At 39.8% G+C, this 288,358-nt stretch overlaps 2 protein-coding genes and 1 pseudogene across 5 annotated transcripts; all 3 read left to right on the top strand.

The window, feature by feature from the left end:
• Window positions 1-8,522: 8,522 nt before the first annotated feature.
• On the top strand, window positions 8,523-8,861 carry LOC125999318 (40S ribosomal protein S29-like). Its single transcript, XM_049767394.1, has one exon. It carries the CDS (start codon window positions 8,581-8,583, stop codon window positions 8,749-8,751), a length of 171 nt encoding a protein of 56 aa, XP_049623351.1. The 5' UTR covers window positions 8,523-8,580; the 3' UTR covers window positions 8,752-8,861.
• Window positions 8,862-45,776: 36,915 nt separating this feature from the next.
• On the top strand, window positions 45,777-108,826 carry LOC125998857 (diphosphoinositol polyphosphate phosphohydrolase 3-beta-like; annotated as a pseudogene).
• A 292-nt stretch (window positions 108,827-109,118) lies between these two features.
• HUWE1 (HECT, UBA and WWE domain containing E3 ubiquitin protein ligase 1) lies at window positions 109,119-279,134 on the top strand. Of its 4 annotated transcripts, none has more exons than XM_049767131.1 (85): window positions 109,119-109,198; window positions 109,395-109,487; window positions 115,147-115,272; window positions 141,488-141,556; window positions 145,506-145,604; window positions 146,566-146,772; window positions 149,735-149,887; window positions 164,011-164,073; window positions 165,322-165,399; window positions 166,605-166,652; window positions 166,728-166,796; window positions 167,441-167,540; window positions 168,835-168,935; window positions 169,381-169,531; window positions 169,659-169,786; window positions 170,354-170,494; window positions 170,702-170,807; window positions 172,003-172,131; window positions 172,791-172,892; window positions 173,453-173,533; window positions 181,090-181,196; window positions 182,319-182,496; window positions 183,986-184,077; window positions 184,661-184,872; window positions 188,623-188,680; window positions 189,712-189,888; window positions 193,898-194,143; window positions 196,455-196,588; window positions 197,838-197,932; window positions 200,749-200,940; window positions 205,646-205,862; window positions 206,244-206,366; window positions 207,893-208,130; window positions 208,505-208,735; window positions 210,196-210,318; window positions 211,241-211,336; window positions 211,885-212,154; window positions 213,683-213,835; window positions 215,865-215,992; window positions 216,573-216,654; window positions 217,256-217,432; window positions 218,310-218,469; window positions 218,750-219,108; window positions 224,275-224,470; window positions 225,729-225,896; window positions 227,965-228,110; window positions 228,467-228,533; window positions 231,991-232,205; window positions 235,416-235,627; window positions 236,026-236,208; window positions 240,903-241,075; window positions 241,405-241,553; window positions 242,486-242,561; window positions 243,348-243,446; window positions 244,022-244,155; window positions 244,346-244,514; window positions 245,856-246,084; window positions 246,880-247,058; window positions 247,332-247,421; window positions 247,571-247,725; window positions 249,557-249,602; window positions 251,024-251,311; window positions 252,227-252,482; window positions 252,676-252,806; window positions 253,525-253,739; window positions 253,816-254,104; window positions 254,230-254,332; window positions 255,212-255,755; window positions 257,818-258,418; window positions 259,176-259,291; window positions 259,391-259,547; window positions 261,189-261,321; window positions 261,560-261,762; window positions 262,349-262,431; window positions 263,901-263,997; window positions 265,527-265,682; window positions 272,677-272,922; window positions 273,311-273,428; window positions 274,614-274,754; window positions 275,486-275,773; window positions 275,861-275,966; window positions 276,482-276,599; window positions 276,858-277,039; window positions 277,261-277,451; window positions 278,517-279,134. In XM_049767131.1, the coding sequence occupies exons 4-85, from the start codon at window positions 141,512-141,514 to the stop codon at window positions 278,617-278,619; spliced, it is 13,200 nt and encodes a 4,399-aa protein (XP_049623088.1). In that variant the 5' UTR covers window positions 109,119-109,198; window positions 109,395-109,487; window positions 115,147-115,272; window positions 141,488-141,511; the 3' UTR covers window positions 278,620-279,134. The 4 variants fall into 4 exon arrangements, with proteins under 4 accessions (XP_049623088.1, XP_049623085.1, XP_049623086.1 ...); XM_049767128.1 differs by having other exon boundaries at window positions 262,349-262,476; XM_049767129.1 differs by lacking the exon at window positions 115,147-115,272 and having other exon boundaries at window positions 262,349-262,476.
• The last annotated feature ends 9,224 nt before the right edge of the window (window positions 279,135-288,358 follow it).

Raw genomic sequence — 288,358 nt, 5'->3', positions numbered from 1 at the left:
TTGGAGAAGAGTGTGTATCCAGGTTTCTGGGGATGGAGTGTTCTATATATATATATATATATATATATATATATATATATATATATATATATATATATATATATGTAAGAAAAGGGCCTAGTGTGTGTATATATATATATATATATATATATATATATATATATATATATATATATACACACTAGGCCCTTTTCTTACATTTCTCTCCTCAGGTCTAGTATATTCTTGTTGGGTTTCAGTCTGGTTGACCTATCCAGTGTTGACAAAGCCGTGTTGAGGTCCCCCACAATTATTGTGTTTTTATTGATATTATTTTTCAGATTTGTCAACAGTTGTATTAAGTAGTTTGTTGGCCCCTCATTCGGTGCATATATGTTTAGGAGAGTTATTTCTTCCTCCTCTATAAACCCCTTGATTAATACAAAATTTCCATCTTTGTCCCTTACAACCTTCCTGAGTATAAAGTTTGCATTATCTGATATTATTATGGCCATTCCAGCTTTTTTATGGGTGTTGTTTGCTTGGATAATTTTTCTCCAGCCTTTTATTTTGAGTCTTTGTTTTTACTGACTATTCAGGTGCGTTTCTTGTAGGCAGCAGAAGGTTGGATTGAGTTTTTTGATCCATTTAGCCACTCTGTGTCTCTTACTTGGTGCATTTAGTCCATTGACATTGAGAGAAAGAATTGTCCTGGGATTTAATGCCATCATTATATCGAAATTTGGTGTGTCTCTTGGTTAGTCTTGTCTTAAATTAGGTCTTTCAGTTTTTCTCTTAAGACTGGTTTTGAGTCTGTAAAATTTCAGAGCTGTTTTTTGTCTGTGAAACCATGTATTCTTCCATCAAACCGGAAAGTGAGTTTTGCTGGGTACAGTATTCTAGGTGAAGCATTCATTTCCTTCAGTCTTGTCACAATATCCCATCACTGCTTTCTGGCATTGTGTGTTTTTGGTGACAGGTCTGCAGTAAATCTCAATGATGCTTGCTTGAACATAATTTCCCCTTTTGATCTTGCTGTTTTGCAGAATTCTGTCTCTATCTGTGGGATTTGTCATTGCGTGTCTTGGGGTGGTTTTTCTGGGAACTCTTTTGGTTGGTACTCTTCGAGCATGCAGGATATGATCACATATATTTTTTACTTCTGGAAGTTTCTCTTTAATGATGTTCTTGATCGTTGATTCTTCCTGGAAATTTTCTTCCTGGGTCTCTGGGACTCCAATGATTCTTAAGTTGTTTCTGTTGAGCTTATCATAGACTTCTATTTTCATCTGTTCCCATTCTTTGACTAATTTTTCCATTGTCTGTTCATTTGCTTTAATTTTTTTCCAATCTCTCCTGCTGTATGGAATTGTTATCTATCTCATCTTCCACAGCATCAAGTCTATTCTCAGCTTCTGATACCCTGTCCCAGAGCTTATCCATTTTGTCATTCACTTCGTTTACTGAATTTTTCAGGCCTGTTAGTTGACATGTTATTTCAGTTTGGAGTTTTGTGATTTCTGGCTTCATATTTTCTTGGTTCTCATTAGTGTTCTGTTCAAGTCGATCCATGGTTTCTTTGAGTTCGTTGAGGGTCTTCCATATTGCTAGTCTAAAGTCCTTATCTGAGAGGTTGATTAGTTGGTTGGTCATTATCTGGTCCTCAGAATTGTCATCTTCATTCTCTATGTCTGATGCTGGCCTGCGTTGTTTCCCTATTGTCACACTTGTATTGTGGGTTTTTCTACGTGTTGTGGTGGTATTCATTGGCTATATGATGCCGGCAGCACACTCCTCTGACTCCGCCTTTTCTGGATGGGTCGACTTGCCTCTAAGAGAGGGGTGTCCTCCGTGGATGAAGCCTCGCACAGGATCAAATCTTAGGCCCGAGCACGCAACAAACAGTCCAGGGAGAAATGCTGGGCTTCTGTGATCCAGCAGAGTTCTTGGTGTGATTTTTTCTTCTTCTTGCGATGGTTGTCTTTTCTTAGAAAGAGCGCAAGGCCATGTAGTGAAGAGGAGCCAAAGTGCTCTGCTGGTGCCTCTTTACGCCCCACTCCCAAGAGGGTCACGCAACAGGATAGTAGACAGACACACCCAGGCAGCACTCACAGTTTTTCACAATCGGGCCCAACTGGGCAGGCGTAGTTTTGTGGATTTTCCCAGCCTGACGTCACAAACAGTGGACCCAGCTTCTGCAAAGCCTAGCCGGTTTTCATGTTATGGAGTCCTGCCCTGGAATTGGCCTCTGGGAGAGCGAGTTGTCCGGAGCCTCTTTTTGGCCCACTCCCAAGAGGTTCACGCAACAGGATAGTAGATAGACACACACAGGCAGCACTCACAGTTTTTCACAGTCGGGCCACACTGGGCAGGCATAGTTTCATGGATTTTCCCAGCCTGACGTCACAAACAGGGGTCCCGGCTTCTGCAAAGCCTAGCTGGTTTTCATGTTATGGAGTCTCGCCCTGGAATTGGCCTCTGGGTGAGCGAGTTTTCTGGAGCCTCTTTTTGGCCCACTCCCAAGAGGTTCACACAACAGGATAGTAGACAGACACACACAGGCAGCACTCACAGTTTTTCTCATTTGGGCCCCACTGGGCAGGCGTATTTTCGTGGATTTTCCCAGCCTGACATCACACACAGGGGACCGGTCCTTCACCTCTTTAGTTAAGTTGACTCTGAGATATTTGAGATTGTATGACACTACTGTGAATGGAATTGTTTTTTAATGTCCATTTTTTTTCTATCATTCATTGTTGTATAAGAAGGCCATTGATTTTTGTGTGTTAATTTTGTAGCCTGCCATTTACTATATGAATCTGTTTTTTCTGGAAGCTTTTTGGTAGAGTCTTTAGGGTTTTCTTAGTATAGTGACATGTCATTGCAGACACTGAGAGCTTGACTTCTTTCCTATCTAGTTGCCCTTGAAATTTTTTCTTGCTTAATCACTATGGCAAGAGCTTCCAGCACTATATTGAATTGGAGTGGTGAGAGAGTGCAGTCTTGTATCACATTTTAGAAGAAAGGCTTTAGTTTATCTCCATTGAGAATAATATTTGCCACTGGCTTGTGGTAGATAGCCTTGACTATATTGAGAAACGTTCCTCCCACTCTCATCTTGATAAGAGGTGTGTTTGTTTGTTTGTTTGTTTTGGGGCAACATCAGGTGACACTCAGGGGTTACTACTGTCTATGCACTTAGAAATCTCTCCTGGCTTGGGGGACCATATGAGACTTGGGGGGATCAAACCACAGTCCATCCTAGGTAGCGCAAGCAAGGCAGATACCTTTCTGCTTTGTGCCACCATTCCAGTCCCTTGATAAGAGTTTTTTTATCAAGAATGAGTGTTGGACCTTATATAATGCTTTCTCTGCATCTATTATTATGATCATATGGGTTTTATTTTTCTTTTTGTTGATATGGTATAGTATGTTGGTTGATTTACGTATATTCAACCATCCTTGCGTTCCTTGTGTTCCTTGCGTTCCTGGGATGAAACCTACTTGGTCATAATATATGATCTTATTGATTAGGTGCTGGATCCTATTTGCCAGAATTGTGTTGAAATCTTTGCATCTGTGTTTATCAGAGATATTGATCTGTAGATTTCTTTTCTTACAAATCTGATGTATCAGGGTGATTTTAGCTTCATAAAAGCTATTTGTGTTCTTTTTGGAGCCACACCCGGTAATGATCAGGGGTTACTTCTGGCCGTGTGCTCAGAAATTGCTTCTGATTGGGGAACCATATGGATTGCCGGGGATCGAACCAGTGTCTGTCCTGGGTCAAGCGCATGCAGGACAAACATCTTATCACTGTGCCCCTACCACTCTGGCCCCATAAAAACTATTTGGGAGTGTTCCTGATTCTTTAATTTCATGAAAGAGCCTGAAAATATTGGTGGTAGGTCCTCTAGAAACATTTGAAAGAATTCATTAATGAATCCATTTGGGACTGGCCTTTTGTTTTGGGGAAGCCTTTTGATTGCTCTTTTAATTTCCTTGGTTGTGATGGGTCTATATAGATATGTTAGATCATCTTGGTTTACCTGAGGAAGATAAGAATATAAAAATTTATCCATTTCTTCCAGGTTTTCATGTTCTGTGGCATAGCTGTTTCTCAATTACCTACCCCTGATTACCTTTTGAATCTCTGTAGTATCTATTGTGATCTCACCCTTTTCATTTCAAATCCGATTTATTAAGTTTCTCTCTGTTTCTTTGTGACTTTTGCTAGTGGTTTATTAATCTTGTTTATTTAAAAAAAACAACTTTTGCTTTCATTAATCTTTCAAATTGCTTTTTCCACTTTATTGATTTCTGCTATAAGCTTTGTTATTTCCTTCTGCCTACCAATTTTTGGATACTTTTGTTGATCATTTTCTGATTTTATAAACTGTCATTAAGCTATTTATGTAGGCCCCTTTTTCCTTTCTGATATGTACTTTCAAAGCTATAAATTTTCTTCTTGATACTGCTTTTTCTGTCCAAGATACATTCTAATCAGAATGATGAAAAACATAGATAGTGAGAGTATATCAGTATACTATACTTCAGAGGCAGCAAATCAAAGAAATAAATAATGCACAAAAGAGCTTCTTTAATATTTACAACATATTTATCAAAGAAAATATATAATTAAAAAGCATAAAGAAATAAAAGGCAAGGTAGAGTGGTGACATGGAGTGGTAAGGCATCTACCTTTCCTACAGTAGCCTAGGACAGACCATGGTTCAATCCCCCAGTGTCCCATATGTTCCTCCAAGCCAGGAACTATATCTGAGTGCATAGCAGGAGTAACCTCTGAGCATCACTGGGTGTGGCCCAAACAAACAAACAAACAAAAAAGAAATATAAGGCATAAATGTGGGATATAATAAAAATGTATAACGTAATGAGTAAGTTATCAAAAATACTCAGCTAGACTTTCATTCATATTTGAAGGAACATTCTACAACTTCAAGGATAGTCGATAGTTCAGGAACATCATTGATTAAAAAGCAACTTTAAAATACAAACTTTAATATAAGACAACTCACACAAAAACAACAACTTGTAAAATGATGGAACAAAATTTCATGGGAGAGCCAGAGAGATAGCATGGAGGTAAGATGTTTGCGTAACATGCAGAAGAATGGTGGTTCAAATCCTGGCATCCCATATGATCCCCTGAGCCTGCCAGGAGCAATTTCTGAGCATAGAGCCAGGAATAACCCCTGAGTGCTGCCAGGTGTGACCCAAAAACAAACAAAAAATTCCATGGGAATAATATCTCTCAAAGACAATGGACTAAATGCAACAGTTAGATACAGAGTGAAAATATGTCTTAGAATATTGAATACAGAGGTGACCCAAAAGGACAAAAACTAGGTTGAGCACTAGCTCCCACTGCCACAGCTGGAATACTGGGAGTGATGTGTAAGTGAATGCTTCCCCCCTTCAAAGACAAAAACAAAGGTGCAGCCAACTTATCAGCTAGTCAATGTACACCAGCACTATTTGTAAAAACATCACACTGCAAAAGACACAGTGGGAAACCAACAAAGAATAGCATCATGCTTAGAGAATGAAGATGATAGCTCTAAAGACCTAATAAGTACTGGCCACCTACATAGCCTCTCTGAGAAGGACTTTAGAGAGGAAATTTGGAGGATGTTCAAAAAACTCAAAATATCCATAGAACAAACCAACCAACCAAGAGTAATACTCAAAAGGATATTAAAGTATAAATGAGAAAAATTCAAACTGAAATACTTCGGCTGAAAAACCTGGTAGGTGAAATGAAAAGCTCACTGCAAAGCCTCACCAGTAGAGTAAAAGCTGCTAAGAACAGAATCAGTGACCTGGAAGATGAGCTACATAACACCTTTATAGAACAGAAGAGGTTTTTAAATAGCCTAAAAGAAAGCTAACAGACAACAATTACACTCTGGGATAAATTCAAGAGAAGCAACATAAGAATAATTTGAGTTACATAGATCCAGAAAGAAAACCTCCATGAAAAATCAACAGTCAAAGATATCATTGCTGAGAAGTTCCCAGAGCTAAGGAATGCATCCAACTACATCATGGATGCCTGAAGAACACCAACTAAAAGAGATCCAAAGAAAATAAGTACCCCAAGGCATATTCTAGTAATAATAATAAAAACTTAGAGAAGGACAGAATACTGAATATATCAAGATGAAAAGGGGTAATTACATACAATAAATATTTCTTAAGATTTACAAGATATTTATCAAAAGCAACTCACAAGTCTCAAGGACAGAGGTTTTTTAGTGACAAAATGCAAGGAAATGAATGCTTTGTCAAAAATACTTTACAGAGACATACTTACATTCAGATTTGCAGGACTTTTACACAGATTCACAGATTAACAACAGTTCAGAAACTTTACAGACTCAAAACCAACCTTAAAAAGAGGTGAATGGTCTATTTTAACACAAAGCAGAGCCAACAAACCCATCAATTTCTACAAAAAGATGAGAGTAAATCCCATGACATCCATCTCTCTCAATGTCATTGGATAAAATGCCCCAAATTAAGAGACACAGAATGTAAAATGAATCAGAAAACTCAATCCAACCTTTTAATGCTCGCAAGAAACACATTTAAATAGGCAGAGCAAACAGATTTAAAATCAAAAGTTGGAGAACATTCCTAGAAGCAAACAATTTCCATATAAAGGCTGTGTTTACCATACAAATATCAGAAAAAAAAGTCTTTTTAGTCTTAAAACGTTAAAAGAGGCATAGATGGGCATTTCTTACTAAGGGTTGTGTATACCAAGAAGAAATTACACTTCAAACATATACACCAAATGAAGGGACAGCAAAATACTTAAGACAATTGCTGATAAACTTGAAGAAAGACATCAATAACAACACAATAATAAAGCGAGTCTTCAACACCAATTTGTCACCCATTAATACAGCAGCAAGGCTAAAGTGTAACAAAGTTATACTGGCTCTGAATGAATAAGTAGAAGCAAGTGGCTTAGTAGATATAGAGAGAGCTCTTTATCCTCAGAAAAGTGGATAAACAATCTTCTCCAATACACATGGGTCATTCTCCAACATAAACCACATGCTGGGCCACAAAACATACCTCCACAAAATCAATAACATAAAAATTGTTTTTATATTCTTCTCAGATAATTAGGCACTGAAAATAGAGGTGAATTATAGACAAGGACACATACTTTTAAAAACTGAAAATTAAACAGTCAGAGATGAAATCAAAGGAAAATCAATAGCTTCCTGGAAACAAATAAAAATGAAGACATGAATTATTTGAATATGTGGGATAAGCAAAGTCTCAATTAGGAGGAAAATTTATAGCTTAAAAGCATTCATCACAACAAAAGAAAAGGCCTACATTATAACTTAATGGCACAGCTTAAGAAATTTGAAAAAGAGACATTTGGGGACTTCTCCTGGCATCCCCTGACGTCTTGCCTCGGCTGAGGTGAGTGTTTGGGGGCCGGAGTTGCGGATCAGGCTGACTGCTGGACCCCTAGGCCCGGCAGACATTTTGGGACCTCCCCCAGCCTGCATCAACCTGGGAACTTTGACCTCCTTCAGCATTAATCCCTTCAAGGCGTGTCTCGGCTGAGGCTGTGTTTTCTGTTGGAGTTGTGGATTGTGCTGGTTTCCTTAGCTTGGCAGACATTTGGGGACTTCTCCTGGCATCCCCTGACGGCTTGCCTCGGCTGAGGTGAGTGTTTGGGGGCCGGAGTTGCAGAGCAGGCTGACTGCTGGACCCCTAGGCCCGGCAGACATATTGGGACCTCCCCCAGCCTGCATCAACCTGGGAACTTTGACCTCCTTCAGCATTAATCCCTTCAAGGCGTGTCAAGGCTGAGGCTGTGTTTTCTGTTGGAGTTGTGGATTGTGCTGGTTTCCTTAGCTTGGCAGACATTTGGGGACTTCTCCTGGCATCCCCTGACGGCTTGCCTCGGCTGAGGTGAGTACCACTAGCCAATGAGTACCACCACAACACGTAGAAAAACTGAGGTGAGAAAAGCTGAGGTGAGTACCACTATCCAATGAGTACCACCACAACACGTAGAAAAACCCACAGTGTAAGAGTGACAATGGGGAGACTACACAGACCAACTTCAACCATAGAGAATGAAGATGGAAACTCTGATGACCCAACAATGGCCAACTACCTAAGCAGTCTTTCAGAAATGGAGTTTAGAGACGAAATATGGAGGTTGCTAACAGAAATCAAAGAAAGTATAAATCAGAACACTAATAAAAATCAAGAGAATATGAAGATAGAAATCAGAAAACACCAAACTGAAATATCAGATCAGATAACAGGTCTGAAAAACTCAGTAGACGAATTGAAGAACATAATGGATGAGCTTTCCAACAGGTTAACAGCAGCTGAGGATAGAATAAGTGCTTTAGAAGACGAGATGCATAACAACTTTACACAGCAGAAGAGATTGGAAAAAAGCCTCAAATCAAATGATCAGACAATGGAAAATTTACTCAAAGAATATGAGCAGATGAAAATAGAAGTCTTTTAATCTAAAGAGCGCATGCGCAGGCCTGCTCGTTCCTTTTGCCTTGTTACCAGCGAGAAAGCAAGATGGGTCACCAGCAGCTCTATTGGAGCCACCCGAGAAAGTTCGGACAGGGTTCGCGCTCTTGCCGCGTCTGCTCGAACCGGCACGGCCTGATCCGCAAATACGGCCTCAACATGTGCCGCCAGTGTTTCCACCAGTGTGCAAAGGACATCGGCTTCATCAAGTTGGACTAAAGTGGACTTCTGGAAGTGGTCATCAAAGACATCTACGTGACATCAGAAGATGCTGGCCCTTTGTACATAAATAAAATGACTTCAATTATAAAAAAAAAAAGAAAATAGAAGTCTTTGATAAGCTCAACAGAAACAACTTTAGAATCATTGGAGTTCCAGAGACCCAAGAAAAAAATCTTCAGGAAGAATCAATGGTTAAGAACATCATCAAAGAGAAACTACCAGAGCTAAAGAAAACATGTGACCAAATCCTGCATGCCCGAAGAGTACCAGCTAAAAAAGACCCCAGTAGAAACACCCCAAGACACATCCTAGTCACTATGATGAAACCCACCGATAGAGATAGAATACTGCAAGCAGCAAGATCGAAAAGGGAAATTACATTCCAGGGAGCATCCTTGAAATTTACAGCAGACCTGTCACCAGAAACACTCAAGGCCAGAAGGCAGTGGTGGGACGTAGTGGCAAAACTCAATGAAATAAATGCTTCGCCAAGAATACTGCACCCAGCAAAACTAAGTTTCAGGTTTGAAGGATGTATACACGGCTTCAAAGATAAACAACAGCTCAAAATCTTTGCAGAACAAAAACCAGCATTAAAAGAAAAACTGAAAGATCTACTCTAAAAACAAGACAGAACAAAAAACACACCAAACATCTACACAAAGATGGCAATAAATCCCATGACAATTATTTCTCTCAATGTCAATGGACTAAATGCACCAGTTAAGAGGCACAGAGTGGCGAAATGGATCAAAAAGCTGAAGCCAACCTTCTGCTGTCTACAAGAAACAAACCTGAATAGTCAGAATAAACATAGACTCAAAATCAAAGGCTGGAGGAAAATCATTCAAGCAAACAACACCCTTAAAAAAGCGGGGGTGGCCATACTAATATCAGATGACACAAACTTTATACTCAGAAAAGTTGTAAGGGACAAAGATGGATATTATGTACTAATCAAGGGATTTGTACAGCAAGAAGAAATCACTCTCCTAAACATATACGCACCGAATGAGGGTCCAGCAAAGTATGTAATACAATTGTTGACAAATCTGAAGAAGGATATCAATAATAACACAATAATTGTGGGAGACCTCAACACAGGCTTGTCAACACTTGATAGGTCAACCAAATGGAAACCCAACAAAAATATACTAGACCTGAAAAGAGAAATGGATGAAAGAGGCCTAGTAGATATATATAGGGCACTCTATCCTCAGAAACCTGGATACACATTCTTTTCCAATGTACATGGATCATTCTCCAGGATAGATCACGTGCTGGCACATAAAACATACCTCCATAAAATAAAAAAGATAGACATTTTGCAGGCTGCCTTTGCTGACCACAAGGCTCTGAAGTTAGATGTGAACTGCAAAGGGACACAGAAGAAAAAAATTAACACCTGGAAGTTAAACAGCCTCATACTCAATAACCAGTGGGTCCGAGATGAAATCAAGGAGGAAATCAAAAGGTTCCTGGAAACAAATGACAATAAAGACACAAACTATCAGAACTTATGGGACACAGCAAAAGCAGTACTGAGAGGAAAATTTATAGCTTTGCAAGCACACATCAGGAAAGAAGAAGGAGCTTACCTGAGTAGCTTAATGACACAGCTAATAGAACTAGAAAGTGCTCAACAAAAGGACCCAAAAATAGGGAGACAGAAGGAAATAACAAAGCTGAGAGCAGAAATCAATGAAGTGAAAACCCAAAAAACAATCCGAAAGATCAACGAAAGCAGAAGTTGGTTCTTTGAAAAAATAAACAAGATTGATAGACCATTGGCAAAACTCACAAAGCAAAAGAAAGAGAGAAACTTGATAACGCGTATTAGAAATGAAAAGGGGGAGATCACTACAGATACTGCAGAGATTCAAAGGGTATTCAGAGAATACTTTGAGAAACTCTATGCCACTAAATATGAGAACCTGAAAGAAATGGATAAATTTCTAAACTCATATAACCTTCCACGGTTGAATAAAGAAGAGGTAGCATATCTAAACACCCCCATCACTATTGAGGAAATTAAAACTGTAATCAAAAATTTACCCAAAAACAAAAGCCCAGGCCCTGATGGATTCACGAATGAATTCTTTCAAACCTTTCAAGAGGAACTACTACCAATTCTGGCCAGGCTCTTTTATGAAATCGAAAAAACAGGAATACTTCCAAATAGCTTTTATGAAGCCAACATCACCTTAATACCAAAACCTGATAGAGATGCTGTCAAAAAAGAAAATTACAAACCAATATCCCTGATGAACACAGATGCAAAGATCCTCAACAAAATCCTGGCGAACAGGATCCAGTGCCTCATCAAGAAGATCATTCACGGGGCCGGGCGGTGGCGCTAAAGGTAAGGTGCCTGCCTTGCCTGCGCTAACCTTCGACGGACCGCGGTTCGATCCCCCGGTGTCCCATATGGTCCCCCAGGAGCCAGGAGCAACTTCTGAGCGCATAGCCAGGAGTAACCCCTGAGCGTTACCGGGTGTGGCCCAAAAACCAAAAAAAAAAAAAAGAAGATCATTCACTTTGATCAAGTAGGTTTCATCCCAGGAATGCAAGGCTGGTTTAACATCCGTAAATCTATCAATATAATACACAACATAAACAACAACAAAAATAAAAATCACATGGTCATATCAATAGATGCAGAAAAAGCATTTGATAAGGTTCAACACCCATTCTTGATAAAAACTCTCAGCAAGATAGGAATAAAAGGAACCTTTCTCAATATAGTCAAAGCCATCTACCAGAAGCCAGTGGCAAATATTATCCTCAATGGAGAAAAACTAAAATCCTTTCCTCTAAATTCTGGTACAAGACAAGGCTGTCCTCTCTCACCACTCCTATTCAACATAGCACTGGAAGTACTTGCTATAGCGATTAGGCAAGAAAAAGATATCAAGGGAATCCAGATAGGAAAGGAAGAAGTCAAGCTCTCACTGTTTGCAGATGACATGATACTCTACTTAGAAAACCCTAAAGACTCTACCAAAAAGCTTCTAGAAATAATAGATTTGTATAGCAAAGTGGCAGGATACAAAATTAACACACAAAAATCAATGGCCTTTTTATACACTAATAATGATAAGGAAGAAATGGACATTAAGAGAACAATCCCATTCACATTAGTTCCACACAAACTCAAATATCTTGGAGTCAACCTGACTAAAGATGTGAAGGATCTATACAAAGAAAACTACAAAACACTGCTCCAAGAAATAAGAGAGGACACGCGAAAATGGAAACACATACCATGCTCATGGATTGGCAGGATCAACATCATTAAAATGGCAATACTTCCAAAAGCATTGTACAGATTTAACGCGATTCCTCTAAAGATACCCATGACATTCTTCAAAGAAGTGGATCAAATACTTCTGAAATTCATCTGGAACAACAAACAACCTCGAATAGCTAAAGCACTCCTTGGGAAAAGGAATATGGGAGGCATTACTTTCCCCAATTTTAAGTTGTATTACAAATCAACAGTTATAAAAACAGCATGGTATTGGAATAAAAACAGACCCTCAGATCAGTGGAATAGGCTTGAGTACTCAGAGAAGGTTCCTCAGACATATAACCACCTTGTTTTTGATAAAGGAGCAAGAAATCCTAAATGGAGCAGGGAAAGCCTATTCAACAAGTGGTGTTGGCACAACTGGTTAGCCACTTGCAAAAAAGCGAACTCAGACCCACAGCTAACACCATGTACAAAGGTAAAATCCAAATGGATTAAAGACCTTGATATCAGAACTGAAACTATAAGGTATATAGAACAACATGTAGGTGAAACACTCCAGGACATTGAGACTAAAGGCATCTTTAAGGAGGAGACAGCACTTTCCAAGCAAGTGGAAGCAGAGATAAACAGATGGGACTATATTAAGCTGAAAAGCTTCTGCATCTCAAAGGAAATAGTGCCCAGAATACAAAGGCCACCCACTGAGTGGGAGAAATAATTCACCCAATACACATCAGATAAAGGGCTAATATCCAAAATTTACAAGGTACTGACAGAAATATACAAAAAAAAACAACTAACCCCATCAAAAAATGGGGAGAAGAAATGAACAGACACTTTGAAAAAGAAGAAAGGCAAATGGCCAAAAGGCACATGAAAAGATGTTCAACATCACTAATCGTCAGGGAGATGCAAATCAAAACTACTATGAGGTACCACCTCACGCCACTGAGATTGGCACACATCACAAAATAGGAAAACAAGCAGTGCTGGCGGGGATGTGGAGAGAAAGGAACTCTTTTTCACTGCTGGTGGGAATGCCGTCTAGTACAACCTTTATGGAAAGCGATATGGAGATTCCTTCACAAACTGGAAATTGAGCTTCCATACGATCCAGCTATACCACTCCTAGGAATATACCCGAGGAACACAAAAATACAATACAAAAATCCCTTCCTTACTCCTATATTCATTGCAGCGCTATTTACAATAGCAGACTCTGGAAACAACCAAGATGCCCTTCAACAGATGAGTGGCTGAAGAAACTGTGGTACATATACACAATGGAATACTATGCAGCCATCAGGAGAGATGAAGTCATGAAATTTTCCAATACATGGATGTACATGGAATCTATTATGCTGAGTGAAGTAAGTCAGAGGGAGAGAGAAAGACGCAGAATGGTTTCACTCATCTATGGGCTTTAAGAAAAATGAAGGACATTTTTAACAGTATCTCAGAGACAAGAGAGATGAGGGCTGGTAGGTGCAGCTCAGGACATGCAGCTCATCACATAGAGTGATGAGTGCAGTTGCAGAGATGACTACACTGAAAACTATCATAAAATGTGAATGAATGAGGGAGGTAGAGAGCCTGTCTCGAGTACAGGTGTAGGGGGGTGGGGAGGAGGGAGAACTGGGAAATTGGTGGTGGGAATGTTGCACCGGTGAAGGGGGGTGCTCTTTACATGACTGTAATCATAGAACTATAACCATGTTTGTAATCACGGTGTTTGAATAAAGATAAAAAAAATTTGAAAAAGACGGGGCCAGAGAGATAGGATGGAGATAAGGCATTCGCCTTTCATGCAGAAGGACAGTGGTTTGAATCCCGGCATCCCATATGGTCCCCTGTGCCTGCTGGGGGCGATTTCTGAGCATAGAGTTAGAAGGAACCCCTGAGTGCTGCCGGGTGTGACCCAAAAACCAAAATAAATAAATAAATAAATAAATAAATAAATAAATAAATACATTTTTAAAAGAGCTACAAAATAAGTTGAAAGTAAGCAGATAAAAGAAGTAATGAAACTCAGAGCAGAAGTTAATTAACTAAGCACCCAAAAAAATTCTAAAGATCAATAAAAGCAGGAGTTTGTCCCTTGGAACATAATTATTATTGATAAACATTTTTTAAGACTCACAAACAAAAAGAGAGAGTGGAACTTAATCAACAGAATCAGAAATAAAAAGGGGTTGCCACTACAAATACTACAGAAATTTAAAGAGTAATTGAAGATTACTTTGAGAATCTCTATGCCAAAAATAAGAGAACCTGGAAGAAATGGAAATATTTTTGGACTCCTGCAACATTCTAAGTTTGAACTAATACTATCTAAAATACCTGAACAGACTTATCACCATTGAGGAAATTAAAAGGATAATGAAAAATGTTCCCAAAAATAAAAATCCTCCATCTAGATGGATTCACTAGTGAATTCTTAACCTTTAAAAAGGATCTACTGCCAATTCTCTTCAAGCTCTTCTGGGAAATTGAAGAAACAGAACCACCCCCAAATCACTTTTATAAACCTGAAATAAAAAGCAGACAAAAACACAAATAAATAAATAATAGACCCATATCCCTGATGAACATGGTTGCACAGATCTTCAAAAATAGTAACAAATAGAATCCAGAAACTCATCAAGAAGTTTATACACCATGACCAATTAGGATTTATTTCAGGGATGCAAGTTTGGTTTAACATATGCAAGTCAATAAATATTAATACACTATATCAATAAAAGGTAAAACAAATACCATACGATCACAGCAGTAGATGCTGAGAAAGCATTCAACAAGGTCCAACACCTAGCCATGTTAAAAAAAAAACCTCTAAATAAGATGGGAATAGAAGGAACTTCCCTCAATATTCTCAAAGCCACTTATCACAAACTCATTGCAAGCACTATAGTTAATAGGAAAAAACTAAATGTCTTTCCATTAATATTTGGCACAAGGCAAGGTTGCCCCCCTCTTGCCTATTCTATCCAATATAATACTGGAAGTACTTGCCATAGCAATTAGGCAAGAAAAAGACATTAATTCTTGCAATAATAATTTTCAGACACAAAAGAGAAAAGAGCTGGAAGTTCCAGCTCACCTCAGGAAGCTCACCACAAAGAGTGATGAGTTTAGTTAGAGAAATAACTACATTTTGAACTGTTCTAATAATGAGAATGTATGAGGGAAATGGAGAGCCTGTTTACAGTACAGGCGGGGGTCGGGCAGGGAGGAGGGAGACTTGGGACATTGTTGATGGGAATGTTGCACTGGTGATGGGTGGTGTTCTTTACATGACTGAAACCCAAACACAATCATGTATGTAATCAGGTGTTTAAATAAAATATAAAAAAAAAACTTGAATGCTAAGCCAGAGCGATGACGCAGCAGTAGGGCATTTGCCTTGCACATAGCTGACCCAGGAGGGACCACAGTTTGATCCCCGGCGTCCCTAGCCAGGAGTGATTTCTGAGTGCATAGCCAGGAGTAAGCCCTGAGCATCACTGGAGATGGCCCCAAAACAAAACAAAACCAAACCTGAATGTATCTTGGGGGCTTTCCAGACTCCATTTCTTAAGGCAGCTCTATGATATTTTAGGTTTCTTACGTTAATATATGAGACATACCGAATCTGAGCTAAGCCTGGTTTGAGAGTCAGAACAATAACCCAGAGAAAGCAGATCAGAAACTAGCTCACCCGGGGCCTGAGAGATAGGGTGTTTGCCTCACATGCAGAAGGGCAGTGGTTCGAATCCCAGCATCCCATATGGTCCCGAAGCTTGCCAGGAGCGATTTCTGAGCATAGAGCCAGGAGTAACCCCTGAGCACTGCCAGGTGTGACCCCCCAAAAAAAATAAAAATAAAAATAAAGAAACTAGGTCACCCTCATGGTCTTTCTTAATAATCCTAAGGAGGGCCCGGAGTGATAGCACAGTGGTGTTTGCCTTGCAAGCAGCCGATCCAGGACCAAAGGTGGTTGGTTCAAATCCCGGTGTCCCATATGGTCCCCCGTGCCTGCCAGGAGCTATTTCTGAACAGACAGCCAGGAGTAACCCCTGAGCACCGCCGGGTGTGGCCCAAAAACAAAACAAAAAAAAAAGAAAAAGACATTAAGAGTATCTACATAGAACTTAAAGAAATGAGGCTCTAGCTGTTCGCAGATGACATGATACCAAATCTAGAAAATTCCAAAGACTCCACAAAAAAGATATACCCAGAAACACAAAAGCACAATACAAAAGTACCCTCTGCACTCCTATATTGATTACACATATACTCATCACAGCACTATTTACAGCAGTCAGAATCTAGAAGCAACACAAATGCCTGACAATAGATGAGTGGCTGAGGAAACTGTGGAAAATCTACACAATAGATTACTATGCAGCCATTAGGAAAATAAAGTTATAAAATTAGTTTATGCATAGATGAATATGAAGATTATTAAGATGAGTGAAATGAGTCATAGGAGGTGGAGTTCAGGTTCAGGAGGTTCAGCCTAGGGTAAGAAGCTTGCCATGGAGAATGGTGAGTGCAGGTGGAATAGAGAAGGGTCTACTATGAAAATAGTGCTTGAAATTGATCGCTCTGGACAAGAACTTGGTGCAGAAAGTGGCAAAATTATCATGCAGGACATTCCATCATTAACAATAGTGCAAACCATGGTGTCAAAAAGGAGAGGGAGAGAGAGAGAAGCAAATCGCCTGCCCCAGAGACAGGTGGGGTTTGAGAATGGGGGTTGGAGGGGGAAAGGGAGACATTAGTAGCAGGAAGGTTGCATTGATGAAGGGTTCTGTACATTGTGACTTAAACTAAAAAATGAGCATTTTTGTAACCATAGTGCTTAAATAAAGCAACTAAGAAAAATAAATGTCTAACTTTCAAATTTGCTTTAAGTTGATAATCCAGAAAATGTTTATAAATTAAAAAAAAGAAAAGCTAGTTTCCTACTTATCTTGAACTTCAGAAAATGAGAACATGGTTCTTAGTACTCAACTGTGGTGCTCACTAAGAAAACCCTTCCTTTTACTGAGCATGACTGAAGAGAGTATGAGGCCATTTTCCTTCTTCCAATTAGATACCAAACAAAAATTGCCCTTGTTCTCATTGAATTCAGTGAGCCTACAAAGTTTGCAAAACCTGGAGATAATCGATAAATCTCTAAGAGAAAAGATATCATTATCACTGAGCCTGGTGGTGCTCAGTATTAGTGGTACTCAGCATTAATGATAAGCGATATTTCTTCTTGGGTAGGTCCTACATCTTTGTGGGAAAAAGGCATCTTGTCAAGAACACTGTACCTGCACATGAAAACTAGATCTGACAGAAACATTATCAGGAGTCACTCTAAGCAAAAGATCCAAAAGATATGTAAATAATATTTTACTTTATTTCTCCTTAGAGACTCAAATTAATTTTTTCATCTGCCTCAGCAGCAATCAGTGCTAATATGCCAAAAGAGAGGGGAAAAGATATCTGGAATGAAGAATGTCAGAACCGCTAGGATAAAGGATGAAGAAAATGGCAAGCTAAATTAAGGATTAAACCAAGGAACCATACAGGAATGCTGGCAGCAAGTTAAGCAGGGAAATGCCTATATTGCAGTTTTCTGAGGTGTAATGATCAGTGAAACATGAGATCCCTGAGATCCTCTGGTGGCAACCTTCTCATCCTTATATTTACCCTTTAAAAATTGAAATACAGTCTCTGTTGTTGGTATCATGTTTCTGGAAACATAATGGAAGAGACTACATCCTAGACTTCGACCTAGGATTTCTGCAAAAACCAAGACCACTAACTACAGAAGACTGATTAAAACAACAGTGATGGAACAGAACTTCTAGAACCACAAAGAAAGACTCCATCCTAGGCTTCATTCTATGAAATGTGCAAATACCAAGATCTCTAGTTACAGAGGCCTGATTTTATCATCCACTACTGGGCGGAAAATTTCCAGACATCACGAAAGGACCTAGGCGAGAGAATAAGAACATGTATGGAGCCTGTAATTATTCCCATGATAGTATACTTCAAGGGTGGAGAAACCCTGTATCTCTTAGGCCAAGGGAATTCCCTTTTTAATCTCCCCAATATTTACTGTGCCTATGCCAAAATAAAGCACGAATTAATTTTTTTGCTATAGTTGTTGCCTTTTTGTTGTTGTTTATTTTTCTGCTTTGTTTTTATCTCAGGACTATGGTTACTTTTTGGTTGTTGTCTTATTGTCTTTATTGCTGTGGTGCTTTTCGGGTTTTTTGTTTGTTTGATATTATTTTGTTTTTTATTTTTATTTAAACACCGTGATTACAAATATGATTATAGTTGTATGATTACAGTCATGTAAAGAACACCGCCCTTCACCAGTGCAACATTCCCACCATCAATTTCCCAGATCTCCCTCCTCCCCACTCCCCTACACCTGTACTCGAGACAGGCTTTCTACTTCCCTCATTCATTCACATTTTTATGATAGTTTTCAGTGTGGTCATCTCTCCAACTGCACTCATCACTCTATGTGATGAGCTTCATGTCATGAGCTGCACCTACCAGCCCTCATCTCTCTTGTCTCTGAGATACTGTTAAAAATGTCTTTCATTTTTCTTAAAGCCCATAGATGAGTGAAAACATTCTGCATCTTTCTCTCTCCCTCTGACTTACTTCACTCAGCATAACAGATTCCATGTACATCCATGTATTGGAAAATTTCATGACTTCATCTCTCCTGATGGCTGCATAGTATTTTATTGTGTATATGTACCACAGTTTCTTTAGCCACTCATCTGTTGAAGGGAATCTTGGTTGTTTCCAGAGTCTGCTATTGTAAATAGCGCTGCAATGAATATAGGAGTAAGGAAGGGATTTTTGTATTGTATTTTTGTGTTCCTCGGGTATATTCCTAGGAGTGGTATAGCTGGATCGTATGGAAGCTCAATTTCCAGTTTGTGAAGGAATCTCCATATCGCTTTCCATAAAGGTTGTACTAGACGGCATTCCCACCAGCAGTGAAAAAGAGTTCCTTTCTCTCCACATCCCCGCCAGCACTGCTTGTTTTCCTATTTTGTGATGTGTGCCAATCTCAGTGGCGTGAGGTGGTACCTCATAGTAGTTTTGATTTGCATCTCCCTGACGATTAGTGATGTTGAGCATCTTTTCATGTGCCTTTTGGCCATTTGCCTTTCTTCTTTTTCAAAGTGTCTGTTCATTTCTTCTCCCCATTTTTTGATGGGGTTAGTTGTTTTTTCTTGTATAGTTCTGTCAGTACCTTGTAAAGTTTGGATATTAGTCCTTTATCTGATGAGTATTGGGTGAATAATTTCTCCCACTCAGTAGGTGGCCTTTGCATTCTGGGCACTATTTCCTTTGAGATGCAGAAGCTTCTCAGCTTAATATAGTCCCATCTGTTTATCTCTGCTTCCACTTGTTTGGAAAGTGCTGTCTCCTCCTTAAAGATGCCTTTAGTCTCAATGTCCTGGAGTGTTTCACCTACATGTTGTTTTATATACCTCATAGTTTCAGTTCTGATATCAAGGTCTTTAATCCATTTGGATTTTACCTTTGTACATGGTATTAGCTGGGGATCTGAGTTTGCTTTTTTGCAAGTGGCTAACCAGTTGTGCCAACACCACTTGTTAAATAGGTTTTCCTTACTCCATTTAGGATTTCTTGCTCCTTTATCAAAAACTAGGTGGTTATATGTCTGCGGAACCTTCTCTGAGTACTCAAGCCTATTCCACTGATCTGAGGGTCTGTCTTTATTCCAATACCATGCTGTTTTTATAACTATTGCTTTGTAATACAGCTTAAAATTGGAGAAAGTAATGCCTCCCATATTCCTTTTCCCAAGGAGTGTTTTAGCTATTCGAGGTTGTTTATTGTTCCAGATGAATTTCAGAAGTATTTGATCCACTTCTTTGAAGAATGTCGTGGGTATCTTCAGAGGAATCGCGTTAAATCTGTACAATTCTTTTGGAAGTATTGCCATTTTAATGATATTGATCCTGCCCATCCATGAGCAAGGTATGTGTTTCCATTTCCGTGTGCCCTCTCTTATTTCTTGGAGCAGTGTTTTGTAGTTTTCTTTGTATAGATCCTTCACATCTTTAGTCAGGTTGACTCCAAGATATTTGAGTTTGTGTGGCACTAATGTGAATGGGATTTGTTCTTTTTTTTTTCTTTTTTTGATTTGTTCTCTTAATGTCCATTTCTTCCCTATCATTATTAGTGTATAAAAAGACCATTAATTTTTGTGTGTTAATTTTGTAGCCTGCCACTTTGCTATATGAATCTATTATTTCTAGAAGCTTTTTGGTAGAGTCGTTAGGGTTTTCTAAGTAAAGTATCATGTCATCTGCAAACAGTGAGAGCTTGACTTCTTCCTTTCCTATCTGGATTCCCTTGATATCTTTTTCTTGCCTAATTGCTATAGCAAGTACTTCCAGTACTATGTTGAATAGGAGTGATGAGAGAGGACAGCCTTATCTTGTACCAGAATTTAGAGGGAAGGATTTTAGTTTTTCTCCATTGAGGATAATATTTGCCACTGGCTTCTGGTAGATGACATTGACTATATTGAGAAAGGTTCCTTTTATTCCTATCTTTCTGAGAGTATTCATCAAGATTGGGCTTTGAACCTTTTCCAATGCTTTTTCTGCGTCTATTGATATGACCATGTGATTTTTATTTTTTTTTTGTTGTTTATGTTGTGTATTATATTGATAGATTTACAGATGTTAAACCAGCCTTGCATTCCTGGGATGAAACCTACTTGATCAAAGTGAATGATCTTCTTGATGAGGCACTGGATTCTGTTTGCCAGGATTTTGTTGAGGATCTTTGCATCTGTGTTCATCAGGGATATTGGTCTGTAATTTTCTTTTTTGGCAGCATCTCTATCAGGTTTTGGTATTAAGGTGATGTTGGCTTCATAAAAGCTATTTGGAAGTATTCCTGTTTTTTCGATTTCATAAAAGAGCCTGGCCAGGATTGGTAGTCGTTCCTCTTGAAAGGTTTAAAAGAATTCATTCGTGAATCCATCAGGGCCTGGGCTTTTGTTTTTGGGCAAATTTTTGATTACAGTTTTAATTTCCTCAATAGTGATGGGGGTATTTAGATATGCTACATCTTCTTTATTCAACCGTGGAAGGTTATATGAGTTCAAAACTTTATCCATTTCGTCCAGGTTCTCATATTTAGTGGCATAGAGTTTCTCAAAGTATTCTCTGAATACCCTTTGAATCTCTGCAGTATCTGTAGTGATCTCCCCCTTTTCATTTCTAATACGCGTTATCAAGTTTCTCTCTTTCTTTTGCTTTGTGAGTTTTGCCAATGGTCTATCAATCTTGTTTATTTTTTCAAAGAACCAACTTCTGCTTTCGTTGATCTTTCGGATTGTTTTTTGGGTTTCCACTTCATTGATTTCTGCTCTCAGCTTTGTTATTTCCTTCTGTCTCCCTATTTTTGGGTCCTTTTGTTGAGCACTTTCTAGTTCTATTAGCTGTGTCATTAAGCTACTCAGGTAAGCTCCTTTTTCCTTCCTGATGTGTGCTTGCAAAGCTATAAATTTTCCTCTCAGTAATGCTTTTGCTGTGTCCCATAAGTTCTGATAGTTTGTGTCTTTATTGTCATTTGTTTCCAGGAACCTTTTGATTTCCTCCTTGATTTCATCTCGGACCCACTGGTTATTGAGTATGAGGCTGTTTAACTTCCAGGTGTTAATTTTTTTCTTCTGTGTCCCTTTGCAGTTCACATCTAACTTCAGAGCCTTGTGGTCAGCAAAGGTAGCCTGCAAAATGTCTATCTTTTTTATTTTATGGAGGCATGTTTTATGTGCCAGCACGTGATCTATCCTGGAGAATGACCCATGTACATTGGAAAAGAATGTGTAACCAGGTTTCTGAGGATGGAGTGCCATATATATATATATATATATATATATATATATATATATATATATATATATATACTAGGCCTCTTTCTTCCATATCTCTTTTCAGGTCTAGTATATTTTTGTTGGTTTTCCATTTGGTTGACCTATCATGTGTTGACAAGCCTGTGTTGAGGTCTCCCACAATTATTGTGTTATTATTGATATCCTTCTTCAGATTTGTCAACAATTGTATTAAATACTTTGCTGGTCCCTCATTGGGTGCGTATATGTTTAGGAGAGTGATTTCTTCTTGCTGTACAAATCCCTTGATTAGTACATAATATCCATCTTTGTCCCTTACAACTTTTCTGAGTATAAAGTTTGTGTCATCTGATATTAGTATGGCCACCCCCGCTTTTTTAAGGGTGTTGTTTGCTTGAATGATTTTCCTCCAGCCTTTGATTTTGAGTCTATGTTTATTCTGACTATTCAGGTGTGTTTCTTGTAGACAGCAGAAGGTTGGCTTCAGTTTTTTGATCCATTTCGCTACTCTGTGCCTTTTAATGGGTGCATTTAGTCCATTGACATTGAGAGAAATAATTGTCATGGGATTTACTGCCATCTTTGTGTAGATGTTTGGTGTGTTTTTTGTTCTGTCTTGTTTTTAGAATATATCTTTCAGTTTTTCTTTTAAGGCTGGTTTTGAGTCTGCAAAGTTTTTGAGCTGTTGTTTATCTGTGAAGCCATGTATACATCCTTCAAACCTGAAAGTGAGTTTTGCTGGATGCAGTACTCTTGGCGAACCATTTATTTCATTGAGTTTTGCCACTATATCCCACCACTGCCTTCTGGCCTTGAGTGTTTCTGGTGTCAGGTCTGCTGTAAATTTCAAGGATGCTCCCTGGAATGTAATTTCCCTTATTGATCTTGCTGCTTGCAGTATTCTATCTCTATCTGTGGGATTCATCATTGTGACTAGGATGTGTCTTGGGGTGTTTCTACTGGGGTCTTTTTTAGCTGGTACTCTTAGGGCATGCAGGATTTGGTCACATGTTTTCTTTAGCTCTGGTAGTTTCTCTGTGATGATGTTCTTGACCATTGATTCTTCTTGAAGATTTTCTTCTTGGATCTCTGGGACTTCAATGATTCTAAAGCTGTTTCTGTTGAGCTTATCAAAGACTTCTATTTTCATTTGCTCATATTCTTTGAGTAACTTTTCCATTGTCTGATCCTTTGATTTAAGGTTTTTTTCCGATCTCTTCTGCTGTGTATAGTTTTTATGCATCTCGTCTTCTAAAGCACTAATTCTATCCTCAGCTGCTTTTAACCTGTTGGAAAGCTCATCCATTATGTTCTTCAATTCGTCTACTGAGTTTTTCAGACCTGTTATTTGACCTGATATTTCAGTTTGGAGTTTTCTGATTTCTTTTTTTTTTTTTTTTTTTTTTTTTTTTTTTTTTTTTTTTTTTAAATTTTTTTTTTTAATTATGAGAACAAGGGTGCAAAGTAAGAGGACAAGGTAAAGTTACAGTGGAAGGACAATCACCCATAACATAATTCTCAGAAGTCCCCTTGCTGATATATTAACTTTGAAATTTCAGCCAAAGAACATTAAGATAAATAAGACAGAATCCATGTACAATTACTTTGTCCCTCAAGTCCCCAGATTGTAACACATTATAATATTTCTTAACAGTACACAAGGCAATCTAAAGCCATAAAACTTACGTAACTCCTTAAACATTACAGGCATAGTATTTTCTTACATTTCCATATACATGCATATTAGCTTAAGTTAACCTCAAATTTTAAGTGAGTTCTTTTTAAGGATTAGAGTCAAAGGAGCACAGTAAGAATGGTGTTAGAGTGGCAATTGTTGTTTGCATAGGCCCATCAAAATATGAGGAACATGGAAAGAAATAACCTTGGCCTAAGTACAAAGAGACCAGACCCCTGAAGTTTCCTGGCACAAGACCAAGTCTAGGCTCCAAGCAAGCTAGATCGTCCAATCCAATACATTGTCTGTAGTGCCAACACACTTTTATTTTTCACACAGTCTCTGTTGTTGGTATCATGTTTCTGTATTAAAGATCCTGGAATCTGCATATCTTACATTGAAGTCAGGACGTGGAGCATCCTCTCCTTTCACCTCACAATCAAAGGGCAATGCAGGGAGCCCTGTCCTGTAAGCCGGTCGTTGTTGTTGTTAAGTCTTCTCAGTGTTAAGGGAAGTCTCTTTTGAGCAGGTCGAAGTCTGAGCAGTGTAGGTCTTCCATGTTAGAGGATTGCTTCCAGGTGATGTTATAGACCAGCCTGGATGTTTCGTGGATGGCTTTCCTGGTTCAGGGGAGAATGGAATATGCCCTTTCTTCTGAGGTCTGTGCCAGGTCGTTATGTCAATGTTCAGGGTGTAAGGTCCCTCTGCACTACAAGGTTTGTGTGTTCTAATCTCTATTAGATAGGATCTTATTTGTATTTATACTATTTTCCCATTTTAATGTGCCTATGCAAATAAGAAGCAATGCCACATGGTGTTATTGGCGCATATGGGAGCCATAAGAACAATTACAATGATTCCATTGACATGACTCAATCATAAGCATTAAACTGGGGGACTCTTCCACCAAAATTACTTGTTAAACAGCTTAAAAAGAGAAGATAAAAAGTGGTTAGAATCATCACTGTATAAGACAACATTTAGTAAGAATTATAGCTGTCAGAGAAGAAACACAAAATATTCTAAAGAAATACGTGTCCATTTTATGTATCTTGAAACAGTTTGGGGTTGTCATACACAATGCACAGCTTTGGACTGTGATTACGATTCTACACTACTGAAGTTAAAAAGAGAAAACTAGATTAGTGATGTTTGAGAAGGGGTTAGAGAGTTAAGGAGTGAAAAAGAGCTTTGTAGGGGTGTGGGAAAGGGGAGAATACAAAATAAACATTCTGTATACGGAAAACATAACATAAGAATAAGGGATATTCTGAATACATGAAATACATGAAGTACGCGCGGGGGCGTAAGCCCCCGCGCGGTTCTGTAGTTTTTGGATGCCTAGGGAGGAATCTCTCACCCCCTCCCCCCAAGGCCCGATTAACCAGGCGTGGCCCTGAAGACCCGCCTGGTGTGGGGGGAATCATGCTCTCCTGGACAAAGTGGTCAGCCCAGGGTCCTATGGCTAGCTGTCCTGCCCAGAGCCCCCATCATACCAGTCAAAAGCCCACGAAATCCTGGCATGTGGAGTGTTCTGGTCCCAGCCGAGCCTCTGTGGTTTTTGGATGCCTAGGAAGGATTTCTCACCCCCTCCCCCCAGGGCCCGATTAACCAGGCGTGGCCCTGAAGACCCGCCTGGTGTGGGGGAATCTTGTTCCCCTGGACTAAGTGGTCAGCCCAGGGGTCCTATGGCCAGCTGTCCTGCCCAGAGCCCCCAACATACCAGGCAAACACACCAAGAAATCCTGGCATTCGGAGTGTTCTGGGCCCAGCCAAGCCCCTGCAGTTTTTGGATGCCTAGGGAGGAATCTCTCACCCCCATCCCCCCAAGGCCCGATTAACCAGGCGTGGCCCTGAAGACCCGCCTGGTGTGGGGGGAATCATGCTCTCCTGGACAAAGTGGTCAGCCCAGGGTCCTATGGCTAGCTGTCCTGCCCAGAGCCCCCATCATACCAGTCAAAAGCCCACGAAATCCTGGCATGTGGAGTGTTCTGGTCCCAGCCGAGCCTCTGTGGTTTTTGGATGCCTAGGAAGGATTTCTCACCCCCTCCCCCCAGGGCCCGATTAACCAGGCGTGGCCCTGAAGACCCGCCTGGTGTGGGGGAATCTTGTTCCCCTGGACTAAGTGGTCAGCCCAGGGGTCCTATGGCCAGCTGTCCTGCCCAGAGCCCCCAACATACCAGGCAAACACACCAAGAAATCCTGGCATTCGGAGTGTTCTGGGCCCAGCCAAGCCCCTGCAGTTTTTGGATGCCTAGGGAGGAATCTCTCACCCCCCTCCCCCCAAGGCCCGATTAACCAGGCGTGGCCCTGAAGACCCGCCTGGTGTGGGGGGAATCATGCTCTCCTGGACAAAGTGGTCAGCCCAGGGTCCTATGGCTAGCTGTCCTGCCCAGAGCCCCCATCATACCAGTCAAAAGCCCACGAAATCCTGGCATGTGGAGTGTTCTGGTCCCAGCCGAGCCTCTGTGGTTTTTGGATGCCTAGGAAGGATTTCTCACCCCCTCCCCCCAGGGCCCGATTAACCAGGCGTGGCCCTGAAGACCCGCCTGGTGTGGGGGAATCTTGTTCCCCTGGACTAAGTGGTCAGCCCAGGGGTCCTATGGCCAGCTGTCCTGCCCAGAGCCCCCAACATACCAGGCAAACACACCAAGAAATCCTGGCATTCGGAGTGTTCTGGGCCCAGCCAAGCCCCTGCAGTTTTTGGATGCCTAGGGAGGAATCTCTCACCCCCTCCCCCCAAGGCCCGATTAACCAGGCGTGGCCCTGAAGACCCGCCTGGTGTGGGGGGAATCATGCTCTCCTGGACAAAGTGGTCAGCCCAGGGTCCTATGGCTAGCTGTCCTGCCCAGAGCCCCCATCATACCAGTCAAAAGCCCACGAAATCCTGGCATGTGGAGTGTTCTGGTCCCAGCCGAGCCTCTGTGGTTTTTGGATGCCTAGGAAGGATTTCTCACCCCCTCCCCCCAGGGCCCGATTAACCAGGCGTGGCCCTGAAGACCCGCCTGGTGTGGGGGAATCTTGTTCCCCTGGACTAAGTGGTCAGCCCAGGGGTCCTATGGCCAGCTGTCCTGCCCAGAGCCCCCAACATACCAGGCAAACACACCAAGAAATCCTGGCATTCGGAGTGTTCTGGGCCCAGCCAAGCCCCTGCAGTTTTTGGATGCCTAGGGAGGAATCTCTCACCCCCTCCCCCCAAGGCCCGATTAACCAGGCGTGGCCCTGAAGACCCGCCTGGTGTGGGGGGAATCATGCTCTCCTGGACAAAGTGGTCAGCCCAGGGTCCTATGGCTAGCTGTCCTGCCCAGAGCCCCCATCATACCAGTCAAAAGCCCACGAAATCCTGGCATGTGGAGTGTTCTGGTCCCAGCCGAGCCTCTGTGGTTTTTGGATGCCTAGGAAGGATTTCTCACCCCCTCCCCCCAGGGCCCGATTAACCAGGCGTGGCCCTGAAGACCCGCCTGGTGTGGGGGAATCTTGTTCCCCTGGACTAAGTGGTCAGCCCAGGGGTCCTATGGCCAGCTGTCCTGCCCAGAGCCCCCAACATACCAGGCAAACACACCAAGAAATCCTGGCATTCGGAGTGTTCTGGGCCCAGCCAAGCCCCTGCAGTTTTTGGATGCCTAGGGAGGAATCTCTCACCCCCTCCCCCCAAGGCCCGATTAACCAGGCGTGGCCCTGAAGACCCGCCTGGTGTGGGGGGAATCATGCTCTCCTGGACAAAGTGGTCAGCCCAGGGTCCTATGGCTAGCTGTCCTGCCCAGAGCCCCCATCATACCAGTCAAAAGCCCACGAAATCCTGGCATGTGGAGTGTTCTGGTCCCAGCCGAGCCTCTGTGGTTTTTGGATGCCTAGGAAGGATTTCTCACCCCCTCCCCCCAGGGCCCGATTAACCAGGCGTGGCCCTGAAGACCCGCCTGGTGTGGGGGAATCTTGTTCCCCTGGACTAAGTGGTCAGCCCAGGGGTCCTATGGCCAGCTGTCCTGCCCAGAGCCCCCAACATACCAGGCAAACACACCAAGAAATCCTGGCATTCGGAGTGTTCTGGGCCCAGCCAAGCCCCTGCAGTTTTTGGATGCCTAGGGAGGAATCTCTCACCCCCTCCCCCCAAGGCCCGATTAACCAGGCGTGGCCCTGAAGACCCGCCTGGTGTGGGGGGAATCATGCTCTCCTGGACAAAGTGGTCAGCCCAGGGTCCTATGGCTAGCTGTCCTGCCCAGAGCCCCCATCATACCAGTCAAAAGCCCACGAAATCCTGGCATGTGGAGTGTTCTGGTCCCAGCCGAGCCTCTGTGGTTTTTGGATGCCTAGGAAGGATTTCTCACCCCCTCCCCCCAGGGCCCGATTAACCAGGCGTGGCCCTGAAGACCCGCCTGGTGTGGGGGAATCTTGTTCCCCTGGACTAAGTGGTCAGCCCAGGGGTCCTATGGCCAGCTGTCCTGCCCAGAGCCCCCAACATACCAGGCAAACACACCAAGAAATCCTGGCATTCGGAGTGTTCTGGGCCCAGCCAAGCCCCTGCAGTTTTTGGATGCCTAGGGAGGAATCTCTCACCCCCTCCCCCCAAGGCCCGATTAACCAGGCGTGGCCCTGAAGACCCGCCTGGTGTGGGGGGAATCATGCTCTCCTGGACAAAGTGGTCAGCCCAGGGTCCTATGGCTAGCTGTCCTGCCCAGAGCCCCCATCATACCAGTCAAAAGCCCACGAAATCCTGGCATGTGGAGTGTTCTGGTCCCAGCCGAGCCTCTGTCAGTTTTCTGATTTCTATCTTCACATTCTCTTGATTTTTATTAGTGTTCTGATTTATACTTTCTTTGATTTCTGTGAGCAACCTCCATATTTCTTCTCTAAACTCCATTTCTGAAAGACTGCGTAGGTAGTTGGCCATTGTTGGGTCATTAGAGTTTCCATCTTCATTCTCTATGGTTGAAGTTGGTCTGCGTAGTTTCCCCATTGTCACACTTACTCTGTGGGTTTTTCTACATGTTGTGGTGGTACTCATTGGCTAGGTGGAGTGCGCGGCCACGAAGCGAAGCGGAGCTGCTGCAATCCTCTGCTTCTACCCCTTATAGGTGGGCTTAAGGAGGCCAGCAGAGTCAGCTTTATCCGCAACTCCGGCCCCCAAACTCTCACCTCAGCCGAGGCAAGCCGTCAGGGGATGAATGCCAGAGGAGATCAAAGTTCCCAGGTTGATGCACGCCCAGGGAAGCCCAAAATGTCCACCCTTGTTTGATATTTTTTGGTATTCTTGTTATGTTTTTTTTTCTTTTTCCCTTTCTTCTCTTAAATTGATATTTATAGCCTCTAGAAGGACTCCTCCCATTTTCTGCTTATTCAATTTTTGCCCCCCTTTTTCTTTTCTTCTAACAGAACCACATAACTTGAACTATCTTGTTCTACCTCACAAATTGGAGGAGAAATAATGGAGGGTACCATGACCAAACAGTCGTATAAACATGAGTAGAAATAAAAAATAAGCAGACTTAAACACCAAATCCAAAGCACCAACAGCAGATTCGATACCCAATCTACACAAGCTAGGCACAACAATCTACAACAAGCTAGATCACTTATACTAGCAGCCCGGGGGGCAATGGAGGGGATATGGGATGCATGTCGGGAACAGGGGAGAAGGGAGGACAACATTGGTAGTGGGAATGCCCCGATTCAATGTCACTATGTACCTAAAATATTACTGTGCAATATTTTTAATCCACTGTGGTATAAATAAAAATTATTTAAAAAATCTAAAAAAATTGAAATACATGGAGCCAGAATGATAGCATAGCAGTAGGTGTTTGCCTTGCATGTGGTTGACCCAGGATAGACCTCGGTTCAATCCCCAGCATCTTATATGGTCCCCCAAGCCAGGAGCGATTTCTGAGAGCATAGCCAGGAGTAACCCCTGTGCATCACAAGATGTGACCCAAAAGCCAAAAAAAATTGAAATACAATTTTTAAGGGAACTTTTATTCCAATTAAGTAAGAGATACATGGTTCATAGGATACTCTATTATATGTGTTATTAATTAATAGTAACATATAATCTTTACCATTTTTTACTTTCCTTTGTTTTATTATCAAAGAGAACACTATATAAGCAAAAATTATAAATTATAGTTGATATTCTGTATGGTAAAGAAAAAATTGTTAGATAATGAATGAAGAGTTCTTGAAATTTACACTTTGCAATCAGAATTGCCCCAGCCCTAACAGGGACCCCTGAGCAATGAATTGAGCCAAAAAACCCTTAAGTAGCTGTCAGCTGAATAACAGAATTTGTATGCTAGTTGATACCTGTATGGTGCGGACACAGATGACACCAACTAGAATAACTGAACTTCAGAATGAAATGCTTTCAAAGAAATTGTTTACTTATTTAACACCTATTAGGTGAAGCCTTTCTAGTTGTATCATGATTTTTGTATAGCATATTGACAAACACCAATGAAAATAATGCTTATCCTCAAGGGTATTACTATCAGAAGAAAAATATATGCATAGCATCAAACAGAATATGGTCTGAATGACTACACTGCGTGCTCTGATCAATTCTGAGCTGCTTACATATACCAGTGAGAAATAAGCAAAGATGCCTAGTAACCAATAAATGTAGATTCATGCAGGACAGGGGATCAAAGAGAGAAATGATAAATAAACAGAAAAATTGTTGGTTAAGTCACATTTTAACAAAAAAAAAGTTAAAAAACAGAAAAGGCTTCTTCAATTTTCAGAATATGTAATAGGAGTGTTTAAAAAGATTCGTGTACTAGCAGCATAAAATATGGTGGCTTACATAGGTAGTAAAGTGAAGCTGATGAAGGACTTTGGGGTCCTTAAACTTTTTAAACAGGGGGCCAGTTCACTGTCCCTCAGACCATTGGAGGGTCTGACTATAGTAAAAACAAAACTTATGAACGAATTCTTATGCACACTGCATATATCTTATTTTGCAATGAAGAAACAAAACAGATACAAATACAGTATGTGGCCTGCGGGCCATAGTTTGAGGACCACTGGATGGAACTGATGAAGTGAGGCAGATAAGTATGTGTAAGCAGTATTCCAGGTGTAGAAAATAGATTAAAGTAAATGGCCTGTGGATAGAGCATAGCTGGTGGAATCCTGAAACTTCAAAATACTTCAGCAGTGCAGGAAAGGATTGACTGAAGAGTAGAGAAAGGAGTAATCAAAATGAAACAAGAACCAGATAGCATATAGACTTGAAGACCTATATGAGGATTTAGCAATTGATTTCTGTTGTATCCTTTGTTGCTGATGCTGTTGATGGTGATTTATATTTGACCAACTCCAGCAGGGTTCAACTAGGACTACATGCTCAGGGTTTGCTCCTGGTGTGCTTAAAGTTAGCCTCCTGAATGCTGAATATGTATGCACTCCCACTTGTTACCTGTCAGGCCCCTGCAACTGACACTGTTGCATAAACAGAGGAGAATAGAAATGTGTCAGATGCTGAATCACAAGTCTGTGTGGGCATATATCTATGAAGAGCTTAGACACAGTAGTCAGGGAAATAAAAGTGGTGACCAAATCAGCAGCAGAAAAGAAGTGCTTGTCATTTGAGAATGTGAGAGCACATACCTGGAGTTCACTTCCATTAATATTTGCCTTCACACTCTTGGTTCTATGTACTACTTACAAATCATTCACAATTCTGTATATCTGTAATGATCCAGATATTCATTTAAAAAACATGGGTATATTGTGTGACACAAACATGTTGTAGTGGAATTTTTCCTGAGTTACCTAGTATATATTAAATGCAATATCAGTTCTGTGACTGAATTGTATAGATGTATGTCCAAAGTACTTGTAAAAGCAAGAAGCTGAGTGAAGGTACTGAACTTACCTTGTATAGGGTCTACCTCAGTTTGTTTCCCTCCTCCATGCTTGATTATGTGAGCCAAGAATAAGACATAGGAACGGACCAGAAGTAAATATCACCAGGAGTGGCCAAAAATAAAAGCTAAAACAAGAAATGGAAAGAAAAAGTAAAGGAAAATATGGGGGACATTGATTCCTTTCAGAATATTGTGCTATATCATTTAGCTTTTGTGAAAACTCTACATGAAGTTTTCACCTGAGTCCAAAATTTGAAAATAGAATACAGCCTCTGTATTCCAGAGAACTTCTCTAGAGGCAGTGTGCACCACTAGAAGCTGCCTGCACTGCCAGACTCTTCTAATAGCTTTCCACAAGCAGAGCATTTGTCACATTCTTTTTTCTATGTAAATATGTTCGCATTATTTTAGGTTCCATATGTTATTTAATGACTTGATAATATATTTGGGAAGCTAGAAAGTACTTACATTTGTCTTAATATAAATAATGGCTATTGATTTTTAACTTTATACTATTTAAGTTTATCAAAGAAGTAAAAGGTGCACTCTACTTTCAAATTGTGGACAAACTAACCATGGACAGAAGTTGGAAAGATGCAATCCAATTTCCCCTCTTCCAAAGTGAAAAAAATAAATATATGTATCCGTATGCATCTATAATGGCATTATCTATCATCATGCATCGTCCATTAACACTTAACATGTGTATGATAACTGTCCTTCAACAGTGGATTTGGGATCCGTGATGGACAGCATGTTGCAGGCTTTGTACTGATCAGGAAGTTCAGAAGCATCTAAGGCTAGCTCTTATCCTTACATTTTTTTTTGGGTTTTTGGGCCACACCCGGTAACGCTCAGGGGTTACTCCTGGCTATGTGCTCAGAAGTTGCTCCTGGCTTGGGGGACCATATGGGACACCGGGGGATCGAACCGCGGTCCGTCCAAGGCTAGTGCAGGCACCTTACCTTCAGCGCCACCGCCCGGCCCCTACATTTTTAAAAACCTATTTACAAATCATTATATATATATCCTTGATTAAAAAATTACAGAAAAAGTCACAAGAGCATATAATAAAAAAAAGACAGCAATTTAAATCCTGCATAAGATATGGGTGAACATTTATGGTCTATGCAAGTATATTTAGGAGAGATAGAAGGAAAATCACCAGAGAATATTAAGTTCAAAGATAACTACGCAGGGCCAGTGAGGTGGCACTAGAGGTAAGGTGTTTGCCTTGCAAGTGCTAGCCAAGGAAGGACCGCGGTTCGATCCCTCGGCGTCCCATACGGTCCCCCCAAGCCAGGGGCAATTTCTGAGCCCTTAGCCAGGAGTAATCTTTGAGCATCAAACGGGTGTGGCCCGAAAAAAAAACAAAAAACAAAACAAAACAAAAAAAATACAAAAATAACTACTGGTTTAAGGTTTAATAGCTAATAACAAAGTCTGATTAAAATTGTAGGTTTTATATTCATTGCAGCACTATTTACAATAGCCATAATCTGGAAACAACCAAGATGCCCTTTAACAGATGAATGGCTACATATACACAATAGAATATTATGCAGCTGTCAGGAGAGATGAAGTCATAAAATTCTTTTATACATGGATGGACATGAAAACTGTTATGCTGAGTAAAATAAGTCAGAGGGAGAGAGAGACGCAAAATAGCCTCACTCATCTATAGGTTTTAAGAAAAATAAAAGACATTATTGTAATAATGCCCAGAGACAATAGAGATGAGGGCTAGAAAGACCAGCTCAGGATATGAAGCTCACCATAAAGAGAGGTGAGTGCAGTTAGAGAAATAACTACACTAACCACTATCATGACAATGTTAATGAGTGAGAGAAGTAAAATGCCTGTCTCGAATACAGGAGGAGGGAGATGGGGAACATTGGTGGTGAGAATGTTGCCCTGGTGAAGGGGTGTTCTTTTTATGACTAAAACCCAATTACAAACATGTTTGTAATCATGGTGCTTAAATAAAGATATTACTCAATATAAAACATAAAATAAAATAAAATTCTAGGTTATCTGGAGACAAAGCACAGCAGGTATGGTTTTTATGTTGCATGTGGTTGGTTTGATTTCTAGCAACCTATAAGATTCCCTGAGTCAAGTGAAGCATTATTCTTGAGCACAGAGCCAGGTATAAGCCCTAATTACAGCCGGATATAGCCCTGAAACTAAAATAATAAATAAAATTCTAAATAATTTTATAAGAAAGTAACAGTTTCTTTTGGGGAAAATAATTAATATTATTACAAAAACTTTTCCTGAAATTGCTTCCTTTAATATACCTTGATAGTCTTTGTTATGATGCGGTCACTTGCTCCAAATTTACAAATTTTACAGCTCCAGCTGTAAACACTTTAAGACCCTGAGAAGGGCTTGAATACTGAGTCTATCCTAAGGATAGGGTGTTCAGGAGAGACTGTCATCCCTGAACTTAACCGTCAGTTCATGTGAGAGGAAGCTCACAACTTAGGTCACCTCACCTAGATACAAAATCTTCTATGAGGCTGGAGCAATTAACACAGTAGGAAGGGCATTTGCCTTGCATGCAGCCAAGCTGGGTTCAATGACCATGTGAGCGTGGTCTCTGGAGCCGGTCAGGAGTGACTTCTGAGTGCAGAGCCAGAATTAATCCCTGACTGCTTCTGGGTGTTGCCCAAAATTCAAAATAAAAATTTTCTATGGCAATATTTTTAATGTTGATATCATGTTTCATTTGGCCTACTTCTTCCTAAATCAAAATGTACAACATAACTAGTATATTTGCATGACTCAGAGAATCTCCTTCATTTTACAACCATACATGCCACATACGCTATTCTGAGTTCCAGGATCACGCAGCTAGAAAAAAATTGAGTTTGTCCAACAAGGAAGGATGAAGGCTTTATATCTCAGCAAGTCTCAACAAGTGAAATTTGCCAGTGTGAATGAAACATAATTGCCTTGAGTCAGACCTAGGTATGAATCTCAGTAATAACACAGATTAAATTAAGCAAACCTTCGTCAGGCTTTTCCTAGCCTATTGAACGGGGATTCTGATACTCATTTATAAGTCCATAAATGGTCCATAAATTTAATTGCATAAGCAAAACCAACAATAAGTAAACTAAATCATTGCATAGATCAGGGAAAAATAGAATGTCCTTTCTCTATAACTTGATTTATTTTTATGTTTATGGGAGAATTAAAAGCATGGAGAAGTGAATATATGAAGATAATACACCCTTCATTGGTGGAAGTGAGACTGACATTTGGGTGTTATTCACTTGTCTGTGCAGAAGAGCATCCAGATGCATTGCAGCATTTCTACAGTTCAGTGACTGTCAATGATACATACCTTATCTTACCTAAGAACACAGTCCTGAATATTATCAATATTGCTACAGCCAATCAGATATTATTAAAAAAACACTTTTTAGGGGGCCGGTGAGGTGGCGCTAGAGGTAAGGTGTCTGCCTTGCAAGCGCTAGCCAAGGAAGGACCACGGTTCAATCCCCCGGCGTCCCATATGGTCCCCCCAAGCCAGGGGCAATTTCTGAGCACTTAGCCAGGAGTAACCCCTGAGCATCAAACGGGTGTGGCCTGAAAAAAAAACCCAACACTTTTTAAGAGTATCTACACCATGACAGCACAGGTGATAGGAAAATAAGAACTTAAATTCATCATAGAATGCCTTGTAAGCATTTTTGTGGAACAGAAATATTAACTGCCTTCTTATTATGAGTTATCTATATATAATATATATGTATATATACATTAGCCTTATCTCTTTCCTTCTGGCTTCAGGAAAAATTCAAGGTCAACTTTTTCAAACAGATTTCTCTACCATTAAAATTATTTTTCTCTTTACTTTTAATTGATTTGAAATAGATGATTGTGTCCTAATTGACTCAGAGAGGGGTGATGGGCCTAAGAATAATCTGGCTCAGATTTCTAGCATTTATTCACCATCACCTTGGGTTTATATATACCTTTCTACCTTTATTCACCTACTCTAGTCTTCTCATTGCTGTCATGGTATTTCAAGAACATTAAGAGGGGAACCACTGTATAAGTCCTTTTTATATTTTGTGCATGCATCATACTTGCTACTATTTCACTGGCCAGAGAAAATTCTTCAACATAAATTAGGATGGCAAGGCAGAAGACATTGAGGCAGATACAAATTTTAGTATTCACTATAGAAGTGTGCTACTAGATTGGTTCAAGAATCTTCTAGCTTATCATTAACTGTGGTAAATTCAGAACATGGGATGCTAGTTACTTTAAGATGCTTTTCCTCCTTCTTTAGATAAATGACATACTAACTTTTCCCTATTATTCTAATATGTAAATTAAAATCAATATTTGAAATTCTGGGGGAAAGGCCTCATTTGAAATTATCCTTAGTGCTGATCTAAACTTAATAAGTGGTGGATCCTCAATCTAGAAACCTTATTATGACTTTGTCGATAGGAATTCAGTCCATAACTATTCCAATACTAACATTCTAAACCATATATCTTTCCATAAAATAGTTCTCCTGCAGAATAATATAGCATAGATGCTATATGATGTATAGGTGATGACATAGTGTAAAATATTCCCTGTTGGGCCCGGAGAGATAGCACAGCGGCGTTTGCCTGGCAAGCAGCCAATCCAGGACCAAAGGTGGTTGGTTCGAATCCCGGTGTCCCATATGGTCCCCCGTGCCTGCCAGGAGCTATTTCTGAGCAGACAGCCAGGAGTAACCCCTGAGCAATGCCGGGTGTGACCCAAAAACCAAAAAAAAAAAAAGACTATTCCCTGTTTTGATAAGGACACTTTATCTGGTGACTATGAAGTAGATGGCTCATGTGACTAGAACATAATTGGCTCTCCTACCTTGAAACACAAACCCACATTCCCTGCTCTATTAAAATACATCTTAATTTATCCAAATCCTCTATCAAAGCCAAATAGAAGTCTTCTAAACTTCTAGTAAGAACTCCAACCATACATATTAGGATGCCTTGATATTCTGTTTATCTTTGGATATTTGATACAGTTCTTATTACTGTCATTATTACCCAGGTCATATTTTCTGCATCATTATTGTTGATATATATATCAAAGCAATATGAATTTTAAATACTCATATTTAATTCTATCATATAATAAATACATTTTAGAGAATTCTTATGATTTACCCTGTGGTAGCATTTTATTTTCAAATAATTTTGTATTTACCAAAATGAACTTATTTTTCTTTACAACCTGGGAATATATGACTAGTATCAATACTAAGTACAGTTTTAGAATTTTTATAATGGGCAAAATTCTAAAACTGTACTTAGTATTGATACTAGTCATATATTCCCAGATACAAATTATAGTGTACACATACTGCCTGCATCTATTTTACTGGTTTGTTTTTAATCAGCTGAATTGCATTTTTTAAAATATTCTTTGGGGCCCGGAGAGATAGCATGGAGGTAAGACGTTTGCCTTTCATGCAGAAGGTCATCAGTTCAAATTCCCTCATCCCATATGGTCCCCCGTGCCTGCCAGGAGTAATTTCTGAGCATGGAGCCAGGAGTATCCCCTGAGCCATGCCGGGTGTGACCCAAAAACCACAAAAAATATATTCTTTGGACATCTACAGTACTTTATATATGTACATATATAAATAAAACCAGCAACCATTTTCTTTTTTAATAATATTTATTGTGACCAAAATGAATTACAAATCATTCACAGTAATATTTTAGGTAGATAATGACATTGAATCATGGGCTTTTCCAACACAGGTGTTGTCCTCCCTCCACCCCTGTTCCCAGCATGCATCCCATATACCCCTCTTTTGCTCCCCAGGCTGCTAGTACAAGTAGTCCCCTCTGTGTATAGCTTGTTGTAGATTGGGTATTGATTCTGTTGTCATTGGCTTTGGATTTGGTGTTTAAGTCTTATCTTTTTTTATTTCTACTCAATGTCTATATGATTGTTTGGTCTTGGTACCATCCATTTTTCCCCTCAATTTATGAGGCAGAACAAGATGATTCAAGTGAAGTGGTCTGTTTGAAGGGAAAAAAACAAAAACAAAAACAAAACAAGCAAAAAACAAACAAAAATGGGAGGAGTCCATCTAGAGGTTATAATATCAATTTATGAAAAGAAAGGGAAAAGGGAAGAAAAACATAACAAAAAGACAAAAAATACACAAAAACAAAACAAAACAGACAGAACAGACAAACAAGAAAACAAACAAATAAAACCTACAATGACAAAAAAAAAACAAAAAGCACCACAGGAATAAAGATAGCAACCAAACAATAACCACGATTACAAAATAAAAAGAAAAAAATTTGTTTCTTTTTTTCTTTGCATAGACACAGTAAATATTGGGGAGATTAAAAAGGGAATTCCCTTGGCCTAAGAGATACAAAGTTTCTCCACCCTTGAAGCATAATATCATAGGAATAACTACAGGCTCCCCACATGCTCTTTTTCATTCCCCTATGTCTTTTTATGATGCCAGGAAACTTTCCGCTCATTTGTGGATGATAAAATCAGGCCTCTGTAGCTAGAGATCTTGGTATTTGCACAGGGCATAGTATGAAGCCTTGGATAGATTCTTTCTCTACAGTTCTAGAAGTTCTGTTTCATCACTGTTGTTTTAATCAGTCTTATGTACTTGGTGGTCTTGGTTTTTGCATCAATCCTAGAATGAACTAGGATAGAGTCTTTATGTTTCCAGAATTTCTGCTCAGTTGCAGTTGTATCAGGCAGATCTCTGGAATTAGTGATCTTGGTTGTTGTACAGATCATAGGCCAAAGCCTAAGCTAGGGTCTTTCTTATTGGTCCCAGGATAAGTTCTACCCAGTCATGTTGTCACCGTCAGTCTTCTGTAGTTATCTATCTTGGTTTTTGCACAGATTAGAGGATCTCGTGTCTTCTGATTTCATCTTATTGTTAGGTGATGAGATAAGACAACCTGCTCTTACATCAAGTTGTTGCCATATCCTCATTGTCAGGATGTCATATCAACATATTGATATCAACATGGCACATGTTGGTGTTAGAGCAGTATTAAGAATATCCTAGAGGGAGTTTGGTTTCTGGAGCTGTTGCTGAGAACTATATTGGGTCTATGTTTGAGATCTAGGGTTTGAGATTGGGTGATCGCTGTCTAATCACATGGAGTCTAAGTTGGGTCCACATGACATATGTTCAGGGTGGGAGTCACCCCTGTATTATAAAATATATGAGTTCTTATCCCTAGTAAATAAGAGCTTGTTTCTATACATAAAATTTCCCTTTTTTAGTATGCCTTTGCAAAAAGAAATGGTGCTATATTATATTACTAGTGCATTTTGGGGTGAGAATGTCAGGCTACATCATCTCTGTGTCCTGGTTTTGACCTGAGATTTATCCCAGGTAAGACTTTTTCTTGTAGGTTTTTGTACCAAGAAGAACCAAAACAAGTGAAGTTAAAGAAGAGAAAAGTATATATATAGTGTGTATAATGAACATATATTATATATATAAGAAGAAATAAAAATGAATTTAAAAAGTAATTAAGGATTTTTTGGAACTCGCCAATCTGTGTGGTGTGTATATCCTAGATATCTGAAGTATTGAGTGTAAAATTTTTTTCCCATTTTGTTAACTGTCTTCTAGTTTTAACTACGGTTTCTTTTGCCATGCAGAAATTTTTTAGTTTGATGTAATCCCATATATTTAGGTTTGAAGCTAAATTTCTTTCCATTGGTGTGCTATCCTCAAAGATTTTTTGATATATAGGTCTTGAAGTGTTTTGCCTAATTTTTCCTCAATAAACTTTATAGATTCAGGTCTGATTTCAAGGTTTTTAATCTATTTTGAGTTGCTTTTGTGGAAGGTGTGAGGTATGAATCAATTTTTAATTTCTTACAGGGGTTATCCAGTTGTTCCAACACCATTTTTGAAGAGACTGTATTTGTTCCATTTCAGCTTCTTGGCTCTATTGTCAAATATTAGTTGACTGTATATTTTGGGGTTTGTCTCTGGATATTCTATTCTAATCAACTGGTCTGAGACTCTGTCTTTGTTCCAGTATCATGCTGTTTTGATCACTATGGCTTTATAGTAAAGCTTCAGGTTAGGTAAAGAGATGCCACCCAGCTTCTTGTTTTTCCATGGGTATTTGGCTATCCTGGGTCTTTTGTGGTTCCAGAGGAATTTTATAATTGATTATTCTAGGTCCTTAAAAATGATGTCTGAATTTGGAAAGGGATTGCATTGAATCTAGAAGTTTAGGTAAGATAGTGATTTTGATTATGTTGTTTCTACCTACCCACGAGCATGGGATGTTCTTCCATTTACTAAGGTCCTCTTCAGTTTTTTCTGAAATGTTTTGACGTTTTCATGGTATAGATCCTTCACTTCTCTTGTAAGTATGATTCCTAGGTACTTGATATTTTTGGATACTATTTTAAATGGGATTGTCTCCTTAATGTCTTTCTCCTCTACTTCATTATTTGTACAGAAAAACACTACTGTCTTTTGTGTATTGACTTTGTAGCCAGCCACTTTGCTGTATTGGTTAGCTGTTTTTAGAAGTTTTACTGTGGACTCTTTAGAATTTTTGATGTATATTATCATATCATCTGCAAAAATAGTTTTACTTCCTCTTTCCATATTTGAATTCCTTTGATTTCTTTCTCTTGTCTGATTGCTATTGCTAGGACTTCTAAAACTATATTGAATAAGAGTGGAGAAAGTAGAAAACCTTGCCTAATTTCTGACCTTAGTGGAAATGCTTTCAGTTTTTACTATTAAGGATAATGTTGGCTGTGGGCTTTTTATAGATGGCTGTAACTATCTAGAAGAAGGTTCCTCCCAGTTTTATTTTACTGAGGTTTTTTTTTTATCATAAATGGGTGTTGGATTACGTCAAATTCCTTCTCTGCATCTATTGATATGATCATATGAATTTTGTCTTTCTTGTTGTTGATGTGGTGTATGATGTTGATTGTTTTGCATATGTTGAACCATCCTTGAATATCTGGGATAAAACCCACTTGGTCATGGTGTATAATCTTTTTGATGTATTGCTAGATTTGTTTTGCTAAGATTTTGTTGAGGATTTTTGTATCTATGTTCATTAGTGATATTGGTCTGTAGTTTTCTTTCTTGGTGATGTCTTTACCGTCTTTGAGAGTGAGTGTGATACTAGCCTCATAAAAGGAATTAGGAAGGATGCCTGTCTTTTCAATGTTATGGAAGAGCCTGTGGATAAATGGTAGTAATTCTTCTCGGAATGTTTGATAGAACACCTGTAAAACCATCTGGACCTGGACTTTTGTTCTTGGGAAGTTTCTTAATTACTGATTCAATTTCCTCAGATGCGATTAACCTGTTTTGACTTTTTACATCCACCTTATCAGTCTCAGAAGATGGCATTTTTTTTTCAAAAATCTGTTTCTTCTGGGTTCTTTAACCAGAGTGTAGTTGTTCAAAAGTCCTCATGATGTCTTCAATTTCTTGGGGTTCTGTTGTAATCTCTCCCCTTTCATTTGTGATCCTATTTATTTGGGTATTTTCCCTCTTTTTTTTTTTTTTTTTTTTTTTTGGTGAGTCTTGCCAGTGGTTTTTCTATCTTGTTTATTTTTTTTGAAAAACCAAGTCCAGGCCCCATACCAGAGCCCTTCTCCCTGGCCTAGGGAGTGCTGGGAGGCTTGGCAGGCCCCCAGCCGTCCTTGTCTTTTTCCCCTGACTCCAGGCCTTCCCTGGGTGCCAGCTCAGATGGCCAGAAGTGGGTTCAGGTGGACTCTTAGTGGTCCTCAGGCTTCCCCCCTCCCTCCATACTCCAGGGGGGAGGTGCATAGGGAGGAGGGCAGACAGACATCTGGCCTCCGGTTTCCTCTTTGATTCTGGAGACCAGCTCTTGCCAGGTATGGGGTTTGGGGAGACCCCATACCAGAGCTTTTCTCCCTAGCCTGGGGAGTGCTGGGAGGCTTGGCAGGCCCCCAGCTGTCCTTGTCTTTTTCCCCTGACTCCAGGCCTTCCCTGGGTGCCAGCTCAGATGGCCAGAAGTGGGTTCAGGTGGACTCTTAGTGGTCCTCATGCTTCCCCCTACCTCTCCCTACACTAACGGAAATGTACTTTGGGAAGAGGGCGGGCCGTTTTAGTAGTGGTTTATCTTGGGACAGTCACTGAAATTTTTTTCTCCTTGTTTTTCTATTGATAGTATTGTATGCATATATTTTATATATCCATAACATCCATCTTGTATTGTGACCTTGATACCGCACTACAAATCTCATTTCTAATATTTTACTGCCTCAGTCCCAACCCTTATTTCCCCCCATCTTCCTATGTAGGTGCAGCTCATGACATGAAGCTCACCGCATAGAGTGATAAGTGCAGTTAGAGAAATAACTACACTGAAAACTATCATAACAATGTGAATGAAAAAGAAAGCCTGTCTCAAGTACAGGTGTGGGTGGGGTGGGGAGTAGATAGATCTGGGAAATTGGTGCTGGGAATCCTGCACTGGTGAAGGGGGGTGTTCTTTACATGACTGTAATCATACAACTACAATTATATTTGTAATCACGGTGTTTAAATAAAGATAATTTATGGAAAAAAAGAAAGAAAAACCAAGTCCTGGTCCCATTGATATTTTTGTATTGTTTTCTTAATTTCTTTCTTTCTTTCTTTCTTTTTTTTTTTTTTTTTTTTTTTTGGTTTTTCAGGCCACACCCGTTTGATGCTCAGGGGTTACTCCTGGCTCTTTCCTTGGCTAGTGCTTGCAAGGCAGACACCTTACCTCTAGCACCACCTCTCCGGCCCTTGTTTTCTTAATTTCTATGTTGTTTATTTCTGCTCTAGTTTTTATTATTTCTTGTCTTCTGGTTGTGTTTGGGTTTCTTTGCTGCTGTTTTTCCAGCTCCTTAACGTGTCCCTTTAAACTGTTGATTTTGTTATTTTTCCTCTTCCTGACATAGGCCTGTATTGCTAAGAATTTCCCACTAATTACTGCTTTTGCTGTGTCCCACAGATTTTGACAATTTATCTCTTCATTATCATTTGTCTCATGGAATCTTTTTATTTCTTCCTTGAGTTCCTCTTTGATCCAGCTGTTGTTGAGCAGCATGTTGTTTAATCTCCAGGTGCTGGATTTTCTCCATAGCTTCTTTTTACAGTCAACTGTGATCTCTGTTGCATAGTGATCTAATAGAGTGCTTCTAATAATCCTTATATTTCTGACTTTGTGCAAGATAAATTTATATCCTAAGGCATGGTCTATTCTAGATAAAGTTCTATGTACACTTGAGAAAAATATGTATTCTGCTTTCAGGTGGTGGGGGGCCCTATATAAGTCCATTGGCCCTAGTTTTTCTAATTTCTCATTTAGGGCTCTTACTTCTTTGCTAGTTTTCTGTCTGGTGGATCTGTCCAGTGGTGATAGTGGAGTATTGAGATCTCCTACTACTATCACATTCCTTCCTTATGTTTCTCCAGGTTTGCAAGCAAATGCCTTACATATTTTGCTGGCTCTGCATTAGGTTCATAAATGTTGACTAGGGTTAGTACTTCTTGGTCTAATGTTCCCCTGATCAATAAGTAGTGATCCTCTATGTCTCTGAGCACTTTCTTGAGGTTGAATGCAATTTGTTCTGTTATAAGAATGGCTTTCCCAGCTTTTTTGTTTCCCATTGGCTTGAATAATTGATTTTCATCCTTTTTTTTTTCTTTTTTTGGGTTTTGGGCCACACCCGTGTGATGCTCAGGGGTTACTCCTGGCTAAGTGCTCAGAAATTGCCCCTGGCTTGGGAGGACCATATGGGATGCTGGGGGATCGAACCATGGTCCTTCCTTGGCTAGCGCTTGCAAGGCAGACACCTTACCTCTAGCACCACCTCGCTGGCCCCCATTCTTTTGTTCTAAGCCTGTGCCTTTTCTGTACTTTTTGGTGTGTTTCTTGCAGGCAGCAGATATCCTTTTTTGTTTTCTGATCTGACCCTCTACTATGTGTCTTTTTGGGGTTTTCTTTTGATTTTTTTGGTGGCCACACCCATTTGACATACAGGAGTTATGAGCTCAGAAATCGCCCCTGGCTTGGGGAAAACCATATAGGACACCGAGGGATTGAACCACAGTCCATCCTAGGCTAGGCTTGTAAAGCAGACATCTTACCTCTAGCGTCACCCCTCCAGACCCTTCTATGTGTCTTTTAACAAAGGAGTTTAGTTCATTGACATTTAAGGAGATTATTGACAGAGAGGGCTGTTGTGCAATTCTATTGAGTAGGCTGATTGTTTTTACAATTGGGTGTTTGGATTGTGCAATTCATCTCTGATTAGTAGTTCATTTAATTTCAACTTGGTTAGTGCAAATAGTGCAAGTTCTTTTTTGTCTGAGAATGTTGTTAGTCCTTCCTCCCATATGAGTGAGAGTTTTACCAGGTAGTGGACTCTAGGTTGGAAGTTTCTTTCATTCAGTAGTTTAAATGTGTCATTCCACTCTCTTCTTGCTTGAATTGTTTCAAATGGTAGATCTGTTTTGATTTTTATGTTCCTTTCTTTGTACTTGAGATTTTTTTTCTCCCTTATTGCTTTAAGGAGTTCATCTTTTTTTTTTTTTGCCATTTGGATTCCTATATGTCTTGGTGTTGGTGTATTAAGGTCTATTTTATTAGGGACTCTGTTTGCCTCTTGGATTTACACCTGATCCTCTTTCCAGAGAGTGGGAAAGTTTTCTCTATTATTTTCCTCACCACTTTTTCTTCTCCTTTCCCTATTTCCTTCTTCACTTGTATACCTATAATGCCTAGATTATTTCTTTTGTCTTTGTTCATTAAATACCTACCATTTTCTTCCAGTGCTTTACCTCTTGTTTCCTTATTGCCTTTGTTGACATTTTTTTGGTTTGTAGTTTTTTTTTTTCTCAAGTTCCTCTATGCGATTCTCCAACTGTGCAATTCTGCTATTATGGCTTGCTAGGACATTTTGTGTTTCCTTGAATTCCATTTTTATGGCTTCTCTCATGTTCTGTAAAAGTTCTTTGAGTTGGTTGATTTGTTCATCTATGGATTTCCTGAACTCGCTGGCTAGTGATTCTTTGATTTCTATTGCCATGGCTTTCATTGCCACTTTTAGGTCCTCATCTATTGGGTTCATGCTTTTTGGTAGACTCGGAAACTTGCTAGAATTTCTCTCTATATCCCTAACTGCTAGTGTCTTCATTAGTTTCCCCATATTTCTTTGCATTTGGTGGCTTAGAGCGTTCTGCCTTCAGTCTCACCACTCCTTTGTCACCTGTGGTGTGGGCCTGGGTCCCTTCTCTGGAGTTCCGCTGTAAGCTGGGATGATGATGGTGGTGGTCGTCAAGATTTGGCCCTATCATCTGGTCTCCTCCCTTCTCATACCTGCAAGAATCAGGATCGCCCTTAAAGCTGCAGTCCCCAAGCGCCCACAATGGTGCCCCCCATGATGGTAACCCGCTCTCAATTCCTCTACCTATACCTGCAAGAGGATGCAGGATCAATCGCCCTCCAAGCCACAGTTCCCAAGCACTCACAATGGCGGCCTCTGCAACAGAAACCCGCCCTCAGTTCTTTTATTTTCTCTTTTAACTTTATTAATTGATTGATTGGTTTTGGGGCCAACCCAGTAGAACTCAGGGGTTACTCTTGGCTCTGCACTCAGAAATTACCCCGGGCAGGCTGGCAGACCATATGGGATGCCATGAATTGACTGGAGCACCATTAAATGAGGAAGCTTTGATGCCACACTAACAGGGACATATGGTGCTGACAGAGGGTGCTGACAGCCATCTGTACAAGCCACACTTCATAGAAAAGCACATTTGGAATCAATGGGGACAGAGATTATGTAAAGAGTCAACTCTGTGGCCCAGGACACTCAGAGTCAGAGTGTAGACACCTGCACAGAGTCCCAAAATCTGCTCAGGGTTGGAGCTTAGAGATCCCAGCCCTGGTCTCATACCATTCTGACCTGGACTTACTCAGGAATTAGTACACAAACCAGCTTGTGAAGATGCCTCACTTCACTCTGTCCTTAACAGAATGTTGACAGAGAACAGCTGAGCTTTAATGTGCATGGCTCCTGTGTGGCAATTATGGGGTCCAAACTGGTTGAAACAGTAAGAGCAGAGAAGGTGGTTGCTTCATTTTACCCACCAAAAGCATTTGAGCACTTGGACCATCAAAGCTTCGCCAAGGACTTGCTATTCTTGCCTCATTTCAGGCTTGGAGGCTCGCAGCTGAGGCTTCTCTCACTCTCTGCCCCTCCCCAGCACCCCACCTGGCCCAGTTGCATGAGGAGAACCTGGTGGCCCGGAGGATGAATTGTAAGCCAAACCAGCCACTCATCTATGACCCAGAGGATTTCAAGAAGTTAACAGCATGCAAAGCGAGCATGAGAAAATGCTGTTAGAGAGTAGAAGCCACTACACCCGACTGCTGGATGTGCCAGGAGAGGAAATGGAGCTTGAGGAGGAGCCTTGTAGTGCATCGGTCTGGGAAGAGTATGAAGAGGGAGGAGTCAGGGAAGTTAGTCCAGCTCCTGGTCGTTTTTGAGTAGAACAAAGATCACAATCACATAACCTATATGTACCTTCTGACTTTAATGGAGATTCTGGATATTTGGGAGGATTTGCTGAGTATTGGGAAGAAGTGAGAGTGGCTCAAGATCGAAGATGCCATCAGAGTTCTCCAGTGCCACAAGCCTGTGCATGCAGAATATCTGAAGAAATTGAAGCTGGGGAGGGGGAGTTTCCCTATCAATGGAAACTTCATGAGAGGGCTGCCTAGTATATACCTCCCCGCAGACATCTCTTATCCACCTAACTTTAAAAATAAATCATGCCTGGGGCTGGAGTGGTGGCACAGCAATAGGGCATTTATTTGCCTTGCATGCAGCTGACCTAGGACTGACTGTGGTTCGATCCCCTGGTGTCCTGTATGGTCCCCCGTACCTGCTGGGAGTGATTTCTGAGCAAGTAGCCAGAAGTAACCCCTAGTGTCACTAGGTGTGGCCTACCCCCAAATAATAATAATAATAATAATAATAATAATAAATAATCTAATGTTAGGTGCAACAAGATAGGTGTTAAATTGATCATTGTTGAAGCTATGTGATGGGTATTTTGGAATTTATTATACTATTCTTTAGAATTTTGTATATGTTTTAAATTTTTCATAATACACATTTTAAACTTTACTTGTAGGCCTTTCTCATTCTTTAGGCAAATTCATAGCCCAGAGAAACTTACCCTTCTAAAACCAAAGGTTTATTCCTGAGCTAAGTTTGTTGAAAGCATTGTTATTCCTTCAATGCAAATTCTTTCACTGAATGTCTATTTGCACATGAAAAAGAAACAATACCAAGGCAAGGATATACATATATATGCATTATATGTGTATATATACGTATATATACACAAAGCTTCCATGGTAAACATCGCTGCATTTCTAGGTGAGTCAATATTCCATATTTTATACTTTTTCTTTTGTAAAAATGGAATTTTTTCTGCTGATAAAAGTAATTTTATTTTTAGAATATTTGTTTTTTGTTTTTTGGGGGGTTTTTTGTTTGTTTGGTTTTTGGTTTTTGGGCCACACTCAGTGGTGCTCAGGGGTTACTCCTGGCTATCTGCTCAGAAATAGCTCCTGGCAGGCAGGGGGACCATATGGGACACCGGGATTTGAACCAACCACCTTAGGTCCTGGATCAGCTGCTTGCAAGGCAAACATCACTGTGCTATTTCTCCGGCCCCTATTTTTAGAATATTTGAATCATTTTTTAAAGTCTTTGATGATAGAATGTCAATAGCAAGAGCTATAGCATCAAAACTAAATAAATGCGATTACATAAAACTAAAGTTTCTGTATGCAAAAGAAACACTGGCTAAAACTAGAAAACAGCTAAGGGAATGGAACCAAATTTTGCACTCAACACATCAGATAAAGGGTTTTTATCTAGACCATACAAAGCACTCGGAAAGGTTAGCTCCACAAAATCTAATAAAGCCATAGAAAATGGGGAGAAGAATTGAATAGACACTTCTCTGAGGAAGACTAATGGATGGCCAATAGACACATAAAACATGTTCACCATCACTCATCATTACAAAAATCCAAATCAAGACAACAATGAGGTATCACCTTACATCACTGAGAATGGCACACATCAAAAATTAATGGGAATTGGGGACAGAGAGATTGCACAGTAGTAGAGCATTTGACTTGCAAGTGGCTGATCCAGGATTGATGGTGGTTTGTATTCCTGCATCCCATATGGTCCCTCGTGCCTGCCAGGAGCAATTTTTGAGCACAGATCCAGGAATAACTCCTGACCACTGCCAGATCTGGCCCCCAGAAAACAAAAACAAAAACAAACAAAAAATAATTAGAACAATCTCTGTTGGTGGGGATGTGTCAAGAAAGGACCTCTTATCCTCTGCTGTTGGGAATCCTGTCTGGTCCAACCCATATGGAAAACAGTATGGAGGGTGCTTAGTAAACTCAGAATTGAGCTGCCATATGACCCGGCAATCATTCTCCTGGGTATCTATCTCCAAGATGGAAAGACCTTCATCCAAAAATATGTATGTACACTACTATTCATTGCAGCACTCAGCACAATAGCCAATAATTGGAATCAACCTAGATGCCCAACAACAGATGAGTGAATCGCAGTAAGAAACTATACAATCATGCAATTTACAGCACATGGATTAAACTAGAAAAACATTATGTTAAATGAAGTAAAACAGAAGAAAAAGGATAAATACAGATTGATAGCACTTATTTGAGGTACCTAGACAAGATTCCATATATACACACAATACTCCATGAAGAAACACAATGGTCTAAATGGTAGAAACTCTAACGCCATATGTACCAGGGTCTCCCCAATTCTGATCTATTATCCCTCCCTATTTAACCCTCTTTACCCTCAGTTCTTAACTCAGTAGGCGCTGAGACCTGCCCCAATAAGTCACCACCCAACTTCCACAACAAAAAGATACCCTCTCAGACCCACATCTTATGCAGCAAGCACTCCTGCTGATTCATTCTATATGGCCCTTCTTCTCACACCCCCTCTAAATGTGGGCTGTTGTATGCTACTGAATTCAGCTCCAGAATGACTCCCAACTCAAGGATACTACCTGATCCTTTACTGCTGCAAACCACTTCTCAAACTCTACAAGACTCTACAGGGTGGGATGAAAATGTTCCCTGGATCTCACCCACCCCCCGAGAAAATCTCAAAAAACTTAATGGGAATATCTATATTTTTATATGTTTAATACCTCAACAGTAATGCCACTTAGCATCTTCATTTCCAATTGTTAAAGTAGCCTCTTCCATCCCTATATTTTTAATTTTCAAAATTATTTATTTTTTAATTTCTGTATATAATTTTTTAAATTTTGCTTATTTGGGTTCTGCTTGGTACGAAAATCTAGAAGAAAAAGTCTTGCTGGGGATAAAAGCTCAAGTCAAAACCAGGACACAGTAATTGTATAGCCTGTCATTTTTACTGCCAAATGCACCAGCAATATAATATGGCACCATTCCCTTTTACATAGGCATACTAAATAAAAGGGAAATCCTATGAATAGAAACAAGCTCTTATCAACTAGGAATAAAAACCCATAATTTTATAATACAGGGGCACCTGCCACCCTGAACATTGTCATGGGGACTCGACTTAGACTCCATGTGATAGGACAGTGGCCCTCCAACCCTGAACCTCAGATCCCAACCATAGAACCTACACAGTTCCCTGCAACAACACCAGGAATCAAACTCCCCCAGGGAGTTCTTAATACTGCTGTGGCACCAAATCACGCCAAATTAATATGACACCCTAATGATGAGGAAACAGCAACACTTGATCTAAGAGCAGGTTGCCCTGCCTCACCACCTAAGAGTAAGATGAAATCAGAAGACACTCCATTCTTTGATTTGTGAAAAAACCAAGATCACTAATTACAGAAGACTGACTTTGACAACTGTGATTGAGCAGAACCTTTACTGAAACCAATAAGAAAAACCCTAGTCTAGGCTTTGGCCTAGGATTTGTACAAAAGCCAAGATCTTTAATTCCAGAGGTCTGACTTTGACAAGCAAGACTGACAAGCAAAACTTCTGGAACCATAAGAAATACTTTATCCAGGGCCTGAGAGATAAGATGGAGGTAAGGCATTTGCCTTGCATGCAAAAGGACGGTGGTTCGAATCCTGGCATCCCATATGGTCCTCCATGCTGCCAGGGACAATTTCTGAGCATAAAAAAGCCAGGAGTAACCCCTGAGTGCTGCCGGGTGTGACCCCCCCCCCCAAAAAAAAAGAAAGACTCTATTCTAGACTTTGGCCTAGGATCTGTGCAAATGCCAAGACCTCCAATTATAGAGGACTGATTTTGACAACCACAAATGAGCAGAACGTTTTCTGACACCATAAAAAGACTGGGATTCTACAATAAGCGTGTCTGGAACCTGTAGTTGTTCCCACGACATTATACTTCAAGGAAGGAGAAAACCTGTATCTCTGAGTCCAACAGGATTCCCTTTCTAATTTCCCCAATAATAAGTGTGCCTATGAAAAATAAACTGTGTCACATCAACCCTTCTTTTTGTTTTTTCTGGAGGAGGAAGAGAAGGAGGAAGAGGAAGAGGAGAGAAGAGAAAGAAGATGAGGAGGAGGAAGAGGAGGAGAAAGAGGAGGGGAGAGGAAGAAGATGAGGAGGAGGAAGTGGTGGTGGAGGAGGAAGAGGAAAAGGAGGAAGGAAGAGGAGGGAAGAGGAGGAAGAGAAGGTAGGAGGAAGAGGAAGAGGGAGGAGGAAGGAAGAAAGAAACCAATCCTTCTTCTTTTTCTGTTTTTTTCTCTCTTGTTGTTATTTATTGTTGCTATTGTGCTTTTTGTTGTTGCTTGTGTTGGTTATTTTTGTTTGTTTGCTTTTCTTTTTCTTTCACTTTTCCCTTTTTTCTTTTAAATTGATGCTCCTAGACAGACTCCTCCCAGATATACTTTTTTTTAATCCCAACAGAAATGCAAAACTTAAACTGAACTTAAATGATTTTTCTTAAACTTGTTAGTTATTTTTTTTTTATGTAAGATTTCCCCTTTACTTAGTGTGCCTTTGCCGGGGGAAGTGGTGCTACATTATAATGTCTGTATATTTGTGGGTGGATTGATGGGATAACCGAAACAGGTCACATACCCAAAAACGAGGGGGAAAAAAAGGGAATTAAAAAAGTATATGCTCACCAATATATATGTAGGACAATCATTTAAAAAAGATAAAGAAATAAATTAAAAACAAAACAAAACATAACAAAAACAAAAAACAAAACAAAACAAAAAAAATAAATAAAAATAAAATAAGTTAGCGAAGTTTTTAAGGAACCAAAGTGGTGCAGAGGACTACCTTACATTTGGGGGAGAGCAGGTAAGAGGTGGTGTATTACAGGTTTTATGCCTATGTTGGAAGTACAGTTTTTCCCATTGTCTTTTGGGTTTTTCTTGTGGTGTGTGGGTTCCCAGGCATCTTCCTAACACATCCCCTGACCTTCTTCAGATTATTAAAATTTGCGGCAGGGAGGTCTTGGAAGAGTTCTTGCATTGGGAGACGAGGTGTGGGTTTATCTGGGTGTCCCCTCACCTGGGTGCAGGGTACTGGTTCGTTGGAAGAGTTCTTGCATTTCAGGAGACGAGGTGTGGGTTTATCTGGGTGTCCCCTCGCCTGGGTGCAGGGTACTGGTTCGTTGAGTAGGAGGTCGATCTTGATGCCTAATAGAATAAGGACTGAGGGTGAAAAATTTTAATATGGTGGAAGATCTGGATGGGATTGAGGGGTAAAGGGATAGTTGGATTTCCGGAGGGGAGAAAGGGGAAGGTATATGGGAAGGGTATGAAGGAAGAGAAAAGAGAAAATACCTTAGAGAGAAAAGGGGAAGAGAAAGAGAAAAAAGTAATAAGCAGAATAGAGAAAAAAAAAAAAGAAAAGTAGTAAGAAGAGAGTAGAGAATAGCAAGGGAATGCTGGTTTAATTAAAAGTGTTCGAAGAATCGAGCCTGTGGTTTAAGTCTGTACGTCTCAGGTACTGCTTCGATGATCTGAATGATCACGTGCTTCAATTCCTAAATGGAGGTATTACCTAGAGATAAAGTGTATGTTAAAGAATTTTCTCGTGGCCATCTCGTAGTGCATGCAAGGTATGGTATCCCGTGTGGTATCCCGAATTGCCACCTTAGTTTGTCCGCCCTTTGTATCCAAGGGCGCCTGTGGACAGAAAAGCTGAGAGGTTATTTAAAATATAGTAAGATAAAGGCATTAAAAGGTAGTGTTATGGTATGTTGCCATTGCAGTCGGTGATTTCCCTTGGTGTTCTATACTTGTGTTCCTGTATACGAACTCCAAGGGATTATTGTGGGCCTTTGTTGTAGAAGTCTGATTACCTACCTGTTCTCTCTATGCTGCCGTTTCGGTTGTTATTGTTTTCTTTATGGTATATTGTGTAATCAAAATTTTGCATTATTCCTTTTTCATGTATTTTGGACACTGCTCCCACGTATATGTTGACTATTACAGTGTTCGGAGTTTCTACCATGTTAAACCCTGTTATTTGATTGTTAAGTATTAGTTGTATATAAAATATGTGTTCTAGGTGTTTCAGAATAGTGCTACCATTCTGTATTTTTCTTTTGTCTTCTGACTTACTTCGTTTAACATAACATGATCTAAGTCCATCCACGTTGCTGCAAAATCTGTGATTGTATCATTTCTGACTGCCATGTAATATTCCATTGTGTATAGATACCACATCTTAATGATCCATTCATCTGTTGTTGGACATCGAGGTTGGTTCCAAGATTTGGCTATTATACTGATTGCTGCAATAAATAGTGGGGTGCATACGTATTTTGGAATGAATGTCCTTCCATCTTGGGGGTATATGCCTAGGAGAGCAATTGCTGGGTCAAATGGCAGCTCAATTCTGAGTTCTTTGAGCACTCTCAAGACTTTTCTCCATAGATGTTGGACTAGGGGGGCATTCCCACCAGCAGTGGATGAGAGTTCCTTTCATACCGCATCCTCGCCAACAAAAGTTGTTTCCATTATTTTTGATATGAGCCAACCTCACTGGTGTGAGGTGATATCTCATTGTTGTCCTGATTTGGATCTCCCTGATGATGAGTGAATGTGAGCATGTTTTCATGTGTTTGTTGGCCATCCTTCTGTCTTCCTCAGAGAAGTGTCTATTCATTTCATCTCCCCATTTTTTTATGGCTTTATTTGGTTTTGAGGGGCTCAGCTTTCTGAGTGCTTTGTATGCTCTAGATATCAGCCCTTTATCTGATATATCAAGTGAAAAGATTTTTTCCCATTCTATTAGCTGTCTTCTTGCATTAAGTAGGGTTTCTTTTGCCATGCAGAAGCTTTTTAGTTTGATGTGGTCCCATTTGTTTATATTTGACGCTAACGTTCTTGCCATTGGTGCTCCATTCTCAAAGACCCTTTTGATATAAAGGTCTTCGAGTGTTCTGCCTATTTTATTCTCGATAAACTTTATAGATTCAGGTCTAATTTCCAGGTCTTTGATCCATTTTGAGTTGACTTTTGTATAAGGAGTGAGATATGGGTCGATTTTCACTTTCGTACATGTGAGTTTCCAGTTGTACCAACACCATTTGTTGAATAGGCTTTCTTTGTTCCATTTCATATTCTTGCCTCTTTTATCAAATATTAGTTGGCTGTATATCTGAGGGTTTATGTCTGGGAATTTTGTTCTGATCCACTGGTCTGAGGTCCTGTCTCTGTTCCAGTACCATGCTGTTTTAATTACTATGGCATTATAGTATAGTTTCAAGTTAGGTAAGGAGATGCCTCCCAACTTCTCATTTTTCAGTATGTGTTTGGCTATCCTGGGTCTTTTGTGGTTCCAGATGAATTTTGTAATTGATTGATCTATTTCTTTAAAGAATTGTGCCTGGATTTGGATAGGGATTGCATTAAATCTATATAGCAGTTTGGGTAAGATAGTCATTTTGACTATGTTAATTCTACCTATCCATGAGGATGGGATGTTCTTCCATTTCTTTAGATCGTCTTCAATTTCTTTCTGAAGTGTTTTGAAGTTTCCCTGGTATAGGTCTTTCACTTCTCTTGTAAGGTTGATTCCTAGATATTTGATATTTTTTGATACTATCTTAAATGGGATTGTATTTTTAATCTCTCTCTCCTCAACTTCATTGTTTGTATATAAAAATGCTACTGTCTTTTGTGTATTGACTTTGTATCCAGCCACTTTGCTGTATTGGTTGATTGTTTCTAGAAGTTTTTCTGTGGACTCTTTATGGTTTTTGATGTATATCATCATATCGTCAGCAAATAGAGCTAGCTTGTGTTCCTCTTTCCCTACTTGAATTCCTTTGATTCCCTTCTCTTGTCGGATTGCTATTGCTAGGACTTCTAAGGTTATATTGAATGAGTGCAGAGAGTGGACAGCCTTGTCTAGTTCCTAACCTTAGTGGGAATGCTTCTAGTTTCTCGCCATTAAGTATAATGTTGGCTGTAGGCTTTTCATAAATAGCTGTAACTATCTTAAGGAAGGTGCCTTCTAACCCTATTTTGCTGAGTGTCTTTAACATGAAAGGATGTTGGATTTTGTCAAACGCCTTCTCGGCATCGATTGATATGATCATGTGGTTTTTGTCTTTCATGTTGATGTGATGTATCATGTTTATTGATTTGCGTATGTTGAACCAAACTTGCATTCCTGGTATGAATCCCACTTGATCGTGATGTATGATCTTTTTGATGAAGTGTTGGATTCGGTTTGCTAAGATTTTGTTGAGTATCTTTGCATCTATGTTCATTAGTGAGATTGGTCTGTAGTTTTCTTTTATGGTGGTGTCTTTGCCTTCTTTGGGAATGAGTGTGATATTAGCCTCATAAAAGGAGTTGGGTAGGATTCCTGTTTTTTCTATGGTTTGGAAAAGCCTATGGAACAGTGGTAATAAGTCTTCTTGAAATGTTTGATAGAATTCACCTGTAAATCCATCTGGACCTGGGCATTTGTTCTTAGGAAGTTTTTTAATTACAAACAATTGGCGATTGTTAATTATAAATTTTTTTTTGAATGCTGAAGTCTTACAGAAGTCAGGAGGCATTCCCGTGGCATTCAAAAATAACCATTTTACCTCCTGCCAAGCTGTTTTCTTACAGACTTCCTGCAGCTTCCCGCAGTCCTGTCCTCATTCACTTCAAAACAGCCTGTCACCCCTCCTGCTAGCCCACCATTCCTGCCGGACCTGTTTCTGACTGACTCTGCCTAAGGGGAATGCGGGATGATACTCTGCCTGGCAGCCCTTCTATAAACCTTCAGCATGCCCACTGCTACCAACAACCCTGCTGACCTCCACTGGGGAGCTGAGACTCATCAAGGCATACATGTGACACAGGTCATGGGTGTGGGACCTTGCTTACTCAGACCATATATGCGCCCCCCCTGTCCAACTATCAAACATTTGCAATCAAACCATTGTGGTTAATAACACTTCCATCTTCATTGAAGCCCCCAGCTCCACTGGACATTCTCCCCATATTGTTACTAAAATGTTTCTTGCTTATCATGACTATTAGCTTTGTTAATGCCTAGATTAACCATCAAACCTATTGGTCCAGTTTCCACCTGGAACCTCATCCTGCAGATGGTCAACGCCTCCACCATCACTGACCCTGCCTATCTGCTATTCATCTCAACCGCCCTTCTGCTTTGGCGACCCCCTGCCTGTCTCTGACCCCCTCGCCCTGCAATCCAGCCCCAAGCCTCACTTCGGCATCACCTTGGAACAGGTGGTGGAACTTGATCTTTGCCTTTTGGTACCCAATATGATTCCCCCTAAAATTGTAATCAAATTCTTGTGGTTGATTTCTCCTTTCAGTTCATGATTGCCCCCAATTTAACGTTTTTTGCCTGTTTCACTAGCTTATCTCCCCCATTGTTTTACATTTGTTTCTTTAGTCCTAGTACCACTGTGTTTTGGTTGTTTTAATGTCTAAATTGACTGTTAGATCAAAAATTGCCTTATTACCTCTTAAATATAATCTTGTGTCTCTCCCCCGCTGCAGTACAAAAATCAAACACTGCCATCACCCTAGCCTTATTAAAAGGCCTAGGTGTTATTGGTGTAAGCACAAATATTTATTCATTGGTTCATACTCTAGAATCTGCTAATGCCTTATAACTGTTGCTAAAAATGTTTACAAACTTAAAGAAGTTTACACTACTGTTGATTTCCTAGCAAAGAGTGCAGAATAACCGCCGTGGTTCAAAATTAACATTTTTTTGAGGGAGAGGGGAATTTGTGTCATCCTTAGAGTAAAATGTTGCTTTTTAAAATAAATTCGGCTTACCTAGAGATAGCATCAACACATAGAGGATAATTTAGTAAATAGACAAAAAGATATAGAGCAGAGTGAGAGCTGGTACAAAAATTGGTTTTCTACCACTCCATGGATAACAACAGTGCTCCCAGCCTTTTTGGGGCCCTTCATTGGCTTTATGTTGCTAGTTTCCTTTGGTCCTTGGGCTTTTCGCAAACTCACCACCTTCGTAAAGAATCAAGTGGATGAAGCAACCAGAAAGGACTCAAAGGTTCTGTACCAACAACTATGCACCTCAGAAGACCAGCTGACACCTGACATCTCCCCTCCTGCCAACTCTCCGCCACTTAAGTTTGAAGTTATCGAGGAGCTGGCGCATAGACCTCAATCTGTGCGCTTGCGCCTTGCCAAGCTTTGGAAACGACTGAATCAAGGGTAGCAGATGCGGTGACTGGAAGCCCCACACCTCTTCACCCAGTGTGGCCAGTCCACCGAGGCATGTCTGTCCCTTCCATATTGTATACTAAACACGGGGAGATGTGGGAGATCGAGCACCCCACATATCAAAGGAACTCTGAATGAATTTTCCACCGCCTGCCTGATTCAAGCCACAAAAGTTTACATAGCCCCGAACCAACAGAAAACTCTGCAAATAAATTTAGCTCAGCACAAAGAATCTGGCTTAACCAGATGCCTTAACCTTTCCATGGAACCTGTTTTTGTAACTGCTCTCAAGCATGTAGTTATAGATATGTTTTTGTAAAGTTTAAATTATGATCCTTATTGCTTGTACAAAACATATATCTAAATGGAAAATAGGCTAAACAAATAATTGTATTTGCGTAAATATCAATTAGCTATTTGTTTAAGAATTTGCTTCCCCTCCCCCATCCTGCCAGGTTCCTCTTTATCCTTCCCGCCATCATAATGTGTTTATGCTCCCATTGGTTAAAATTGTTGTACTTGTACAAATCTGATTGGTTTATGTTTCAATCCTATGTTACTACTCCTCCCACTGAATCAGGGCATAAAAACCCTGATCTCCCTTCAATAAACCTCTCGACTGGCAAAATAATAATAATAATAATAATAATAATAATAATAATACAAAGATCATAAAAAAAATAACAATGAGATTTCATCTCTCCATGGAGAAAAGCACTCATCACAAAGGACACACAAGACGAGTATCTATCTACTATGCTTTAGGCCAGCAACATGTAACTCTCAAAAGAGGCAAAACTAGCAGCAAAAACTCAAGGACAAACAGGCCTTGAAACTTAGCGAATTGAGGCCCCTTTGAAAAGGGAATGAAGCAGGTATTTAGTCCTGCTGAAGCATTAGTGCTGAAAACACAGACCCACAACAATTGCCTCCAGTCCAATGGCCCAACTTGCCCTTTCCCCACCAATTTATTTCTGCAGATGCTTAACTGACAAAAACTCCAGGTATTCTGGTTTTGTGACTGATATCTCCAGCGGCTCCTTGGAGCTAAGGTGGTCCACCTCTCCCAATACTTCTGTACCCCCAAAGTCCAGACAACCATGAACATGAAATACAGCTGCTGCCGTATGAGCTCATCAATACAGCTCCACTGAACCTCAAAAACTTGAACCACGTGGCCCTGTAACACTCCATATTTTAATACTGACTTCTCAGTAGAAATACACCAAATTAGATGCAATGTTATCATAGAAGTCACCTAAGCCCAACAAATAAAACAAATAGTACATTCAATTAGCAATATACAGCTTAGTAAACCTTCAGACAATGACATAACGATCCCATTGTAAGATATGACAATTTTCTTTTATTAGGTTTATTTTATAATTCTATTACCATTCCAAGCAACAGTAAGTAAATTATTCATACCTGCCAAGGGGCGGGCTTTGGGGATATTGGAAAACTGGAGATAATGATGGAGGGACTGTTATCATGATAACGCGATTTTTGAGTGCCAGGAAAATTGAGTGCCAGAAATAACTATTCTGAGAAACTTTGTAAATCACTATGTTTAAAATAAAGAAAATTAAGATATAAAAAAAAGAGAAATGCAAAACTTAAATCATCTTGTTGTGCCTCATAAATGGAGGGGGGGTAAAGAAAGAAAAAGTTGATGGTATCAGGAGCAAACAGGTGAATAAACACTGAGTGAAAATAAAGTGTTCAGACCTAAATACCAAACCCAAAGTCAAAGACAACAGAACCAAGATATACAATCTATAACAAGTTATATACAAAAAAGACCTGTTACACTAGCAGTTTAGGGGGCAAAGAGGGGAGGTATGGAATGCATGCTGGGAACAGGGCCAGAGGGAGGACAACACTGATGGTGGGAATGGCCCTAATTCACTGTCACTATGAACCTTAAATATAACTGTGAAAGACTCAACATTGGTCACAATAAAAATTTAATTAAAAAACTGAAAAAAACACATAACTGCATGCCTAGAATATTTTTCAAATTTTAAATGTATTTGCATAAATATTTATGCTTTTTTTCTTTCCAAATTTAAATAAATTTGGGGATTCATGGCACAAGTTAGTCCCTTCCACTAGGATATTTTCAAAATCTATTATCCTTTTTTTGTTAATTTTTAAGTACATATATAACTATGCTGTTGTACCTCAGAAGTCTTGTGTTTTGTTTTGTTTTGGCTTTTGGGCTACACCAGGCAATGCAAATGGTTATTCCTAGCTCTGCACTCAGAAATTACTCCTGGCAGGCTCAGGGAACCATATGAAATGCTGGGGATTGAATAAGGGTCAAACACATGCAAGGCAAAGGTCCTACCTTCTGAGCTATCACTCCAACACCCCTCAGAAGTTTTTTGTTGAATATTCAGAGGCTTTATGGGATTTGTGTTACTTCAGCCACTTACAGCTTCAGTAGATATAACCAGAAAACTGAGTCAGAAATCCTGACAAAACATTTTCCTCACCAAATTCTAGAGCAGGATAGAATAGGACTCTTCTGATTTGGATTTATTTTCTAATTTCAATACAAAAATCTACCATTCACTAAGCACAGACTAGTAAGAGCCATCATCTAAAAGGACAAATAAATCACAATAAACCACACAATTGCAATACTAGCTGAAAATGCCTATTTCGTTTTACAGAAATTTCCTTCTATCTTCTCTGGATCCTCTTCAAAATAACATATTATTTTCTCTCTGCAGTTTCTGAATCTCATGAGATTTTTGCTGTTTGGGGCACAACGATTTTCAACTAGGAAACAAAAATCACCACTCTGGATTGAGGGAATAAAATCCTGTTTTCTCATTTACTGATTCCTTTATCACACTAGAAGCCAGCCATAAAATTTTAGCTCATTTACTTATGATAAATATTACTCAAGATATATCATAATACAAAAAACACAATTTACAGCTATCATACAGGACAGATAGATTCTGTGGTCCTTAGTATAGGCTGACTCCAAATAGCCTAGGGAATTTCCACCATTTCCTATTTTTTTAGAAATATTTATTGAGATTCTCTAATTAACAATATTCTTTTTTTATTTTTGGGCCACACCCAGCCTCGCTCAGGGGTTCTTCCTGGCTCTATGCTCAGAAATCACTCCTGGCAGGCTTGGGGGACCAAACAGGATGCCAGTAATTGAACCCAGGTCCATCCTAGGTCAGCTGAGTGCAAGACAAACACCCTACCACTGTGCTATCTCTCTGGCCACTCTAATTGACAATGCTCTTAATAATGGTCTCATGTGCACATAATCACAACACTATACCCATCACCAATGTACCCATATATACACCACCCATCACCAGTACACATTTCCCACCACCAATGTCCCCAGTTTTTTCCCCCCATCCTCCAACTGCCTTTGGGATAAGTATTCTCTCTCTATCTCTGTCTCTCTCTTTCTCTTTCCCCTTTCTTTCTCTCTCTTTCTCCTTTCTTGACACTGCAGTTTGAAGAAGTACCATGCACATCAGTTTATCCCCTTTCAGCACCCATTTCTTGTCCATATTTATTAGGATTTTTTGTTGCTAAATTTTAGTTATTCATGGTACTTGGTATCAGTGATAGCATATCTCCCCCTAGTGAAAATTTTAGGAATGTATACTAAATCCATTCTAGGAAAAAGATTTTTTTCCAGATAATAATCTTGTCCAAGTCTATTGGAAATTACTTTTAAAAATCCTAATTAAATCTTAACAGTTTATATGTATGAACAAATTCTCTATACTCTTCTAATCAGTTGTATTTCTTTTTTCATTTTTTCAACCTGTTATATAGGTAGTGTTTTCATGTATTTATTATATAGGTAGTTATATAGGTAGTGTTTTCATGTATTTAATACAACTAGCTTAACACCTAAATTTCAGCTCTAATAAAGATATTCATAGGTTTAGGTAAATAATTTTGTAAACTCTGGGAATAAATTCTTTTTTTTTTTGGCTTGTTTTTTTGGGGGGAGGGGTCACACCTGGCAGCATTCAGGGGTTACTCCTGGCTCTCTGCTCAGAAATCACTCCTGGCAGGCTCAGGGGACTATATGGGATGCAGGGATTCTAAACACCTTCCTTCTGCATGCAAGACAAATGCCTTACCTCCATTCTATCTCTCCAGCCCCGAGAATAAATTCTTGTACAAATAGTAATCTGTCCCCTTATTTTGGAATATTTAATTGTATTAGGAGCCAAGTAATAAAATAAAAATTACTCAAAACCGGGGCCGGAGAGGTGGCGCTAGAGGTAAGGTGTCTGCCTTGCAAGCGCTAGCCAAGGAAGGACCGCAATTCGATCCCCCGGTGTCCCATATGGTCCCCCCAAGCCAGGGGCAATTTCTAAGTGCTTAGCCAGGAGTAACCCCTGAGCATCAAATGGGTGTGGCCCAAAAAACAAAAAAAAAGTACTCAAAACTGTATTTTTATATTTAAAAAAATTATTTTTATGTTACTTGTGAGTTCTGCCTGCACATGGGAAAACAACTAACCTAGTTTATCAAGAATAAGTAGTGTCAGATTTTCTAAAAAGAGGTTCCATGGAATATGTCTGATAGGGAGAGGGGGAGAGGGAAATTGACCAGACCCAACCATCAGCACTTCAGCAGTTGCTCCGCCATTACAGGGGCTGGGACAGGCACCCTTGGAGGTGATCCACACTGTCTGACAAGTATAGGGGGGAAATTGACCAGGCCCAACTGGCAGCGGTCCTGCAGCTTCTCTGCCATTACTGGGGAAAGGACAGGCATGCTTGGAGGTGAAACACACTGTCTACAGGTAGAGGGGGAGGGAGAAATTGACACAGGCCCTGACCTCTTCCACACCTTCTGACAGGTGAAGGGAGAGGGGAAACCTTGCTGTGGCTGGACAAGGCAGAGGGAACCTACAAATTTTGACAAGTAAAGTGAGGGAGGAGACTTGAGGGTAGGGCCAAAACTCAGCGACTGCAACCATCATACCCACCTAGAACCACAGTTCAGAGAAGGGACCCAGCCCCAGGCATAGGTAACAAAGGAGGACTGAAATCTGAAGGCAGTACACTCCAAGCCAAACCACCAAATGCAAAGAAATATGGGTAAACTAAGGAAAACACTAATAATTGGGGATATGGAGAGAAATCCCAGAAAGTTTCCAAGTCCACCGAAATGCACAGGCCCAATAGATGAGGACATAAAAGTGGCAATGCAAGCATGGCAAAAGAAATCAAGGAATCACTAGCCAGCGAGTTCAGGAAATTCATAGATAAACAAATCAACCAACGCAAAGAAGAACTTTTACAGAAGATGAGAGAATCCATACAAATGGAATTAAAGAAAATTTAAAAAAAAAAAAGTCTTCGCAAGCCATAATAGAGAAATTGCACAGTTGGAGAATCACATAGATATTGAAGAAAAACTACAAACCAAAATGAGAAATAAGCCAATAAAGAAATAAAAAGTAAAGCATTGGAAGAAAACTTAGGTATTTAATGAACAAAGACAGAAAAAATAATCTACAGACTGTGGGAATACTAGAAGGGGAGAACTAAGGAAAGGGGAAGAACAAGTGGTGAGGCAAATAATAGCAGAAAACTTTCCCACCCTCTGGAAAGAGGCTCCAGTGCAAATTCAGGAGGTGAGAATAGTCTCTAATAAAATAGACCCTAATAAACTAACACCAAGACATATAGTAATCCAAATGGCATAGAGAGAGAGAGAGAGAGAGAGAGAGAGAGAGAGAGACATGAACTCCTTAAAGCGATAAGGGAGAAAAAACCTCAAGTACAAAAGAAGGAACATAAGAATCAAACCAGATCTCCCATTTGAAACAGTTCAAGCAAGAAGACAGTGGAATGACATATTTAAATGACTGAATTAAAGAAACTTCCAACCTAGAGTCCACTACCTGAAAAAACTCTCATTCATATGGGAGGGAGAACTAAAAACATTCTTAGACAAAAAAGAACTCACATTATTTGCACAAACAAAACCAATTCTAAATGATCTACTCAGAATGAACTACACAATCCAAACCCCCAATTGTAACAACAACCACCCTGCTCAATACAACCAATATCAATAATCTCCTTAAATGTCAATGGACTAAAATCTCAATTAAAAGACACATAGCAGAGTTAGATTAGAAAACAAAAACCTCACTGGTGAAAGGGGTGTTCTGTTTATGACTGAAACCCAAGTACAATCATGTTTGTAATCATGGTGCTTAAATAAATAATTTAAAAGAGAAAAAAACGGATTTCTGCTCCCTGCAAGAAACACACCAAAAAGTACAGGATAGAAACAGGCTTAGAAAAAAAAAGGTGGAAATCAATTATTCAAGTCAATGGAAAACAAAAAGCAATCTGGGAAAGCCATTCTTATATCAAAACAAATTGCATTCAACTTTAAGTAAGTGCTCAGAGACAAAGAGGGTCACTACTTATTGATCAGGGGAACACTAGACCAAGAAGTACTAACTCGGGTCAATATTTATGCACCAAATACAAAGCCAGCAAAATATGTAAGGCATTTGCTCACAAAGCTGAAGAAACATATGGAAGGAAATGTGATAGTAGTAGGAGATTTCATTACTCCATTATCACCACTGGACAGATCCACCAGACAGAAAACTAGCAAAAAAATAAGAACCCTAAATGAGAAATTAGAAGAACTGGGGCTAATGGACTCATATAGGGCCCTCCACCCCCAGAAAGCAGAATACACATTCTTCTCAAGTGCACATGGAACCTTCTCCAGAATAGACCAAGCCTTAGAATATATACATAACTTGCATAAAGTCACAAATATAAGGATTAATAAAAGCACCCTATCAGATCACTATGCAACAGAGATCAAGATTGATTCCAAAAAGAAGTTATGAAGAAAATCCAACACCTGGAGATAAAACAACATGCTGCTCAACAACAGCTGGATCAAAGAGGAACTCAAGGAAGAAATAAAAAGGTTCCGTGAGGGGCCGGAGAGATAGCATGGAGGTAAGGCATTTGCCTTTCATGCAGAAGGTCATTGGTTCAAATCCCAGCATCTCATATGGTCACATGTGCCTGCCAGGAGCGATTTCTAAGCTTGGAGCCATGAGTAACCCCTGAGCACTGCCGGGTGTGACCCAAAAAAAAAATATTCCGTGAGACAAACGATAATGAAGAGACAAATTGTCAAAATCTATGGGCCACAGCAAAAGTAGTAATTAGTGGGGAACTCATAACAATACATGCCTATGTCAGGAAAAAGGTAAATGACAAAATCAACAGTTTAAAGGGGCACCTTAATGAGCTGAAAGAACAGCAGCAAAGAAACCCAAACACAACTGAAGACAAGAAATAATAAAAACCAGAGCAGAAATAAAGAATATAGAAACTTAGAAAACAATACAGAAAATCAATGAGACCAGGAGTTGGTTTTTCAAAAGAATTAAACAGATAGACAAACCACTGGCAAGACTCACAATAAAAAAGTAAAAACACCCAAATAAATAGGATCACAAATTAAAGGGGAGAGATTACAACAAAACCCCAAGAAACCCAACACATCATTAGAACTTATTATTAAAAACTATACTGTCAGGTTAAAGAACCCAGAGGAAACGAACAGATTTTTAGAAAAATATCATCTTCCAAGCCTAGATAAGGAGTATGTAGGAAGCCTAAATAGGCCAATCACATCTGAGGAAATTGAATCAGTAATTAAGAAACTCCTCAAGGGGCCAGAGAGATGGCATGGAGGTGAGGCGTTTGCCTTTCATGCAGGAGGTTATTGATTCGAATCCCGGCACCCCATATGGTCCCCTGTGCCTGCCAGGAGCAATTTCTGAGCCTGGAGCCAGGAATAACCCCTGATCACTGCCGGTGTGACCCCCCAAAAAAAAAAAAAGAAAAGAAACTCCTCAAGAACAGAAGTTCAGGTCCAGATGGTTTTACAGGTGAATTCTATCAAACATTCTGAGAAGAATTAATACAACTAATCCACAGGCTCTTCCAAACATTAAAAAGACAGGCATCTGGGGCCAGAGAGATAGCATAGAGGTAAGGCAGAGGGTCATTGGTTCGAATCCCGGCATCTCATATGGTCCAATGTGCCTGCTAGGAACAATTCTGAGCATAGAGCCAGGAGTAACCCCTCAGCACTGCCGGGTGTGACCCCCCCCAAAAAAAAAAAAGAAAGAAAAGAAAAGAAAAGACAGGCATCCTTCATAATTCCTTTTATGAGGCTAATATCACACTCATTCCCAATTATGGTAAAGAAACCACCAAGAAAGAAAACTACAAACCAATCTCACTAATAAACATAGATGCAAAAGTCCTCAACACAACCTTAGCAAACCGAATCCAGCACTACATCAATAAGATTATACACCATGGCCAATTGGGTTTCATCCCAAGGATGGTTCAACATATGCAAATCAATCAACATCATACACGGGGCCGGAGAAATAGCATGTAGGTAAGGTGTTTGCCTTGCCTGCTGAAGGTCGGTGGTTCAAATCCCGGCATCCCATATGGTCCCCTGAGCCTGCCAGGAGCAATTTCTGAGCGTTGAGCCAGGAATAACCCCTGAGCACTGCCGGGTATGTATGACAAAGAAAGGGAGGGAAGGAAGGAAGGAAGGAAGGAAGGAAGGAAGGAAGGAAGGAAGGAAGGAAGGAAGGAAGGAAGGAAGGAAGGAAGGAAGGAAGGAAGGAAGGAAGGAAGGAAGGAAGGAAGGAAGGAAGGAAGGAAGGAAGGAAGGAGAGAAAGAAAGAAAGAAAGAAAGAAAGAAAGAAAGAAAGAAAGAAAGAAAGAAAGAAAGAAAGAAAGAAAGAAAGAAAGAAAGAAAGAAAGAAAGAAAGAAAGAAAGAAAGAAAGAAAGAAAGAAAGAAAGAAAGAAAGAAAGAAAGAAAGAAAGAAAGAAAGAAAGAAAGAAGAAAGAAAGAAAGAAAGAAAGAAAGAAAGAAAGAAAGAAAGAAAGAAAGAAAGAAAGAAAGAAAGAAAGAAAGAAAGAAAGAAAGAAAGAAAGAAAGAAAGAGAAAGACAAAAAGCACATGATTATATCAATAGTTGCAAAGAAGGCTTTTGACAAAAGTCAACACCCATTCACTCAGCAAAATAGGACTGGAAGGAACATTCCTCAAGATAGTTACAGATATCTATAAAAAGCCCACAGCCAACATTATTTCTTTTTTTCTTCTTTTTTTCTTTTTTTTTTCAGGCTAGTCAAGTGAAGCAGTGGAAGTGAAGAAGGAACAAAGAAATCTGTAACTGACTGTGATCAATTAATTGTAAATATTTATAATCATGGTGCTTAAAGAAAGACTATTATAAGAAAAGAAATTAAAATATAAATCTTCTGTCATTTTTCTTCTTTCTCTTATTCTTCTTCCTCCTCTTTTTCCTATTCTTCTTCCTCCTCTTATACTTCTTCCTATTCTTTTTTTCACTTTATTAAATTTTATTCTTGAATAACTTTATTTTTGCATATTTTAAAAACATTTGACTAACACATAGAAGCTAAATTGGTGATGGGAATTAGGAAGGAAAAAATGTAACTCTTGTCTTCTACCATTTGGATACTTCTTCCTTTTCTTTTTCTTTCTCTTCTTCCTTTTCTTCTTCCTCTTCTTCCCCTTCTTTCTCCTTTCTTCTCTTCTTTTCCTTCTTCCTCTGTCTCCTTTTCTTCCTCTTCTTTTTCGTTTTTCTACCCTTCTTCCTCCTTTTATTCTTCATCCTCCTCCTCTTCTTTTTACTTCTTCCTCTTGTTTCTTTTTACCTTTTATTCTTCTTCCCCTTCTTTCTCTTCTTCCTCTTTTTCTTACTCCTTTTCCTCTTTTTATTCTTCCTCAAACACTTCTTAATATTCTCTTCCTGGGTCTCTAGGACTCCAATTATTCCTATATTGTTTCTGTGGAGTTTATCAGACTTCTATTTTCATCTGTTCCCATGTTTGAGTAGTTTATTCATTGTCTGATCATTTGCTTTAAGGTTCTTTTCCAATTTCTTCTGCTGTACGGAGTTGTTCTGCGTCTCATCCTCTGGCTCACTGAACCCGTCCTCAGCTGCTGTTATTCCTTTGGAGACGCTTTTCATTGAGGTGTTCATTTCATCTACCAAATTTTTCAGACCTCTTATTTCACTTGTAAGTTTTGTCATTATGGTCTGTTTAGATCTATGCTTGCTTTGAGTTCTTTGAGCATCCTCCATAGTAATACTCTGAACTCTTATCTGAGAGGCTATTCAGGTCATCTTCATTCTCTATGCATGGTGTTGTCCTACATTGTTTCCCCACTGCAACACTTGTATAGTGGTTTCTACTATGTGTTGTGCGGGGGTTCATGGGTTAAAAGATGCACATGGCCACAGAGCAAAGTGAAACGGCCATGCTCCTCAGGCTCCACCTATTGGATGGGGCCCTTACTGGGTTTGGGCCCTGGAAATTGTGTTTTATGGCGTCTTCTTCGCTGCCTTGTGCGGAAAAGTAGACAGGGAACAAGGCAGCAGTCCTTTCTCCTGTGTTCAGGAGAAATGGTTCTCTGTGTCCAATCACATGGCAGAAATCAATACCCACCTCATTGGGTGGAGCCCTTACTGGGTTTGGGCCCTAGAGATTGTGTTTGATGGCATATTCTTGGCTGTCTTGTGCAGAAAAGTAGGAAAAAGGCTAGAATGGTCATATTAATATCAAATGGCACAAACTTTGGACTCAGAAAAGTTATGAGGGAGAAAGATGGACATTTCATAATAATGAAGGGATATGTACAACAGGAATAAATCACACACCTAAACTTATATGCACCCAATGATGGGCCAGGAAAATATTTAATACAATTGTTCACAAATCTGAAAGAATACATCAATAGCAACACTATAATTGTGGGAGACCTCAACATTGCCTGTCACCTCTTCATAAGTCAATCAGGCTGAAACCCAACAAGAATATACTAGCTCTGAGAAATGGAAGAGAGTGACAGAGTATATATATATATATATATATATATGACTCCATTCCCAGAAAACTGAATACATGTTCTCTGATGCACATGGGTCATTATCCAGGTTAGACCACATGCTGGCTCATAAAACATACTTCCATAAAATCAAGATGATAAAAATTATACACACGATCTTCTAAGATCACAATGCACTGAAATTAGAAGTGAACTACAAAGGGACACAGAAGAAAATCTTTAACCTGGACATTAAACAGCTCACTACTCAACAATCAGTAGGTCAGGAATGAAATCGGAGAGTAAATCAAAAGATTCCTGAAAAGAAATAAAAATGAAGACAAAAATTATCATAATTTGTGGGACACAGCAAAAGTGGTACTACGAGGAAAATATCTAGTTTTGAAAGCACACATCAGGAAGGAATAAGGGCTGTACATAAATAGCCAATAACACAGCTTATAAAATTAGAAAATGATGAACAAAATGAACCAAAAACAGATAGGCAAAAAGAAATAACAAATCTTAGAGCAGAAATCAATGAAGTGTAAATCTAAAAAAAAAAAACAGTCCAAAAGATCAATGAAAGCAAACGTTTCAGTAAAAAATAAACAAGATTAATAAACCACTAGCAAAACTCACAAAGAAAGGGAGAGAGTGAAAATTAATAAACCAGAGCTGGTGAGGTGGCGCTAGAGGTAAGGTGTCTGCCTTGCAATCGCTAGCCAAGGAAGGACCACAGTTCAATCCCTTTGCGTCCCATATGGTCCCCCAAGCCAGGGGCAATTTCTGAGCGCTTAGCCAGGAGTAACCCCTGAGCATCAAACGGGTGTGCCCCCCCCAAAAAAAAACAATAAAAAAGAAAACTAATAAACCAAATTAGAAATGAAAAGTGATATATCACTACAGATAATACAGAAATTCAAGGGGTAATCACAATCTACTTTTAGAAACTCTGCCACAAAGCATGAGAACCTGGAAGCAATGGATAAATTCTTGGACTCTTATATTTTCCATGGTTGAATCAGAGTGATCTAGCACATATAAACTGACACATCACTATTTAGAAAATTAAAATGGTAATCAAAAGTATTTTGAAAAACAAAATCCAGGCAGATGGATTCAAGAACAAATTCCATTTTTTCTTGGCTTTTGAGCCACAGCCAATAAATATCAGGGTTTTCTCCTGGTGCTGGGCTCATAAATTGCTCCTGGCTCAGGCAACCATATGGAATGCCAGGGATCAAACCCAGGTCCATCCTGGTCAGCTGATGCCTCATTAACAACAAATTCTTCCAAACCTTTCAACAGGAACTAATAACAATACTCTTCTGGATCTTTCAGGAAATTGAAAAAATGAAAACATTCCCAAATAGTTTCTATAAAGCTAACATCACCCTGATAACATCACCAGATAGAGATGCTGCAAAAAAAAAAAAAGAGAGAGAGAAAACTACAGACCAATATTCCTGATGAACACAGATGCAAAGATCCTCAACAAAATCCTGGCAAATAAGTTTCAACGCCTCATCAAGAAAGTCATACACCATGACCAAGTATGTTTCATTTCAGGAGGGCAAGGATGGTTTAACATACATAAATTAATCAATATGATATGCCATATCAACAACTGCAAAAATAAAAATTATATGATCATATCAATAGATGCGTAGAAAGCATTTCGTAAGATCCAACACCCATTCATGATTAAAAAAACTCTCAACAAGATGGAAATGGAAGGAACTTTTCTCAATATATTCAAGGTCATTTACCACAAGCCAATGGTAAATGTCATTCTCAATGGAGATAAAATAAAAGCTTTTCCCCTAAAATCTGGTACAAAACAAAGCTTCCCCTTTCACCACTCCTATTCAATATAGTATAGGAAATACTTGCCATAGCGATTAGGCAAGAAAGATATATGAAGAACATCCAGATAAGAAAGGAAGAAATCAAGCTCTCACTTTTTGCAGATGTCATGATACTATATTTAGAAAACCCTTAAGACTTTACCAAAAAGCTTTTAGAAATAATATATTTATATAGCAAAGTGGCAGGCTACAAAATTAACAAGCAAAAATCAATGACCTCCTTGTACACCAATAATGATATAGAAGAAATGGATATTAAGAAATAATTTCGCTTTTTCTCTGCTGAGCCTGCCTACACTCAAAGGACTATAACCTCTTCAGGATCCACACCCGCTAAGATGTCCCCACTCAACGCACGTGGGGCCAATTCCTGCCATGATTGGGTACCCAGAGACTTATAAACCACAGCGGCCATGCTCTCTGCCTTTTCTCTGCTGAGCCTACCTACACTCCAAGGACTATAACCTCTTTAGGACTCACACCCAAAACGCAGCCGCTTCGCTTCGTGGCTGCGCTTATCTTGTAACCCTGAATTCCATTTCTGCACATTTTAAGAAGCAATCTACAGCCTTCCCAATGGAGTAATTTTGAAGTACACCCCCATATTTGGAGAAATCAAGATGGCTTCTCTAATAATCTAAAAAGTAGGAAACAAATAGGTATCCTTTAAAATAAGTTTAGAGTAGACTTATGGAAAATGTTCAGGGAGCTCAAAAAAAAAAAGCATCGATAAACTTGACTGGAGCAAAATTAAGCATCAAGAAGATTAGTCAACTGAAATTAGAAATTTTCACACTGAACTAACAGATCAGAAAAACTGAGCTTACCGGGGCCCTTATTCCTAGCCTGAGGAGTGCTGGGAGGCTTGGCAGGCCCCCCAGCCATCCTTGTCTTTTTCCCCTGACTCCAGGCCTTCCCTGGATGCTAGTTCAGATGGCCAGAAGTGGGTTCCGGTGGACTCTTAGTGGTCCTCAGGTTCCCCCCTCCCTCCATACTCCAGGGGGGAGGTGCATGGGGAGGAGGGCGGGCAGACATTTGGCTTCCGGTTTCCTCCTTGATTCTGGAGACCAGCTCTTGCCAGGTATAGGGTTTTTCTCCCCTAGACTTCAGTCTTTCCCTGGGCACTGGTCTAGGTGGAATCTATAGGGGTCAACAGGCTTTCCCCCTATCTCTCCCTACACTAATGGGAATGCACTCTGGGAGGAGGGCAGGCTGTTCTAGCATTGGTTTATGTTGGGACAGTCAGTGGAAATTTTTTCTCTTTGTTTTCATATTGATAGTATTGTGTGCATATATTCTATATATCCATAATATCCATCTTGTATTGGGACCTTGATACTGCCCTACAAAGCTCATTTCTAATATTTTACTGCCTCAGTCCCAACCCTTACTTCCCCCCATCCTCCCATGTAGGTGCAGCTAATGACATGAAGCTCACCACATAGAGTGATAATTGCAGTTAGAGAAATAACTACACTGAAAACTATCATAACAATGTGAATGAATGAGGGGAAAAGAAAGCCTGTTTAGAGTACAGGTGTGGGTGGGGTGGGAAATAGGTAGATCTGGGAAATTGGTGGTGGGAATCCTGCACTGGTGAAGGGGGTGTTCTTTACATGACTGTAATCATTCAACTACAATTATATTTGTAATCCCGGTGTTTAAATAAAGATAGTTTAAAAAAAAGAAATAATTCCATGACATAATTGCCACACAAACTCAAATATCTTGGTGTCAACTTAACTAAAGAGGTGAAGGACCTATACAAAGAAAACACTATACAAAGAAAACACTCAGGGCCAAAGCGCTGGTACAAGTGGTAGAGCATTTACCTTGCATGCACTAACCTAGGATAAACCATGGTTTGATTCCCCGTATCCCATATTTCCCAAGCCAGGACCAATTTCTGAGTGCATAGTCAGGAGTAACCCCTGAGCGTCACCTTGTGTGGTCCCAAAAATGCAAAAACAAAACAAAACGAAAAACTGATTCAATAAATAAAAGATGACACAAGGAAATGGAGACACATACCCTATTTTGGATTGGGAGGATTAACGTTAAATAAATGTTAAATAAATAAATAAATAAAATAGCGATATTTCTCAACTTGACTGGCTTAAAATAAATAATTAAAAAATAGCAATATTTTCCAATGCATTGAGCATATTTAATGCAATTCCTCTAAGGTTACCCATGATATTTTTCAAAGAAGTGGATTAAACACTTCTGAAATTCATTTGGAATAAAAAAAACACACATGAATAACTAAAGTGACCTTAAGGAAAAAAAAATGGGAGGCATCACTTTCCCAACTTTAAGTTGTACTACAAAGCAATAGGCATTAAAATGCCATGGTATTGGAATAAAGACAGGCCCTCATATAAGTGGAATAGACTTGAGTATTCAGAAAACTTTCCCCAGACATACAATCAATCAATCTTTGATAAAGGGGCAATAAATGCAAAATGGAGCATGGAAAGCCTCTTCAACAAGTGGTTCTGGGACAACTGGTCAGCCACATACACAAAAAGAGAACATGGACCTCCATCTAACACCATCCACAATCAAAATGGATTAAAGACCTTGATATCAGATCCAGAACCATAAAGTATATAGAATACATAGGTAAAACACTCCATGACATATAGACCAAAGACTTTCAAGAAGGAAACAGCAATGTCCAAACAAATGGAAGCAGAGATAAACAGATGGGAATAGATTAAGCTCAGAACCTTCTGCACCTTAAAGGATATAGTGACTAGGATACAAAGGTCACCCACAGAATGGGAGAAACTATTCACCCAATACCTATCAGATAAATGGCTAATATCTAAGATATACAAGATACTGACAGAGATTAACAAGAAAAATCATCTAAACCCATCAAAAATGTGGAGAAGAAATGAGCAGACAGTTCTTCAAAGAAGCAATACAAATGACCAAAAGGCACATGAAAAAATTCTCCACACCACTAGTAATTAGAGAGATGTGAATCAAAACAACAATGGGGTACCATCTCACACCACAGAGACTGGTACACATCACAAAGAATAAGAACAATGTAGGGAGAAAGGAACTCTCATTCACTGCTGGTGGGAATGCCTTCTAGTCCATCCTTTATGGAAAACAATATGGAGATTTCTCATAAAGCTGGAAATTGAGCTCCCATATGATCCAGCTATATGATTCCTAGGGATATACCCTAGGAACACAAAAAACACGATACAAAAATGCCTTCTGCACACCCATGTTTATTGCAGTACTATTTACAATAGCCAGAATCTCAAAACAACCCAGATACCTGACAACAGATGAGTGGCTAAAGAAACTGTATGTATATATGTATATATACATTCATATATTATATATAGACACATGTAATGGAATAATATCAGAAAATGAAGTGATGAAATTTTCCTTAAAATGGTTGAACATGGAAACTATTATGCTGAGTGAAATAAGTCAGGAGAGAGTTAAACACTCAGAGTGTCTATCTAAAACTCATAATCTTGGGGCAGGAGAGATAGCATGGAGGTAAGGCATTTGCCTTTCATGCAGAAGGTCGGTGGTTCGAATTCTGGCATCTCATATGGTCCCCTGAGCCTGCCAGGAGCGATTTCTGAGCATAGAGCCAGGAGTAACCCCTGAGCGCTGCCAGGTGTGACCCAAAAACAAAAAAAAAGAAAAGAAAAGAAAAAGAAAAACTCATAGTCTCACTCATCCAAGGGGTTTAAGAAAAATAAAAGGCATTATTGTAATAATACACAGACACAATAGAGATGAGGGCTGTAAGTACCAGCCCACAATATTAAGCTTACCACAAAGAGTGGTGAGTTCAGTTAGAGAAATAACTACTTTGACAACTATCATGACAATGGTAGTGAGTGAAATAGAATGTCTGTCTCTAATATAGGTAAGGTGTGTGGGAGAAGGGAGACCAGGAGCATTGGTGGTGGGTAGGTTGCACTGGTGAAGGGGTTGTTCTTTTTTTATAACTAAAACCAGCTACAAACATGTTTGTAATCATGGTGCTTAATAAAAATATTAATTTAAAAATAATAAAAAAGAGAAAGAGAAAAGGAAACCAGCAGTGGGTAATCAGGTAATCAGGTCTACAAGCCAACATATCACAGTAAGGCATAAAGTACAGGGATTAGGAGTAATCATATTCAATAATTTGGTTCTGTGTTTTGGGGAACTAGTCTAGCTCTCTCTGGACTTCATAACTTAGAAACCACTTGTTACATAAACACAATATTACAATGTCTGTGTAATGCTCCATATTTGGCTGATTATTTTATCTGAAACCATTTTCAGGATGATCTTAACTGGTCAAATCTGTTGGCATAAAGTCAAAGTGGCAGAAGAATTTGGCCTAAAAATGAAAGCCATGTGGGCAGGACAGCACAGGTGCATGAGTCCAAAAGACTTTAAGATAACTATTGGGCAAATCAGTGACCAATTTGTGGGATATTGCCAACATGATTTACATAAACTACTTTTATTTTTAATGAATCCATATTCCAGTGCCTATCCTGTCACAAAAAGTCTTGGATATTTGAGACTTTTAGGCATCTATCATGCCAATAGCATCCACAAGCAAATGTACACTCCAAGATTTCCTCAATTATTTTCCAAAGAAGAAAAACTGACAGATAATAGCAGGTTCTATTGCAGTCTCTTCAGAGCTCAGAGGGATTCCTTAAAAAGATGGTAATTTGTAAATTACTACCAGTGTTTTTAATACATCTGAAATGCTTTTCCATTGGGGTCAGGTGAAGCAAAAATTACAGACCTATACTTCTCCTTAGAAAACCTTGATTTGTCACAGTAAGTTATTTATTCTAAGATCAACTAGAAAAAATATATATAATTCATTTTCTTTTTCGAATTATTATGGTGAAATAGATAAAGGTCTTTACAGTGCCTACTGTCAAAATGCATCAAGACAATGCTGGTTTAAGTTAGATGATTATGAAGTTTTGGATATCCTCACTTGTTATGTGAAATCTTCAGCAGTTTATATCCTCTTTTATACTTCAATGTGACCCATAACAACTGATACAGCTGTGTACATTAAAGCAGGTGATCAACTAATTGTCTTTTAAAAGATGTTTACAATACTGTTTTAATGTTTTTGTACACAAAAATCTCTGGAGAAGAAATTTATATGTCATGGACTCCCATTACAGTGTTCATTATAAGAATGTTTTAGTAACTTATTTTCAAACTATTATGTCTAAAATAATAGTCTATTTTTGTATATAGAAGACTTTGGAGAAAGTAGTTGAATGCCTTGGGTGCACATTATCGTGCTCTGTACTCTTAAGTTCTCATTACAATGCTCATTATAAGAATGTTTTAGCAATCCATTTTCAATTTAAATACATTTGCTAAAATCTTCTGGCTTTTCTTTTTTACAGAAGTCTTCAGGAAAGGAACTAGGTACTCTGGACTCACACTAAATTGCTCTTAAATCTTGTTACAGTGCTCATTATAAGAATGTTCTATCTGGGACCAGAGAGATAACACGGAGGCAGGGCATTTGCCTTGCATCCAGAAGGTCACATCCTGGCATACGATCAGATGCTTCCTGGGAAAGGCCACCCTGCTTTTAGGCCAAAAGTCTTTTCTCTGGGAATCCTGCACTGGTGAAGGGGGGTGTTCTTTACATGACTGTAATCATACAAGTACAATTATATTTGTAATCACGGTGTTTAAATAGAGATAATTAAAAAAAGTCTTTTCTCTTTTATTTCCCCAGGATTTTACTGTGCTTAAGCAAAATATAGTAAACCCTTTAGCTCCTCTCTCATATTTCTACATTTTAGTAATTATAGTAGGGGAGAAATATTGGATTAATCAGCCTTTACCCTAAACTGTTATGATGTATCAGCCTTAACCATCAACCTTGATGCTTTGTCTTTTACATATCAAAACCCCACCTAGATGGGAAGAACTTCTATATAGGCTCTTCACCTTAACTTATTCTCCATTCATGGGGGTGGTCCTAACTTCCCAATAAATACTGTGGTCCTGGCCGGCTTTTTCTCTTGCTCCACATGGTGCAAAAGTCCCCGGACCTATGTTTCATCTCTCTTCATTCTGGTTTGCATTATTTTCTCCAGTGGCTCTCCTCCAGACCCGCTTCCCCATTCACCCTGAGATTGCAGCATGTGGAATTATTCACAATAAATAACAAAAAACATTTATTTTAAAACAAATTTTTTCAAATTTTACTATTCCTGCAGTTAAGAAGATATGATTTACAAAGCACATGGCCAATCAGATCACCGAAGCAGTAACCGTGACATACAGACTTAAACTACAGACTATACTCACCGAACACACTCAAGCAAACTAACACTCCCTTGCTATTCTCTCCTCTCTTCTCACTACTTTATTTATCATTTCTTCTCTACTCCTCTCTCTACTTTCTTTCTTTCCTCTTTTCCCTTCCTTTCTAATGTATTTCCTCTTCTCTCCCTTCCTACTCCTACCATATACCTTCCCCTTTTCCCCCCTTTGGAAATCCAACTACCCCCTCATCCCTCATTCCCATCCATATTTCCCACTGTATTAACACTCTTCACCCTCAGTCCTAAATCTATTAGGCATCAAGATTGACCTCCTACCTCAATGAACCAGTACCCAGTACCCAAACGAAGAGACACCCAGTCAAACCCACACTTCGTTTCCTGCAAGAAAAAGCAGCTAACTCTACTGTGGACCCATGCTGCACGGTGCCCCCTACCATCTTCCCCTAAGGTGGACTGCTACTTGAAACCGGACTTAGGCCCAAAAGTAGCCCCAATGCAGGAACTCTTACCAAGACCTCCCTGCCACAAATCTTTCACCAATCTGAAGAAGGTCAGGGGGTGTGATGGAAAGGTGCCTGGGAACCCACACACTACAAGAAAAACCCAAAAGACAACGGGAAAACCTGTACTCCCAACATAAACATAAGACTTGTATTACACCTCCTCTTTACCTGCCTTTCCCCAAATGTAAGGTAGTCTTTTGCACCTCTTTGGTCCTTTAAATACTCCATTAATTTTCTGGTTCACATATACATATGTGAGCACATACATTTTTAATCCTATCTTTTTTTTTTGGTTTTGTTTTGTTTTGTTTTAATCTTTTTTGGGTATGTGACCTGTTTTTGTTTTCCTCTCTGTCCACCCCCAAATGCACCAACAATATAACGTAGCACCATTTCTCCCTGCAAAGGCACACTAAAAGAAAGGGGAAATCTCTCACATAAAAAAGAACTTTTATCTACTAGAGATAGAAACTCATAGTTGTTTACAATACAGGGATAACTCCTACCTTGAAAATATGTCATGTGGAATCAACTTAGACTTCAGGAGAGTAGATCCCATCCATCGAACCTTGAACCCTGGATCCCAGTCACAGAAATGGCACAGTCCTTCACAACAGCTGCAAGTAACAAACCCCATCCAGGACAACCTTATTACTGCTGGAACACCAACGAGTGCCAGCTCTAATATGATATCCTGACAACGAGGAAAAGGGGAACAACTTGACTTAAGAGCAGTTTATCCTGGCCCTCTAGCCACTGATAAGACAAAATCAGAAGACTTGTCACCCGCTGGTAGGTCCAAAAACCAAGAACGCGATTTGCAGAGGACTGGCTGCTAGAACCATGACCAGACTGTATATATCTTGGGACCAATAAAAAAGCCCTAACCTAGGGTTTGAGCTACGACCTGCACAACAACCATGATCCCAGTTCCAAAGGTCTGGCAGAGACCATTGTAACGGAATGGGGCTTCTGGAAACACAAGGAAAGGCATTATCCTAGGTGCCATCCCAGATTTAGTGCCAAGACCAAGACCAACAACCACAGAAGATGGACTAAAATGATATTGTTGGAACAGAACTTCTACAACCACTAAGACTGACTTCATCATAAGTCCCACCCCTGTAACTGTGCCGATACTGAGATTGCTAGATACAGAGGACTCACTATATCACCCAGGAAGGACCAGAAGCCTCCCAAACATCACAAATGGACCACCGGGAGAATAAAGGATCATGAACAGAGTCTATAGTGGATCCCATGACAATATACTCCAAGGGCGGAGAAACCCCATACATCTTAGGCCATGTGAATCCCTTTTTGAATGACCCCAATATTTACTGTGCCTGGGCAGGGGGAAAAATCTTGTTTATTTTTCATATATTACTTTTTATCTTCATGTACTACTATTATCATTTTATTTACCTATTTATTTTTGGTCGATTTCTTTGTTTTAGTGTGGTTATTGAAGTTATTGCCCCATTTATCTTTTTTTTTTCTTTCAGATTTTTGGGAGGCACCAGGCAGCGCTCGGGGATTTTTCCTGGCTCCGGGCTCAGAGATTGCTTCGGGCGGGCATGAGGGACCATGTGGGGCACCAAGATTCAGGCCGATGACCTCCTGCATGAAAGGCAGACGCCTTGCCTCTATATTATCTCTCTGGCCCCTTCTTTTCCCTCTTCATGTGCTATGCCATGGTGCCTATCTCAAGATCGCGGCGTTTTTTTTTTGTTTGTTTTTTTTTTCTTTTTTTTTTTTTTTTTTGGTTGTGTATCTGTTGGTTTTGTTCTGTTCTGGTGGTGCTTAGTGTTCGCGTTGGAACTCTTAATAGATATTTGACACTGCATTTCGTAGGGGTCGAGTGTTTCACCGTCTTTTTCTCCTTCGCCTCTCAAATCGATGACGAGAGCCTCTAGAAGAATTTTGCTTATTTCCGGCGTATTAGACTTTTACCCCAGTTTATCACTTTTCTCCTCTTCAAACAAAACCACATAACTTGAACTACCTTCTCCTGCCTCCTAACTAGAGGGGGAAATAAAGGAGGCATCAGGACCAAACAGGTGTAAGACTACGAAGTAATAGGATAGGTACAGATGAGACCACATATTCTAGCAGCCCTAGGGGTGAGGGAAGAGGATATGGGTGGTAGGACAAAAAGGGAGGAGTAGGGAAGACAAACCGGTGATGGGAATCCCCTTTGATCTTATGTAAATATGTAACTAAGATATTATTGTCAACAATATGTAAGCCACTATGATCAAAATAAAAATTATGTTAAAATAAATAAATAAATAAATAAATTTACTAAAATTAAAAAAAGAAGATATGATTTAGAAAACAATAGTTCTGAACACATTTAATGTAGGCTGTCAAAAAGAGAGTGCTTGGTAGGTTAGGTTCATTAGATACACTTTTGACTCATGGTATTTTGAACTGCTAATGTACTTAATTGGAAGCAACTCCACAGTAAATTGAGGAAGATCTTCAGGTCCCAATATGTAAATAAAGAGCTTAACAGAAAGGTACATAAATGATAGAATACATTTATATATTTTATTGATTTGTCATCTGACAATGGATATTTATGTTGATTTAGTGTTTTAGCTAGTATTAATGCTTCTATGAGCAAAAGAGTACAAATATACTTTTAAATCAATGTTTTCACTTCCTTCAGATAAATGCTTAAGAGTGCTAATACAGGGCAGGAGAGATAGCATGGAGGTAAGGCATTTGCCTTGCATGCAGAAGGACAATGGTTCAAATCCTGGCATCACATATGGTTCCCCGAGCCTGCCAGGGGTGATTTCTGATCATAAAGCCAGGGGTACCCCTGAGCACTGCCAGGTGTGACCCAAAAACCAAAAAAAAAAAGAGTGCCAATACAACTGAATAATAAAAAAGAAGTCACCCAATAAAAGAAATGAGAAAATAACATGAATTGACACTTCATCAAAAGAGACATGCAGATGTCCAGACACATGAATAAATGTTCAACATATTTTATTAAATTTCCTAAAAGAATAAAACGTAAAACAATGTTTTACATTTCTATACATATATTTCAATATAAGAACTTTAAAATTATCTGGTTGAACAGAGAGTAGATACATCAAAAAAGAATAAAAACAAGCTGTGTTAGGGTGAATGTGGGAGAAAAGGAGAATTTATTTACTCCAAGTAAATAATCTTATGAAAACAATATGAAGAATCCTCAAAAACAAAACAAAACAAAACAAAACCCCAGCAACTAGAAATTGGGCTTTCATTTGACCCAGAAATCCCACTTCTTGGAATATTCCCTAAGGGACCAAAAGTACAAACTAAAAAAGACATGTACACTCCTACGTTTATTGCAACACTATACATAATAGCAAAATCTGGAAATAACCCAAATGCCCAAGAAATGATAACTGGAAACTATGATACACATGCACAATGGAATATTATTTATCTGTAAGAAAAGATGAAATCATACAAATTTCTGCTATGTATATGGATCTAGAGAGTTCATGTTGGGTGAAGTTAGTCAGAGGAGAGAGACCAACACAGAATTGTTTACCTCATATGTTGGATATAAAGAAATATAGTTGGGAATAAAAAATGCCAAAAGCCAACAGAAATGCAAAACATGAGAACAGGTATGTAGTAGGAAGCTTGCCACTTTTTGAGGAGTGGAGAATAGGACAAGAAAGATATTGGAAATGGTGATGGGAAGTGGTCAGTCTGAAGAAAAAGGAGGTGCTAAAAGGTGGTAAAGTATTAAGCATGAAACCCTATCAGTAACAGTAAACCATAGAGCCTAAAATACGTAATCAACGTACCAGTCACAGTGGCAAGTGCATTGTGGTAGGGGAATTTGGGTCATTGGAGGAAGCCAGTGGACACAGGAAAAGGGATTGCTGCTGGAACATTGTATGCCTGAAACTCAAACATAAATAACTTTGTAAATAACTGTGACTAGGCAAAAGCCGGCTCCCTGTGTGTGACACCAGGTGGGGAAAATCCACGAAAGTACACTGGCCCAGTGGGGCCCAACTGTGAAAAACTGTGAGTGTGACCTGTATATGTCTGTCTACTGTCCTCTTGCGTGAAACTCTTCTGAATGGGGCAAAAAGAGGCTCCAGAAAACTCGCTCGCCCAGAGGCCATTTTCAGGGAGGGACTACAGAGCATGAAAACCGGCAAGACTTTGCAAAAGCCGGCTCCCTGTGTCTGACACCAGGCGGGGAAAATCCACGAAAGTACACCGGCCCAGTGGGGCCCAACTATGAAAAACTGTGAGTGTGACCTGTATATGTCTGTCTGCTGTCCTCTTGCGTGAAACTCTTACGAGTGGGGCAAAAAGAGGCTACGCGGCCGTGCACTCTTTCTAAGGAAACAACACCATTGCAACAAGAAGGAAAAATTACACTAAGAACGGTGCTATATCACAGAAGCAAACATTTCTCTCCGGACTGTCTTCTCTGTTGCATGCTCGGGCCTAAGATTTGACCTAGTGTGAGGCTTCATCCACAGAGGACTCCCCTCCATTAGAGGCAAGTCAGCCCATCCAGAAAGGGAGGAGCCAAAGGAGTGTGCTGCCTGCATCATATAGAAAATGAATACCACCACAACACGTAGAAAAACCCAAAATACAAGTGTGACAATGGGAAAACAACGCAGGCCAGCATCAGACATAGAGAATGAAGATGACAATTCTGAGGACCACATAATGACCAACCAACTAATCAACCTCTCAGATAAGGACTTTAGACTAGGAATATGGAAAATTCTCAAAGACCTCCAAGAAACCATGGATCGAGTTTAACAGACACTAATAAGAACCAAAAAATATGAAGACAGAAATCACAAAACTCCAAACTGAAATAACATGTCAACTAACAGGACTGAAAAAGTCAGTAAATGAAGTGAATGACAAAATGGATAAGCTCTGGGACAGGATATCAGAACCTGAGAATAGACTTGGTGCTGTGGATGATGAGATACATAACAATTCCATACAGCAGGAGAGATTGGACAAAAAATGTAAAGCAAATGAGCAGACAATGGAAAAATTAATCAAAGAATGGGAACAGATGAAAATAGAAGTCTATGATAAGATCAACAGAAACAACTTAAGAATCATTGGAGTCCCAGAGACCCAGGAAGAAAATTTCCAGGAAGAATCAACGGTCAAGAACATCATTAAAGAGAAACTTCCAGAGCTAAAGAATATATGTGATCAAATCCTGCATGCCCGAAGAGTACCAACCAAAAGAGACCCCAGAAAAACCACCCCAAGACACATCCTAGTCACAATGACAAATCCCACAGATAGAGACGGACTTCTGAAAACAGCAAGATCAAAAGGGGGAAATCACGTTCAAGCAAGCTTCCCTGAGATTTACAACAGACCTGTCACCAGAAACACTCAATGCCAGAAAGCAGTGGTGGGATATTGTGACAAGACTGAATGAAATGAATGCTTCACTCAGAATACTATACCCAACAAAACTCACTTTCCGGTTTGACGGAAGAATACTTGGTTTCACAGACAAAAAACAGCTCAGAAAGTCACAAACACAAAAACAGTCTTAAGAGAAAAACTGAAAGACCTAATCTAAGACAAGACTACCCAAAAGACACACCAAATTTCGAAATAAAGATGGCGTTAAATCCCAGGACAATTCTTTCTCTCAACGTCAATGGACTAAATGCACCACTTAAGAGACACAGAGTGGCTAAATGGATCAAAAAACTCAATCCACCTTCTGCTGCCTACAAGAAACGCACCTGAATAGTGAGAATAAACATAGACTCAAAATAAAAGGCTGGAGAAAAATTATCCAAGCAAACAACACCCATAAAAAAGCTAGAGTGGCCATACTAATATCAGGTAATGCAAACTTTATACTCAGGAAGGTTGTAAGGGACAAAGACGGACATTTTATATTAATCAAGGGGTACGTAGAGCAGGAAGAACTCACTCTCCTAAACATATATGCACCGAATGAGGGGCCAGCAAAATATTTAATACAATTGTTGACAAATCTGAAAAATAATATCAACAACAACACAATAATTGTGTGGGACCTTAACACGGCTTTGTCAACACTGGATAGGTCAACCAGACTGAAACCCAACAAGAATATACTAGACCTGGGGCTGGGCGGTGGCGCTAGAGGTAAGGTGCCTGCCTTGCCTGCGCTAGCCTTGGATGGACCATGGTTCGATCCCCCGGCGTCCCATATGGTCCCCCAAGCCAGGAGCGACTTCTGAGCGCATAGCCAGGAGGAGTAACCCCTGAGCGTCACGGGGTGTGACCCAAAAACCAAAAAAAAACCAAAAAAAAAAAAAAAAAAGAATATACTAGACCTGAGGAGAGAAATGGAAGAAAGAGGCCTAGTGGATATATATAGGACACTCCATCCCCAGAAACCTGGATACACATTCTTCTCCAATGTACATGGGACATTCTCCAGGATAGACTACATGCTGGCACATAAAACATACCTCCATAATATCAAGCAGATAGAAATTTTGCAGACTACCTTCGCTGACCACAAGGCTCTGAAATTATTTGTGAACTCCAAAGGGACTCAGAAGAAACAATTTAACACCTGGAAGTTAAACAGCCTCATGCTCAATAACCAGTGGGTCTGAGATGAAATCAAGGAGGAAATCAAAAGGTTCCTGGAAACAAATGACAATAAAGACACAAACTATCAGAACTTATGGGACACAGCAAAAGCAGTACTGAGAGGAAAATTTATAGCTTTGCAAGCACACATCAGGAAGGAAGAAGGAGCTTATCTGAGTAGCTTAATGACACAGCTAATAGAACTAGAAAATGCTCAACAAAAGGACCCAAGAATAGGAAGACAGAAGGAAATAACAAAGCTGAAGCAGAAATCAATGAAGTGGAAACCCAAAAAACAATCTGAAAGATCAACGAAAGCAGAAGTTGGTTCTTTGAAAAAACAAACAAGATTGATAGACCACTGGCAAACCTAACAAAGAAAGAGAGAGAGAGAAACTTGATAACTCGTATCAGGAATGAAAAAGGAGACATCACTACTGATATGACATAGATTCAAAGGGTAATTAGAAACTACTTTGAAAAACTCTACGCCACTAAATATGAGAACCTGGAAGAAATGAATAAATTCTTGGACTCCTATAATCCTCCACGGTTGAAGGAAGAGGATGTAGCATATCTAAACACTATCACCACTGATGAAATTAAAACAGTAATCAAATGTCTGCCGAAAAACAAAAGCCCAGGTCCAGATGGATTCACTAATGAATTCTATCAAACTTTCCAAGAGGAACTACTGCCAATCTTGGCAAGAATCTTTCATGAAATTGAACAAACAGAAACACTTCCAAATAGCTTTTATGAAGCCAACATCACCTTGATACCTAAACCAGACAGAGATGCTACAAAAAAAGAAAATTACAGACCAATATCACTGATGAATGCAGATGCAAAGATCCTGAACAAAATCCTGGCAAATAGGATTCAATGCCTAGTTAAGAAGATCATCCACTACGATCAAGTAGGTTTCATCCCAGGAATGCGAGGCTGGTTTAACATCCGTAAATCTATCAACATAATACACAACATCAATAACAAGAAAAATAAAAACCACATGATCATATCAATAGATGCAGAGAAAGCATTTGATAAGGTCCAACACCCATTCTTGATCAAAACTCTCAGCAAGATGGGAATGGAAGGAACCTTTCTCAATATAGTTAAGGCCATCTACCACGAGCCAGTGGCAAATATTATCCTCAATGGAGAAAAACTAAAAGCCTTCCCTCTAAATTCTGGTACAAGACAAGGCTGTCCTCTCTCACCACTCCTATTCAACATAGCACTGGAAGTACTTGCTATAGCGATTAGGCAAGAAAAGGATATCAAGGGAATCCAGATAGGAAAGGAAGAAGTCAAGCTCTCACTGTTTGCAGATGACATGATACTCTACTTAGAAAACCCTAAAGACTCTATCAAAAAGCTTCTAGAAACAATAGACTCATATAGCAAGGTGGCAGGCTACAAAATTAACACACAAAAATCAATGGCCTTTCTATACACCAATAGTAATAAGGATGAAATGGACATTAAGAAAACAACCCCATTCACAATAGTGCCACACAAACTCAAATATCTTGGAATCAACTTGACTAAATATGTGAAGGACCTATACAAGGAAAACTATAAAACTCTGCTCCAAGAAATAAGAGAGGACACACGGAAATGGAAACACATACCCTGCTCATGGATCGGCAGGATTAACATCATCAAAATGGCAATACTCCCCAAGGCATTATACAGATTTAATGCGATCCCTCTAAAGATACCCGTGACATTCTTCAAAGAAGTGGATCAGGCACTTTTTAAATTCATTTGGAACAATAAACACCCTCGAATAGCTAAAGCAATCATTGGGAAAAAGAATATGGGAGGAATTACTTTCCCCAACTTTAAACTGTACTACAAAGCAATAGTTATCAAAACAGCATGGTATTGGAATAAGGACAGGTCCTCAGATCAGTGGAATAGGCTTGAATACTCAGAAAATTTTCCCCAGACATACAATCACCTAATTTTTGATAAAGGAGCAGGAAATCCTAAATGGAGCAGGGAAAGCCTCTTCAACAAGTGGTGTTGGCACAATTGGATAGCCACTTGCAAAAAATTAAACTTAGACCCCCAGCTAACATCATGTACGAAGGTAAAATCCAAATGGATTAAAGACCTCAATATCAGACCCAAAACCATAAGATATATAGAACAGCACATAGGCAAAACACTACAGGACATTGAGACTACAGGCATATTCAAGGAGGAAACTGCACTCTCCAAGCAAGTGAAAGCAGAGATTAACAGATGGGAATATATTAAGCTGAAAAGCTTCTGCACCTCAAAGGAAATATTGCCCAGGATACAAGAGCCACCCACTGAGTGGGAGAAACTATTCACCCAATACCCATCAGATAAGGGGCTAATCTCCAAAATATACAAGGCACTGACAGAACTTTACAAGAAAAAAACATCTAACCCCATCAAAAAATGGGGAGAAGAAATGAACAGACACTTTGACAAAGAAGAAATACACATGGCCAAAAGACACATGAAAAAATGTTCCACATCACTAATCATCAGGGAGATGCAAATCAAAACAACGATGAGATACCACCTCACACCCCAGAGAATGGCACACATCACAAAGAATGAGAATAAACAGTATTGGTGGGGATGTGGAGAGAAAGGAACTCTTATCCACTGCTGGTGGGAATGCCGTCTAGTTCAACCTTTATGGAAAGCGATATGGAGATTCCTCCAAAAACTGGAAATCGAGCTCCCATACGATCCAGCTATACCACTCCTAGGAATATACCCTAGGAACACAAAAATACAATACAAAAACCCCTTCCTTACACCTATATTCATTGCAGCACTATTTACCATAGCAAGACTCTGGAAACAACCAAGATGCCCTTCAACAGACGAATGGCTAAAGAAACTGTGTACATATACACAATGGAATATTATGCAGCTGTCAGGAGAGATGAAGTCATAAAATTTTCCTATACATGGATGTACCCGAAATCTACTGTGCTGAGTGAAATAAGTCAGAGAGAGAGAGAAAAACGCAGAATGGTCTCACTCATCTATGGGTTTTAAGAAAAATGAAAGACACCCTTGTAATAATCATTTTCAGACACAAAAGAGAAAAGAGCTGGAAGTTCCAGCTCACCTCAGGAAGCTCACCACAAATAGTGATGAGTTTATTTAGGGAAATAACTACATTTTGAACTGTCCTAATAATGAGAATGTATGAGGAAAATGGAGAGCCTGTCTAGAGTACAGGCGGGGGTCGTGTGGGGAGGAGGGAGACTTGGGACATTGGTGATGGGAATGTTGCATTCGTGATGGGTGGTGTTCTTTACATGACTGAAACCCAAACACAATCACGTATGTAATTAAGGTGTTTAAGTAAATTTAAAAAAAATAAAAAAAAATAACTGTGACTAAAGAAAATGTTTTTCAGGGACGGAGAGATAGCATGGAGGTAAAGCATTTGCCTTGCATGCAGAAGGTCGGTGGTTCAAATCCCGGCATCCCTTATGATCCCCTGATCCTGCCAGGAGCGATTTCTGAGCATAGAGCCAGGAGTAACCCCTGAGTGCTACTGGGTATGACCCAAAAACCAAAAAAAAATGTTTTTCATTTTATTTTATTGAAACCATTGTGATTTACAAAGTTCTTCATAGCAGGGTTTAAGGTATACAATGAATCAGGGCCTCTCTCACCACCAGCGTCAATCTTCTTCCATCAATGTTCCCAGAGAACATCCCATACCAACACCCCCTGCCCCCAAGCCAGCCAGTATAATAGGCCCATATTAAGTTTAGATTGCTAAAGTTTGGGTCTCTTGATTCCATTATTGTTGATTTTGGCTTGGATATTTAGTTCTGTCCTTTTTTAACTCCACCAATGCACCTGAGACCTTGGCCTCCATCCTTTCATATTTGTGTTTCTCCTCCTACACTCAGTTTCTTTCCTTCTCACTATATTCCTGGGCCAAGAGTGTATGAAAAAAGTCCCATTTGGACCATTGCATTTCTTCACACGGTTATTCTAAATACCACATATAAGTGATATCATACTCTATCCATCTTCTTCAGCCTTACCTCATTTAACATAATATTTTCCAGTTCCATCCATGTTGCAGAAAATTGCATGATTGCATCATTCCTTTCAGCTATGTAGTTTTTCATTGTCTTCATGATCCACTTCATGTCTTCATGATCCACTCATCTGTTTTTGGACATCTAGGTTGATTCCAAGATTTAACTATTGCTGCAATGAATAGCAATTTGCATTCATCCTTTTAAATGAATTTTTTTCTGTCCTGTGGATAAATAACCAAAAGTGGAATTGTTGGGTCATGTGGCATCTCGTTTGAGTTTACTGAGAACCATCCATACTGTTTTCCAAAATGGTTGGATCAGGCAGCATGGATGAGATTTCCTTTCTCACCACTTTCCGGTTTAGGGATCTGGTGCCAGGTCCCCCAACAAGGCCTATGCAAGGGTGGGTAAGGGTCTCTTTCAGTTCGTGACCTAGATGCCAGATTCAGAAAAGAGAGGGAAGACTGTGAGCCACAGACCACTCACAGGGAAGCATTGTCAGAGCAATGGACTTCATTTATTGAAGGTAGGGACAAGGCTTTTAAGGGTAAACTTTAGGCGGGAAACAGACTGTGGGTAATACAGTTTAGACATTACAGCAACAAGATGGTATGCACAGACAATAGTCACAAGGTACATGACATCATTGATTTTGGATGGTATGCAGAGATAACAGTTACAATGCCCATGGCATCATTAAATCAGGAAGGATGTAAAGATAGCATAGCAATGTCCATAGCATCATTAAATCAGGAAGTATGTAAAGATAGTGATTGCAATGCTTGTGGCACCATTAGCCTAGACAGGTTGTTTGACCTGGATTACTTTGTCCTGCACTCATAACAGCAGGGACATATGTGTCTAAAACAGAGACTTTTTTTTACATTCAAGGTCAGCTTGCAGAAATCTCCATATTTTCTGACCTCTCTTCCAACATCTCTATCTTTTTACTTTTTAAGAACCGAGTGAGTTATGCAGGAGAAGCTGGGGTCCTATGGGGTTTGTGTCTGTCTTAGGTTGTCCTGGTGACACCTAAAAGATGTTCCAAAATCTTACCCATCATGACTACCAAACCAACCCATAGGTCATGGGTTTCTGCTAACATAACATATGCTGCAGACTCTCTGTTTCCAGTTTGTACTGTTAACTCATTTACTACGTAAGCAAGCATTGCAACCGTGTGAAAACGGCTCTTAATCATGACCACCAGACGATTTAAAATGCAAGGTCCAAAAGTAATGATAATAAAAAAAATTAACGGTCCTACCCATTGCAGATAAAAGGGTAGTAAGTCAGGGGGACCAATTAAAGCAATTTTGATACCAAGACAATCCTGCCTCCCACTCTCTTTTTCTTTGTTCAATTTCTGCTTGCAATTTATTAATAGAGTCCTCAGCCAGTCTGGTATGGTCAATATAGATGCAGCACTCTTCACGTAGAGCAGTACAAAGGCCACCTTCTTTCAGGAACAGTCTTTCCAGGCCTCATTGATTTTGCATAACAACCTCTGCCAGAGAGCTTAGGGAAGTCTGCAGGTATGTGACAGAGTTGCCAATTTCAACCAAATCTTCATCAATTTTCTCATCTCATTGCTGCGATGGCTGTGTGTTGGGTTTCAAGGGCTGCTGTTCCGGTGGCCACTTCTGCAAGTCTTAAAAGGGGGGCTACAGTAATAGCGGCCACACTGCCTGGGTCCCACTTAAAGAAAGTCTTGGTGGCAGAGGCATACATATCTGGAACAAAATGCCAGGTAACTTAGGGAATTCACTGGACAATAACACATACATCCGGGTCATTGCTTAAAAATGCTGATCGATATAAGCACTTGGTAAGGACTACATTTTTATACAGCCATTGCCTGGTGGTTGGAACTGCTTAATCAGAAAAAGGAGATGTCCAATTGGTAAAATTGAGGTAATAAGGGGGACGATTGTACTGTCTCTTTTGTCCACTATGTAGGCAGGAACCTTGATGTGGTGTACCCCAAGACCCACCCATATCTGGGAGGAGTTTTGGGAACCGGATAATAGGTGTAACTACCTGCAAGACCTCCCATTTCTGGGAGGGGTCTGGAAAAGGATAGATAAACCTCTGAGCCAGGGGATTCGCCCCCTTTTTGCCATTTCTCTTTTGGCCCGGCTTGGCTTCCTGGCTTTTGGATCTTTGGGCCGCATGGAGCCCAAAGGGAAGATGGCTAACAGGAGATAAGATGCAGGGCTAGCAAAATATAGCTGAATGCTTAAAAGGTTGACATAGGCCACACACCTGTGGTGGCAAGGGCATAAATAAAGATGATTCTTCCTGAAGCCTGCCTGTGAGTGATTTTACCTGGGCCTGAAATCCGCCAGCTGGATGGGGATGAAGCCACGTGGCTGGGGCCTAAGCACAAAGGCCTCCATCCATCGCCATCCAGCCCCATCGTTAATTAATTAATTCAACACCTTGACCCTGGACCTGTCCAAATGTCAGACCCAGGATGTCAGAGGTGGAGCACAATTGAGTTTCAGTTGTATTTATATAAAAAATAATTGATTTAGGGCAATGGCCTCATAAAAAGGGGGTGCATCAAAACAAAGCCAGCAAGCCTTAGTTAAATTGGGCCTGGTATAGATAAGCATAGCATAGGTGGAATTCATGAGCTGTCAAAGGGCATGCACAGTAAGAGAACATGGTGCATAGGCAGTGGCCCACTAGGGGTCTTGGTAAATTGGGATCTAAATATTGGTGATCCAGAGGTCAGAGTAGTTGGAATGGATGATGAAAGGCTGAGAGGTGTTACAAAGACAGCAGGAGGTGGTGTGGGGACAAGGGGCCATGGCTCAGACCCAATTTTAAAGGTAGGATAAGTGATGCTTAACTGGATTTTAAAAAGTAATCCAGAATCATGGCCAGATTCATAAAATCTTAATCCCTACATCATTCCTCTTTTAAGTTTTTCTACATTTCTTCTTTCCAATTTCTGTAAACTGTAAAAGCACAGGATTACATTGCTTAACCCCGTGTAAGCACACAGATGAGGTGTTTGGTATTTTAATAAAATCTTTGGTGTTATGCTTTATCCAACTGCCTGAACCTTATAAGTTCCCTTTCAGTTCCACATTTAATTGTAGAAAAAAGGCCATGACCAGGGCATATATAAAATTTTAAATTGCGTAAATTGGTTTGTTTGTTTTTTTTTTTCATTTAACATGGGTACCCAGGACCTGTCCAAGGTATTTTAATATTGGACCAAAAGGAGCCCACAAGGTCACAAAAATCAAACTGCAAGTCCGGAAACCAGGCTCTGGCTGGGTAGGCAGAGGACTCAACAAGAAGGGCATCAACACCGGCTGTGGCTAGAATAACTTGCCATTGCTGCTTAGCTGGTTGGTGCTGTTTTGGGGGTGGGGGGGCGCTAGGCAGCAGCTGGGTAAAAAAATCCAGCAAATTTTTATCCTGCTAAAGAAAAGAACAACTAACCTCAGATTGGATTAACCTGGGTCGAGTCATCATTATTATTATTTTTACTAAGCACCTATTTGGTATTTCTGGCTGGGACTCAAATCGGTCTAGGTTTTTCCTGTGGGAACACACAGCCAAAGCCACAGCCTGCTGACAACAGAGGATCTGGACCCCTCCGTTTCTCTAATATTGGGTCCTTACAACAGGCCATCACTCAGAGCTTGGCTGATTCCTTTTTTCAATGTCAGGCAAAGGTCAACAGCCCATTCTCCTTACTGGATATTGAGTCAGCTAAATGCACAGGTGATCCTTATCATTCTGTTCCTCGAGGAGAGAAGCTCTTTGTAACCTTCTTTTCCCTGTTTCATCCTCTGAGGGCACTTTATTAAAGGATATAGCTTATATCAGATTAACATAAATAGTAAAACAGCTGTAATGATTTCTTAAATTTCCAATTATTATTAGACACAAGCTATTAAAGGTGACCAAAACTGACTTTAGAAACAAGACAACTTTTCTACTTTTGAAGACATCAAGTTAATAATTTGTAGATTACCATCAATCTTTTTTTGTTCTTTTAAGACAAGTTTAGCCTATTTTAAATGCCTAAAAATAACGAGTATTCCTTTTCTAAATTTATATTGCATTTGAAAAGGAGACTTCTAATTAAAACATTGAACCAAGGCTGGTCTGAGTGCAGTGGTATTTACAATTAATTGATCACAGGCAGATCCAGATTTCTTTGTTCCTTCTCTACTACCACTGCTTCACTTGAAAAGCTTTAAAAAAAATTGAACCAACATTAAGTTAATTAGATGCCATGGTCTCTTACTATATTTATAAGTAATTCATGTTAAAATATAATATGCCAGATTAACAAAAATTTTAGATCATTATAAAATATAAACTCTCTTTTTTTTATTTAAACACCTTGATTACATACATGATTGTGTTTGGATTTCAGTCATGTAAAGAACACCACCCATCACCAGTGCAACATTCTCATCACCAATGTCCCAAATCTCCCTCCTCCCCACACGACCCCCGCCTGTACTCTAGACAGGCTTTCCATTTCGTTCATACATTCTCATTATTAGGACAGTTCAAAATGTAGTTATTTCTATAACTAAACTCATCACTCTTTGTGGTGAGCTTCCTGAGGTGAGCTGGAACTTCCAGCTCTTTTCTCTTTTGTGTCTGAAAATTATTATTGCAAGAATATCTTTCATTTTTCTTAAAACCCATAGATGAGTGAGACCATTCTGCGCTTTCTCTCTCTCTCTGACTTATTTCACTAAGCATAGTAGATTCCGTGTACATCCATGTATAGGAAAATTTCATGATTTCATCTCTCCTGACAGCTGCATAATATTCCATTGTGTATATGTACACAGTTTCTTTAGCCATTTGTCTGTTGAAGGGCATCTTAGTTGTTTCCAGAGTCTTGCTATGGTAAATAGTGCTACAATGAATATAGGTGTAAGGAAGGGGTTTTTGTATTGTATTTTTGTGTTCCTAGGGTATATTCCTAGGAGTGGTATAGCTGGATCGTATGGGAGCTCGATTTCCAGTTTTTGGAGGAATCTCCATATCGCTTTCCATAAAGGTTGAACTAGACGGCATTCCCACCAGCAGTGGATAAGAGTTCCTTTCTCTCCACATCCCCGCCAACACTGTTTATTCTCATTCTTTGTGATGTGTGCCATTTCTGGGGTGTGAGGTGGTATCTCATCGTTGTTTTGATTTGCATCTCCCTGATGATTAGTGATGTGGAGCATTTTTTCATGTGTCTTTTGGCCATTTGTATTTCTTCTTTGTCAAAGTGTCTGTTCATTTCTTCTCCCCATTTTTTGATGGGATTAGATGTTTTTCTTGTAAAGTTCTGTCAGTGCCTTGTATATTTTTGGAGATTAGCCCCTTATCTGATGGGTATTGGGTGAATAGTTTCTCCCACTCAGTGGGTGGCTCTTGTATCCTGGGCACTATTTCCTTTGAGGTGCAGAAGCTTCTCAGCTTAATATATTCCCATCTGTTAATCTCTGCTTTCACGTGCTTGGAAAGTGCAGTTTCCTCCTTGAATATGCCTGTAGTCTCAATGTCCTGGAGTGTTTTGCCTATGTGTTGTTCTATATATCTTATGGTTTTGGGTCTGATATTGAGGTCTTTAATCCATTTGGATTTTACCTTCGTACATGATGTTAGCTGGGGGTCAACGTTCAACTATTTGCAAGTGGCTAGCCAGTTGTGCCAACACCACTTGTTGAAGAGGCTTTCCCTGCTCCATTTAGGATTTCCTGCTCCTTTATCAAAAATTAGGTGACTGTATGTCTGGGGAACACATTCTGAGTATTCAAGCCAATTCCACTGATCTGAGGTCCTGTCCTTATTCCAATACCATGCTGTTTTGATAACTATTGCTTTGTATTAAAGTGTAAAGATGGGGAAAGTAATTCCTCCCATATTCATTTTCCCAATGATTGCTTTAGCTATTCTAGGGTGTTTATTGTTCCAAACAAATTTCAAAAGTGCCTGATCCACTTCTTTAAAGAATGTCATGGGTATCTTTAGAGGGATCGCATTAAATCTGTATAATGCCTTGGGGAGTATTGCCATTTTGATGATGTTAATCCTGCCAATCCATGAGCAGGATATGTGTTTCCATTTTCAAGTGTCCTCTCTTCTTTCTTGGAGCAGAGTTTGATAGTTTTCTTTGTATAGGTCCTTCACATTTTTAGACAAGTTGCTTCCAAGATATGTGAGTTTGTGTGGCACTATTGTGAATGGGGTTGTTTTCTTAAAGTCCATTTCTTCCTTATTACTATTGGTGTATAGAAAGACCATTGATTTTTGTGTGTTAATTTTGTAGCCTGCCACCTTGCTATATGAGTCTATTGTTTCTAGTTGCTTTTTGGTAGAGTCTTTAGGATTTTTTAAGTAGAGTATCATGTCATCTGCAAACAGTGAGAGCTTGACTTCTTTCTTTCCTATCCGGATTCTCTTGATATCTTTTCGCTATAGCGAGTACTTTCAGTGCTATGTTGAATAGGAGTGGTGAGGGAGGACAGCCTTGTCTTGTGCCAGAATTTAGAGGGAAGGCTTTAGTTTTTCTCCATTGAGAATTATATTTGCCACTGGCTTGTGGTAGATGGCCTTAACTATACTGAGAAAGGTTCCTTCCATTCCCATCTTGCTGAGAGTTTTGATCAAGAATGGGTGTTGGACTTTATCAAATGCTTTCTCTGCATCTCTATATATGACCATGTGGTTATTATTTTTCTTGTTGTTGATGTTGTGTATTATGTTGATAGATTTACGGATGTTAAACCATCCTTGCATTCCTAGGATGAAACCTATTTGATCATAGTGGATGATCTTCTTAATGAGGCATTGAATCCTATTTGCCAGGATTTTGTTCAGGATCTTTGCATCTGCATTCATCAGCGATATTGGTCTGTAATTTTCTTTTTTCGTAGCATCTCTGGTTTAGGTATCAAGGTGATGTTGGCTTCATAAAAGCTATTTGGAAGTGTTTCCGTTTGTTCAGTTTCATGAAAGAGTCTTGCCAGGATTGGAGGTAGTTCCTCTGGGAAAGTTTGAAAGAATTCATTAGTGAATCCATCTGGGCCTGGGCTTTTGTTTTTGGGCAGACATTTGATTACCGTTTTAATTTCATCAATAGTGATGGGGGGTGTTTAGATATGCTACATCCTCTTCCTTCAACCGTGGAAGGTTATAAGAGTCCAAGAATTTATCCATTTCTTCCAGGTTCTCATTTTTAGTGGCATAGAGTTTCTCAAAGTAGTTTCTGATTACCCTTTGAATCTCTGTCATATCAGTAGTGATGTCTCCTTTTTCATTCCTAATACGAGTTATCAAGTTTCTCTCTCTTTCTTTCTTTGTTAGTCTTGCCAGTGGTCTATCAATCTTGTTTCTTTTTTCAAAGATCCAACTTCTCCTTTCCTTGATCTTTCGGATTGTTTTTTGGGTTTCCACTTCGTTGATTTCTGCTCACAGGTTTGTTATTTCCTTCTATCTTCCTGTTTTTGGGTCCTTTTGTTGAGCACTTTCTAGTTCTATTAGCTGTGTCATTAAGCTACTCAGGTAAGCTCCTTCTTCCTTCCTGATGTGTGCTTGCAAAGCTATAAATTTTCCTCTCAGTACTGCTTTTGCTGTGTCCCATAAGTTCTGATAGTTTGTGTCTTTATTGTCATTTGTTTCCAGGAACCTTTTGATTTCCTCCTTGATCTTCAGCTCAAACTCACTGGTTATTCTGTATGAGGCTGTTTAACTTTCAGGTGTTAAAGTTTTTGTTCTGTGTCCCTTTGGAATTCACAAATAATTTCAGAGCCTTGTGGTCAGCAAAGGTAGTCTGCAAAATTTCTATCCTCTTGATATTATGGAGGTATGTTTTATGTGCCAGCATGTAGTCTATCCTGGAGAATGTCCCATGAACATTTGAGAAGAATGTGTATCCAGGTTTCTGGGGATAGAGTGTCCTTTATATATCCACTAGGCCTCTTTCTTCCTTTTCTCTTTTCAGGTCTAGTATATTCTTGTTGGGTTTCAGTCTGGTTGACCTATCCAGTGTTGACAAAGCCGTGTTGAGGTCCCCCACAATTATTGTGTTGTTATTGATATTATATTTCAGATTTGTCAACAGTTGTATTAAATATTTTGCTGGCCCCTCATTTGGTGCATATATGTTTAGGAGAGTTATTTCTTCCTGCTCTACATACCCCTTGATTAATATAAAATGTCCATCTTTATTTCTTACAAGCTTCCTGAGTATAAAGTTTGCATTATCTGATATTAGTATGGCCACTCTAGCTTTTTTATGGGTGTTGTTTGCTTGGATAATTTTTCTCCAGCCTTTTATTTTGAGTCTATGTTTGTTCTCACTATTCAGGTGCGTTTCTTGTAGGCAGCAGAAGGTTGGATTGAGTTTTTTGATCCATTTAGCCACTCTGTGTCTCTTAACTGGTGCATATAGTCCAATGACGTTGAGAGAAAGAATTGTCCTGCGATTTAATGCCATCTTTATATCAAAATTTGCTGTGTCTTTTGGTTAGTCTTGTCTTAAATTAGGTCTTTCAGTTTTTCTCTTAAGACTGGTTTTGAGTCTGTAAAGTTTCTGAGCTGTTTTTTGTCTGTGAAACCATGTATTCTTCTGAAAGTGAGTTTTGCTGGGTATAGCATTCTAGGTGAAGCATTCATTTCATTCAGTCTTGTCACAATATCCCACCACTGCTTTCTGGCCTTGAGTGTTTCTGGTGACAGGTCTGCAGTAAATCTCAAGGATGCTTGCTTGAATGTAATTTCCCCTTTTGATCTTGCTGTTTTCAGAATTCTGTCTCTATCTGTGGGATTCGTCATTGTGACTAGGATGTGTCTTGGGGTATTTTTTCTGGGGTCTCTTTTGGCTGGTAGTCTTCGAGCATACAGGATTTGATCACATATATTCTTTAGCTCTGGATGTTTCTCTTTAATGATGTTCTTGACCGTTGATTCTTCCTGGAAATTTTCTTCCTGTGTCTCTGGGATTCCAATGATTCTTAAGTTGTTTCTGTTGAGCTTATCATAGACTTCTATTTTATCTGTTCCCATTCTTTGACTAATTTTTCCATTGTCTGTTCATTTGCTTTAGTTTTTTTCCCAATTTCTCCTGCTGTATAGAATTGTTATGTGTCTCATCTTCCACAGCACCAAGTCTATTCTCAGGTTCTGATATCCTGTCCCAGAACTTATCCATTTTGTCATTCATTTTATTTACTGAGTTTTTCAAGCCTGTTACTTGACATGTTATTTCAGTTTCGTGTTTTGTGACTTCTGTCTTCATATTTTCTTGGTTCTTATTAGTGTTCTGTTCAACTCGATCCATGGTTTCTTTGAGTTCATTGAGTGCGGGGTCCTGCAAGCCCCCCGGAGGGGCCTGGCCAGCAGGAATCAGTCGGGAGGCTCACGGCCTTACATGCTGAAGGACAGTGGTTCGAATCCCAGCATCCCATATGGTCCCCTGAGCTTGCCAGGAGCAATTTCTGAGTGTAGAGCCAGGAGTAACCGTTGAGCGCTGCTGGGTGTGACCCAAAAAAAAACAAAAAACTAAAATAAAAAAAATAAAAAAGACTAACCACAATAAAATAAAATAAAATTTTAATAGAGGCTAGCCACAATATTTTGCACAGAATTTTTTATTTTTAGATACCTTTATAATTAAATTAAATTTTCTAATAGAAATATAAAAGACCCAAATTTTAATACTATTATAACCTGTTCGAAGTTTTTCTTTACTCATAGTCTGTTGTCTATGACCTTATTCCAAAATTCCTAAGGGGTTGTTGGGTCACAACCGGCAGCGCTCAGGATTTACTCCTAGCTCTGTGCTCAGAAGTTGCTCCTGGCAGGCGGGGGGTGGGGACGAAGGGAACGGACTATATGGGATGCCAGGATTCGAACCAGGGTCAGTCCTGTGTTGGCCACATGCAAGGCAAACACCTTATCACTGTGCTATCCTCTGGCCCCAGTTTTTCTTTATCTGTTTTATTTGTTTGTGTTTTGTTTTGGGGCCACACCCAATGACGCTCAGGGGTTACTCCTGGCTATGTGCTCACAAATTTCTCCTGGCTTGGGGGACCATATGACACGTCAGGGGTCGAACCGCGGTCCATTCCCCAACCACCGCTCTTGCCCCTCGTTATCTGTTTTAAAGAATCTAATTTTATTTGAGAGAGTGGCCACTGCTAAAACCAGACAGGTTTTCCCAATCTCCAGGATATTAATGGTACCTGAGTTGCAGTGGCCTCTAGTATTGGGGGTAGGCCTGGCCACCACCTTTAAGGTGTTTTGGAGACAAAAGCCTCCTTTGATTGCCCCAGTATATCTGGTCCTAAGAGATTAGATAAGCCTCAGGCTATGAGGAGCTTTAAAACCCCAGAATTTTTGTTTGAATCTTTCCATATTAATCACTTAATGGTTTCAAAAGAGGGGATACCTCCCCCTGCTCCTGACACCCCCAGTCCAATAGGCTGGGGACCCTACTTGAAGGGTAAAGGGCCTTTATAGTACTTCCCTTTGGGGTGAGGAGGCTGAGGGATGCCCAGGTTTAAAGGGTTTTCCATCCTTGTCAAACTTAGATTTTACAGCCAGCCTGCCCTAAAACCTGTTTTAGTACCACAGGCATCTGGTGAAGGAAGCTTTTCTGTTGCGCCTTCCCCTTTGTTGATTAGGGCACTCACAAATCAAATTTATTTGCAACATTATCCATCCAATTTTTAGGAATTTCTAAAGTCAGAGAATCTTTTATTTTTCATTTTTAGTAGAAATTTTAAAAAGCCCAATTTTTTTTCTTTCCCTAGTTAAGTCAGCTAACCATGCAGGGGTCTCAAATTCAATTTACCTGCGGGCCACCAGAGGCAAAATCGGGGTGATCCTTGAGTGCAAAGTCAGTTGTAAACCTTGAACATTGGGGGGTGTGACCCAAACAACTAAAACAAAACAAAACAAAAAAAGATTCCTCTAGGGCAGGGCCACAAAATGTTGTACAGAGGGCTGTTTGCAGCCTGCAGGCTGTGAGTTTGAGACCCCTGGATGGAGACAATGATCTGCCTAGGGCATTTTCCTTTTTCAGATATCAAGCAAGTTTTAAGGCCACTTTTTTAAAAAAAAACACCTTTTTTCTCTTTTTAGCCAATGTTTAACCTAAAATACAGCAGTACTCAACCACAAACATAGCAAAAGCATAATACAATTTTAACACACAATTTACATGAAATTACAAATTAAAACAAAACATAAACTGACAAACAAAATGAATAAAGAGCAAATATTTTACAATCATCATTCCTTAGGGGATAGAGAGAAAAAAATCCTTGATGTCAATAATTACCAAATACAAGTTACTAGGAATCCATGACATACCCCTTAGGGGGGTCCCCTGAATTTATCATTCTCTTAAACATATGCCACTTCTCAGAGGTCTTTTATGGGCTGGTTGATGGTCTAATGTGGCCAAATTTTAGGTGTTACTTGATTATATGGTTTAAGGATCCAGTTTAATTCAGGATAGAGGCCACTGTTTCACCCAGACTGGTTCCTCCTTCCATTTTAACTCTGGGGGATCCATGGAACAGTGGCCTGAACTATTGGGGTAGCGGCACATTGTTTTTTTGTTTGTTTGCTTGTTTGTTTAGAAACATATGCTCTTGGGGCCGGAGAGATAGCATGGAGGTAAGGTGTTTGCCTTTCATGCAGGAGGTCATCGGTTCGCCCCATATGGTCCCCTGTGCCCGCCAGGAGCAATTTCTGAGCCTGGAGCCAGAAATAACCCCTGAGCACTGCCGGGTGTGACCCCCCCCCCCAAAAAAAAGAAACATATGCTCTTGCCTGCCCCAGTATATCCAGCCCTAACAAGTTAATTCTTAAACCTTTGGCTACCAGAGGCTTAATAAAACCAGAATCTCTATTTGAATTAACCCATTTAATAAAATCCTTACTTTCAAAAGTTTCTAGTGAAGTTGCCTACACCTTGCACTTTGGGTCCTGCAGAGAGGTTCCATTCACTTAAGGTTTCCTCAATTCTTTTTTTTTTTTTTCTTTTGTGGTTTTTGCGTCACACCCGGCAGTGCTCAGGGGTTATTCCTGGCTCCAGGCTCAGAAACTGCTCCTGGCATTTCCTCAATTCTAATAATGATTCTACCTACCCCAGAATCCAATAACAAAGAAAACAATTTGCCCCCTATATTGACAGATTCCCTGGGGGGCTGTGGTCACTGGAGATACTACTAGAGGGCCACTCTTGACTGAAATTATAGTCATGGGGTCATTCCCACTCTCAAAAATCATCTTGAGCACTCTGGTCCTTACTGTCCATATTTGGAGGATCTGTGCCTGAGGGGATATTCAAACTGCTTCAATGAAGAGGAATGTTACAGAATGAGAGACAAGAGGTTTTTAGGACTAGAGGCACAGCAGAGGAGAAATAGCTGAACAGAGAGCCAGAAAAGGAGAAAATGCAGGAAAATAATGCAAATAAGCAAAGAGAAAGAGAAAGAAAAGAAATTCAACAGTCATAAATTCAACTATATATGTGTGTGTATGTATGTATATATATATATATACATACATACACACACACACTGAACTGCATGATTCACAGGATTTTATCGCTCCCCCGACAAAACGATTACCCGTGTCCTGAAAGGAAAAAAAAATAATTTACCTTGATCCTCAATGAGTTAGCGGCAGCTGGAAGCTTCCCATTGTCCCGGAAGCATTCGAGGGTCCTGAGAAAGCCACATTGGGCGCCAGATGTAGGGCTCTGGCGTCAGGTCCCCCAACAAGGCCAATGCAAGGGTGGGTAAGGGTCTTTTCCGCCCCGTGGCCTCAAGGCCGGATTCAGGAGAGGGAAGACTGAGCCGCAGACCACTCACAGGGAAGCATTGTCAGAGCAATGGACTTTGTTTATTAAAGGTAGGGACAAGGCTTTTAAGGATAACTTTAGGTGGGAAACAGACTGTGGGTAATACAGTTTATTAGACATGACAGCAACAAGATGGTATGCATTGGGGCCTGAGAGATAGCATGGAGGTAAGCCGTTTGCCTTTCATGCAGAAGGTCATCGGTTCAAATCTCGGTATTCCATATGGTCCCGTGAGCCTGCCAGAAAGAAAGAGAGAGAGAGAGAGAGAGAGAGAGAGAGAGAGAGAGAGAGAGAGAGAGAGAGAGAGAGAGAGAGAGAGAGAGAGAAGAAAGAAAGAAAGAAAGAAAGAAAGAAAGAAAGAAAGAAAGAAAGAAAGAAAGAAAGAAAGAAAGAAAGAAAGAAAGAAAGAAAGAAAGAAAGAAAGAAAGAAAGAAAGAAAGAAAGAAAGAAAGAAAGAAAGAAAGAAAGATGGGGGGCTGGAGAGATAGCATGGAGGTAAGGCGTTAGCCTTTCATGCAGAAGGTCATCGGTTCGATTCCCAGCGTCCCATATGGTCCCCTGAGCCTGCCAGGAGCAATTTCTGAGCATGAAGCCAGGAGTAACCCCTGAGCGCTGCGGGGTGTGACCCAAAAAAAAAAAAAAGAAAGAAAGAAAGATGGTATGCAGATATAATAGTCACAAGGTACATGGCATCATTGATTTAGACGGTATGCAAAGATAGCAGTTACAATGTCCATTATTAAATCAAGGAGCATGAAAAGATAGCGTAGCAATGCCCATGGCATTATTAAATCAGGAAGTATGTAAAGATAGTGGTTGCAATACTTGTGGCACTATTAGCCTAGACAGGTTTTTTGACCTGGATTACTTTGCCCTGCACTCATAACAGCAGGGACAAAAGTCTCTATACAGAGACTTTCGATTATATTCAAGGCCAGCTTGCAGAAATCTTTTTCCCTGCCTCTCTCCCACACCCCACAGAGATTGTTCCCAGTTTTTTTTTATTTTTTTTTTATTTTATGAAGACAAAGATGCAAAGAGAGAGGACAAGGTGAAGTTACAGTGGGAAGACAATCACTCATAAACAGAATTCTCATTTTCAGCCAAAAAACATTAAGAAAAATAAAACAAAACACATGCACAACACATCCACATCATCCTGACTTTGATGTAGGATATGGACATATTCTAGGATCCTTAGCTACAAAAACCTGACACCAACAATAATATAAAAGTGTATTGGCACTACAATGACTTGGGTTGAACAACCTCATATGCCTGGAGCCTAGAGTTGGTTTTATGCCAGAAAACTTCAGGGGTAAGGTCTCCTTGTATTTAGGTCAAGGCTTTCCTTTCCACGTCCCCTATATTTTGCTGGGTCTATGCAAACAATTGCCACTCTAACACCTTCTTTGTTGTGCTCCTTTGATTCATCCTTAATAAAATAATGTATTATGATCAACTGTATCAACAATGCTTAAGGAGTTACATAAATTTTGTGGCTTTAGATTGCTTTGTCTATTGCTAAGAAATGTTATAATGTACTACAATCTGCGGACTTGAAGGACAATGTAATTGTGCATGTTCCCAGTATTTTTGATATGTGCCATCCTCACAAGTATAAATGATATCTCATTGTTGTCTTGATTTGGACTTGCCATTTTTCTTCTCCTCCTCCTCCTCCTCCTCCTCCCCCTCCCCCCACACCGGCAGCACTCAGAGGCCACTCCTGGCTCTGCTCTCAGAAATCGCTCCTGGCAGGCACAAAGGACCAGACAGGATGCCAGGATTTGAACCATTGTCTGTCCTGAATGGGCTCAATGAAAATGCTCTATGGCTGTGGGCTCTCTGGCCCTCTAGCCATTTTTCATGTGCCTGTAGGTCATCTGTTGATATTCTTCAGAGAAGTGTTCATTCCTGTTCATTTCCTCACCCCATTTTTGAAATGGTTTTTAGATTTTGTGGAGTTAACCTTAGTGAGTACTTTGTTTATCCTAGATATCAAACCTTAATCTGATGTCTTGAGTGCAAAAATGTTCTCCCATTTAGTTAGCTATCTTCTAAATTTAGCCTGTGTCTCTTTTGCCATACAGAAATGTTTTAGTTTCATGTAGTCCCATTTATTCAGGTTTGATGGTAGACCCCTTGCCATTGGCATCCTCCTAACATCGAAGACTTCTTTCAGGTCTAAGTTTTGGAGTGTTCTGTCTATGTTTTCCTCCGTGAACTTTATGGATCAAGTCTAATCTCAAGGTCTTTAATTCACTTTGAATTGACTTTTGTGTGAGGTGTGAGATATGGATCAATCTTTAATTTCTTTCACATGATTATCCAATTGTTTCAATAGCACTTTCTGAAGAAACTGTCTTTATCCCATTTCAAATCTTGGCTGCTTTGTCAAAGATTAATTGACCATATATTTGGAGGTTTGTCCCAGGATTTTCTATTCTGACCCATTGGTCTGAAAGTCTGTCTTTGTTTCAATACTATGCTGTTTTGATCACTATGGCTTTGTAGAAGAGCTTCAAGTTAGGTAATGAGATGGCTCCCAGTTTCTTGTTTTTCAATATGGATTTGGCTCTCCTAGGTCTTTTATGGTTCCTCACAAACTTTAAAATTGATAGTTCTAAATAATTTTTGTAGACATTATCATTTCATTCATAATAACACAACATATTCAATAAAACTGAGGAGTTTCATGGAAGAAATTGGATTAAAAAAACTTATCTGTAATGCTTTACAGTTATCCAAAATCAATTAGAAATAACAGATGCAGGGGCCGGATCAGTGGCACAGGCGGTGGGGCTTTTGCCTTGCATGTGCTAACCTAGGACAAACTGTGGTTTGATCCCCTGGCATCCCATATGGTCCCCCAAGCCAGGAGCGATTTCTGAGCACATAGCCAGGAGTAACCTCTGAGTGTCACTGGTGTGCCCCCCAAAAAAGAAATAGCAGATGTAGATATAATTAGCCCAAGGGAAAAATCCTTCAATGTACCTAGAAATAATTCTACAATTATGCCAAACCTTCATGTGTGACAAAAACATTTTTACTGAAAGAAAAAGTAAGAACAGAACAAATAGAAAAATAATGTTCATGTTTGAGAAGACTAAATATGGGTAAATATTTAAACTAAAATATTTACATATTCAAAATACACATACATATATAACTCCCCAGATGAGAGAAAAAAGCAATAAAGCAAAATGACAATGCAATCATACAATTAATTATTAGAAAGGTCAAATGAGAGCTAAGAACATTTTTATTCATTTTATTTATTACCCCTTTCCTTTCATTGTTGCCACTGCTATAATCATGAGGTTGGCATATACACTCAGCATATGGGATGATGCTGGGACTGAAGTTGTGGCCTTGGGCTTGCAAGAAGTCGCTCTCCCTCTAAGCAATCTCTCTTACCCCAAAAACATTTTTTGAAGTGTAAGTATGATGCCTATTTACTTGCTATCTAGAGTTAATGGATCCATTAATAAAGCCCTAATAAAACCATTTTGATTTGAATTTATTTGGATAAAATTTAAAAGATTTGTTAGTGGCAGCAGAAGGAGTGAACAAACCTTGGTGGTTTATCTTAGTTACTGAGGGCCAGAGTTTCTATAGGTGCTAGAAAAGGGGCGGGGTAGGCACTGGATAGTTGTACTCCTCATGATCAGGGCACCAGACAAGCACATTCACTGATAGCAGAAATGGAGCATGGATTTGAGAAGAAGCACCTTGGCCAGGGCATTCTAAAACAGAGGAACACAAGAACAGTGGACCACCAGATTCTGGCAAATGTAGCTGCACCAGAGGATGGTGCAGTAGGAGTGAGGCACCAGCTACAGTGAGACTGGCTTTGGGCCAGTGAAATATTTATGGGCCTGAGGATTGAACTGAGTAGTGAGGAAAGGTCCCCTCGCTAGCTTTCAGTTTTGAAATGCACTAAAACCAAGATATAATCTAAAAAAATAAAGTTATTTCATCAGCAGCCCTTTTGCTGGACATTTTTGGATAGTTTGGGAACTGAGGCTGGTAAGATTCTAACTACAGATCTAAAGGGGAAGGCAGATTCCCTCCTCAGGAAAGGAGATACTTCAGGGGAACAACAAACCCTGACATGCAAATCAAAGCTACAATGAGGTACCATCTCACACCACACCACACCACAGGTACCATCTCACACACACATCACAAAGAACAAGAATAATCAGTGCTGGCAGGGATGTGAAGAGAAAGGAACTTTTTATTCACTGCTGGCGGGAATGCTGTCTAGTCCAGCCTTTATGGATAACAATATGGAGATCCTTCAAAAACTGGATATTGAGCTCATATATGATCCAGCTATAGTACCATTCCTAGGGATTTACCCTAGGAACACAAAAATACAATTCAAAAATCCCTTCCTCACACCTATATTTATTGCAGTGCTATTTACAATAGCCAGACTCTGGAAATAACCAAGATGCCCTTCAACAGATGAATGGCTAAATAAACTGTGGTACATATACACATTGGAATATTATGCAGCCATCAGGAGAGATGAAGTCATAAAATTTTCCTATACATGGATGTATAATCTATTATTTTGAGTGAAATAAGTCAGAGAGAGATAGACATAGAATAGTCTCACTCATTTATGGGTTTTAAGAAAAATATAATACATTTTTGCAATAATTCTCAGAGATAATAGAGTTAAGGGCTGGAAGGTCCGGAAGGACCGGCTCACAATTTGAATCTCACCACAAAGAGCGGTTAAAGCTGTTAGGGAAATAACTACACTAACTACTAGCATGACAGTGTTAAAGAATGAGAGAAGTAGGGGCCAGAGCCGTGGCGCTAGAGGTAAGGCATCTGTCTAGCCCACACTAGCCTAGGATGGACCGCGGTTCCATCCCCTGGCGTCCCATATGGTCCCCCAAGCCAGGGGCGATTTATGAGCGCATAGCTAGGAGTAACTTCTGAGCATCACTGGCTGAGGCCCAAAAACAAAAAACAAAAAAAAAGTGAGAGAAGTAGAATACCTGTCGCTATTACAGGCATAGGTAGGGAAGGAGAGGGGACATTGGTGGTGGGAATATTGCATTGGTGAAGGGATGTTCTGTTTATGACTAAAACCCAACTACAGGGACTGGAGAGATAGCACAGCTGTAGGGCGTTTGCCTTAGATGCAGAAGGATGGTGGTTCGAATCCAGGCATCCCATATGGTCCCCCAAGCCTGCCAGGAGCAATTTCTGAGTGTAGAGCCAGGAGTAATCCCTGTGTGCTGCCCAGTGTAAACCCCCCCCCCACAAAAAAAAATCCCAACTACAAACATGCCTGTAATCATGGTGCTTAATAAAGCTTTAAAAAAGTAAAAATAAATAAACTGCACAAACTAGGACTTTTTTTTTTTTTGTGGTTTTTGGGTCACACCCGGCAGTGCTCAGGGGTTATTCCTGGCTCCAGGCTCAGAAATTGCTCCTGGCAGGCACGGGGGACCATATGGGACGCCGGGATTCGAACCGATGACCTCCTGCATGAAAGGCAAACGCCTTACCTCCATGCTATCTCTCCGGCTCCAAACTAGGACTTTTGATGAAGAGAAGAATCTCATGCCAGGAGGTGTCAAGGGAAAAGGTACTTTGACTTTCAGTGTTTGGGTTTGTTGGTCTTTGTTTCCTCTCACCCACCCTGATGCCTTGTCAGCGTTTGATTGTTCTAAATTCTTGAAGAATGTTGTCTGAATTTGAATAGGGATTGCATTGAATCTATATAGCTAAGATAGTCATATTGATAATATTGATTCTTTAAATCCATGAGCATGAATATTTTCCATTTCCTTAGGTTTTCCTCAATTTTTTAAGTGTTTTATAGTTTTCATAGTATAGGTCTCCCACCTCCCTTGTTAGCTTGATTTCTAGGTACTTGCTAGTTTTGGACACTATTATTTTCTTTTTGGGCCACACCCGGTGACGCTCAGGGATTACTTCTGTTTATGCGCTCAGAAATCGCTCCTGGCTTGGGAGACCATATGGGATGTGGGGGTTCAAACCGCAGTCCGTCCTAGGTTAGCAGATGTAAGGCAAACCTCCTATCACTTGTGTCACTGCTCTTGCCCCTGGACACTATTTTAAATGGGATAGACTCTGATCTCTTTCTCCCCTGAGTCATTATTTATTTATTTGTTCGTTTATTTATTTATTTTGGGTTTTTTGGCCACACCCAGTGACACTCAAGGGTTACTCCTGGCTATGCACTCAGAAATCACTCCTGGCTTAGGGGACCATATGGGACACCAGGGAATCAAACCATTGTCTGTCCTAGGCTAGTGCACACAAGGCAGATGCCTTAACGCTTGTGCTCAGGCCCCCTCTGAGTCATTATTTGTATAAAGGAATTTTTTAATGATCTGGTTGAGTGCCTTGCAACAATATTTTCATTCATGAGTAAATTTTAAAGTTAAAGAAGAATTAGAAGGCCAGAGAGATATTATAACAGATAAGGTGCTTGTTGCACGTGGCCAACCCAGGTTAAATGCCAGGAACTCAAATGGTCCCCCAAACCCACCAGGTTTGATCCCTGAGCAACACCAGGTATGACACCAAAACAAAAAAGTGAAAACAAAGAAAGTTCCAAGTTAAATGTAGTAATAAGTGTATGTTGCCATGTAAATGATATTATGGGCCAGGGCTATTAAAACTTTGTTCACTCCCACCTCTTTTTGCTGAAAAATTTTTCATGACCTTGTATATACAGGGACTTAACATAGGTATAAAAATAATTATTGAGAATTAACTATAAAGAGACTTATTTTTATTTATTCATTCATTTATTTATTTTGTTTCTTTGGGCCACACCCTGCAGCGCTGCTCAGGGGTTACTCCTGGCTCTGTGCTCAGAAATCGCTTCTGGCAGGCTCGGGGGACCATATGAGATGCCAGGAATTGAACTCGGGTCCATGTCGGGTTGGTCAAGTGCAAGGTAAACACCATACCACTGTGCTGTCATTCCGGCCCCTAAAGAAACTTATTTTATTTTATATTGATTTTTTGGGCTACACCCAGTGATGCTCAGGGGTTAGTCCTGGCTCTGTGCTCAGAAATCGCTCCTGGCTTGGGGGATCATATGGGGCGCTGGGGGATCAAACCGAGGTCCGTCCTGGGTCAGCCATGTGCAAGACAAATGCGCTACCGCTGTGCCATCTCGCCGACCCCAGAAACTTATTTTAAAATAATTAAAAATTACAGTTTTACGACAACAGATCGATACTCAAGCTACAAGCTAGACACAGAGGGGGACACACTTATACTAGCAGCCTGGGGTGGGGGGGGGTAAGGGAGAGGAGTATGGGACGCATGCTGGAAACAGAGGTGGAGGGAGGACAACTGTGGTGGTGGGAATTCCCTGATTCAATGTCAATATGTACCTAAAATATTACTGTGAAAGGTATGTACCGTATTTTCCGGCGTATAAGACGACCCCCTAATTTTACAGTTAAAACATGGGTTTAGGCCTATATTCGCTGTATGGGACAGAACATTCCTGTGTTGCAACTGTATGTACCACAGTGAGCCAATCACAACAAGCAAAGATTCAAAGGTTATACTGTAATAGACTTCCTCTCTGACTCTGGCCAATCAGAGCAGGCTTTTTACAGTGTAGATTCGGGTCCAGAACATTGTCTAGTTTGCATGCATAAAAAGCCTGCTTGGATTGGCTGAGTTAGAGAGGCGGTCCGAGCAGCCTGGCAGTGATTGGTCCCTTATCATAGGCACCTTTTTTGGCAATTCCCTGGTGGTGTCAGTTATCGACATATTGAAACATTTTTCGGGATATACTCGGCCTATAAGACGACCCCGATTCTCGGTTGACTTTTTTTTTTTTTAGTTTCAAAAGTCGTCTTATACGCCGGAAAATACGGTAATCCACTTTGGTCAAAATAAAAATTATTGTAAAAAATAAAATAAAAATTACAGTTTTAGTGCCACATATAGCTATGTTCAGTGTTTATTCCTGCCTCTGTTTAGGGATTACTCCTGGCAGGCTTGAGGTGCTAGGGAATGAACCTGAGTTAGTGGAGAGCAAGGTAAGTGCCTAATGTGCTGTCGCATTGCTAAATTTACAATTAAGGGGCCAGAGAAACAGCACCAGGGTTAAGGTATTTGAACTGCATAGGGCTGACCCTGGTTTGATCCTAGAACACCTTATGGTCTCCTGAACACCTTCAGGAATGATTCCTGGAGCAGAGTCAAGAGTAAGTCCTGAGTACTAGCAAGTGTGGTGCAAAACTAAAAATAAAAATCACATAAAGTTGAAGTTTATGAAGAAAGTTATAAAAATATTTAATAATATATCAAGTATTCATTGTATTATTACATAATCCACTATAGTTTTTAGAACTATAAATACATAGTAAGACATAAAAAGGCTGAGAACATAAGAGTAAAACAGTAGAAGTGGCCCTCTTTAGTTGGCATTTTGGCAGTTTTTCTTTTCTTTGGTATTTTCTTTATTATTTTCTATGTTTTCTTAATATTTTAAAATAAAAAATAATAGCTATAGTGTTTGTGTGTGAAGGAAATATTGGCTAGAATTGGGATTATAAATGGAGTTCTCAACAACAAAAATTTCTGCAGACTGAAATTAAAATGAGGGCTGTGGAGTATTGGGATTTTAGAATTAGCAGTTGGAGAACTATACTTTCTCAGGCCTAGAATTAACAGTGGAAATTCATGGAAATGCAGTAAGATATATATAAGGGCCTAATATATAGAAATTTGGTTTTAAAATAATTTGTAGTACAATGAAATTACATTCACCCATTAAAATAAGATTTCGAGAATATTTAGCTGATCGATTAAGGGTCCTCCATAGTACTGAGATTATAAGTGAAAATATATGTGCAAATATATACTTGCTGGGCAAACATATATGTTTCTTAGATTCTCAGTTCCTGGGCTCTAGAGGGTAAAAATTCAAACTGGGCAGATATAATTACAATTAGAGTAACAAGAAAATGTTGGGTAATGCTTTGGTCATCTTTCTATCTTAAATACTGAAGAAACAGTGTCCAAAACCAAAACCTTATCTCTAGTTGCAAGTAAAACGTCGCTTTTCTCACAGGCCAAATTCATCATGCATCCCAGACAGAGCAGAGCTTATCTAGTTCGCGCTATTATCTCCTCTTTTGTATTCACAGCTGCAGGATCATATAAAATCTCCTGGACACTTGCACAGCCGCCCCAAATAATGCTGGGAGAAAAACAAAGCGAGAACGTTTATCAAGGGCGTGCTCTGTGCCCGAAGTGAGAGTTCTAAAGGGTGGCACCCAGTCGTCTTCAGCTCTCCACACCACAGACCTGCTAGCCCTCGGTACCCCCATTCCTCACTAGGCAGCTGGTTAATTTTCAGGGTATATCAAATCCCATCACGTCACCCTTTAGTGGTGACGTGATGCCACCGCTCGACTTCCCAGTTCCTTAGCGACTGTGCCCTCGGCCGGGGGTGGGTTTGCCGCGCGCACGGCGAGAGCAGCTCGAGCGGGTCCCCTACGTAGGAGCCCGGCGGCACGGCCGAGGGAGCGCCCTCCCCAGGGGCAGGGGCGGGCCTTCTGCAACGGGGGCGGAGTCTCAGATCCAATGTGAAGACAGCCTGAGGGGCAGGTTTTCCTCGGAGGGCGGAGGGCTGGCTAGGGGACCTGGGCTGAAGCTGGGCCATGAATACGGCGCGATCCTGCGGGCCCCGCTGGAGCGATTGCCGCTAAGGTTAGCGTGGTCCTGCGGGCTGGGGAGGGGGGGTAGCAGGCTCTGCTGTCCCGCCGGTCGACGGTTCCGCGCTGGGGGTGGTTTTGCCGGGACCCCGAGGGGAGGCGCGGTGGGGGCGGCCTGAGCCAGTCTGGATGGGGGGCTTGCGGCCTGTCCCAGTCACCCCCCCCAACCCCGCCTCTGTCCCCTCCCCCAGGCTTCGCCGGTGCCTGCCGAGAGCTAGCTGCATTTCGGGCCGGTGGCGGCGGTCAGCGCAACGGGAGAGATCGGCCGACTGTGGGGATGCGAGGTACCTGCATTCGTCATGGCCAAGTGCCCCTAGAGAGGGACTAGAGGCCGGTGTTCAGCATTTCGTACCCGGGTTCAAAGAGGGAGGCCTCCGAGGAGGGGAAAGGTGAGGGGCGGGCCGGCTTCGCGGGTAAACTACTAGGCATTACACAAACACATATACACGCGCGCGCGCACACACACGCACATGCACACACGCGCACACATACACTCGCGCGCGCGTAGACACACACACCTAAATGGCTCCGTTGCGCGGGTAATACTAGGCATTGCGCACACCCCCCCCCCACCCACACCCCTAAATGATGCCAAACACATTTATTTCAGCCTATTTTTTTTAAATTTATGTTATGTAGATCGTTCCATACCAGTAATCTAATGTTCCTCAGAAGCAGCTGTATTTTATAATTTTATGAAATGTATCGAATAATTTCCGTTGGATGGGCATTAGCTTGCTTCCTTTTTGCGGAGGAGGGGACTATGACAAGCAAAGCAATAATGAATGGGTTTGTAGATATGTTTCCTGCACATGTGTGTTTTGGAGGATACATTCTGGGATTAGAAATAGTTAGAAAGTGTATATGCATTTTGAATTTTGACATTTTTGTCCAAATTGCCTTCCTAAAAGGCTGTACTTATTTACACTATTTTATGTTGTTGAGTACTCATTTTCCACAAGTAGAGCTAACACGAATTATAAATCTTTGTAATTGGAGCAGTTGAAAAGCAAATAATGATTTATCTGCATTTCTGATTGCTTGTGAAATCGAAAATAAAAATAAGTAATTGTACACGTAAAAGGCAGATATCAAGTCTTATAAGCAATAAGCATTTAGTATTTTTAATAATAAAAATCCCCACTCGCAATACAAAGAAAAAATAAACAAAATATCTAGAAATAAAGCACGGAACTTTACTAAGGACTATAATAAAGGGTATTTGCGTGCATGGGGAAAGGAATATCATGCTTCCACATAAGCAACTCAGTTTTGTAGTGATGTCCATTTATCCGGTGCTGATTTATACAAATGATACAATTTATACAATTGATACAATTTCAATAAATAGATCTAGTTTTTAGGTCTTAATATGGTTCTAAAGTTCACCCAGGAAACAAGGATGATTAAAAGATAAGATAAAGGTATTTGCATTGTATTGAAATGTTCTCTGTAGGAGCGATATTTACATCAGAATGCACAGAAACAATGTATCAATAGAAAAGCCCAGCAAGGTTTTTCTTGAGAAACATTTTTGCTCTTCGTAGAAAAACTGCCATATTAAAAACAAGCTTGCACACGAGCGCGTGCTCTCTCTCTCTCTCTCTCTCTCTCTCTCTCTCTCTCTCTCTCTCTCTCTCTCTCTCTCTCTCTCTCTCTCTCTCTCTCTCTCTCTCTCCCTCTCCCCCCCTCTCTCTCCCCCCCTCTCTCTCCCCCTCCTCTCACACACACACACACACACACAGACTCACACACATAACACACACCCATCACTTCTAGGAAGCATTTTGGAAATTTTCCTTTAAGGGCAGACTCCTTTGTTCAGAGAAAAATACTTTATTGAATGTTTGGGTTCTGCCTAAGACGTTAAAATTAGTGGCTTTGTATCTAGAAGTAATGAGATGAGCGTTTTTGTTAGATGAATCAAGTTAGCCTGCAGTGCGACGAGATGGAGTCTAGATATTATGTCTTCATTTCTTTACCGACCTAATGTGCGCAGATGTTATGTCATGGCTTTAATTTCATTTGTGTACTTATTGTTATCTAGAGCATCTTTTATGTTAGTGGAGAATGATTCCTGGGAGCAGGTAACAATGGGAGACCCCTTACTTGTCCTGTAAAATGGAGTTTGTCTGATCTAGCTATGGTTGGAAGCGTGAAAAGAAACAGGTTGCCTTTTAAAAATTTTCCTCCAGCACTAAGCTAGCTAGACAGACACCTTAGATGGGGGCGTAGGCAGTTTTCAGGACATGGCCGAGATTTGGCGCTGAGCTGTGTCATCGCGAGGTTTGGCAGCAAGCTCCGCAGTGGGTTGGAAACCTCGTGGTTGGCGAGATCCCTGCAGGACCGGAGCTTCCTCCCTTCCCCCGAAAAAGTCTCAGTCATTTTCGCCAAGCACCGCCTTTCTCCTTTTTAGGAGTGGGCCTTAGATCTCGCGAGAACTCGCGTTTCCTCCAGGCAAGGCGCGGGCAGCATCCTGCGGTGATTTCTCAGGTCTCGTCGAGGCTGAAGGCTGGTATCGCGATAGTTGTCAAGGCGTTTTCGGGACTGGCGGCTGCACTTTGGCTCCACCCCTCCGTGTTTCGTGCGTCATTTGCTTTTCACTCAGCTTAGCGCTGACGGGAGCGGAGTGGCTTCGCTTTGGGACGGAGGAGGGGTCCGGGAAGAATCGTGCTTCGGCTGGGGCCACCCCGTAGGTTCTGGCGCGGCGCGTGCAGGGGGCTGCAGGTCGGGGCCCCCTGGGGCAGCGAGGGGAGCTGTCGGCCAGCTCATCCTGTTCTTAGTCGTGAGTTCTCGCGGGAGCGGGCTGACGTACTCGTGGGATTTGTTGGCTGTGGCGGAGCTGGGGGGGGCAGTGACTAGGGTCGGTCCGCCTGCTGTTAAGATGGCGGCGGAACCTGCTGTTTGTTCGGGCCGGACCCGGGACTGAGCCGGGGCCGCCCACGTTTGTGACGCCTCACAGGTAGCCGGCGTGAAGGGGCTGACGCTGCCGAAACGCGGGGGACGCGACTGCATGCAGGCGAGGCGAAGAGCAGCCTGTATCTCGGTGGGCTGAGCAGCACCATTTCCCGGGCCTGCGCCGCGTGTGGGCCTTCGCCCCGCCAATTCGTCTACGCCTCCGTTGCTGCGCCGCAGTGGGCGGGTTGGGAAGGGTGAGGGGCGTGAGTGCCGAGTGCTTGGGAGCGAGGTCGGCGACTCTCCTGGGCTCCGTGGAAGGGGCCATCCAAAGACGACAGGTTGGTCTGCTCCTGCGCTTCCACCTCAGTCTTCCATCCCTGTCGTGGCGCAAACGAGCCTCCTCGATTTTCTTGGAGACCAGATCGACTTCAGCTCTTTATTGAAAATAGCTTTCTTCCGGGGTTCGAGCTTTGATATTTACCTAGTTCTATCCTATTTGAAGCGCCTCGGTAAGGCTGGAACGAATGACTTCTAAGGAAGAGCTCGGCTCCAGACCCTACCCACTGAGCTCCCTCTTCCACCAAACGCTTGACGCAGACAGTAAATACAAGCTTTCCTGAGCCCTGTGTTTATTTCACTTTTCTAAGATGGGAGCGAGGATTGGTCCAACTCTGTTGCTTGGAAGATTTTTAGGCAGAGCAATGAATTGGCTGGTGGTTGGATGACTGCTGTCTCTTCATTATTGGAGCCTTTTTTTGTACTACCCCCGCCCCAATAAGATATTGAAAAGGCTGTAGAAGATAAAACTTCAGTAAACTAACTTTATCCTTTTTCCTCATCAGCCATTCAGGAAAACCCAGTCTCACTTCTTCAAGTTGGGTAACTATCCCTGCCTGCTCTGGAGTTTTCTCCTACTGGTCTGTGGACATCTCTTTGCTGCTAACCCACCCATACACGCTTATTTATCTTTTGTCCTTAGCCATGCTCTTATTCCATCTTACAGAGAAGATATTACCCTTCTGTCAGACTATTCCCCACTCATGGTACTAGACAACAACTTTGATTCAGGACCTCCTGATCTTTGCTCAGTTGCTCTTTTATTTGTCCCCCCTCATACCACCACCTCTATAGCCACTCAAGTCCCTGACATTTTTAGGTTACATGTTCTGCATTGTTTACTTTCAGCTTAGGTGTGTCATAGATTGAGGGGAGATGGATATTTCCCTGTCAAGGGTTTGTGCTTTGTATTCACATCAAACTTGTAGCCTTGTGTGAATTTTCAATTATGTTTTTTTAGCATTATATTTTATTTGCTAAAATTAGTTTGTAAAGTGTGTGGCTTATTGCTAGACAACAATAAATTGTGGTTATTTAGATGTAAGAATACGTTGGCGTCTTGCTAGTTTATGAATTGGAAAAGATTTTTCCTTAGCTCCATTTTAGTACATTTTAAGGCCAGTCTAGATATTTCCCTCTTATCTCTGTGGTTCATGATATTTGATTTTCTCTCTCATCCTTCCTCCTCCCTCTCTTCCCCTCTCCCCCTTTTTCCTTTTAGGCTCTATAGTGTGCAGTTCTGATCCTGAGAGAGTGCTACACACTCCTAACCTTCCTTATTTTAGGAATTTCAGTGCAGAACAAATATCCTGAAATGAGCACCAGTTATAGTGTTCCTACACCCAGCTGTTCTGTGGTTGGGTACCACAGGACCCTTGTCTACTTGTTTGGATTTTTTTGAGGGCAGTCCTGACTTTTGCCCTATTATAGTAGTACCATTTGGTGGCATACTTTGATAAAAATAAAGGGAACTTTCAGCTTTTCACTGTCCTTTTTTTGGTTCTTTAGTTGCATCTGGGAATCTGCTAGTTAACCTTCCTTGAGAAGGGCAATGACAAGAAAGGATTTTTAAGTATACCTAGGCTTTTGAGGGAATTACTGTTCTTGAATACCTGCTGTTGTGTTTTTGCCATTTTATATTTTATAATCCTAGATATTAAATGAGTATTCCTAACTTGCTATTCACTATTCCTTACTGTTGAATATTTTCATTAGACCAGTGTGAGGACCTGCTTTCTAATTTCCTTGATTGTATGAATGATGTAGTTTGAAATAGGGATATGATTATGGAAAGTTTATCTTGGATGAAAAATGTATGTGGATACTAACTTTAGGATTTATTTTATAGTTTGAAGTGTTTTGCAGTGATAGAATTTTCCCCTTATTCAGTGGAGGTCAGGAGGTTAATTTAAGATTTGAGAATTTGCCTTCAGAAATACCTTACCCGTGTTTCTTTTTCCTACTATGGCCCCTTCTGGACTTATTTCTTTCCCATGCATTCTGTCCCCATCCTACCAGTTGGTTCTTCACTCTTGTGCATTTACCTCTCCCTCCCATTATGTGACCACTTGCTTCCATCTTGGGATATACTGGGGGGGCATATGGCCCCTACTTGAGAAATACTGTTATCTACAGTGGGTAACACAGTGACCAAAGATTAAGCATGAACTTAACTCTAGAATAAATCTGGGAATGATCTAGGTATTACCTAAAAGATATAATTTAGATATCTGAGAAGGGGAGTGGCAATATTAGTTAAAAACTTTGCCTAAGATTCAGTGGCAGAGTTCAACCTGAGTTTCCAAGGTGTTTAATATTTGTCTCCAGCTATGGCCAAAAAACATATCTGAAGGTGGAAATAATGTTTGTGTGCATTTTTCACAAAAATGTTTAGTGCTTCAGTATACAGTGAGTTTATGAAATTGTGTATAAATAGAAAATTAGTGTATCTTTTATTTCATCTGGATTGAGAACTGATAAGTTTTTAAAAAGGGTGTTGTCTAAACTTCAGAATAATTGTTTTAGCTCTTTCTGAATTCTTGTTACTATTTAAAGTAGGCCCTAAAATGCAAATTGGTATGTGATTACTGCTGACTAAGAAATAATAATGGATATGGTCGAACATTGATATAATGACTAATTCCCTTCCATCCTAATAAATGTATATCTCTTCCCTGTGTCCTACCTTTCTATCCTCCCTTTTTGTAGGTCTACCAACACTCTGAGCAAAGTGAACTTCAGAGGAACCAGCAGACCAAATTTTTAGAAGGTTCAGGAAGCTGTTGAAGTGTTGGAATTTCCCACCAGGATGAGTATGATTGGCTGTGATTTTAGGTTAGTTTTTATAGATCTTTGAAGGTATATTTTATTTTTTGATATGGAGACTGGGGGTTGTCTCTTACCATTCTATAATTAAAATACTTTGATGTCTTCCATTGTCTAGGTCTATAAAAGCATTGCTTGCTTACTGCATTTTTTTTTGCTTACTGCATTTAAATGGAGTTCGTGGCTGAATTAAACTAGATGCTATCTACACATAATTTTTTTTAAATCACTCTGTGCTGGGCCGGAAGTATAGCACAGTGGTAGGGCATTTGTCTTGCACAGGCAAACTGATCTGGGTTTGATTCCCGGCATTCATACCATCCCAGAGCTTGCCAGGAGCAAATTCTGAAGAGCAGAGCCTGGAGTAACCCCTGAGCACTGCCGGGTATGACTGCCCAAACAAAAAACAAACAAAATAAAAATTTCAAGATAGTACATCTAGCAAATATATTTTAAAAGTTACAAAAAATATGGGGCCGGAATGGTAGTGCAAGCTGTAAGGCATCTTCCTTGTGCGCGCGAGCCTAGATTGGACCGTGGTTCAGTCCCCCCAGTGTCCCATATGGTCCCCCAAGCCAGGAATGATTTCTGAGCGCATAGCCAGGAGTAGCCCCTGAACGTCATAGGGTGTGGCCCAAACCCCCTAAAAAAGGTTACGAAATAAGCACCCAAGAATTAGATACCTTCATGTGTCCATCATCAGCTTTTAACAGTTAAGACTTGGCAGCCATTTCTATTTGATTTGTTTTTGCCTGCTAATCTTTATTTCCTATATTATTTTCAAATAAACTCTTGCTGTTATTTTGATTTGTATAATCGTTTTATCTCCAAAAGCTAGAAGTCTATAAACAGTCAAACCATTATCACAGTCAGGGAGTTAGTTCAAAGGGTTTAGAGTACATGCTTTGTGTGTAGGACCCCAGGTTTAATCCAGCCTAGCACAGTTTTAGTCCTCCATCCGGCAGTAACTGGGTGTGGCCAAAATACTTCAAAATCTCTATTATCTCAAAGAAATTAGTGGTGATTTTTAAAATGTCAAGTATGAATCTGATGTTTAAAACTTTATATCTTGTTTGAATCAGGATCCAAAGAAAATCTAATTATCACAATGGAGGTTTGATAAGGCTCTTAAATTTATTTATTTATTTATTTATTGGTTTTTAGGCCACAGCCAGCAGCACTCAGGAGTTAACTCCTGGCTCTGTGCTCAGAAGTTGCTCCTGGCAGGCTCGGGGACCATATGGGATGCCGGGATTTGAACCATGATCCGTCCTGTGTTGGCCGCGTGCAAGGCAAATAAATGCCTTACCACTGTGCTATTGCTCCAGCCCGTCTTAAACCTATTTTAATTTGCCGGTAACCATTGTTTTTTCTTTTTTATTCTGATTGTTGACGAAATTATCCTAGATTTTCCTAGCCCCCATTTGTTGATTAGATGACTTTTGGAGTAGCTAAACTATTCTGACTAAATCAAAGACCTTTGAAGCCCCATTATAATAGAACAATGGCAGTAATCTGCCATATTCCAATTTTAGTTGATGTTGCTGGCCCAGACAGGCACTCAATCCAAAAAAGTCATGGACTTTTTGTCTGTGGCAGTTTGAAATTAGTATAAAACATTTAAGTTTTGGCCCAACTTAGGTTTCACGTGAAAATAATATATATTACATAATACCATGATAATATAATATCATGATGTTATATTATCATGATATAATGATAAAACTAGGTAATGACCTGAGTGTTTTTTCTGGGTATTTCATTATTATTTCAATTTTCTTAGCTTAGTTTTTATTTCATTATTTTATTATTATTATTGTTTTTTATTTGTTTTGTTTTTTGGGCCACACCATTTACACTCTGGGGTTACTCTTGGCAATGTGCTCAGAAATCGCTTTTGGCTTAGAGGACCATATGGGATGATGGGAAATTGAACTGCAGTCCATCCTAGGCTAGCGGGTGCAAGGCAGATACCCTACAACTTGTGCCACCACTCTGGCCCCATATTTTTTGTAACTTTTAAAAAATATAATATTTGGGGCTGGAGAGATAGCATGGAGGTAAGGCGTTTGCCTTTCATGCAGAAGGACGGTGGTTCAAATCCCAGCATCCCATAAATGGTCCCTTGAGCCTGCCAGGGGTGATTTCTGAGCATAGAGCCAGGAGTAACCCCTGAGCACTGCCAGGTGTGGCCCAAAAACCAAAAGGATATATATATATATAATGTTTAAAATTATAATGTTCTAATTTTAAACCTTTTTTCTCAGCTGATTATTTCTCAGCTGCTCTGACCCACAGTGTCTAAGCTATTTAACTTAGTAATAGAATTTTTGAAATGCAATAACAGCAGTTTTTAAGAACTGCTGATTTTCAGCTGTTGCACACACCAGGAGTAACCCTTGTGCATCACCAGATCTGTCCCAAAAATAAAAAAGAATTGCAGTTTAGCCTATTAGTTCAACAAATTAGTTCAAATTAGTTCAACAAAAAAGAAACACTTTCTGTTGTTTTTTCCCCCAGTTTATTTCTTCTGGAAATGATTCCTCTGCCCCAGCTTAATTTTTAAGCTGTTAATTTCTTTCCTTTGTGCATCATTCGCCATCCTGGTATATGCTTATGTCCCTTCCATGATCAAAATTTAAGAATGGAAGCTTGACTTACAGGGCTTATAGCAAGGTCAGGTTTGCCTACTTTTAAATAAGAATTATTTCAAGAGGCCGGAGAGATATACAGCATAGGGAGTTTGCCTTGCACACAGCAGATTCAGGATGGATGGTGGTTCGAATCCCAGCCAGGAGTGATTTCTGAGCACAGAGTCAGGAGTAACCCCTGAGAACCACCGGGTGTGACCCCCCCAAAAACAAAGAGTTGAAGGTGCAAAGTGGGTAGAGGTTGTGAATGAAAATTTTTGATGTATTTACATGAAATAATGATGTGAATTATTATGCTATGGATTATGAGTTCAGGTTTTTCAGTTCTTTGTTCATTACTGAAGGAATCAGACCACCAGTTGAAAATTGAATATTGGGGGCTGGAGAGAGCACAGTATGTATGGAGTTTGCACGTAGCTGACTGGGTTCAATCCCTGCCATCTCATATGGTCCACCTGAGCCTGAAATTACTCAGAGTAATTTCTGAATGCAGAGTCAGGAGTAACTCTTGTGCATCGCCAAATGTGTCCCAGAAATAAAAAAAATTGCAGTTTAGCCTATTAGTTCAACAAAAAAGAAACATTTAAATATATTAGATATAATAATTATCCCTGTATGCCAGTTTGATGTAGTTAGGAAGCTTGAACAAGGTCATTTGCACTAATCTTATCCTGATTTTGTGAAACTAGGAAAAGTAGATTTGGGGAATAGAACTTTGCGTATGGTAGGCTGTTTTTATTATCTCCAATTTTATTCATATTTATTATAATATTTATTATCTCCAAATTAGCAAGATTACAATGGAAATGCTATTCCCTTATGTTAGATTTTTAGCCATGTTTTTAAAGTATTAAAATGCCAAATCTAGTTGCTTCGACAATATTTTTCCCTTAAAGTCCATGTTATTACCTCTTTTGCTATTAGATTAAAATGATTTATAGCTCTGTGTTTTACACTTTTAACTATTAGATTAATAGTCACAAGTATTTGGGCTCTGGTGATTTGCTTTATTGCCTGACTTTGAATGACTGATTGCCAGATATTTATATGTCAAGGATAATTCAGCTCAGAAGATTCTTTGCAAGCCTCTTGTTTGCTGTGTCATAGGAGTTGAGTTGTTAAAAACTTGAAATACTTGTTGATCAGCTTGGTCTTCTGGTTATATACCTTCAGGTACTGAAGGAATGACTATTGAGTAAAACAACATGTATGTTTTGTTTGGGGTAAGCAACAGCTGAGCTTTTTCAGTTTTTAGTTAGCTTAAAATTTTCTATTATGCAACTTAACGTAGAATGATCTAAAGACTTTAGCGTAGTGTTTTATAAAAAGTTGGAATTTGTATTAGATTCTCAGAAATTTATCACTAATGGAAATTGGCTTTGTATATAAGTTCAGTCTGTATTTCCAGTAGGAATAGGTGAATGTGAAAATTCATCAAACCCAAAATCTTTATTGTATAATATTAGGTATTGAAAATGATTTTCCTTTTTATTTTTTTTGTGGTTTTTGGGTCACACCCAGCAGTGCTCAGGGGTTATTCCTGGCTCCATGCTCAGAAATTGCTCCTGGCAGGCACAGGGGACCATATGGGACGCTGGGATTCGAACCGATGACCTTCTGCATGAAAGGCAAATGCCTTACCTCCATGCTATCTCTCCAGCCCCTGATTTTCCTTTTTAATGGCTAATAAAAGCTACCACCAAAGCAGGGAAGTACAAATTTTCTAGAATGACCATCTGTTGTAATGATTTAGATTTTAAAGATTATATGAACATAAATATGTATAACCCTTTTAGCATAAACCAGTTTTTTTTGGGGGGGGTCACACCTGGCAGGCTCGGGGACCATTTGGGATGCCTGGATTCAAACTACCGTCCTCCTGCATGCAAGGCAAAATGCCTTACCTCCATGCTATCTCTCTGGCCCCATAAACCAGTTACTTAAAATAAATTTTCTTGCTTTATCTTTGGTTTACAGTGCTACACAATTTTATATCCTCGCATCTGCCACCATTGTTTCTCATCCCCCTATCAATATAACTCTCTTCTACTTATTCTACAACCTTTCCTTTTCTCTCTGACAGCAACTAGAGTTTGCAGAGTCACTGACTTTACAAATGAAGTTTTAAAAGTTGATTGCTTTAGAAGTACTTGGTTTATTGTATTTGGTTCTTGCTTATGTTTGGGAACAATTTTGGAAGATTGCTTTAGTGACTCTGATTATTGGTTGTGATTAGTTTATTTGCTTGTGTGAGGCGTGCAATTATTTTTTGTCTCGTTTTATTTTTTGAGCCACACCTGGTGATCCTCAGGGTTTACCTTGGACCTGCACTCAGAATCACTCCTGGAAGGTTCAGTGGGCCATATGTGGATGCCAGAGATTGAACCTGGGTGTGCAAAGCGAGTTGTACAGCCTGTTGTACTGTCCTCCTGGCCCAGTGAGCCATACAACTTGATTTCTGCATCTTTTGCCCTTACACTAATTTTTTATTGTATTCTGTGATTGGATTATTATAGGTGAAAAGTATTATTACATGGGCTCTGGAGTCATCCCCCTGGATTTATTTTCTGGTTCCTTTTTTATTAGCTGTATCATCTCATGCAAATTATTTAATCTGCTCTATTCTTGATATTAAAGTGATACTGGTAATTTTACCTACTTGATAGAGTTTGGGAATTTATTCAGCTAATGTTTATAAAGTGTTTAGAAAAATTATTCTAAAACTAGGGAATATCACAATGACTTAGAGGACTTATTAAAATGCAGATTAATGATCTCTAGCCCCAGAATTTCTTAATCTATATATTTGGAAGGGATATTTGTGTTTCCAAAATATTTCCAGGAGATGCTAATGTTGGTCATAAGCACATTGGAATCAATCACTTCTTGGCATAGAGTCTTAATTTTTTTTCTGGACTATCTTGGTAAAATATCTAAGTAAATAAGTAAAAATTCTGGACTATCTTGGTAAAATATCTAAGTAAAATACTTTACTCCTCACATGCTAATTAGAGTTGCCTTCATCTTTACAGCAGTTTTGAAATCTTGTATTGTAGCGGTTCTCAAATTGTGGTCTCCATTACAACAGAAGCAGCAACTGAGAACTAGTATAGGAATAGCAGAATCTTGGGATATGCCCCAGTCCTTATTTAATTTATTTTTTGCTTTTTTGGGCTACACTCAGGGGTGCTCAGGGGTAGTACTCCTTGCTCTGCGCTCAGAAGTTGCTTCGGGGACCATATGGGATGCTGGGGATTGCACACAGTCCCCGGTCGGCGCATGCAAGGCAAACACCCTACCACTGGCTTTACCAGTACTTATTTTAAAACATGTCCTGAGTAAACTGAGGTGTCTTAATATTTACTTACAACTAATATACAATTCATTTAGAGTGTGTAATGTTTTTATTATGTGTAGAGGTGTACAATCATTGCTTCATTAATTTCTGAAAAATTTTGTTGTCCTTAAAGGAAACCTAGATCCCATTAGTAATAAATCCACTCTCTCCTAATTAGCCCATTCCTTGCCAACCACTTTTCTTTTGTTTCAAGATTTGCCTGTTCTGGACATTTTATACTAATAGAATCATGCCATGTATATGCAGCTTGAATGTTATTACAGTATTTTACTTTTGTTTTAGAAAGGGGTAGGGAAAACCATTTAAAACACATTTGTAGGTTAATAACTTACTAATTGAACCAGAGTTGACTGCAAGGCAAGCACCTAAATGCCTATGCTATATCTTTAGTCTTTGCTTTGTTTTTAAAACCTAATTTGTCTTTTAAGTATATCATCCTTTTCTACCTTTTCAATATATCTATTGAGAACCTCAGACCATTTGATGTTGAGTTTTTCAAAGACTGAACATGGCTGACTTGAAATCCTGGTCCAGATTGACATTTGTATCCACAGACGATAAATTCAGGGTCACTCCCTTTGGCAGGAATAATGCTGGCGGTATTTACTTGCAGCATTCATTATGTTCTATCATTTTGCTAAGGGGGGGTTAACAGCCATTGCTGCCCAGTGTATAAATCCATTCACTGAAAATTATAAGTCTAATACTGCCATTTTCATGCATTGACTAGAATACATGATTATGTGATAACAATTTATATAAGATGGATAGAATAAATGCTTGATTAATTTTTTTCATTTTAATGCTATTTCAGAGTTAGTTTGTTTCCTGACATTCTGAATAGAATTTTGTATGTATGTATCTGTAAAATAAGTAATTTAAATACTTGTTGGTGGTTTCAAATCCTTGCTGTTTTAATTTGTTGTTTGTTTTGGGGCCACACCCGGCGGCACTCATAGTTTATTCCTGGCTCTGCGGTCAGAAATCAACTCCTAGCAGATTCGTGGGACCATAAAGTTGGTTCTTGATATTTTTTCTTGATAAGAAAAAAATCTGAAAGCTTTCTTGCTATTTGATGGGTTCCAGGATCATTTTGTTTTACCTTTCTGCCCTAGACTTGGAATTGGCCGATGAGATTAAACATTAAATAAATTTCCTTTGACATAAATAAATTTGAACTTTGCACTAGTCCCCATTTGAATTTCCCCCACTTACCCTCCAAAATTGCCTCTTAGTTTCCCCAGCCTTTTAGTATTTTTTTTTTTGTGGGTCACACCCGGCAGTGCTCAGGGTATTTCCTGGCTCCATGCTCAGAAATTGCTCCTAGCAGGCACGGGGGACCATATGGGACGCCGGGATTCGAACTGATGACCTTCTGCATGAAAGGTAAACGCCTTACCTCCATGCTATATCTCCAGCCCCAGCCTTTTAGTTTGAACTTAGATAGAAATGGTTGAAAAAGCCATTGTAAATAGAGCATAGAACACCACAGTAGTTCTGATTCTAGGGCTTGGACTCTTTATTCTGTGATTTTGGACAAGGTGTTCTCATCTGATGAAAATGCCTTATTTGTAAGTGACCAGTAGTGATTTATTTAATGTGCTATTTCACTTTACCTATCCAACAACTGAGTAGCCTCAGTGGTTAAAGGATGTTTAATTAGCAAACCTGTCTGGAGCTTTCAGATCTATGTTGGGAATCTTTAGTGGTGGGGTGGGATATAGTTTGTTCCTTTATTATTTTGGGTTATTTCTGGCTGGTGATAACCAGATGTTCCACAAGAGTATTTTCTTAGGGTCTTACCCAAATCTTTGATGGTATTACATTGGATACCTTGATCCAAGTCCACCTCACAGCCCCCCATTGTTCTTCGTGAAGTTTGTACTGTAACCTTAGTAACTGTAATAAGTATTGTTTATTACTAGTAATAATATATATACAGATAAATATATGTAGTAGGTTAAAATGAGGTAAATAACCTGTTTTTACAGTTTAGTTACCTAAAATATATTGAGTGGTGCATGAATAACATTTAGGTAAAGAATGGTTTGGCTGAGCTGCAAAGCATTTTTCTTATGTGTCTGAAGCTCTGAGTTTGAATATTGGCACTTCAAAAAAGTCATATTTAAAAACAAGTTCATTACTAAGTTAGTGGGGGAACTGTAATAGGTTTTTTTCCTACAAAGGAAATACTCCAATAATTTTAAAAAGAAACAAACTAAAAATAAAAAATGTAAATTAAAAATCAGATCTCTGGGGCCGGAGAGATAGCATGGAGGTAAGGCATTTGCCTTTCATGCAGAAGATATGGGGTTTGAATTCTAGCATCCCATGTCATCCCCCGAGCCTGCCAGGAGCAATTTCTGAACATAGAGCCAGGAACCCCTGAGAGTTGCCAGGTGTGACCCAAAAAAAACAAAACAAAATAAAATCAGATCTCGGGCCCGGAGAGATAGCACAGCGGTGTTTGCCTTGCAAGCAGCGGATCCAGGACCAAAGGTGGTTGGTTCGAATTCTGGTGTCCCATATGGTCCCCCGTGCCTGCCAGGAGCTATTTCTGAGCAGACAGCCAGGAGTAACCCCTGAGCATCGCCGGGTGTGACCCAAAAACCAAAAAAAAAATCAGATCTCTTTTTTTTATTTTTTTATGTTTAATTATGAGAACAAAGATGCAAAGAAAGAGGACAAGGTAAAGTTACAGTGGAAGGACAATCACCCGTAACATAATTCTCAGAAGAAGTCCCCTTGCTGATATCTTAACTTTGAACTTTCAGCCAAAGAACATTAAGATAAATAAAGCAGAATCCATGTACAGTTACTTTGTCCCTCAAGTCCCCAGATTGTAACACATTATAATATTTCTTAACAGCACACAAGGCAATCTAAAGCCATAAAACTTACGTAACTCCTTAAACATTAGAGGCATAGTATTTTTTACATTTCCATGTACATGCATATTAGCTTAAGTTAACCTCAAATTTTTTTTTTTTTTTGGTTTTTGGGCCACACCCAGTAACGCTCAGGGGTTACTCCTGGCTATGTGCTCAGAAGTTGCTCCTGGCTTGGGGGACCATATGGGACACCGGGGGATCGAACCGCGGTCCGTCCAAGGTTAGCGCAGGCAAGGCAGGCACCTTCCTTTAGCGCCACCGCCCGGCCCCTAACCTCAAATTTTAAGTGTTTTTTTTTTTAAAGGATTAGAGTCAAAGGAGCACAGTAAAATCTGTTAGAGTGGCAATTGTTGTGTGCATAGGCCCACCAAAATATGAGAGGCATGGAAAGGAATAACCTTGGCCTAAATACAAAGAGACCCTACCCCTGAAGTTTCCTGGCATAAGACCCAACTCTAGGCTCCAGGCAAGTTAGTTCGTCCAATCCAAGACATTGTCCATAGTGCCAACACACTTTTCACACAGTCTCTGTTGTTGGTATTATGTTTCTGTATTAAATATCCTGGAATCTGCATATCCTACATTGAAGTCAGGATGTAGAATGTCCTCTCGTTTCACCTCACCATTAAAGGGCAATGCAGGAAGCCCTGTCCTATAAGCAGGTCGTTGTTGTTAAGTCTTCTCAGTGTTAAGGGAAGTCTCTTTTGAGCAGGTCAATGTCTGAGCAGTGGTAGGGTCTTCCATGGTAGAGGATTGCTTCCAGCTGATGTGATAGACAAACCTGGATGTTTCGTGGATGGCTTCCCTGGTTCAGGGGTGAATGGAAAATGCCCTTTCTTCTGAGGCCTGTGCCAGGTCATAAAAATCAGATCTCTTAACTGTTAGATTTGCAAAGAAATTGATAGTTTTGGGAGATGTGACGGTAAGACTCAATCCTTACACTGCTATTATTTTAGAGAATTATGGCAAGTTAAAAATAATATATGGCTATATATGTGTGTATGTAGATATGTAACTATGGCAAACTTTATTAGAAGACCTCAACCTATTCTGTAGAGTTAGCGTTTGTTTCTAAGAATTTTAAAATAGTTCTGGTGCCTGTCTAGCATGCATAGATGCTCCATGATTCAATCCCCAGCACCACATGGCCTCCGTAGCACTGTTGAGTATATCATTCAGGAGCAGCACAGACAAAGTTACTGGAGAGTAATGAGAATCTAGTAAAAATACTAGTACAGAAAATACAACAAAGGGGCCGGAGAGATTGCATGGAGGTAGTGTGTTTGCCTTGCATGCAGAAGGACGGTGGTTCGAATCCCCGGCATCCCATAAGGTCCCCTGAACGCTGCCGGGTATGACCCAAAAACAAAAACAAAAAAAATGAAAAGAAAATACAACAAAACTTCATTTTCTACAATACATTCCCAAGTGGATGTGTATTTTGTTGTTGTTGGTTTTGTGACAATACCAGGAAGTGTTCAAAGGTTATTTCTGGCTCTTCTGGGCATCAAATCTGGATTATCTAGCCATGCTCAGGCAAATTTCCTTTAGTTCAAACTATACCTCAGAAATCTGTTAACAGGTCTGCTACGCCTTTCAGCATGTACACAAACTATGGTTATCAATTTAAACTTGTGTTAGAGATATGGCTTACTTTGATTCTTTTTAATTGGTAGCATCACATCTATTGTGATTTAATCATTTTCTGGATTGAAATCTAGCAGTTGTGTTTCTTCTGGTGGCATCCATTTAAATTTTTTATAGATTACTGCCAAAATGACCTAGAAAGGCTATAAAAATTATTCTACCAGTATTATCTGTGAATATTTTTATATGAAAACATGTATTTGCCAAAACAATATTGTTGATCTTCTTAGCACCTCCTTGGCTTGAATAGCATTTTTATTTGTGGGAGTATCATGTGGTGCTCAGGGATCACTTTTGGAGGGCTTGGAGTGGGGATCATATGGGGGGCCAGGGATTGACCCTAGGTCAGCTGTTTGAATGGCAAACATCCTGTTGTACTATATCTTAGGCCCCTTGAATAGCATTTTTTTTTGCTTTTTAGAGCCAGACCCAGTGACACTCTGGTGGCTTGGGGGACCATATGGGATGCCGAGAATCAAACTGGTCCGTCCTAGGTCAGCCACATGCAGGACAAGCACCCTACCGTTGTACCACTGCTCCGGCTCCTTGAATAGCATTTTTATAATTAGTGATGATGAACAAAAATGTTTATATTAAACTGCTGGTCATTTTAGTTGGTTTTCAGTCAGATTGACTTTTTGGACTACATTGTGTATTTTTAGTATTATCCTATGCTTTGGAGTTTTATGTAGTCAAATCTTTTTTCTCATGTTTTCTAGTTTTGTTTATTCTTGGAAGGCCTTTGCCTAGATTCCCTATGTTAGCTAATACTTTTATAGTTTAGCTTTAAGTTAATGATAGGAAGTGGCTGCATACTTTTTTTTTTACCAAAACGACTTTGCATTAGATCATATTTTCCATCCTGAAAAGAATATTTGATTCTTTAAAAGTGCAACATAAGGGGATGGAGATAGTACTGTGGGTAGGGCATTTATTTGTCTTGCATTCAGCCAAATGGTTGATTCCTGGGATCTCATAACCCCTAAGCACCACCAGTTGTGGCCCCAAACTCAAAGAAAAGGAACTTAAAAATGAAATTTTTTCCCATGTAGAAAACTAACTTGTTAACAGGAGTTTTATTTTAGTATAATTTACATTGTTCATGTTTAGCTCCTAATATTGGCCTTGAAGGTTTGGGGACAATGCTTCAAATGGCAGTTGGTTATTTTTATTTCCAATTTATATGAGGTATAATTTGTCCTAAGGTTTAAATAATGGTTAATTGATTACAAAGCTTTAAAAGTTTCTTTGCATGCTATTATATTTTCAGAAGTTCTCTTTCATATTAGAGGCATGTTTTTAAACACCTGATTGGTTTATTTAAAAGACATTAGAAGTGACTTGCCATATTGTATGTTAAAGTTACCCAGGCAGTGTTATCTGTATGTTGGAACATGATCTATTTTTTCCTAAACACTTTTTTGGGGGGCCACACTCGATGACATTCAGGGGTTACTCCTGGCTATGTGCTCAGGAGTCGCTCCTGGCTTGGGGGGACCATATGGGATGCCGGGGAATTGAACCCTAAACACTTTGTTTTAAAGCTTCCAGTAAACTAATTTTTTGGCGGGGGTGGGGGTGGGTGGGAAACGACACACCCAGTGGCACTCAGGGGTTACTCTTGGCTCTTCACTCAGAAATCGCTCCTGGTAGGCTTGGGAGACCATATGGGATGCCAGAGATCAAATTCAGGTTGACCATGTGCAAGGAAAACACACTACATCTGTGCTATGCTCTGGCCCTACAGTGAACTAATTTGATCCTCATAATAAACTCTAATTGACATTATTTTCATATTGAAAGGAATTTGTTGCCATGTGGATAATTGTTACAAATAGCTTGTCTTTTGGGGGGGGGGTCTCACCTGGCAACACTCTGGGGTTACTCCTGGCTGTATGCTCAGAAATTGCTCCTGGCAGGCTTGGGGGACCATATAGGATGCCTGGATTCAAACCACTGACATGCAAGGCAAACGCATTACCTCCATGCCCTCTCTCCAGCCCAAGTAGTTTGTCTTTTTAAAGACATTTTCCCCAAATTTATTTGAATCAGCTCATAATAATTGGAATAGTGCTTAAACTCACCTTATTTTTACTTTGCTTACATAATTTCAGTATTACTAAGTAGACTAATCTTTGAAGAACTATAATTTGAAATTGAGATCTGGAGCTTTCAAACACATAAATTTTGGTTTAACTTTTGTCAGGACTTGAAGTCTTTTCATTCATAATATTTAATTTGTGGGGGCCGGAGAGAGAACTATTTTGCTTTTGGTTAGAGTTTGTATATATCTGGTATCTAGTATAACACTATTGTTTTTCTCTTAATCCGTAACCAAAAGACATAGAATAATAATGTGGTTTAACAGTTTACATGTCAATCCTAAGAGACATACCTTTTCTTTTTCTTTTTTTCTTTTTTTTCTTTTTTTCTTTTTCGGTTTTTGGTTTTTGGTTACTCCTGCTGTCTGCTCAGAAATAGCTTAGCTCCTGGCAGGCACGGGGGACCATATGGGACACCGGGATTCAAACCAACCACTTGGTCCTGGATTGGCTGCTTGCAAGGCAAACACCACTGTGCTATCTCTTTTCTTTTTATACAAGGCGTTTCAGTCCAGTTTTCACTGACTACTAATTTTCCATTATACTGTCAAACTCTACTTTTGACTTTCTGCCTATAGTGTATCTCATTTTTTATCTTTAATTTAAAAATGAATAATAAGCACATATGATAGCAAATACATCATTAGGGCTCTTTCCCCCATAGAGATATAACTTATCAGAAATTTAACAGGTTAGTGTCATGTGCCACCAGTGGCTCACTCTTGAATGTGGTTTAATTATGACAGATTAAAGCACTATTGTCAGTGTGTCAAGGCATTACAATTTATCAGGTGTTGCACAAAACCCAAACAAGAGTTTACTCTTTAGACATGTTGCATGTGTGAGAATTACAGCTAAACAACAGAAAAGTCTATAGTATAGTTTCTTTCGTTTCTTGGACCTTATTGTAGTTGGTAGTAGCCATTAGTGTGAGTTCAGGGGATATACAGCACCTCTATTTCATAAATGAAAGTGAAAATATCTTGTCAAGCAGTGTGTTGAAGATCTTTCTGTGGGGTGATTCTAAGTGTTTTTCAGGTTAGTTCTATAGACTGTCAGTTCTGTCAACAAAACCTGTAAGCATATATAAACATGCAAATTCTTAGAATTTCAGAATTTTGGGAGACTGCACCATCTCTTCTCAGAGATTATTCCTGGCTTTGCACTCAGGATAACTCCTTGCAGTGCTTGAGGGGGCATATAGGGTGTTGGGGATCAAACCTGGATCAGCTATGTACAAGGCAAGTGCCCCAACATGTTTTATCTGGCCCCTCAATTTTTTTTGGTTTTTGGGTCATACCCGGCAGTGCTCAGGGGTTACTCCTGGCTATCTGCTCAGAAATAGCTCCTGCCAGGCACTGGGGACCATATGGGACGCCGGGATTCGAACCAACAACCTTAGGTCCTGGGTTGGCTGCTTGCAAGGCAAACACCACTATGCTATCTCTCTGGCCCCCTAAATTTTTATGGTGATCTTTCCATGTAGGATTAAAAAAAACTTAAGTTTTATTCATCTGCCATACAGGGTATGCAAATTGCTATTGGTTTTTATACTAATATATAGTTTTCTAGATTAAAGGTCTACACACAAAGATGAAAGCTGCGATAATTGTTTGACTTGCCTAAATCATCTGCTTTAAGGACCGGAATGATGATGCAGTGGTAGGGCATTTGTCTTACACATGACTGACCTAGGGCAGACCATGGTTCGATCCCCTGGCATACCATATAGTGCCCTAAGCCAGGAGTGATTTCTGAGCACATAGCTAGGAGTAACCCCTGAGCATCACTGAGTGTGGCCCAAAACTAAAAAACAAAAACAAAACACATGTTTTATGCAAACTTAATCTCTAGAAACTAATTTTTTTTTGGGTCACACCCGGCAGTGCTCAGGGGTTACTCCTGGCTCTATGCTCAGAAATCGCCCCTGGCAGGCACAGGGGATTATATGGGATGCCAGGATTCGAACCACCGTCCTTCTGCATGCAAGGCAAACGTCTTACCTCCATGCCATCTCTCCAGCCCCTAGAAACTAATTTTTTAAGTCAATAGGACCTGGACCAAGTGATAATTCACATGGTAAGAACACATTATGTCTAATATATGCAAACCAGGTTCTGTTCCTGCCACTGCTTGCCCTCCCCTCTCAGCACTTTTGTGTAGCACTGGTGACCTCCATGGCCTCCATTGGTCGATGGAGGTAGCCACACTTTAGAAAAAGAAAATAGGGGCCAGCAAGATGGCGCTAGAGGTAAGGTGTCTGCCTTGCAAGCGCTAGCCAAGGAAGGACCACGGTTCAATCCCCTGGCATCCCATATGGTCACCCCAAGCCAGGGGCAATTTCTGAGCGCTTAGCATCAAATGGGTGTGGTCCGAAAAACCAAAAAAAAAAAAAGAAAAAGAAAAAGAAAATAGGTTTAAGGTTTGTGTTATGAAGATTTATGATATATGCTGTTTAAATCTTGTAACCAGTTTTGGTACTAAGAAATTATTATTGTATTTTGGTTACTGGCTGGTTATTTTAATTTCAACACTTTTTTTTTTTTTTTTTTTTTGGTTTTTGGGCCACACCCGGCGATGCTCAGGGGTTACTTCTGGCTGTCTGCTCAGAAATAGCTCCTGGCAGGCACGGGGGACCATATGGGACACCGGGATTCGAACCAACCACCTTTGGTCCTGGATCGGCTGCTTGCAAGGCAAACGCCACTGTGCTATCTCTTTGGGCCCAATTTCAACACTTTCTAATTTTCCTTTGAAAAATTTAAACCTTGTTTGTTTTGGTTATACCAGATTCTGATTAGGGGCATTGCCTGACTGTTCTGGGGCACCATATTTAGTCTTGGGATTCAGATGAGGGGTGCAGCTTCAGCCACATGCTATGCAAAACACTTTATCCTTTGTATTGTCTCTGGCCCTCTGTAAATGTTTTGCTTGTTTTTGAGATATACCTGGCAGTGTTCAGGAGACCAATGGGATGCCAGGGATTGAACCCAGACCATGCATGTGCAAAGTAAACACCTTATCAGCCCCACTTTTCGAAAATTTTACACCTGGCTATCTCATAGTCTGGATATAGTTTGTTCATAACTTTAAATGGAAAAATGTAAGCCAAATGAATCATATAAATTGATTTTCTTAAATTTTAAAATTTCTAAAAAATTTTACCAAGAGGGTCAGAGATAGTACTGTGAGTAAGACACTTGCCTTGAACATGGCTGACTAGGTTTAATTCCCATCACCATCTATGGTCCCCCAACACTGCAAGGAGTGTTGTACCTGTTACCCAACTTCAGTAATGAACAGGATTGTTATTTATGCTTTCATATCTTAACAATTATTTTAAAGTCGATTTATAAATGAGTCACAATGACCAAAGCTTAGACATTTAGACTTGATCTTCCAGCCTGATGACCACCAAAATTTTTTTTTGGGGGGGGGGCACATACAGCTATGCCCATGTGTTATTCCTGGCTCTGCATCAGGAATTATTCCTGGTATGCTTGGGGCCAAATGGAATACCAGGCATTGAACCTGGGTTAGCCAGGTGCAAGGCAAATGGCCTATCCTCTGTACTGTCACTTTGTGCCCTCCCTCATTTTTAAAATGAGAAATGAAAGTTTAATGCAACTTGGAATTTTTAGTTTTGATGAACATTCTGTAGTCTAATCTATTTAATTACCGTTTCTGTGCAGGTGACATAGATTTATACCAGGCATTGAACCTGGGTTGGCCAGGTGTAAGGCAAATGCCCTACCTTCTGCACTGTCACTTTGTACCCTCTCTCATTTTTAAAATGAGAAATGGAGTTTAATGCAACTTGGACTTATAAAGTCTTGATGAACATTTACTAGTCCAATCTATTTAATTACCGTTTTGTGCAGGTGACATGGATCTAAAGATAAATATAGCTTGACTGAAAGAGTGCAGAGGATGGAATGAAGAAATCTGGCAGGATAAACAGATTGAAAATATTTTTAACTCCCAAGATCTTCAAACATACAAATAGAAAACAAAATAAGGAATCTTTATGTACCCATTACCCAGCTTCAGTAATAATGAACAGGATTGTTATTTATGCTTTCCTATCTTAACAATTACCTTAAAGTCAATTTATGAGTGAGTCACAAATGACCAAAGCTTAGACATTTAGACTTGCTCTTAAGCCTGTGTACTCCCTTGAACATGAGTCTCACATCTCTTGTGTTTTTGCTTTTCCACTTTAGAGAAACCCATAATTAATTAATATTTTACATAGTGTTTGTCAGGTATGGGTTTCCAACCCAAGAAGTTTCTACTCCATCGCCAAATCTTCAAAATGATTATCAGAGCTTGAGAGATAATAGCAGTTAGGGCATTTGCCTTATATGTTGCTTACTTGGCTTTAGACCTCAGCATCCCATGTGGTCCAGTGAGCACCATCAAGTATGACCTGGGGGGGGGGGCAAAACTTCAAAATGAGTATCAACCATCACTATGCAGTTTTTTGTTTCTGAGAACTTTGAAAGTCTGCTCTCAGTGCTGAGGAGATGGTCAAAGGGCAAGTGTATTATTTGCATGTGAATGAAAGAAATTGGTTTAGTCCCAGCCATAGCTTGGTCTCCCAAAATTCCACTGGGAATAAACCTGAACATCACTACTAGGTGGAGCAACTTTAAAAATAAGTAGTTCAGGGGATGGAGAGATAGTATGGAGGTAGGGCATTTGCCTTGCATGCAGAGATGGTGGTTTGAATCCCGACATCCCATATGGTCCCCCCAAGCCTGCCAGGAGTGATTTCTGAGCATGGGGAGCCAGGAGTAACCCCTGAGCACTGCTGGGTATGACCCAAATACAAACAAAAATGTAGTTCAGTATTAGGGATGTTAACCATGTTTTGTGTTAGACCATGGCATCTGATTTGTCACCTATTTTGCCTATATTTTCCATCCTGTAGCTCTATTGAAATAATCACCAGTATGTTTTCTGTATCCAAAAGTTTAGGGTATTTTTTTATTCCACTTGTGAGTTTATATATTTTTCTTTGTTTTAACTTTCTCATTTAGCAAATTGTCCTCAATATGGTAAGGTTTATATTTGTGTAGCTAAATAATATTCTTTTTTTTTTTTTTTTTTTTTTGGTTTTTGGGCCACACCCGGTGACGCTCAGGGGTTACTCCTGGCTATGCGCTCAGAAGTCGCTCCTGGCTTGGGGGACCATATGGGACGCCGGGGGATCGAACCGCGGTCCGTCCTATGCTAGCGCAGGCAAGGCAGGCACCTTACCTCCAGCGCCACCGCCCGGCCCCTAATATTCTATTAATTTTGTGTATGTTTATTTATACCCACCATTAATTCATTTATCAGTGGACACTGACTTTCTTTCGTTGCTTAGTTATTAAGAGCACTAATTCAGATAATACTCTTAATTTCATATTCTTTTGTATTTATTCATATGTATATAGAAGTATAATTGGTTATAGGATACTTACATTTTTAACTTATTGAGGAACCTCCATGGAGCTACACAATTTGCATTATAATTTGCATAATAATGCACAAGGTTCTCTTACAGCTTTGTCTTCACAATTGTTTTGTTTTATTTTTTTCTTATGATAGCCATTCTGACAGATGTGAAGTTTTCAGGATAACGTTGGCATTCTTTACTGGGTTTAGGAAGTATTCCTTTCTCTTAGTTTTATTTTCTTTTTAGAGTGGAGCAGAGTTTGAATAGGTGTGATAAAAGTGAATTTTTAAGTATTTGATACAATTCACCATAAAGTAATGAATCAGTTTGATGGAGAGTTTTTATTTATTCTTTATTTTGGTAATTTGTGTAGATTTTCTATTTCATCTTTAGCAGTTACTCTGTTCGAGACTGTGAAATTGGTTGGTATAATAGTGTTCATATTGTACTTAGTTCCTTCATATATATATTATACTATGTATCATAGTATATGGATTCATTTTTAGTTAACTATGGTATACTCCTCTTTCATTTTTAATTTAGGTTTTTAGGGTTTTTTGTGTTTTACTGTGCTGTAGATTATATTCAGGTCTCATACGTGCAAGTCATGTTGTGCTTCACTGAGCTATATTCCCAGCTTTGAGTTTTTTCTTTCTTGGTTAGTCTAGCTAAGAGTTTGTCAATTTTTTTTCTTTCCTTACAAATTTTATTTATTTCACAAGAAAAAAATGCAGAAGGCAGAAAAATTTTCATGCTCTAATAAAGAGTGGGGAGTAATTTCCTTTTAACACATTTTAACAGATTTTAGGTTTAGAAAGAGATGTCTTGTGTGTGTGGATATGGTTTGACCCCCTCCCCATTGAAAATAAGTCAGTTCCTCATCTGTGGAATGGATTTGGAGATTTGTAGTACTTTGAATAGAAGCCTTACAGTGGGAATAACACTTAACATCATCTGGGGCCGGGCGGTGGCGCTGGAGGTAAGGTGCCTGCCTTGCCTGCGCTAGCCTAGGACGGACCGCGGTTCGATCCCCCGGCGTCCCATATGGTCCCCCAAGAAGCCAGGAGCAACTTCTGAGCGCATAGCCAGGAGTAACCCCTGAGCGTCACAGGGTGTGGCCCAAAAACCAAAAAAAAAAAAAAAAACATCATCTGCGGACCAGAAAGCACTAGCATTCAAAACTGAATGGGAAGAATGGTGTACTTCTACAGAAAGAATGTGGGGTATTTCAAAGATCAAAATCATGCCAAGGTTCTATGGGTAATATGTGAGTACAGAACATATAGATCAGATTATATATATGGATAGCACATCCTTGAGTCAGGTTTGAAAGCAATGAGTATCTTATGCTCTTAAGTTGATTCTATATTGAAACTCCCTATATTATGAAAATATCTCTGTATATATCACAGTCTATATAGTGTACCATCTAAAAAGTTATTAACTGGATCAAATAGAGGTGATAAACATAGAAAATGGAATCAACTTTTATTTTTATTGGGATGGTGGTTGGACCACACCAGTAAGTGCTCAGGGGCTGTTCCTGGATCTGTGTTCAGGAATTAACTTGACAGTATTTGGGGGACCTCATGTGCCATGGATTTGGAATTGGATCAGTAGGATGCAAGGCAATGGTTTTACTTAACTTGACTGACTTTCTGGCTACAAAAGTAAGTCACCTTAAAAATTACTTTTGATGGGGCCGGTGAGGTGGCGCTAGAGGTAAGCGCTAGCCAAGGAAGGACCCTGGGTTTGATCCCCTGGCATCCCATATGGTCTCCCCAAGCCAGGGGCAATTTCTGCTTGCAAGGCAGACACCTTACCTCTAGCGCCACCTATCGGCCCCAGTTTGTTAATTTCTGATCTTAAATTTTTTTTACTTCCTCCTGCTTGCTTTGGGCTCTTTTTAATTGCAGTTTTCAGTTTCTTAAGTTGTACACTCGAGTTATTTATTTGGGCCTTTTCTTTCCTGATTAATGCTTGCATAGCTATGAACTTACCTTTCAACACTGATTTTGCTATATCCCATAAGTTGTGGTAGGTTGTGCTCACATTTTTTTTTCAGGAATCTCTTAATTTCCTTTCTCACTGGTTGATCTCTTTACTTTTTAGGTATTTGGTTTGTGTCTATTTCTATTTGTGGTTAATTTCTATCCTCTTGGAAGTAGTTTCATGTCCCAACATGTGGTCTGCCTTGGAGAATATTCCATGTGTTTTGGAAAAGAATGTATATTCTGCCTTTTGGAAACGGATAGTTGTGTTTGTATACACTAACCCCCAGCCTCTCTTTTTTGGGGGGGGGGCACACCTTGCTGAGCTCAGGGGTTATTCCTTGTTCTGTTCTCAGAAATATCTCCTGGCAAGCTCAGGGAACCATATGGGATGCTGTTTGTCCTGGATCAGCTGCGTGCCCTATTGCTGTGCTATCTCTCCGTCCCCCTAAAATTAACTTACTAAACTTTTAGTCTAGTCAGTGTATTGAGAGGTGATGTTGAAGTCATCTCCAACTATTGTTGTGTTGGCATTAATGTCTTTAAGTTTAATAATGGTTTTAAGCATTTTGCTGCTCCCTTGGGTGCATATATGTTCAGGTGTGTGAGTTTTTCGTGATGTACTTATTTTTTAATCATTAAGAAATAACCTGTACTGTCTCTTATAACAATTTTAAGCCTGAAGTCTATGTCATCTATGATAGTATGGCTACTATGGCCTTCAAAAATTTTTCAGTACATTTTATTTTATTATTTTTTGTGTTTTGAGGGTTCATACCTGTTTTGCTCAGGACTCATTTCTACACCTCTGCACTCAGATATCACTCCTGGTAGTCTTTAGGGACCATATAGGGTGCCGGGTATTGAATTCCAGTGACCAAATGGGCAGGCCTTGCCAACCCAGGTCTTTTATTTCATGGAAAAAAATTTTTTTGCTGTATTCCACCATTCTGCGGACCAGGAGACTTTCCTTTGGTAAATCTAAATCTTTTATTGTTTGTTTGTTTGTTTGGGGGCCACACCTGGCAATGCTCAGGGGTTATTCTTGGCTCTACTCAGAAATCACTCCTGGCAGACTTGGAATTATATGGGATGCCAGGAATAGAACTCTGTCCATCAAGGGTCAGCCATGTGCAAGGAAAATGCCCTACCACTGTGCTATCTCCCCGGCCCCACACTCAATTTTCTTCTTTGATCTTATATCTTTATTGCTCTGTCATTTTGCTAAGGAAGTGCATTGGTATATTTTTATTTAGGTCTCTTTTTACCTGGTACATTTTGGCCCTCCGGGATGTGTGTATGCCTTCTCCGTGAACTTTAACTATTGATTCTTCATAGGGGTTGTTTTCCTGGCCCTCTGGGACCCCAATGACTCTTGTGTTCCTCCTTTCTGATTCCTTCCAAAGTTTTCTTGTGAGATGTTTATTTTCGGGCTTTCTTTGCTCCTCCGGCTGTTCCTAGAGGTGATACCCACCTCATCTTTGAGCTCACTGCATCTGTCCTCAGGAACTGTTAATCTACAGTTAAGTCTTCCAGTTAGTTTTTCATGTCACCTACCTAGTTTTTCAATTATGTCCTCTCAGAAGTTTTCTCATTTCTTTCATAAATTGGTTGTCTGGTCCAAAGATTCTTTGAGTTACTTGAACATAATCAGCATTTCCTCTCACAATGGTTGAGTCTTTAGAGATACCATCTTTGCTCACTAAGTGTGCTGCAGTTCTATATCCTTTCATCTTGTGGCTTTTGCATTCGAGACATTTCTTGTATTGCATGGCCAATGACTAGAGTAAGGTTGCCTTTCTATGCTTGTGTTGTTGTATAAGGAGGTGAAGAAATGCATGGCATTAGAGGCATATAGTGTAGCTGAGCTGGTCCTGAGTAAGTCACTTAGAGGACCCATATGCAGCTCTGTCTCAGTAGCTTTGGGACAATGACTTGGTCTGAGCCACCTTTTAAAGGGTGACTTCTCTGAAAACATTTTAATTGTATGCCTTATTTTTCTGCAAATCCTACAAACTCATGATCCAAACCTTAAAATAAATGGGGCTTGGGTAAATGTGGAAGTGAAAACAGTAGAGAATTAAAAACAAGGTATTTTTTGTAATAGCTATGGATGGTGGTTCATAAGTTTTTTTTAATGTTTTTTAAACATGTTTAGCAATGAATACCTATTAGCAGATAATATTGATAATATTTGTTGTTCTATAGTGAGCCTTTCTGTGAATTTACTCAGAAATGACTTATTTTTGGTGGACTTCTAAAAATGTCTTGTATTGGAATGGGTATACGAAGTGTTGCTCAAGAGGGCTCCTGTTGGCCCGGGCCCGGAGAGATAGCATAGCGGTGTTTGCCTTGCAAGCAGCCGATCCAGGACCTAAGGTGGTTGGTTCGAATCCCGGTGTCCTATATGGTCCCCCGTGCCTGCCAGGAGCTATTTCTGAGCAGATAGCCAGTAGTAACCCCTGAGCACCGCCAGGTATGGCCCAAAAACCAAAAAAAATAAAAAGAGAGAGAGAGGGCTCCTGTTAACTAGGCTTATGGCTCAATGTGAACACCTAAGGATATGGTGCTGTTACATCTTTTTTTTTTTTTACTGTATTCCACCATTCTGCGGACCAGGAGACTTTTCTTTGGTAAATCTAAATCTTTTATTGTTTGTTTGGGGGCCTGTATTCGTATACCCACTCCAATACAAGACATTTTTAGAAGTCCACCAAAAACAAGTCATTTCTGAGTAAATGCCTGATGGTGCTTGATAGTTTTGACAATGCTTGCAACCTCCAGTTGGGAATACTTGAATAATTGTATGTCAATGATTGAACTGGAGTCTACTGTAACCAACCAACTACCATAGTCGTTTTTTATTTACTGAGATTTTTTAATCTGTTTCATATCTAAGAGTTAAGTGAAATTCATTCCCTAGTCTATTTGTGGGGGTCTTCTCAATCAATGTCTATGCCAAGGATTATACTTAGGGTTCCTTCAAGCAAAGCAAACACATTCATTTTAACCACCTTCCTCTCCCATTGTTCCCTAGTTGTCTTTGATAAAGCCATTATTGATTTTGACAGATAATCTTAACTTCTTTCCTTGAATTCTATCTTATCTCAGAATAAATTTCGAATAATGAGATACAACAGTGTAGGAGAATGTATCCCAGATACATGTATTTTCTTATAGCATATAGCAATGTAGGGAAGATGACATCTTACATATATGATAAAGTAGCCTGTTTCAACTCCCACTGAGCAGTTGAAAAATACTCCCTGTTCCCATTGTGACAGTAGTCTAGAAAAGAAAAACTGAATTAAATAACTTTGAAATGTTCTTTATTGATGCCTGAGTAGATACTAATCTTTTGCTAACAATATATAGAGACTAGTCTAACTGAACTTGTTACAGGGATGTGTGTTTATAAATTAGGTGTTTCATCTGAATGTGATAATAAAAAGTTTGGAACTCTTTTTTTTTTTTTTTGGTTTTTGGGCCACACCCGGCAGTGCTCAGGGGTTACTCCTGGCTGTCTGCTCAGAAATAGCTCCTGGCAGGCACGGGGGACCATATGGGACACCGGGATTCGAACCAACCACCTTTGGTCCTGGATCGGCTGCTTACAAGGCAAACACCACTGTGCTATATCTCTGGCCCCATCATGGACTCTTAGCACTTAGGGTACTGGACCTATTGATCACAGTTGCAACTTTTGCATCTAGAGCCACTGATTAAAAATCTGGGGCCCGGAGAGATAGCACAGCAGTGTTTGCCTTGCAAGCAGCCGATCCAGGACCAAAGGTGGTTGGTTCGAATCCCGGTGTCCCATATGGTCCCCCGTGCCTGCCAGGAGCTATTTCTGAGCAGACAGCCAGGAGTAACCCCTGAGCACCGCCGGGTGTGACCCAAAAACCAAAAAAAAAAATATGAACTGCTTAGAAGAGATTTTGCTACCAGCAGTAGCTTTAAACGTCTAGAGACAGCATAAACATCCCCAATTAAGCTGTATCTGTTTGAAGCCCTCTGTTGTAGTTCTATAGTGTTTGGGCAACCTAGATTCCTTCATTCTTACTATTTCCTTCTTTCTTTCTTTTCTTTCTTTGTCACACCTGGAAGTGATCAGGGGTTAGGTTACTCCTGCCTCCACGCTCAGAAATTGCTCCTAGCAGGCTCTGGGGGACCATATGGGATGCCAGGAATCCAGCTGGGTCCGTCCTGTGTTGGCCATGTGCAAGGCAAATGCCCTACCACTGTGCTATCTCTCTGGCCCCATATTTTTGAGTCTTAATTTTGATTTTAAATTAGCAGTTTGTATTTTTGGGTGCTATTCCCAGTCTTGTTAAAGAGCTATTTCTGACTGATCAGGAGTGACCATTTGTGGTGCTTGGAGGACCATATCTGGTAACAAGGATTTGAACCAGGTGGTGGCTCTAGTAGCTTCACAAAATATCTTCCTCCTGTATTATTCCTCCAGCATCACAGCTTGTGGTTTTTATCAAACAAGTCCTGTACGTGTTTTGAGACTGTTGAAATTATCCAAATTTCACTCACCTAATTTTGGATAATTTTGAGTTTATATCATTTGTTTATTTTATATTAGTTGCTGAGGTCATTTTAGGAAGCACATACTGGAGTCTCAAACTGGAAACATGAATTATTAGAGTTGGAGAGATGGTGTAGTGAATTTTCTTACACACAAGGTTTATTCTCCAGCAGCATTTGACCTCTTAAGTGCTGCTGGGTGTTGCCCCAAAAGTTAGAAAACAGTCAAACAAACAAACCCCCAAATGGTTATCAAAAACATCTTTTTTCTTCCAAGAATTTTCTCTAGAGACAGATGTGATACCTCAAAGACTTGCAATACTTATCTTGAATGCTCAGCCTTGGATTCTATCTTCAGCACTGCATGTTTCCCCTCAACTCTACTTGGACCAGTTTTTTTGGCCCTCAAACAGCCCTGATCCAAACAGTACCATATCAACCAGGCACACATTTCCTGTCGAAGTATTTTGGGAGTGGCTCCTTGGACCCTAAGCACAGCTGGGGACTTTTACCTCCTCCCAAGATTTATTGTTATAGCATCAATTTAGAGTATAGGGTTTCACCAGGTTTTACTGAAATCCCATTCCTTAAAACGAATGCTGACCATATATTTCTATAGTTCTATATTGAATCACTTCTTTTTGTTGTTTGTTTTTGTTTTTGGGCCACACCCGGCGTCGATCAGGAGTTACTCCTAGCTCTCTGCTTAGAAATCACTCCTGGCAAGCACGAGGACCATATAGGATGCCAGAATTCAAACTACTGTTGGTCCTGGATCAGCCTCTTGCAAGGCAAACGCCCTACCTCTGTGCTATCTTTACGGCCTCATCAAATCACTTCTTAATAAAAAGCTGCCTAAAATTTATATATTTGATTAGTGAACTTTATAAATATGTATGTCTTCTTGGGAAAGATACTGACCTCCAATGATAGCTATCTAGTAAAGCCATTTTAGCAGAGCCCTTGGTAAAATAAAGAGCCTATAGTTCACCATTTTATTTATGTATCTTAGTTGTTAATGGAAAAAATTTTGATTTCTTCCTATATATTGGCCATGGCATCTGAACTATCTAGTTGTTATTGGAGATCAGACTTAGATTTAATATTATTGCTCTAATACAATTGTTTTTAATTTTTGCACCTTCAAATTATAAAGCTGTAGTAAAATGATCGTATACTCTGCTCAGGATTTTTTTAGTGAGTTTATTTGTATCTCACTTCTTTGGGGGGTATCTGTGTTTCTATCTTAATACATACCCATTCTGAGCTGATTTATTTAGATACGGAATTCTACTTTTTATTTTGTTGTGACTATCTTTGTATGTCTACAATGTTGTTGGTTTTATTTTAACATTTTAGAGGGGCTTCATAGCTTTGTCTAAAATGGGTTACAGACCTGTGCAAACTGGATGAAGGCCAGTCTTGTATGTGTGTGTGTGTGTGTGTGTATGAGAGAGAGAGAGAGAGAGAGAGAGAGAGAGAGAAGTCTATATCTATGTGCTTCTTACTTAGCATTACATCATAATTGTAGAGTTAGACATTTTTCATTCTGCTTTGTATATGTTCACAGAAAACTGCAACTTCTCTCTTTGGGGATTTTCATTTCAGATTATAAAGCAGAAAATTGAAAACATGAAAGTAGACAGAACTAAACTGAAAAAGACACCTACCGAGGCTGTAAGTATGCAAAAGTTTGCTCTGCTTATATTTTTTTTCAGGAAAAATTATTGCTTTCAGTGTACCTATACAAATCATTCAGTATGTATGTACCTATACATATCACTTACATAAAAAATTTCAGTGAAACAGCAACTCGTCTTGAAACAAATTTCCTTTGATTAAATATTTGATCAGTGGAAATAGAATTTGTATCTTTATGTACTGGTAAGTTCTCACTTAATGTGAGTAGGTTCTTGAAAGCTACAACCTTTAAGCAGAATGATATATACCACTTTTTTCAAAGGCTAATATAAACAAAAATTCCTGCCAAATATATGTCACAAAATATTACCAAAATCATTAGAATGCTAGTCACTAAATATTAAGCAGTACTTTTAATCATGTTCTAACTCTGTATATCCAGATTTGGATGGCCAGAGACAATTCGATAAATTTCAGAGTGTAGGGTGGAAAGCATCCTGGACAAAATGACATTCCTTTGCAAGGTATTAACTCTCATGTACCAACTTTCACTCCAAATGAGATAATTTATACATGTTAACCTAATGTACACATCTTTGATATGTATATGAAAACCCACATAAACTTAGGTAGAATGTTCAGGCTCCACACAAATAGTTACCCAGGCCCAGACTATTTTTCCTGTTAGAATTATAATGAAATGATATTACTTGAGAACTTATACCTGAAGTAGGCTGTCTGGTATTCCTATGCATTGAAAGGCAAAATATATATAATGGAAATAGTGTATGTATATTTAAATTCTGTTTGTACTTGTGGGATCTCAACTTTATTTGCTAGATTATGAAATTGGCAATTCTTTTCTTTACTACATGTTTAATCATACTTTTCTTTTGGTTTTCCTGTTGATTTTTATACCTGTACATTTTGAGAGGTGGGCCATCATGTCAATTGATAATGACACAGTAGTAGAAATCTAAGCTTAAGTCTTTCATTCATCAGGTAATTTTTAAACTGCATTTTGAGGTTAAGAAAATACTGTTTGACCCTACAGACATCATGGAGTACTAGGCTTATGATTAGGCATATTTGAATATTACTTGATTTTTGTTTTGACTGGGACTCATTTCCACAGCTATAAAACAATGTTTTTTATTCCCAATTTTATCTGAGGTAGCTGTTTAGCAAAGTGTTCATTATATAATCAGTTCATTCCCTCAATTCAGGCCACTTGGTTTTTTAACTGTTAAAAAAAACCCCACTAATTATTTACCTGGGAAGGCATTGATACCTGGGATATCACTATTAACATTTTCTGTATTTCGTCCGGCAATACTTCAAATAGTTATGATGATGTGTGAGTAGTAAGAGTACTACTTTCACTCACTATTACACTAATGAATGATTATGAGAAGTACTGTTTTATATTCTACAGTATTCAGAATATCTTAAAAAGTTTTAATGGTAAATATTTCACTGATCTAATTGATAAGTTATCAGTTTGTGTTAGTTTGTACTTGAATATTGGGTGTCTGCTTTTTAAAATGTCTTATTTGTTTTATTTTATTTTTGGCTTTTGGGCCACATCCAGCAGGGCTGGGGGCTGCTCTTGGCTTGCTGCTGTGGGTTGCTCCTGGCAGTGTTTGAGGGATCGTGCAATACAGGGACTCAAATTCAGGGCCTCACACATGCAAAGCAAGTGCTCTACCACAGAGCCACATCCCTGGCCCCTGAAATGTCTGTTTATTTTCATATTAAAATTTCATATTTGTTGAAGATACTTTAATTTTATTTTAAATTTGTTTTTGATATATATTGGCATCTAGAATTTTTAACAGTTATATAATCAAATTTCATTAAAGCTGGGGAGCAGAAAGAAAAATACAAAATTAGGGTTAAGGGAGGAATCTGGCTCAGTGGTGGAGCACCTACCTGCCTTGCATGTGTGATGTCCTGAGTTTCGTCCCTGACAGTGCAAAAAAACCTACAAATTAAAACAGTGACATTGGTATAAGAGAATAAAGTACCCACAAAAGGAGGTTTTGTGTGTGTGTGTGTGTGTGTGTGTGTGTGTGTGTGTGTAAAGTCATGCCTTGTCATGACTATCACAAGCCCTGTTAGAATTGCAAAGAAAACGGTAGTGTTTTGTCCTTGTTTGCCAACAACATGTTCTAATTTTCAGAAAGAAACAGCTTTTGGTAGGTCTTATTTGTTTTTTGTTTGTTTGTTTGTTTTTGGACCCATATACCCAGCAGTTCAGAACTTACTCTTGGCACAGAGCTCAGGAATTAAGTTTGTTGGAACTGGGGCCTGTGTACTCAACCTGGTCCAACCTCTGGATTTTTTTTCCTGAACCTTGACAAGACTGAATGATAATAAAATGCAAATGTTAATAATAAAAGCCAAATGTTTATGAAACTGGAGCTATCTAGTCAATACAATCATAAAACTGGATTTGTATAGGTACATTCCATTCAGTTGAAGTGATATATTTAATCTTAAGGTTTGGTAGGTTCATTGGTCACAAATTGAGGCAGGTGATTTAGATTCCCCTGTTATTTGTCTATGCTTCTTTATCAACATATAACTTAAATAAGAGGAAGGACAAATCATACCAGTTTTTGGAGAGATTTTATACACATATCACAAACATTTGAGGTAGCTCTTAGTATTTAATTTGAAAGGTGAGAACTCTTCAGACATGTTTTAAGAAAACCATCTTTAATTGAAACTTTTATGTTATGACTTGGGTACTAAAAATAACCAACATCACCCAGTTTAAATCTCAAAATACCATTGCTGCGTGTGTGTGTGTGTGTGTGTGTGTGTGTGTGTGTGTGTGTGTGTGTGTTTGGGCCACACCCGGCGTTGCTCAGGGGTTACTCCTGGCTGTCTGCTCAGAAATAGCTCCTGGCAGGCACAGGGGACCATATGGGACACCGGGATTGGAACCAACCATCTTTGGTCCTGGATCGGCTGCTTGCAAGGCAAACGCCACTGTGCTATCTCTCCGGGCCTCGTGTGTTCTTATTTCACCTCTCGAAAGAAGATAGAGTTTGAAAGTGACAGCTTACAAACTAACTCCAAACCCATATGTCTTTGTAATTGTATGCTGTCCCGCTTGATTATAAATTATTTTAATATGAGGTATTTACGTATGTGTAGAAGACATTTGAGCTTTACTTTTCTGAGGCAGCTATTAGTTTTGTTTTCCTGGTAAGAAAAAACTGGCTGAAGTTGGAGTTGATCATTTCAGTAAATGCCAACCTAAAACTTGAAACTAAATTTTGGTTCCAAATTGATACATTACTGCATAGCATTAGACTTCACAGAGCAAATGTAATCACTTTCAGTTACCGTCTGCTTGTAGAGACTTGTTCTAGTCCCTATCCTTTACCTACCCTCTGCTTTCAGAAACATAGACCTCTCAGTCCACAATTTTTAACCTGACAAGCAGGGCCCTTTCATCAGTTAAGAGAGAGCAGGAATGTATGGAAATGGGAATCCTAAGTAAGTATGGGGCCCTGGTTATGCAAAATTTAGAACTTCTAGCTCTCCTATATATAATTGGAAGCTTTACTGTTGTAGAAAAATCAACCATTGCTAAATCTTCAGTTTTAATTGAATTCTGTAGGACATTTCAGTATTCCTCTAATTCAGTATACTTTATCAGGCATTCTGGCTAGACTTTGGTAGTCTTACATTTTTATTCTATTTCATTTTTCTGTATACTTTTAGTAGTTTGTCAACATCTACAGGTTTATCTAGAGATTATAAGAAATTGCACAGATGGGTTGTTTTGTTACTAGATTTCCATTGTAGTCCCAAGTGATAATCTGGTAAATTTCTACTTTGCTTAAGTAGTAATTTATATCAAAAGTTAGTAAATATTGGCATAAGGATTATTATTCTTTTGTTTTATTTATTACTTTATTACCATCTTTTGTGAATATTAACACCTTTTGTGAATATTTATTTTTTTTAGCCTGCAGATTGCAGAGCTTTAATAGAAAAACTAAAAGTTTGTAATGATGAACAACTACTCTTGGAACTGCAGCAAATCAAAACATGGAACATTGGGAAGGTATGTAATCCATGATTCCAAAAGTCAGGACTTTGGATATCTTTTTCTTTAGCCCTGATACTGGAACAACCACAATAAGGTAGCTTAATTTAAAAATTATGTGTTGTAGTAGCATAGTTAATAGACTAGTATTTATCTTCTGCTTATTTAGCTTGTTAATGTTTACCAAAATTTTTGAAGGAAAAGAATGTAAAAGGAGTATGTTTCTGAGGATGAGAATTTTTACTTAGGTGATGATAAAGAATCCAAACCATAGGGGGACAGAGTGATAGCACAGCAGTAGGGTGTTTGCCTTACACGCTGTCAACCTGGGTTCAATCCCCAGCATCTCATATGATTCCCCAAGCCTTCCAGGAGTGCAAATTCAGGAGTAACCTCTGAATGCCACTGGGTGTGGCTCAAAAACTCAGAAACAAACAAAAAAACCCAAACATTTTAGTTTTAAATGTTAATTTTAGTTAAGAATTTTTAGTTCAGAATTATTTTGTTTATAAATAAAATGCTAAAAAAGTTGATAAAATTGGCTCTGACAGGAAGAGTTGAAATTTTTACATGGTAAAAAAGATAGCCAAAATGCTCTCTCCTGAGATCCTGTTAGGAATTTTATAGTATTGACTGCTGTTAACACAAATCCTGATTGGTAGAACAGAAAAACTCAGCCATTTGACTAAGAATACAGATTTTATTTGTGGGATATACAAAGATGAGAAGAAAGGTTGTTTTGATCAGCAAGGCAGTGTATCAAAGCTTAGCCAAAAAAAGCACTCATACACTGGGGAGTGAAAGTGAGGCTGAACCTGATTTGATAGCTGGCATTCCACATGTTACCCTGTGCCTGCCAGGATTAACTCCTGAGCGCCCCCTGGTGTGGCCCAACAAACAAACTGTAACAGTAGGAAAAAAAAATACCCACACAGCATTTTTGCCTTATTTAAATATTTTTTTCTCTCCTGCAATCTAGTGTGAGTTATATCATTGGGTGGACCTTTTGGACCGCTTTGATGGAATTCTCTCAGATGCTGGGCAGACTGTGGAGAATATGTCATGGATGCTCGTATGTGATAGACCAGAAAGAGAACAACTGAAAATGCTTCTTTTGGCTGTGTTGAACTTCACAGCCTTGCTTATTGAATACAGCTTCTCTCGGCATCTGTACAGCTCCATAGAGGTAGGAGAAATTAAAACCTGTGTTACTCTTCATAAGTAGAATTGCTCTTCTCCAAAAGTAAACAAATTGCTATTTTTCTCTGATAGTGCTTTTCATTATGAAGTTTTGGGTTTTCCATTATCAAAAACAATGGTAGGATGCATAAGGGATTAATGAGATTAATGGGAAGGTATATTTTATATACTTTATGTTTATTTGAGGCTTGTACTTAGTCCTCCTGCCTTTTTTAATTACCTCCTTGACCCCAATAGGAAAGTTCTTAACTGTTGCCTTCACTTTGCTTTTCAGGGTTCAAGAATTACTGTGGTGAAACATGTATTGAATTTGCAGAGATTAATTTTGTCCCTAATTGTTAGATCAGTCCCAGATTATTTTGAACAGTTAGAATTAATGTGATTATCATGATGTAGCCACTTACTGCTCTTCTCCATACTGCTTTTTATTTCTTCTCTCCCCTTACCAAAATATAAAGTAACATCCTATATTATTTTACCTCTATATCATAAAGAGTAAATGGGCATAAGCATCAGTAAGTTTTGAATTAGTCAGAAATTTCTATAAAATGAAATTACATTTCATTTATCTCTAGACTTGATAGGTTAAGCTTACTTAACCTAACACTGTTGGTTAAGGTGCCTGTTCTGTTAAAGTTTCTCTAAATCTTTGGTTAATAAACACAAGATTAGAACAAGTGAAAAGAAAATGACTTAAAAATAAGTGTGAAATAATTGAACCGAGGACCTACCAGAGTTTCAGTTTGGGGATGGACAGACATTTTGTTAAAAATAAAATTTTAAATTCAAAATGAAGTATGTGATAGGCCAGATAATATGTGTAGGGGTTAAGACATTTATTTGCCTTGTACTTAGCAGATCCTGATTTAATCTGTCACCCTATATGGTCTCCTAAGCACTGCCATATGTGATCCCTCAGCACAGAGCAAACTCACAGTAAGCCCTGAGCACTGCTGAGTGTGGAAATATATGGCCTTTAGGATGTGATTGGATTATATGGAAATACTTGTTTTATTTCCACCTGTTGTTTCATTTTCAGATATATTTCCAAGCTGATTTTGGGGCAACACATCCAGTAGTATTTAGGAACTACTACTGGCTTTGTAGTCAGGGATCCAATCCAGGTTGGTTACATGAAAGGCAAGCACCCTACTCAGCCACTCCATTTTTTTGTTGTTGTTGGATCACACCTGGTGGTGCTCAAAGGTTACTCTTTTTGGTTTTTGGGTCACACCCGGCGGTGCTCAGGGGTTACTCCTGGCTGTCTGCTCAGAAATAGCTCCTGGCAGGCACGGGGGACCATATGGGACACTGGGATTCGAACCAACCACCTTTGGTCCTGGATCGGCTGCTTGCAAGGCAAACACCGCTGTGCTATCTCTCCGGGCCCCTCAAAGGTTACTCTTATTCTGCATTCAGGAATCACTTCTGGTGGGCTCAGGGGATCATATGGGATTGAACCCAGGTTGACAGCATGCAAGGCAAGTGCCCTAACCTGCTGTACTCTGGCCCAACTTGGCTGATAGATTTTTTTTATTTAAAAATTGCTTTATTGAACTTGATGATTTTAACGTTGACCACAAATTGTGCTTCAATATATTGCAAGTTTCTTTGGGAGGGGATGCCACACCTGGCGATGCTCAGGGGTTATTCCTGGCTCCCTGGCAGGCACATTGGACCATATGGTCCTAGGTCAGCCATTTGCAAGGCAAACACCCTATCCCTGTGCTATCTTTCTGACCCATATTGCAAGTTTTGATTATATTAAAAACCAAAATAGTTACTCCTAATCTCTGTTGCATGGTACCATTAACATTCATAAATACCTCCAGCTATGGTTGATAGCTTTTGCTTTTCAAAATTTTGTTAAGTATTCACTTTAAAAACATAGGCTCTGTTGTGGTTTCTGTCACAGTATTCTCTTAAATATATTCATTTATTAAATTGAGATGTCATCTTTTTAAAAATCTTACTGAATCATTGTGAAGTACAAAGTTACAAAGTTATTTGTAATTGAGTTTCAGGAATACAATGTTCAAGCACCAACCCCTTCACTAATGTCCACCTTCCTTTCCCACAAGTGGCCCATTCCACCACTCTCTTGTCTGTCTCTGGCAGGCAATATTCCCCCCCCCCTTTAGCCACTATGGTTTACCTATTACTCGGTATACTGCATATCACTTTACCTTCTTTCAAAACCCAATCCTTGCCCAAAGATCCTATAATTGTTGGAGTGGTCCCCTACATTGGCAAGCTTCCACTACGGACCAGTTTTCTGTCAGTGTCTTTGAACATTAATTAATTACCCTACTAAGTTTGATGTCTTTAGCTTTTATATACAGGGATCTTTTTTAAATATTTTATTTGAGCACCATGGTTACAAACATGTTTGTAGTTGCTTGTGTATTTTTTTTTGTTTTGTTTTTGGGTCATACCTGGCAGCGCTCAGGGGTTACTCCTGGCTCTGCGCTCAGAAATCGCTCCTGGCAGGCACAGGAGACCATATGGGATGCCGGGATTCGAACCACCGACCTTCTGCATGAAAGGCAAACGCCTTACCTCTATGCTATATCTCCGGCCCCGGTTGTGTATTTTTTAATCAACTCCAATTTTGTATTTGTGATAAAGAATGCAGGCGAGTATAACATTGACTTTTGTAATACTTTTAGTCTAGCTTGAAAATTATGGTTCTTGAATTCCTTTAAGTATTGTAATACACACACATTTCCACATATAGAGTCTGTTTATGCTGCCATAGCCACCTGCAATTTGGGACTGCTATTTATGATTTTCTATTTTATTGGACTTTTCCAAATTGCCAGATTATAAGCTTCTTGAAGACAAGATTGTATGTATGTTATGTGTTTAATTATTTATACTTTCTGGTATTGTTAAATATTGGCAAGTTTACTTGAATACCATGAACTTTTCTTTTTTGTCCCTTGTAGCATTTGACAACTTTATTGGCTTCTTCTGATATGCAAGTGGTGCTGGCAGTCCTTAATCTTCTGTATGTGTTTAGCAAAAGATCAAACTACATCACACGTCTTGGGTCTGACAAGAGAACCCCACTGCTAACCAGATTACAACACTTGGCAGAGGTGAGTCATGTATAAAGTCTTTATGGTCACAAGCATTTGACCTTTTAGTTCCTTTTCACAGGTGCTTCTTGCAGACAAAATGGCTAGCAATCCCCAAGTTAATAACATTACTCCCTTAACTGAAAAGAACTATTGGAACCTACTTTTCTAGGTCCCTCTAAAATTTAAGATATATCCTCAATCATTACAAAGTAATTTTGAGGAACTATAGGAACTTGTTTACAGAGTATAATCCACTTGCTAAAAATGGCACCTTTTCTTCTGGGAAGAAAATTCAGAATTAGATTCTACTTGGGACGAGAAGTAGTCTAAAATCAATGGTCTAGATTTGAATTCTGACCCTTTTAGCTTTGATAATTAAATTTCTCATACATAAATCTAGTGTATGTCTTCATAATGGTCTCATAATAAAGTAAAAATTTGGATACATAGTGAATAAATTAGTGCTTTTTTTCAGTTATTGGCTTAAGGCACTAGCAATTATAAGTGGAAGCAGAAACTCTCCCATGGAAATGGAATTTAACCAACTATTTCCAAGAGCAAACAGATATGATTAACAAAATTATTGAAGTAACACTGTAAGTTTCAGGCATTATACTTTACAGCTATTTTACTGTCACACTCACTATCAAAAATCTAATTTTCATGCATCCCTATATACTTCAACCCTCTTGTTTTGGGACCATACCTGGCTTATTCTTGACTTTTGACTGTGAGCTCCTGGATCTTTCCTGGCAGGGCTTGGGATGATGCCAGAGATCGAACCTAGTTTGGCTGTTTGTAAGGTACCCTATCCACTGAATTATCTCTCCAGTCCAAACATCCCTTTACTTTTTAATTATATAACCCCCTTCTCTTGTAATCACCAAATTCTACTCTATATTTTCTTCATTACTCAGGACCCATCTGTTCTATCACAAATGACAAGGATTCATTTCTCTTTGCTTTTTGGGCCATACCCAATCGTGCTCAGGGTCAATCCTGGTGGAGCTTGGGGAACCATGTATGGTTCAAACCCAAGATGAACAGAATATAGACTGTAGGATCTATAAATTGAAGGCTGATTTCTAGTTCCGGATAGTTGGGATATTAATACTTTATTGTATTTTCTGTCATAGTATTAATGTTTTATTTACCAAAAAAATCTTACTAGTTTTGTTATTCATAGATAATATAGGTATTCTATAATAGCCTTTTGCCATTATGCTAAAGATTTCAAATTTTTTTTGTATTTTTGGGCCACACCCATTTGATGCTCAGGGGTTACTCCTGACTAAGCGCTCAGAAATCGCCACTGGCTTGGGGGGACCATATGGGACGCTGGGGGATCGAACCATGGTTCTTCCATGGCTAGCGCTTGCAAGGCAGACACTTTACCTCTAGCGCCACCTCGCCGGCCCCAAGATTTCAATTTTTCTATTTAAAATCAAATAAAAATTTTAATACATTGAGGCAAGGCATCTGAGAGATCCTATAGTAGTTGAGACATTTATTTTTTTTATGCTCCACTCCCCAGTTCAATTCCTGGTACCCAGCATCACCATGGTCACTCCTGACCACAGGGCCCATGAACGCTACAGAGTATGATCAAGACCAAAAAATAATGGGTCACTATATCATACATGTTTTTTGTGGGATGTAACTCTTAATTAAGAATATTTTTAAGGGCCGGAGAGATAGCATGGAGGTAAGGTTGGGTGCTTGCAAGGCAAATACTTTACTAGCTGTACTATAGCTCTGGCCCTTACCATACAATTTTTGGTTTGTATTAAACCACTGTGAGATACAGAGTTTAAAAGTTGTTGATAGTTGAGTTTTAGTCATACCCAACTCTTCATCAGTGTTCATTTCCTGCCACCAATTTTCCCAGTTATCCGTCATCCCACCCCTTAGTGCAGTGGTGGGCAACCTTTTTCTTTCAACTGAGTCAAATCTCGCCAAAACCACGATTGAAATTTATTTTGAGAGCCCCATTTTAAAACTGAAAATACATAGGATGATACACTGTTTTTAGTGTCAATAAGTTTTTATTGAGAATATTCTGCATACAATTATCCACATAGGTGGGGGGATGCAAATAACACAACTAATAAAACAAAAAGTTTAGAATGATATTATTTATCAATAACGTTAACTTCCGTAAAATTTGCCTTACAATGTAGAGAAAATTACATCCTGACAATGACTGACAAAGTCACAGACACTAATGTGAACATTGGCCTTGGTACAGGGCTGCACACAGGGCACGCACTGGCAGAGGCTAAGAGCAGAGTCCTGACTCCTGAAGCGGCTGCCCGGCACACAGAAAAGACACATTAAAAAGTATAAAGAGCCGAATGTGGCTCACGAGCCGCGGCCTGCTGACCACTGCCTTAGCCTAACTCTTTGGCAGACACTTCTTTCTTCTTTCCCAGTTTTTCCTTTTAGGATTAGTGGTTTGCAATATTGTTACTTAAGGGAGTACCATTTCCAAATTTCCAAATCTTGTCCAGAATAAGCATTTCCAACTATTATTGTCATGGTGGTCCTTTCTTCATCTTCACTGCACTTCCCATACAACATTTCTATTGTCTTTGCTACTATATATTATTTTTAAGATTAAATGAAATAAAACTTATAAATGTAATGTACTCATGTTGAAAGTACTTAATGAGAACTATAATTGAAGGGTTATTTAAATATTATATTCTAATATTTTTCTTTAAAATTTTCATAATATTCCACTCATTTAGCTATTTTTCTATTAGTGCATAATTTTTTACCTTTTATAAACTATTGCATCATTCAACCCCTGGGGCAGGAGGAGATTTGGTAAAAGTAAATCCCTTTTATTGGGCATACTCACATGATGGATAAATTGTTTTTTTGGGGGGGGGATCACAGCAGTATGCACACAAATCAGTCCTGGCAAGCTTTGGGTAACAGATGGGGTCCCCCTATTTAATAATAAAGATAGAACCCAGGTCAGCCACAAGCAAGTCAAATGCCATACCTTCTTGAACCATTTCTCCCATTCAACAAAGATATAGTGGAAGTCTCATCCCCCAGTCCAGGGGCTACTGAAGCAATGCTGACAAAATAAATAATCCACACAAGGTTGTAGAGATAGAACAGGTATAGGAAAACTCCACCATCAGCTATATATTGCTGGTAAAAGACACCAGCGGGCAGACAGGCTAGCTGTGGAACCAAAACTGCAAGCAGTTACTCTAACCCAAGGTCTTTATTGGGAAGAGAAGGACTACCCCAATGTAGGGGTAGGGGACCAATCCAGAGGTACTTCCAGGGGCCCGAGAGATAGCATGGATACAGAGGATGGTGGTTTGAATCCTGGCATCCCATATGGCCCCCGAGCCTGCCAGGAGCAATTTCTGAGCATAGAGCCAGGAGTAACCCCTGAGCGCTGCCGGGTGTGACCCAAAAACCAGAGGTACTTTTAGTCTATGAGTGACAAGCACAAGCAAAGAATTATCCTGAATAGTGTGAAAAATGATTAATCCCAACAACTCCCCCTTGATTTTATAGAAAATGCAGAAATACAAGGCAAAACAAAATTGATAGAATGATGTATGCACAATCTAACTTATGATGCTTTTTACAGCCAAGTTTACCCTCTCTAGCAGTAATTTCCTGAGGAATTAGAAAATTTCCTCAACCACCTTAATGCTAAGGGATATTTTCTTTTTATTTCCCATTTTTAACTGCCTATGCAAATTAGCAGCCACTCTGAGGATTTATTTTATACTGGTGGCTACGTATGTAGCCCATCTCAAAAAAAATTTTTTAACAGAAAGGGTGAATTGTTAGATGACACTCTGCATTTAACCAAAACATTTCCCCAACTTCCTCTTTTCTTTTCATCTATCCTTTTGATATGTAAGTCCAACTGGATCTCACTCAACCCTCCTTTACCTAGTTGAATTTGTATTGGTAGAATGAAATAAAGTAATTAGTGTCCCAGGGTTCTATGCAAAAGATTAGTTCTTTATGATACTCTGTAAAGAATATTCCATGTATCCTGCTCCCTGCAAATTAGACACTTGAAGGCATGCAATTGACCTGGATTGATCCCTGGCATATCTCATAATGGTTCTTGAAATACAAACACAGTCACTACTTCGGTAGCTAAAAAAGATAGGAAACACTGGCAAATGGTGAGAATAAATCTTTCCCTTTTTATTGGTTTTGGGCCATACCCAAAGTAACTCAAGAGTTATTACTGGCTCTGTGCTCAGGCTCGAGGGACCATGCCAGGAATTGAACCCAGGTTGCCCACATTCAAGGCAAGCACCCTACTTTTCATGCTCCCTTAAGCTTCTTTAGAAGTACAAAGGTGTAAAGATATACTTACACTTCATTGCAATTAATTATACATTACAGATATTTAAATTTGTTTACTAATAGTTTTTGGACCACATTGGATAGTTTTTAGGATTCATTCTCAGTGTAGTGCTCAGGGAATCATATGGTACTAACAACTGAACACAGGTCTACCACTAGCAAAGCATACACTTCAATCTGTTGAGCTATCTCTAACCCCAATTTTAGTTATTTAGTTATTTAGGTGAGTACACACACCTAGCCAGGCCAGAGTTTACTCTTGGCTCTGTGCTCAGGGAACACTCTGACAGGAATTTGGGGACCATGAGCTATGCCACTATTCTCCTCACTCCAGGACAATGGGTTGACAGATGTCACGCTACATGCACTGCTTATCAAAGATGTGAGTATAAAGGGATGTAGGTTAGCACAGGACCAAGGATATATGTACATGCTTTGCATACCTTGGACCTCTGGTGTGGTCTTGTTAATGAAGTTAACCAAATAAACACACTAGGAATAGCTTCCTGGCCCCATGAGCACTTCTTGAGTGCCCCTTCATAAAAGAATAAAGGTCAGTTTGGTGGGTCCTGAGAGGCCACAAGGTGAGAAACAAAGCAACTCCATGATTCTCTCCTGACTGGCTTGGTTTATTGTTTGCAACTACCTGCTTCAGACCCTTTTGTTTGGAGTTGAAATTATAGTTTGGGGATTTATTTCACACAAAGATAATTTTAAGTGGGCTTTATTTTACACTTGATCTAAAGCTAAATACACTGGACATTTTATATTCTGTGAAAGTTTAAAAATGTGTAGTGTAAAGAAATAAGCATTTTCGTTGGCAATTTAGGTTTTCCAAGACTTTATTCTTTTTCTGTTGTCTTGAGGGAAAAAGACTGTCTGTACTTGACTTAGATTGATTTCTATGATAGCAACTGACCTTCAAGTTAAATTTCTGTACCTATATAGTTAAAGTTACCTATTTCATTGCTTCCAATCTCTCAAGTTTGTATCTTGTTCTCTACTTTCCCTCATATACATCCTTCCACTAACGTAGTAACCCATTCTTTACCTCTCTTCATCTATTCTCCATAAAGATGCTTCCTTTCCTTTTCAGAAAACTTTGATTTTGATAGACTATGCAAAACATTTTTGATATCCAATTACACATCAGCTTATAGCATGACAGTAGAATTATTTAATAAATCAGTTTTGAACAAGAAAATGTTATCAGAAGATACAGGGCTTAATTGCAGGGAGTCCTGCCACAGTGGTGCATGGGCTACTAGGGCCTAGTGGTGTTCAGAAAACCATTTGGTTCTGTGGAAGAAACCTGTATCCTTAAATACATTAGGCTTGCTTTTTAGCCCTTTAAGTTATCTATCCAGTTTAGAGGTGACTTTGAAAAAATTTGTGGGGAGTAGCAAGGGCAGATGAAAAACATCTGGTGTTTAAAGCAAGTTGAGTATTATAATGTCTTTATTATTTTGATATGATTAAAATAGGCATTGGCTCTAAGATTTATATGTTAATATCCCCTAAGAGTAACTTTGTAAAGATAGGCAGATGCCAGATAGCATATGGGTGGAACACTCAGATGGTGCTAACACTGAAGTCCTGGAGGCTGTGATCTATTTGAACTAGATAAAATAGCCAGAAGAAAAAAAAACAGTGAAGCTAGCTATACCAGCTTCTACACTTGGATAACTTACTGTATAACCAGGAACCATGGGCGCAGACCCTCAGTTCTCTTTGTTGCATCTCATCTTCGCAGTTCCTTCTATAGAAGGAGTTGGGGCAAACACAGAGAGACCCCAGCAAGCAGATTTCAACCAGTAGGTTTCGTTTTATTTATTGTTAGGAATTCCTGGTAAAGGTACAAACTGGAAAGCCTGAGGATGAATTCCAAGTTCTTCTTGGGCCCTAAAGCTGCTACTTACGTTGGGCAGACTAATTCCAGGCTTTGGAAAACGGTCATGATCAAAATTACACTGGAAAAGAAGCATTTCTATATTTCTGCAGTCCTTAGATCCTTAGGTGGTCCTCCTCTGTTACTGTCTTTGGAACTTTGAGCTGAGGAGTATTAGAACCTCTAATCTGCCAGATCTATGGGGTAATGAGGGATACCTTGCTGTGCTCAAGGCTTACTCCTGGCTCTCTGCTCACTACTTTTGTCAGTGCTTACCAGACCATATGTGGTACCTGGGAGTCAAATTAGGGTCAGCCAAGTTTAAGGGAAGTACCTTACCCCTGCACTCTTTCTCCAGCCCCATATATCTTAGGGATTTGAAAAAAAGGGAGCAAGGAGAACTCAGCAGCAAACTCTTAGGCACAGGCTGTTTTATAAGCATAGAGTGACCTAATCAAAATTATACAGAAAGGTTTTTTTTTTTTGGTTTTTGAGCCATATCTGGCAGTGCTTAGAGCAGGGGTCTCAAACTCAATTTACCTCGGGGCCGCAGGAGGCAAAGTTGGGGTGAGGCAGGGCCGCATAAGGGATTTCGCTTACCGAATATTCGTAATAAAAAAATTGCATTAGTAAGAAAAAAAATCGCATTAAACATTTGCATACTCAAAACGGAACTGCTCAGGGTATGCAAATGTTTAATGTGATTTTTTTTCTTACTAATGCGATTTTTATTGTGATTATTCGGTAAGTGAATAATCGGGAATACTGTGATATTTGAAGGCTGGCCGCGGGCCACAAAATGTTGTACGGAGGGCCGCAGGCCGTGAGTTTGAGACCCCTGGCTTAGAGGATACTTCTGATTCTGCACTTAGAAATAGCTCCTGGCAGGCTCCAGGGACCAAATGGAATGCTTAGGATGAACTTGGATTGACCATATGCAAAGCAAGTGCCCTACCTGTTGTGCTATCACTCTGGCCCAAAAAGTTGAATTCTTTATTGTCCTTTAAAAAAAAAAACTATGCCAAAAAAAAAAAAAGATAAAGGGGCCGGAGAGATAGCATGGAGGTAAGGCGTTTGCCTTTCATGCAGAAGGTCATCGGTTCGAATCCCGGCATCCCATATGGTCCCCCGTGCCTGCCGGGAGCAATTTCTGAGCATGGAGCCAGGAGTGGCCCCTGAGCACTGCCGGGTGTGACCCAAAAACCACAAAAAAAAAAAAAAAAACTATGCAAGAACGATTATAGTTACCTTGTAATCAGAAATATTTCTTATATGTAACAATACTGAACATTGGAGCATGCTGCAGAGAACCATGCCACAATAATACTTATGACCACTGAAGCCCCTAATATGCCCTGTTTGGAAATATGTTTCTTTGTTCTTTTTGAGGTGCTTGTTGAGACAATATAGGAAAGATGGTTCTCTGAACTAGAGATGGGCCAGAAGACAACTAAAACCCAGCATGGAGAAATCTTTTTCCCCTCAGCTAATTTTTTAATCTATTTTTCTTCATTTACTCATCAGGAATTTTAAGTGTGTACATATGGATTTTCAGACACAGTTTTCAACACTGTATATGTGTGTGTCCATATTTAGTGATACTTTGACTTAGTCTCAGAATTCCCCATGTTAATTTTAATTGGCACTTAGCTATAGTAGAATGTTTGTTTGAGGTGTTCACAACTTGAATCTTTGTGCTCAGGATTTGATCATAACTCCTGGTTGACCCAGGGGACCATCCTTGGGTCCAGTGACTAAAACCAATTTAGCTGCTTGCAGGACAAGTTCCCACTCTGTACCATTTCTTTAGCTCCTATAGTAGTAAATTTTAACATTTTTTGTTTAGCTATTAGGTATGATTTACTCTATTGAATAATCTATTGCATTTTGACATGTATATTGGTTTGCTGTTTTTCTACTGTAAAACTGTTATAGGAGATAAAAGCCGTTTATCATTCATTAAAAGTTAGTTTCCCTGCATCTCTATATTGTTTCTCTCTCTATTTCCTTTTTGTTCATACTATTAACAAAAATAGTTCCAAAATGTGTTAGATGGCTTTTTACAAAATGTTGAATACCATGTTTTTACCTGCATAAAATAAGTATAGTATATGTTGTATTTTTTTTCCTCCGGTGTTTTGGTTTGTTTTTGGTTTTGGACTATGTTGGGTCAGTGTACTCCCATCTAGCCAGTGCTTGGAGGCCCTGTGCTCTGGACTTTTTAGCTCTTTTCTGCTCCAGAGAGTAGTTAGGTTATTCATTGAGCAATATAAAGTTGCAAAATTGTTTTTGATTGAGTTTCAGGTTATAGTGTTCCGACACCAAACCCTATTACTGATGTCCACTTCCTTCCACCAATATCCCCAGTTTAGGCACTATTTTCTTTTCCCTTTTTCCTTTTAGGCATTGTGGTTTTATAATCCTGTTACTAATAGGATATCACACATAGCTCTTTACTTCCTTTCAGCACTTAGTTCTTGTCTGCGTGTCCACTTCCCTCTATCATTGTTATAATGGTTCTTTCCCTAACTTTTCTCCCCTCTTCCCCACAGTGGCAAGGTTTCTACTGAGTTTCCTTTCTGTTGTCTTTGGGCATTTTCCCCATCCTGTATATATACAAACTTATTCGGTTTTTATACTTATTCATGTCTATTCTTTCCCTTTGACTCATTTCACTCACCATGCTATCTATCTATCTATCTATCTATCTATCTATCTATCTATCTATCTATCTATCTATCTATCTAATCTATCTATCTGTAAATTCTAGCCTTTTTAGTGGTTGAGTGGTTTTCCATTGTGTGCCATAGCCTCTTTACTCAGTCATCTGTTCTTAGAAAGTTGGCTTGTTTACAGATTTTGGCTATTGTGAATAGTGCTATAGGAGCATAAGAGTGCAGTGCCTTTTCCACATTGTGTTTTTGTACTCTTGAGATATATCCCCAAGAGTGAAATTGCTGGGTCTAGAAGTTCAGTTCCTAGTTTTCTTTTTCTTCAGGGACTGTCCATTGTCTTTCATTTACTTTGGGTTTTTGTCTTTTGCAGGTTCTTGATTGTGAATAGTTAAATTGCTGATGTGAAATAATTTTATCCCTGTTTTAAGTGGATGTTGTTTTTGTTGTTTTGAGATCATTGGTTCTGCACTTGAGAATAACTCCTGTGGACTTTAAGGGGTGCTGAGGATTAAACTCTGGTTAACTGTGTGTAAGGGAAATGCCTTCTCTGCTGTACTATTTCTCTGGCTCCACGATATTGAGTCTTACCAAAAAGATTCCTTGCATTTATTCACATGACCATATGTTTTGTGAATATTGAAGAGGAATACACTATCCCACTTTCCGTCATTGCAGCATCTAGGAGTTGCACACATACAGACTATGTTGTTTTCACATAGCTGTGCTATTCACTGGGAGTCACACATCAAGTATATCAGCATGTGGGGAGCCAAGATACTCATTGAGGTTTTTCAGTCCTTTAGTTGTGCTTTCACCTGCTCACCAGGTGTTAAACTTAGTTGAGGCAAACAAACTCTGGTTGTGGTTCTTTCTTGGGGTCATCGCAGTGCACATAGAATGCTCATATGAAGTTTTTATTGTTGTTATGCTGCTTGTACTTTCTGATGCTTATACCTGACTGTATAGCTAGAAACTGCTTTGTATACTGGAAATCACGGAGAGCAGAGCTGCCAGAATTGTGTTTAATCCAGGTGGGACTTGAGGCACTCTAAACCCCTTTGTTATTATTCCTCAGGGCAATGATTATATGCACAATAGCTCATCTTTCTCAAATTAATAGCCCTGTGGGACTTTAAGGTTTATGTATCTGGTGTCCCAGAGCTGAGATGTTCAAGATTTCATAGTTGCACTGCTGTGGTCATACAGGTCTCTGGATCAAGAAAAGACTGCTGCCTCAGTTCCAGGTTGAACAGGGTTAAGAGTTGGTGATGCTAGATCCCCTCCCCCACCACATACAGACAACATATATATTACTTTACTAACCTTACTTCAGGGTGCATTTATTTTGCTGCACTCTGGCAGTGAGTTGTGGAGCTTGCATTTTTGGGAAGAGGGTAGACTGCAAATGTGATATAATCCCCTGATGGCTTTGCTTTAGTTTTACCTCTACCTTGAAACTTACCTCAGAAGTATGCACTAGGATGTTTTTGTTTCTAAGGAGAGCAGAGATGGTATCACCCATTAAGTTGTGAGATGCCACTGTAGTGAATTCTACTGCTTATTCGGCTCCCTTCAAATAATTTGTCTGATTAAAGTTTTTTTCTTGCTTTCTTGATTTGCATTTGTGTTGAATATCTTTTTTTGCCCCTTTACTTTCTTGGGCACTTATATATTCTTTTTTTTGGGGGGGGGGCACACCCGGTAATGCTCAGGGGTTACTCCTCGCTATGCGCTCAGAAGTTGCTCCTGGCTTGGGAGACCATATGGGACACCGGGGAATCAAACCGCGGTCTGTCCAAGGCTAGCAGGCAAGGCACCTTACCTCTAGCGCCACACCTGGCATTGCTCAGGGGTTACTCCTGGCTGTTTGCTCAGAAATAGCTCCTGGCAGGCACGGGGGACCATATGGGACACCGAGATTCGAACCAACCACCTTTGGTCCTGGATCGGCTGCTTGCAAGGCAAACGCTGCTGTGCTATCTCTCCGGGCCCGCACTTATATATTCTTAAAATTTAAATGAGTTCTTCTTGTTTCTGGGTGCTTGGGGTTTCTTGTTCTGCTCAGGGCTGACTGTGGCAGGGCTCAAGGGACCCCTCCCGTCCCCTCCCCCAAGTCAAGGAGTGATTGATGAGTTGCCCGTGACAGGACAAGTGCATTTTTTTGTTTTAGTTTTGGCACCATATTTAGTGGTGCTCATGATTACTCTGAGATTAGTGCTCAGGACCATAAATGCTAACATTGAACCTTTGGCCTCTTGTATGTAATGTGTGCTCTCCAGCCTATTGAATATATCTTCATCACTCCTCTGTGGGGATTCTTCCCCCTAACAAAAATTTGGATATAGCCCTTGGTAGAATTAGGTATTAGAATGCAAAGGATTTGCAAAAATTGAATAGAAGAGAACGTGGAAATAGTAGAATAGAAAACAAATATCTTTGAGGCAAGCATAGAATAAGTCTACTTAGGATCTTTTAGATGTAGAACAACATGGGCAAAGAATGGAATAGGACACTGTCAGAACTTTACTTTTAAGATACTTTTAAGCCTGCTAATTAGCTATGTGAATTATCCCAGCCTCTCATACTCATGTAAGTATTGTATGCTAATATCTCTGTCAACTTAAATAGTGTCAGCCATCCCCCATGCTTGGATATGAATAAATGTGGTATGAATAAATAGTTGATACCCTGAGACTAGTTAGGGCTTCCCAGGCAACCTTGGATAGTCCCTATGTGTTGGTCTTATTCTCTGTTACTGACTCCTGCTACACAGGTCAAAGGTGCCAGTCTAATATGCTTTAGACAGTCCTCATTTGTTGTCTTCATGTACCCCTTTATATTATTAATTTAAGAAAATTTTCCACCTTTTCTAAACATTTGCATGCCTGTTACCCAAGTAATCAAAATTTCTTGGATATTTTGTATGGATCTGGCTGTTATAGCCTCTACACACACCTTTCTTGGTAGAAGAATGCTAAATTGTTGGACATTATAGCCCCCACATGCACCTTTGTGTGGAAGAATGCTAAATTGCTGGGGGTTTCATAAGAAGTACCTCTTGGTCATCTTGCTAGTATCAGTCCTCATGTTGCTTTTAATTTTGTATTCAATAGTATCATGTCCGTTTGCATCCCTGACACTTTTGCTATATGGCAACTCTGGATATCAGATTTTTATACCTATGAATTAAAAAAGAGAATAGTGACAAGTCTGTGTGTGTGTTACAGAACCTGTGATTTACAAATTTATTGATAGTTGAGTTTTAGTTAATACCAGTCCTATCACCAGTGCTCCCAGGCTCCATCACCTGCCCTGATTCTCCCGACAACCTCTGTTTTATTTGTTTTGGGAACACACCCATACTTCAGGGTCTGTGCTCAGATATCACTTATGGCTGTGCTTGGAGAGGACCATGGGAGGTGCTGGGGTTTCAACTCCTAGAATCAGAGTCCCAAGCAGTAGTATAGCAAGTAAGGTGTTTGCCTTGCACCAGTTGACCAAAGTTCAATCCCCAAAGTCCATATGATCCCTTGAGCCCACCAGGAGTAACCCCTGAGTACCACTGGGTATAGCCCACAAACAAACAAAAACAACTTACAGAATCAAGCAAACATTCTAGAACCAGATATGCTACTTGCATGTATGTGGCCCACCCAGGTTTGGTTCCCAAGCACTGCAGGGTGTAGCCTCAGAACAGAATATCCTCTTTGACCAGTAGATATATTTTGTCATCTGTTATCTATAGCCAACAAGGAGATTATATTTTATAGTTCTACTTTAGCCTTCACTTCCTGAAATCACAGAGCCTGGTAATTAGTGAAAGGTTTGGAACTTAAGGATTTGTTTTCACCAAAAAAGGTCTTTCTGATACAAGTATTTAGCCTTAGAGCAGGGGTCTCAAACTCAATTTACCTGGGGGCCGCAGGAGGCAAAGTCTGGGTGATCCTTGGGTGCAAAGTCAGTAGTAAGCCTTGAACATTGGGAGGGTGTGACCCAAACAACTAAAACAAAACAAAACAAAACAAAAAAAGATTCCTCTAGGGCAGGGCCACAAAATGTTGTACGGAGGGCCGCAAAGGTCCCATGGGCCACAAGTTTGAGATCCCTGCCTTAGAGTGTCCTTTGTAGTTTGTCAGGAATATCAGGAAGTTTTCACCTTTTATTCTATCTTTTTGTCTTGCCAAATGCCCACTTCTTAAGAAATTCCAAATTAGGTAAAAATGACTGATGGCAAATGAAAGTACAGGCTTAATTAGTAAACAAGATTATAATAATGTATAATGAGCAACTTTTGTCACTGCCTTAGTATCTAGTTTTCTTTCTTTCTTTTGGTTTTTGGGCCACACCTGGTGATACTCCGGGGTTACTCCTGGCTATGCGCTCAGAAATCACTCCTGGCTTGGGGTACCATACGGGATGCTGGGGGATCAAACCGCTGTCTGTCCTAGGTTAGTGCATGCTAGGCAAAATCCCTACCACTTGTGTCACTGCTCCGGCCCAGTTTTCTAATTTCTGGATTTTGTGATGGTAGAATATAGTAGTAATGAAAATGCATTACAATTTTGATCATGCCAAAAATTGAGACTTAGAGACTTGCCTTGCACATGGCTGATATGGACTGGATCCTGACTTCAGTCACTGGCACATCACTAAGAGTTATCCCTGAGCACAGAGCCAGGAGTAAGCCCTGAATGCCACTGGGTGTAACCTGAATGTTTTAGAAAACAAACAAACAAGCAAACAAAAAGATTCAAAGAGAATATTGGGCTGGAGAAAAAGCACAGTGGTAGGGCATTTGCCTTGCATGCAGGAGGGACACAATTCAGTTCCCGGCATCCCAGGTGGGCCCTCAGCCTGCCAGGGGGGATTTCTGAGTGCAGAGCCAGGAGTAACCCCTGAGCGCTGCAGGGTATGGCTCAAAAACCCAACAAGCATTAAATAATGAAGTTTTAAATAATCTATGTGATAAGAGACCTATCAGCAAGTATGGGTACAGGTTTGTAAATGCAATGCTACTTATTCTCAATGTTATCCTCACAGAACAATTATGTTAGTCCCTGGTAAAAATTGCTCTTGATTAGTATCGCATTTTTACTGTCTGTTTTATTTTACTTTCTTATAGACTTTAACACTATGTTCCTAGCAGTCTCATACTCTTATATTTATTCACAAGATTACCTTAAGTACTGTTGTGCTAATACTCATTTTCCTTTTTTAAGAGCTGGGGTGGAAAGGAAAATGGATTTGGGCTTGCAGAATGTTGCAGAGACTTGCATATGATGGTAAGTAACTCCTTTTGGTATGGGTGTCTTGGCAGAGCTTTGTGTTACCTCCTGTAATCTTTACATTGACTGTATAGCATATATAAATTTGATACTTATTTCAGAAAGATACAGAGGAATCTGAGCTCAATTGAAGCATTATAAACATTGTTTACATATGCTGTGCCCTTAGTATGCTAGAGTTAGACAACGAATCTCAGAAACATACTGTATATATTCAGTATGCAGTAGGAAGCTGCATTTGGTGATTTGTTTGAAAATTATTAAAATTTCAAAGTGATTCTATTTATATTCTTGCACTGGAGCTTCTGGAATTCTGGGCTGTCTGGCACAATTTGTAATGATTCCTTGAAAAAGTTTCACCATTAGAGTATTTGAGAACATAGAACATTCTGTATGCTTAAAGTCATGACTTAGCATCTTCCATTTGCTCAGGCCATCTCCCTTGTCTTACTATACTTCTGTGAACTCAGACATAACTGAAATTTTTAGAATAATTTTTGTGACAAACCTGGTCTACTGAAGGTAAAACATGTGCCCTGCCTTTTTTAAAATTCATTTAGATATAGGTGGACATTTGGGTTTGACTCAGATCTTTGCTAATGTAACTAGAATCACAATGAACATAGTTATGCAAATAGCTTTTTGTTTATTTGTTTGGGTTTTGGCCACACCTGGGACACTTGAGTTATTCCTGGCTTTACACTCAGAAATCACTTCTGGCAAGCTGGGGGGTGGGGACCATATGGGATATTGGGGATCAAGCATACAAGGCAAACACCCTAATGGCTCCAAAGCTCAGTTGTGTATATATCTATTTTAATTAATTTGTGTGTTCTTGAAATAGATGGAAGGGAGAAGAGTCACTACTAGGTCATGTTATAGTTTCATATTTAAATTTTTGGGAAATCTCATACACTTATAAAAGTGCTCTTTTGCTGTCTTTAGTTTGTATCTCTGGCCTTTCTTGGATCTTACTCTTTTGTCTGAGGAAAGCTATAGTCAAAATTAATTTCTTGAAAGAAGGGATATATGTAACATAATAAAGTCTTCCCAACTTTTATGTTCTTCTAATTTGATCTTTGCTAAGTCAGTGAAGACAATATAGCTTTTGGATACATTGTTCACTCTTGTGGCAGGAGTTGAGGAGTTGAACCCAGAGATTATTACTTTGTAAGCAAATGTTACGTGCTTTTACTGTGTCAGTCATAACTTTGTATCTAATTTATTCATGTGCTTTTTATGCAGAAATACCCACCTAGTGCAACTACACTACACTTTGAATTCTATGCAGACCCTGGGGCAGAAGTCAAAATTGAGAAAAGGGTGAGTTTTACTTAGACTTGTGGAAAAGGGTCTATGCTTTACTGTAAATGAGTTTCAGTTTTTTAAGACTCCATAAAGAGAATGGATTTGATTTAGGTTGGTACCCTCCAAAGCTAAATATACTTTGCACTGTTTCAGGAATTGTATACCCACTTAATTTTAAGCTCCTACAAGAGAGGTCTTAATGACTTGTTTATTTTCTTTAGATTCAGTAGATAATTTGAACTTGTAGTTTACTATAATAATTTGTATGCTGTGGCTGGAGCAGTAGCGCAGTGTTAGGGCGCTTGCCTTGCACGCGGCAAACCCAGGACAGACCTTGATTCGATCCCTGGTGTCCATATGGTCCCCCGAGTCAGGAACAATTTCTGAGCTCATAGCCAGAAGTAACCCCTGAGCATTACCGGGTGTGGCCCAAAAAACAACAAAATAATCATTTGTATAGTAATGGCTTCATTTTCTTAAATTAAGCCAGAAATATATAGAAGATCCTGCTTCTATATTAACTGTCCACTCCAATATTTTTTGAGCACTTGATATAGTCCACATATGTTTAGATTCTGACAGGGGTTTTCAAACTTTTTAAACAGAGGGCCAGTTCACTGTCCTTCAGACTGTGGGAGGGCCAGATTATAGTAAAAACAAAAATTATGAACAAATTTCTATGCACACTGCATATATCTTATTTAGAAGCGAAGAAACAAAATGGGAATAAATACAGTATGTGGCCCGCGGGCCGTAGTTTGAAGATCCCTGGTTTAGAAGGAGTAAATAGCCCAGTGAAGACTTTGATTTTGTATCTATAAGAGTAACTATTAATCAATCAGTCTTTGTAGATTAATGGTGCCTTAAACAGGTCTCTTGTCTATTTGTGGAAATCATTATATGGACTTAATGTTTGTTATTAATTTAGATACTGGGGATTAACTCATGAAGGTTTAAAAGGATCAATATAAACTGAAATGTTTTGGGGATATTTATTGTATATTTATACTTCTAGTTTTAAAGACATTTCCATAGCTATTTATATAGGACATTGATATTTTCATATAACTGAAATTTTTCATTTAACTTTAGGAGACTAAAGTTATATTGAAATAAGTGTTCAAGTTGGGCTTCTATTTAGTTTGACCTTTTAATTATTTAGTTCTCTAGCAGGAAAGATGGAGGCATGTGATACTAACAGCTCTCATCTTCTATTTCAGACAACTAGTAACACACTACATTATATTCACATAGAACAACTTGACAAGGTATGAGGAAACTTTTGTTGCCTAATTTTTCAATATTTGTTTCACTGTGTATTCCTAACTATGTTTCTAATGCAGATTTCAGAAAGCCCTTCTGAAATTATGGAATCTCTTACTAAGATGTACAGCATTCCCAAGGATAAGCAGGTATGGTATGCCCCAAAACATGGCTATGGTTTTTATCCAAATAAACTAAAGATATGTGCTGGGTTGAAAGAGCATAATGTTTAGACCATATACAAATCACAGACCCTATGTGTCCAGCACTTAATAAATACCTTTAGGAAAATAAAAGCTGCCTTAGTTACCATGAGTATCCAATAAATGTTCCCATTCTAGGATCTTCCACAATGTGTAATTCTTTTCTTTTACTTCATAAGATCCTGTGTATGTGCCTCTTCCCCCATTTACTTATCTTATTGTCTTCTTTTCCCCTCGCTTCCCTTCCTTTGCCCTCTTTCTTCTTCCTGCTCTCTTCCTTTCCTTCCCTTTTCAAAATAAATTGATATTAGTTTATTTATAAAGTTATGTTATAGTCTAAAGAATTTATTCCTATTCCTGATCACGTGATGGTGATCAAATATTTGATTAATCACAATTTCAACTTGCCAAATACCCACCTTTGTTTCCTAATGATAGTACTTGGCTTCTGTTGGAATATTATGCATTTATTTATTCCATTTTGAAGCAGTCATTTTACTAAGTAGCCTCAATAGGAACAATTTTGTCTCAAATTATATTCACCTTTTTATTGACTTTCTGATTTAGCTTTTTTTTTTTTCTTAAAACAGATGCTGTTATTTACACACATACGGCTGGCTCATGGCTTTTCTAATCACAGGAAGCGATTGCAAGCTGTTCAGGCCAGGCTGCATGCTATATCTATATTAGGTAAGAAAAGGTAGTATAATGGACAGGTTTCTAATCAGGCATTTTGATTTCCTTTGAAATCAACTCTATTCCTGTCAGGCTCAATTGATTTATAGCTGGTAAGATCCTAGTATTCCTATTCATTGTTTTTATCATTGAGCTCTTTAATGTTGGAACAGAAATAGAATATGCTATCCTGTGAGTTTAGTCTTTATTTAATTTATGATGGGAACTTAAATGTAGTTATCTTCCACTTAAGAGATAACCACTGCCGTTTTGTCTTCGTCTTCTGTCCTAGTAGGAGTATAATTTGAAGGGGTAGTTGGGACACATCTCTAACTGCTCAGGGTTTACTCCTTACTCTGCTTTGGAATTGTGGTAATGGTGATTAAACCTGGGTTGCCCAAAAGTAAGGCAAGAACTGTACCTACTGGCAGCTGGAGCATAGTTTTTAAATAAATAAAAATATTAATTATTCATTGCCATTTATTTTACTTTTGTAGATTAATAGAATAAAAAGCATATTTGTTGTAAAATAATTAGTCCATGCTTATCCTTTTTCCTTTTGGAGAGTTTTCTTAATATAGGAACAGTACTTAACAGTACTTAATTTGTAGGCTGATATGAGAGTTAGCTTACTCATCGCATATACTAGGTACAAAAGGTATAAAATGGTAGCTACGATTAAATATTGTTGACCTTTATGTTAATATTTGTCTATTAATAAGTTCGTTAAATTGCCATTTCTATTCTTATGTACTCATACCATATCTAGCATTTTCTTCTGGCATGTTGATATATTCTCAGTAAATGTTTGTTAAAAATGAACAAATTTAATCTGATCCTGGTAGTTTACACTTTGGGGGAAATTGTTCATTATAACTTTCCTTTCGGTTTGTCGAGAAAGTATTACACAGGCTCAGATTTTTCTTACAAAATGAACATAGATCTGTTACTTACGATTTGTATATGTATGTCCATAAAATACTGAAACAACTTCAAGAGACTAAAATAAAAGTTCCTTTTCAGAGCATAATAGTTAGAAATAATGATGTCAAAAAGAATTAATTTTTCTTTGTATTGCCTTTTATATTTTCAAAACTTTTCTAAAGATTAGTAATGACATTCATAGATGAACCTTCCAGTTTGATGGGTATTTTAATGTCATTTTGCCGTCCAGTTCTCTAGGATTCTGCCTTATAATGCTATTGAAAAGGGAATAATTTTATAAAAACAGTACGTACCAACAGATTTGTGACTGGGCAGTGGATTGACCACTGCCTCTTGCCTACAGTGTTTGTTTCTCCTTTTGCAGTGTATTCCAATGCTTTGCAGGAGTCAGCAAACAGTATCTTATATAATGGGTTGATAGAAGAATTGGTAGATGTCCTTCAGATAACAGATAAACAGCTTATGGTAAGTATTGTTCTGTGTATTTCAGGCTCTACGTATTCTTTAGAAAGAACCCAATTATTAAATTGTTGGCCTTCTGCTTCTTTGGATATTTTGCTGCAAAATTAATAGATGCCAGGATTTCACTATATTCTCAATAGACCTCTGTCTTTCCCAAGCAATATCGGTAGAATTTAAAATTTTAATCTCTATGGACTGGAGCAATACTATAGTAGGTAGGGTGTTTGCCTTGCATGCAGCCAGCCCAAGTTCAATTCCCTGTATCCCACCTGGTCTCTTGAGCCTGCCAGCAGTAATTTCTGAACACAGCAGGAGTAACCCCTGAGTGCCATTGGATGTGACCTCAAAGCCAAAAAAAGTTAATATCTTAAAATTTAGAGATTATATTATTAGCAACTTTGTCTATTCTTACTTCCTATTTGACACATTCCACATTTACTCTGTTCAGGAGATTAAAGCTGCTTCTTTGCGGACATTAACATCAATTGTCCATCTAGAGAGAACCCCCAAACTGAGCAGTATTATTGACTGTACTGGAACTGCCTCCTACCATGGATTTTTACCTGTACTTGTGCGGAATTGTATCCAGGCCATGATTGGTAAGTTTAATGTTTTAAGTCAACTGTTTAATCAATGAAAGGAAACGTATGCTCGTCTATTTGTAAAATTCTACCAGCTTTACATCAAATTCTGAGCAAGCTCTTTTTCTCTCAATCTCCCTGATAGATCCTTCCATGGACCCATATCCTCACCAATTTGCCACTGCTCTCTTCTCTTTTTTATACCATCTGGCCAGTTATGATGCTGGTGGTGAAGCTTTGGTCTCCTGTGGAATGATGGAAGCCTTATTGAAGGTGCTCTACTTTTTGAAATATATTTGTGTGAAATAAATTTAGAGTGTAGAGAGGTGGAATGATTCACAGAGTAGGTAATGCAAACAAAAGGTTATTAAGAATTGACCATAATTCTGTCTGTTGTAATTGATTGTGAGGAGGTGCTAGTTACTAGTCAAGTAATTCTTTAATCATGATCTTTGTTACTACTATAAAAATAAATGTAAAGATTCGTATTCATGTTGCATACTGGATACCAGCTTCAGTCTTCCTTCATATTTAATGCTGTTTTTAAATTTGGTGTATATGAAGGATTTTATTACCTGGATTTTATTATCTGGATCTTAATGTAAAGTAGATTTGTGTTGATGAAAATTTATTAGTTCATTAGTAATTTGTATTGTTATTACTTTAGGAGATTGAATTGCAAAAGAGATAGTATTGTCATTTGGCAAATCCCCCAAATCAAGTAAACCTAGTTTTTCACTTGTGTTGTGTCCTTTTGATCCTAGGTTGCATGTTTTCAAGAGTTTATTATTTATACTTTGCATTTTTCATTTGATTGGTTTTGCTATTTTTCCCTGGTAGGTCATAAAGTTTCTTGGTGATGAACAGGACCAGATAACGTTTGTCACCCGAGCTGTCAGAGTGGTAGACCTCATCACCAATTTGGACATGGCAGCTTTTCAATCCCATAGTGGACTTTCTATCTTCATTTATAGACTTGAGGTACCATTATATAAGGTTTTCTTTGTATAGACATATTCCAAGTGAGAACTGAAACTAGGAATTATTTTACCATAAAGATCTACCTTATTCCTTCTGTTTTTATAAACCAGTTCAATCTGCTTGCATTATACTTTAATTGTACTTATTTTTTAACCCTTCGTTGTGTGTGGATATAAAGTTTTCTTACTATTTTCCCCTTCATCATAGCATGAAGTAGATTTGTGCCGAAAAGAATGTCCATTTGTGATCAAGCCAAAGATCCAGAGACCCAGTACTGCCCAAGAGGGAGAAGAAATGGAAACTGATATGGATGGTAAAATAGTTATTCAGTGTTTTTGTAGTTGACACTTTTCTGTCATCTAATCCCCAGTTTTCATTCTTTCCTATAAACTCTAAAGTGTATTGTTGATTCAGGTATATATTTTCATCATCAACACAGCTTTGTTTCTGCAAAACTTATTTGCCTGTTTTTTTATTATTAGAAAAAAGGCATAAATGGTGGAAATGGAGGTAAATGGCGAAGCACAAGTGGTAGAGCTGCATTAGAGACCAACAACAATCACTTAGATGTTAATCTAATTTATTTCAGGACTTAAGTATTGTTTTCTTAAGTATTGGTTCATTTTATTTCTAGTGAAATGTATAGATGCAAACGAGAGAGCTCAAACGGCTAGAGTGCATGCATGGTGTGCAAAGATCCCGTGCTGAATCTCTGCTACTGCAGAGTCCTCTGAGCTCTCTTGGAATTATCCTTGATTTAAGTTTGTTAGATCAGGATACTGTTTTGGTCCCTGTTATATCTTCATTATCTATATGCATTTAGAATATGGTTTGGCAAAGACAAGGATAATGTAGGCTCTAAAATGGGTCCTCTGAAGCTATCAGCTGTCTTGGAAAAGAGGATCTATTTAAAAATTGTCCAGTGAAGGACTGGTTTAATCAGAAAAGTGATTTAGAAAAAAAAAAGTATTTCGAAATGTTAGCAGTTATTATGAGTGGAATTGTATTGTATTTCCTAAATTATAAGGATCTATACAAAGTATAAAATGAAAGTGAATAAGGTGAAATGTGACTGTTCATTCCTATCCAATCTAGATGCTTCTTTGGTATGACTTTAGATACCTGAGTTATATATATAGTTTAAAGTTTAAAAGATGAGTTATGATAAACCATTCAACTTAAATTGTTCAATGTGACATTCTTTGTATTTTAAGTATTAATTCTTAGTAATTTTCATGTTTTTATTATGTAGTTTTTCAAAAGGTCTATCTATTTAACTGTAGGATATGAAACTACATTGTTTTTTTTCTGCCATATTTTATATTACGATTATGTTTGATTACATGTCTTGAGTAGTGATGTATTTTTATGTTTTATGTTCTTATTTTGGCTTTCAGTCATCTGTTCCTCCATTTTGATAGCATTCCATTCATGTTAAAAATTTTTCTCCAGCATGTTTCTTTTGAATGTTGACTCTTTATTCTGACTAGTTCGTGTAATTTACATAGTTGCAGATGTTACTATGGAAAGTAGTCCAGGTTCATCCCTCTCTATGGAGCAGCGGCTGGAAATTGAATTAAGGGCATCATGTTCTAGTAGCAGTGCTTTCATCTCTTCTGGTCCTGGCCCTCGTCCTGGTATGTAGACCTGTATATAAACACATTATTTTATATATGGGGTGAATAACTTGCTAATGAAGAACTGTGCTTTGAGAGTTAAGGGAAGCTTGCCTTTTCTGTTGTATGTTACTTTGCCATTCTGTTGTCAATTTTCTCATTTTGTAGTATTTTCCATTTGCATTATTATATCAAAGTAGTCGTGTTGGAGGTAAAATGAAACAGGAACTAATTAAGAGTCTCATGCTCTACCGATGGAGCTAGCTGGGCAGCTGAAACAGGAACTAATTAATGATCAAAGAACTAATCTTTTCACATTAAAACTTTTGTTACGTTTAAGGTTTTTTTTGGTGGGTAACACAACTAACAGACTTACTCCTGGTTCTGTATTGAGTGATCACTCCAGACAGGGTTTAGGGGTGGAGCAGGTCAGCTGTGTGAATGGCACAATCTATGTCTTTTCCTGTCCAGCCCCTAAGTTTTTTTGTTTTAGTATTTATTTTATGTAGTTCTAGGTAGTTTATTTTTCCAATTTAAAAGTTTAGAATGCTCTTACTAAGATCTAAGATCTCATCTTGAATATCAGCTAGTACATAAGAAAATCTGGGTCATAAAAAGTATCCATGTTCATTACTGTCTAGTAGTAAAAACACTATAATTATTTCTGTCTTCCGTGTCAGGTGTCCAGTGTATTCCACAACGAGCAGCTCTTCTTAAATCCATGTTGAATTTCCTCAAGAAGGCCATTCAAGATCCTGCTTTTTCAGATGGCATACGACATGGTATTTAATTCTAGACCTTTCTAGAAGGATATTTGTGTCTCAAAATTGGTCATTCATAGGTTTTGGCTACTATTTTCTTATAAGTCAGATTTAGGAAAATGCTTTACCATTTTGAGTAGCCTTTAATCTCTGGATTTTGAATGATTTTTTTTCTTTTACCAGCTTTCTGACTGCTAGTTATAGCCTATTACCCTACTCTCAGAATATTCTTGATTCTTTGAACCACTATTAAAAAGTTACTGCGGAGCTGGAACAGTGGTGCAGCAGTAGGGTGTTTGCCTTGCGTGCATCAGACCTAGGACAGACCGAGAGGTTAGATTTCCTGGCATCCCATGTGGCCCCCCAAGTCACGGTGATTTCTGAGCGCATAGCCAGGAATAATCCCTGAGCATCACCGGGTGTGGCCCAAAACCAAAAAAAAGTTATTGCATGAACAGTGCATAAATTTGTAATAGAACATGAAAAACAATATTTTAAATATTAGTGTTTTCTGATAATAGTGCGTGGATCTTATACCCAGCAGGTTGATCATATTATCTTATTATTTACTTTTATCTTAGTGATGGATGGTTCTCTCCCTACCTCCCTGAAACACATCATCAGCAATGCAGAATACTATGGTCCATCACTCTTCCTATTAGGTAAGTAAAGTTTATATTTGTTGATATCAGTCTAATAATCTGGCATGGCTTTTTCTATTGTGTGTATACTGATGATTTATTAATTTTTGACTTGGTAATGAAAGAAAAAGCTAAAATTTGGTTTTAAGAATATTCACCTTTGGGGCTGTGAGGTGGCGCTAGAGGTAAGGTGTCTGCCTTGCAACCGCTAGCCAAGGAAGGACCGTGGTTTCACCCCCCCCATGTCCCATATGGTCCCCCCAAGCCAGGGGCAATTTCTGAGAGCTTAGCCAGGAGTAACCCCTGAGCATCAAATGGGTGTGGCCCAAAAAAAAAAAAGAATATTCACCTTTAAAATGGCAAAGATACCTTCTAATAATATATCATTTATTATATACAAGCATTGGCTTTTTGTACAATTTGATGCAAATGTGATAATCATTTTTATTAAGTGCTAGTGTTTGTGGCCTTGTTCTTGTTTGGGAAATTCACAGATTTTTTTTCCATTCTCATAATTAAATATCAGATCTAAAGAATATAGTTTCTCACGGCAACAAATATAGTTTTGAAGTGCTGTAGGCACTTTTTAGATTTTTGTAAGAAATTTCTTTGCAGTTTCACATTGGTACTTGTTCAGTCTTGATTTTCATTACATTTATTGAGTCCTTACAGTTCCTACAATTCATGATTATTCAAGAAAAAATAGATGCATACATTCTAGAGTTCTGCTGAAAACTGTAAATTCACTCAGTGTTGTGGAAATGAGGAAAACTTTGTTCTAAAACTTTGGGGGTCTGGAAGTGTGGGGATATTTGTTAGGTTTCTGTGACTTACTCCCTTGCTGACAATTTTTGTGGTTGGGAGCACACCTGGTGGTACTCAGGGATCACTTCTTGCAGTGTTCAGGAGACTACTTAGAATACTGGGAACTGAACTTGATGTAGTCAAGCCAAGCACTCTACTATCTCTCCAGCTCCAAGATTTTGCATATTTAGTTCCTGTGATTTAAACATAAATAGTTCAGGATGCTTTTGTTGATTTCTTAATTTTAATGTTTTTTTCTCATTTTTGCTCCTACTACATTGATTTGCTTTGTTCATAATAGAATGGTGAGAAATAAAACAGTTTTTTTTATTTTTTATTTTTTTTTTTTGGTTTTTGGGCCACACCCGGCGGTGCTCAGGGGTTACTCCTGGCTATCTGCTCAGAAATAGCTCCTGGCAGGCACGGGGGACCGTATGGGACACCAGGATTCGAACCAACCACCTTTGGTCCTGGATCAGCTGCTTGCAAGGCAAACGCCGCTGTGCTATCTCTCCGGGCCCTTGTTTTATTCTTGAACTCAGATAAACTCTGGTATTTGGGGGCATGAGAGATAGCATGGAGGTAGGGTGTTTGCCTTGCATGCAGAAGGACGAAGGTTCGAATCCCGGCATCCCATATGTTCCCCTGAGCCTGCCAGGAGCAATTTCTGAGCATAGAGCCAGGAGTAAACCCCAAGCACTGCCAGATATGCCCCCCCCCAATGAAAAAATCTGGTATATGACCATTAAGTTTGATGTCATTACAAGTTTGTATTTCTCATTATAAATTTATGGAATTTCTCCTATGACAACACAGAGAAACTCCCCATCAATGTTAGGTTCATATGGCAAGTTCAATGTAGTTTCCCTATTTTAGCTATAGATACCCGGCAAGATATCTCAGTGATTTAAAACCTAGCAATAGAGAGAGAAAAGTAAGAGCTTTTTATAGATACACGAAGTTAAGGTTTGGAGAGATAGCTCAGCAAGTTTAACTTCTCAGGACAGAGTTTGCCCCTAACTACTACCTGGTGTGGCCCAAACACCAGAGAAAGAGAAGTTTAAAAAAAGGCAGCAAGAACCATGTCTGAAATCCATTGCCAGATCACACAAAAGAGGACTTACCTGGATGGTTGGAGAAGAGGATAGGAAACATCAAACACTGAAACATAAGCCAATAGGGATAGATTTCTTTTATAGAGTCTGTTATGCTGTTTCTGAGGTTCTTATAGAAAACTTGTACTTGGCCAAATTTGCAAATCAAAGAAAAATGGGTCAGCAATTAGTCCTCCATAATTACACTATAGAGCCTTTTATCCCAATCACAAGGAGATAGGTTACTTGATGGGTCTGAAACTCTTGGAGAGAATTTTGGTAGTATAAATGGCTGCTCTGGCTTATTGAACTTTTCAGATACCTTTCATGTATTATTGACTCGTTAAACAAGAGTTTCCTTTAAAACATACCTAGCTTTACCTTGAAATGATCCTAGGTAGTTTAATACCAATGACTATTTTTCAGTTATAAAACTTCGGTGTTCCTCTTCCATTGTTGCAGCTTTGAAGGCATTGTGATGTTTGGCTTAGTACTTGAGCAAGAGTTGTGAATTGTCTGCTCATCTGAATATGATGAGTTTATATTTCAAAATTGCATATGCCTTAGTTTTCATTTTCAAAGATAATGTTGCTTACTGAAAAGAAGGCTCAATATTCCCATTTTTGTCAAACTAGATAAATAAAAATACTTTATAGGTAGTCTGAGGCAGTATTTATTTCTCAATTGAGGATTATGTGAGCCCCTTGTAGTCCCCCAGGCTATTGCAAGAAGGATCTACTTAATACCATAAATAGAAAGGAAGACTGTGGCATCAGAATAGGGTGCCAATTTCTAGGTCAGGGAAGAAGAGGGACACAGTTGGAAATAAAATTGATAATCATTAGTCTAGGGCAGTCTAGCTGACCTTTTTAAGCCCAAGTGCTCAAACTGCCGCACAATGCCCTGTCCTCCCAATGGCCAGTCCGGCCCTGTTGCCAGGTGAGCGGCAAAGCAGACACCGGCACACTCCCCTCCCACCACACTGCATATCATAATTGCAGACCCCTTCCTGTGTGCCATTGCGATGGCAAGTGAAGGCCTTGCAGCTGGCAAGGTTAGCCATTATTGGCCTAGGGTATATGTTGTCACATTCTGATGAAGAATTTAAAGCAGCAACCCTAAGGATGCTTTGTGAAATGAGGGATTAAATAGAAAGATAGCAAGGACAGAGAAAGTATAAGACAATATGAAACAAATATTTGAGCTAAAGAATATAGAAATTTGGGCCAGGATATAATATCGAATATTCCTGAACACTGCCAGACCCTCAGCACCCCACGTATCCCTGATGTTGCAGAGCCTGAGGAGCAATACTTCCTCAGGCTCTTGCATTGAATGACTTGCCTGATTGGCTGAGTATCACCTTTGGTACCTGGATCTCTGGAGCACTGGTTGGACAGTTTTCCTCAAAACAAGAATTCAAAATTTTTAACACAAAACACATTATGGTAGTAAACATGCTACAGGTGATTAAGAACTAAGTGTCAGAAGTCAGATTTAACTAATGAACTCACAGATAAGTAGAAAGTCATCAAATTAGAGCAGAGTTTTAAAAAATTGGAAAAAATTTTGGTGGGAAAAAAAACCCCAAGAAATTTATGATGAGCACTCTGAGGACTGTCAACTAGAGGCAGCAGAAGAGCGCCACACTCTTTCTAACCAATGAACCCCACCACAACACGCAGGAAAAACCACACTACAAACGTGACAATGGGGAAAACTCGCAGGCAAACACCATCCACAGAGAATGAAGACGAAAGCTCGGATGACCTAATAAATTCCAACCACCTGATTAACCTTTCAGATAAGGAGTTTAGAATAGAAATATGGAATATGTTCGTAGAACACAAAGACAGAAATCAGAAAACTCCAAACTGAAATAACAGATCTGAAAAACACGGTCGCTCAACTGAAAACCTCAATGGATAGCCTCGCCAACAGGGTATCAGCAGCTGAGGAGAGAATCTCGGAGTACTGGAAGATGTGATGCAGAAAAACTCAACAGAACAGAAGAAATTGGAAAAAAACCTTAAGACAAATGAACAGGCAATGGAAAAAGTACTCAAGGCATGCAAACAGATGAAAATAGAAGTCTTTGATAAACTCAACAGAAACAACATAAGAGTCATTGGAGTCCCAGAAACCCAGGAAGGAGATCTCCAGGAAGAATCAACTGTCAAAGACATCATCAAAGAGATACTCCCAGAGTTAAAGAAATTCATGATGTACAATCAAGATTAAACTATTTGCATCTTCATGGTATAAAAGAAAGAAATATAAGAAAAAACAGAAGAAATTATGATCGAATAAACAATGACCAAGAGCTTCCCTAATCTGAGGAAGTAGACCTCTGTCCACTCCAGGAAGTTCAAAGCATTCCAAACAAAATAAACCCATATTCAAAAAAAGACACTGATTAAAAGTTGTTTGTTCACTTCAAGAATATAGCGTTCCTTGGGGGCTGCTGTAGATAGCACAGCAGTAGGGCATTTGCCTTGCATGCTGCTGACCCAGATTCAATCCCTGGCATCCAATATGGTTCTCCAAGCCTGCCAAGATTGATTTCTGTTTTTTGTTTGTTTTTGGGCCACACCCATTGACGCTCCAGGGTTACTCCTGGCTTGGGGGTTACTATGGGATGCCGGGGGATCGAACTGCTGTCCACCCTGGGCTAGCACTTGCAAGGCAGATGCCTTACCTCTAGCACCACCACTCCTGCCCCAGAAGATTGATTTCTGAGTACAGAGTCAGGAGTAAATCCTGAGTGCTGCCAAGTGTGGCTCAAACCATCTCCCCCAAAAAAGGTTCTTGAATACACTGAGTGATATTTTTTTTCCTGAAAAATGCTGTAAGCCAAATAAGGTTTGTAAGGTTGATAACTTCTAACTTTAGTTATAACTCAGAATCAAAGCTCCAATTTAAAACTTTGTAGCCCAATTAAGAATTTAAGAGCCACTAAGCCAAGAAAAGGAAAAACTCTAAAGTAGTATTCTTGATTTTTTTTTTTGTGATGAGAGGGGTATGTTTGCCCCAACTCAGAAGTGCTCTGAGTTTACTACTGCTGTCTCTATACTGAGGAATTAACTACTAGTAGTTGCTTGGTAGACTATATTAGATGCTAGGGATCAAAATTGGGTTGGCCATGTGTAAGGTAAATGTTTTATGACTGTTCCATCCCCTTGTAAAACATAAATGTGGGGCTGAGAGCAATAGAACAGTGGGTAGAGCATTTGCCTTGTACACAGCTGACCCAGGTTCAATCCCCAGCATCTTTTATGGTCCCCTGAACCTGCCAGGAGTGCTTTCTGAGGAAAGAGTCAAGAGTAACCCCTGAATGCAACCGGGTATGACCCCCCCCAAAAAAGCAAATACACAAAGAAAAACGAATGTGGGAAAGAATGATATGAAGCTGAAATTTACTTGTTTAAATTAGAATGGGGATATAAACTTAGATCTCTGGATGCAAACTTCATGGCAGCTTTATTATGATAAAAGTATTTTGACAAACCCAACAAAAAGAGGCAAGTTCAATTTGGTCAATTGCGCAACAGTCAGATACCAAAAGAACACTGGGCGAAAATATGATTAAAGGCAAACTGTAATACCACCCAGGTTCTGTAAACAAAAATGACTATAAATTCCTTTATCAGTAACTTCACAAACACTAAACATCCATGACCTTAATTATATCAACCAAAAGTCTCAGAGTAGTCAGATGGATCAGCTTATAAAATCCATCCTTCTGCTTATAGAAGACCCACTTGAATCTCAATGATAATTACAGGCTCAACATAAAGTTTTGGAAAGCCACCAGGCAAATATCAGTCATAAAACAGTGACAGCCATGTGAAAATAGGTTACAAGTAAAATAAGGTGATGTAGATTATAAATAAAATAAGATATGTAGTGATTAAGGGCTGAATATATTAACAGGAACTACTGCTGCATTGCAAATATACACCAAAGAAGGGGCACCAAAAGATCTAAAGTAGCAGCTAACATTTGCAGTGTAATAGTGGGAATCTTGTTTTAAACATTTATTATTTATTTAGGTTCTGGGGCTACACCCAGCGGTGCTCAGGGGTTACTCTTGGCTCTGTGCTCAAAAATCGCTCTTGAGAGGCTTGGGGCACCATATGGGATGCCGGGGTCTGTCCTAGATCGACCATATGCAAGGCAAACACCCTACCCACTGTACTACTGCTCCAGCCCCAGTAGGAATCTTTTAATACCCCTACTTTGACCATGAAATCAATCAGACATAAAATTTATAGTGGAAAAATTGATCTTAAACGAGACATTAGAAGACCCTAGCCAAAGACTTTAGCAGGTTTTTTATTGCTTCTCCAACCCAAAATAAACATTCTACTTCAGTCTATATTTTTTCAGATTAGAACACATGCTGGAACACACAAAAGTCATAAACGTTAGGGGGCCGGAGAGATGAAGGATGGTGGTTCAAATCTCGGCATCCCGTATGGTCCCCTGAGCCTGTCAGGTGTGACCCAAAAACAAACAAACAAAAAGTCATAAATGTTGAGATCAAATTAGAATGCAGTAAGGCAAAAAATAACATCATATACAGAAGGGTGGTTTAAAACTCAACATCTGGAGAGCAAAATACTAAAAAATTACTTGGAAGTTAAAGAAAAGTGTGCTCATAAGAGGAACCAGAGTGGTAGCACAGCAGTAGGACATTTGCTTTGCATGCAACCGACCCAGGACAGACCCAGGTTTGATCCTCAGCATCCCATACCAAGAGTGATTTCTGAGTGTAGAACAGGGGTAACCCCTGAGCACTGCTGGGTGTGGCCCCCAACAAAAATATGCTCATAAGAATAACATCTTAATAAATATATTTAAGTATTAATTTGATGTGTTAGCATATACTTCACATTTGTCCTATAACAAACATACTTGCTTATGGCTATTTTTTCCAATTAACCTTAAATTTTTATGAAAGCATTTATGATACCTCTCCTACCATACTTTAGTATTCATTACAGATATTACTAGCTCGTCATTATATGTATACAGTGCCCATAAATTTAACGAGGGTGGGGGGGGGCGGAGAGATAGCACAACAGTAGGGCATTTGCCTTGCATGCAGCTGATACAGAATGGATGGTGGTTTGAATATTGGCATCTCATATGGCCCCTAGAGCCTGCCAGGAGTGATGTCTGAGCACTTCCAGGTGTGACCCAAAAAAAAAAAACAAAAAAAAATATGAGTGTTGGATTTTTGAATTTTTTTAAATTTAATCATTTTACATACCAAAGTTTATATTATTGAGTTTTAGACATACAATATTTCAATATCAATCTGTTCACCAGTGTCCAAATCTGAGGGGTGTTTAATTCTTTCAAATGATTAATCTTTGATGAACACAATTATGGACTTTGATTCTAAGCACAAGTATCATACAATCCACAATGACTGTTTTAAGGTGTGGTATTTTTATGGATTCTGATTTTACTTATTGGGTTAGTGCGGGGCATACCAAATGATTCTCAGGGATTACTTCTAGCAGACTCGGAATTATTTGGGATGCTAGGGATAACACTTGGGTCAGCCATGCAGTACTACCTATCTGCTGTACTATCTATCTGGCCTCAAATGTTATAATTTTAGTACCTTTGAGACCAATTTGCCATTTTTCTTATCTTTTTTTTTTTTAGCAACGGAAGTAGTGACTGTGTTTGTATTTCAAGAACCATCACTGCTCTCCTCACTCCAGGACAATGGGTTGACAGATGTCATGCTACATGCACTGCTTATCAAAGATGTGAGTATAAAGGGATGTAGGGTAGCACAGGGATCAATGTATGCTTTGCATACCTTGGACCCATGAGCACTGCTTGAGAGACCCTTCATAAAAGATTAGTTCTTACCAGGCCCGGAGAGATAGCACAGCGGCGTTTGCCTTGCAAGCAGCCGATCCAGGACCAAAGGTGGTTGGTTCGAATCCTGGTATCCCATATGGTCCCCCGTGCCTGCCAGGAGCTATTTCTGAACAGACAGCCAGGAGTAACCCCTGAGCACCGCCCGGTGTGGCCCAAAAACCAAAAAAAAAATAAAAATAAAAAAGATTAGTTCTTGGGGCCAGAGAGATAGCATGGAGGTAAGGCGCTTGCCTTGCATGCAGAAGGTCCGTCATTCGAATCCCGGCATTTTATATGGACCCCTGAGCGCTGCCGGGTGTGACCCAAAAACCAAAAAAAAAAAAAAAAAGATTAGTTCTTTATGATATTCTGTGAAGAATATTCCATGTATACTACTCCCTGCAAATTAGACACTTGAAGGCATGCAATTGACCTGGATTGATCCTTGGCATATCTCATGGTCCCCTATTCCCTGTCAGAGTGTTCCCTAATCGCAGAGCCAAGAGTAAACTCTAGCCACAACTAGGTGTGTGCCGTCACCTAAATAACTAAAATTGGGGTTAGAGATAGCTCAACAGATTGGAGTGTATGCTTTGCTAGTGGTAGACTTGTGTTCAGTTGATAGTATCTTATGATTCCTTGAGCACTACACTGAGAATGAATCCCAAAAAACCTACCCTATGTGACCAAAAAACTTATTAGTAGACAAATTTAAATATCTGATGCATAAGAAATTAATTGCAATGAAGTGTAAGTATATCTTTACACCTTTGTACTTCTAAAGAAGTTTTAAGGGACCATGAAAATTTTTCCCTTTTCTGAGTGATAGGGTGCTTGCCTTGCATGTGGGCAACCTGGGTTCAATTCCTGCATGGTCCCTCTAATCTGAGCTCAGAGCCAGTAATAACCCTTGAGTTACTTTGGGTATGGCCCAAAACCAATAAAAAGGGAAAGATTTATTCTCACCATTTGCCAGTGTTTCCTATCTATTTTAGATGTCTTCACACATTTTATTTTCTCTCCAGGTTCCTGCTACTCGTGAAGTCCTTGGCTCCCTACCTAATGTATTCAGTGCTCTCTGCTTGAATGCCCGAGGTCTTCAGTCATTTGTACAATGTCAGCCTTTTGAACGTCTCTTCAAAGTTCTTCTCTCTCCAGATTACCTTCCAGCTATGCGGCGGAGGAGGAGTTCTGATCCCCTTGGTAAGTTTCCAGAATTTATCTTACAAGTAACTTGTGCCTGGAAATAAGATGTTTATCAAAACAGTTGGCATGGGAAACCTTTCTTTGATCTCATCATTTCTTCGGATTGGTATGTTAAGTTTAACACAGTTTATCAGCATACATTAAGATAGGAATATTTCACTGAGCTGTTTATGGGGATCAATGGTAAAATGCATGTCTTGCATTCATAAGAACCCATAACTTAGAAAGTGAAAGGACTATTTCTTAGCCTCTGCTTATAACATTTAATATAATTTTATTATATTATTATAAATATAATATTTCATCTAATTGATAGTTCTCTGTTACACATGCTGTCATAGTGGTGATCAGAAATGAGTAGTAGAGGGCCCGGAGAGATAGCACAGCAGAGTTTGCCTTGCAAGCAGCCGATCCAGGACCAAAGGTGGTTGGTTCAAATCCCGGTGTCCCATATGGTCCCCCGTGCCTGCCAGGAGCTATTTCTGAGCAGACAGCCAGGAGTAACCCCTGAGCACTGCCGGGTGTGGCCCAAAAACTAAAAAAAAAAAAAAGAGTAGTAGAAAGCAAAAAGCTTTTTTTTCCTTTTCTTTTTGGGCCACACCCAGTGATGCTCAGGGATTACTATGTGCTCAGAAATTGCTCCTGGCTTGGGGAACCATATGGGATCGAACCATGGTCCGTCCTAGGTTAGCACGTCAAGGCAAACATCACCACTCCGGCCCAGCAAAAAGCTTTTTAAGTTCACTATTCAGTCTGCAGCAATAGGAATTAGGGAGTACTGAGAATCCTTGTAATCTTCTGTTCTAGTAGCCATATTTCTAAGATAGATACAAATTAGGGTACCTTTTTCCTCAGTGTGCTTTTGGCCATATCATTATTGAATAGCAATATGATTCTGAAATTTCAGTTATCAAGAAAGTAGATTTCTAGAAAGAAATCAGTCTTCAAAATATGTGCTTTTTCCCTTCAGCATTCTAGGCATTATCTTCTTTGCATTGCCAGATTTCGAACCCAGGGCCTCAAACATGCAGGTCAAGTACTCTACTGATGATCTACATCCCAGCCCTAGACAATATCATTCATTACTGGTGCAGCAAGAGGGATTTAATGCAATGCATTTTCTTTTGACTCTACAGTACTAGTTCAGATTTCACAATAGAATTGCCACATAGGATGTAGCATACATGATTAGTTTTTAAAAAATGTTTAGCGAGGAACAGAGAATACAGTGTGTAAGAAACTTACAACACAGCTTGGTGTTGCCCCCAAACCAAAACTGAAAACAAAAAATAAGACCACGAAAAACCTGAACACTTTCCTTCCTTCTCCCAGTGATTGGTTGTAAGGGCTGGTGCGAATTCATTTGATGAAAGCCACAGCATTAGAAAATGAAAACAACTGAATCAATTACTTATATTTGGACATAGAAATTCGCTCAGACTACATTCCCTTCAATTTTTCTAGCAGTTTATTTATTTTCTTTAAGGAGATACTGCATCCAACCTTGGGAGTGCTGTTGATGAGCTTATGAGACATCAGCCCACACTTAAAACAGATGCAACGACTGCAATCATTAAGGTGGGAAAAATATTGTGAAATGTGGGTGTAAGCGCAGTGAAAGGGGAAAAGATTTGACTTACTAAAGGTTATTTAGATTCTTGGATTATGCCTGTATGTATGCATGTATAGTATTTCTGCTTTATTTTCTCTATGACTATGGGTTCTTTTGTACACACCCTAAAGTAACTTAAATATTGATTTTTTATATAGAATATTTAACAATTTGCCAGCTATTTGTAAATCTCCCTGTTACTCTTCTAATTCACAAGAGACCTACTACCATTTCTTGATTTATACTCAGTGTGCTTTTTTATTGTTCACATAATAAGAACATAGATTCTTATCAAGCAACTTAATAGCTGTTTTAATTCTAAACAGTAGGTTTAATTTATGGAGACTTTAACTTACATTTTTTGTAAAACGGTTAACGACTGGCCATATTTCGGGACTTTTATATGTATCTACATATAAGTATATGCATATACTTAAAACCAATAAAGCTTTTTATAGTCCATGTATATCAAAATTATTCCAAAGAAGTATCAGTCATTTCCCACATTCCCGAATACTTCTAAATAATCTTAAATCCTTTGCCTTTCAGTTACTTGAAGAAATTTGTAATCTCGGAAGAGATCCTAAGTACATCTGTCAGAAGCCATCAATTCAGAAGGCAGATGGCACTGCTAGTGCACCTCCACCAAGGTCTAATCATGCTGCAGAGGAGGCCTCTAGTGAGGATGAGGAGGAAGAAGAGGTACAAGCCATGCAGAGCTTTAATTCTACTCAGCAGAATGAAACTGAGCCTAATCAGCAGTAAGTGTTTAAAAGACAGGTTTTCAAGCCTTGTGGTCTTGGGCATATAATTTCTACTATGTAAGCAGGATGATTGTGGGCCTAAGAAAAATAGTTTGAAGAGCTGGAGCATATATGCTTTATCCCAGTGCTAGATCCTCAGTATCCCGTGGCCCTGTGGCACTGTCTAGCTGTTTTGCTACTAGTATCACTAGGGCCAACCACTGAACTATCCACCCCACATAACTGGGCCAGTTATCACCAGGAGCAGCCCTAGTGTCCCCTGCTTCCTAAGCCTTTCTTAGTACTACTCCTCTCCTCTCTTGCCTCCCAAATAGTAAAAGGAATTGTTTTAGATCATTATAAGATTCTTCTGACCCTTACAGTCTCTCAGTTTTCCTTATTTCATGGGTGTCATTTTGCTTTAGTATTTGATAGTTTTATGTTAGCACATGTGAAATACATGTCCAAGAAATATTTTAAGGTTAGTTGATCTTTGGTTTTGTTCCTTAAGTTGCTTTTAATTCTAGCTAAATCAGTATTTCTTGGAACTCTGATGTAGAATAGGTTTTCCTTTTTTTTTCTGTGGTTGTTTCCATATGAATTATATATAATGACAAAGAAGGTATTGGAATGGGTCTTAACATTTACTGACTGGTAGTAGATGAGCCACCTGGTTTATTTGACCTTACAGTATTCACTTGCAAGACTTAAAATTGTTGGGATCTTGAGAGATATATATAGTACAGCATATAAGGTTCTTGCCTTCTACTCAGTTGAACCAATTTCCATTCCATATGGTTCCTGAGCACCGGCAGGATTGATTCTTGAGTTCAGAGCCAATAGTTATCCATCAGCACAACCTGCTAGAATGTTTGTTTTGCCTAAGAAAGCTTATACTACCCTCCCCCCAAAGAGGCCGTGGCATCTGTGTTTCTGTTACAGTACTATGGCACACAATTGGAATCCTTTACCTCTACTTCTTATTTGGTCTCTACCGCTATTCATAAATATGTAAAATAGACTAGAGTAAAATTAAGTTCGGAAATTTTAAGTTTTGGAAATGAGGGACAAGTTTTTAATTGTTACTATCTCAGAGATGTTATGAATTAATCATATGTGACAATAAGACTGGACTGACATTTAAAAGTCATAAAGGGGTATTTTCTTTTGGGGAGATTTTTGTCAATTTTATTAGTTTTTATATAACATCCCAAGTCTGGAAGCCAAAATATGAGGGTAGAGAGGGCCAGAACTTATTGAGAAATTTTATTTCCAAGTTTGGATTAAGAACTAACAATTCGATTGTTTTGTTTCTAATTCTCTACAATTTCCATCTAGTAGAAAGAAGTACCGTATTTTCCGGCATACAAGACTACTTTTGAAACAAAAAAAGGTCAACCTAAAACCGGGGGTCATCTTATACGCCGAGTATATCCCCAAAAATGTTTCAATATGCCACTAAACGAAACAAAAAAAATCAGGCCGCAGAGTTTCCAAATCTTTCTTGGGGGCTCCCAAACAGTACTCGGGAGCTTTGTGGGCCACTTCTGGCAAAACCCAGCTAACCGTGTTGGTGGTTCAGTACTAGGGCCCGAGGATGGGATGTTGTTTGGTTCATGTAGTGGGGGGAGATTAATTCTCACCAGGGAATTGCCAGAAAAGGTGCCTATGATAAGGGACCAATCACTGCAAGCTGCCCGGACTGCGTCTCTAACTCAGCCAATCCAAGCAGGCTTTTTATGCATGCAAATTAGACAATGTTTTGGACCCGAATCTACAATGTCAAAAGCCTACTGAGATTGGCCAGAGTCAGAGAGGAAATCTTATTACAGTATAACCTTTGAACCTTTGCTTGTTATGATTGGCTCACTGTGGTATATACATACAGTTGCAGCACAGGAACGTTCTGTCTGATACAGCGAATATAGGCCTAAACCTATGTTTTAACTGCAAAATTAGGGGGTCGTCTTATATGCTGGCAAATACAGTACCTGAATCTCATATGGTAGAGTTATTGACTTTGTCTCCTCATATTTTGTCTACTGCCAAAGGGTTGCATTGTTTACTGTACTCCTTTACTGCAGAGGTGAATGTCTGGACATTAGATGTATGAGGACATGCATCTAAAACAGGTGGTCTTTGGTGTATTAGGGAATGCTACAATGTTTTTAAGGAGGAAGTATTGGTGATCTCATAAAATACATCACTCCTAACTTATAGGTCCTCCCTTTCTTCAGACCTTTTTGTGTGTGGTGGTGGGATTTGGGCCACACCAGCTATTCTCAGAAATCACTCCTGGTGGTTCTCTGGAAACCAAAAATGATGCTGGAGATTGAACCAGGGTTTGCATTGTGCTACGCAAGTGCCTTTACCCCCTACTAACCTTTCCAATCTACTTAAGTACTTTATTGAGTGTTATTTTACTTTTTATTTCAGTAATGAAATAATTACTCTCTTAACTTCCTTTCCCTATTCTACATTTTATTGCCAAGCACTCTCTTATCTGGCAAATCTTTGTTCACATGTGTCTTTTTTTTTTTTTTTTTTTTTTGGTTTTGGGGTCACACCCGGCAATGCTCAGGGTTTACTCCTGGCTCCACGCTCAGAAATCAGGCTCGGGGGACCATATGGGATGCCAGGATTTGAACCAATGACCTTTTGTATGAAAGGCTAATGCCTTACCTCATGCTATCTCTCTGGCCCCTCGTGCCTTTCTTAATGATAGGAACTGTTAGCATCCTGCCAACTCTTTACTTTTTTTTCTTTTTTCTTTTTTTTGGTTTTTCAGGCCACACCCATTTGATGCTCAGGGGTTACTCCTGGCTAAGAGCTCAGAAATTGCCCCTGGCTTGGGGGGACCATATGGGACTCAGGGGGATCGAACCACGGTCCTTCTTTGGCTAGTGCTTGCAAGGCAGACACCTTATACCTCGCCGGCACCAACTTTTTACTTTTTCTACATGCCTTCCTACTTTGTCCTTTTCTTCCCAAGCCTATTACCAGAGTCAGCATTCAAGCATTTTTTACACTTTGTTCCATCCTAGGGTTTATGTTACTATATATTGTTTCAAGTATCCCTTTTTCCTCCATAGATTCTTTACATAAAGCTTATAAAAAGGTTAAGAGTTCCTTTTTCTGCAACTCTCACATTCTTATCTACAATGCAGCATTTGAAGCTTTTTAACAAAAGATCTGTCAGTAAATCTCGCAGAGCTTAAGAACTGTTGTTATACAACCCAGATTGTTAGGTTGTGGCTGTTGGCTTCATCTTTAACTGACTTCAACAGTTTTTAGCTTGTTAGTACATATATATCGATGTCCAACTGCTTTTTGTAGCTATATACCTGATGTAATGAAATGGTAAGATTTATGTTAATCTTTGTTTATCTCCTTCAGTCAGACACTTAGATTTTTTATTAGATTTTCTTGTTTATAATAATTTCATATTGATAACTTTCCTATGGGCAGTTGCCTAAAGTTGGATGGTTTTGTTTGAGGAATTTGTGAAGGCTTGTGTTTGTGATTTTTTTTGGTTGTGGGTTTTTTGTTGTTGTTGTGTTTTTTTTTTTTGCATTCTCAACCTAAATCATTTTAGAAAAGCTAGCCTCAGAATTGACCTCATTCCTTTATTTTTTCCTATGCTATACTAACAGCTGTCAATTTAAATTAGAAAAAGGCTTAATACTTCATACTGGATCCCTTTCCTCACTGTTTTCTTGGATTGCTATTGTGAATTTCTGTGTAACTCACTCTTTTCTCCCTTAACAGAGTTGTTGGTACAGAGGAACGTATTCCTATACCTCTCATGGATTACATCCTTAATGTGGTAAGATTTGTGGTAGGATAAACCGAGTAAAGATGTTCTCTCTTCTAGGAATTGTGTGGGGATTGAAAACAGTCCAGTGATTTCTGTTGTATATTTTCATTGGGACCCTTATTAAACTGCAGAACAGGACTGGGAAGATAGTTCAGTACACTAAGTGCATGCATTATATGTGTAAGGCCCAGGTTCAATCCCCAGCACCACCGGGAGCAACCCCTAAGTACAGAAGAGAAGCCCCCAAGAGCTGCTGGGTGTGGCCCAATAAACCAAAAAAGTGCTTACCAGTAGAAAAAGATGAACACTGTTCTAGGTATTCCCAAATTTTTGTTCATTATTCCTAGTTCCAGTTGGAAATCAGAGAGTGGGCTTTAGAATTGTGCTGGCTTAGTATTAATGTTTATATATACACATATATTAAAGATTTTCCCTTTTATTTGCCATTCTTCCCATTAACTCCTTTTTTAAAATTACTACACTTATGTAACAAAAAATGAAGAGTTGTTTAACAAGGAGAAGCCCATTTAACATTCTTTCCAACCTTAAAGCACTTGCAAGACTTATTGAGATGGTTTCTCTTGGGCCTGTGTTTGTTGCCCACATTTTCTTACTTAAAGCTTTGGTCTTAATTAATTTTCTATAGTTTTAGGGGTTTTTTTTTGCATTAGGAACTCATTTGAGCGAAAAGTGTCCAAAATATTTGCTTCTAGGGGAGAGGCAACAAATTTTCATGACAAAACTATTAACCAGGTTGAGAGAATGATATTAATTATTCTTTCATGAGATTGCCCTTAATAGGTTATTTAACTACGGCACTATCAAGCTATTTGAATTTATTTGTTGCTTAAAATGTAGAATGGGAAGAAGTTGAAATTATTCTTAACTTTCTGGATGTATAGACATATGTCTATTCTTGTTTTACTGGGGCTTTGTGTTCTAGAAAATACTGATATTTTTGTAATACGTACCCAATCTTAATCCAAACCAACCTTAAGTTCTAAGTGTCAGGCTAACATTTAAAAATTTTTATTACCTAGATGAAATTTGTGGAATCTATTCTGAGCAACAATACAACAGACGACCACTGCCAAGAATTTGTGAATCAGAAAGGACTCTTGCCTTTGGTTACCATTTTGGGTCTTCCCAATCTACCCATTGATTTTCCCACATCAGCAGCTTGTCAGGCTGTTGCAGGTGTCTGCAAATCCATATTGGTAAGGATTATCTGGTTGGTCATATTCTAATTTTTTAGAAAATGGTTTTATAATACTTCTGTATACTTGTTTTTCCTATAGTGTTCCTTTACCACTGTAAAATAATTTAAACTTTGTTTCTGCACTTCAAATGAATTTTTGAATTCTTCTTGAGATTTTTTTCTGTTGTTTTTTGGGGGCCACACCCATTTGACACTCAGGGGTTACTACTGGCTATGCGCTCAGAGATTGCTCCTGGCTTGGGAGGACCATATGGGATGCCTGGGGACCGATCTATGGTCCATCCTAGGCTAGTGCTTGCAAGGCAGACTCCTTATCTCTAGCGCCACCTCTATGGCCCCTCTTTAGAATTTAATGTATTTGTTTTTGTTCTTGGGTTTGGTATATAGTGTTTACTCTGATTTTATTGGAAGGGAAAGAATATCTCCAAGCAAATATTGATTGAATTTTTTTAACAGTGTCAGGAAGAGGGGAGCCCAAGTGATAGCATACAACCCCAGATCCATCTCCAAGAAAACTTTGGATGTTGGGTTTGGATGTATTATATCTTCCTTTCTTGTGGATGCATAACTCAGTTGGGTATATAGCTATGGTCGTCTTGTCCCATTTCAAGCTTGACAGTCAACTATAGATTTATTGCTTAGGTTTTATAAACAAATTTCTGTTTTAAGTAGAAGTAAAGCTCATATAACGTTAAATTTATAATCCTAAGTATATATCTAAATAGTTTTGCATTGTTGCATAATCCATCCTCAAAACTTTTTATTTTAGGAAACTAAAATTCTGAAGCTTTTAAAAAACACTCCATTTTCCTCTTCCTTGATCCCCTAAGACATTATTCTCTGTCTCCATGAATTTCACTACTTATATAAGTAAAAGTTATATGCCATTTGACTTTTCTGTGTTTGCAGAGTCATAAATAATCCCATGTCCTTAAGGGTTTATCCAGTCTAGTATCTGATAGATTTCACTACTTATATAAGTAAAAGTTATATGCCATTTGACTTTTCTGTGTTTGCAGAGTCATAAATAATCCCATGTCCTTAAGGGTTTATCCAGTCTAGTATCTGATAGATCCTTGCCTTGTATTACAAAATTTAATATGGGAAAAAGGAAAATGAAGATCCAACTAGAAGTGACATTAGAAAGAACAGTGCTGGAGATATAGTACAATGGATATGCCATTTGCCATGAATCAAGCCTACTAGGTTCAATTGCCAGTACCCCGTATGGACTCCCAAGCCCCCACAAGAATTATCCCTTAGCACATAGCCAAGAGTAAATCTTGTACGCAGTTGACCATTGTCGTCGTCATTACCTCCCACCCCCACCCCCGGCCAACTGCTGGAGGGTCATGGGTACTTTGATGGTGGTATGCAATAAAATTTTATATCAATATATTATAAACTTAAAAGAGAAAATAAAGGCTATAGGTACATGGAGTAATATGGTATAAGGTTCTTGCTTTTGCACTTGGCTGATTCACACATGATTTGACCCAATTTAAGCCCTTGCATACAATATTTGTTTTGTAAGCAACTGATGAGTAAGCCTTGCACACAGGTTTAATCTAAATCCCATTCCCAAAGATGAAATATAATTCTATATTTCTCTATAGTCAACATTGTTGCACTTGAATAATAAATAAAAATGGTCGCCTATTTTGGAGTACAGTATTTCTCAGCTGTTAGTCCCCAGATTATTCCAAAGATTTCACAGCATGATAATAGGTGTCAATCCGTCAGGGAATCTGCTAGAAGGAAACAAGTTCGGAAAGGGAACATGATCTTAAAAATGTTGGGAAGTAGTGGTGTGGCATATGTCAACTTCCTTTTTAAGTCTAAATAGTGTGTGTGCCGCATGTATACATATAGGCATTTGTTGGCTATTTATAGAGCTATGAATGCAGTTTTATTGTATTTCTTCAGGACCCTGCTATATGCAAGAGGTAGGTTAGGTGGGATGTGTGTGGTAAGGATATATTTCAAATATATAATAGAGGCCTTTGGGTATTCATTTTGGGTTCTCTAAGCGGCTCATGAAAACTATGGACCCTATACTGTGCTGTATACTAACCCTCCAGATATAAAGGTGTTAAATTTCTTTGTTGTGTTTGGGTTTGTTTGTTATTTTACTTTGTTTGGTTTTTGTTTGTTTTGCCACCCTTGGTCCTGCTCAGGGTGTTTGGGAGCTGAATGCTTAGATATCACTTGCAGAGGTGCATAGGGGACCGTGTACTACTGAGAATTTAGCCTGGTCCTTCTGCTTGCAAAACATTCTTAAATTATAAATTATTGAGCTTTCTGTTCTTTGGGTTAAATGCCCCAAAGTAGGATTGCTGAATCATAGTTGTTTTTCTTTTATTAATTTTTACTATATTTTAAACAAAACAGTTTTATTGATAGATTTGGGCCCAGAGAGATAGCACAGCGGCGTTTGCCTTGCAAGCAGCCGATCCAGGACATAGGTGGTTGGTTCAAATCTCAGTGTCCATATGGTCCCCCGTGCCTGCCAGGAGCTATTTCTGAGCAGACAGCCAGGAGTAAACCCTGAGCACTGCTGGGTGTGACCCCAAAACCAAAAAAATAAAATAAAATAAAAAATTTACCTAAATCTGAGAGGAGAAACACATGTTAACAGAGAACACAAGCTTATCCAGAAAGCAAACCCCGTTTTTAATTTTTTGAACATCCAAAATTTTCCCATAGTAACTCCAATTTTACATTCAGACCAATAATTGGCTGATACTGAACATCTTTCCATATACTTATTGACATACCTATATTTTGAAATACACATTCCAGACCTTTAAACATTTATTAATTGCATTCATTTATCAGGAAGTTACTCCCTTACTAGATAATTTATTTCTTTATAATGTTCTTTGATATACAATAAATTTGTTTTGATAAGACCAGTTCATTTTTGCTTTAGTAGCCTATAGTTTCAAATCTAAGAATTCATTAACAAATCCAAATGTCATGTAGTTTTTATTTACCCTATTGTTTCTTCTGAGTATTTTCTCATTTTAAGACTTTTTCCTGTAAGAAAAATTTAGTGTTTTTATAGGAATTGTATTAAATCTTGAAACACCTTTATTGTATGAGCTTATAATGAAAAATAATTCCTGCTGACAATCAGAAATACAATTTCTAAGCTAGAGAAAAAACTTAATGGGGTTAGGCTATGCTTTGTATGCATGCAGCTTGAATTTGATCTCTGGCACTATATTCTACTCACCAAGCTCCACAAAGAGCAGTCCCAAAGACAAAATCATAGGAAAGGCACATAACTTTTTCTGTCTTAAATTACTATGTGATACTGTTTTTCACTGTCAGAATTTTCTCCAAATTTAAAAGAGAATTTTAAAAGTCACTTAATGCTTTAGGATGTCCCTTTTCAAAAAAAGGAAATTGGGGGCCCGGAGAGATAGCACAGCGGCGTTTGCCTTGCAAGCAGCTGATCCAGGACCAAAGGTGGTTGGTTCGAATCCCAGTGTTCCACATGGTCCCCCATGCCTGCCAGGAGCTATTTCTGAGCAGACAGCCAGGAATAACCCCTGAGCACCACCAGGTGTGGCCCCCCCCCCCCAAAAAAAAAAAAACAAAAAAAAGGAAATTGTATGTTGGATGCCCATCCTAGAATTGTCTTTTATTGTGGAAAGAAAATAATTTGGATGAATAGTAGTTCACTTTCATTCTTTGGAACCTTGCCTAAAAGTGGTCCTAGTTGAGCCAAATTGAGAATTACCATTATTGAATTGATTTCTTAATTTCAGGTTGGTGATCACAGGCTTTTATTATGACTTAGTTCCCCCATTTAAAAGCCTCTTCATTTGAGAGAATTATTGCACTGTATTTAGGAAGTATTTAGAATACCACATACCTGTATTCCTATTTTGGTTCCACCAAATGAGAGACCATATCCAGTTCTAAAATTCTACTTTTCCATTATTACTAGTGAAGTATGCAAACCTTATTATATATTAATGATATTATTATTTTTTCAGACATTGTCACATGAACCTAAAGTCCTTCAGGAGGGTCTCCTTCAATTGGACTCGATCCTGTCCTCCTTAGAGCCCTTACACCGCCCAATTGAATCACCTGGGGGCTCAGTATTATTGCGAGAGTTGGCTTCTGCCGGGAATGTTGCTGATGCCACTCTCTCTGCTCAGGCCACTCCTCTACTGCATGCACTCACAGCTGCCCATGCCTACATCATGATGTTTGTTCATACTTGCAGAGTTGGACAGGTAAGAATTATGGGGGGTACAGAGAGATAGTACAATGGGTTAGGCCTTATTCAGTATTGTCCTTACCCTGCATATCCAACGAGCATTACCTTGAGTGACCCCTGAATATAGAGCCAGGAGTAAGCACTTGACACAGTCAGATGTGGCACAAAAACAAACAAACAAAAAAACTTTGGATTGAACATATGCTTTAAAACTCATGAAATGCTTATAATGTAGAACTGGCAAGTACCTTACTGTACTTACAAACAGTTCTGCTTTGGGTTAGTCGCTAAAAGATTAATGGTGAATTTTTCTTTTAATGTCTATGCTTCTGGTAGGTAAATTGAGTTTATGATTTGTTTTGAGACTTCCACATTTTTAAGAGTGAAAAAAGAGGGGCCGAAATAATAGTACAGTGGTACAGCGTTTTCCTTGCACGCGGCTGACCCAGGACAGACCTGGGTTTGATTCCTGGCGTCCCATATGGTCCCCCAAGCCAGGAGCGATTTCTGAGCGCATAGCCAGGAGTAACCCCTGAGCATCATGAGGTGTGGCCCCAAAAACAAAAAAAAAGTGAAAAAAAGGAACAGTCCATGGTAGGAGTAGGAAGCTTGCCACAAATAGTTGGGGGTGATGCAGTTAGGGCAGAGAAGGGACTATTATGACAGTAATAGTTAAAAATGATCACTCTGGACAAGAACTGAGTGCTGAAAGGACATAAAGTGATGTGTATGATACCCTTTAAGTAACAATATTGCAAACCACGGTGTCTAAAAGGAAGAAAATGTCTGCCACAGAAGCAGACATTGGGGAGGCTGGGAGGAAAATTGGGGGCATTTGTGGTGGGAGATGTATATTAGTGAAGGATATTGTATTACATGCATATGTAGTATATGTTATGTACATTGATGGCTGAAATGCATTCATGAACAGCATTCTGTCCATTGCTGATTTATTGAAAAGAATTTACGTAAAATAAATAAATAAAATATCAGGTTTTTAAAAAAGAGAATTAAAAATATCTTACCTAGCTGAGTATGGTGGTAACACACTCATTGGCACGGGGAACATGCTGTGTTAGGGGTGAATCCAGGCTTTATATGTACAAAACCTAAACTCAGCCTGGTAAGTTGTCTCTCTAGTTCCCATAGTTGGGCTATTTGGCAAGTTTGACTCAAAAGATTGCTCTTCTGATTTTATTACTACTAATATTTCTTCATGTAAGCCAGATGATGGAATAGCAATAAGGAAAATTGGAAACAAATTTACGTTCATGGTAATTAGCAAATTATTAATGTTAAGTATCAAGTCCTTTGCTTGCAGTTTTTGTAATGTTTTGTGTTCCTAGAATGTTTGTGCTCAGTTTTCTAATTCCTCTTTGCTATCTTGTAATAAATTCTAATGATTATTTAGTATTGTTAAGTCATTCTAATGAATTAATATCATAGTAGCCCTAATTTCTGCTGTTGGACTAGAATCTAGTCCTTGGTAGGAGTAGAAAGCTTTCCACAAATAGTTGGGGTTGGTGTAGTTAGAGCAGAGAAGGGACTATTATGACAATAATAGTTGAAAATGATCACTCTGGACAAGAACTGAGTGCTGAAAGGAGATAAGGTGATATGTATGATACCCTTTCAGTAAGGGCATCAAGTCACAAACTGTTTCAAAAAGGTATTTTTAGAGCTCAGGGTTTTTAATGGCTTATTAAATCATATAATTAAAATATTTAACTTGAGGTAAATGTTTATCAAAGTTTTAAAAAGAGGTATATATTTTATATATTTTTTAAGAAGAAATCAAGCTTCCTATAGACTAAAAAATACAAAAACTGACAATACATATATGAGCTTATTTCTTAATGATTTAGATCAAAGGTGAGGAATGTCTGGCATATTAACAGTATTGGGCCTGCAAAGTCTTGTGGGGTTGGCCCTGGTCCATGACCAGGCATACAGTTATGTATATTCTTGAGTATTGTGACTTATCTATGATATTATATGGCCATCTACAGAGGAAAATAGTGTTAGAAATATCCAAATGTCCCTTGTCAGCAAAAAAAAAAAAAAAAAAAAAAAAAAGGTCATCTACCCTTGATTGGAAAATAGAGGTAGCTATAGCTCTTGTTGTGATTTTTACCTTACAGAAAGGAAACAATGCGAAGGGATAATCAAGACTGATAATAAGTATTTTTGAGAGTATGTCATCTAACTGATCCTAAATGTGGACATTCGTTAAGAATAAGGAAGGGAAAATAGAAATATCTGGAAGTTTGTTTTAAATATGAATGTCCAGAATCTCCTAACAATCAACTTCTTTTAACTGGTTTCAGAGCGAAATTCGTTCCATCTCAGTAAACCAATGGGGTTCTCAGTTGGGTCTGAGTGTTCTAAGCAAGCTGAGCCAGTTATATTGCTCCCTAGTGTGGGAAAGCACTGTCCTCCTCTCCTTGTGCACCCCAAACAGGTAAGGGAGTGATTATCACATTATCTGTTCTTTTATGACAGAATATGAACTCAATGAGCCTAGAGGAACCTTAGTTAAGGATAGAAATGTACAATAAAGTGTTCACAAGAAGGGCTGGTATGTAGCTCACTCAGTTTTAGAGCACCTAACCATGTGAGATTCTGGTTGGATCCCTGGCCCCAGAAAAAAAATAATTCTGATGCTAGTCTTTATTCATTGAGGCTATTATAATAAACAATAGAAGTTTAATGTTTACAGTTTTGTTTTCTTGGTTTTGGTTTAATGGGCAAAACCCAGTGGTGCTCTGGGGTTACTCTTGGCAAGCTCGGGTGACGATATGGGATGCCAGGGATTGAACCTGGGTTGACTGTGTGCAAAGCAAGTGCCCTACCTGCTGTGCTATTGCTCCAGCTCTAGAGACTGGAAGTCTGCAATCATGATGTCAACAAAAATTTTTATGGACTCTACCAGGTTACAGACTTCTTCAGAATAGTCCCATTTATGAGAGTTTTGCCCTCATGGCCATAATTCTTCCCTAAGGCCTTACCTAGTAGTAGCTATCATATCATGTATACCATTCTTTCATAGTATGAATTTTACCCCATCACTTCTCTTTGTTGCTAAAGGACTGACTGAGGGTCTCACACAGTTGTGGTGTTTACCTGATGACATACCTGGTTACAGTATATGCCAGAAATGAAGACTATGTCAGAGCCACCAGGACTATAATTGATACTTGTATGCAATAGCACCGTTGATTGAGCTGTGGCTTTATGATTTGCCATTGAGCCATCTCAAGACCCCTTATGAATTTTGTGAGGACACAATCAGTCCAAAACATTGCCTTCACTTAGAGAATTATTTTAAAATATATAATTTCGTATATTTTCATCTGATATCCAGATCTATTGTCTCAGCATTAAGTATTCAAATTTTGGTCTCTTAGACAAGTGTTAAGTGTTCAGTTAAAAGGGCTTTAGGGAGTATATGTGCCTATCTCCAGGTGTGTATATATCTTTATTCCTTTCCTCATTACAATAATGAAAGAGGAAGGAAATACAAATTAACAGTTGAGTTGTAGATCTTGTTGACTGCTGACTGAGAAAATTGATTATAGAGATGAGGTATCATAGGCCAAGGATTTGGTGACCGAGAGCATGCCTTACATGTGTAAGCACCACCAAAATAAATTAAAGAGATGAGCCACCAGGGAATTTTGATTGCTATTTCTCTTGCTGTGTTATTACAGCCTGCCATCTGGATGTGAATTTGGCCAGGCTGACATGCAGAAACTGGTTCCAAAGGATGAAAAGGCAGGTACAAGCCAGGGTGGAAAAAAATCAGGTAACTATCATGAAACTAAAACTTTAATATTTATATTAAGTTTTGTCTGTGTCTTTTATTAGTCTTGTGAAATTTTAATTGGCTTTATCATGTGTAGTCTTCATTTCAGTCATTTTCTCTAATTTCATTTATTCAAATGCTGGAGAGCAAACTCATTTAACACATAGATTCTACCATTGAGATTTGTCAGTCCCTCTTTTAAAATACATGTATAAATTGGTTAAAAAATAGGAGATATAGAAAGAATAATTTCCCGAATTTGTACCATAAAAATGATTTGAAAGATAATTCCCTGATTTGTTTCTCAGAGGATGTTTTTATTCATGTAGTTTGAGTTATCTCAGAAATAATAATACATGGATCTTTCAAGTTTTATGAACAGTAAGTGCCATGGCAGGGCACAATGAATTAACTTGATTTATTTTTGCATTTCACTTTTAAATAACATGCTGTTAGTGATTTATAATGTTGTATGCCAGAAATGTGTCTTATAAACAGTGTTGCTTCAAGTTAAAACTTTTTTGATTTTAATATAAAAATATTATTTTTACCTTTATACAAATGTAAGGTTTCTGGAAATTTGTGTGTCAAATGATATGATTTGTTTTAATAATGTTATGTTTATTAAAAGTTAAATAGTAAATAAATGTTTTATAACTGGAACATTGTAGAACTGTCCTCACTGTTCAATATAGTACCTATTCTTTTTTTTCTTTGTGTAGTACTTATTTGTGTTACGGCTCTTGTATACCTATAAAATAGTTGGCATAACTAAGAACTTTTGATATAATAACAATATAATACCAATTTCTTTGAACAAAATATAATGTTAGGTTGTTGCTCATCTCCAGGAGTACTCATGCTTAGCAATAACATGTTGTTCCAGCCCCTTTCAGGTATCTCCCCAACCTGGAAAGATTTTCAGTATGTTTATAACAGCACAGATTATTAGAATTGGGATGTGCTAATTGATTACATGATGAAATAACAAGTTTGTTTACTGTGCTGGAGAGATAGATAGATCACTATGCTTAATGTATGTTTTGTATATAGGAAGCCTGGGTTCAATTCCTGGCACTGCATGATTCCCTAATTCCATTGGAAACATCACCTGAGCATAGCCCCAAACATTAGGTGTGACCCAGTAAATAAAAATTAGAGACTGATAAGAGTACAGTGGTAAGGTGTTTGCCTTGCATGGGTCTGATCTGTGTTCAGTCATCAGTGCCCCTTCAATGGTCCCTCAAGCATGCTCGGAGTTGATCCCTGTGTGCATAGTCAGGGTTAAACCTAGAGTATATTCAGTTGTGGGACAAAAGTACATGAAAAGGAAAATGGTTTTTTTTTTTTTTTTTTTTTTTTGGTTTTTGGTTTTTGGGCCACACCCGGTGACGCTCAGGGGTTACTCCTGGCTATGTGCTCAAAAGTCGCTCCTGGCTTGGGGGACCATATGGGATGCCGGGGGATCGAACCGCCGTCCGTCCAAGGCTAGCGCAGGTAAGGCAGGCACCTTACCTCTAGCGCCACCGCCCGGCCCCAGGAAAATGGTTTTTATGTTATCACAGTAACCATTTAAAATTTCAATTATAGAATTTATTGTTTTCTTTTTTTTTTTTTTCTTTTGGTTTTTTTTTGGGCCACACCTGGCGGTGCTCAGGGGTTACTCCTGGCTGTCTGCTCAGAAATAGCTCCTGGCAGGCACGGGGGACCATATGGGACACCGGGATTCAAACCAACCACCTTTGGTCCTGGATCGGCTGCTTGCAAGGCAAACGCCGCTGTGCTATCTCTCCGGGCCCGAATTTATTGTTTTCTTATCCACATAGAACATGTACTAGACTTTGTATAGTTTTTATTTTCTCCTGTGCTCTGTATTAGGGATGGAAAAATTAATAAAACTTCTACTTTTGTTGTTTCACAACACATCCAGTGGTATGAAATGTTAAAAACCTCAACTTAGTGTTCTACAGTCAATCCTGATTATGTTCAGAGAACCATGCTGGGAGACATTTCCAGGAGAATCACACATGGCCACACCAGAGATCAAAGCTAGATCTCTCATACAAAGCATGCATTTAGCTTGTTGAATTATCTCTCACTGCCTTTCCCTTCTTTAATCACCACTTTGCTCTTATAGTCTTAATAGTTTTTTTGTTTCCACATCTGCATGGTTATGCATTAATATTCCTTTAGGTTCATATCTGTTATTACCAAAGGCAAGGCTTTGTGGAGGGGTAATACCTGTTATCTGTGCTCAATTACTACTAGCTGAGCTCTAGAGCCTACTAGAAATGGTGTCAGAATTAAAGAGTAGGGGTTCCACTGCTGCATTTAATCTTTGTACTCTCTCCATCCCTTGAATTCATCATTTTTATTACATTTTGTTTACCACATCTGTATTCATTTATCCAGCTATCTGCATTTGTGTTCTATTTATATATTAGTGAGAAATTCATGGATTAATCATGTGCAGTTTTGAGTTAAAAGTAACAATCCATAAAGTTCTAGTAGGGCATTCCTTTCGACAGCATGGAAGCTGTACTTTGTGATCTCTGTGTGAATGGTACTGCCTAGGATCATATTTACAGACTTGCAAGTTGCCCCTGAGTTTTAATTGTTCTCATTGGAAGATTAAAGAGAGGAGTATTTCATTCGAGTTTTGTCTTGATTTAGGAAAGATTGTGTGTTTTGTCTTTTGACATTTACATTTAATATGTTTAGACATTTGAAGAGTATTATTTGGGTAGCTCTTTGTTCACAATTCAGATTAAAGAAACAGATTTAGCATGATGTTATTGCACTACTCTTGTCTTCAGATGGAGAACAAGATGGAACAGTTGGAAGTATGGATGCTTCTACCCAGGGTTTGTTGGAAGGCATTGGACTAGATGGTGATACATTGGCTCCTATGGAGACAGATGAACCTACTGCTTCAGACTCTAAGGGCAAATCTAAAATCACACCTGCTATGGCTGCCAGAATCAAGCAAATCAAGCCTTTATTGTCAGGTGAGTGGTTCTTTACTTTATTCATTCTCTTCGGTTTTCATTCCGCAGACAAATTGAATTGGTAAGATATGGGAGATTGGTTTTTTTCTTATTTCAGTTTTTTCTTTGATGGGCATTTCATATCAGCAGAGATAAGGTCTTATTCTAAGCTCAAGGATCATTTCTGGCAGAGTTCAGGGGATTAAAAGGGGTGGGTGCCTGGTATTGAACTCGAGTTCAATAAGGTTCAAAAAGCTAGGTAACTTTTCTGCTGTACTATCTCCATGGCCCCTTTTCTGTTTTGTATATTTAAAGGAATCAAGCTACGCATTTTTCAAATACTTCCGGAAGTCCATTTTTACCTCTTTGCTAATTTTGTTATTTCATTTGAAGCACTGTAATTTATAATACTGTTCACAATAGATTTTCATGCATACAATATTATAACACTACACCGTGTCAGAGGATTGCATTCTATCTTTTGTTTGTTTGTTTTTATTCCTAGAGGTGCTCAGGAGGCTATATTGGGTGTCTGGGATCAAATCTGGGCCAGTTGTATGCAAAGCAAGTGCCCTGCCCACTATACTATCTTTTTGGCCCAGCTTCCTGCCACTTTTCTCCACATCTCCCTTCCAATCATTCCCACTGTTTAAGCGCATTTCTATAAACCTGTAATTATCAGGAACTTTGGCAGTTTATTGTATCTTTTTTGTTTTGTTTTGTTTTTTGGGTCAAACCCGGCAGCGCTCAGGGGTCACTCCTGGCTTTAATCTCAGAAATAGCTCCTGGCAGGCTCTGGGGACCATATAGGATGCAGGGATTTGAACCACCAGAGTTCTGCATGCAAGGCAAATGCCTTGTCTCCATGCTATCTCTCCGGCCCCTCTATATTTCTTAATATCCTTCATATGAGAGAGAATATGATATGTCTATCTCTCTCATCTGGCTCACTATACTCAGTATTATACCCTCCAATTACTTCCACAAAGCAGCATATTATTTCACTTTTTTTCTTACAGCCAATTAGTATTTCATTGTTTTTAAGTATCGTAGTTAGATTTTATTCAGTCATTAGTTCTTTGAGTCTTACTGTTTTCAGATATTGGCTATTGTAAATAGTGATAGGAGTAAATAGAACATAGGAGTGCAGATTTCTTTTCTAAATGGTAGCTAGGGGCCTTTAGAGTAGAAACCACAAAATAGAATTGCTGGACATATCGAAGTTCAATTTTTTTAAAGTGTTTATAATGATAACCGACGAGGTTATAATAGTCAACATTCTCACCAACAATGAATTAATTTTGTTTGGGATCCACACCCAGTGGTGCTCTGCCCTCAGAATCACTCCTGGCAGGCTCAGAGTGGAGGGGACCACATGGGATTCCTGGGATCGAACCAGGTCTGCCATGTGCTAGGCAAAAACTCTCTTTCTGTCTCTCTGTCTCTGTCTCTCTCTCTCTCTCTCTGTCTGTCTCTCCTTCTCCCCTCTCTCTCCTTTCTCTGTCTTCTCTCTCCACCTCCACCTCCTTCCCCAGAAGTGGCAAGAGCATGTTTTCCATGTACCTGTTGGTCCTCTGTTTTTAAGGCAGCGTCTGTTTCTCTATATTCCTCTTAGTTTTTTTTTTCCTTTTTTTGTGGGGGTCACACCCAGCAGCACTCAGTGGTTACTCCTGGCTGTATGCTCAGAAATCGCTCCTGGCAGACTCAGGGGACCATATAAGATGCCGGGACTCGAACCTCCGTACTTCTGCATGCAAGGCAAACACCCCACCTCCATGCTATCTCTCTGGCCCCCTGTATTCCTCTTTTTATTGGGATGGGGTGGGGGGTTTGTGGAGGTTTTTGTTGTTTTACAAAGTACTTTATTTATCTTGGACCCTTTGTCACATAAGTCTTGGCCAAATATTTTCTCCAAGTTTGTGAGATATCTTTTCATCTTAATTGTTATTTCTTTTGTAGTTATAAGCTTCTCTTGGTTGGAGTGGTTGTGTAGCAGATAAGGTACTTGTCTTGCATCCACTGAAGCTTAGTTTGTTCCATGACACTCCTAATCACTAGCAGGCATGTCCCCCCTTATCAGAAGCATTATATTTGATCCACAACTTCTTTAGTAAGCTTTTATGTTGTCTCTCTGGCTCCTCCACTCAGTCTTTTAATTTTTCTCTCCCTAAAAATAGTTGTTAATGGGCCAGGGAGATAGTACAGTGAGTAAGGTACTTGCCTTACAAAAAGCTTACCCAAGTTCAGTAATCGATCAACATATTTGAGCACCAGTAATTTGCTATCCTATATGGTCTCAAGCAGGACTAGGCCTATGTAAATTATGTGCTCTATCCCATTGAACTATACCCACATACTTTGGTTATGTTTTTATAATTTAACTTGCCCAGTGATGTTGGGGAATTACCCCTGGTTTCTGTGTGCTGGAATCATTCCTGGTGGGTCTCAGGGAACTACATAGCATACCAAGGAGCAAATCAAGGTCAAGTGCATGCAAGGTAAGCACATACTTGCTTTACTGTCTCTCTGATTCCTTATGTTGTGTTTTAATTATCACTTTGACAACTCTCTGGAAATTATATTGGTCTATTAGAAGACTACCCTATGCATTCTTTATCTCTTAGTGTTTTCACCTCTTATTGTAATATTAACATTTGTGGATTATTCTGTATATTTCTTAATATTTGCCACTTTCTAACACCTTATGGAAGTGAGGATCTTACTCTGGAAACTGGTGCTCTTCCTAAAGAAGGCAGAAAATGTTCTTTGAGATTTATATATATTTATCTTAAACACCCTAAAATTACTCCTGATGGTGCTTGGGTGCAGGGAATTGAAGTCAGGTTGGCCTCATGCAAGGCAAAAGTGTACTACCCATCATACTATCATTCTGGACTCTACCTAATCTTTTTTAGAACTTTAGACTATTGCGACCAACCCCAGGGAATTGTTGACGTTTTTTGCAGGCCCAGACAATATTTTTTCACATCTGTTTACCTATGGATACTGGCCTTCTGTTTTCTCTCTTGTCATTTTTTGGAACTACCTTTGAGACACTTTGCTATTTGTTCATCTTGTTCAAAATTAATAAAAAGTACAAACTTAATATACACTATGCTTGAATTTCAGTCTGGCCATAGTCAACCACCAGCAATGCGAGCATCTGTGACCTATTTTCTAAATAGGAGTAGGAATACCTAATGTAAACACATCTGGATTAGAAACTTTCATGATTGAATATTTTTGGTGGAGGTCTCACCTGGCTCTTCACTCAGTTTTCAGTCCTGGCAGTGCTCAGTGGGTTATTTTGGATGCTGGTGATTGAACCCAAGTCTGCTGCATGCATGGAAAACACTTACTCCGCTGTATATGTCTTTAGGGCCAAGAACGTATTTTTTTTGTTTTGTTTTGTGCCACCCCAGCAATGGTCAGGAGCTATTCCTGCACTCAGAAATCATCCCTGGCAGTACTCAGGGACCATATGAGATTTCAGGGATTGAGCCCAGAGTCAGCTGCATGCAAAACAAATGTCCTACTCAGTGTATACACTACAGCCTCCATGAATGGGATTTTAAATCTGTATGTTGCAACACTTAAGTTTGGAGTACAATTTTTAATATCAGTTTATTAGAGCCTGTAATTTTTACAGTGAACTTATATGTACATGTACATATAAGATGTTCTTTAGTATGGCTATAGTGACAGTACAGTGGGTAGGATACATGGCCTTGCACTTGACAGCCTTCATTTGATCCCTGGTACCCCATTATGGCCTCTTTAGCCTACAAAATGAATCCTGAGTGTTAAACAAGGAGTAAAGTCTTGAGCAATGTTGTATGTAGCCTAAAAGCAATTAAAAAGAGGTCTGCTTTGATTGAGATTTGATTTGATTAAATATTTATTTGTATAACATGCAAAACTACAGAGAAATTTTTAAAGGCAGTCCTCAAATATGTCATATTTTTCTGTTTAATTCATGTTTATTTTGAAGTTTTGTTTTTTGGCTCAACAGTAAAAGAAAAGCATCTTACATAGATTCAAAAAAAATCTTACATAGACAGAATTTTGAAATATCTATTTCCGAACTTACACCGTAACAACTCCACATAACAATTTTATGCCATTCTAACAATCCTTTTTCTATGAATTTTAATTGTCACTAGATAGCATAGATGTAATTTTGTAATGTCAGTAGCAATTTTCCATTTTCAATGACTCTTTAGTTCAGTAGATATCATTGTTTTACGCTACAAAGTTGATTTATTTATTTAGATTGGTTGGTTTGGGTTTTGTTTTGTTTTTTTGGTTTTGTTTTTGGCCACACCTGGTGGTACTCAGGGCTTCTCCTGGCTCTGTACTCAGAAATCACTCTTGGCAAGCTCATGGGGCCGGGCCATATGGTATACCAGGGATCATCCCAGGTCGGCTGCATGCAAGGCACATACCCTATTCACTGTGCTATAAAGCTGCAGCTCAATTGTTTTAAGTCCATTTTTACTATGTGAGTCTTAATTTTGTTTGACTTTCTTTCAGTATGCTTTTTTCACCCTGAGGAACTTTTGTTCTGAATTGTCTCTTATAGAAACAACTTCAAGTATTTCCTAGATATTCTAAGGAAGAAAATGGACAGTAATTAAAATATGTTCACTGTTAATTATTTGTTAGAGTTTAACAGACTTCTGACTGTGTGACTGACTTTTTTTGTACTCTGATTTCTGTGTCCTAGCTTCCTCTAGATTAGGACGAGCACTTGCTGAGCTATTTGGACTCCTTGTTAAACTTTGCGTGGGATCTCCTGTTCGCCAGCGAAGAAGCCACCATGCTGCCAGCACCACCACAGCACCAACACCTGCTGCTCGATCAACTGCCTCAGCACTAACCAAGCTGCTAACAAAGGGCTTATCTTGGCAGCCTCCACCATATACACCTACTCCTCGATTCAGGTAAGGGGATTATTATTAAGATAGAGGAGCTGACAAGTAATCATAAAAAAATCAAATTGGTTGCTTCTCTGAAATGGAAATTTTGAATCAGCAAATTGGAGGACTTAGAAGTTCTGCCTTGTAGATATATACTCTATAGGTTAAGGTGCTTATTGTATTATTTGGTTCTGCCTAGTCAATAGACATTTTAAAGCATTTATGAGCAAAGAGCACTTCAATAGCCTTAGAATTTTTGTATATGAGAGGCCTTACAAGTTTTAATTATCAGACTATATACCCATTCGCCTTCCAGTTGATCGTCAGTTCAGGGCAGTGTAAATATTTCCCATTGCTTTTGTATTTGCATCAGAGAAAGTTATATTTGCCTTTTCTCTCTTTCAGACTTACATTCTTCATCTGTTCAGTTGGTTTTACATCTCCAATGCTGTTCGATGAAAGGAAGTATCCCTACCACCTCATGCTGCAAAAATTTCTCTGCTCTGGAGGTCACAATGCTCTTTTTGAGTAAGGATCAATTTGCTTCACAGAGAAGTATTTGTTGGTGTTTGTTTTATGTGTGCCTTTGCATCCTAGACATTTCTAAATCACCTGTTCTGTGGCATTGGGATACAATACACAGAGATACTCATTGGCTTTATACCCTGTCATGTTCTAGGCACTACCAAAATTAATTTTTAATCTTTTTTAACAATGGATTTTAGCCTATTCTAAAATTTTTTGTCTTTGCTTTTCTTCTCAGTGTCGTGCCTGGTATTTATTTTTGTACAGTTGTCCTTATATATCATCTCAAATTGATGACCTTTTCTGGGTTAGAATACTACAATGAGCTTTAATTGGAACTGTTTTTTAGTTTTGTTTTGTTCTTAATTGCTTTATTTAAGCACCATGATTACAAAATTGTTCGTTGTTGGGTTTCAGTCATACAGTGTATACCATCCTTCACCAGTGTACTCATCCCACTAGCTATGTCTTCCATTTCCCTTCCACCTCCCCACTCATGCCTGTCTCTAGGGCAGGCCTTTTGCTTCTGTCTCTCCCTTTTTGACACTGTGATCTGCACTATTGTTAATGGAGGGGTGCCTTGCATGTTGCTTTCTCCCCTTTCAGCACTGAGTTCTTGTCCAAAGTGGTCAGTTCTGGGGGTTTTCTTTTTTCATTTTATTTATTCATTTATTTATGGATTTTTGGGCCACACCTGGTGATGCTCAGGGGCATCTCCTGGCTATGCGCTCAGAAATCACTCCTGGCTTGGGAGACCATATGGGATGCTGGGGGATAGAACCGTGGTCCATCCTGGGTCAGCCGCATGCAAGGCAAACAACCTACTCTGCGCCATCACTCCAGTCTCTCTTTAAATTTTTAAGGAGAACTGAAAGTGGTAATATTTAGAGGCAGTTTGTACATCTTCTAAATACCTTAAGATTTCATATGCTATATTTTAAAGTATCTCATTAAAATGAGAGTTTTTTTAAACCCCAAAAGATAAAGCCAATGAATGTTTGATTGGAAGCAAAAGAGACTGAGGACTTTTTCGTTTCTTCTTTTTTTTTTTTTTTTGGTTTTTCGGGCCACGCCCATTTGATGCTCAGGGGTTACTCCTGGCTAAGCGCTCAGAAATTGCCCCTGGCTTGGGGGAACCATATGGGACGCCGGGGGATCCAACCGTGGTCCTTCCTTGGCTAGGCTTGCAAGGCAGACACCTTACCTCTAGCGCCACCTCGCCGGCCCCAAGAGACTGAGGACTTTTTCAACACTGGGGACTTTCAAGCACACTAATAAAATATTTGTTTGAGGGCCGGAGAGATAGCATGGAGGTAAGGCGTTTGCCTTTCATGCAGGAGGTCATCGGTTCGAATCCCGGCGTCCCATATGGTCCCCCGTGCCTGCCAGGAACAATTTCTGAGCCTGGAGCCAGGAATAATCCCTGAGCACTGCCGGGTGTGACCCAAAAACCACAAAAAAAAAATATTTGTTTGAATTTGTTCTCTTTATTCTTATTTATTTGAAATATGCCTTTTCTTTAAATCCAGAACTTTTAATTGGGCTCTGTCAATGGGAGGCAAAGTTCCTGTTGCTGAAGGATTGGAACATTTAGATTTACCTGATGGAACAGGTGAATTCTTAGATGCCTGGCTGATGTTAGTGGAGAAGATGGTGAATCCTACCACGGTGCTTGAATCTCCACATTCACTGCCTGCCAAATTGCCTGGGGGTGTTCACAACTTCCCACAATTCAGTGCCCTTCGCTTCCTTGTTGTAACTCAGAAAGTGAGTATTAAGCTTTCTAAAACCAAAGTAAATTTCTTGTGCTGACAAGGTGGCTCTCTATTTTGAGCTACTTAGTAACATAATGATGAACTAAAATCATTGGATGGATCCTGTTTTCAGATAGATAGAAACATTATAGAAGGGGGTAAAAGACTGAGAGATTTCTGTATTATAAGCATTTGTTCTTTATACTTTTAATGTAACCTTATTTATTAATCTCTAATTTATGTCCTTTAATTTATTCCTTATTGTATCAGGATTTTGTGCTGCTGGTAATGACTATTAAAGCATGTCCCATAGCTTTGATTTATTTTACCTAGGCTTTTGAGTTGAGACAAAATAGTCTTTACATAGGTTTTCAAATAACTTTTTAGGCAGCATTTACTTGCATCAAAAACCTATGGAACCGGAAACCCCTGAAGGTATATGGCGGAAGAATGGCTGAGTCTATGTTGGCCATCTTGTGCCACATTCTCCGAGGAGAACCTGTGATAAGAGAAAGACTAAATAAAGAGAAGGAGGGATCTCGTGGAGAAGAGGATGCAGGTCAAGAGGAAGGTGGCTCCCGACGAGAACCTCAAGTCAATCAGCAACAACTGCAACAGGTTGGCTACTACCCACACACTCCAGGGCCCATATTTTCACCTCATGGAGTGCATTGCTTATTGGTTATGTTAGTTCACACGCAATATGTTTAGCTCTTATCAACCAGGTGGTAAATTCCAGTTTGCACCCTCTTGGTGTTTCTGTTTTCTTGAACTACAGCACCAGTGCTCCTAACAAATTAGAAGTTTATCCTCCCAAGCATATTCTTTCATATTTAAACTTATTTAGTTTTGAGACCACACCTGGTAATATTTCCTTTTTTAAATTAAAAATACAAGTATCCAGAGAGACTATACAGTGGGTAGAATGCTTGCTTTGCACATGGCTGACCCAGGTTAGATCCCCAGGACCCCAGGTTTTCTAAGCCTGCCAGGAATGATCTCTGAGCACAGCCAGAGATAAGCTCTGAACACTTCCAGTTGTGGCCTAAACCAATAACAACAGATAAAAATACAAGCCATGATTTAAATTTTGGGGCAAGAATATAGAGAAAACACATATATGATCCTGTTTGTCTCAGAGTTATTTAGTAACCTTTTCCAGGAATTTGTTATACATATATTCTCACGTATGATTTTTTTAATGTTTCTTATATGCTTTGTATGTAATTATGGAAATATATACATTTGTGCATATGGTTTCCTTTAGGAAAATTTGAAAAGTGAAAAATATTTTAAGTATTCATAATGTCTTCATGCATGATAATTAGTATATTTTTATTGGTTTTATGCCTAAGTTCTATATATTCAATATCATACAATTTATAGAATTAAGCAAAACATGTTATTTTCTTAAGTGTAAGTCAACTTTGTTGCTAAATGTTTATTGTTTGATGTTATAAAGCTGGTGTGTGGTTTCTTTCCATAAAAACCTATGAACTATTTTTTATGTTGCTACTTGTTTTCCACAAAAGGCCTGATACTTCTTTCTTCGTATGAATCTCAGTCTTTGAATATCAAGAACCTAATGATATTGATAGCCATCTAGCCCCAGTTTTTGTTTTTTTTTTGTTGTTGTTGTTTTTGTTTTTGGTTTTTGGGCCACACCTGGCGGTGCTCAGGGGTTGCTCCTGGCAGGCACGGGGGACCATATGGGACCATATGGGATTCGAACCAACCACCTTTGGTCCTGGATCGGCTGCTTGCAAGGCAAACGCCGCTGTGCTATCTCTCCGGGCCCGAGCCCCAGTTTCTTAAAGGATAAAATTAAGAATCTTGATTCCTTTCTAATGATCTCAATTCATGTCAAGTTAGAAAACTTATTTTTATCTTAAAAGATTTTTTAAAGTATATTTAAGGAGCTAGGGTATTAGTTAAATGTGATAGAGCACACCACTAGTTTTAGCCCTTACACTACATGTTCCCCTCCTACCTTGCCATGTGTAAAGCCTAGGGCTCCACCCACCCCAAAATTTGCATTTTACTGTGCTCCTGAGGTTAGGTTCTGCATTCTTTTATAGCTCATGGACATGGGCTTCACAAGGGAACATGCCATGGAGGCTCTATTGAACACCAGCACTATGGAGCAAGCCACAGAGTATCTCCTAACCCACCCTCCACCAATCATGGGAGGAGTTGTTCGGGTGAGTTATTATGTTTAAATTTCAGGGCATTGGTTTACCTGGCAATGTGCTTTACTTCAGTCACTGGCCTAACTAGGGCTCGGAGTATGGATCTTTGGAATTAGCACCTGGGTTCAATCCCCAGTATGGGGATAGGGGTCAGGGACTTCACAAGGGACCAGAGATGGTATAGGGTTTAGATGTTTGATTTGCATTCATAACGATCCTGGTTGATCCCCAATACCTCAAATTGTCCCCTGAACTATGTCTGGTGTCAACTCAAAAACTAAACAAAAGACATTGTGGGAATAATAGTACAATAAGCAAGCAAATATTTACAAATGATGTTCATGCTTTGTGTAAGGGAGTCACAGGTTCCTTTCTGAATCACTCTAAGTGAAACTCAAAAAACAGGGAAGAAAGATGTCTTTCTGATTAATTCATGTCTATTTTCTTTTTATGGTAATTCTTCAAAACTTAAAATAGAATTAGCAGAAGCCTCCTATGCCCAGTCATACAAAATATTGAACTTTATGTTGAGAATTCTGACAAGTGAACAGTTGAAAAATAGTTAAGAGAATCTCTATCTTCAGAGATGCAGATTATTTGGTTTCACTGATAACCCCTTCATGCACTTTATTTTTGTTGAGAAATTTTTCCTCTTTATTGTTTTCAAGCCATATATAGCATAGCTTAGGAACTTGGCATGTGTGCAAGGGACCAGGCAGTGCCAGTGTTTGAACTTAGGCCTCTTACATACCGAACATGCATTCTAGCCTGTTGAAGTTTTTTCTGCAGTCCCTACCTTTCTGTTCTTATAGTCACCAGGTAAATGTGGTTGGCACTGACTACAGAACAGCATTCAGATCATCTTCTCTTTGCTTAAACTTGATGTGAGAATGGAGTACGTGGAGTTGTTGGTTTTTCTTTTGTTGCTCTGTAGGATCTGAGTATGTCTGAAGAGGATCAGATGATGAGAGCAATTGCCATGTCTCTGGGACAGGATATCCCAATGGAACAAAGGGCAGAGTCACCAGAGGTAACTAGGAAACAGGGCTTCCAACAGTCAGCTTACTTTTCATGAATATTCTGATAGTATTGGTGGGATTATAGTTGAAACATGAAAATGCTCATTCATCCCAATCTTGTCATTACCATTACATTATTACTGACTTGAAGCTTGAAGTTAGGCAGATGAAGCGTTACTCTTTATTGTCAAATAATAGATTCAAAGTGTATTTCATCATGTCTATTGAGCTAAACATGACCATCTGTTACTGAGTAACAAATACTTCAGTTTATTATATTGGCATGTAATGCAGGGCAATGTGAGCAAATGATTTTGTGGGAGATCACATAGAATGCTTGACTGGATTGTGCTTTAGGGTTTGAAGTTGTCTTCACTGGTTTCCTTGTCTTTCTTTGCCTATGTGGAACCTCATCCTAACTTTCTTACCCTGATGAAGCATTACCTGCTTGAAGAAATGGTAGGAAGTATTTATATGATGGAGAAAATATATTATCTGAGTTAGTTTTCTATTTCTTTCAACTATTCCATATGACATAATTCTTCTCTTCGTGCTCCAGGAAGTTGCTTGCCGAAAGGAAGAAGAGGAACGGAAAGCTCGAGAGAAGCAGGAAGAAGAGGAGGCTAAATGTCTAGAGAAGTTTCAGGATGCTGATCCATTGGAACAGGATGAACTCCACACTTTCACAGATACTATGTTGCCAGGCTGCTTCCATCTCCTTGATGAACTTCCAGACACAGTCTACCGTGTGTGTGATCTAATCATGACAGCAATCAAACGTAATGGAGCAGATTATCGAGACATGATTCTAAAGCAAGTAGTCAATCAGGTAAATTCTTCAAGAGCCAGCAGATACTGGCTCTTTAAATACTATAGTATTTTAAATGGATTTCCTGAAATTTTTCAAAACCTGTTTTCTGTATCCTGTAAAAATAATGCAGAATCTAAGGCACTTATCTTGAACATGACTGACCCAGGTTCAAATCCTGATTCCATGTGTGGTCTCTTTACTCCCAAAGTTACAAAATGTGGTATGTGGGGCCGAGAGATAACATAAAGGTAGTGCATTTGCCTTGCATGCAGAAGGTCATGGTTCAAATCCCAGCGTCCCATATGGTCCCCCAAGGAGCGATTTCTGAGCATAGGAGTAACCCCTGAGCGCTGCCGGGTGTGACCCAAAAACAAAACAAAAAAAAAAGGTGGTTTCTGAAAAAAAAATCAATACATGAATTAATCCCTGGCAACACAAAAAGAAAGGAAAGGTGGGAGAGAAGGAGAAAAAGAATTAGACTTTATCAAGAGTTAACCAGTTGCAATTTTGGTTGTATTTCCTTTACAATTCCATTTATGTATAATAATTGGTGTCTCATAAATTCATACTTTTTAGAAGGTGAAAAAGAAAAAAAGTGATAAACATTAAATGTAAAGGCAAACTGAGAAGCCATTTTTATATGACTGGACCAAGCTTACCAAACTTTTCTAAGAGCAAACTAATTTAAGGGGCAGAATCCCTTAAGGCGTAGTTTGCCTTTTATGCGGCTGACCTAGGAGAGACCTGGTTTGATTTTCAGCATTTCATATGGTCCACCAGCCTGCCAGAGGTTATTTCTGAGTGCAGAGACAGGAGTAACCCCTGAGTGCAGCTGAGTGTAGCCCAAAAAACCAATCAATAAGTAAATAAAGTTAAAATAAATAGGAAAAAAAAAACAAAAATGCATTTAAGAAAACTAAAACCTGGTTGGGGTGGGAAAAACAAAAAAAAAAAAGAAAGAAAAAACTAAAACCTGAATAGAAAAGTACTTAGTAATTCATTACCAAAAATTGGTATGTAAACTAAAGTAAAACGAATGTATAGTGTTTGGGGGTTTTATTATTTTGATGTATTACTGTTTTTCTTTTTTGTTCTTGTTGTTGTTTTGAATTAGAATGGTCTGAGTTTGAGGGGTTTGCTTTAAATTTTTAAAAATAGGCTTTTCCTTTAACTTAGAATTTAGGCTTCTTAAATTGCCTAACAAAATAATCTTTTTTTCCCTGAGTCCAGATAGATACTGTTGGAGGTAAGTAAGGCACTTGCCTTGCATTTGGTCCAACCCCATTTTGAATGCCAAGCAGCACATAAGGTTATCTGAGAACTGCTAAATAATGGCTTCTGAGCACATTGCCAGGAGTAAGCCACAGAAAAACACCATGGGACATGGCAGGCCAAAAAACATGTCTTTTAGAGGTGTTCTGTCAATACATCTTCTGATACAGACACTAATTACTTGTAGTTAGTATATACTATTGATCCTTGTATGTGTTGGTGGTAGAGTGGGTGTTTTACAGGGAGCATATTGATTTGGCTACTTCTTTTCTAGGTGTGGGAAGCTGCTGATGTATTGATCAAAGCTGCCCTTCCTCTGACAACAAGTGATACAAAAACTGTGTCAGAGTGGATCAGTCAAATGGCCACCCTACCTCAGGCCTCCAATTTGGCTACTCGAATCTTGCTTTTAACACTGCTTTTTGAGGTAAGGTTAAGAACTTTGGTTCCTTTGATTTTTGTCATCAAAGTATTATTAAATATCTTTTGGGATACTGAAGATGATGAGAAATAAAAACCAAAGTATCTGCATTTCATTAGGTGACAGTTATGATAAGCTGTTTTTTGTATATATAAAGTTGCCTTGTGAGTGGTACAAACTATCTGAGTTTGGGAAGAGTATATTTGTTACTTAATGGATATTGATAGAAGAGCTTGGAATGGTAATAATTAACTTGAGGTGATTTTTGGTTCCCCTTCCATTTTTTGTTTTGATTGCAATGACCAGAAAAGTCAAACATACCTTGTTGGTTGAAAATTTTTATTGTGTTACTATGTATTGCACCTGACAGGTGCCTGTAATTAAACTTTGAATCTTACTAGCCTTAGATATTCAAGGAAGACATATACTACTCAATTATCCCTGGGTCTTAATTAAACTGACTATAAGGAATAAGGACTTGTAATTTCAAGAATGGTATTTAGAGTGATTGGCATAGTTTGCTTGGAATATTTTTATCCTCTATAGAAACATCTAGAAGCCAAAGAGTGGAATAAGAAGCATGATATAGAATCACCTGGCCAGTAGCAGATTATTTGAGGCAAACAAGTGATTTGCCTAGACCTGGACTTCTTTCAGCAAATAGGAAATTAAGAAGAAATTAAACTTAAATAAGTTATTCTTCATTTGTAGCTCATGGTACTCTGTGTACAGTGTGAAGTTGATATACTAAAAAGTCTTTATAGCACCTTAGAATATAAGACCTGGACCTTTCCTTTTTGGTGGAAACAGTGATACTTATAGAACATGAATATAGATGTTTAGTGGAGATGCTTAATGGGAAAAAAAAGAATTTATTGACACTACAAAAAAGAATTGGATGTTACTGGGCTTCAATAAAACATTCTTTTGAGTACCCAAACATTTAAAAAAAAAGATGAAACTATAAAAAGTTTCATGTTTTTTTTTTTGCTCAGTATTATGAATGTTTTCCCATATCATGGCTGTATCATTTCATACTTTAGTGTCTTCTAATTAAATGTTTGTTGGACACTTAAATTACTCTCATAAGTAACATTTTAGGAAAATTATTAATTGTACTTCTGTGTTTGGTTATTTCACCCTCCTTCAAAGATTATAAATGTCCTCTGTTATATAAACTCTTCATCTTCAACACAGTTAAGAATGTATAACTAGGCTGGAAAGATAGCTCAATGGGCTGGAACACATGATTTGGATGCTGGAGGCCCAGGTTCAATCCCCAGCACTTCAGGTATGGCCCTGAAACAAACAAAAATGACTTTATGGCCTAGGGGCCAAGAAGATGGCTCTAAGCACATGCTTTTGCAGGGTTCCCTATGCTCTCTCCTTGGCTCTTTTGTTTATCACGGTTAGCATTCATCTCTAGATGGGACATACATATATGCATGCATCTGGAATGCCATATACACATACATGGATTTCGTCTACTGGTCATATAGACTAGTTCCATTTCATAGGTTAAAGCTTAATGATATTTGTAGCAATTTTCATCAGATATACCAGGCAGTGTATTGGACAATAAATACACACATACATTATATAGAGACCTCATTTAATCATAATCCGTTTTCAGTAGAAGTTGTCCCTTTGACCCATGAGAAAAATACAAGTTAACGTTAATCTCAGATTACACAAGTCATATCTACTACAAAGTAGTAGGTGGAATTTAATTCACAAATTCTGTTAATATTGGGCCCGGAGAGAGCACAGCGGCGTTTGCCTTGCAAGCAGCTGATCCAAGACCAAAGGTGGTTGGTTCGAATCCCTATGTCCCATATGGTCCCCCGTGCCTGCCAGGAGCTATTTCTGAACAGAGAGCCAGGAGTAACCCCTGAGCAATGCCGGGTGTGGCCCAAAACCCAAAATAAATAAACAAATTCTGTTGATATTAACCCATATTTTTTATACCTTAATAATCCTTGATGCTGAGTAAAAGTAAAATTTTTATTTCTTTTTTCTTTGATTTATCAATCAGGAGTTGAAGCTACCTTGTGCTTGGGTGGTTGAATCTAGTGGCATCCTTAATGTCCTAATCAAGCTATTAGAAGTGGTTCAGCCTTGCCTACAGGCTGCTAAGGAGCAAAAGGAGGTGCAGACACCAAAGTGAGTGACCTTGTATCTTTCCTGGGGACTTGCTCCCTCAAACTTGTGTATTTGGTATTTTCTTTGGGCACAAATAGAACAGATCTTGGGTTCTTTTATCATTTGAAAATTGTGAAGTCCCTGGGGCCACAAGATAGCAAAGTACATGCCTAGCATATGCCAGATGGTTTGATCCTCACCAGGTACAGCCCTGGAGATCCCCCAATTCTGTACTACCCAGCCTGAGCAGCATTGCAACCTGGGGCCCTTGCTTCAGTGGCCTGTTTATGACAGAATCACAGTGTGTGTCCCTGCCATTCCCCCACTTCCTGAGCACCACTTGTGAGGCAAATGACCGAGGGGCCTGAGACTATTAAGACATTTCAGTTGTATGGGGCTGGGATCAGTTCATTTCCCTGGTCCCCTGGTCCCCTGGAACACTGCCAAGAGTATCACTAATCACAGAGCCAGGAATAAGCCCTGAGCAATACTGGGTGTGTTCACAAAATAATTGATAAGTGCTTGCTTTGATGAATCAGTAAAATTTCTTATGTTGATTAGATTTCTGGTTTCCCTAGATAAATCTTTCCTCCTTTTTCAGATGGATCACCCCTGTATTGCTACTAATTGATTTCTATGAAAAGACAGCCATCAGCTCAAAAAGGAGAGCCCAGATGACTAAGGTGTGTAATATGGTGTATATGATTGACATTACTGCTTAGTAAAGTAAAAGAATAAATCATTAAAGAAAACTAAAGCATGATGATGAATATAAACCACTGACCAGGGCATAAATATTACAACAGATATTGTTTATTAGATTTCTCCTGAATTGGAATAAAACAATTTTATGGTGCTGCTTGCTTGAAAGTAAATGTTTAATAAGTGTACTATCTTCAGGAGAATGACTCTTTTAGTAAGTACTGAATATTGCTATTACTTATAAAGTAAGTACTCTGCAATAATTTGTGTGCTACATTATTCAGAATGATTTCAGAAACAGTTTTGTGCCGTTACATCTAATAGTTATGCTCCCTTTTTGTGAAACAGTTGGAAACAAAAGGTAAGCAAAACATCACAGGACAAATATGCAACATATTCTGTATCTTTAGACAAACAATTCTAAGGGTAAATATGTCTGTTTTGTGCTCTCTGGAGTATTTGACCCCCTGGTTAGCTTTATCAGTGAACTGTCAGTGTATCAGTGTTCTGTCAGTGTCAGTTAATACTTCAAACATCCAACCTTGTAGAAAGCACAAAGAAACTTTGCGTTCTTATATTTAGTACCTACAGTCCAACAGTAACAACTGGCGCTGGTTTGATGATCGCTCTGGGCGTTGGTGTAGTTATAGTGCAAGCAACAATAGCACTATTGATTCTGCCTGGAAATCTGGAGAGACAAGTGTGCGTTTCACTGCAGGACGAAGAAGATACACTGTCCAATTCACAACAATGGTACAGGTACAGGTTTGCTTGGTACCATAAACCCTTTTAAAAAAGTTATTAGGGGCCAGAGAGATAGCACAGCAGTATGGCATTTGCCTTGCACGCAACCGATTCAAGGTGGATGGTGGTTTGAATCCCGGCATCCCATATGGTCCCTCCCGTGCCTGCCAGGAGTGATTTCTGAGCGCAGAACCAGGAACCTGAGTGCCACTGAGTGTGTCCCAAAAACCAAAAACAAAGTATTAGATTTGCCTTTGTTTTGCTTTTTCCAGAACCAGCAATTCTGACATGTGGTTGTAAAGGTTTAGTTTTCAGAGACTGAATCTTCTATAGTCACTAGCTAAATGATGGGTCTATGGCATTTTGATAATATCCCACACAGAAATAATTTTAATATTTTAAATTTTTTGGTTCTTTTGGGGGGGGTATTTTGGTGGGCATTCTTGGTGCTAGGGATCTAGCCTTTTTGCATTTGAGGGATGCATTTTATCACTGAACTACATCCCAAGGAAGAAATAATTTTGTTTGGGGGCCATGCCCAGCAGTGCTTAGGACTTACTCCAGTCTCTGCATTCGGGCATCACTCCAGGCACGTTTACCCTTTGCATTTTACTGTTGCTTTGGGCCCTAGAAATTTTAAATGAGCTGATAATGATTAGACAGTTGTTGAAGGATTATGTCTGCTAGGTTGGAAAGTTTGTAGTTCTTTACAGGGACTTTTGTATGCCACTTTATGTCTGGAGCTCTTCTAAGGCCTTTCTCTCTGTAAATGATAATAGATGGGCTAAACTGCCAAGCTTCCTTCATGTTAATTGCACTTTGCCTTGGAACTTGCATTCTTCTTTTTTTACCTGTTTTTACTACAGATGTTTTTATCTGCTTGAATTCCTAGGTTAATGAAGAAACTGGGAACCGGCGTCCAGTGATGCTAACTCTTCTTAGAGTACCACGACTGAATAAGAACTCTAAAAATGGCAATGGTCAGGAACTAGAAAAGACACTGGAAGAAAGCAAGGAAATGGATATCAAGCCTAAAGAAAACAAAACTAATGGTATGGAGTTAGTGTTTTAAATCTTACTGGGAGCTTTTACATAAAGCTGTTGTGCCTTAATGTCTTTGATTGGTAATATCATGGGTGTGTTTTTAATCCATCATATTGATTGATAACCTAATATGCTGTCCTTTTTATATGTCTTTTTTTAGTCTTAAGAATTGTTATTTTGATATGTTTCTATTAACAGAACCCAAGTACTTTACTGGTTACTTATAAGGTAGATGATGTATAAGAGAAAACATCTAGTTAAATTGTCTGAACTCTTTGCCTTTTGTAGATAACCCCTTGGCTCTAGAGAATACAAATGCTGAAAAAGAAACAAGCCCAGAAGAAACTAAAATTGGGGAGATCCTGATTCAGGGCCTGACAGAAGATATGGTGACTGTTTTAATTCGAGCCTGTGTGAGCATGTTAGGAGTCCCTGTGGACCCAGACACTTTGCATGCCACTTTGCGCCTCTGCCTGAGGCTCACCCGAGACCACAAATACGCCATGATGTTTGCAGAACTGAAGAGTACCCGCATGATCCTGAATTTGACTCAGAGCTCAGGTTTCAATGGGTTTACTCCCTTGGTCACCCTTCTTCTAAGACACATCATTGAGGATCCTTGCACCCTTCGTCATACCATGGAGAAGGTTAGTCCTTTTTGGTGTCAGAGGCTGAATTAACTTTATATCATATCATTGTTGTTCTTAGTCTCAGATTAGAGACTTCTGGTCTGTGTTGGGTATATGACTAGCTATATAAACTGTATTTTCTGTCATGTATTTACTGTAGTAGCTTTTAATCTATTGATTTATTTCTGGCAATCTAGGTTTCTTCAATCAAAAGTCGGTTAGGAACTTAGTTGCTTTCTGTTATATTAAGTGTGCTTCTCAACATTTACTCCTGAGTCTAAATAGGCCCAGTTAATATATTGGGGGTTCGGGACCAGAGAGATAGCATGGAGGTAAGGTGTTTACCTTTTATGCAGAGGGTCATCAGTTCGAATCCCGGCGTCCCGTATGGTCCCCCGTGCCTGCCAGGGGCAATTTCTGAGCTCAGAGCCAGGAAAAAACCCTGAGCACTGCCGGTTGTGACCCAAAAACCACAAAAAAAATATTGGGGGTTCTAGCAGTGCGCTAAATGGAAATAACTTCAGAAATATAGTGCTCATTAGAAAACTAAGGGTAGGGTCTGAAACAACAGTGCAGAGTGTGGGGGATTTACTTTGCACACAACTGGCCCAAAAGAAAACCAAACCAAAACTAAGAAGGCTTAAATTTATTTTTTTTGGGGGGGCCACACACATTGTTGCTCAGGGGTTACTCCTGGCTGTCTGCTCAGAAATAGCTCCTGGCAGGCACGGGGGACCATATGGGACACCGGGATTCGAACCAACCACCTTTGGTCCTGGATCGGCTGCTTGCAAGGCAAACACCGCTGTGCTATGTCTCCGGGCCCTTAAATTTATTTTTAAGTGTTTAAAGCAGTGGAAGCAATAAGAAATACCAAAAGACTGTTTTTGGCATCCTCATTAAGTTTTCAACAGGGAAATAGCAATGAATAATTTTACTAGTAAGGCTTTTCCTTATGGTACTTTACAAAATTCTTTTCTTCTGCTAATTCTTTTGTCAATATTCATCATAATGTTACCAAACTTTATTTTTCTTTTTGTCAAATGACTTTTGACTTCATTTCTAGGAGAATTCTTTAAAAAGCAGTTGTTTTTACCTTGTTTGCCAGAATGGTAACAACACTTCATAATTCTCTGTGTACATAAGTATGTTTCTCAGTTTCTTTAGAGAATTTTTTACCCAGCTTACTTAGTTTCACTTGACATGGCCAGATTCAAAGGGAGAACTTATATTTTTCTTTCTTTTATTTTTAATAGTAATATATTTAAGCACCATGGTTACAAACATGTTTGTAGTTGGATTTCAGTCATAAAAAGTACACCCCCCTTCATCAGTTCAACCTTCCTTCCACTAATCCCCCCTACTCCCTCCCTCTGCCACCCCCTGCCTGTCTTCAAGACAGGCATTCTATTTCTATCATTCATTATCATTGTCAGAATAGTTGTTATTATAGTTATTTCTCTAACTGCACTTGCCACTTTGTGGTAAGCTTCATATCATGGGCTGGTCATTCCAATCCTCATCTCTATTTTCTCTGGTTATTATTACCATACTGTCTTTTATTTTTCTTAAATCCCACAGATGAGTGAGACTATTATGTGTTTATCTCTCACCCTCTGACTTATTTTACTCAGTATAATAGTTTCAATGTCCATCCATGTATAGGAAAATTGCATGACTTAATTTTTCCTGATAGCCCCATAATAGCCCATTGTCTATATGTACCACAGTTTCTTTAGCCACTCATTTGTTGTCCGGCATCTGGTTTGTTTACAGATTCTGGCTATTGTAAATAGCACTGCAATGAACATAGTTGTGCAGAGGGCACTTTTGTATTGCATTTTTGTGTTCCTAGGATATATCCCTAGGGGGGTGGTATTGCTGGATGATATGGAAAATCAGTTTTCAGGGATTTTTTTTATCCATATTTTCCATAAAAGCTGGACTAGGCAGCATTCCCACCAGCAGTGAATAAGAGTTCCTTTATCCCCACATTACCGCCAGCACTGTTCTTTGTGGTGTGTGTCAGTCTCTGTGGCATAAGATGGTCCCTCATTATTGCTTTGATTTGCATCTTCCTGATGATTAGTGATGTAGAAAATTTTTTCATGTGCCTTTTGGCTATCTGTATTTCTTCTTTGAGGAAATATCTGTTCATTTCTTCTTCCTACTTTTTGATGGGGTTAGATTTTTTTTTCTTGTGAAGTTCTGTCAGTACTATGTATATCTTATATTAGCCCCTTATCTGATGGGTTTCGGATGAATAGTTTCTCCCATTCTGTGGGTGGCCTTTGTGTCCTAGTTACTATTTTCTTTGAGGTACATAAGCTTTTCAGAAGTTCAATGTAGTCCAATTTGTTTATCTCTGCTTCCACTTGTTTGGACAGTAGTGTTTCCTATTTGAAGATGCCTTCAGTCTCAATGTCATGGAATGTTTTACCTATGTTTTCTTCTAAAATCCTTATGATTCTAGGTCTGATATCAATGTCTTTAATCCATTTGGATTTGACCTTCGTGCATGGTTTTAGATGGAGGTCCAAGTTCAATTTTTAGCATGTGGCCGACCAGTTGTCCCAACACCACTTGTTGAAGTTTTCTTGCTTCATTTTGTGATTCTTGCCCACTTGATCAAAGATTAATTGATTGTATGTCTGGAAAACATTCTATGAATAATCAAATCTGTTCCATTGATCTGAAGGTCTGTCTTTATTGCAATACCATGCTATATTAATCATTATTGCTTTGTAGTACGATTTAAAGTTGGGAAAGGTGATGCCTCCCATCTTCTTTTTCCTAAGGATTACTTTAGCTATTCATGGGCATTTAGTGTTCCAAATGAATTTCAGGAGTGTTTGATCCACTTTGAAGAATGTGATGGGTATCCTTAGATTAATCGCTTTAAATCTGTCCATTTGTTTGGGGAGTATTGCCATTTGTAATGTTAATCCTCCCAATCCATGAACAGGATATGTGTCTTCATTTTCTCTTGTCTCTTACATTATGTTTATACTTACATGCTAAGTAAATGGCACTATCACATATTTTTACAATTTGTACCATTCTGGTTTAAAATTGAACTGCATGGCTGAAGCAATAGTACCGTGAGTAGGGCACTTAGTTCTCATCACTGGGTGTGATCCAAAAACAAACAAAGTTAATTAAAATTGGAACATCATTTGGGAAATTTAACAGATGACACTTAAATATGCAACACATAATACTTCTGGATTATCTTGAAACACTTCTAAAGGCAGTGGGTATGGTCATCCAAGGTCAGTTCACAACCCAACAAAAATTTCTTTGCACAGAGAGAATTCTGACTTAAAATAATTTTAAAGTTCATGCAACTTTAAAATGTTAGGGAAAATACAGGTTCTGTGGAATAGAAATATAATAAAAGCCTAAATGAAATTATATTTAGATTAAATTATAGAGAGGAAAGAATGATCAATGACCATCAAGTTGACAAAATACAAATACTTGGTAATATTCCTTGCCAGTAGGTTTGAAGAGCCAGATATATTCATAGTTTTGGTAGGTGTGTGGTGCAACCTTATTGGTGGGCAATTTGGTGCTGTCAGTGTAACATATCCTTTAACCAAGAAGTTTTAATCTAAGTCAAATATGCCAAGGTACACAAAAATGTTCACTATTGAATTGCTTGTGGTATTAAACTAGTAAACTAATATCCCACTAAATAATGGCACTTTTTATGCAGTTTTGGTAGAAATTAAAATAATTTTATAATTGCTTCTTGAAAAGCTCTGTGTAGGGTGTTAAATACTTAAGAAACATTACTGATTTGATAAGGAAAATTTTCTGAAATGTTTTATCTTTGTTACTATAGTTGATAATGAGTTGATAATGAAATAAAAATGGAATTATTGTGGGTGTTTGGAGGGGTCACACTTAGTAGTACTCAGGTCTTCTTCCTGGCTCTGCTTAGAGATTACTTCTGGGAATGCTTAGGAGATGCTTGGTGGTGCTGTGAATTAAATCAGGATTGGGTACATGTGAGGCGAGCTTCTGAAAACCCCTGAACTATCTCTACAGCCCCTTAAAATTATTTTCTTTATATTTTTGTGATTTTTCTATGACTAGTGAATTGTTTTATGTATAAAGAAAAGGCTTAACAGTAACCTAAGGTATCAAGTCAGTTTGTAGATAATTTGATTCTATGACTATAAACTTGCTTTGGGGACATAAAGAAAAAATTGTTTATACTTACATGCAAATGATACTATCATATATTTTTACAATTTGTTTTTTTGGGGGAGGGTGGTTTTTGGGTCACACCCAAGAGCACTCAGGAGTTACTCCTGGCTCTGCACTCAGAAATCACTCCTTCTAGACATGGGGGGACCATATGGGATGCCATGATTTGCACCATCATCCTTTCTGGATCCGCTGAGTGCAAGGCAAACGCCCTACCGCTCTGTTCTCTCTCCAGTCATATTTTTACGATCTGAACCATATCTGGTTTAAAATTGAACTTCAGGGCCCGGAGACGTAGCACAGCGGTGTTTGCTTGCAAGCAGCCGATCCAGGATCAAAGGTGGTTGGTTCGAATCCCGGTGTCCCATATGGTCCTCCGTGCCTGCCAGGAGCTATTTCTGAGCAGACAGCCAGGAGTAACCCCTGAGCACCGCAGGGTGTGGCCCAAAAATCGAAAAAAAAATAAAAAAATAATAAAATTGAACTTCAGGGCTAAAGCAAATAGTACAGTGAGTAGAGCACATGTGTTGCACCATGGCTATGACCCCAAAATAATAAAGTTAATTAGTATTAGAACATCTTTTGGGAAAGTTAGCAGATAACACTTAAATATGCAAGCCATAATAGACCAGACCTCTCTGGTCTACAGAGAGTTCCTGATTTCTATAATAATTTTAATCCTATTTTAAAAATAATTGACAGTTTGGGAATGTGCCATATACCTTTTGTTTTCCCTTTTTTGTTTTTTGTTTTTGGGCCACACTCAGTGATGCTCAGGGATTACTCCTGGCTTTGCAATCAGGAATCACTCCTGGGTGATTCAAAATTTTGTCCTTAAAAATCAGAAGTTGTCATCCACTGTTTTGTGGCAGTTTGTATTGTATAGTATTTCAATCCTTGATAATTCTTCATTGAGTACAATTATAGTTTGAGAAAGTGGTCTTTAGCAGTGTTTTCTCCCTTTATTAGGTTGTTCGCTCAGCAGCTACAAGTGGTGCTGGCAGCACAACCTCTGGTGTTGTATCTGGTAGTCTTGGTTCTCGGGAGATCAACTACATCCTCCGTGTCCTTGGGCCAGCTGCATGCCGCAATCCAGACATTTTCACGGAAGTAGCCAACTGCTGTATTCGCATTGCCCTTCCAGCCCCTCGGGGCTCAGGAACTGGTAAGTTTTTCCTTTTGGCCTTTGGACCATTGAAGTCTATTATTTAATAAAACTCCAGAAAAAAATTTTGAGATCTTTAACTTGGAAAATCCCTTAGACATTGACTGCTTGATAATGTGGATTAATTCAGAGGTACTTAATTAGCTTTTCTGGTCCTTTCTCTGTAGTATTACCATTAAAGATACTGAGAATTCATTCAGTCTTATTTCTGTCTTTAAGGAGTTCCTCTTAGCCTGGCTTTTTGGGGCGGGGCGGGGGTGGGTCACATCCAGCAGCTTTCAGGGGTTACTCCTGGCTCTGTCCTCAGGAATCAAACCCAGGTCTGTCCCAGCCGCATATAAGGCAAAAGCCCTACCCTCTGTGCTATCACTCTGGGCCCTGCTCATTTATTTTAATTTTTTATTGATATTCAATTGTTTACAGTGCTATTAATAGAGATTAGTGATTTCTCATGCATGTAACTCCAACACTAAACCCATCATCAGTGTACTCCCTCCCTCTCCAAAGATTTCTCCTTCATAATCAGTTGATCATTTCTCCCATTTTGTTACCTTTGGACCTTTGTTGTCACCTTGCTGAATATCTTTAAGTCCCACATGAAAGCTATAAATCTGTATGTATCTCTTTTCTTCTGACTGACTTCACTCAGCATGATATCTTCTAGTTCATCCACATTGCTGCAGATTGAACTGCATAGCTTCGTTCTTTATTAGAGCTGTATGATTTTCATTTTCTGTATATACAACTTCTTGATCCAGTGGCCACAGCAATAGTAGAGTAAATAGGGCACTTCCCTAGCATAGGGCTGACCTGGGTTTGATCTCCAACATCCCATACGGTGCACTTGAGTACTGAGCCAGGAGTTACTCCTGAGCATCATGGAATGTGACCCAAAACTTAAACTTGGAATTTGTGATTAATATATGTGGAGCCACAGCTCCACCTTTGGCTACTTTTCGTGTATTGTTCTCATTTAATCCTCAGATTTGAAAAATTATCAAATCAAGCTTTATTTAAGTAATTTGGCTATGATCCTATAATATGAGTACATTATAAAATGAAATCTTCCCTAATTCCAAATACTTGGTATTTTACTACTTGATACTAGTTAAATTCTATAGGATTTAGGGGTTGATTTTTCTGGTTAGATTTTATGTCCAAAACTTACATATTATACAGAACTCCCTTTTAAGTTGTTATTCAGTAACCAAGTTGGATATTGGTTCACTATTGACTTTTTTTTCTCATTTTGACTTAGCTTCAGATGATGAATTTGAGAATCTTAGAATTAAAGGTCCTAATGCTGTACAGTTGGTGAAGACAACACCTTTGAAGCCATCACCTCTGCCTGTCATTCCTGATAGTATCAAGGAAGTGATCTATGATATGCTGAATGCCCTGGCTGCATACCATGCTCCAGAAGAAGGTATGCTAATGGGCACTTTGTCTGGATCTTTTCAACTAACTCGTGGTTTAATGAGCTCTCACTACTTTACCAAACTTTCTGGCTCAGGGAACTCAGTAATCTGAAGAAGTTAAAAATCATATAATAGAACAGATACCAGGGTGGTGGTAAGTCCTAGGATAAGGCGCTTGATTTATTGGGAGTAGGAGCCATAACAAAAAATCTTAGAGCAAGTGGTTTTCAAGGTAAATCTTGATGATAATCTTGATTGAGGGGCCGGAGAGATAGCATGGAGGTAAGGCATTTGCCTTTCATGCAGAAGGATAGTGGTTCGAATCCTGGCATCCCATATGGATGAGTGCTGCCGGGTGTGACACCCCCCCCCAAAAAAAGAATGAGATTGAAGCGGCAGAGATTTAATACAGCATGTGAGGTACTTGCCTTGTATATGACTGGCCAATGTTTGATCTCTAGCATCCCATATTGTCCTGTACCTCTTAGTAACACCAGTAAAGATACCTGAGTGCAGAACCAGGAGTCAACCTGAGCACTGCTGGGTTTGCTCCCCCACCCCAAAAGAAAGAATGAGATTTACATAGTTAAATGAAGGTGCCTTCTCTATGTCTGAGTATGTACCATTCAGAGGGAAGAATGAACAGATGCTTCCAAGCCTGGGATTTGATTCAGATTTTGAACCTATTACTTTGCATGTGGAACCCCTAGAACTGCATTGTCCCCTCGACCATCAGTAGCAATAATTCACATCTCACATCATAACCCCACTGCTGGTAGTGGAAGAAATCATTTGTATCATTAGAGAAGGACGGAAATAGCATAGAAAGTAATTTTTTAACACTAAGGAACAAAATTATCTTCTTGAAATAACTTGAGAAAGGAAAAATACTTGAAGGTGTTGCATTCTTTGCCTTTGGGACTACCATGCCATTCTACCCTTTTAACTTCCTAGTTCAGATAAGTAACTATAGTAAAGTAGTTAAGTAAGTTCTAGGAAAGTTGTGTGAATTGCATGGAGTCCTAAGATTTTAGTAAATCAAGAAAATCTGAGTCTTTTGTGCTTTTTTGTCCACTCTGCTCTTTACAGAGATCCTTGCTTCTACAACCACAGAAATTGTATTGCCCACATTCCCAAAAGTTTTACACCTCAAAGTAATTTAAAACTGTGACACCAATTTGGTCAGAGATACTATAGGGGTTAAGGCTCTTGTCTTGCATGAGGCAGACACTTAAGGTCTTCTTATAACTTCCAGTACTGATTCCTGAGCACAATTAGGCATAGCCAAAAAACAAAATCAAAACTAGCACCCTTATATTAACCTCACTGCACACTGTGGGAGTGTATTAATTGCAATATGTTAACTTAATGTTAATAATCATAGCTGAAATAATTGAATAGCATATAATGAAAAGCCTTTTATATACTTGAGTAATGCTTTCATTTCAGCATTGTTCTCTTGGTTTCTTTTTTTCCATTCACAACTAACTCTTTATTAGCTCAGAATTTTTTTAGCCCGGATATAGAAATATGTATAAAGATCAAACACTTGGGGTAGGAGAGCAGCCTACCCTAGTTTGGGCCCCAGAGCCACAGGCATGTTATCAGTAGTCTATTTAAGAAAATAAGAATGGAGTTGGAGGCATCCCATATGGTTCCCCCAAGCCTGCCAGGAGCGATTTCTGAGCAGGAGTAACCCTGAGTGCTGCCAGGTGTGACTGAAAAAAACAAAAAGGAAGAAAAAAAAAAAGAACTGGGCCATAGTGTTAGTACAAAGGTTAGGTCATTTGTCTTGCACGAAGCCAACTTAGGTTGACATCCTATATGCTTCCTGAGTCAGCCAGGCATGAATTCTGAATTCAGAGTCAGGAATAACACCTGAGCACCATAGATTCTAGCCCAAGAGAAAAAAAAATAAATTATGGTTATAATATGTTGCATTTGTTCCTTAAATGAAAACCTAGCAGTATCACTACATAAACTATAATAGCACCTTCACATGAAATTTACCTAGCATTCAGATGTGAATCAGCATTGTACACCATGGAAACTTTGGCTTTGTTTTTGTTTTTCCAGCAGACAAATCTGATTCTAAAACTGGGGGTATGACCCAGGAAGTTGGCCAACTCCTGCAAGACATGGGTGATGATGTATACCAGCAGTACCGGTCACTTACTCGTCAAAGTAGTGATTTTGATACACAGTCAGGTTTTTCCATTAATGTAAGTCATTCTATGCCTATCTTCCTCCTTTCTAATATTCTATATTTAGAGTTCTTTTAGTATTTAGGGTTATGTCAGTGAAACCAATAAAGTTCATACTGAAGTTATATCTATAAATTATCTTTTGCCTAAAAATGAAGACCTAATTAGGATGTCCCTGGAATTGTGTTTTCTCCCCAAGGAAATTCTTGTCTGTTGCTATTTGTTTATATAAAGACTTCCCACAGAATTTTATATATGGGAGTGAAGGTAGTTACAGTACCATATGGAGAACAACTAGTACCCTGTGAAGGCATATTAAGGGTAGGTACACTTGTATGTGAAATTCATAGCTCAGGAGTTTTCTTCTTCCTTAGAGTCAGGTCTTTGCTGCAGATGGTGCCTCCAATGACAATTCTGCGTCTGTGACATCCCAAGGAGAAGGTAATGATTTTCACTTCTCTTCACTTTTCATAATTTTTGAACAGTAAACTTTGGCCTTTCTAGTCAAGGAGAAAGGAAATACAGGCATAATTGTCATGCTGTTTGGCGTAAGTAAACTTTCTCAAAGCTAAATGTGTTGTTCTTTAAATAAAGGGTTATGCTAAAGTTACTAGAACTGTAGCTTAATTCAATAACATTCTTTAGTTCTGCTACATTTTAATTATTTTATATTTTTCATTAAACACTTTGATTTGCATAGTTCATAATGTTTTATACATGCAACAATTTAATACGAAACCAGTGTTACATTCCTTCCAATATTCCCGGGTTCCTTCTCATTTCTCAGCCTACCTTGTACATTTTAAAGTTCGGTTATTGTAGTTTGGGACTTAATCTTACAGTGTTGCCTCTGTGATTTAGACATACACATTTATCACACCTCAACAACAGTGTGCCTGAGGCTCCTGCCCCATGCCCCTCTCCTTTTCCTCTTAATTATTCAGTTTTTATTCTTTATTATTTTTATTATTATTATTATTATTTTTATTCTTTCCCTACCTTTTTCATTTCTATAATCTAGGGTCCAGGGTAATAAGTATTCCCACTTTCTTCTAATATTTATGTTCACTTTTTCTATGATCATTTGAACCACATGTGAGATCATCTAGTAGTTTTCCTCCTCTAACTTCACTTAAAATGGTATCTTCCAGTTCCATCTAAGTTGCAACAAATTGTATTGATTTCATCATTTCCTTATAATTGCATACATTATATTATGTATGTATGTATGTATGGCTCATGTATAGTTGGACATAGGGTTGATTCCATATCCAACTAAATTATTATACTAAGTTGTAGTGAATAATGATATACATATGCTCTTTTGGATGTGTATTTATTTGTATTTAATTTTTGTTTTGGGGGCCACACCCAGTGGCACTCAGCAGTCACTACTGGCTCTGCACTCAGAAATTGCTCATGACAAGCTCAGGGGACTATATGGGATGCCAGAGATTGAACCCAGTTCTCTCCCAGGTCAACCATGTGCAAGGCAAATGCCCTACTGCTGTGCTATTGCTTCGGCCCCAAGTTCCTTTTTTAAAACATCTTCACCAATAGGCTGTTGCTGAATTTTGTATGTGTGTGCCATTCTCATTTTGTGAGCTATACCATTGTCTTAATTTGAATTTCTCTGATAATAAGCACACTTTTTTCTCTGTCTGTTGCCCATCCAATATGATGTCTGCTCTTTGTTTTATTTTGTTTGGGAGCCATACCTGTGATGCTCAGGGGTTACTCCTGGCTATGCACTCAGAAATCACTCCTGGCTTGGAGGACCATATGGAACACTGGGAGATCAAACCACGTGCAAGGCAAAAAGCCCTACTGCTGCTCCACCACTTCGGCCCCAGATGTCTGTTCTTTTGTTCTATCCAATTTTATACTTTTTTTAAAAAATCTTTTTTGTTGTTGCTGTTGATCTTTTTGGGTTCTTTAGCTTGGATATTATTTTCTGCCAGTTGATTGAGTGTCTTTTAATTTTAGATTGTGTTTCTTTCGCCATATAGAGACTTTTATATTTGTTATCCTATTTCTATTGTCTTTTCCAGTGGCATCATTGTTGAAAATATCCATAACAGGGCTGGAGCGATAGCTCAGCGGTAGGGCATTTGTCTTGCACACGGCCAAAACAGGATGGACCCCCATTCGAATTCCGGGATCCCATATGGTCCCCCAAGCCTGCCAGGGCCAATTTCTGAGCTCAGAGCCAGGAGCACCACCGCGTGTGGCCCAAAAAAACAAAAAAAGAAAAGAAAAGAAAATATCTAACATTTGAATCTTTTGTTGTTTGTTTTGGGACCACACCTGGGAGGGCTCAGAGTTACAATTGGCTCTTCACTCAGAAATCACTTCTGGCAGGCTCGGGGGACCATATGGTATGCCTAGAGTTGAACCCAGGTCAGCTGAATGCAAGCCAAATGCCCTGCTGTGCTATTACTTCGGCCCCAATGTTTGAATCTTCTAGTGTTCTGTCTTTATTTTCCATAGTATATTTTGTGAATTCTGGTTTTATCAGTCTTTGATCCACTTTGTATTTACTTTTATAAAATAAATAAAGTAATTTGCCCATAGTCCTCCAAATAAATCAGTAAAGCTATTGATCCAGCTTTATTTTTTACATGTGTTTATCCAGTTTTCCCAGTACCATTTGTTGAAGAGGTTATCTTTATTCCACTTTATGTATTAAAGTTCTTTATTGGGGCCGGGCGGTGGCGCTAAAGGTAAGGTGCCTGCCTTGCCTGCGCTAGCCTCGGACGGACCGCGGTTCGATTCCCCCGGCGTCCCATATGGTCCCCCAAGCCAGGAGCGACTTCTGAGCGCATAGCCAGGAGTAACCCCTGAGCATTACCGGGTGTGGCCCAAAAACCAAAAAAAAAAAAAAAAGTTCTTTATTAAAGTTTTGCCAAAGGAACTTTAATACATAGATATGAGAAGTGCTTATTAAGTAGCATATTATAGTAGACATCAAAATTAACTGAATGCAGTTCCTGTATGTATAAAATATTATCCCATGGTGGAGATCTAGAACAGTTATTAGAAAATTGCTAAAATGGAGGCATTTTGAAAGTAGAAGGTATCATTCTATAGTTTTCAACTATTTAATAATTGCAGTACCTGTCAAAAATCCTGTACTTACTTACTTATCAATTAATTGATCATTGAAAACCAATGTTTTACTGGGTAAATGATATCTCATTATGTCTGGTGGGACAGAAATGCATTTATAGAGATGATAAACGTTTGAGTACATTAGATAAATAAATGCATGTAAGAGAATACTAGTTTGAGAACTAGTCATATGATATTTCTCATTTTTTTTCGGGGGCACGCCTGACTGTGCTGGGGGATTTGTCCCTATGATTAACATCAGGGATTTAAAAAAAAAATCTCCAACCTCCCACGTACAAATTACTTGCTCAGCCTTGCATCCAACTCCTTTTAAGGTATTTCTGGAGCATAAAGTTAAATTTTGGACGAAGGAAATGGAAGAACTAATTAAGCCATTTGGGAGAGCTTTTTTTTTTTTTTTTTTTTTTTTTTTTTTTGGTTTTTCGGGCCACACCCGTTTGATGCTCAGAGGTTACCCCTGGCTTGGGGGGACCATATGGGACGCAGGGGATCGAACTGCGGTCCGTTCCTTGGCTAGCACTTGCAAGGCAAACACCTTACCTCTAGCGCCACCTCGCTGGCCCCATTTGGGAGAGTTTTCCTACATACTTGATATACTACATTTTTAGAGACATTATCCTAGTTAAATATCTTTCCAGTACAATATGAAGAAGACATTCTTTTGTACCACTGACCCATATTCAGATGTAACATTTTTTACACTAAGCATAACTTTACCAGATAGTTTGTTGTGGAATTAAATCATTGTTTGTCTCTTTCTCAACAGCTTCAACTCCAGATGAGGCTCGTGATGGGAAGAAAGATAAAGAAGGGGACCGGGCCTCTGAGGAAGGCAAGCAGAAAGGCAAGGGCAGCAAACCTTTAATGCCCACCTCTACTATTCTTCGTCTTCTGGCAGAGTTGGTGAGATCCTATGTTGGCATTGCTACCTTGATTGCCAACTACAGCTACACTGTGGGCCAGTCTGAGCTGATCAAAGAGGTAATATTTCCAACTTCTGCATAAAGTTTTATACTGTCATCATAAGGATACCTGCTTAGTATTAGACACTGTTTGCTAGGAACTTGTGCATGCTAAACTAGTGATGAGAAGAAATTAGAGGCCTCATAAAACACATTAAAAATTAAGTCATTTTTCCCATGATGTGGATTTACCTGACTCACTGCAGGGAGTGTGAGTTGATGCAATATGTTAATTTGTTGGTCTGCAGTATGGAGATTGCCAAAGGCAAGATTGGAGTCAGAGAGACCAATTAGGAATCTGATGTACTTATCTAGTTAATACAGGAACTTGGTGAGATTGGGGGGGGATGTGGGGGGGGGGAGAAAGTGGAGTGGAGTGAGCTGAACAAATGTTGGTTTTTTGTTTTTTGTTTTTTGTTTTTTATTTTTGGGCCACACCCGGCATTGCTCAGGGGTTACTCCTGGCTGTCTGATCAGAAATAGCTCCTGGCAGGCACGGGGGACCATATGGGACACCGGGATTCGAACCAACCACCTTTGGTCCTGGATCGGCTGCTTGCAAGGCAAACACCGCTGTGCTATCTCTCCAGGCCCGAACAAATGTTTTAAAAGTAGAAATGAATAGGAATTGAATTTGGAGGACTAAGGGCAAAATAAAGATTCAAAATGGGTTTTTTTCTGTTTTTTCCCTTTTAGTCCCTTTTAAGTTATTTAAGAGCTATCTATGAGTTTTCTTTTTTTTTTTTTTTTGGTTTTTGGGCCACACCCTGTGACGCTCAGGGGTTACTCCTGGCTATGCGCTCAGAAGTTGCTCCTGGCTTCTTGGGGGACCATATGGGACGCTGGGGGATCGAACCGCGGTCCGTCCTAGGCTAGTGCAGGCAAGGCAGGCACCTTACCTCCAGCGCCACCGCCCGGCCCCTATCTATGAGTTTTCTATAGGTAAGAATGAAGTCGTATTTTACCTATTCCGTTAGGTATTATCATTTGTACAGGTGTTTTAAGTGAGAGATACTTTAGGAAACGATACCCTGTTTTCATATCACAAAATTAGGAATCAAAATTTGAATCTTCTCCATTAACAGGGTTTATGCAAACTATGGTTCTCAGATTATCCATCTGTCAAATGGGGAAACATTGAACTTGTTAAATATTTAATTCAAAGTTTTCACTAGTTTATAATAATGATAATTAAAACTAATATAATAGTATTTGTAGAATACAACATTTAAGTAAAAATTCATTTCATGTCTAATATGCATCTCAAGACCTATTAGAACTAGGTATTCAAGATGCTTTACAAATACTATTGATAATTCACACCTGGCACTGTATGGTTACTGTGTTGCTTTCCCGGGTCTGGTTACAAAGCCACATCCTTTCTACTTCTTAACTCTACTTTACCCAATTGCATGGCTTTTTTTTCTAGTTTTCACTAATGTCATGTCAACTTTTTTTTTCTTTTGTGCTTTCCAAGTGTTGCTCAGGGTGCCCAGGAGCTACTTCAGGCAATAAACACTATGTCAACTATGCCAGTGGTTTAGTACTATTGTCTCAAGCTCTTGGTGCTGGAAATGGGACTGGGTTGGGTACATTTTATGTATCTTAGCCTCTGCATTAACTCCCTAGACAATTTATAATTTTATTCAAGAAACTGGTTAACTTTGTATTTTATTCAGTTAGGAAAATTTTATTTCTTAGAGTTCTGTAAGGGTTTTTTGTTTTGTTTTGTTTTGGTTGGTTTCTGTTTGGAGAGACTTCCAAGTAATGCTCAGGTGGGCCAGGGACCACTCCTGTTTTTGAGGAGGTGGGGCCACACCTTGTGATACTCAGAAATAGCTCCTGGCTCGGGGGGGATGGGACAGGATGCCGGGGATAGAACCAAGGTCCTTCCTGTATCAACTGCATGCAAGGCAAACACCCTACCACCACTGTGCTATTGCTCCAACCCCTAAGGGACCACTCCGGATGTTCCCAGGGATCACCACGTCAGTGGTTGGGCCTGAGGATGTGGTGCTGCTTGGGCCTTATGTTGCCAATGACCACTAACACTACCCCAGCATTGCTCTGGGTTATTATTCTGTCCTACCATGGTTCCCTTATTTAATTTCCCAAATTGTATTGTTCTGGAATTTTGAGTGAGATAAAATACACATTGAATTATAGTTATAAGGTATACACTTGTCATTCAATATATTGCATGTTGGGTAACTCTAATTTCAAAATTATCAGTCTACTTTGTGGGAGTTTTTTTGGTTGGTTTGGTTAGGTTTGAGGGCTATCTATACATGGCAGTGCTCTGTGCTTAACTTCTGGCTCTTTGCTCAGAGGATCTCTCCTATCAGTGCTTTGGGATCCATATGTATAGGGTGCCAGGAATTGAACCTGGGTGGCTGTGCAAGGCAAACATCCTGTCAACTTGGGCCCAAAAATTATTAGTAAATCTGTTTTAGTTATTAGTAAATTTTGATTCAAAATCTGCTTGAACGATTTCAGTACTGTTTCAAGACAGAAATCTTTGTTTAGACAGGTTGGTCTGGCTTAATAATATCCTTACCTCTTGTATTATTTTTGCTATTTTTAAGTTAATTAGCTTATTTAGGAAATATCGATGAAGTGGAGAAAGAATCCCATAAGATATAGAAATTACACAACCTAAGGCCTGGGATGTGGGTGACACTAGAATGGAATGCACCAAGGTTTCTTCTTGTTTTGTTATTTTGCTATTTTAAAGAACACCAAACTAAATGATTTTTCAAACCCATTCATCATCTGCTAATTTCTGTCTCAAGGTTCTGGGCACATTTGTAGTTGTCAGTAAATACTATAATATAATTGAATACTGGGATAATAATAGCACACAACTAGGAATCAAGATTTGAATCTTCTCCATTAACAGTATACAAACCATGTTTCTCAGATTACACATCTGTTAAATGGGGAAAATACTGAACTCGTTTGTGAAAAGTTCTATAAAATGTTTTAGATGCCAGAAAATATCTAAATAACTATGCTTTAATTGAGTTGGGAATGAATGGAATTTGGAAACAAATAAAAGCTGGATTTACTATGCAGTTGGTTTGATATTTGAGCCTTTTTTTTTTTCAGTATAAGGTGAACTTGATGTCGACTGAGTGGCTTCAAGGATAACTTCTTTGCTTGTACCTTGTTCCGCAAATAATGTGGCATAGGTGCTTTTGTTTAACTGTCATTATTAATAACCTTACAGGACTGCAGTGTGCTAGCTTTTGTTCTGGATCACCTCCTCCCACATACCCAGAATGCAGAAGATAAGGACACACCTGCCCTGGCTCGTCTGTTTCTCGCAAGCCTTGCTGCTGCAGGGAGTGGCACAGATGCCCAAGTTGCCCTAGTGAATGAAGTAAAAGCAGCCCTAGGACGGGCACTAGCTATGGCAGAGAGTACAGAGAAACATGCCAGGTAAAATCCTAGCTTGAACTAATAATCATCTTACTTAGTCCACTCTTAGCACTTGAAATAAATATTTAATCATATTGCCTCTTTATATTCTCTGGTCTACTCAGATACTTTCAGTGCTTCAAAATATTATATGCACTAATGTATATTTGAAGAAGATTAGTAAAGAGCTTTGAGAAAGTAAGGGTATACTTTTATTATTTCAGGCAAGAAATTTGAGCAATTTTTTAAATCTTTTTAAATTATGTTTAAATAAAAAGAATGGAAATGTGAGCTCTTACTTAAATAGATGTAATTTCCAGAAGGAAAATTAAAGGGCACAAGAAATTTACAAGTTAAGTTAGTGAAGGTGTCCTATGAATGGATATACATGTCATCGAGGTGTCAAAATTCTCTCTCAGGCTTCAGGCAGTTATGTGTATCATCAGTACTATCATGGAGTCCTGCCCCTCCACCTCCAGCTTCTACAGCAGTGCCACAGCCAAGACCCAGCACAATGGCATGAACAATATCATTCGACTTTTTCTGAAGAAGGGACTGGTTAATGACCTGGCCAGAGTGCCTCACAGTCTGGACCTATCCAGGTAAAATTATTTTGTTTGTTTGTTTGTTTTTGGGCCACACCCGGCATTGCTCAGGGGTTACTCCTGGCTATCTGCTCAGAAATAGCTCCTGGCAGGCATGGGGGACCATATGGGACACCGGGATTCGAACCAACCACCTATGGTCCTGGATCGGCTGCTTCCAAGGCAAACGGCACTGTGCTATTTCTCCGGGCCCGGTAAAATTATTCTTGAACTCTAACCCCAGGTTTTTCCTTGCCTCATGTTTTATCATGCTGAACTCTTGTTCAAGTTGCCCTATGTTCCATGCATCCTCACCATGAGTAGCTAGCTGCTAGTGCAATTAGAAGCATTTGGGTATATATGAGAAATATAAGTTCTTAGTATTATGTCTTTTCTGGAAAGCACTTCCTTTCTTTCTACATGAGTTTTCCCATTTGTTAAAGATTCCTACAACCCAGATACCTCTGCTACTATATGTCTTGTGTAATTAAAATGATTTGGAGTTTATTTTTAGTGTTTATTTTGGAGCTTTTTCTTTTGTAGAGGGGACTAGAGAGACTGTTACAGGATAAGATACTTGGTTTTTGTGGGCTTTGGAGTTTTGGTTTTGTTTGAGGTGTTAAATTGCTTTAGGTTGTCCCTGATGGTACTTGGGACCATATGTAGTACTGGGAATAAACTCTGGACCTCTTTCATACAAACCATATACTCAGCCTATTGAGCTATCTCTTCATCCCAACAATAATTTACTTTTTAACTAAAATGATACAGAGTACTGTGTAACCTAGGCTGTCCTGCTGTACTGGTGGTACCAAGGATAAACCCAGAGCCTTATTATACATGCAAGACATGCTTTATTACTGACCCAAATCTCTGTCCCTTGACCTGCTTCTTGTAGTTACTATTGTTTCCAGTTACTAGTCTGTACTTTTCTGTATATAAATATGTTTTCATTCTGATGCTCTAATGTCTAATCCATAATCAAAATGTTTTGTCCCAGGCCAATATTACTTTAACAGTAAAATTACGTGTGTGCAAAGCCGTAGTTCAGTACATCACACACACACACACACACACACACACAAATCAAAGTTTTTATCCAAACCAAAATTAAATTATGGAACTTGTTTTTATATCTGGTTGTGTCATGAAACTTTGATCATAGGATTTAATTAAATGTTTTCATTTTAATCTTATTGATCTTGTTTAGAACAATAACTTGTTGAAGTGACCAGGCCTGTTCTACAAAATGTTTCTTCTCAATTTGATTCACTTCATTTGGTGTTCCTGTCAATGCAGTTTAATTTTTCTTTTATTCTGTTGTTTATGTAAGTTTGCAGTCAGATGTAGAGAATAGTGCCTTAATTTAAACACTTGTTTGCTAGGATATATTTTAAGGTGTGTATAGATGGGGGTGCTGGAGAAATAGCATAGCAGGTGTGTGTGTGTGTGTGTGTGTGTGTGTGCCTTGTATACCTATCTCCTACAATTTTCACCAGGAGTGTGCCCTGAGTACCTCTGGGTGTGGCCAAAAGACTAAAACAAATAAAGATGCGGGCCCGGAGAGATAGCACAGCAGAGTTTGCCTTGTAAGCAGCTGATCCAGGACCAAAGGTGGTTGGTTCAAATCCCGGTGTCCCATATGGTCCCCCGTGCCTGCCAGGAGCTATTTCTGAGTAGACAGCCAGGAGTCACCCCTGAGCACCGCTGGGTGTGACCCAAAAACCAAAAAATAAATAAATAAATAAATAAATAAATAAATAAATAAATAAAGATGCACAGATCATGCTGTATTATGGGAAAACATTGTGATAAGATTCACCTCTAAAACTATACTGTTATATTGTGAATTCCTTTTGGAATAACCCCAATATTTACTGTGCCAGGGCAGAAGGAAAAGAAACAAAACACAAAATATTATATCTTTTTATATATATTATTTTTATCTTCATTTATTATCATTATTATTATATTTAACTATATTTTTGGTTGATTTTTGTGTTTTGGTGTGGTTATTGAAGCTGTTGCCCCCATTTACACTTTTTTTTCTTTTCTTTCATTATATGCTCTGCCATGTTTCTTATTTCAAGACTGTGGCGGGTTTTTTTTGTTTTGTTTGTTTGTTTTTGTTGTTGTGGTGGTGCTTAGCGTTATTGGGAGTCCTCACTGGATATTTGACACTTCTTTTTGAACTGGTGAAGTGTTTCACCTTTTTCTCCTTCGTCTCTCTGAGGATGAGACCCTCTAGAAGAATTCCGCTTATTTCCTGCATATTAGACCTTTACCCCAGTTTACTACTATTCCCTTCTTCAAACAAAACCATGTAACTTGAACTAGCTAGTCCTGCCCTCCAGTTAGAGGGGGAAATAAGGGAGGCACCAGGACCAAACAGGTGCAAGACTACTAAGTATTAGGCTAGATACAGAGGGAACAACATATTCTGGCAGCCCTAGGGGTGAGGGAAGAGCATATGGGAGGTAGGACAAAAACGGAATTGTAGGGAGGACAAATTGGTGATGGAAACCCCCCCTGATTTTATGTAAATATGTACCTAAAATATTATTGTCAACAATATGTAAGCCACTATGATCAAAATAAAAATTAAATTTAAAAAAAAGAAAATAAGTAACAATGAAAATAAAACAATAAACTTCTTAAACGCAAAAAATATATATATACTGTTATATTTTATCCCCTTCTTACTACAAAGTAGCATAACTTTGTTATATAAATATGCCATTACACATGCCATACATAGACTTATTCTTTTGATAATTCTTGTCTGAGTTATTGATAATTGGGAGGGTATTAAATCAGTGGCAGCCTCCAGTTCACTGTCATTCCTCCTACATTATTTGTTGGCATGCAGCCCTAGATTAGATAACCTATTTGTCACTCTGAAATAGTGGGCATACAGATAGTACAAGGCTTAAGGCACTTGTCTTGCATGTAGTCATTGTTTGATCCTAGTACTGCATGGTCACCTGAATACCACTAGGTGTGGCGTAACTCTGCCCACCAGTATTGTTGCCTTGCTTGGTAGTGGCTCAATGTCTTGACATATTCCTTGCTCAGTGCTCAGGGAACAAGATGTGGGTATTTCAAGTTGACAACTGTTTTCAAGGCCAGGTACCTTGCCTTAAATCCTGTTTTCCTAGCTTTCCCCCAATTTTTTTAAATTTTCTTCTTCCTTAAGATCAATTTCATAGTAAAGTTAATTAATACCTGAAAATGTGTTTTCCTAAGTAGCATTTTAAACTTATGTACTTATATTTTTTTAAATCAGTGACTTACTATTTGGGGGGTTTGGTTTTGGGGCCACACCGGCGGTGCTCAGGGGTTACTCCTGGCTATCTACTCAGAAATAGCTCCTGGCAGGCATCGGGGACCATATGGGACACCGGGATTCGAACCAACCACCTTAGGTCCTGGGTCGGCTGCTTGCAAGGCAAATGCCGCTGTGCTATTTCTCTGCCCCACCTTTTTTTTTTTTTTCGGTTTTTTTTTTGTTTGTTTGTTTGTTTGTTTTGTGGTTTTTGGGTCACACCCGGCAGTGCTCAGGGGTTACTCCTGGCTCCATGCTCAAAAATTGTTCCTGGCAGGCACAGGGGACCATATGGGACGCCGGGATTTGAACCGATGGCCTTCTGCATGAAAGGCAAACACCTTACCTCCATGCTATCTCTCCGGCCCCCTTTTTCTCGTTTTGTTTTATTTTCATGTTCAATTATTTGTTCCTTTAGGAGCCAGAGAGATAGCACAGCGGTAGGGCATTTTGCCTTGCAAGCGGCCAACCCAGAACCAACAGTGGTTTGAATGCCTCATCCCATATGGTCCCCCTTGCCTGTCAGGTGCCATTTCTGAATAGATAGCCAGGAGTAACCCCTGAACACCAATGGGTGTGGCCCCAAAACAAACAAATTTATTTATGCCTTTGGACAATGAGGCTTCTCAGCCTGATTTTCTTGTCCTTGATAGAACTTTGTGAAATTTTAAAATGTTTTTTAGCTCACTATAGTGAAAGGAACACTATATCTCCTGTTAGTGAACCATTGGTCCTGTTTGCTTTGCTTCTTTCTCCCATATTTCAGGGACAAACATTTTAAATTTGTTGTAGAAAACATGGTGGACTGACTACTAAACAATTGTTAGGAAGAATGAAGTTATGAAATTTGTATATACACGGATAGATATGGAAAGTATTATGCCCAGTGAAATGAGTCAGGTGCAATGGGATTGACTGATCGAACTCATTTGTGGAATACAAAAAAAATAACATGGTAATAATATCCAGAGACAATAGAGATGAGGGACAGGAGGACCAGTCCATGGTAGGAAGCTTGCCACAAAGACTGGCCTGAATATTTTTAAAATGTATGTTTGTACCTTCACTGATATTTCTGTAGATCACTAAGACTTCTTGCAAAAAATCATTTTCTTTCATTAGTATTTTCTGCCTACTATAGAAAATACTGATTTTTTTTCTTCCTTTTTGGCAATATATGTCAAATTTGACCAGTATCAAATTAAGCCCTATTATATCGTGCCTTTTCCTTTTAAGAGTCTTTTACACCAGATGTCCAAGACTAAGCATGAGCTTAGTTTGTACTTTCTGTAACCCCTTACTAGGTCTATTTGTTTACCTTGGTGAGCCTTGGTTCCTTTTAGTTTGGATTTCTTTTTTAGTACATCTCTATCTTCCTTTATCTCAGTCCCAACATGGCCAACACAGTCAATGCTGCTTTGAAGCCTTTGGAAACACTTTCTCGGATTGTGAACCAGCCTAGTAGCCTATTTGGCAGCAAGAGTACTTCTAACAAGAGCAAGGCTGAACAGGATGCCCAAGGAGCTTCTCAGGACCCCAGTAACAACCAGCAGGACTCAGGTAGGGAATTAGAGCCAATGGGTGGGTGAACAGTCATTTTATGAGCACAACATCAGATTTATTCTGGCTTGTAATTGTTTCCCTGGGAACTTGATGGCCTTTCAGAGATGTTGTAGTGGCATGGGAATCTACCCCACAAAAAATTTCTTAAAATTGTAGCCTTATTAGGCTATCCTCACACGTAGCCTTGTCTTTTCCTTTGTCACCCATTCATTTATTCTCTTAAGAACTTATGAATGTGCCCTGGGCCTTTTGTCTTCATGCTTACCTTGTGCTGCCTTGTACATAGGCACCCTTTGATTATTTTGCTGGTTGGTTGATTGTTTCAGGCGAGCCTGGGGAAGCAGAAGTACAGGAGGAGGATCATGATGTCACTCAGACAGAGGTGGCAGATGGGGATATCATGGATGGGGAGGCTGAAACCGACTCAGTGGTGATTGCTGGTCAGCCTGAGGTGCTCAGTTCACAAGAGATGCAGGTAGGGAGGCAGATCATCCAGAATATCCCTATTGCGACGCTGAACTAAATCCCCAAGTGGTGTGGGTGGGTGAGTATTTTAGATCTTTGCCTCAATGTTATCTCCCTGCAGAGGATTGTAGATATGTTTAGATGCTTGGTAACTGTTTGAATTGCATTAAGTGAGGGTGGGTGGGGCAAGGCCAGGAAATCATGGAGATGGAATAGATCCCCCAAAAGAAAAATTGGGCTCAGAATGAAACAATGATGTAGAAAGCTAGTCTGAGCCTTTTGGGCCTAGTCTTTGATGTACTTGGCTCTGTTTATTAATGGAAGCTCTATTTATTATTTATTTATTTATTTTTGGCTTGGATGTCACACCAGGAGTCTGGGCAGCTTATTCCTGGCTCTGTGCTCAGAAATCTTTCCTGGCTGGCTCTGGGGACTATATGGGGTGCCAGGATTCGAACCACTGTCTGTTCTGGGTTGGCTGCATGCAAGGCATGCACCCTACAGCTGTGCTATTTCTCCGGCCTCAGTTTTGTTTGGTTTTGCTTTGGGGTTCTTTTTTGTTTGTTTTTTGTTTTTTTGTGATAATGTAAACTCTTTAACATCACTGTTGTGCCTTTAGCACTATAGAAAGCACTGTAATTTCTGGAACTAGTAGCAATGATAAGAAACAGGGCCTATAGTCCTAAACCATAGCTATAAAGAGATGTTCATTTATTCCTAGATAATACAAAGATTAATCTTGTTTCAGAACATTAGGTCGACCCATTTGTAGGATAGTCTGAGTAGTTTCTATGCTCTTAGCACTGAGTGTGTGTTATTTTCTATAACATCCTATCACACATTATCTGAGCAGTATGTACCTTTGCTGGCATTTTTAGGGCTTTAGTGGTGGCACAATGATAGACTTGTGTGCATCCATGTATGTGTTCTATTTCTCTCCAGGTTGAGAATGAGCTGGAGGACCTGATAGATGAGTTGCTTGAAAGGGATGGCGGATCTGGGAACAGTACAATTATAGGTGAGAGCCCCAGAACTGAGTTTAGCCTGTTCTTTTACTTCAATATCTCTTGGGAAGACCCTTTTTCTCATCATCTGCTTGCTCAGCTCTGCCTAAGGGCTCCATAGCCAGCCTAGATTGCTACTTGTCTTTTAGAGATGAGACATTCACAAAGTCATATACAGACCTGTGGGGGTCTGAAGTGTTGCCTGTATGGGGGAGGAATTGGGGTGGCCATTAGTATAGATGATAAATCAAGCACATAAAGAGTGTTTATTCATGGAGACCTATAGAAGGCTTTCAGGTGCGAAAGTGCTGTCCTTTCTGTTCTTTTGTGAAATCCAGGGGCTTTCTGCCTCTGAGTCTCAGTGTTAAAACAATGATCATTCCTAAGGGTGGCCATTTTTACAGCTCAGGGAAAATGACAGAGGCACCCTGCCATCAATAGGCTCCTGGGGTATATGTTTTATTTGTTTTATTTTGATGAAGGAAATCAATGGATAAATGAAGGTAGATATGTTTTAAATTTGATGGTGGTTTATCACACACATTATCCTGTGTGCTTTGAAAAGTAGTGGAATTGGCAGGACAGATTTGAACATACCATTTTACATATGAGGAAACTGAGACTCAGACAGGTAAAGTTACTGGCCAAGCTCACCTAGCTAGTATACGGCAGAAAACCCAGGTCTTCTCCCTCATCAAAAACTGGATATCTACTGGGTGTACATAACTACTTTACACACACCCAATCCGGAAAGGGAAGTCCTCTGTTGTTCAGTGAAGGCTCTGCTCTGTAACCTTCAGTGAGTAGAAGTGGAGAGGATGAATCACAAGAGGACGTGCTGATGGATGAAGCTCCTTCCAACCTCAGCCAAGCTTCCACCTTACAGGCCAACCGAGAAGGTGAGAGTGCTGAGGCCAGAAAGGCCTCCCTTCTTGCCCTGCACGTCTGACAGACACTACACTAGGGTTTCCTCAAGGCAGCTGCCCAATGTGCAGAATAAGGAAGCATCTATCTGCATGCGCTGACATACACCATCCACTTTATCCTCAGTCAATTTTTCAAATAACACTACTGCTTGCCCAAAAGATTCTTACTTCTTACTTGGTTCGCTTTTTTTTCTCACCCACCTGCTGTCATCGCTTCAAATTCTCTCTTATCAACAGGATACAGTAAATAGCAAAGTAGGGCTAGAAAAACCAGGGGGAATCAACAGACTTGGGCGAGTCCTAAAATCTGGCTCCTCAAGCACCACCTTATAACCAGCCAGCTTCCACACTTATCCACCTTGTTCAGCATGTTGATTCATTGATTGGCACTCTCAGTAAATCTGTGCTGACTCAATAAGTCTGTAAATCACTCCTAATCTGGTTCTTCCTCTCCTAGAATCAGATATACCATCACCTTCCCACTCAACCTGCTGGCCTACCCAGTAGCCTGTTTTATAGCTGCTCAGTATAGTCCTCCTTTGTTTTAGATTCCATGAATATCCTGGACCCTGAGGATGAGGAGGAGCACACTCAGGAAGAGGACAGCAGTGGCAGTAACGAGGATGAGGATGATAGTCAGGATGAAGAGGAGGAGGAGGAGGAAGATGAGGAAGATGATCAGGTGAGGGGGGACTTTGTTGGGTTGACTCAGACAACCACTTCCATGGGAACACAGAACTGGAGGAAAAGAACAATCTGGGTTGCTAGTCTCAGCACCTCCCTCCCTCCCTCATGTGCAAATGTGGCCATGACAGGAGACTTCAGAAAATCCTTATCTCCAGCAATTCTCCATCTCCTATTTTCCCCTTAAGGAGGATGATGAAGGTGAAGAGGGTGATGAAGACGATGACGACGATGGCTCTGAAATGGAATTGGATGAGGATTACCCTGATATGAACGCTTCTCCCTTGGTCCGATTTGAGCGCTTTGACCGGGAGGATGATCTCATCATTGAGTTTGACAACATGTTCTCCAGTGCTAGTAAGATACAGGGGCTCAGCTGGGTTTTATCTCTTGATTCTTACACCCTTTTTAGGGTAAGCTAAGCAGTGAACCAGGGCAGCCATCAATCTTACAGACAGCACTTCTTTCCCTATGCCGACTTCATGGGGCAAGGGATATCTGAATACATCCCTTGCAATAAGTGTATACTTAGAAGAAGGAATTATGAGAATTGCTTTTGTCTCTACCTCAATGAACAGGCAGCCATTTTTAGAGCCTGGACAACTTGATGATTTGCTTGAATTTTTAATTTTTTTAAAGTGAGACCAAGGTTGACTTCATCAGACACTCACATTGCTCACTACAGGTACAGGGCAATCAATAATCCTTATGTCATAACACTGGATCATGAAAGTTTGGATGGACATCTTTGAGCTTGGCATTGGGGAATAGATTTGAGCAAATTCTCTGTTCATCAAGAATGCATCTTTTCAGAGGAGAGAGTGAATCTCGTCTCTCCATCAACGTGACAGTTTCCTTCTGGCATCGCATTCCTAAAATCACTGTCTTGAAAAATGTAGGTCTTGACCTCCAAATTACAGGCATAATATTAGCAGAAAGCACTGAATGAATTTTTTCTGGTCTGTTGCCTTGGCCAAGTAGTCTTTTACCTCTTTGAGCCTCAGTTTGTCACCTGTAAATAAGAAGGGTGGATAAGGAAAATCTTTGGGCTAGATTACATAATTTTCAAGATACCTTCTATTCTGTGATTCTCTCTGCATATCTATGGATTTCCATCACTCTTCTTTATGTTGAGCCTCTGTTCGTTCAGCAAATGATAGAATTATTTGATGAGTACCTACTATGTCCCAAGGACTAGGGTTATTGCAGTAAAAAAGAAAATTTATTTCCCTTGAGATTTTATGGTCTAGGTTTTATAAGTAAGCAAGCATAGATGGTATGAAATAAAATAAGTGGTATTCTAAGTAGATAAGAGTTATTTAGCCGATTTGTGTTATCAGAGGAAAGGAACAAAAGGAGATGAAGGGGAAGTCTTTATCAAGTAGAAGGAGTAGTATATTTCAAGTAGAAGGAGTAGTATATTTCAAGTAGAAGGAGTAGTATATTTCTGAGGAGTCTAGAAGCATCACTGTGGTGTAATGTTGAGAATAGATTGGAAAAATGTTCTACTTAAGAGGCTGTTGTCAACAGTTAGGTGTGTAGTTGGTAGTGATACAGATGAGGTATGGGAATGAGGGAGAAAGGATAAAGCTCAGGTTTCCGTGTGAGGAAATAAGGCCCAGGAGTCATGGTTCTATAAAAACAATAATGGAAGAACTTTCTTTTGGGCACTGACCCTCACGCATATTGTCCTTGCAGCAGACATCCCCCCTTCCCCAGGAAATATTCCTACCACCCATCCGTTGATGGTACGCCATGCAGATCACAGTTCTCTGACACTGGGGAGTGGCTCCTCTACAACACGTCTGACCCAGGGCATTGGACGCAGTCAGAGGACTCTAAGGCAGCTAACAGCCAATACGGGCCACACCATTCATGTTCACTACCCTGGAAATCGCCAGCCCAACCCACCTCTTATACTCCAGAGGTAAGTTACAAAGAATATTTTGGGGCTTTTCAGTGTTGTTATTAACTAGTGGAAAAAAAGCAAATGTCATGCAAATAATGTTTATCCCATTAGTTTGGAGACTATATGTACGATATGAGAGAATAGCAAATGAATGACATGTTCTTTTGTTTGCGTTTTCCATGCATCTGTTTAGGAGTCATTAAATTTCTATACTGAGCAATAAATGATAATATAGTTCTATTCAGCACAGGATCCCGTTCCTGGGCTTAGAGTTGAGTGGGGAAAGCAAGTTTTTAGGAGTAAAGGAATGGATGCCATTATGGTCAATAGGCAGGTGGCAGGCAAGCCAAATGCCTTAACACACTGCCTGCCTTTAATTCTGATACTCATTTTGCCAGGAACTTTGGAAAAATGTACAACACAGCACAAACAAAGCTGGTTTACAAACTGCTGATTTAAAAGTAACTATCCCTGGGGGCCGGAGTGGTGGCACGAGCTGTAAGGTGTCTGCCTTGCAAGGGCTAGCCTAGGACAATGGACCGTGGTTTGATCCCCCAGCATCCCATGTGGCCCCCCAAGCCAGGAGCGCTCTCTGAGCATATAGCCAGGTGTAACCCCTGAGCATCACCAAGTGTGGCCCAAAAACAAAAACCAAAAAAAAGTAGTTCTCATAACCTCATAAGGTTCCCTTAGCCCCACCAAGGAGTGATTCCTGAGTACAGCTTCAGGATCCCTGAACACTACCAGTTATGGTCAAAAACAAACCTGCTATGGATTTACTATGACCATGGCATCCCCACAATCACCCTACAGGTTGCTTGGTCCCTCTGCTGCTGCTGACATCCTTCAGCTGAGCAGCAGTCTTCCGCTACAAAGCCGAGGCCGGGCACGCCTCCTGGTGGGCAATGATGACGTCCACATCATTGCCAGGTCTGATGATGAACTTCTGGATGACTTTTTCCATGATCAGAGCACAGCTACCAGCCAAGCAGGCAAGTTCATATGATGAAAAGAAGGGTATGATCTGTCACAGTCAACTTTTCTGCACAGGGAAAGCAAAAAAGTGTCTCTTCTGCCTATAGAATGAAACCCCATTTAAGCCAGAACCACTTCATCATATAGTCAAGAACAGGAAATTTTTCTCAATACCTATGATGTGCCAAACCTTGTGATAAGACATTTGGGTGCTATAGGAGAAATCCATGATTTGGGAGCCATTGGCACAAGGTTACAGCAAGAGTTCATTATCTTTTATTCCCCTGCAGGGACCTTGTCTAGCATCCCCACTGCTCTGACCCGCTGGACAGAAGAATGCAAAGTTCTTGATGCTGAAAGCATGCATGATTGTGTTTCAGGTGTGTAGCAGCTTGGATATCAGGGAAGGTCATGAGCCTTCTAGGTTTGTAACTTGTACATATAGAAAATTGGTTTCTCTATGACCACAGTCTCTGCTTCTGCTTTATACTTTCCCAAAACAGTCTCCAATTTTGTTTCTTTCATGTAGTTGTTAAAGTGCCTATTGTCAATCATCTGGAGTTCCTGAGAGATGAGGAGCTAGAAGAAAGGCGGGAGAAACGCAGGAAACAACTGGCTGAGGAAGAAACAAAAATATCTGATAAAGGCAAAGAAGATAAGGAGAATAGGGACCAAAGTGCACAGGTGATTCCCACAGGCTAGAAGGATTCATCATTGACTGTCTCCCTTAATTTTTTATTAAGTGTTGGCCTACATGTAGCACTGAGAACCACTAAAGAATCCCTGAATGTTGACATTAAGCCTGAGAAACAATACATTCCAAAAAGCCATACAAACATGACTTTTAGGAGAAACAATTCAAATATAGGAGAAAATTATTTTTCCAGTATCTCACTAGTAAAAACAAGCTAAAAACAAAATAGTTCCTGATTCACCAGTTACACTGTGTCGTCTTCATTGTCTGCACCTGGACTTGAATGACCTTGGCTAAGATTAAGTTATGTGTCAGGTGGTAGCTAACATTTCTAAGGTGACCCTTTTTATCCTTTGGAAAAGTCCAGTATGTCATATCAGAGAAAGTGTTCCTTCTTTGAACCTTATAACTATCTCTAGTGTGATTTTTAAGGGCACAAGTGAATTTAAGTAACTTGTCCACTTGAACTTAAGCTATGGACCTGAGCCAATCAAAGGGTGGATGTGTGGGGTGTTGGGCTGCTGTGGTTCATTCAGATAGTGGAAATTACCCCCGGCCATTCCGAAGAGGTAGCTGAAACCCGAGAAGTGTCAGGCCATTATTTTCTTTTGGAGCTTGGTAGAGAAGCCAGGTCATTTTTCTGCAAGGATGATAGTGGAGACCCAGAATGTTTTATTCTATAGTGCAGTCTGACTTGAGAAGGTTCAGCTTCTCATAGTTCTTGAGTTTAGTTTCTGTCGGAGAGTATAGAGAAGATACTGTAGTTTATGCAAAAAAAAAAGGAATACAGGGGCTGAAATGTTAGCACAGTGGTAGGGCATTTGCCTTGCACGTGGCTGACCCAGGATGGACCCTGGTTAGAATCCTGGCATCCCTTATGGTTCCTCGAGCCTGCCAAAAGCAATTTCTGAGCACAGAGCCGCCAGGAGTGTGTGGTTCAAAATCCAACAAAGGGGGGGGTGTACAACAAGTGTTTTTAAAGAGATATTATAGAAAATTGCCTGGTTTATTGAAATAAAGCTAGAAAAAAAGGAGCACAAGGTACAGCAAGTATTTTTAAAAAGATAGAAATAAACTTGCCTGGTATATTGAAATAGAGCTAGAATAAACAAAATGAGTACAAGGTAAACATAAATATGAAACTTATGAGAGAAATTTAAGAGATTAAATATATGAGCAATGTATTGGTCTCAGGATTATGGTTAGGCCATGTTTTCTTAATTCTTAGTTCATACATAAAGTGATTTTTGAGGTATCATAATTAGCAATAATGAGTCAATATTTTACATTAAGTGCAGAACACTACTCCGCTCTCTTCACCATTATCCCACAGTCCTTCCTCTCCTTTTAGTTCCACGTTCTATTGATTATGTCTCAGAAATAGAAATAAATGTCTAATCCCTTTTACTTATACTCAGCTTATGAGTGAGAATATAAAATAATTTTATCATCCTTCTTACTATTCTGACAGTCTGAGCATTTTCCCCATCTTTAAGCCATCCTTGATTTAAAGAAAATGTAGGTGTATTTACATGCAAAGTACTTGTCTTCAAATCATTGAATTCTTAACAGCATAGGAGGGGTGGCTATATTACTTTGAAAGTGCCAGAGAGATAGTACAGTGGGTGGGGTGTTGGCCTTGTGCACAGTTGACCCAGATTAAATCATGGCACCCCATATGGTCTCCCACGCCCAACAGAAGTGATTCCTGAGTACAGAGAAGAGTAAACCCTGAGCATCACTGGTGTGGCCAAAATAAATACAAAGTTAAAAAAAACTTTGTATGAAAAGCTTTACATTGTCTGTTCCTTCACTTTACAGTGTACTGGATCTAAGACAAATGACTCCACAGAACAGAACCTCTCAGGTAACACACTTTCTCTCTTAACCTTCTTGCTAATTTGTTGGGTCTTTTCTCCTGATACTTGAAGTAGCCAACCCAAGTGGGCTGAAGATGAACACTGGTGCTCCGTGGGATGAGGTAGTAGATTGTATAGTTTTAGGGTCATACCCCATCTTGGAGATAACTATACAGTCTACTGTCTTTCTCACGTGGTACACTCCCCACCAATATGCTGTTTAGGTTCTTGTTGTGCTGTGCTGCATTCTGCTATTAGTATGGAACTGTGTCCTTTCCCCTTTGGTGACCATCATGGATGGTATTGTGTTTCATGAGAACACCTAATAGTGGTTCTCAAGTGCCAGTTTTCAGTGTGAATTAAAAAGGATTGTTTAAATTATGTTAATGATATTCTAATTGGCTAAACTGAAAGTTAATAACCCTATGTTAGTCTCTGGGTTTTTTTGTTTTATGTAACAATGTAAGACAGTTGTCTTCGGCTGTATAATTTTGGGGAAAGTAGTTCTGTGGACTTAATGATATTACTAATACATGTATTTTATTCCTCTTTCTAATCTTCATCAGCTTATATGTGTCCCAGTACCCCTGTGTTTTCAGAACTCTTCCACTTTCCTTATACCATATTCTGTCTCCTTTAACACTTGAGTTGGGAAATTATACCAAAGCCTATACACTATTTTTAAGCAGTGCAATGGGGTAGGTGCCCCTAATATAGCAAGCCATCTTTGAAAGGGTCGAATATTTTGCCTCTTGGTAAAATAGCCTTTTTCCTGCTAAAGGGTTTTGTTCATGCCAGGGTGAGGTAGTAAGTTGTATTGTTGTGGGGTAGGGATTTTAGACCCCAATTAGAAGATAACTATACAACTTACTACTTTCCCTGGTATGTAGCATATTCACATTTTACCTCCACCAGATAGAATTAAAAGGCATTCCTTATGTAATCATAACAGAAAGAAGATGATAGGTTGAGGCAGATGTCATTTTAAAGAGACTTGGCCTTTCCATCTGAATAACAGGAAGGATTTAATTATTATAATCTTCAGAATATTGTCAGTCAGAATAGTTTTTTTGAGTTGTTTATTTTTGGGGGGGAGGGGTCACACACAGTGACGCTCAGGGGTTACTCCTGGCTATGTGCTCTGAAATTGCTCCTGGCTCGGGAGACTATATGAGATGTCAGGGGATTGAACCGCAGTCCATCCTAGGTCAGCCTTGTGCAAGGCAAACGCCTTACACTGTGCTACCGCTCCAGTCCCTCAGAACAGTTTTAAAAGAGAAATTGCATGTATCTTAGTCCTCCCTCTTGTATAAATTGTCCCCAGAAACATTTGACAGTGGGGAGATGCTTGTCAAGCCACATGTGTAACTAACTCCTAGTTCTAGTCTATTGGCCTGTAACGCTCCCATTTTTATTCTTTCTGAAAAAGATGGAACTCCCATGCCTGATGGCTACCTAACAACCCCATCTTCAGCTGATACAGCCGCATCTGAGTCCAGGGATACCATTGCTACTCTGCAACCCTCACAACAACTGCCAACAGTCCCAATTCCACCAGCCTTGGGAGAGATTCCTCAAGAAATTCTGTCTCCAGCTGGAGAAGGTGGTAGCTCTGCACAACTATTGATGCCTGTAGAGTCAGAGGAATTGGCTCCCACAAGACCAAGTGGAGAAGCAGAGACCACTCAGATGGAATTATCCCCAGCTCCCACTATAAGTGAGTAGAACTTCAAGGTTGAGAAAAATGGGAAAGAGAGGAGGAAAACAGTTTCTCTTCACTGTCTTAAACACAAATCCTCAAGTAGAATCTCAGGTTTTACTTTATTAGCTAGAGTTGCAGTTTCTTTTCTTTGTCTTCAATTGTATCTAATGATCTACTTGCGTATCTAATGATATTAGTTTTGGTACTAGTAGTTTATTGAGGTAATTTCCGCTCCTGATCATGCCAAGTTCATATTTAATGTCTTTTTAAAACAATTCTCCAAAGTATTATCTTTATGATAAAACTGAAACGAAACTTACTAGCCCAAAGTTACTCAATAATGATGACCAGGGATTAAAATCTGTATCTGTGAACACCCAAGCTTGTTCTCTCCTTCAGCAGTTTGAGGGATGGCAAGCATCTGACCCCACATATTTAGCTCTCCCATCCTGGCAGGCACCATGCATCTCACTGACAATTATTTTCCACTAGTTTGATATGGGGCCTCAAAATTCTCAGCAATTTTCTACAAGCTAAATTGAAACCCATTTGCCATCCCTGGTCCATACTGTGCTACCTTGTTTGCTCAAGAGAGACCTTAATCTTGTTTAAAAAGATAACAAGAATCAGCATGCAAATGGTACCTGCAGAGGAGTGTTCAAGTGGCAGAATCCCTTACCTGTGAAGCTTATTTCACAGGCATGCCTAGAATACTGTAAATGTTCAACAGGACTTGATTGACCCTTATAAAGCAGATTGGGGAGGGGTTATAAGGCCAATGTGGAATGAAAGTGAAGTGAAAAGTCTGATCGATCTGACGGTACCTAATGAAACAGCTCTGTCCCAGAACTTTTCTGTTGTGTTACTATTGCTTAATCTGGCCCCATCCTCCAGGCAGAGATCTAACCTTTCCGTGTGACTTCCTCCTAGCCTCTCTTTCCCCAGAGAGAGCTGAAGATTCTGACGCACTGACAGCTGTCAGCAGTCAACTAGAAGGCTCTCCAATGGACACCAGCAGCCTGGCTTCCTGCACCCTGGAGGAGGCTGTGGGTGACACCTCAGCAACTGGCAGTTCTGAGCATCCCATAGTTGGCAGCTCTACTCCTGGGCATGCCCCACAAATTGTTACAGAAGTGCAAAGCAGGGGTGATGGGTCTGGGGAACCTGCCCAGCCCCCTGAGGATGGGTAAGCAGTTGTGTGGGCATGAAGAGGGCAGAATGTATTGGTGGGTATTTTAGAACGTAATAATACTAATTATTGTACATTCTTGGTACACTGGGATAATCAACTTAATTTCTGTAAGAAAAGGGGTGTTGTAGGCGTACTCAATGTAGGGAAAACATAGGACAGAAAGAAACCTAAAAATGACTCTCTTCAGCTCTCCCCCTGCGTCCTCTGAGAGTTCTTCCACCAGAGATTCTGCTGTGGCCATTTCTGGAGCTGATTCACGGGGAATCTTAGAGGAGCCACTGCCTTCAACAAGCAGTGAAGAAGAAGATCCCCTTGCAGGTGAGTTCCCTGGGTCTTGAGGAATTTTTGGTAAGTGGCCCTTGGCATAGAATTGCCCACTAGTCAGTTTTATTTATATGAAGGTAACTCTTATAAATGTACATAATATTAGCAGTGCCAGTATTGCTGGAGGCCATGTGGTCAAGGTGAATTTAGCTCATATCTTCCCTTTGCCACCTCCTTTTAGGACCTGGGACCGTTACTTAACTCTAATTCAAATTGATATGAGGAAGGTGGTAAGGTTTTTATGTTGAATTTTGGTATGGCCATACACAGCAGTGCTCCAGCAGTGCTCCTTGGACCTTGCAGTGCTAAGGATCAAACCCAGGCCTCCCATATCCAAGGTGTGAGCTCAGTTTGTTGAGCTGTTTCTCTGCTTCAGTGTAGGATCTTAATGTTAAATGGCTGTGTACACACAAAACACAAAACTTGGCAAATAATAAGGTTTTCTTATCCTAGAAAGAATGAGTGAATCTTTTCTGCATCCTGTAACCTTTGACTAAACTACAGATAGTGCAACGGGTAGCACATTTTGCTTATAGCCAATCAGGATTATATCCGTGGCACCACATACGGTCCCCAGAGCCCTACTGAGTACAGCTAGGTGTGACCCCCACCCCCCAAAAAAAAGACTGGTTTTCTTCAAGAAAAGCCCTTCAAGTACCTCTTAAGCATCAGTAGAGGTGAAAGGCTTTTCACATCTCACATTGTCCCTCAGGTATCAGCCTCCCTGAAGGTGTCGACCCCTCTTTTCTGGCTGCTCTTCCTGATGACATTCGCCGGGAAGTTCTGCAGAACCAACTGGGCATCCGCCCACCAACCCGAACTGCCCCCTCTACAAATAGCTCAGCTCCTGCAGTTGTTGGCAACCCTGGTGTAACAGAAGTGAGCCCTGAATTTTTGGCTGCCTTACCTCCAGCCATCCAGGAGGAAGTATGTGAGAGGGATCTCCTGGGACCTGGCTTTACCTGACTATGGGCATGTCTCCATTGACTTGTCTACTCTGTAGGTACTGGCACAGCAGAGGGCTGAGCAGCAACGACGGGAACTGGCACAGAATGCTAGCTCTGATACCCCCATGGACCCTGTGACCTTTATCCAGACTCTGCCCTCAGACCTGCGCCGCAGTGTTCTAGAGGACATGGAGGACAGTGTGTTGGCCGTAATGCCCCCTGATATTGCTGCTGAGGCTCAGGCCCTGAGACGAGAACAGGAAGCCAGGCAGCGGCAGCTCATGCACGAGCGTCTGTTTGGGCATAGTAGTACTTCTGCACTCTCAGCCATTCTCCGAAGCCCAGGTACTACAGAGTGGTAGGATTTTTATAACTTCCAACAGGGGTACTCTGTTCACCTTTGATGGATTACTTGGACCCAGTTAATTCATAACTCTCCAATTCCAAGCTGTTTTCTTTAATACTTTCAGCTTTCACCAGTCGCTTGAGTGGCAACCGTGGGGTCCAATACACTCGCCTTGCTGTGCAGAGAGGTGGAACCTTTCAAATGGGGGGTAGCAGCAGCCATAACAGGTACCTTGGTCTTTTTCACTTTACCATACCACTCATGACATTTGCTAGTACAGTTCTCTAAAAATGAAATCGTTAGACAACCTCTTGAATAAGTAGGAAAGGTCAAATCTTTGGGTTACTCTTCATAATTCTCAATTCATTAATATAAGTACTGCAATAATAATCACAAACTAAGATTGACTGGCATGGGCTTTAGCTGTGGTGGTAACAAGGAAGAAAATCCACTTGCCTTAAAACCTTGTGTCTAGACTGAGGATGTAGAGAGGGGTTCATTATGAGGCTGACACAGAGTGAACCCATTAGGCCAAATAGTGGAGATAGTCATCAGTCCTTATGTAGTTGGCAGCCTCTTGATAGTCTAGAGATAAGGATCATCTCCTAGACCTTAGGTATAGTCCCTTTTTACCAGTTTACACAGACCTGAACTAGAAGCTTCTACCTCTTATCAGTTGTTAGATATTATATGAAGAGTCATTCAAACTGAGACTGTTGCTCATAATCTCAAATACGCAGTTCTTGTTCAGCATCTAATCCCTGGCACTGCTGGTATGACCCCCCCCCCCAAGCCAAAATTGAAAAGAAATGGATAGTTCTCTACTCATTGCACCTGTATTATGGGCACTCAAAACACTTGACAATGCAATTAAAAACCTTTGTTGTCTGGGGATACAGCTTTTTGGTTGCCTTGCATATCCTTGTTTTCAATTGTTAGTAAGGTCCCTTTACCCTGCCATCAAAAAATTCCTTGAACTGAATATTCTCATTATTTTAATAGCCTTTGAGGAGGTATACTGATCATCTTCCTCTTGAAATCCTCCTTTCGAATCATGCCTGATTCTAAAGTTTAAGTATTGATTTAGGAACCATGCTCTGTTCCAGGCCATCTGGCAGTAATGTAGACACCCTCCTCCGCCTTCGAGGACGCCTTCTTCTGGACCATGAAGCCCTGTCTTGTCTCCTGGTTCTTCTTTTTGTGGATGAGCCAAAGCTCAATACTAGCCGTCTACACAGAGTACTGAGGAATCTCTGCTACCATGCCCAGACCCGCCACTGGGTGATCCGTAGCCTGCTATCGATCTTGCAACGTAGCAGTGAAAGTGAGCTATGCATTGAAACACCAAAGCTCTCAAGTGAGGAAAAGGGTAAAAAGTCAAGCAAGAGCTGTGGGTCAAGCAGCCACGAGAATCGACCCCTGGACCTGCTACATAAGATGGAGTCTAAGAGCTCTAACCAGCTCTCCTGGCTCTCAGTATCTATGGATGCAGCCCTCGGTTGCAGGACTAATATATTCCAGATCCAGCGTTCAGGAGGGCGCAAACATACTGAGAAACATGCAAGTGGTGGCTCCACTGTCCATATCCACCCCCAGGCTGCTCCAGTTGTTTGCAGACATGTTCTAGATACACTCATTCAATTGGCCAAGGTAAGTAGCTGATGAAATTCAGTTCTTGGAGATTGGCAGAGGGTTAGTATCTACAGCCAACATGAAATATTAATGCTACAGGAATTAATAGGTTTTTCTTGTTACTGATCCATATTCTTTTTTTTCTTTTTTTGGGAATTTGGTTTTGGGGCCACACCCAGCAACACTCAGGCTATGTGCTCAGAATCGCTCCTGGCTTGGGGACCATATGGGACCGAACCGCGGTTCATCCTAGGCTAGCGCAGACAAGGCCTCACCACTTGCACCACTGCTCCAGTCTTATATTCTTTTTTTTTCTTCTGAGAAAATTGTCCAATAAATAACATTATTGTATAATTTCCCCAGAAATTCATTTGTTTTCACTCTACACTTTTACACATCTTGTTCCAGTGATGGGAAAGCACTGGAACTTTAGTAGATACCGTATTTTCTGGCATATGAGACGACCCCCTAATTTTACAGTTAAAACATATATTTAGGCCTATATTTGCTGTATAAGATAGAACGTTCCTGTGCTGCAACTGTATGTACCGCAATGAGCCAAGCAAAGGTTCAAAGGTTATACTTCAATAGACATTCCTCTCTGACTCTGGCCAATCTGAGCAGGCTTTTTACAGTGTAGATTCGGGTACAGAACATTGTCTAATTTGCATGCATAAAAAGCCTACTTGGATTGGCTGAGTTAGAAAGGCAGTCCAAGCAGCCTTGCAGTGATCGGTGCAGGATCGAGTTGGAAAATTCGTTTCATGGCAATATCCAGACAATTTTTGTTTAGTGGCATATCGAAACGTTTTTCGCTATATACTCAGCGTATAAGATGACCCCCCCCCCCCGATTTTCAATTGACTTTTTTGTTTCAAAAGTAGTCTTATACGCCAGAAAATATGGTATAATGAAAGTATATAGTTAAACCCTGAAATTCCATGATATTAAGTTTAGGAGAGTTTGTTCAACTAAATTCTGTTTTGCAATAGTAAATCCACTCTTCAGATTTCACTTTCACTTTATACACAATGGCCATCACATGTTACTAATTTTCCAAAGGTGTTCAGCAAACAGAAAATGAGAAATAGTTCAGTAGACTGAGCATATCTTTTTATGTAGATGGCCTTGTTTTATTTCCTAGCAACATTGAGTATAGGCCAAAGCCAAAAACGCTTTTTTTTTGTTTTGTAGCCACACCTGGCAGTGCCAAGGTCTTACTCCTGTCTCTGCACATAGGAGTCAGTCTTGGCAGTGCTCAGCAGATGATAAGGGATATTGGGGGTCGAATCCAGGTCAGCTGCATACAAAGCAAGCCCCTCACCCACTGATCCCTAACATAGATATATATTTATTAGTTAAATACTATCTAAATATTGGAGAGGGAATGTTTTTCCTCGAGTAACTTTTAGGAGACAGTTGTACAAATTAACTGGTTCTTAATATTTCATTTTGGTGGGAGATAACCTTCAGTCAGGGGTCCTCATACTTTTTAAACAGGGGACCAGTTCACTGTCCCTCAGACCATTGGAGGGTCTGACTATAGTAAAAATAAATATGCATACTGCATATATCTTATTTTGCAATGAAGAAACAAAACAGATAGAAATACAATATGTGGCCCGCGGGCCATAGTTTTCAGGGGACAGTAAGCGGTACCTGAGATCAAACTTGGATAGGCTACATGTAGTGCAAGAATGTATCCTAACTTTGCTTTATTAGTTCTCTGACTCTAAAGGTCCTATAATGTGACAAGTATCCTGTTCTACCAAAGTTGTCCAAAGAAGAGGACGTAAGGACTAGTTGTCTTTTTTTTTCTTTTTTTCTTTTTTTTGGTTTTTGGGTCACACCTGGGGGTGCTCAGGGGTTACTCCTGGCTGTCTGCTCAGAAATAGCTCCTGGCAGGCACAGGGGACCATATGGGACACCAGGATTCGAACCAACCACCTTTGGTCCTGGATCGGCTGCTTGCAAGGCAAACACCGCTGTGCTATCTCTCTGGGCCCAGGACTAGTTGTCTTTATCAGGAAGACATCTTCTATTTTGACTCCCTAGACCAAGCCTGTCCTTTTCTCTTCAGGTATTTCCCAGCCACTTCACACAGCAGCGGACCAAAGAAACAAACTGTGAAAGCGATCGGGAGAGGGGCAGTAAGCAAGCCTGCAGCCCATGCTCTTCACAGTCCACCAGCAGTGGCATTTGCACGGACTTCTGGGACTTACTGGTAAAACTGGACAACATGAATGTTAGCCGGAAAGGCAAGAACTCTGTGAAGTCGGTGCCAGTGAGCTCTGGTGTTGAGGGGGAATCTTCCCCATACAGCCTGGAGGCATCTCCACTAGGGCAACTCATGAACATGTTGTCACACCCAGTCATTCGCCGGAGTTCTCTCTTAACTGAGAAACTCCTCAGACTTCTTTCTCTCATCTCAATTGCTCTCCCAGAAAACAAAGTGTCAGAAGCACAGGCTAATGCTGGCAGTGGTACTTCTACCACTGTTACCACCTCAACCACATCTACCACTGTTACCACTGCTGCCTCCACTACTCCCACCCTCCCTGCTATAACCAGCCCTGTTACTTCTGCACCAACCCTGGTTGCTGTCACAGCTATATCCACCATTACTGTTGCTGCTTCGACAACAGTAACTACCCCCACAACTGCTATCACTACTGTTTCAAGTAAGTATAAATGTAGGCTGGGAGCTATGCTCTACATACCAACTTCATTCTCCCTACCCGCTTCTCCCTGTTCAGATTTTTCTCCTTAAATGTTTTGTGTTTGTAGGAGCCAAATGTATTTGTTCACATCTTCATCAGCACCAGTCTTTCTCCCATCTTCTTCCCACCCTATCACACAGAGACACCCCTCTGAAGATCAGCAAACATTACTGATTGTGACCTCCCTGAGCTTAACATCAAAAAGTAGAAAAAGTCCGTCTTCAGACTTTTCAGCCTGGCTGAGATGTTTCTCAAAGGAAAGAGTTTACATGCAGGCAGGATACAGTGTGACTCAAGGTAGAATAGAGTAGTCAGGACATCTCAGAAATGAAGATAATAACTCCCTGAAGCAGATACTTTCAGATGAAGCTCTGATGATAGGTGAAAGGAACAAATAGTTTGTCCATTTAGAATGAACGGTTTGGGTTTGGGTTTGGGTTTTTGGACCACACCTGTCAATGCTCAGGGGTTACTCCAGACTGCACTCAGAAATCACTCCTGGCAGGCTCGGGGGACCATATGGGATGTTGGGGATTGAACCTGGGTCCGGCCCTAGAAGGTACAGTTTTAAGAGGTATCCCACTTGAATGACTGGGTGGATTTTCATCCTCACTATTTCCTGCTTTAAGGCCCTGGACAGCTGAACAGTTATTTATTTTGCACACGAGTCTCTGGCATGTGATTTTTCAGAGTTTTACCATCTTCTGTTTCCTCAAAGCTTCTACTAAAGCCAGCAAATCTCCAGCAAAGGTGGGTGAAGTGGGCAGCAGTCATGCAGACTTTAAGATGGTGTCCTCTGGCCTCACTGAAAACCAATTACAGCTTTCTGTGGAGGTGAGTTCAAGTTGTTCTGACCTTCAAAGTTTGGGAGAGAAAGGGTAGACAACTGGATGTCTCAAATTGGGAGTTACCCTTTCCCCCTTAATTTCCCAGGTATTGACATCCCACTCATGTTCTGAAGAAGGCCTAGAAGATGCAGCCAATGTGTTGTTACAGCTCTCTCGGGGGGACTCTGGGACCCGGGACACAGTTCTCAAGCTGCTACTGAATGGAGCCCACCATCTGGGTTATACTCTTTGTAAACAGATAGGTAATAATAGTAATAAAGATCCTGTATTATGAAAATGTCCACTCATGCATAACCTTTTCTGGAATCCATCCCTTAGCCCATTTAGACTAAAATGAAGTTCTCTATGTTTCTTCGTCACAGTTCCTATATTATCTTGTTAAATCTCTAGCAATATTAGATTGTATTCTCTTTCTTTTCCTTATTTGTGAAAAGAAAGAATGGGTTTCTCTATATCTGAAATACTCAGCATACTTCACACAGCATTTAGTGAAGGAAAATTAGCAAGCATACGATGACCAGGTCCTCCTTGCTTCTGTATTCTGGGTACTCCTTGTAAAAATTGCTGAGGCAATTATGTTAGTTCATGCTTTCCTAATGAGAAGTCAAGGGCTGAGAGATACCTCAAAGGACTATAACACATGTTTTGTGTGCTTAAGTCCTGGGTTTATTCTGCAGCACTGCAGGATGCCTGAACATGAACACATGTGACCCAAATTTCCTTTCCAATTCAGAAAAATATTTCTGCCTTGCAAGGAAAGTTTGGGGCAGGTGTTTTGGTTTTGGGGTCACACAGCCGTGCTCAGGGCTTACTCCTGGTTCTGCTCAGGGGTCAGTCTTGGAAGTACTCAGGTGGCTATATGTCTGCTGGAGGTCAAACTCCAGCCATATTCAGGTCAAGTCCCTTTACCTCTTCTCTCTCTCTCTCTCTCTCTCTCTCTCTCTCTCTCTCTCTCCCTCCCTCCCTCCCTCCCTCCCTCCCTCTCTCTCTCTCTCTCCCTCCCTCCCTCCCTCCCTCTCTCTCCCTCTCCCTCCCTCTCTCTCCCTCCCTCTCCCTCCCTCCCTCGGCACAAAAATTCCAGGAACACTTCAAATCATCTAGTTTTCACTAAAAACCCAGTTATGTTCGAATCAAGTAGAGCCAGTGATTGTTTTAATGAAGTAGAGCCAGAATTCATTTAACATAGTCTCTTTGCCTTATCCTACCCCCACCCAATCAGGGATCTCCCTAGATCTTAGCTACATACTTGGTTATTTTATTCTTACACATATCTGAAGCTGTGAAAGTTCATTAGACTTTTTAACATCCAGGATATTGGGCCTGGAGAGATAGCACAGCGGTGTTTGCCTTGCAAGCAGCCAATCCAGGACCAAAGGTGGTTGGTTTGAATCCCGGTGTCCCATATGGTCCCCCATGCCTGCCAGGAGCTATTTCTGAGCAGACAGCCAGGAATAACCCCTGAGCACCGCCGGGTATGGCCCAAAAACCAAAAAAAAAAAAAAAAGATCCAGGGTATTATTTGTTATATAAGAATTACAATATTTTTCATGAATTTAGCATGCACTTCCTAATCCGGTTATTTCTTAATTCTTACAGCAGTCTTTTAGGTTTGGGTAGTGTTAAGTGTCTGAGAGTTAAATAGTCCAAACATGCTCTGCCCTTCACTAAAGCTGTATTTAATGTAGATTGATAAGATTTTTGAGGCCAGGTTAATTGGTCCCTAGGCAATTTATGTGCATATAGAAAAATGATTATAGTAGCAAATGTCCTTTCACTCAAGGTTTTCTGCTGATGGGGCAGAGGGTAACTCTGGGCAAGTTTCTTGGAAAGATTTGGCTTTCATTCACATCCCTGAATACCTACCAACTCCTCTACTTGCCCAGGTACTCTTCTGGCAGAACTCCGAGAGTACAATCTGGAACAACAAAGGCGGACCCACTGTGAAACCCTTTCTCCTGATGGCCTGCCTGAGGAGCAGCCACAGACCACCAAGCTGAAAGGCAAAATGCAGAGCAGGTGTGTGCTAGCTGCCCACTGTGGGGCTGTAATCTTAACATTCTGAAAAGTGACTCTTGCTGTTTTCCTGTTCTTTTTTACCCTCTTTCGCCAGTTTTGTATCTGCCCTATCACTTGATCTATATTTTTCTGCTTGTAAGGTTTCATTATAAGATTCATTACTCCTTGGGTTGCACCAGAAAACCCTGCTGGCTCTGGGTGTTTATGCTTTGATGCAAGCCACCTCTACACTATCCAGGTTTGACATGGCTGAGAATGTGGTAATTGTGGCATCTCAGAAGCGACCCTTGGGTGGCCGGGAGCTCCAACTGCCTTCTATGTCCATGTTGACATCCAAGACATCTACCCAGAAGTTCTTCTTGAGGGTACTGCAGGTCATCATCCAGCTCCGAGACGACACACGCCGAGCTAACAAGAAAGCCAAGCAGACAGGCAGGCTAGGTATGGAATTGGAGTGTCCAGTTGAGGGGTAGGGTTGGTGGTGGAGAATCCAGAATCCCTCAAGGATAGGGTTTAATTAATGTCACATCTCCTTCCTGTTAATTTTTCCAAGAGGAAATAATGGTCCTATCTTAAAATGTTGATGGCTGTATTCTGTAGCTCACTCAAACTGTCTGTTTAGGAAATTCATTAGCGCAAGTGGTTGGAATTGCATGGGAATAAAAATCTGAAAAGGAAGTTGTGAATGGATATTTCTGGGACAAGATTTAACTTAATAAATGTGCTTCCTTTGTTTCCCAGATCACTTTAGACTAAAACTTGGTAGCAATGTTACCTCAGCCATGACCTGCAAAACCATATTCCCTCCTCATTCCATAGAACCCTCTTACCTGCCACTATCTGCTACTTAGCACCATGTTCCCCTGCTATTATCTGTAATAGTAGATATCAGTACCTGTTGATGAGCACTGTGAATCTGCGTGAGCAGCTCAGAGACATCAGGAAGACCATCCCAGGAGATAAGAAAGTGTTAGCCATTTCCTCTTCTACATTTTATATCTTGCCTTCTTTTTCCCCCCCCACCCAGGTTCCTCCGGTTTAGGCTCAGCTAGCAGCATCCAGGCAGCTGTTCGGCAGCTGGAGGCTGAAGCTGATGCCATTATACAAATGGTACGTGAGGGTCAAAGGGCCCGGAGACAGCAACAAGCAGCAACGGTTAGCATGATGCCTGTGGCCCCTCATTCATTTGTCTTTTCCCCTCCCCCACCACATTATCAGTGGGGCTTTACTACCTTTATATGCTTTTGCATTACGTTTTCTATGTGAATGCTTTTAGACAGTAGGATTATTTTCTGTTTTTGTTCACTGATCTTTCATTAGTTTATTGGTTTGATTTAAAGCTTGGCCAGCATACCCTACTCCCAGCTATCAAGTCAATAGCGGCGCTTTTGCAAACTAATGCTAAATGTCTGGGCTCTCAAAGGATATGAGATGAAGATTTTTTAGTCTCATGAAACAATGCAAGTATACCAGAAATACTTAAGGAATCCTGCCCTTAAAAGTTCCCTGAGTGAACTTCTTGGCATCTATATTAAAGTCCTTCCATGCAAGGAGAGGAATTCCCTCTCTTCTTTACTTTCAATAAACGTTTCTGTTTCGGGGGTGGGGGGAATCGCCCAAACTTAATACATGTCTCAAAACAGCCTCTTCTGTCTATTTCTGGGCCAGAAGTGGCTTCAAGAAAGTCTGGCAGACTATGTATGCATACATACATATGTTATGGCACTCCTTTGTTTTTTCTCTCCTTGCGACTTGTAAGTCTCCACCAGAAAAGGTTTCCCCTGATGCCTAGTTTTTCTTTGTATGTAATTACTACTGTACAGGATAAATTCATTGGGTGGGAAACTGGAGAGCTGTTATCATGGAGCTTTTTTAACCCCTGTGTCATTCCTATCCCAAATAAGACAGATATAGCTTTTTTTTTTTTTTTTATTTTCTTTATTTTTGCTGTGCTGGGGATCAAGCATCCTTCTCATGCATGCAGCTACCCCTGGCCCAGATATTTGCTTTTTGTTGGTTTTTGGGTCTTGGTGGATTTTTTGTTTTTGTTTTATTTGTTTGTTTGTTTGTTTTACCATACCGGTAGTGTTCAGGGATTACTCCATTACTCCTGGCTCTGTGCTCAGGAATTACTCCTGGTAGTGTTCAGGGTACCACTCTGGATGCCGGTGATGGATTCTGGAAATCAAATCCGTTTTGGCTGTGTCAAATGCCTACTGTGGCTCCAGCTCCCAGCTCCCAAATATTTGCATTTTAAAATAATCTCCACTCATTAAAGGTTATACTAATTGCCCTATTTTCTGAGCATAGACCAGGGTGTGTGTGCTCATGTGAGAATACTCCCTAGAAGAAATCCCGAAGTCTGTTGTATCCAGGGAGCTCCTTGGGAAAGCTTGCAAACTCAGGGTAGAGAATAACAAAGGAAGTGGGAAGGCTGTTCTTTTGTCTTGTAAAATTACCAAGATAAAGGAAGAGTTTTTCCAAGCTTATGTATGAAAAGTGGTAGAGCAACCCTCTAGCCTGTCCCTGATGAAAGCCAGGTTGTATCCGGCTTATGACTTTGTCTCCCTTTTATCCAGTCGGAGTCAGGCCAGTCAGAGGCATCTGTCCGGAGGGAAGAGTCACCAATGGATGTGGACCAGCCATCTCCCAATGCTCAGGATACTCAGTCTGTGGGTCAGTACTACTACTTTCTAGTCCAGCAACAAGGAACAGACTTAATGTAATATTTGCTGGATCTCCAGTTCTATATATTTACAAGCTCATTGTTTTTCTATTCAAGCAGACACTAGTTTCATAAGCATTATATGAACTAGCCAAGACCACTAATATTTATGACATAATAATGTGATACACTATAGTTTGAAAAACTCGGACACTATATGTCTTGCTGTGTGTTTGGCGTAGGATTCCTTCCCCAATATGGTGAGTCAAGTCTCAATGACAACATATTTTTGGAGAGTATTTTTCTCTGAAAAATATCAGCTATATAGGTCCATGTATCATCATGATTTCTAAGGATTTTGAAGATTCAAAAGGGGATTAGACTTTGAGGAAGGAGGTTCTAGATTTAAGCCCTGACCTTTTCCTTCGAAAAGAAAATAAGACAACAGACCACCAAGGGCATCTGTCAATCACGATAACATTCTAGAACACAATGGAATATAGTAATCCAAAGTTCTATCTCTATTGCATTGTACATGGAGGTAGGGCATTTTCCTTGCATTCAGGAGGACGGTGGTTCAAATCCCAGCATCCCATATGGTCCCCCAAGCCTGCCAGTAGCTATTTCTGTGCATAGAGCCAGGAGTACCTGAGTGCTGTCCGGTGTGACCCAAAAACCAAAAAAAGGAGAAAGAAATTAATGAGGCATTAGCTAGGCACAATGCTATAGAACTTTGCTAGATAAGGTGCCATTAGATAAAAGTAATGCAATTTGCTGCTCCACGGAGGATCTGAAGAGTATCGTGCTGAGTGAAGCTAGTCAGGAGAGGGACAGGACAGAGAATGATCTCTCTCACATTCAAGGTATGAAGAAACATAGTAGGGGGAATAACAATCCAAAGGCAACAGAAACTGAAAGTTTTTACCAGAGAGATAGGGTGTTTGCCTTGCACATGGCTAACCCAGGACTGACCTCAGTTCGATCCCCTGGTGTCCCATATGTTCCCCAAACCAGGAATGATTTCTGAGTGCATAGCCAGGAATAAAGTAACCCCTGAGTGTCACCAAGTGTGGCCCAAAAAAAAAAAAGAAAAGAAAAGAAACTGAAAGCTGACGTTCAGTAAAAAGTTTACCACAGGGAGGAAATGGGAATAAGATGGGGAGGTACTGGGATAGTAGTGGAAGGAAACTGATAATCTGATGGAGAGTGTGATATTAAAGTAATTTGTGCATGAGACCATACCATGTGGTTTATTAACCTCAGAGCCTAAAATTTAAACAAGAAATAAGCTACCAGTTGCTTATGACACCAAGCAACAGAAATGTATCTAGAAGAACTATGGAATCAAGTATCTTCTTTATTGTATTTTTATCTGATTTCAGTGCCATCCAGAATAGAACTACAGTTTCTTTTCAGATACCACCCAGTGTTAATTTGCTAGTCTGCTTATCTGATGACCTGCATTTTAATTTAAGAATAATTTAAATGAATGTAAAACCTCAACTTCCTGACACTCTTTTGTGTGTGCCCTGCCATATAGGCTCAGATGGAACTGCACAAGGGGAGAAGGAAAAGGAAGAGAGGCCACCTGAGTTACCTCTGCTTAGTGAGCAGTTGAGCTTGGATGAGTTGTGGGACATGCTAGGAGAGTGTCTGAAGGAATTAGAGGAATCCCATGACCAGCATGCAGTGCTAGGTAAGTTGTGGCGGGGAACCCCAATCCTAGCCCACCAATATGTTACGGTGCCCTTTCTGTTTGCCTAATTTTCCTTTCAGATTACCCGTCTTCCTCAGTGACCACATTTTTCTTGTTGTTATGGGTTGGAGGTATGTCAGATCTGACAGTGCTGTGAAATACTAGCTTGGTGCTCAATAGGTGTCAGACAAAGGTGGCACTTTGAGCCATCTCCCCAGTGATCCAGTTTAATTCCTTGGACTTGGGGATCATACATAGTCCCAAAGAGTGAACCCAATTCATCTGTGTGCAAAGCATGCAGCCTATCTGCTGTTTTCTACTGTCTCTAGCTTGTTCCGTTTTTTCATCAAATTCAAGGAAGCTCTGGTTTTTTCTCTGTCCACTTTTCTTTTTTTCTTTTTGTATTCCATAGTTCTCACATGTTTAAACTTTTTTTTTTTTTTTTTGGTTTTTGGGCCACACCCGGCAGTGCTCAGGGGTTATTCCTGGCTCCAGGCTCAGAAATTGCTCCTGGCAGGCACAGGGGACCATATGGGACGCCGGGATTCGAACCGATGACCTCCTGCATGAAAGGCAAATGCCTTACCTCCATGCTATCTCTCCGGCCCTAAACTTTTTTTCTTTATTTAAACATCTTGTTTACATATATGATTGTGATTCGCTTTCAGTTATGTAAAGAACACCCCCTTCACAGTGCAACATTCCCACTACCAATGTCCCAAATCTCTCTCCATCACACCCCACCTCCACCTCTACTCCAGACAGTCATTCAAGTTCCCTCATTCATTCATATGATTATGATAGTTCTCTGTGTATTTATTTCTATAACTGCACTCACCACTCTTTGTGGTGAGCTTCATGAAGTGAGCTGGAAGTTCCAGCCCTCCTCTCATTGTCTCAGGATGTTGCAAAAATGACTTTTATCTTTCTTATAACCCATAGATGAGTGAGACTATTCTGCATCTCTCTCTCCTCCCTCTGACTTATTTCACTCAGCATGATAGATTCCATGTACATCCATGTATAGGAAAATTTTATGACTTCATCTCTCCTTACGGCTGCATAATATTCCATTGTGTATATGTACCATAGTTTCTTTAGCCATTCATCTGTTGAAGGGCATCTTGGTTGTTTCCAGAGCCTGGCTATTGTGAATAATGCTGCAATAAATATAGGTGTGAGGAAGGGTTTTTTGTATTGTGTTCTTGTGTTCTTAGGGTATATCCCTAGGAGTGGAATAGCTGGGTCGAATGGGAGCTCAATTTCCAGATTTTGGAGGAATCTCCATATCGCTTTCCATAGAGGTTGGACTAGACGGCATTCCCACCATCAGTGGATACGAGTTCCTTTCTCTCCACATCCCCGCTAGCATTGATTGTTCTCATTCTTTGTGATGTGTACCAATCTCTGTGGTGTGAGGTGATATCTCATCGTTGTTTTGATTTACATCTCCCTGATGATTAGTGACGAGGAGCATTTTTTTCATGTGTCTTTTGGCCATTTGTATTTCTTTTTTTTTTTATCAAAGCGTCTGTTCATTTTTTTTCTCCCCATTTTTTGATGGGATTAGATGTTTTTTTCTTGTAAAGTTCTGTCAGTGCCCTGTATATTTTGGATATTAGCCCCTTATCTGATGGGTGTTGGGTGAATAGTTTCTCCCACTCGGTGGGTGACTTGTATCCTGTGCACTATTTTTTTGAGGTGCAGAAGCTTCTCGGCTTAATGTATTCCCATCTATTGCTCTCTGCTTCCACTTGTTTAGAAAGTGCAGTTTCCTCCTTGAAGATGCCTTTAGTCTCAATGTCATGGAGTGTTTTACCGACGTGTTGTTCTATACACCTATGGTATCAGGTCTGATATCAAGGTCTTTAATCCATTTGGATTTTACCTTTGTACATGATGCTAACTGGGGTGGTCTATGTTCGCTTTTTTGCAAGTGGCTAACCAGTTCTGCCAGCACCACTTGTTGAAGAGGTTTTCCCTGCTGCACTTAGGATTTCTTGTTTGTTTTTGTTTTTTGGTTTTTGGGCCATACCCGGCACTGCTCAGGGGTTACTCCTGGCTGTCTGCTCAGAAATAGCTCCTGGCAGGCACGGGGGACCATATGGGACACCGGGATTCGAACCAACAACCTTTGGTCCTGGAGCGGCTGCAAGGCAAACGCCGCTGTGCTATCTCTCCGGGCCCCACTTAGGATTTCTTGCTCCTTTGTCAAACATTAGGTAATTGTATGTCTGGGGAACCTTCGCTGAGGACTCAAGCCTATTCCACTGGTCTGAGGGTCTGTCTTTATTCCAATACCATGCTGTTTTGGTAACTATTACTTTGTAGTACATTTTAAGTTGGGGAAAGTAATGCCTCCCATTTTCCTTTTCCCTAGGAGTGCTTTAGCTATTCGAGGGTGTTTATTATTCCAGATGAACTTCATAAGTGTTTGATCCACTTTGAATAATGTCATGGGTATTTTTAACGGGATCGCATTAAATCTGTGTAATGCTTTGGGGAGTATTGCCATTTTAATGATGTTAATCCTGCCAATCCGTGAGTAGGATATGTGTTTCCATTTCCGTGTGTCTTGGAGCAGGGCTTTATAGTTTTCTTTGTATAGGTCCTTCACGTCTTTGGTCAAGTTGACTCCAAGATATTTGAGTTTGTGTGGCACTATTGTGAATGGGATTGTCTTCTTGAGTTCCTTCTCTTCTCTATCATTATTGGTGTATAAAAAGGCCATTGATTTTTGAGTGTTAATTTTGTAGCCTGCCACCTTGCTATATGAGTCTATTGTTTCTAAAAAGGTTTTTGGTAGTCCTTAGGGTTTTCTAAGTAGAGTATCTTGTCATCTGCAAACAATGAGAGCTTGACTTCTTCCTTTCCGATCTGAATTCCCTTGATATATTTTTCTTGCCTGATCGCTATAACAAGAACTTCCAGTACTATGTTGAAGAGGAGTGGTGAGAGAGGACAGCCTTGTCTTGTACCAGAATTTAGAGAAAAGGCTTTTAGTTTTTCTCCATTGAGGATAATATTTGCCATTGGCTGTGTTAGATGGCTTCAACTAGATTGAGAAAGGTTCCTTCCATTCCCATCTTGCTGAGAGTTTTGATCAAGAATGGGTGTTGGGGGCCCGGAGAGATAGCACAGCGGTGTTTGCCTTGCAAGCAGCCGATCCAGGACCTAAGGTGGTTGGTTCGAATCCCGGTGTCCCATATGGTCCCCAGTGCCTGTCAGGAGCTATTTCTGAGCAAACAGCCAGGAGTAACCCCTGAGCACCGCTGGGTGTGGCCCAAAACAAAAAAAAAAGAATGGGTGTTGGACCTTATCAAATGCTTTCTCTGTGTCTACTGATATGGTTATATGATTTTTATTTTTCTTGTTGTTGATGTTGTGTATGATGTTGATAGATTTACGGATGTTAAACCATCCTTGCATTCCTGGGATGAAACCTACTTGATCGTAGTGTATGATCTTCTTGATGATGCATTGAATCCTATTTGCCAGGATTTTGTTGAAGATTTTGCATCAGCATTCATCAGGGATATTGGTCTGTAATTTTCTTTTTTGGCAGCATCTCTGTCTGGTTTTGTTATCAAGGTGATGTTTGCTTCATAAAAGCTGTTTGGGAGTGTTCCCGTTTTTTCAATTTTATGGAAGAGCCTGGCTAGGATTGGTAGTAGCTCTTCTTGAAAGATTTGAAAAAATTCATCAGGAAATCCATCTGGGCCTGGGTTTTTCTTTTTGGGCAGATGTTTGATTACATTTTCAATTTCCTCAGTAGTGATGGGGGTGTTTAGATACGCTACATCCTCCTTACTTAAATGTGGAAGGTTATAAGTCCAAGAATTTTTCCATTTCTTCTAGGTTCTCATGTTTAGTAGCATAAAGTTTCTCAAAGTAGTCTCTGATTACCCTTTGGATTTCTGCAATATCTGTCGTGATCTCCCGCTTTTCATTTCTAATACAGGTTATCAGATTTCTCTCTTTCTCTTTGTGAGCTTTGCCAATGGTCTATCAATCTTGTTTATTTTTTCAAAGAACCAAATTCTCCTTTCGTTGATCTTTCGGATTGTTTTTTGGTTTTCCACTTCATTGAGTTCTGCTTTCAGCTTTGTTAATTTCCTTCTGTCTTCCTATTTTTGGTTCCTTTTGTTGGTCATTTTCTAATTTTTTGAGCTGCGTCATTAAGTTATTCAGGTATGCTCCTTCCTTCCTGATGTGTGCTTGTAGAGCTATAAATTTTCCTCTCAGGACTGCTTTTGTTGTGTACCAGAGATTCTGGCAGTTTGTGTCTGTTTCCAGGAAAGTTTTGATTTCTTCTTTGACCTCATCTCGGACTCACTGGTTGTTCAGTAGCTGGGTGTTTAATTTCCAATTGTTAAAGTTTTTCTTTTGTGTGCCTTTGTAGTTCACATCTACTTTCAGAGCCTTGTGGTCAGCAAAGGTAGCTTGCAAGATTTCTATCCTCTTGATTTTATGGAGGCATGTTTTATGTGTCAGCATGTAGTCTATCCTGGAGAATGACCCATGTACATTGGAGAAGAAAGTGTATCCAGGTTTTTTGGATGGAGTGTCCTATATATATCTACTAGTCCTCTTTCTTCCATTACTCTTTTCAGCACTAGTATGCTTTTGTTGGGTTTCAGTCTGGTTGACCTATCAAGTGTTGATAGGGCCGTGTTGAGGTCTTCCGCAATTATTGTGTTATTATTGATTTCTTTCAGATTTGTCAGTAATTGTATTATATAATTTGCTGGTCTCTCATTGGGTGCATATATGTAATTGTCTGATTTCTTCCTGTTGCACATATCCCTTGATTAGTACATAGTGTTCATCTTTGTCCCTTACCACTTTTCTGAGTATAAAGTTGGTGTCATCAGATATTAATATGGCCACCCCAGCTTTTTTGAGGGTGTTGTTTGCTTGGATGATTTTCCTCCAGCCTTTGATTTTGAGTCTGTGTTTGTTCTGACTATTCAGATGTGTTTCTTGTAGGCAGCAGAAGGTTGGATTCATCTTTTTGACCCATTTTGCCACTCTGTCTTTTAATTGGTGAATTTAGTCCATTGACATTGAGGGAGATGATTGTCATAGGATTTAATGTCATCTTTGTAGATAAGTTTGCTGTGTTTGTTGGTCTCTCTTGTCTTAGAGTAGACCTGTCAGTTTTTACTTTAAGGCTGGTTTATCATCTGTGAAGTTTCTGAGCTGTTGTTTATTCATGAAGCTATGTATTCTTCCTTCAAACCTGAACGTTAATCGGGCTGGGTGCAGTGTTCTTGGTGAGGCATTCATTTCACTCAGTCTTGTCACAATATCCCACCACTGTCTTCTGGCCTTGAGAGTTTCTTGTGACATGTCTGCTATAAGTCTTAGGGATGCTCCTTTGAATGTAATTTCCCTTTTTGATCTCTTTTTTTTTTTTTTTTTTTTTTTGGTTTTCTGGGCCACACCCGGCGGTGCTCAGGGGTGACTCCTGGCTGTCTGCTCAAAATAGCTCCTGGTAGGCACGGGGGACCATATGGGACACCGGAATTCGAACCAACCATCTTTGGTCTTGGATCGGCTGCTTGCAAGGCAAACGCCACTGTGCTATCTCTCTGGGCCCCCCTTTTTGATCTTGCTGCTTTCAGTATTCTATCTCTATCTGTGGGATTTGTCATTGTAACGAGGATGTGTCTTGGGGTGTTTTTCTTTAGGTCTCTTTTAGCTGGTACTCTTCGGGCATGCCGGATTTGATTGCATATAGTCTTTAACTCTGGGAGTATCTCTTTGATGATGTCTTTGACAGTTGATTCTTCCTGGAGATCTCCTACCTGGGTCTCTGGGACTCCAATGATTCTTATGTTGTTTCTGTTGAGTTTATCAAAGACTTCTATTTTCATCTATTTGCATTCCTTGAGTACTTTTTCTATTGCCTGTTGGTTTATCTTAAGTTTCTTTTCCAGTTTCTTCTGTTGTGTTGAGTTTTTCTGCATCACATCTTCTAGTACTCCGATTCTCTCCTCAGCTGCTGATACCCTGCTGGCAAGGCCATCCATTGAGGTTTTCAGTTGAGCTAACATGTTTTTCAGATCTGTTATTTCAGTTTGGAGTTTTCTGATTTCTCTCTTTGTGTTCTGTTCAGATCGATCTATGCTTTCTTTGAGTTCTTCAAACATCTTCCATATTGCTATTTTAAGTTCCTTATCCGAGAGGTTAATCAGGTGGTTGGGGGGCCGGAGAGATAGCATGGAGGTAAGGCGTTTGCCTTTCATGCAGGAGGTCATCGGTTCGAATCCCGGCGTCCCATATGGTCCCCTGTGCCTGCCAGGAGCAATTTCTGAGCCTGGAGCCAGGAATAACCCCTGAGCACTGCCGGGTGTGACCCAAAAACCACAAAAAAAAAATCAGGTGGTTGGAATTTATTAGGTCATCCGAGCTTTCGTCCCCATTCTCTGTGCATGGTATTTGTTTGCGAGGTTTCCCCATTGTCACACTTGTAGTGTGGTTTTTCCTGCGTGTAGTGGTGGGGTTCATTAGTTAGAGAAAGTGTGCGGCCGCGAACTTCTGCTGCCTCTAGTTGACAGTTTTTTGGGGGTGCACTCCCTAGGCCTCTGAGGAGACCTTCAGGGATTCAGAAACACAGGCAGACAGGCGCAGGAGAAGTTTCCCTTGAAGTCCTCAGAGTGAACAAAGGCACAGCAGGGCAGAGCCTCTACAGGTCAGAGAGCTCAGCTTATTGGACAGCGACCCCCACAGCCAGAATATACTCACTGGGCAGTTTCAAAATGCAGTTTTTTGGGGGTGCACTCCCTAGGTCTCTGAGCTCTCATATAAGTTTTCATCAACCTTATAAATTGGGAGCCTCCTAAATAATGCTCATTTTTCAGACTTAGAAGTACTGGGAGCCTCCAGGTCACAGTAGTGATTCTTGGTGGTATACTTTTGTAATTTGATTATGGTGGTTTGTATGTTGAAGTTTATAAAGTAAAAATGACTTCTCTTTTTCTACCACTAGTGCTACAGCCTGCAGTTGAAGCCTTCTTTCTGGTCCACGCCACAGAGCGGGAGAGCAAGCCACCTGTCAGAGATACCCGTGAGAGCCAGCTGGCACATATCAAAGACGAGCCACCTCCACTGTCTCCTGCCCCCTTAACCCCAGCCACTCCTTCTTCCCTTGACCCATTCTTCTCCCGGGAGCCCTCATCTATGCACATCTCCTCAAGCCTACCCCCTGACACACAGAAGTTCCTTCGCTTTGCAGGTACAGGGAACTCTTAGACCCCCAAATGTAAAAAGCTTCATTTGTTTATAGGTTGTTTATATATTTTATCCTAAGCTGCTAAGAGGGGATTGAGATGGGTTGTGAAAGTGAAGTGAAACTATAGATCTGGAAGCCTTTGTCAGAATTACTTTTGTTTCCAGGAGATAAGAATGAAAAGTGTTGACTGGAGCTATAGTACAGTGGGTAGGGCATTTGCCTTGCATGCTGTCGACCTAGATTCACTTCCTGGCATCCCATATGGTCCCATTGAGCCAGCCAGGTGTGGCCCAAAAACCAAAAAGATAACAATGAAAAATGTTGCTAACTGGCTGTTATCTAGTCTTTTGGGATCCATGATGTTGATTCTACTGTCCTTTTTTATCCTCAGAGACTCACCGCACTGTGTTAAACCAGATACTACGGCAGTCCACAACCCACCTTGCTGATGGGCCCTTTGCTGTCCTAGTAGACTACATTCGTGTTCTTGACTTTGATGTTAAGCGCAAGTATGTTGGGGTTGTTGGAAGGAAGCATGTTACTTTACAAATGAATGCTCTTCTGAAAAGAAAAGAGCTAAAGTTTCTCATTGGGGCATTGTTTTTAAGGAAAGTTTTAGAGGGATATACTGGGTGCTATGGATTACCTCAGCCACTGTTCTGTCTCTATGGCCCCTAACGCAGTTTCTTAACCATCATTCTACCTAGCCCTCTGGTCTTCATACTACTACTCCATTCTTTATCAAAGAAACAATCTGTTTTGAACTTCATAATTTCTGTTTTTGGGATGTCACACCTAGTGCCGCTCAAGGGTGACTCCTGGCTCTGGCAGGCTCAAGATGTTGGGATGTTGGGAATTGAACCACCATCTGTTCTAGGTTGACCACATGCAAGGCAAATGCCCTACTGCTGTGCTATCTCTCCGGCTCTGGCCTTTATAATTTCTAATGCCTCAGTCTATTCCTTCCTTAGATTAATATAAGATAACTAGTTTTCCATATTATACTTAGAGCAAGACTTGGTTAATAGTGCTTCACAACATGCAGTTAACCCTACTGGTTCCTATTTCACATACATATTGCAAAATTTTGAACTCAGGCCTCACCTCTTTAACAGAGTTACATTTACAGCCTTGCAAAATTCTGTGCTGCCATCTCTATTGAACTCTAGTGGAGAAGAGGAACAATGTACAGGGCGGGCATTCTAGGGGAATGTATGTGTATCTGAGTATCCATCCTACCTAATATTCAAGTACACATGCCCAATCTTTTCAATTAATGTTATTTATTTGCATATGGGAGCTAAACCTATTGGTGCTTCAGGACTGTTATGATAGCACTATTTTTTTTTCTTTTTTTTTTTTTTTTTGTTTTTTTTTGGGTCACACCCGGCAGCACTTAGGGGTTACTCCTGGCTTCATGCTCAGAAATCGCTCCTGGCCGGCTCGGGGGACCATATGGGACGCCGGGATTCGAACCAATGACCTTCTGCATGAAAGGCAAATGCCTTACCCTCCATGCTATCTCTCCGGCCCCATGATAGCACTATTATGCTGAGATATGACCCCTGGCAGTGCGTTTAGGTGACCATATTTGGTGCCAGGGATTTGAACCAGGGTTGTAGCCACCTCAGCTTTATGCTTCATGTATCCCCTTATCTCTGGTTCCCAATTGCATTTTCTTCCTATCTTTAAAGGTATTTTCGCCAAGAGTTAGAGCGCTTGGATGAGGGACTCCGGAAAGAAGACATGGCTGTGCATGTCCGCCGTGATCACGTGTTTGAAGACTCCTATAGGGAGCTACACAGGAAGTCCCCTGAGGAAATGAAGAATAGATTGTAAGAACCCATAACTGAGAATAGGAAGTAGGGTGGTGGCATCTACATGGTATTAAAAGGGTTACAAAGGGCCCCCAATATGCATGGAATTTTAGAATCATGATGTCCTCAGCAGGAATTGCCAATAGAAATAGATAATCAAACTAAGCTATTTTGTTGGTCTGGTCTTTTCGTCTAAGACTTGTCTTTATGGCTGGCTGGCTGGCCATTGGGCAAAATTACCCAAAATTTCTCTGATAAAGAGAGAGAGATGGCTCCATTGTTACCACTAGAACTGAGACGACTACTGAGCAGATAGTATTCTGTATTGGGAGGGGCCAAAACTGTGTGTGTGGCCCCCATCACCAAATTGGTATAATCACTGGTAATTCTAAAGCTACTTGGATAAAATGAGCAGTTAGCATTGCCATACTCCTCAACCTAGGAATCTAATTGATGGGCAGCTCGTTTATCATTTATGTGACTTCTTATGAGAGACCCTGTTTCTCTACAACGATTCCTTTTCTCTACTACAATTCCTTATGAACTTCCAACTTTGGGTTTAGTTCCTCTTCACTAAGTCCTCATATCTTTTCTTTTGTCAATGATAACTTTTCATTTGTTTGTCTTCCTTTGGACTCTACTGGCATTTTATTTACCTTTATAACCCTGCTTCACTCATTTGTTGAGGTCATGCTGTAGCTGTATAAATGAATGTATTTTTCTAGACTTTCTGCACATCTCTTTTGCAGGTATATAGTATTTGAAGGAGAAGAAGGGCAGGATGCTGGAGGTCTCCTGCGGGAATGGTATATGATCATCTCACGAGAGATGTTTAACCCTATGTATGCCTTGTTCCGTACCTCACCTGGTGATCGGGTCACCTATACCATCAATCCATCTTCCCATTGCAACCCCAACCACCTCAGCTACTTTAAGTTTGTTGGACGCATTGTGGCCAAAGCTGTATATGACAACCGCCTCCTAGAGTGCTACTTTACTCGGTCCTTTTACAAACACATCTTGGGCAAATCTGTGAGGTGAGACTATGGAACAGTTGTTGAAATCCAGTTACATTCCTTTGTAGGTACTTTCCTACTCACGTGCAAAACACTTTGTTTTTCCAGATACACAGATATGGAGAGTGAAGATTACCACTTCTACCAGGGCTTAGTTTATCTGCTAGAAAATGATGTCTCCACGCTAGGATATGACCTCACTTTTAGCACTGAGGTAGATAACAATATCCTGACTATCGCATTATTATGCTAGACTTAAGTTGTTATTGGGCATTTCATGTTTCTAAAGAAGCATCTTTATTTCTTGGAAAGGGTGTGGGACATAATCTGTTGATACTCAGGTCAGGGGTCACTCCTGGCAGAGTTCGGAGGACCTTATGGAGTGCTGGAGATCAAACCCAGATCAACCACGGTGGGTAGGGAGGATTCATCCCTGGGATAAAGAAAGTATAGCATGTAGGTATTCTTTTCCTCATGCATACACTTCCTAGTTCCACATATAGTTTCCTGGGCACAGAGTCAGGAGTAAGCTCTGAGCAGTGCTGAGTATATTCTCCCCAAACCCTCAAAACAAAACAAAAAAAACTACCTACTAGGGAGTAAGGGACTCATGAAAATAGTCTTGCTGTGTATCTCTACCTAGAAACTGGAGAAGTTCTTTAGGTATAGTTCCAAGTCTTTTTTATAACCCAAGACTGATTAATATGATTTGTATTTTGGGTGGTCTAGGTCCAGGAATTTGGAGTCTGTGAAGTTCGTGACCTTAAACCCAATGGGGCCAACATCTTGGTAACAGAAGAAAATAAAAAGGAGTATGTACACCTGGTGTGCCAGATGAGAATGACAGGTAGGGGAAATATCCCTTAGAATCCTTATTGCTCAGTACAAAAACTGAATAAAACCCCATTCATTTCATTGTCACTTATGTCTTGTGCAAACAGAGTTTTTAAATACCTCACCAAGAATATTTCCCTTTTTTACTCTCTATAGGGCTTAAAACAGCGAAACAGGTAGACAAATCAGTATCCTAACAGACAGATTAGGGACATCTGACTTCAGTTATATGAGTTTTGAAGTCATGTGATTATATTGGTTCTCTCCTCAGGAGCCATCCGTAAACAGCTTGCAGCTTTCTTAGAGGGTTTCTATGAGATCATTCCAAAGCGCCTCATTTCCATCTTTACTGAGCAGGAGTTAGAACTGCTCATATCAGGATTGCCCACAATTGACATTGATGACTTGAAATCTAACACTGAATACCACAAGTACCAATCCAACTCTATTCAGGTAAGTTGCTGAGCATTCATCCCTAATGAATACCAGTTTGGTAGAAAATAAACCAGTATTCTTGGTTAATGATACTGTGGATAGCAACTTAAGCTGTCCCTAAATTTTCTTTCTGGCTCGTATTTTTAGGTAATATTCTTCCTCATTGGTGCATATCTAACAAAAAAGGACATGCCATGCTGTCGTATTATTCTGGCTTTTTTTTTTGTTTCTTCCTATAGATCCAGTGGTTCTGGAGAGCACTGCGCTCTTTTGACCAAGCTGACCGTGCCAAGTTCCTACAGTTTGTCACAGGTACTTCCAAGGTTCCACTGCAGGGTTTTGCTGCCCTTGAAGGCATGAATGGCATTCAGAAGTTTCAGATCCATAGAGATGACAGATCTACAGATCGGCTTCCTTCAGCTCATACATGGTAAGGTGAAGGATTGTTCTCTTTAGCAGTTAGAATGACCTTGAATATTTGCCACTTCTATGAAATTTGACTCAGCACTGTAGGGCAGGGGAAACATACAGATGAAAATTGTCATAGAAATACTGTATTCAGATTAATGACAAAAGAAACTGTGGTACATATACATCATGGAATATTATGCAGCTATCAGGAGAGATGAAATAATGAAATTTTCCTGTACATGGAATTTATTATGCTGAGTGAAATAAGAGGGAGAGAAATAGACACAGAATAGTCTCAATCATCTGTGGGTTTTAAGAAAAATAAAAGACATTTTTGTAATAATTCTCAGAGACAATAGAGATGAGGGCTGGAAGGTCCTGCTCACAATATGAAGCTCACCACGAAGAGTGGTGAGTGCAGTTAGAGAACTACACTGACAACATAACAGTGTGAATGAATGAGGGAAATAGAAAGCCTGTCTCAAATCCAGGCAAGGGGCCCTAGGGAGGTGAGAGATTTGGGGCATTGGTGATGGGAATGTTGCACTGGTGAAGGGGGGTGTTCTTTATATGACTGAAACCCAACTACAATCATATTTGTAATCAAATTGTATAATGATATTAAACAAATGAAAATAAAAGAAATACTATATTCAAAGGGTCAGTATGGCAGCAAGGAGTTGCTGGAAAGCAGATGGTTAATTCTGAGGCTTAATACTTCCTTGAATCTTGTGTGCCTAGCACATAGGCAATTGCGACCATTATGTATTTGTTGTTTTGGAGCCACACTTGATGTCTCTTTGCCTGGGATACCATGTAATTTAGAGATGAGCCCTCTGCATATACTCAGCTATTAAGCTATCTCTCTAGCTCAAGGTTAATGCATTTGAGGAGAAATAACTAAGTAAGACTAAAGTTTGTGTTGCTTTATAGCCAGTATTGAGTACAGATTAGAGTATGCAGGAAAGATTACAAATCAAGAGGTAAGAAATAGTTTTTCTCAGAAAAGGCAGGTGGGTACAGTACCATATGGGCACTAAAATCTGCCTATCATTTTTGTCAGTGACAATATTTTTTTCCACAGTTTTAATCAGCTGGACCTGCCTGCCTATGAGAGCTTTGAGAAGCTCCGCCACATGCTACTATTGGCCATCCAAGAGTGCTCTGAAGGCTTTGGACTGGCCTAATAAAACCACAATCACTGCTGTAGAGTTTTCTACCATTGATGGACCTGGAAAGGGGGGATATTAAAACAAACAAAAAAAACAGAGAGAAAATGTCAAAACCAATAAATGAAATCCATCAACTCACTTGTGTGTGTCCCAGCTGCCCATCTCCCCCAGCACATACCAGTTCCTCCTTTCCTATTCTCTTTCCCACTCCTTTTCCCTCACCTCTTCTTTCCCTATTCCATGCCATCCATGATCCCCACTCCCTGTTTTGAAAGGCAGTAGCCTTTGCAGGGACCTGTTTGTCCCAACTGTTTGAACAGTGTGCTCCTCATGTTCTGTGTTCAGAAGGATTTGCTGCATTGAGACTTGAAACCTTTGGATAGGGGAAATTATATATATATATTTTTTTGTTCTGTTTGCATTTCTTAATTTGTGCTTGGAATGTGTTGATGTGCACAGCTAATGATTCAATGCGAGACAAGATTGGCGTCTGTGTTGTGGAGGTTTCAAATAAAGAGCACTCTTCATAATTCACTTTTCACAATGGAGTTATTTTCAAACCTTGAACTCTTGAGCTTGACATACTAGATGTCTACAGAAAAGAGCCAAATGAACTCTCCATAAATCTATCTCTGCTGCTATCACTGGTGCATCCTCCTCCTCCTTGACAGTTGGTCTTCCTTAGAGATCAGCAGCCATCAATAATTGTGAGATGGGAATTCTTTTTAGAATAAGATCTGCAGTGGGGCACAGTGATAGTCTTAGAGATTGTAACCAATGACAAAATATCACCTTGCGTTAAGGAATAAACCAGCAGGTTGTATAAAACTTTCCAGAATTCAACCCAACCAACAGTTCTCTTTGGTGAGCCTTTATAATAATAGTCTCAAGTCTGGAGTTATTTAACATTTCTATTTCATTTATTACTCATTTCTAGCATTTGAATAAGCAGATCATTTCAACAGCTTCCTATCCAAACATCTGGTGGTGGATTTTTTTTGGTTTGTTTGTTTTGTTTTGTTTTGTTTTGTCATTGGCCTGTCTGTTCACAGATTACCCCTTAGTGGTTTCTGTTTAGCACTTAGAGCTGATCTAAAGATTTTGATGGTTCCAGTCTTCAAAGAAAAAATAATTTAATAAAAGTTTAGTTAAAAAAACTCGTGTTTTTTGTGGTTTTTCTCATCTGAGGTATATTCAAAACATGGTTAATGTCCCTAAGCAGTGCTAGGTCCTTAACCTGATCCTTGGGTCCTTGTCAAGGGTAGATTAGTTCTGATCTATGACAGATAATAGGCAGGGATTTTCTTTTTTTTTTTTTTTTTTTTTTTTTTTGGTTTTTGGGCCACACCCTGTGACGCTCAGGGGTTACTCCTGGCTATGCGCTCAGAAATTGCTCCTGGCTTCTTGGGGGACCATATGGGACGCCGGGGGATCGAACCTCGGTCCGTCCTAGGCTAGCGCAGGCAAGGCAGGCACCTTACGTCCAGCGCCACCGCCCGGACCCAGGCAGGGATTTTCATTGTAAGCAGCATTTGGATTGAATAAAAGCTAACAGTATTGGGGGCCTGCATGGTGGCTCTAGAGGTAAGGTGTCTCCCTTGCCAACGCTAGCCTAGGACAGACCACAGTTTGATCCCCTGGCGTCCCATATGGTCCCCCAAGCCAGGAGTATCCCCTGAGCATTACTGGGTGTGGCCCAAAAACAACAACAACAAAAAAACCAGTATTGGGGAAAGGGGGCAGACAGGGTTAACTTGCTCAAGGGAAGGCAGTAAGTCCATTGGTGAGTCAAGGTGCCCAAAGTTAGGCTAGAAGTTATTCAGCAAGAATCTACATGGAAAGGAAATATATATAGTAGAGTTGACTGGTAAGCTTAAGAACTGGTTCTCGGGCCCGGAGAGATAGCACAGCGGTGTTTGCCTTACAAGCAGCCGATCCAGGACCAAAGGTGGTTGGTTCGAATCCCGGTGTCCCATATGGTCCCCCGTGCCTGCCAGGAGCTATTTCTGAGCAGACAGCCAGGAGTAACCCCTGAGCACCGCCGGGTGTGGCCCAAAAACCAAAAAAAAAAAAAAAAGAACTGGTTCTCAAAAACAATAGAATAGGGCCCGGAGAGATAGCACAGCGGTGTTTGCCTTGCAAGCAGCCTATCCAGGACCTTAGGTGGTTGGTTTGAATCCCGGTGTCCCATATGGTTCCCTGTGCCTTGCCTTGCAAACAGCTGATCCAGGACCAAAGGTGGTTGGTTCGAATCCCGGTGTCCCATATGGTCCCCCGTGCCTGCCAGGAGCTATTTCTGAGCAGACAGCCAGGAGTAACCCCTGAGCACCGCCAGGTGTGGCCCAAAAAAACAAAAAAAAAAAGAATAATGTTCTGGCATAATTTACCTGTGAAAGGGGGAGTTGGTTTGGGTAGCTGTAAATACACATGATTCTAGCAGGACTGAAGAATCTAACCCAATAGAACCACCCCAGTGAAATAATTGTCACTGGAGTGCTAGATGCAAACATGATCAAATTCAAGTTTCTGGTGTTATACATGTACTGAGCTCAGTTTCTGTAGCCCTATTATATGCAGTTCTGACAATATAAGCAATTTGCAGCTGTACCTCAGCCAAGGTGTATATGGATGCCACAAAAGTGCAACTCTATTGCAAACACCACAGCTCAGAGATAAGACTACTGAGCATGTGTTTAAGCACCAGTGACCCCACCAAGCACAACAAACTGATGTGTGACAATATCTTGTGTGAGCATCACAGTCAAATGTGTACAGTCTCTAGTCAAAGTCTAATGAAGAAAGGGAAGAGTAGAAAATTAGCATGGCTAAGTACAGTTGGCCTTTGGGATATACTACATGAGAAAAAAAACTTTGAACAGACCATGCATTTACCATTTCTGGTATCATCAGCCAGTGTCATAATGGAAGCACAAAATGGTGGTGTCATTAATGCCTCTACTAGTTCTATTGTAGTTAAGGCAAGAAACAATTGAGTTCAGACAGTATTATAAACAAGTGTCTAAGAAAAAATTTAAAGGCAATAGAAATGAGGGCTATGGGGCCGGAGAGATAGCATGGAGGTAAGGTGTTTGCCTTTCATGCAGGAGGTCATCGGTTCGAATCCCGGAGTCCCATATGGTCCCCCATGCCTGCCAGGAGCAATTTCTGAGCCTGGAGCCAGGAATAACCCCTGAGCACTGCTGGGTGTGACCCAGAAACCACAAAAAAAAAAGAAATGAGGGTTAGGAAGACCAGTTCATGGTAGAAAGCAGCCACCAAAATCGGGGTCCTTGTGCCATTGTGGCAGATAAGGCATCATTGGACAAGAACTGGATGCTGAAAGGAGATAAGTTGATATGTATGATACCTAACAATAGTGCAAACCACAGTGTCTGAAAGGAAGAGAGAAAACTGCCGCAGAGGCAGGCAAGAGAGAAACTGGGAGCATTGGTGGGAAAAGTGCAGTGGTGAAGGGATTGAATTTTTTTTTTTGGTTTTGGGGCCACACCCGGTGACGCTCAGGAGTTACTCCTGGCTATGTGCTCAGAAGTCGCTCCTGGCTTGGGGGACCATATGGGACACCGGGGGATCGAACCGTGGCCCATCCTAGGCTAGTGCAGGCAAGGCAGGCACCTTACCTCTAGCACCACCATGCCAGCCCCAACTTTTTTTTTTTTTTTTGGTTTTTCAGACCACACCTGTTTGCTCGGGTTACTCCTGGCTAAGCGCTGACTGAAATTCATGAACAACTTTGTAACTGAAAAAAGAACCTTATGGACAACCTTGTAAACCACAGTGTTCAAGTAATTTTTTTTCTTTTTTTTTTTTTTTTACTTTTTCCCTCAAGTCCCCAGATTGTAGCACATTATAATATTTCTTAACAGCACACAAGGCAATCTAAAGCCATCAAACTTACGTAACTCCTTAAACATTAGAGGCATAGTATTTTTTACATTTCCATGTACATGCATATTAGCTTAAGTTAACCTCAAATTTTAAGTGGGTGTGTTTTAAGGATTAGAGTCAAAGGAGCACAGTAAAAACGGTGTTAGAATGGCAATTGTTGTTTGCATAGGCCCACCAAAATATGAGAGGCATGGAAAGGAATAGCCTTGGCCTAAATACAAAGAGATCCTACCCCTGAAGTTTCCTGGCATAAGACCAGCTCTAGGCCTCAGGAAAGTTATCGTTCGCTCCAAGACATTGTCCGTAGCGCCAACACACTTATCACACAGTCTCTGTTGTTGGTCTCATGTTTCTGTATTAAAGATTCTGGAATCTGCATGTCCTACATTGAAGTCATGATGTGGAGTGCCTTCTCATTTCACCTCACCATGAAAGGGGAATGCAGGAAGCCCTGTCCTGTAAGCAGGTTGTTGTTGTTAAGTCTTCTCAGTGTTAAGGGAAGTCTCTTTTGAGCAGGACGATGCCTGAGCAGTGGTAGGGTCTTCCGTGGTACAGGATTGCTTCCAGGTGATGTTATGGACAAACCTCACAATTAAGGGGCAATACAGCAAGCCCTGTCCAGTAAGCAGGTCTTTGTTCTTGTTGTCTTCTCAGTGTTAAGGGGTGTTTCTTTTGAGTAGATGTCAGAGCAGCTGTAGGGTCTTTCCTGGTACAGGAATGCCACCAGGTGATGTTATATACAACCTTGGATGTTTTGTAAATGTCTTCTGTAGATCAAGGGGTGAATGGAGAATGCCCATTCTTCTGAGGCCTGTGCCAGGTCTTTATGTCTATGTTCAGGGTGTAAGGTCTCATTGCACTACAAGATTTGTGTGTTCCCATTTTTATTAGATAAGAACTTATTGGTATGTATAGTATTTTCCCATGTTAGTGTGCCTACGCAAACAAGATATAAAGCCACGTGGTGCTATCAGATATATGGGGCATAAGAACATTTCCAACAAGACCCATGACTTGGTTCAAACATAAGTATTAAACTGAGGGATTCTTTCACACCAAATTCCATATTGAGCAGTTCACAAAGAGAAGATAAAAAACATGGGGGGGATCATCACTGTATAAGAAAGTATTTAGCAAAAGTTATAGCCGTCAAAGAAAACACCCATAAAATGTTGAAAAGATATGTGTCCTTTTTATGCCTTTTAAAATAGTTGGGTGGGTGTTAACTCTAGGGCACCACTTTGGTCTGTGAATTAGGACTCAACAGTACTTAAGTTAGAAAGGGTAAAAAAGGAGTAATGATGATAGGAGTTAAAGAAGTTAAAGAGAAATATGAACTTATGAAGGGGTATGCAAAAGGGCAGAGTACAAAATGGACATTCTGCATACATAAAAACATAATTCAATGATAGTGAGTACTATTAATGTTTCTTGTGAGAGTACTATTAATGTTTCTTGTGAGAGTACTATTAATGTTTCTTGTGAGAGTACTATTAATGTTTCTTGTGCCCCCGCGCGATTTTGAAAATGTAGACTGGACAGAGATTACCAGTGCCAGCCAAACCTCCTCCTGCTAGCTGAGGGGTGCTGGGGTTACCCAAATCCCGCACCCCCCCTAGGCCTGGCCAAGCAGGCCTCCGGCATGGCGTGGGCCTGCCAAACCTCCTCCTGCTAGACTCCTGGCTCCCAGGAAGGAGAGATCCTTCAAGAAGCTGGGAGAACAGAAGTTCAGAGCCCCACCCAGACCCTCCCTAAGGAGCCGCATGGATAGTGGGGGAAGGCCTAGGGTACCTTCAAGCTCCACCAAGGGACCCAACTCACCGGCTTGCCCAGGCGTGTGGCCCGGGGAAGCCCTGGAGATCTGGAGCAAGGTGGCCGAGGGGTGCTGGGGTTACCCAAATCCCGCACCCCCCCTAGGCCTGGCCAAGCAGGCCTCCGGCATGGCGTGGGCCTGCCAAACCTCCTCCTGCTAGACTCCCGGCTCCCAGGAAGGAGAGATCCTTCAAGAAGCTGGGAGAACAGAAGTTCAGAGCCCCACCCAGACCCTCCCTAAGGAGCCGCATGGATAGTGGGGGAAGGCCTAGGGTACCTTCAAGCTCCACCAAGGGACCCAACTCACCAGCTTGCCCAGGCGTGTGGCCCGGGGAAGCCCTGGAGATCTGGAGCAAGATGGCCGAGGGGTGCTGGGGTTACCCAAATCCCGCACCCCTCAAGTAATTTTTTAAGGTTTAAAAAAATAAGGGCCAGAGCGTAAGTTGTCTGCCTTGCTGTTGCTTACCCCTTAGGACAGACCGAAGTTCAATACCCCAAGCCAGGAGAGATTTCTGAGCACATAGTCAGGAGTAACCGCTAAGCATCACTGGGTGTGGCCAAAAATTTTTTTAAATAGATACCTGGTTACAAATGAACAGAATATATTATTAACATTTATCCAACAAATATATTTTCACAAAATGTAATCCTGTACAATAAATATATAGTCTTAGGGCCAGAATAAAAGTATCACTAAGTTCCAGGGGACCACACATATGTGTGGTTTCAGCTGGAGCTGAAAATCTGGTCATCCCCATGCAAGACACCCTATCTGTCCCCACACAAAAGATACCTTGTTTATATATATATATATATATATATATATATATATATATATAAACATTATATATATTATATATATTATTTTATTTAAACACCATGATTACAAATATGGTAGTTGTATGATAACAGTCATGTAAAGAACACCCCCCTTCACCATTGCAAGATTCCAACCACCAATGATAGTTTTCAGTGTAGTTATTTCTCTAACTGCACTCATCACTCTATGTGGTGAGCTTCATGTCATGAGCTACACCTACATGGGAAGATGGGAAATAAGGGTTGGGACTGAGGCAGTAAAAGATTAGAAATGAGCTTTGAAAGGGCAGTATCAAGGTCACAATACAAGATGGATATTATGCTTATATAAAAATTATGCATACTATACTATCAATAGGAGACCAAGGAGAAAATATTTCCAGTGACTGTCCCAACATAAGTCAGTTCTAGAACAACCTGCCCTACTCCCAAGGCGCATTCCCATTACTGTAGGAAGAGGTAGGGGGAAAGCCTGATGACCCCTATAGAGGCCACCTGGACTGGCGCCCAGGGAAGGCCTGGAGTCCAGGGAAAAAAGAGGGACGGATGGGGGGCTGCCAAGCATCCCAGCACTCCCCAGGCTAGGGAGAAGTCCTTCGGCATTGGGACTCCCCAAAACCCATACCAGGGAAGAGCTGGCCTCCAGAATCAAATGGGAAACCTGAACGCACTTCTGGCCATCTGAGCTGGCACCCAGGGAAGGCCTGGAGTCAGGGGAAAAAGACAAGGATGGCTGGGGGCCTGCCAAGCCACCCAGCACTCCCCAGGCTAGGGAGAGGGCCTCCGACATGGGGCCTCCCCAAAACCCATACCTGGCAAGAGCTGGCCTCAAGAATCAAAAAGGAAACCAGAAGCCAGATATCTGTCCATCTGAGCTGGCACCCAGGGAAGGCCTGGAGTCAGGGGAAAAAGACAAGGATGGCTGGGGGCCTGCCAAGCCACCCAGCACTCCCCTAAGAATCCACCTGAACCCACTTCTGGCCATCTGAGCCGGCACCCAGGTAGGGCCTGGAGTCCAGGGGAAAAAGAGGGGGACGGCTGAGGACCTGCCAAGCCTCCCAGCACTCCCCTGGCTAGGGAGAGGGCATCCAGCATGGGGCTTCCCCAAACCCCATACCTGGCAAGAGCTGATCTCCAGAATCAAAGAGAAAACCTGAGCCAGATATCTGCCCACCCTCCTCCCCATGCACCTCCCCACTGGAGTACAGAGGGAGGGGGGAAGCCTGAGAACCCCTAAGAATGCACATAAACCCACTACTGTCCATCTGAGCGGCATCAGGGAGGGCCTGGAGTCCAGGGGAGAAAGAGGGTGATGTCTGTGGGGCCTGCCAAGCCTTCCAGCACTCCACAGGCTAGGGACAAAGCCTCCAGCATGGGGTCTCCCCAAACCCTATGCCTGGCAACAGTTGCATAAGCTCAGTTTTTCAGACCTGTTATTTCAGTGTGAAAATTTCTAATTTCAGTCGTCAAATACTCTTGATGCTTAATTGTGCTTCAGTCAAGTCTATAGATGCTTTTTTTGAGCTCCCTGGACATCTTCCATAATTTAACTCTAAACTTCTTATTTGAGAGGATACCTAGCTATTTCATACTTTTTAGATTATCAGAACAGCCATATTGATTTCTTTAAAAAAAAAAGGGGGGGTGTTCTTCAAAATTTCTCCATTGGTAAGGCTGTAGATTGTTTCTTACAGTATGGAGAAATGGAATTTACGGGTGAAAAGATAAGCACGGCCGCGGAGCAATGAGGCCGCAATTCTCAGGTGTGGGTTCTGGAAAAATTATGGTCCTTGGTGTCTCTAAGCTGGCTCAGCAGGAAAACAGGGAAACATCTGACAGTGCTCAGGGGTAACTTCTGGCTGTCTGCTCAGAAATAGCTCCTGGCAGGCATGGGGGACCATATGGGACACTGGGATTCGAACAAACTACCTTTGGTCCTGGATCGGCTGCTTGCAAGGCCAGGCCCGGATGGGGATCTTATCTGGTGTGGGTCCTGGAGAGATTATGGTCCTTGGTGTTTCTAGGCTGGCTCAGAAGGAAAGAGGCAGAGAGCATGGCCACCGTCCTTATTAAGTCTCTGGGTTCCCAATCACATAGCAGGAATCGTCCCACATTTGTTGGGTGGGGACATCTAACCTGGTGTGGGTCCTGGAGGGATTATGTTCCTTGGTGTCTCTAGGCTTGCTCAGAAGGAAAAAGGCAGAGAGCATGGCCGCTGTCCATTTTAAAGACTCTGGTGCCCATTCACACAGCAAGAATCGGCCCAAATTCGTTGGGTGGGGACATCTTATCAGTTTGGGTCCTGGAGGGATTATGGTCCTTGGTGTCTCTAGGCTGACTCAGCAGGAAAGAGGCAGAGAGCATGGCCGCCGTCGTTTTGAAGATTCTGGGTTCCCAATCACAAGGCAGGAATCAGCCCCACATTCGTTGGGTGGGGATCTTATCTCGTGTGGGTCCTGCAGGGATTATGGTCCTTGGTGTTTCTAGGCTGGCTCAGCAGGAAAAAGGGAGAGAGCACGGCCACCATCCTTTTTAAGTCTCTGGGTGTCCAATCACACGACAGGAATCAGCCCCATTTCGTTGGGTGGGTACATTTTTCTGGTGTAGGTCCTGGAGGGATTATGGTCCTAGGTGTCTCTAGGCTGGCTCAGCACGAAAGAGGTAGAGAGCATGGCCGCCGTCCTTTTTAAGACTCTGGGTGCCCAATCACAAGGCAGGAATCGGCCCCACATTCAATGCGGGGGGGGGGGGAATCTCATCTGCTGTGGGTGCTGGAGGGATTATGGTCCTTGGTATTTCTAGGTTGGCTCAGAAGGAAAGACGCAGAGAGCATGGCTGCCATCCTTTTTAAGTCTCTGGGTGCCCAATCACATAGCAGGAATCGGCCACATTCGTTGGATGGGGATATCTTATCGGTGTGGGTCCTGGAGGGATTATGGTCCTTGGTGTCTCTAGGCTGGTTCAGTAGAAAAAAGGCAGAGTATGGCCGCCATCATTTTTAAGTCTCTGGATGCCCAATCACACAGCAGGAATCAGCCCCACATTCGTTCGGTGGGGACATCTTACCGGGTGTGGGTACTGGAGAGATTATGGTTCTTGGTTTCTCGAGGCTGGCTCAGCAGGAAATAGGCAGAGAGAATGGCTGCCATCCTTTTTAAGTCTCTTGGTGCCCAAGCAAAGGGCAGTAATCGGCCCCACATTCGTTGGGTGGGGACAT

The sequence above is a fragment of the Suncus etruscus genome, chromosome X (assembly GCF_024139225.1).
Source record: "Suncus etruscus isolate mSunEtr1 chromosome X, mSunEtr1.pri.cur, whole genome shotgun sequence".
In the NCBI taxonomy this organism is placed as follows: Eukaryota; Metazoa; Chordata; class Mammalia; order Eulipotyphla; family Soricidae; genus Suncus; species Suncus etruscus.
This window is presented reverse-complemented; position numbering and strand designations above follow the sequence as displayed.

Excerpts from the sequence above, each read along its gene's own strand:
- LOC125999318 (XM_049767394.1), top strand. The coding sequence starts at position 8,581 with ATGGGTCACCAGCAGCTCTATTGGAGCCACCCGAGAAAGTTCGGACAG.
- HUWE1 (XM_049767129.1), top strand. The coding sequence starts at position 141,512 with ATGAAAGTAGACAGAACTAAACTGAAAAAGACACCTACCGAGGCT. Across the intron at positions 170,495-170,701 it reads TCTTCATTTATAGACTTGAG|CATGAAGTAGATTTGTGCCG; the intron begins GTACCATTATAT and ends CCTTCATCATAG. Across the intron at positions 170,808-172,002 it reads AATGGAAACTGATATGGATG|TTGCAGATGTTACTATGGAA; the intron begins GTAAAATAGTTA and ends TAATTTACATAG.